Source organism: Buteo buteo, chromosome 1, assembly GCF_964188355.1.
Source record: "Buteo buteo chromosome 1, bButBut1.hap1.1, whole genome shotgun sequence".
In the NCBI taxonomy this organism is placed as follows: domain Eukaryota; kingdom Metazoa; phylum Chordata; class Aves; order Accipitriformes; family Accipitridae; genus Buteo; species Buteo buteo.
Window position 1 is genome coordinate 16,666,383 of NC_134171.1, and position 277,931 is coordinate 16,944,313.

The 277,931-nt window shown below is 40.8% G+C and overlaps 4 protein-coding genes across 12 annotated transcripts; 3 read left to right on the forward strand and 1 right to left on the reverse strand.

Moving 5' to 3' along the window:
- Nucleotides 1–30,994: 30,994 nt before the first annotated feature.
- Nucleotides 30,995–158,242, forward strand: LOC142029050 (complement C1q tumor necrosis factor-related protein 7). Of its 6 annotated transcripts, XM_075023302.1 has the most exons (37): nucleotides 91,500–91,580; nucleotides 93,249–93,309; nucleotides 94,017–94,100; nucleotides 94,371–94,470; nucleotides 101,887–101,975; nucleotides 102,478–102,579; nucleotides 104,484–104,585; nucleotides 105,407–105,583; nucleotides 105,756–105,909; nucleotides 107,321–107,457; nucleotides 108,968–109,099; nucleotides 111,036–111,245; nucleotides 113,895–114,001; nucleotides 116,897–117,037; nucleotides 117,460–117,616; nucleotides 119,748–119,983; nucleotides 120,883–121,060; nucleotides 122,292–122,448; nucleotides 123,587–123,734; nucleotides 126,002–126,140; nucleotides 126,909–127,112; nucleotides 132,215–132,307; nucleotides 134,242–134,333; nucleotides 136,071–136,238; nucleotides 137,720–137,825; nucleotides 139,213–139,322; nucleotides 139,438–139,534; nucleotides 140,801–140,899; nucleotides 143,445–143,621; nucleotides 147,334–147,537; nucleotides 148,010–148,099; nucleotides 148,906–149,019; nucleotides 150,519–150,653; nucleotides 152,885–153,007; nucleotides 153,649–153,707; nucleotides 154,154–154,331; nucleotides 155,404–158,242. In XM_075023302.1, exons 2-37 carry the CDS (start codon nucleotides 93,271–93,273, stop codon nucleotides 155,590–155,592), a joined length of 4,827 nt encoding a protein of 1,608 aa, XP_074879403.1. In that variant the 5' UTR covers nucleotides 91,500–91,580; nucleotides 93,249–93,270; the 3' UTR covers nucleotides 155,593–158,242. The 6 variants fall into 6 exon arrangements, with proteins under 6 accessions (XP_074879439.1, XP_074879429.1, XP_074879444.1 ...); XM_075023311.1 differs by lacking the exon at nucleotides 111,036–111,245; XM_075023320.1 differs by lacking the exons at nucleotides 91,500–91,580; nucleotides 93,249–93,309; nucleotides 94,017–94,100; ... (2 more) ...; nucleotides 102,478–102,579; nucleotides 104,484–104,585 and having other exon boundaries at nucleotides 105,469–105,583; nucleotides 105,802–105,909.
- A 145-nt stretch (nucleotides 158,243–158,387) lies between these two features.
- FBXL5 (F-box and leucine rich repeat protein 5) lies at nucleotides 158,388–195,053 on the reverse strand. Of its 2 annotated transcripts, XM_075023357.1 has the most exons (11): nucleotides 194,900–195,053; nucleotides 181,206–181,421; nucleotides 179,276–179,371; nucleotides 178,283–178,466; nucleotides 175,856–176,038; nucleotides 173,343–173,468; nucleotides 172,237–172,385; nucleotides 171,955–172,037; nucleotides 169,441–170,163; nucleotides 166,363–166,511; nucleotides 158,388–158,626 (listed from the first exon to the last, which is right to left on the reverse strand). In XM_075023357.1, exons 1-11 carry the CDS (start codon nucleotides 195,032–195,034, stop codon nucleotides 158,550–158,552), a joined length of 2,121 nt encoding a protein of 706 aa, XP_074879458.1. In that variant the 5' UTR covers nucleotides 195,035–195,053; the 3' UTR covers nucleotides 158,388–158,549. The 2 variants fall into 2 exon arrangements, with proteins under 2 accessions (XP_074879458.1, XP_074879463.1); XM_075023362.1 differs by lacking the exon at nucleotides 166,363–166,511.
- A 4,015-nt stretch (nucleotides 195,054–199,068) lies between these two features.
- Nucleotides 199,069–221,562, forward strand: BST1 (bone marrow stromal cell antigen 1). Of its 3 annotated transcripts, XR_012649818.1 has the most exons (11): nucleotides 199,069–199,152; nucleotides 199,292–199,482; nucleotides 203,890–204,019; nucleotides 205,107–205,242; nucleotides 205,730–205,812; nucleotides 206,425–206,501; nucleotides 209,717–209,809; nucleotides 211,055–211,141; nucleotides 211,659–211,718; nucleotides 212,446–215,027; nucleotides 215,961–221,562. XR_012649818.1 is itself a non-coding variant. In XM_075023384.1 (10 exons), the coding sequence occupies exons 1-10, from the start codon at nucleotides 199,105–199,107 to the stop codon at nucleotides 212,525–212,527; spliced, it is 987 nt and encodes a 328-aa protein (XP_074879485.1). In that variant the 5' UTR covers nucleotides 199,069–199,104; the 3' UTR covers nucleotides 212,528–221,562. The 3 variants fall into 3 exon arrangements, 2 of the variants coding, with proteins under 2 accessions (XP_074879485.1, XP_074879479.1); XM_075023384.1 differs by having other exon boundaries at nucleotides 212,446–221,562; XM_075023378.1 differs by lacking the exon at nucleotides 212,446–215,027.
- Nucleotides 221,563–233,278: 11,716 nt separating this feature from the next.
- On the forward strand, nucleotides 233,279–258,847 carry LOC142029096 (ADP-ribosyl cyclase/cyclic ADP-ribose hydrolase 1-like). Its single transcript, XM_075023395.1, has 8 exons — nucleotides 233,279–233,603; nucleotides 248,429–248,558; nucleotides 249,217–249,352; nucleotides 250,157–250,239; nucleotides 251,984–252,060; nucleotides 252,782–252,874; nucleotides 255,154–255,240; nucleotides 257,167–258,847. The coding sequence occupies exons 1-8, from the start codon at nucleotides 233,362–233,364 to the stop codon at nucleotides 257,246–257,248; spliced, it is 930 nt and encodes a 309-aa protein (XP_074879496.1). The 5' UTR covers nucleotides 233,279–233,361; the 3' UTR covers nucleotides 257,249–258,847.
- Nucleotides 258,848–277,931: the final 19,084 nt, after the last annotated feature.

Below are 277,931 nucleotides of genomic sequence, written 5' to 3' on the forward strand. Positions count from 1 at the left end.
TATCTCAACCCACGGGTTTTTCTTTTTTTCCCGATTTTCTCCCCCATCCCACTGGATTGGGGCGGGGGGGGGTGAGTGAGCGGCTACGTGGTGCTTAGTTGCTGCTGAGGTTAAACCACGACAGGTGGGAAGCCACTGAAAATTGCTACCTCTGTTTCATATCAAGCTTGAAATACCTGGGGAGGCTCAGCCTAGTGAGCAGTCATGAATCACGAGCACTGGGCATGATTCACGTCCGTTGTGTGACAGCCAGGTAGATGGCTTTGTACCAGTAAAAACTCTTGGAGATTGAGTCTTTTATTGACAAGTGGCCTTCTTCTTCATGGGATAACATGGAGTGCATGGGTTCATTTTATTGACTGGGGGGGTCAGCCTTCAGCCTACAACCCAGCCCTTTCTGTTAGCTGAGTAGATTGATTACTTACCCTGGAAGAGAAGAGCTTTCCCTGCTTTTTCCCTGGCCTTTTCCTCGGTGTTTGTGGTGATGGCACTGTGTCTTTTCCTGGACTATTGGGCCTGACTGTTAGTCATGCTCTGCCTGACAGAAGCGGGGGCTTCAGGGGGCTTCTCAGGGCACCAGAGGACTCTTTAGTGCACTAAAATGCAATGTAAAAAACCTGGGTACCTGAGGCGTCAGGTTTCCTTTCTAATCGACATGGAAGCCCACTTGCAAATAGACTAGCTTGCCTACTCCCGTCGCTTCTGACACCCCTCCATGCATCCTCGTGGCTCTCCAGTGTCAAGGTCTTCCTTTAAAGACCATGAGCTTCCTCCCAAGGGTATATTTGTACAGTATTATCTGAAAGAAATGCTTGATGCTGCAACGGTGTATTGCTTTATTTTCAAAAAGTTGTTTGCATTGCTGCATCAGTGGAAGGATTTCTTTGCCTCAGTTTGTCAGGCTTGGAGCCTGTCCTCAATACAACTGATTTCTTCTCTGAGGCATGTAAGGAAGGCATCTCGAGGTTTAACATTTCAGATGCTCAGCCTGACCACAGTGTCAAGATAGACAGGTGTACATTATTCTGTAAATTAAAATTTCCATCCTGACAATAAATCTGTATAGTAATTATCCTTATTGCCCTGTATGGTGACCATCTGTAAAGGCAATCTGAACTTAAAAAGGGTGTCTCATAAATCAGGTGCGATTTAAAATCTTCCAATAGTTTGTAAATCTGCCCAGGATTTAGGGATTAATTGAAGAGCAGACAGCTTAATACATTAACCTTTCACCTCTGTGGGGCTGAGTTCAAAAGCTGACTTAGGTCAAGAAGTAAAAAATTAGATTGGTGATTTTGTCTTAGTTGTTAGGAGTGCTGGGGTTCAGGAGAGCCTCGTTAGTACTGTTCGCACCACCCAGTTCTCTCAGTGAGGGTTTGCTTTGAGGATTGCATGTATCTTGTCTGCTGCTGGTACTCTATTACAAGGTTATTAATTTAAGAATAAAGTCAGGTGCCTGGGGAGACCTGTTAGTAGGATATGGTGGCTGTAAGAGAGGTCAGGAAGCATGAAGGACAGCCCTAAGCAGTTTCTCTCCTAAAATCAAGCCATGTCATTGAAGGGATTGCAGGAACGCTGGGACAGACAGGAGGGGACATCCCTGTCAGCCCTTCTGCAGCCCTGCTCAGCCTGATGGACAGCCTCGCTCGTTGTCGCTCCCCGTGCTCCCAGCCCACCGCTGGCCGTGCCCTCCTCCCAGGGCTTGCCAAGAAAGTAACATCGCAAGGAGGCCGGTAAGAGAAGCTGGGGTCAGCAAGCGTTCCTTAATTTCTTTGTGTCTGAACGCAATAAAATGCAGCAGCATACAGCAACGTGGACCGTCCCTCCCCTGGTTTCCCTTGGCTCGTAAGATGGGGATGCTGCAGAGGCCCTTGACGCACCCTCAGCTGCACGACCCTCAGCTGGGTATTTTGTCACTCAGCAGCCACCCTCGGCAGCCTGTCCTCGTTGACTGGGAGCCAAAGTCTGCTCTACAGGGATGCTCCATTGCTGAAGGTGAAAATGTAGCCAGCATCCATAAAGGTGGTGGAGTAGCCCTCCGTGCCTGGGAGGTGGTTGTTGCCTCTTACCCATGGCCCCGGCTTGTCGGCAGCTCGTTGGTGGTGGCTTAGCTCTGACCGCTGGTGGCAAAACACAGAGCGATCTGCACCCATGTTGATTCTGGGGAAAGAGATTGAGCAACGCAAGTGTCAGCAGCAGACGTCTCTCTGGGGAGATACACACACTGTGAATCCCTATTAAATAGCAGCAGATTGGGGAGTCACTTGGTGGGACCGTCTCTGTCAGTATACAAGTATCACCGCATAGATTTATGTCCCTCACACCCTTCAGACCACCCTTGAGAAATACCCATGCAAAAATAAAAATTACCCGTGACCCTTGTCTTTGACTTTTTGACCTCTCCCTTTGCCCCGAACATGCCCTGTCTGCTCGGGATTTGCCAGCTGACTAACGAGATCGGGTGAGATCTCTGCTCTGAAAGGACATTTGAAAATAATGTGATTTTCTGGAACTCACAAACACACACACAGAATCTACATTTCCCTTGTTGGGTTGTTTCTTATTGGTCTGCTGGGAACAAATGTCGTCCTGGGGGTTTTTAACCTTACAAAAATGCATTTGTTACTGATGCAGGTCAGAGGTGAGATGAAAAACACACTGTGAAATCCAGTGATAGAAAGCTTAATCATTTATTTTCTTGCCTGGGATCTTTTCACTTGTTCCAGCTGGTTCAAAAGCACTTGGAACATATCAACAAGGATTACACGACTGAAAACAAACCTTTGCCAGCAGCAGAACCAGACAGACAGAAACAGGACAATAGTCTTTTTCACGCCACAAAAATGCTACTAAGCAGCATATAGTTTCATGTGTGCCTCCACTTTCTTTTCCCCCTCCTGATTAAATTATGAAATACTATTTACTAGCAAACATTATAGTTCACTTTTTAAGGGAATTAATGTGATTAAAGGGTTGGTTGCAAAGTGATGATTGAAGTTCCAGCTATTAAAATGCACATCAGTGTGCAGGGAAAATAAAAAGGCACTGAAATTCCTTTCAAACACAAGCACCAGGTGCGTTAATTACATTTCATTGCACGTTGGTTTATTATTGCGGTCACTTGTGCCTTATGATCTGCATTAACACCTGCGTTCTATGGATATCTTGGTATTTCACTAAACAGGATGAATATTGGCCAGATGGTGACTCCAGTAGGAAGCATTTCACGTAGATTTTCCTGCTCTGCACAGTTGCCTGTAAAGGAATCCTGAATGTCATACTACACCAAAGCAAACCCAAAAGGCACAGCACTAGATTTGAGATCAACAGCCTTGACAGTATATTCAGAAAGGATGAGATGATGGCCAGATCCAGGCCTTGTAACATGGATCTTGCTAACAAATCTCCTGGGCGTACCATAATGCCATAGTTTGGACCAACATTTCACACCACGGGGTGACCCTGCTCGGTGCAGAAACACAATTCCGTGGAAAACTGGGTCAGCTCAGGTCTGAAACACGTAGCTCGGATGACTGGATGTTTTTTTGGTGGTTTTTTTTTTTTCTCCAGGTTGCATACATGACCTTTCTTCCATAGTACAGGTTAGTTAATGTACAACAGGCATCCAGCCCCAAGGAACTGCCACAACAACGAGTCAGGACCTGAGCCCACACACGCCTGGCACCTTACCCTTTGACCAAAGCAAGGAGCACTTCAGGAGAGGTGGGATGGGACACGGACCTCACTCCCCTGTTACTGGCTGTTGTCTAACACATCAGAAATTACTTGCTGACCTGCACAAGAAAAGAGCAACAAATCTCAAATTTCATGCTGGCATGGTATTACGCTGTTAAAAACTTGGACAAGCCTTATAAACTGTGCAATTAACACCTACCTCAAACCCACATCAGCTAAAAACCAACATCATTCCAGGGCACTGTCTGGTGCCGCCTGTGAGCTTTGCTGTCCTTATTTGCTGTTGTTGCAGGATGAGGAGAAGGCTTTGCCCACCTGAGTGAGATTTTTATTGGTGACATCCATGTTCATGGCTTCTTTTTGTAGTCCTTCACTTGCAAATGTGGGTCGAGCACTGTGTGACCATAGCAATTAAAGTGTCGATGCAAACTGTCCTACGAACAGAAGCATTGCAGTTTGTACGGTCTCTGTGGTTCTGTAGTACTCTTGCCTCCCCCCGGGTACCCTGGGAGGAGCTCAGGGGTGCAGGCAGAGCGTGTCAGCTCCCTCCTCTGCCCACTCTGCCAGGACCACGCTGTGCTGCCCACCAGCACCAGGAGCTTTGTCTTCCTCTGGGGGGGCGGCGGACGCCTTTTCCCACCTTAGGGCAGGTAAAGGTGAGATGCTCTGAGAGTGCTCCTTGCAAAGCGTGGTCCCCGGGTTATTCCTGCTGGATCTCTGAGACAGACCAAGCTGGCATGGGGGGACTAAGTAGAAAAAATGCAGCAGGATGGCCGGCGGACTGATGGCTGGCAGACCGGGGCATGGAGCGGGCACATCATTTTGGAAATCGGGGGCTTGCCCTGAGGGCAGAACATCGGCAATGCCTGATAGTTGGCTTTCTGACCACTGTCCTTGATGAAGAGGGTACAGGCTCAAAACAAGGACCCCAAACTAGACACGGCCTCCAAGTCAACAGTCTGACGTGTACAAACGAAGGCAGAAAGTGAAGCACGGGGCTAGCCAGGCACTGAGCTCAGCCCCATGCTCAGGATGGGGACAGAGCACCCACCAACCCGGCTGGGTGCTGAGCCCAACCAGCCCCACGCCGGCTGCGGGCAGCCAGCTCCTCACCCTGCTGGCGTGCGGGGCTGACCACGGAGGTGGCAGCTGCCGTCCCCTCCGACAGCCGAGATCCTCAGGTTGATGACCCCGTTGTTCCCCATAGAGGCACGCGGCACCAGACCCAGTTTACGAAAATAAGAAGCCAAAAAAATACGAATTAACTCTCCCACCTTTCCCCCAGGCACGCTTCCCCCTGAGCTGCCTTTTTATAGAATACCAATATCTCACTCTTGGAGGAGTGTAGGCAAATCCTATTACAAGTTGAGATTAACCATCAGTCAGATAACTCACCAGTGCAGAGATCAAATATAAAAGATACATGTTCCGTGTCATCTGTTTAGCAACCTTAAATTAGCTCACACGGGTGGATGGTGCTGGCCAAATGGCAGAACATGTGCTGCAAATGGAAATCAGAGTCAAAGCAGAATCCTGTGGGATACCCCCAGCAATTTTAAAGCAGCTATCTTATTACCTAAGCAATTTTCAGGGACAAGCAGAATTCAGACCCAGCCGACAACAGTCTCCGGTCCCACCTTGGTGAAACTACTTCATTATTATTTCAGTAGTGCCTGGAGAGCTCTATCTGCTGCTCCAGTTTCTCTGCAAAACCCCTCCCAACAACTCACAATAAAAGACATCTCCTGTGAGGACAGGCTTACAGTTTAATTTAAGACAAGGCACAGCAAGTGGAAGTAACAAACAACCAGAGAGACTGGAAGGGAGAGGGTTGATGGAAATGGCAGAAAGCACTTGTCCCTGGAGTCCCTGTATGTGTACACATACATACTACATACAGATTAATGTGTGCACAGAGATTTCAGAAGCCCCTTAACCTGAATATAAGAAATCCAGAAATAACTGATAAAAGAAATGCACACATGGGGTGGAGGGCTGGAGAATGGGACACACTTGCCTTGCTCTCTGCTGAGGAAGCAATGCACACAGGTAGGTTTGACCTGGCTTTTTTTCATACTGTGAGCGGCTTTGGGGGCCATAGGCAGTTCTCTTTACCTAGTAGAAAACTCTCTTGTTTATCAGTATACATAGTATACTGATATATATTTGACCTCACAGGCTTGGTTTGGGGAGCAGGAGGAATAAAAGGACTCTGCAAAATGGCCTTGATGGGGGCTTCAGATGAGTGGCACACGACCGGCGGGCATGGAGCAGACTGCGATGCCACCGAGAGGGATGTGCATCGGCCTGCCAGCCACACAGGGGGTCCTCAGGCCCTCAGCAAACCCCCCTCTGCAGGGCCTGGTGAGGAGTGCCCTTGGGAAGAGAGGGAAACCAGTAAGGAGGTATGTGGACTTCCAGCCGGAGAGAAGTGTGAGGGGGTTTTCTCGCAGCCACATGCTCTTTGCTGCCTGGGGCATGACTGCAACTAGGCTGGGAAGTAAATGGGACAACAGCAAAATTCACCCCAAAGGGATCTCTTCGTTTGCACATAATTTAAAATGGGACAACAGCGAAATTCACCCCAAGGGGATCTGTTTGTTTGTATATCATTTAAAAAATTTATGTTTCTTTCAAGTCTTGCTGAACAACTACTGCATTGCCTTATTTCTTGTAGAGCCCCCAACCAGTTCCTGGCTCCAGCAAGCCTTACCCATGTGTGTGGGTGAGGAGGTTCAGCCTGGCAAACTCATGGGGGAATCAGCACATCCTGGAACCTCTCCTGGGGGTGTAAGGGGGTGTGTGTGGGGGGGTGGTTTTAGGCCAGTTTTCCCCTTTTCCTAAGGGAAACTAGCTGTACTGAGCCCATCTCTCATTTTCCTGCCACCTGGCATTACAGTTACAGCAAGAAACAGATTGTTCAGGCACATGTAACTCAAGAAGGATACTCTAAAAGTGAAAAACCATTTGCAGAGGTACTGATGGCAGCAGGATGCTTTGAACATTTCCAGGTTTGTATTTGCTCAGGGCTTGGTGATTCTCAGAGGAGGCACGGTAATGCCATTGAAGTGCAAACTGCTATGAAGGTGATTGTTGTAATCAAAATGCAGTGCTTGTTTGGAAGCAACATCTTAAGAAGCAAAGGAATAGTTTTGAAGAGGTCATTTCCAAAAAAGAAAAATAAAAATTCCTCTGGGTCAACAGCATCATGTGCATTACTCTCAGATGAGGAGATTCCTCCTTATCCCCCAGCCCCTAGGAGCACAACGTGCAGGAGTTTCTCCTGCCACCCTGACAATGTGTAATAAAGATTCATTTTGGAAAAAGAGCATCTCCGGTGATGTCTACAGGCTTTTGACTTTGCTCTTTCCTTCAAACACCACTCGTGATGCTGAGCACTCATTCTCTTGGCCTATTTGTTCCTGGCAAACAAAGAGCAAATTCCCCTGGGTACAGCAATTCATTTTTAACACTCTCTAATTATTTAGAAAAATGTTTTGATAGGAGCAATGAAAAACTGGGGCATTTCAGTTGTCCCTGAGAAGTTCTCGGAGCACTACGTGAAATGGGGACATAGAGTCTCTTTATTTATGGCACTACCCAAAAAAAAAAGAAGTCTACCTTTTCAGCTGTGGCATTTGAATCTCTTTGCAATTCATAGAGCAGCTCCATCTGCCTGTCATCTCCAAGTGCAGAAGGCACGAAACTCCTGAGGGTCCACTCCAAAATGGTGAGGGAAGGGAGAACACAAGGTCTCTGCTCCATGAGTGTCACTGGCAGGGCAGGTCCAGAAAACTGTCCCTTTCTGAGCTATTGTCTCCTTCCGTCCTCCCAAAATCTATGGGACTTCATATGTTAATGTACCCTTTCGGGAAGTCCTCTGATGGAAGACATTGCAGCAGAAAATGTCAGAGTCCTTAGCAGGAGACTCGCAGAGCTATGAGTTATATGGCCCAAAGGCACACGAGCTTGATACAGACAAGGAGATGTGTCTCCTGCCATCCTCTGGCCAGCTGAGAACATCAGGGATGAAATCTAGAAGCTAAATGTCAATTCAATTTTGGCACAAAGGCATATTTTCCTTCGAAGCAAGCACGGACAGAAATCCACCCGGATCAAGGCTGCGCGCTCAGAGCAGCAGCCTGCACACGCGCTGCCTGCCAGCTCCAAAACGCGTCACCCCCTCTTCTTTGTCATCCCCAAATACTGTTGTTCAGCATCTGTGACGCTGCTTTGCACCTATCTGTAGGGGTGAGCCACTGGCGTTGAAAAGGTAAGGAGTAGATGTTGGGTGTGGGGGGCATTGTGCTGAAGAAGGAGGTATGGGAAGGACATAAATGTGAGCAATGGAAAAAGAAAATTAAACAGAAATGAAAGCGTTACAGCTCAGTTGTCCTCAAAGGACCCGTTATCTTTCAGGAAGTGTGTACAAGTGAAATTAATGGGGAAAAAGCCCATACTCAGCATATTCACTGCCATCTCCTGGTGGACAGAGAAATAGCCCTATCCCACCCTACCCCGCCAGCAGCCCATATATTACAGCGTTTCTGTTTCTTCAGTCCCTGTAGAACCACAGACTCAAATGGCAATGTTAGGAAAAGGCACTCTATGTACTTTGGAAGTGCACTGCATGCTAAAAGCAGAAGAGCATCAGGCCAGCTGGGGCTGGCTGAAACCAAGGACAAAATCCCCCATTCTGTGGTAGGAGCAGGGTCCATCCCAGTGTTGGCCATCAACATTTATGACACCTCTGCCGCAGCTCCTCTGTGGCAGGAGAGATGTATCAGCCAGAATTACAGACCTGTCAGTAAGTTTTTCAGCCTTTACGTATAATTTGTTGTTTAGAAAAATCCTCAAGTGCAATCAAAGCCTGAGGAAATGTTAAAACAGAAAATGAAACGGGGCAAGACAGATAAATTGTGGTACCTGCAGATTGACATACCACCATTCCCAGCAGAATATCCAGCTCTGTGGGTTCATACTAATCAAAATGAATCACTCTTTCTCACATTACATTTCATGCAAGATTAAAAAGATTTTAGAGATGCAGAAAGCAATGTATGCAGGAAAGCAGTGCAGGGCTGCAGGGCACAAGCCCAGGAGAAAACCTGGCTTGCCCCAGCTCCCTGCCACAGGGTCAGCATCTCGCTCTACCTTTGCTCCTCTTTCCCAGCTAATGCTCCAGAAAAGCAGCGTCAGGAGCTGAGATCAAAGCCAGGGAGGGAAGATTTGACTTTGCCCCCAAGAAAGGGATTAAAGTAAGTAAAGGAAAAGTATTTGAAAATAGAGTTCAGCCAAGATACTGGTAATTTGACACAGTTTTTGAAGGAGGAGCTTTAGCCCCTTCCCCTGCTCTGCGGAGGCAGGTTGCAGGCAGCGTTCCCTGCCTGGCTTCTGAAAGCATCACTCAGCAGTTTTAAGTATGTCACCGCCAGGATCAGTCTCTTCTTTTAAAAGTGAACCTTTGAAAAGACACCTCTTCAGTGACACAGCATGGCAAAGCAGGTCTGTGGCACATGGAGCCATTTTAAAGCTTCCATCTTTGCGTGCACCTGATGGACCAGGTATTTCATATACCTGTCAGGAGCTGAAACATAACACACAGTGGCACTTGGAGAGGAAATATTGTGACAGCTTTTATTTCTGCAGAAATACACAGAAGAGAGATGGAGTCAGGCGACTAGGTGCAGATGCAAAAGGGCAGGAAAAAAAATAGTGGATTGGAGCTGCAGGAAAGCTCTTGTAGCACTTTTCCAGAATTGCCTTTTCTCTCTCTTGCTGTTTTCAATGTTTCCCTTCTGCCTACTTCAGCCCCTGGATAAAAATATAGAAAACCTTTTAAAAGAGAAGATAAATCCTTTCTTTAGTGAGATGTAGGTTACTGATATCTCTCTGGTTATAAAACCAAACCGAGATCTCTAGCTCAGGAAAATTCCAGTGCAGAGAAAAGCAGATTTCCTTTGGCTTGCTGCCATAGGTTGGGTTGCATCTCCATACCTGGATGGGACAGTATCATTGATCTCTCACACACACACACACACACACACACACACACTCGCCTTACGCCTGATGCTCGCTCTGTAGTGACTCTGCTCATTAGCAGGGCTCTTGCAGCAGTGCTCTGAGAAACCCAGACTGATGCATGAGAGGTGTTCACCTGTCTCAAGACAGTGTGTGGAGGGAAGAGTCACTACAGAGTGAGCAAGAGGATGTGGGTGGGTGACTTCTAGCACTAGAACTTTTCTAATGCATGTCATTTTGAGAGGTAGCTAGCACATACAGTTGTGCTGGCAGGTCTGAGAAGCTGAAGAATTTTAGGAAGGAGGAAAGAAAAGCAGAAGAGAAGAACCTTTCAGCACTGCAGCTACACCAAAGTCAAGTGCCACCACAGTTCTGATCTGATTAGTGTTATCCATCCCTATTGCTTATTTTGTACAATTACAATTGCTTTTGTAAGCACTGGGAAGAAATGAAGATACCACAGATCTTAAAACAAATGATATATTGCTAATTTCTGAGCATGAGAGAGAGAGGTCACATCTGAATGATTAGGTTAATTCCTGAGACCCCTGCTCATATCATATAGTTACCTCAATTAATTTGGCTACAGTACCAGTTTGGATACTACAAATATACTAACCGTCATAGTTCATCATGTAATTAATCTTACAGTTCCTGGGTTACTTGCCCTTGCAAAGAAAATACCTTCTTGCACTCATTTGTTTAGCTATTCATAAATATTTCAGAAGTCTAAGCTCATTTCTGTTGGCTGTGCTATAGTTTGTTGCTCCTCCTGTTTTACAGAAGGCTTTCATCTTGGGTTCAGCCAGAGACACACATCTTGTAGGCTATTGAGAGAAAGATGTCTCTGGGTTACGTTACAGATATACCAGAGCAACTAATCTCTTTGAAGAAATACAGACCTGTCAACAAAGTTTTCTTCTGAAGACCGGGACGGGGTCAGAACAAGAAGGTATCGTGCCGGCGCAGGGCGAGGGGTACTCAGGCATCTTGCTTCGATGAAGAGGCAAGATGAGCTGCTCCAGAAGGCAATACCAGTTATTTCATAGTAGGAAGAATGGTATTTGTTGCATACAGAGAGAATATTTTTGTTCTCCTGTCAGCTAACAGGATGCACGTGCTCAGCTAAGAAGGTGAGTATTCTCAATCCTTCTTCCTGTAAGGATGTAACCGTGCATATTGTTTCTGCCCATGTTGATGTGGGATCAAACTCTGATCTCCCAAGCTTTTATCCTCAGTGATATTTTGTGGTCATAAACTCTGTAGGAAAGTGTTATTACAGGTCCCCTTCTCTGTTTATGATGACTGAGTAAAAAGAAACAGTTACTTTATAGGGTTCATTATTTTGTATGCAATCCTCATGCTCTTCCATTGCCATTTTTTTCCTCAACAGCTGTTGTTTCATGGTTTACAACAGGGGTAGAAATAAGGCTGTCCACCTCGGCAGGAAAGACAACTCCTTGGTTTGTGCTTCAGGAGATGCTCAGTAAACCCAGGGGGATGGAGAGGTAGGGGAAGACAGGAGGAAAAGGTGGGAGTACAGGTGCATGGAAAATAGTGAGGAAAGGCCTTGGAGGGTGGGAGGAGAGCAGGTACAAAGAGGTGAGATGGTGAGAACCCCTTCTCCCAGTGGCTACAGAGGTTGGCACCTCTCCTGTGAAGACTTCGGATGAAGGTGGAGGCTCTATACCAGCCCACAGACTCACAGAGCTCATTGCCAGGGTGCGACCGAGCACGACACTGCCTTGTCGATCACCCACGTGCTCAAGTGCATGGCCAGGACATGCTGCCTCCATGCAGCTTTGCAGGCCAGCGTAGGTAGGGTCTTCCCCTCGGAGATAAACCAGATAGACCTGCCCCTCCAGAGAGGCAGGAGGGGCCCCAAAGAGCCACCGCGTCCCGTGCAGCGCAGACAGTCTCAGACGCTCTCCCTGCAATGCCCTCCTCCCAACGCTGAGCCCAGGCGTTGGTCCTGCAGCAATGCTGACCTTCCTTACCATTTGGTCACTTTTCTCTCTCAAACACCTTCGTATTTTCCCCAGGCAGCTTCTCCTGTTCGGGAAGGAAGGGGGGAACAGCCCCCTGTCATAACTGCATGGCTGATCCTTCGCCTCCTCCACCAAACCTCGATGCGGCGATGCTCCCTGAGAAGTGCCAGCTGTCCAACTGGCCAGTCACAAGCCAACAGTCTTGCTCCATGTTTTGCAAAGAGCCCTCATTTTAGTGTTATCCTGTGCTGTACATAGACATGCACTTTTTCCCATAGATTTTTTTTAATCTACAGATTATGTATAACCACTATAACTTGCTGATGAGCGTGCTGTTTGTTGCCTGGTCCCTCCCTCGCTCGAGCTGCAGATGGACCAGTTTTGTTTTGGCATAATGGGGTTCCAGCCACACCTGCAGCTCTGGATGGTGCCCACTGAATCAGGCACATGGCACATGAACTTTCCACTCTGGAGGATTTTACTCTTTATTTTTTGCAGGCGGCTAGCTCAAAGATAACTCAATCACTGATCTGAACTCCTAGATGTTGCTACAATACCACTGCTGAACAAAGGCAGGCTTTGATTTATGCAGTGAAAACAGAGTGGGTGGAAATGTCTCAGGATTCAACAGCCTGTCTGTTTTAAAGCTCATCCTCAGTCCCCGTAAATTATGTTCATATTAAAAGCCAGCCTGAAGCAGCGAGAATAAATTGGGGCATTTTGTGTGTGTGTGTCCCGTCCTTGTGCCATTCTCTAGCCCAACACTGTGCTCACATCTTTCAGTGGGATGCAGCATTTCCAAGCTTCGTGTGAGAATATGTTGTGCTCCCATTTTGGGTTTCTGAGACAATATTTTTTGAGCTCCTATTTTGGGTTTGTGAGACAGAAACAGAAACCACTGCAGTTCCTGTTTTTGCAGAATGAATTTGCTTTAACCCAATAGTTTGTTTAATTTACCGAAGCCTTAGCTGTAACACCTGCAAGGCACATCCTCATATAATTTTCCAACAAGCAGGAAAGAATCCAATAGGGAAATTAGTTTCTTTTTTTTCTCTTTCTTTTTTTGGTGTAGCAAAGCTGCTTTTCAGTAAAGATGCCAAAATTTTCTCTGCCCAAAGAGTGAGTTTAGTGTCTTTGGCTTTGGGATGTGAATATTTTTAAACAGCTTCTAATCTGCTGTTATTTAGTAACAGTTTTTATAGGGTTATTTTCCTGCACTGCTTGGAGATTGCAGATGGTTCACAAAGATTTTTAGCAACTTTTTGACTGGCCTGTTCTTTACTGTGTGCATTTGTGCTTGAAAAACTGAGGACAAATAGGGCTGGGGGATAGAAAGCCTTTAACTCTCCTGGCTATACAGAAAAGCTTGAAAATATGGGCTGATTTCATCTGAAAGATTCAAAAGCTAGAAGGAAAATGAAGACTCCCACATTTATTGTACTTAACATTTTATCATTTGGGGTTGGGAATAGCTGAATTCATGAATTTTGAATGTTTGGAAGTGCTCTTGTTATAATCATAGCCTAAATCAAATCCAAGTAGCAATAATCAGAACTGGTTTTGGGTGCTCGTAGACAAGGAAAAAAAATTTAAATTACTTGTAAATGTGCAAATGAAAGCTTTCCAAATGACCAGATAAGTGAGAGAGACAAAAGAATGACGCAAAATACATTTAAATTGGGACTGCAAACAGTTTGATCATATATTCCAGGCATGTCCAACCAAAGCAGTTACTATAAACCCTCAATAAAAAAATGAAATGCACAGCACAGGTTTGCACATCTACTGCTGAAAATCAGACACCTTTTTTGACAAATGCCTGCCTTTTTGCTGGAGTAATGTTCACTTCAAAGGCTAAACAAAAGAATGATTCACCATAAAAACAACATCCTTATATTTTCTGAGGCTCTGAGCTGTGTTTAGCTCTGCAGATGCAGGGTGTCTGCAATCATGCCACTTAGCTCAGGCTGCTGCTGTAAAATCTGAGCTCTTGCCTCTGCGCAACGCTGTTCTAGTTTTGATTTACTTATTTGGAACATAAAATAGCCTGTCAGCTGCAGAAATTAAAGGTATTGGAACACTGCTTTCACTATAATTAAAAAATCCTTCAGGGATGTATGGAGGATGTGTTCGGGATGTATTTGCAATACCTTTTAAGTGAATGACTTCTACATGTGCTAATTAACTCCACCACTATTTTAAGCTAAATGTTAAAATAGCTGTATTTTCACCAATTCTACATTTTTCACCATTGTCTCGGATAAAGAGCATACAATAGTTCCACAACTATTGTATTTTTTACCCATTGTGTTAGCACAAACCTGCCAAATCCACCAGAAAACTCTCTCTGCTTTCTCCAGTGCATCCTCAAGGACTCGTGGCCTCCAGCTCCTCAGCTGACTTGCAAGTGATGAGCCACGACTGAGACTCTAACAAACAGGGGAGCTCAATCAACAGAGAGTGCTTCAGAAAACCCCACTGCCAGGCCAAAGTAAAGAAAGGAAGAATCTGGTGTGAATCTGGACACAATCACAGCTCAGGCCAAGTGCTATGAGATTCATGGTGCCCACTTGGTGGTCCTAGAGATCTCCCAGCAGCGCAGGGTGGCTTAACACCTAAGAAGAACGTTAGTCCTCCTAAATCCTAAAATGTTGGCTGGATGCTCCAGGCTATTAGAGGTCTGCCGTGCCCATTAGGTCGTGTGCTCAGCCCCCCTCGCCTCCCTGACCTCTTTCCAGGGGTGGTAGGACACCGCACCAGCCATCCCCCAGCAGACCTGCACCAAAGTGGCCATGGGGGAGGGATGGGGAGCAGCCCGTCCACGCAGGTGAAACCTCTTGCCTCTGCTGCTCATTTGCAAAATAAGGATAACGGCACTGTGCTCCCACAGGAGATGTCTTGAGGAAAGGTAGATTAATGGCCAGTAAGTGTTTGGGTGCTGTGATGGGCACATCAGCACTCAGTTCCCCAGCCTGCGTATGGCTGCTTTAATCCTGCACACCAGTAAAAACAAGTCTCTTTGGCATCTGCTGCCTGTGCCTTTCCTCTGCAGCCCGACCCTGGCTTCCCTCCCCAAGCCTTCGTGTCCCCTCTCCCCATGCCTGCCCATGAGCTATTTCTACCTGGAAATAACCTCAGCAGCACCTAATTCACCCCATTTATAGTGCGAGGAAAGTGCTACCCAGCTTCACAGCAGCGGCATTTTGTAGCTTAAAAATGCCTTTTCAGTTATTGCAAATGGGCAGTAAACTGATACCCACATTGCTTCTTCCATCTTACTGCTTTCATCCCAAAAAGCACATAACATTCTTGTTCTGCATTTAGAGAGATTTTTTTTTTACTTATGTATCCTGAGGTCAAATTGTTGGGGTTTTTTTCAGTGATTAGCTATAATAGCAACCTGAAATTCCACTTCCACAAGTAAGTTTCTTATTGAATTTTCTGTATTATGTTACTAATTCAAATTTTTGTAAGAAGAAACTACAACAGAGTGCTGGGAGCTTGATGTTGCTGAAGTAAAATGTGTATTTGATCCCACTCAGGAGAATTTCAGGTGCTGGCAGGAACCTTGAACAGGTAGTGAATTCACATAGCTGTATATCCAAAAATAAAGAGAAAACTCTGTGATACACTAAGACCATTCTTGGAGTGAAAGGACAAGCCAAATTACATCTTAGCCTTCATCAGCAGGAGAGAGGTGTGCCACACAGCTGCTATTGATAATACCAGGGGGATTAACATCTCAGATCTCCAAAAAATAAATTGGAGATGTTAACAAAATGAGAGAAGAATGTACTCCTTTGAGCGCAAAGGCTTTGAAAACAGACAGAAGACCCTGGATTTCTTCCTACCTTGTTTTTCTAAAATAAGACCTCTTCTAGGTGACACTATATAAAATTTCCCAGTTCCAAACTTTGAACCTGGCCCTGTGGTTCATCAGGTAAAAATGCCATCAAAACCCCAAGCAGATGCCCAAAAGATAAAGTCCTTGTCCTTTTACCTGCATGCAAGGCACCGTGACATGGCCAGCTGGTGCCTGAGCACCCCGGGGCACGCTCAGCACCATCCTTCAGCTGCGGCACTCTCGCTAAGACCAACTCTTTATCCCTATTAGTTGAAGCTCATTCTGTTGGCATATTCTTCTCCATAATGAGGAATTCGTTTCCCAGACGAGTTTGCAATGTTAAGGACTATAGATGAACATACTTTCTGGTTTTTTACTGCAGCAGAGGATTCAGCGCCTGGGTTCAGCTCTGCTGCTTTCCCTGCACATTAAATCCCTTTTAAGGTCTTTCTTTTCCTTCCTCTGCAATTTGCCTTGCTTCCTTCCCCCAGCCCAGCAGATGCCTCTTGATCCTTGCAGGCATTTGTGAGCTCCTCAGTCCTTTTTCTCTCCCCTGTGCAGCCCCAGGGGTTGAAGGCTTCCCACCAGAAAGGCACCGTAATGTGCTTTTCTCACTCTGACCCGAGGGAGTCTGAAAGGCCTGTAAGTGTAGAAGATATTGCCAACAGCAGGAAACTCTGTAATGCCAGGTTGGCTTTGCTCTTGTCTCACTCCTGTCCTTGCATAAAGCAGGGCTCGGATCTGAGCTCTGCTTTTCTGTTGGGTTTTTTTTTGGTTTTAGTTTTGGTTTTGTTAGGTCTAAACCTTCATTCAGGGAATGCAACGATTCCTTTTAAACCTCTATGAAAGAGCTTCACTGAGTTTGGGAATAGCTGGGTTGAATGGTTCAGACCGGAACCCCAAGTGTAAATTGTCCTTTTCATGCTCTTCCATCTTGTGTTATTTACATAGCAGATCTGCTACGCAGCCACAAAAGCAGAAGATAGTGCTGGTGCATCAAGGTAGCTTGGCTGCTAGCTGCTGTCTGATTGCAAAAAGAGATGACCCCATGCCAGCTGGTTTACTTGGGTTACTGCTTTTCAGGACTTTCAATGCAGTTAACACTAAAGTTTCCTATCCTGTAGAGAGGAGGTGTCACCAAAATGACTAGCTGGAGGCTTTGCACCCTCTCCAACAGGAGCAATGCTATGTGCAAAGGGACAGGGGGCAACACCGTCCTCAGATTTCAGCTGGCCAAGCCACTGCCTCACTGGACTGGTGAGATGAGTATTTGACAGCTGAGATACCTTTTTTAACAGGAAACAGAAGAGCTCATAGTCTGCATGACATGGAGGTGGGCTATGAGACTGGGAGGCTGTAGCTCTCCTCCTCTTTCACAGCCAGCCATTGCTGTCCCACAGTGGGTCTGCAGCCTCACCATCACACCCTGCATCCAGCCTTCCTGCTGCAAACCCTCACACCGGCGAAAGCTGTGGGCAGTCTTGTCTTTGGGGGAATATTTCCCAAGTTTAGTCAGGTTTACCAAAAAAATGTGGATGTTTTACAAGTTCATATGGGGGGGGGGGGGGGTGTGGTGTCATTCATTTATTTTATATGGAAGATCTCTAAGCTTTAAGTTACACCCCTAAAAAAAGATGCTTGCCTCTTTTTTCAGTGGAGCTGACTCCTAGTCTTGGTCCTTTCAAATGCACAAAAGTTACGCCAAGAAACCGTAATGCTAAGCTCATTGTAGGGCAGATCAGCTCCATCGTTTTTCACCAATGTACTGGAGCAACCAGTTCATTATTATCCTGGCTTCAGTAAGAAACCTTTCTTGGACAAATACTTGTCTTTGGAATATAAACCAACCAGCTCTCTCAGCTTGTACACAGGGCAAGGTGGAGACTGAAGCCTGGCCACTGGGATACACTGCTCAAAGAGTGCCCTAAAGGGTGTGCAAAACCAAGAAAGGCATATCCCAGAGCTGGTGCAATTTGCTGTAGTTGCAGGAGTTTCCACCCTGATCAGGTTAGTTGGGTGAAACCTCAGTACCAAAATCGCCACCGATGAAGGAGGAGCTTTTAGAAGAGCTTGGTAACCACGCAGTTACGTTTTAGCATCGCCAGTCTGAGGTTGCTCAAGCTGGCAATGCAGTCAAACACATCAGAGACAAACTGTAAAAGAAGAGTATAAAGAATAAAAGCAACGGGGGACTAAATGGCAGTCCGAATAACAAATAAAATTCTGCTGGTATTTTCGAAAGTGCCACCAGAGGGCAATAATAGGCAGAAAACGAGCTAACGCTGGGCTGTCTGGGACTGGGTGCTTCTTGCACCCCACCTCCAGATGATGGGAAGGCCTTTGACTTAGGGAAAAAATTATTTCCCTCTGACTTGCCTGGCTCATCCTGCATGGGAATGCGAGAGGACTTTACATGTCAAGCCTTTGTAAGACTTCTTTGCATCCGGGAGGCAAACGGAGCTTGTTCTTTCCCCAGGGCACCCAGAGCCCCCCTGTAGCCCCGTGGGCCAGCCTGGCTGGGGCAGGCAGCGGGGCTGCAGTCCGGCCACCCCGGCCCCCGCTTGTCTCACACAACTCCCTGCCACTTTCCGTAAGGATGGAGCCCAGGCATGTTCCTGAACCCCTCTGAGCTGGGGCAACAAACAAGCTGCTACAAGCACAGCCAGTTTTCTGCTGGCTGGTTTGTTTGTTTTTTTTTTTTTCTAATCGTGTTGCCTTTAATTTGTTCGAAGGAAAATTTGTTTGGATGGCTCTTGTAGAGACTGATGCTGTAGGGAGAACTGGACTCATTCTCAGGCACACAGGGCAGATGCGTCTGTGGGGCTGTGAGGATTTTCCTTGTCAGGAAGGAGGCTCTCACCTCCTCACATCCCAACATCCCCACATCCCTGCATCCCTTCTTCCCCACATCCCAACATCCCTGTACGCCCACAGGCCCCCTGCCCCGAGCACAGCAGCCCAGATCTTCCCTCTCTGATGCAACACATCTGCACAAGGAGGGACTTTCCTTCATTGCTCAGCAGCAGACACTCCCTTCAGCAAGTGGCTTGGGACCACTGATTCAATCATTTCTGCCCATGAAATTCAATTGTGACAATAGCAAATGTTGCTTTTACATCACCTTTTTTTTTTTTCTAAAGGATTAAAAGTAGCCACTAAGCTAAGAGAAACATTATCTGGAATACAGCTAAGCAGAGTATTCTGTTTCCTTTGCCTTTTCTTTGGGGAGGGGGCAGGGCAACAATAGCTTATTCTTGAAATAAAATCTTTTTGAGGCAGCAGATGAGAATTTGTGAACTCATGCTGAGATTTTGCTTTGAATCACGGGAAGAGTGACTGGGAACTGGAGCCTCCCCCATCACTGGGGAGCGCCCTCACCCCCTCAATGATAAAATAATCTTCTCTTTAGTGCAGAAAACATTTACCTAGCCTGTGTAAAGCTGAACTTATGTCAGCGAGACGCAGAGGATCCACCCAAGAATATTGTCACAGCAGGACATCAGGGTATTTTCCTGAAGGGAGGGATGGATTCAGATCCCCTGAAGCAGAGGAAGGAGTTGTGTCCTACACTTCACGACAGTCAATTTTTTTTTTGTTTCGTTGTCTTTCAATACCAGTGTTCAAAAAATTAAGTATTTCTTTCCAACTCAAAGCAGTTCTTGCATCCTCCTCCTTTATCACTTTTGTTTTTGCTTGGAAAAAAGAGAAAAGCAAATTAAGTATTTCAAAGCAGCCTAGCCCAATTGTTCTCCCAACTGGCAACCGAATCAAAACATCCATGAGCTGCAAAACCATTGTCAAGACTTTTTAACCCAATACTGAAAGGTGTCAAATGGGGATGTTTGAGAATAGCAGATTCCTTGTTTGTGGGTAAAAGCCATACACACACACAAATTCTAACATAGAGAAGGAAAGAGTAGTTTAGCTCATGTGGAAAATAGAGGGAAGTGGTCAAATAGAGAGCTCTCTCCTTGTGTACATGCTGGTATACAGGGGGAAACGTCAAGACATGCTCCCTTTCCTGGTGTGACCAGCAAAATGTACAGAGTTCCTCTGTGCATTAAGCTGTAACCCTGGCCTTCTTTCATGTTGGAGGGAAAAAAATACTAATTTTAACCAAGAAGTTATGAGAAAAAAATTACGTCTTTCTTAGCAAGTGATGTTCAAACCCCTTCAATACTTCATCCCCTCTAAAAATTGCCATTTCACCTTGCACTCGACACCAACACCAGGAGGGCACCTGGGTTAGGAGGTAGCCTGTCCCTCACCATGACGGCCTTTGGCTTTGGAAAGCGGTGCCACACGCTGCGGTGCTGGCTCTGGATGACCGAGTAAGTCCCGGGTGGGAGCGCACACCTGCCCGTGTCCCCCCCCAGCTCACATCCCCCTGGTGCCGGTGGGAGTCTCCCCGCTGGCTTTACCAGCAGCTGGACACAGGCAAGGGAACATCCCGTCCAGATGGGATTTGCTGCTTCTGCTCCTTCTCTGGTTCCTGCTTTCGCACCAGGGACTCTGCAGCACAGAAGCGGCTCTGACGCACGCGGACCCCTCCCTGCTTCTCTTGGCCGTTTTGGCCGGCTCTGTTTTACAGCCCTGTGAGTTTTGTGATACCGTGTGTCCTCAAATGTGTGTCCTTCACAGCATCCGAGGGCCTCTGCAGGCATAGCTTTTGGTGGCCAGGGGGGGAGTTTCCCTAAAACCCCAAAGCACACCTCCGAGTTTCATAACTCCAGAGGTTTAATCTGCAGGTGAGAAAAATATTTTACCCTCACTTCTTGGGAGAAGTGATTTTGAAGGCTCTTTAAAAGAGATTTTAGAAAGTGGAGAGAAACATCTGCTTAAAAATAGCAAAAATACCCTATAAAAATGGTTTCAGTTTTCAGGTGCTCCATTCTCACTCTAAGGACAGGCTTTTAGCGGCCAAGAGGGTATCAAAGAATGACAATTAAAGCCGTGGTTGTGCTCTCTGCATTTGGGGCCATTTGGGAACCGAAGTAATTCTGTCTCTCAAAGATGAGCCTCATACGTGTGAGTCTACTTAGGTACTTCTGCCCTGGCAGAGCAACCCTTAATGAGCCCTCTTAAATGCTGCAAAGAAGCACAAAAAGACATTAGTGAAAAAAGAGACTCAGTCCATGATTTCTTAGCAATTCCTAATGATGTAATTCTTTTGCCTTGCAGCATTATTACTCCTGGGTTGTTTGGCTGGAGTCACTTGGGAAGCTTCAAAAAACGTTGGAAAACAGCACTATGGAAATTAGAGGTCTCTCTCGTATCTGTGAGGATAAGTATATTCATAGCACAATTAGTTACTGTGGAGTTAAAATGCTGTCCAGGAAATATAAGGGGTGGAGAAGAGGGACATTTTGGAACCAGAAAAGAAAGATATTTGGAAATTTTTAAAATAGAAACCCTATAGAAAATAGGTCACATGGGACAGAGAAAGGATATCCTCATTCTTCATCATTAACAAGAAACAACAGTGTAATTAAAAACAGATTCCAGAATACTGATCTGTTTATTCACTATAGATGGACCAAATTAGCAATTGGTTGGGAAACACACACACACAAAAGGATAAAAAAATGAGGGTATATAAGCCTGTATTTTTCCTTTTAGACTTCCATATCCACATACAGACATGTTTTTTCATCTAAGGCTCATGCTCTCTTCTTTGCTGCAGTGATCTAGTTAAACAGCCCCCTGCCTTAGCTGGGAACGGGGCATGGCCGTGATGGTCTTTGCAGCTTTCTGGGCTTGTTACCACTCCAACTTCTGCTGCATCGCACAATTTTCCAAATTCCTTGCTGCTCTTCGTATTACATTTGTACCTTCATTTCCAAGTGGTGAAGGCTAAGCCAGAGGGCTGGGTGAGGATGGAGAGGGGGGACCTGGCCTCTGGCAGGGAGCTGTCTCCCATCCCTGGGCGGTGGAGCTGCAGAGGCGCTTGCTCCCAGCAGTGGCAATGAAAGCGTTAGCACTCCTCTCCTCTCCTCCCCTTCCCGCTCCTTTTTCCACTAACGCCATCTGGCCGAGCGTGCAGGCTGTTGTCCCCGTGGCCTGGCTGAAACCACACCATCCCACCGGCCAGTTCTGGGCTGCTCCCAGCTGCTGCTTCAGCACCTTCCGCACCGCGCCTATACCCAGGCACCACACTTTGCTGGGAGAGCAGCGGGGTAGGCAGGAGCAGAGTTTCCAAGTCCTTTCTCGCAGTGCCATGCCCCAGCAGCCAGGCTGGGCAGCCGACATCTCTCCCACAGACAGGGATGCTGAGCCACACCACCATGGGAAGAGACCATAAGGTTGTAGCATCCTCTGCTTGAGGCACTCCAATAAAAAGCTAGAATGAAGACTTATGGACTCTGGTCTCTGTTTCTTTAATTCAATGAAAAATGTCCTGCAAACAGAAATCAAATCCCACTATCCAGGCAAGCTTCTGCACTCCCTGTCTCAGCAAGTGATGGCGATATCACTGCCTCTGGCCACGTTCTTGAAAACTGGACCATGCCATGAACGGCAACGTCTTGTACAGCCCAGCATACGCCACCGCCACTTGCTGTGGGCTTGCCAGCCTGCAGAGAAGAGGGTGGTGACACCAGTGGGTGGCAACACATTCAGCCAGCTGGGTCTGACCTGCTGCCTGGCACGGTTGGGCACGTCCTGGGCTGGTGGCCACAGCCCCACGCGTGCCACATCCTTCCTGCTGCAGGGAGCCCCTCCGTCCCTGCTCCCTGCTGTGGTCCTTTGCAGCGCCTTTGATGCACCCTGGGTCCTCTGGTGACTCTTTCAGCTTGTTAATTTGACAGAAGAAAGATGTAACTTCTTGCTGGATGAGTTTGTGCCAGGTTAATGAGCTGAATCTGCCCACAGGGTTGTCCAGTGAGTGGGAGGACCAGCAGCGGGAGCACACAGCTTGGCAGGGCAGGGTGCTGTGGGGCAGACACCCTATTTTGGCAGCAGGGAAGCTCAGCCTGTCTTTTGGATTGTACCCTGTGATAGCTGGTTCCCCAACACCTGTATATTTGAAAAACAGATACTTGTGAGCCCCATGACCTGATACCCAGTCTTCTGTTAGTAATACTTAGCTGCACAAAGGTAGCAGTAGGTCTCCACTGTGGCAGCACATCTTGGAGATTTAGGATGAGGATTAAAACCTTCAGCTAACTTAAACTTCTGGCATTTCTGATACATCTCTGAATGCATGAAAGAAAGGCTTTTCTGCCAACGAAATAAATGTTCCAGCTTTTTAAGAAAAGTTGCTTATTCTGGTCAGTGCTGTTATGCTACTTCAGCAAGTTTAAGTAGTCAAGCTAATTGTGACAGCAGTGATTTGCTTGTTCTGAATCAGACATTTCATTTCAGAAAGTTACCGGCTATATTTTGTTGCCATTAGTGTCAGAGAACTTGTATAGGTCAGGAAATGCATATAGCCAACAGCCTACTCACTTGGAAAGGCACCCATAGACAATAAAGTTTTATGAACAGAAATTTAATGGCATGGATCTTTTCAGTCCTTCCAAAGAGCCTGAGCTTAAGTGATTATTTTTGATGCTGAATCCTTGTAGTTATGTATCTGCTGGTAACGCAGGCTGCATCCTCCTCCACTGCTGTACAATGGTGCCATCTGTAATTAATTGAGCTTCAGCCTCCCTGCATTTGTTTTGTCTTAGCTTTGGGGGATGGTGTCAATTAACAGCTAAAAGAATCCTCTTTCCATTAAATTAAAGAGCATTTAAAAAAAGAAATGCCACCCTCTGATAGCAGTTTAGCGGCCGGAAGGACAGTCTATCAGCCAGCCAGAGAAGGAACAGCAGAAATGAATTTACATGCGTATCCATATGTAGTGTTTGGTTTTCTTGAGCAATTGCCATTTTATCCTGGAGTAACCCTTGAATCATTTGCAGGAGGGTGTCAGATAATGCTTTCTTCAAACCCAAGCCAGCTGTATGTGCAGTCAGGGAGAACCATACGGTGCTTCGTGTGCAAGACTGATATTTGCTGGGTTATGAAGACAGATCTAAAGTCTGTCTGCGTGACTGACTTGTGGCATGAACCCCGAGCTGCACTCGGCAGCTGCCCTTTCTGCCTGAAAGATGCACGGATCAAGGGCCATATTGGGTAGGTTGGAAGGCAGGACATTTTCTGAATTACGTATAAAAACTCCCCCTCTTCAGGTAAGGGATTTTTCTGTTTCCCCATTCATACAAACCACTTTCATGAGATAAAGCAAATGCATTTTTTTTAATGCTTTTGTCTTCCTGGTTATGCATTGCATGAATTCAGTACAATTCCTGTCTTTATTGGAGGTATACAGCCTTTTCTTATCCAATTCTCTTTTACTATGGTGACTAATTGCTAGAACATGATCGTGAGTTTTGAGACTGGGTAACTGGGCTGAGACTCATCCAAATGCTGCATTTCTGTCTGGACAGGACTGCCAACATTTCAGCACAGATTGTCATCCATATACACTTAAAAATCCACTTTTTTGGTCTTTGAATTTCTTTTACAGTAAGTTTTTTCACCTATGCTCATGGCCAATAGTGCTTGACACACTTTCATAACCCCCACTTTTGAGAGGTTTGTGATGCTCTCTGTACCTCCTTTATTTTGAAGAACTCTCTCCTTGTAAAATATGATTAGATTAGATGCAGTCCTCCACATCCAAGGGCTCGATAGCCTTTCAAAAATAGTATTTGTCCAGGGGAGTTTTATATGCAGGTTGAGAGCTACCCTGAGCCTAAGGGACTTCAAGTCTAGACCTCTTGCTGCTCAGGAGGGTGTCCTGACCACCAGGCTATGGGCTTCTCTGCCCAAAGGACATCCTCTACCCCTCTGCTGAAGCTGTGCCACACTGCAGAGGAGAAGTTGTGAATCCAAGGCTCACTGAGCAAATGGGAGCTTTATATGCTCTTTAGCTCTGTGATTAGGGCCCTCGTTTGGAAAGGGTGGATCTTTCTCACCTGTGCTTCTAGTGCTGCTTTGGTACCTGTTCCTAGCACTAGCAATGTCAGTGTTAAAATGAACATAGCACTCACCCTTGTATTTGTTCAGGAGTTTGGGGCTGAGAATGCAGCATGCCCTGAACACTCATGAGGATGAGCCTTTCACAAGAGGCAGGCAGAGAGAAGATTGCTTGATATAACTAGTAGGAAGGCAAATCTGAACATGCACATGGGCACAGAAGAGTGGGCATACTCTGGAGAACCCTGCCTGAAAGCTGTGGTTAAACTCCTAACTTCCATATCAGCTTGTTCATCTCTATCTTTTTTTTCCCTCTTCACATTCCTGGGCAAAAGTGAGGATGGAATAGTCAAAAGTAATAGCTTACAGGGAATTAGACAAGGAAAACATGGAGTTTGGTTTTAGCTATGTTAAATTAAAGGAGTTGGCAAGATAGTCAGAAAGAAACTGGAGAGGCCAACAGTAGAAGTTAGATCACTGTGACAAATAGGAATATTAACTGCTTTGTACCGAGGTGATGGGATCACATAAGATCATTATTTTTCCCAAAAAGATTTATCAAAATACTGTAATACAGTCATAATTTGTCAGCAGTTGTGAAATCCAGGCACCTCAGGCAACTTTTCAAATTCTACATAATCTTCAATGTCTATGGGAAATACAATGAAATATACCCTGTTCTTAATTGATTCCTTTTGCACCACATTTTTCACGCAGGCTTGGCTGTTGGCCTTTCTTTGCTAAGTGAGGGTTTCAACAAGTGGAGAAGATGGATGGCCAAACCAATCAACTACAGAATATGCAAAAGGTCAAAGCACTCAGCTAGCACATTGCAGACTGCTTCCAGATAAACCAGGCATAATGAATCGGATAACTTTCTCTTTGAACAAACAAAATAAGGAAACTAGAAAGTAGTCCAAGCTGATAATGTTTTCTTTATTTCTTGAAGTGCTACATGCATAGCCCTGTGGAGTATGAAACAGGATAAAAGTCCTTTCCTGCCCTATCCTGTTGAAATAGAAGAGAACATAAATGAGTAGTTTGCCTCTGTGAAGCTGAATAGATTTGTGTCAACATCTAAAGTAAATTAAGACTGATGTGTGCAAGCAGAGAAATGTTGTTACCCGTTGTGTATGGCTACAGCTTTCTTCTTCATAAGGGTTTTGAATGAGGGGCTTGTGGAAACATGACCTCTCTAACGTACCCTCTAGTCCTGGGCAATGGACATAGCAAAGCTGAAGGAGCACAGGCGTGCTCGTGTACTGCTGCTGCCATGGTCTCTCTTCGTGGTCTCCAGTGCCGACAGGTCTGCATCATAATAACTGAATTAAAGCCTAGGATTTAATGTTTTGGTGGGTAGTGCTGGAGGATTCCTGCCCACAGCATGGCAATAGCAGTAGGGCTGTGGGAACTTCACTGGTGTTAGCAGAGCACCGACGAGGACACCACGTGCTGCGCGGTGTAACAGCAGAGGTGCCCAGCTGCTGGATCCCAGGGCCAGCAGAGCTTGCCTTCTCACCTGTGCAAACTCGATGCACCTAAGAGAGGAAAACTGTTCAGAATGCTCAGAGGAAGTGTTTGGTTCCTAATCCTCCCAAATCATTATGTGTCCTAATTTTAAATGGGTCTCCATTACTTTCAGACTTATCTTTAGTTGCTGCTTGACTGCACTTGGCAGAAGAGAAATAAATATAAGCCGTTATTATTACACTGTCTTGAATACCAAGCAAGTTTTTATTCCATGTAGCTAATACAAGCAGAAGATAAACTGGCAGCTTATTGCATCTTTTTTTTTCCAAAATAAAGGAGAGTGATAATCTGAGACCTCATGGCAAAGGAGCTATGGTGGCTCTGAAGGGTACATCTGTACAGCCACCTATGAGATGAAGACAATAATCCTGCTCTGAAAGGGATGTGAACTGACAGATGTGGATTTTATTTCCATTTCCATCATAGACCGTTTGTGCAGATTTGGAAGAAATAAAACCCTGGGTATTGAGTGAAACATCTCTATAACCTGTGAAGGGGCTTCACCTCAGCCCATGCAAGGTCCTAACTCCCACTCAGGGTAATGTGGAGGTAGACCTTGTTTTATTAACTTTGAGGAAGGACCTGTGCCCAGTGATATTAACCTGACACTTTCTGAGAAACAAAAATGTCCAGCTTTTGGAGCAGAAATACTTTGGTCTGCATTTGGTACAACGGTCACTCTCTCTGCTTAGTGAAAACAGACTAACCAAGAGAAAAAAGACAGAAGATTCAGATAAAGCATTGATTTTTGCAGATATTGTCAGCTTACAACAGCCCCCCCTCATTTCAGGTGCCCTGTAAATCTCACTAGGTTCCCAGTGATGGCCTGAGGCATCAAAACATCTTTGCCAGTCTGGGCTCTGGTGTTTAAGACTCCTGCTGGAAAAGTGTGCTGTTGAAGGAAAAGGGAGGGGGGAAAAAACAGCAGGAAAAAAGCCCCCTTCATCATGTGGAGGGTAGGCAGGTGAAGTGAAATTCCAACTAAAATTTTAATTGCAGATTTATAGTGGAGGCAATGGAGCTGCAATGCTTTGCCCCATTAAGACTCCAAGCCCTAACACTGGGGTGATCTGACTTACTGGAGGGTGAGAAATGTAATGTGCTGTACTGCTTGCCACAAATAGCATTTGATTTCAAAATAGTAAGTATAGCAGAGTTGTTCCAAGCAGACAAGATTTAAACCCTGCATGCTAGCTTTACATTGGTGACTAACGATTGAATGGAGGTGCAGAGCAGAGGTGTCTTTAGTTAGGTAATCTCATTGGGTAAATGAGATTTAGACTGTGTTTTCTAGCAAATTTAGGCTTAGAATAAATTAAACTCATTTGAAAAGTCACAGGCCCAGCTGGAACTGTACTTTGCATCTCATATAGATAAAAAATGCATGTGGAGTTAATCCATTGGTACCCAGATGCCTCCCTGAGGTGTGTGGCCCCAGCACCTGCACAGTCATCTGGACATGAGCTTTTCATCATCGATGTGTCCCCATCCTGCAGCCATTCACTAGTTGGGCATCTCCAGATGGGTGCACCAATTGGGAGTCATGAAAGCAGCACCTTGATCTCTTTCTTAGCTATTTCTGTATTATCACCCTGGGAGCGTTTTATGAGCTCTTCTACAGGCCAGGCTGTTATTAAAAGAAAAACACACACACACACAAAACAAAAAAACAAACAACCAAACCAAGCATAAACTTCCATGTGTTTTGACACCATATTTCCATGTAACAATGGTTTTTTCTTCTCATTTAGGCACTGGACAGTGACATATTTCTGTTTACCTGGATGAAGGCAGTCTTCATTCACACCACTCTGTGTGAGGAAAGAATTAGGCTTCTGGCTTTTAGTAGATTTGTGACCTCCTAGAGTGCACTGTGCCACATAAACCCGCTCATTCTCTCAGTATTGAAGCAAGATGAATCCTGAGCAGTTACATTCACATCTTGGCTATTGAACTGAGTATTATCTGGATGTAAATGCATTCAGCCATGACACAGGAAAATCCCAAATCCCAGCATCAAAGGATACTTCTCTTTTTAATGCCACAAAGTCATAATTCCTTCCTGCCAGCAAATCAACTTCTTAGTCGTTCACTGCAGTTGAAGGATTTTGTTTGATTCCTCAGATACTTGTGTTGGAAACATCCTTTGTATGTATTAGAACCTGCCAAATCTTAAAACACTTTGGTCAGAGAAAGGGCTTAAAGATGTCACCAGGAAAAAGTCTCAACTGCTTGCCACATGACAGGATTAAAGATCACAATTTGTCAAGGGTGTGACAACTATATTCCCTAGAGCACATTTACACTTATGCATCTATAACATGGATTCATGTTTTTTGTCTTCAAGATGCAACAATCTGTTATGCAACAAATGTCCACACGTACAGGACCATATGAAGACTTGCACTCATGGGTGAGGCAAGAGGCATTTTCTTCCCCTTTGAAATATCTCTGAGATGAATGATTTCTTTTTTCCTAACCCCTGTGTTAGTTGCCATGTTGTACCTGTGAGGACATGAATACCAAATAGCAGTTCCTGGTTCAGATGCTGTGGCTAGCAGCTTGATCCTACTACAGCTGTGACTAGACAAAGCCAAGAGCAAGAAAATCAATGTTCTGGTGAAGTGCTAAAATGTGAAATGGTTGCCTAGAGTTGTGACTTTAGAGGGATTAAAAATGAGCGTACCACAGGCACCAGTGTACAACCCTATAGAATTATAATCTTTCTTTCAAAAAAATTGAACCTGTGTTTTCTGTTGAACAGTTAAACCTCCAAGGCTTGCAGAGCACTTTGCAGTTCCTCCCCCACTTATACTCTTGCCTCCTGCCTGCAATCTGGAAAGCCTGGTAAGCAAATGAAATGGGTTCAACTCCCTCCTTTTAAGACTCTTGTTATGTTGGAGCTAATGTCACTTTCCCTCTGACAAAGCTTTAACTGCATCTTCCTTGCTAAGCATCCTTCCCTCTGCCATAGGAGCTGAACTGCCAGCTGGTACTTTAACTTTGTGTTGTGGACCACAGAAAACTATTCAGGTAGTCTCAGAGGCCATAAAATGTTAACAGCTCAGAAGAAACAGTTGATCTTAATTATTGCTGCTATAAAATTACTGTGATTAATATTATTTACTACTTCACCAATGGCTGTTTAGTCCTTAGTCACATTCCTGTGAGGCAGGTAAGTAAATGGAAGTGAGGAAAACTGAGTCCAGAGCTAGGTATGAATCAGTGGCAGAGCCCAGGTTTGTAATTCCTGCCAGTCTTCTCCACAGACTGTTAGAAAACATCTTTTTTTCCCCTATGTGACGGGGCAACATCCCTTGCTTCCCCAAGAAAGACTCATCAGGAAGAGGAGGCATCACCTCATGCTCCCCTAAACAGGAGCAGAAAGTGATCAACTGAGAGAATGAGGGCAACACTCTCTGGATGATCTTTAAAAGTTCTACTTAATTGTCACAAGCATGCAGATACAAGTTTCCAGAGGTGCCAGTACCTAAAAAGATATGCCTAACGCTTGATCACTAAGTGAAGATTAAGATACAGAAATCATTTATGTACATTTAAGTGACACAATAGGATGATATTTGTACTTTCACTGTTGCCCACCTACAACCAATTTCACCAGCAGAGCCATAGAGCAAAATAAAAATACTCTAATAGTTATAATTTGAGGAAAAAATGATACTTGTAAAATCATATACCGAAGCTTTCACAGTACCATATGATTTTGTAACAGAGTGTTCTACATCCTGGTTATTACCATTTAGTACTGGAATGAAACTCCATTAGGAAAAAAATATATATATTTGGTTTTCCTTAAACCCTTTCTCCCATCACTGGCAGCAGTATTTTACCTTTATTGATTGGACGCACAGGACTGTTTTTAATTCTCAATTTAAAATATGAAATACTTAATATTTCAGTGTCATGTAAATTAGAACATTCAAATGAACAAGATCTCTTATAGCCACTTCACAAGTGGCATTTTGTCATTGACTTGTTTTGTCACAGAAGATCCATTTCCTCTGTTAGAGGCATCAAACACCTTTGAAAATTTCAGTCTAATGATTCCATCTTCACTTATATTAGTTTTGCAAGAAAATATGACTGACAAAACCAAAGTCACTTAATAACAACTACAATAAACCTTATGTCATCTTAGCATCAGCAGGTCAGTTGGATGCATTTCCAAAAGTGCTGAGTGATTTGGGGCATAGTCTGAGGTAGGCTTTTCAGGACCCTCATTTTTAAACAGAAGTTTGTTATGGTACTAATGTGGAAGCTCAAAGACTGGAATTTCTCAAATCACAATAATGTTTTACAATTTGGCTTTTTGGTTGCTTGTTTTTAGCTACTCTGCAGAGAAAATTCCTATTTGCAAAAGGGAGCCTTTTCGGTCAATTCATAAATGCACACCACGTGTGTCAACCATAACTGATTGAAATAAATGCCTTGCAAAAAGGAGGAATTTGACATGGGCACAAGCCACTCTCCTATATGAACAACATTTCGCACGCTCCACTATCTTAATTTGAGCAAAGCAGAACAGAGCCATCCCCACTAAGTGGATGCCTTTGAAAACCATGCCTCTGTTATTTAAAGCCTGACAGCGTCTCTGAAGACAGGATCATTGCTATGAGTGTCTTTTGAAACTATTCAAAATCACAGGTTTAAAACTCTCCAAAATCAAGAGGTTTGGGGTTGTGCTCAGCCATGAACCTCAGCTTGGGTGTCCCAACCACCCTGTAAGAGGTGCACCCCGCATTGCACTAGCAGAGGAAGCCGAGGAAAAAGCGCTGGACCTGTCCCCGAAGCCTCAGACCAAGGACTAGTGCCTCTAAAAATACTGGGAGTCTTTTGGCCAATTTGAGGACCAGGGTCCTTTGGGAGCTCTGAGCACTTTATGTATTTGAGGCTGTTGCTTCTTCCTCCACTTTGAGGCAGATGCTGCTCCTCCCAAATCCCACGCTGAGGGGACTACATGCCAGAAGAAGCATGATTTTTTCCTCTTCTCTGTGTCTTTACCAAGAAGGAGACAACTTTGCCTACCATGCTTTCCAAAGATGATATAACACCACCTTGGGGAGGCTATGCCCCAGGTCCTGTTAGGACTGTCATACCGCTTCAGTCTGGAGTACACGCTTGCTCCTTGCTCCATGGTATACATTGAGCTCCTTCCAGCAGGAGTTTTACAGCAAGCTCACAGTTGCTTTAAATTAGAAAAGCTGGCAAGTGGCCGAGGAAAGGAGTGGAAGCTTATTTAGCCGAGACAGACAGTTACAAAACTCAATACAAGAGCATCTAGCTTCAAATAAGTTTTCACGAAGTACATTATCTGTCATAGCAGCATTTAAATTTGTTTTAAAGGATTTTGAATCACCAACAGTTACCTGTTGGTTTGAATTTACAGCTCACTGCCCAAACGGAGCATGTTGCTTTCCCTGAAAAATCCGATGGCATCTACTCGAGTGTGAAGGTAAGTTACAACTGATTCACTTTCCCATTCTGAATTCTCTGAAATGCATTTGAAGATGGGAATGCAATAGAGAGACCTTTCAGAAAAATGCAGATTTTTGCTGGGATACATGCGATTCCATTAGAAATTTACTGTAGTAGGGCTTCAGTGAAATCTGTTTATGTATCTTGTCTTGTAAGAGAAGAGTAATAAACTTGGACATTTATGCACATAATATTCCTATCAGAAAGTTACCAAACAGACTTTTTTAAAAATCAAGGACACAATTTTCTGTCAAAAAAGTAGTTTTAAATGTCTACCTTTCACAGGGTTTAGGGTGATTAAATTGTCTAAAATCTTTTGAAATATTTCTCTCTATTTAGCTTTAATCTTACATTCCATCAGCTCAAAATGGAGATTATTGTTTTTTTCCCTTGTGAATGATTCCAACATCATTCCAAATCTTCACTTTAACCTTTGTTGCTATGGTTTCATAGAAACTTGTTTTTTAAAAAAAAAATCTGTAAATACAAAATAAATCATTTTGCTTCAGGGTTGTGCTCTTGCAAATTTAAGCTCCTGCATTTAACTTATTAAACTCTCACAAATATATCCATTTGTTATTTTGTTGGGGTGTTTCTGCTGTTTGGCTGGGTTTTTTCAAGGTCATTTAATTTTTTGTGCTTCCACTGCTACCAGCATTATGCTTCTTGCCTATGTGCAGACTGGGGAGAGAATGTGTGTTGTTAAACATAAATGAAATGCTGAGCATAAGTGATTAAGCACAACCTTGGTCTGGGTAGGTGAGAGTGTACATGAATTAACAGTTTCTTGCTCCCCTTTTTCCCCTGCGTCTCTGGTTACCATTACCCAGGCGAGGCTGAGGCAAGGCTTGCCTGCATGCCAACTGCCCAAAACCCGATACTCACAGTGGTGGCTAATTTCTCTAACCCACTCACTTTCAAGGAAATGATGAAGCTTTTCAGGCTGAAGTTTTAGGAAAATATGGGTGTGAGCACAGCATTACCCACAGCCCTTGGAGCTGTGCAAGCTATGGAAATTCTCTAACAGCAACCTGTTTCAGAAATCATACAACTATCGTGTTCTATAGTGTGCTGCATTAGAGGTGGAAAATCCCTTCTTCCTATAGTGCCTGCTCCTTGTTTCCCCTGGTTTGTAACAACTCCAGCTGTGCTACTGGAGCAGATTTCCCCTGGTGGGAATGCAGGGCTGTCGGTCCCCCTGATGCTGTGTCCCCACGGGCCATGCTCTGCCTAAGAACTGCATTTAAGAGTAGAGAAACATGTCGCAGAGAGGGCAGGGCAAAGGGTTCAGAAAAGCAAAACTGGAAGTGGAGGAGCTGATATGCCTGCCCACTGTCACAGAGGAAATCCTGAAAGCCTGGTTCCCTTTGAAGCTGCCCCTGGGTTAAGTTTTGTGCCAAGTGGGAAGCCCACCATCAGCATCCTTGCTGAGCTCTGAGAAGGTAGAGCTAGGGACATCTCTATCAGGTGTCACCTGGGTGAGGACTATGTGCCATGGGGACTGGGAGGTGTATTCCCCTCTCTTAGTGGCTGCCTATGCCTTGTCCTTCCTCCATGATACCCCACCGATCTGATGGGTAGGTGAGAGTGAAGGTGGTGAAGGCTGGTCCTGCTCCATATGGCTTAATGACACAGGAAACAGAATGGTTTCTGAAATTAAGTATCATCTCAGCCACAGGGACTGCTTCTGGCTCAGTAGCAATAACAGGGAATGATGCACACAAAGAATGTAGTGTTCATATTATTTCATCCTCTCCGTCACCTCCACGCTTCACTGTTGCACTTTATGGTTCAGTCACAGTGGCAAGGTGAGAAGGTAGATGGAAATCCACATATAAACGGTGTCCTGAGGGCTGGGTTTGAGTGTCTGCAGGAGAAGATCCTCTGTCCCATTCACTGTGATAGAGCTGACTTATATCCTTAATTCTCCATGACACGTCCATTCACAGGTCTGTCCCACACACCAGTAAGCCTAATTTCCAGAGTCCTTAAACAGATGCTACAGCAACATTACGCATACTGTCATTGCATGATCAAATAACATCCATGTTACAAAACAGACACATTGCAGATGATAAAATGACAACTTAGATTGACCAGAAAAACTTAATCTCACAGGGGAATGAAAATCCTAAGGCTGCAACCTTTTATACAAATAAGAGTCATTAAAAAAAATACAGTGTTTCTGATTCCTAGAGGTTGCTTGTCACAGATATAAGACAGGTCAAACTCCATTTTATCTGCTGAAGTGGATTCTTTGTTAGTTGAAAGGACAGCAAAGAAATTATGTGATTGCCTTGGCAGAGAAACCTAGAGGCTTTGTAGGCTCGTCTTCATGATCATACCCAGAAAATAAAGGCTGCAAGTGAGATAATTACTGGCCAGATTTACATTTTAGTTACAGGCATCAGGTTGCAACTATGAGCAAAAGGTATTCATTTCTGCCCACAGTCTCTTTAAAGTAAGAGGTGCAGATCAGTAGGGTAGTTTTTATGTTGGGTTGAAGAAGAAATCCAGACTCCTCTGATTTCCCAAAGCTGAAATAAATTGTTCAGGTTCTTCATAAATTAGGATTCAGTTTTCATTTTGGAAAAGCAGTGTGAATCTGTTCCTGGGTGTCTAGCCTCAAGCCTCATCTGATGTTGGATGCAGATGGGAAAGCTCAAAGCAATGAAGGCAGAACTGCAGAGGACCTGACTAAAGTTTTCAAAGATACTTTCCATTTTCTCTAAACCTTGGGGTGTGGGGGGATAGGACCATATGATCAAACAGTCTACACATTTCTGTGAGGTGTATCCGTTGGGAAGGGCAGAACTGTCTAGTATAAAACCAAGTCTTATCACAGAGGATAATGGGGACCATTTTAAAAGGGAAAGAATAGGCTGTGCATAATGGGAAAAAGATCCTGGCAGCAAGAGGTATATGGTTATAAAATAATCCAGAGGGAAAGAAGGGAAAAGTCTCACTGGCTGGGATGTTTCACTTAGTCTGGGCAAACCTAGAAGAAATCTGTGGGGAGTAATCTTTCCTAGGCTGAGAGATATGAGAGTCCATATGTTGTGCTGGCTTAAATGTATTGGCTCGTCTTCAGTCTATCTACTGGATTTGTCTTCCTCATCTGTGTATCGCATCTCTCAGACCCAAATGGGGTGCAGCTTACAGAAGAGGAGGCCAAATCTCGAACAAGATTTAATGGACATAGCTGACTGTATTTGGACGCCATCAGGCCACCCATCCTATTTTCAGCCTACGCTCTCCCCTTCTGCTTTGGAGAGACCCCAAACCCAAAATCAGACACCCTGCAACAAACAGGAACATCTGGCAAGAGTCCGAGGTTAAAGCTGGGGAAGGAAAGGAACTGTTCAGTAAGGGGATGGGTTTTTTGGATGTATTGTAATTCATGGGCTCTGTTTTATTTCTCTCAGTTTTTGCTACATTCTTTCAATAAAGATATTTTTCTTTCAGGAGAAAACGAGAGTGGAGAGGGTATTAATAATGGAGGTGGGACCTGAAATGTAGTTTAAAAAATGTGCAATAAAAACAGGGAGTGACAACGCTATAAAAACAAGGAGTGCTCAAAGGGCAGAGCTGAAGAGGTGTGTGTCCAGCCTGCACGCCCCACCTTTTTCTGTTGATCTGATGGGCCTTGTGGCTGGGTCCAGGCCAGCGTGGGAGTCCCATCACTGCAGCACAGGGGGACCTGATCTGTGAGCTGCTGAGAGGGACCTCCCTTTTTTTTTTTTTTTTTTTTTTACCCTTTGGGAAAAAAAGTTGTCTGAACTTTTTCTGGATTTGTCCAGGAAAACTCTCCCTTTCTTGGAGGGAGACGCTCCTTGTGCTGGAACACGCATCTGCTATTCTCGCTAGCAGTTACGACTCAGGACCAAAAGTCTTTTCCCTTTTCAGCAGTCTATGAAAACTTGATGTTACGCCAGCCTTGCTAGCCCCACACTGATGTTCCTGCACAGCGCTGGTCTGCTGCATTTCAATGCACCTGGGGATTGAGCCCACCACCCCAACACACCCCAGACTGCTGTTTCCAGTCCTTTTTCACTGTCACTAAACAGTGGATGTGGCTCTTTTGGGACTTAGCAGAGAAACACCTAGGTTACTCTTTGCATCCATTGCTTATTGTAGACACCATGTCAGTTTGGTTTTTTTTTTTACAGAGCAATTGGCTCCTTTGAGTCTTTATGAGCTCCAGCTCTGCACGGATGTGCTCTGAAAGTTATCTTCCAGAGTCTGTCCTTTGGTCCCAACTCGAGAACAGCCTTGATCACAGCCCTGCATTAGCAACCCTCCCAGTCCCACATATCTTTACTTGTCTCCAACTTCTCTTCAGTTCCTCTACCCTTTTCCTCCTGTAAATTACCAATCTGGTATCCTCCTTCTCATAGCCCTTCCATTTTCCTGGCATGTCGGTGTGTTTGCCCAGGGGCTCCCTCTTTATCACCTCCTCACAGGGGATTTCTGGGGGGGCTCTGCTGGCAGTCTTTCCTCCCCAAAGTGATGGCGGTCAGTGGGCTATCCTGTAACCCCTGAGCAAATGATGTGGCAAGGTACTCTCCAGCTTCCTGAGAGCTGATTTCCCAGTGGCTGGAGGAGGAACAAGGCTGCTTTGGCATCTCTTGAGTTACTGTTTCTGTGACTCAGTGCAGACATTCCTGCTAGAAAAGGGCAATACATGTCTGCAGATGACCTCTGAGCACCAGCTCTGAGGTGGGGTAGCAAGACATTCTTCCAGGGAGAGGTAGTGATTTTGGGGATGGGAACAGGATGGCCAATACTCCAGCAAAACAGTTCCCATAAAGGCCTGGAGTCCAGGTTACAGCTCCTGCTCCTCTCCTGGAAGAAGGAAACTTTCACTTCTCTCCCCAGCTTGGGTAAAGAAAGAAAGAAAAATTTCCTTTCCTGATTCAACTTCATCATCATCAACGTCATGTATCTGAGTGCCCTCCATGGGAATGCAAAGATGAAATAACATAGGCAGTCAGGCAGAATAAAACACCGTAGGCAGGACAAGCAGGATCAGTGGTCCTGGCGAGCTGTGCAACTGGTTGTCCTGCTACCTCTCGCCTCCCTCCTGCACCCCCAGAGCAAGCAGGCCCTGTCTGCCCAGGGCTGGCCCCTGGGTCTCCAGAGGGGCTTTGCTGCACACCCAGGTCCATGGGTGTGCAGTGGGTATTTTTTTGGTTTCTGTAGAGGAAGGATTGCATTTCACTGTATTTTAAGCTTTGCAGCTGGGTTACGCTGCTTTACATTGGAATGGGGCTTTGGAGGCTGCATTGGAGGTTGCCTTCAGCTTTTTAAGGAGAATTGAGAGTTTCCTCTGCAGGACTGCCTAGGATGGCTCCCTGCATGCTGACGGGCCACACACCTCAGTCCTGATTTTGTAGCCTGCTTTGGGCAGAACTGCGATTCAAAATCTCTGTGGGCAGAGTTTCTGAGACAGAAATACGTGTACTTTGCACTGCATCGCACATGAACAGTGCATCTTGCACTACCAGGAGGTGTTCACCTTGTAGGACCTGTACTGTACAGCCAGTCTGAGAGCATGCACTGAACCTGCCTGGGGTTTCTTGCTCTGGCAGATCTGAGAGATTATTGGAAAATCTTGGTTAAATGCGCATAATTCTCAAACTCACCTGGAGAAAATATCCAGGCAGAAAAAGAGGGCATCTTGGGAACAGGAGCTGTTAGAAACCACCCAGCATTTTGGTTTATCCCTTTCTGCAGGCAAGCTCTGTCCCTGTGGATCAGGGCTGCTGTCCAAGAGTTTTGATTGCCAAATGCTGAAAAAAAAGTATCTGACTGGTGTGTTTAAAACATCTGTTTCTGCAGCCCAATAGGGCATGTATTAAAACCCTGCAGTGAGATCCAGCCCACACCAAAGTCAAAACAATCCTCGTGGTTCCCTTTGGGGGTGCCATAGGGGAATGCACAGACCTGGTCCCTCATGGGTGCAGCTCCATGGATGCCTGGGATATATTTAGATTGCTGCATCTGGCAGGATTTAGCCCCAGCTTTCCACTCCTGCAGATAATGGCTTGTAGCCAGGAGGGTTGTTTTCACACTTCCTGCACAAGGTGAAAGCCCACGTGAAGTGCTTTGACATGGCGTGTCTCTTGGCCGCTTCCAACATGCCTCGTCAATCAGGAAGTTGTATCACCTCTGCAGGGATACGCCAGGGCTGTAAAACACCTCCGTTCCCTCAGTTAGCACTATTTCCTTCATCAGGAGGGGTCGCTGGGCCGCTTACTGCCATCGTTGCTCACGCTTCAGCGACCTCTGCAGCGACTCTGGCACGAGGTTTGGATTCCTTGACTTTAAGACTTGATGATCCCATAGCAGAAACAGTTTCGCCTGTACGGAAGAGCTGCCAAGACACCCTTAAAAGGAAGGCTCTGCCGAGCGCACGCTGCTGGAGATGCTCGCCACTGCTCCGACCTCCTCAGAAACCACCCTGAGCAGCAAGCCCGGGAGCAGCTGTGCACCTCCCCTGCCCCACCGAGCCCCCATGCAGAGGGGACACGGCCTGATCCTTTCGGATCCCGTGGCCAGAGGTCAGCGGGACCATGCCCTGGTACCGAATCCCCCCCAGCATCAGAGCAGCACGGCCAGCCGCTTTGCTGTATGTGCCTCCTTTCTAGCGTGTCAGCGGAAGCAGATGTTTCTAATTTATCACTAAAAACAAACAACTTAATCCCCCAAATATGCAGCAGTGGGGGGTGAGGAGGGGCCCTTCCACTTAAAGCTGATTTATAAATGGGATAATTAAGGTTAATTCGTCCATGAATTAAGCAAATATGTGTCAGAGATTGTTACCAGCGCTTCCTCCCTCTAATTTGTGCAAGCCCTAGACATCCAAAGCCTTTTCAACCCGAGGCAACGGGACACGTTCCTGTTCCGCTGGCCAAAAGCGGCTGGCACTGCTTCCTTTCACCAACAGCACTAACACTTATCTGTTTAGGCCTTCACAACATGATTGGCCTGTCATAGTCGTTGCAGCCCTCCATCGCACGGGTGCCAAAGGCAGGCCTCGGCGGCAGCCCCGGCGCAGCCCTCCTCCCTTTCGAAGACGCCATTTCAGGCTGTTCCACCGGGAGCAAGGGCCGGAGCGCAGCGGGGTGCCCGGGCAAGGCCGCCCTCCACAGCCCAGGCAGGAGAGCTTTCACAGAAACTGCCTTCGCTTCGCTCCACAAAATGGCCGAAGGCCTTAATGGATAGGGGCACGAGTCCAAACCCATTCCAGATAAGACTGAGAAAATTACTGGGTTTACCTACGTTGTGTCAGTGCTGGAGGCCACAGCTAACCTCGGAGCAGCTGTATTTCAGCACGTGCGCGTATATCGAGCCATCCAGCCCGCAAAAAATATACGGACCCTGCTTCTGCTGACAGCTGCTTCAGACCACCAGTTCCTACTGCTTACAGCTTGTGTGATCATTCGTTAAAAAAAAAAAGGCTCTTCTCCAGGCAGCTTGGCACCTAGCCACAGCACGTCTGCTATGCACGGGCAGCGCTGAAGTAATAGCAGTGCAGTAGCCTTAAAAAGATCTTCATACCTCCCGGAGACGCGGCAGCAACGCTGGCCCGGTTCTGCAGAAGGACAGAATTTGGGGTCTGCTGCCGGGGGTCTCTGGACCTTGGGCATCTGTGAAAGGTGATGGGAAAAGGCAACCCCTACCAGCAGTAGGATGGTCGAAGTGCCTGGGCATCCACAGAAAAGAAAGTATCTGGTGTGGGAATGGGAGGGGATCCTCGTGCAGGGCCTCAGCAGCCCACGGACCCCCCCAGGGTGCTGGGCTGGGGATGCCAGGGCTCAGTGGGACTGGTCCCAGATGCTGTGGGTCACTGCGCAGCCGGGAATGGGGTGCTCAGGGAGGCAGGGGAAGGGAGGCAGGGTTCATTAGAACAGTGTTACCTGAACCCCAGGGGTTTACGGGTTTATTACCTAAGAGGTAAAACAGGAAGAATACTGAGCTCCATCTGCAAACTGCTGTGCTAAACCTAGCCCTGTTATGTAGGAAATGGACAGCTGTACCAATTTCTTCAACTACACCTTTAAAATTAGGATTTAATTGGGTGTCCTCTCCTGGTAGACACTGCTGTGCTCCTCATTCCTCATATGCCTGTGCCCCTGCTGCAGAAATGGACCCACGGACACAGGCCGTCCCCCCTGCGTCTCTCACACACAAGAATAAGACCCCGCAACCCCAGGCATGTGGGTGCATGTACTGTAGCCATGGCATAGCATGCTGCTTTTGGAAGTTTGGGGGTTCGGGTTTAATTGCAGCAGCTGAGTGGGTTGTAAGAAAATGCAAAATAGATTCATAGGCAGCCTTCTGCTAGAAATTAAGCCTTATGCTGGAAAGGTGATAAGGCTGTGGGATGCTGTTGCGATGACCACTGCTCCTCTCCTCAGCAGTCTTTTCTGCTGTGAGCAGCATCTTCTGGGCTTGGAGCAGTCCGGAAATCCTTCTCCTCCATTATTTCTATTAAATGATAGGATTAGACAACGTACCAGGATTGCAAGGAACTTCTCATCAAGCGCAAATGCCAGGTAGGCTAAAGGAAGGAGTGAGAAGGAGAAAAGAACAACAGAAGAAGAACAGAAGGAAAGCAGGATTACAGTCAACAGCAGCACTAAGAGCAGGAATCAAAGCCCTCAGTGCTCTGCTCCAGCTACTACACTCCCGCCCCTCCCATACACGATATCCATAAAGTGATCTGGGAAAACAGTGGGTTTGAGAAGAAAACTGAAGACAACTGGAACAACACTGAGCTTGAACAGAGCTGAAGAAATTCTATTTTTGGACTAAAAAAAAAAAAATTTAACTCAATCCAGACAAGCCTGTATCACTTAAGCAGTTGTAAACTACATGCAATGAGACCACCAGCACCAGTTTATTCTGCAAAGCTGCAATCTGCTTTTCAGTTTTGAAGCCTTTTCCCGAATGAAGAAACCATATGCCATTAAATTAGTTTGTACCAGTGATGCAGCCCTTTTTACTTCTTGCAAACTGGGCTGCACTTCAAATGGTGATATACACTGTAAGTGGCTTCTTCTCTACCTAGTTAAAGAGGTGCCTTCCTTCATTCTGTACCCCTGAGGGATGGTCAGAGATACCCTTGTGTCAGAAAGCTTTGCACTTGCAGGAAGAAGACTGGTTGCAGCTCATTGCAAGAAAAGAACATTTTTCTTTGATGTTTTCAATAGCTTGGTCTGAAATAGCCTCCACCTCATTCCAGACATGATAAAAAGACTGATGAATTTGAAAAGGAAAGCTGTCTCAAATTTCCAAATGTATCTTGAACGTGATATTTTGGGGCACTGGTTTTTGTTTCTGACTGCTTTTTCCAAGGTTATAGAGAAGAAAGGGTTACAGATTTAACTTATGGGGGATTTGATCCATTGCAAAAAGGACCATTTTCTTAAACTGTCAAAAGATGAAACATAATGTTTTACCATCATGTTGAAGGTACGTCAGCAGCAGATTTTTGATAGGAAAGTGACACAAGCTACTGATAGAAAGCATGCTTTCTAATTCCCAGGGAGTTTATTTTCCCTTCCTACCTCTGATGAAGTAGCAGTAGTTGAAATGAGTTTTGCTTTTGGCTACACATACACCCCCCAATGTAAGAGAGAGAGAATGTCCTTGCCTCAAAGGATCTCCAGGCTTCATCCATGTTGTCTGACCTCTAAGAGGCAAGGCAGTTTATTAAAAAATCCTTTCTGACCCTCAAATGGAAGATCACACAGCTCCTGAAGTGCAGGCTCAGGACATTTGTATCTGAGCTTGAGATTTGCTTTTGATGGGTTTTAATGGTATGTGTTGTTGATGTTCCTAAATTATATAGCTCAGTGAAGCATTCAAAAACAAATGTTCAGCCCCCATGGGGTATGGCAAAAGGCCTAAGGATAAGCTTTGATGTGGATATAAAGCCATGGTAGCCATCAGGTCCTGAGTCATCTTCCAGTGGCACCCACATGACCAGAAAGGGAATATATATGCTTCTGCACATTTTTGAGCCAGAACTTCAGCTAGTGTAAATTAATTATGCTGCCTTTGCAATCAATGCAGCAGTACTGATTTATATCAGCTCAAGATCTGGCCATTCAGATTTCAAGACAGAAATTATACAGACAAGATATTACACACCACAGGTTTAAAAAGGAGATTTGCTTTTTACATATTAATGACACATTAAAATTAAAATAAATTACACATTAAAAAGTCAGATTTCTTCCTTTTTAATGTGCAGTTTGAAGCATCAACAGGAATTTGCAGGTCCTGAGTTCTTGCCCAATATTCACTAGTCCCTATACTAGCTGAGACCACATGAACAAGTGGCATTAGCATCTCACCTTAAGAGAGATATTGCTGCAGTCCTAATTTGGCTGGCTTGGCAAGTCTGAGCAGGTATGCAGCACAGTGTCCAGGACAGGAGTTGGCAGTATGGGACATCCACATATGGGTCACAAAGAAGGTTAACTGGATCACTCCAGGAAGCAGAACAAGTCTAGAATAGATCTGTGACCCATGCTATATTCTTTTGGGTTTTCTCAGAAGTAATATATCATTTCCTAGCTACATGCCATACATATATATTGGTGGGACCACATATAAAACAGTATTACTCAACAAAAGCTAAATGTGAGATTGAAGCTTGAGGGCCATGCATATGGGCCATTTGTTTAAACATTCTCATTTTCATTCTTGTCTTTCAAGACAAGACTATCTTGTCTTTTCATTCTTCCCAAGCCCTCCTTATGTATGAACTGAATTTCAAAACAAAAATTGATTCCAGATGTCTTAAGTATATTTTTCCAGGCCTGTAATTTAAACAAGTTACAGCAATACTCACCTTCACACAGTTTTTGATCATTACAATATGAATTCTCACTGACAGCAGTGGAGAGCATGGGGACCTTTCCTGGTTTCCAAAACCAGCTTTTACTAATTTGGATCCCATTCCAGATTGTCAGAAGGGCTGTGTTTTAAGGAGAATCAGTCATTTGATGATCCCTAGCACAGCTGCCCACCACATGCACAGCAGCAGCATTAACAATTTTTAATTTTCCCCCACTTTCAGCTTCAGCACTGGAATCCATTACATAGCTGGCATCTCACAAGCACTGTGTGACTTTGCCCCTTGCCTCAAAAAATGATCTGTAATAGCAGGTTGGCTATTAATAACTAATAGCTAACTGATAGCAGGAATGGACAGACAGCTGACAGCAGGTAGGATGCCAGCCCTGAGAGATGACCACTCAATTTCTTACTCTGCCCAGACTATGTGATCTCTGGCAAATAATGTCATCCTTGTGCCGTAGGTCCACATCTGTAAAATGAGATATTATTTTTGGCTTCCATGCCAGATAAGTATAAACAAATGATTGGGTAATCAGATATTGCAATAACCAAGAGTTTGTAATTACCTGGGATAAGGGATGCAAAATCCCTCTAGATCATAATCATTGAGTCAGCTCCTTGCTCTTGCGGGTAATGGAGGTCAGGTGTGCTGTATGGAATGGAAAACCCTGAATAATAGTCATCATGGCATGTACTGCAGGGACAGCTGCCAGCCGATTAGATCTGCTTTGAGCAAATGTTGGATGAGATGAACTCCAAAGGTCCCTTCCAACCCAAATTACTCCTGTGATTCTGTTCTAATGCTGCACCTCTGCAAATACATCCTCTTGGAGCACTGGAGACCATGGTGCGCACCCCGAAGCAGCACTGCAGGAGACAGCCTGCCTCTATCAGGGACAGACCAACTAAGTCACGATGGACTGAACTGATTCGGGGCAGCTCAATGCCTCCACTAAAAGTACTTCTGTACTTGTGGCCCCAGGCCGATCCTAGAAACAGTGTAAGTGCCTTTAGGTAGCACTGTGCCTCCACGGAGCCAATCAATGGTACGGTTTATCTCTAGATGGTAATGAAAGTTTACCATATTGGGAAATATGCTTTCTAGTTCACATTTACCTGTCATGTCATCTTACATTGCCAGTGAGTCACTGTTTGAGTCCTTCTTGCCCAGCCTGTACACGAAATAATGAAACTGAGCTTTGTGGGTCCTATTGACTCCGTGTATCTTGCATCGCTCATGAACTAAGTGTGGGCTTTGTAAAAGCTGACATTGGAAATAACAGCTACTGGGATGTATACCCCTGTGATGCCCAAATTTTTTAAAGCTGTGAGTAAAACCAGATGATTTTAAAACAAAGTCTGATCAAGGTCATTTAATGGACTGTGTCACATCAGATATAGGGACCCACTTTCTCAGGGTCTCAGAGGTAATCATACAGTGTCATGCCAGCAAAGCAGTGCTCCCAGCCCACGGGCAGCACAACCCAACCAATCTTCTGGGCGGGTGTTTGAAAGATAGATGAGAAACATAAGACTTTAGTTTACATATGAGGGTCTACACTTCTACCAGGAAAAAAAAAAAAAAAAAGAAAAAAGATTTTAAAGTTTTTGATGTGGTAGATCATGACATAGACTTCACCCGACAAGTCTCATACATTTCTGTTTGTGTTATAGCTTCTGGGGTCCTGGCCAAGCTTCCACTTTCACATACACAACTGCGGTTGTAACTGTGACCCTTAGTTTGTGAACTGTTTTCTTAACTCCTATATAAAGGTCTGTGAATGCATATGCAATACTCAGTAAAGCAGATGGTATTTTCAGAGACTACTGCTGCCTCCAGTTGTGAGACACGATTGCACATGGCCACAGTAAAACACAGTGCCCCAAAGCTTGCAGGGCTTACACAGCTGTGTTGTGGCTGAAGTGGGCTGGGGAAGAAATGACACCGTCCATGCACAGGGAGCTGCAAGTGCACTGCCCGATGGCTTGTTACTTCCTCAGGGGAAAGCCAGATCCCTGCGGCAGAAACAGTGTCACGCCTGGGGGTAATTAGCTGGTGCTCAAATTAGCAGCGTGTTTCACATGTCCATACTGAATACAACAAGATTTGGTTCTCAGAAGTTAGGTATATATTCTGCTTGCCTCAAAACACTTCACAAAGAAGCAGGTAATAGGTCCCAAGCAGTTTTTGAAGTTCAGCCCTTTGCAATCATGGACAGAAAGCTGGATGGGATCCCGATACACCCCACTCGTGGGGCTGCTGCCTGAAGCCTGGGTGTGTGCGAGTAGTCCTGTGTGCCAAGTGTGGTTCCTACAAACTGGGTCACAAGCCCTCCGCTTTGTAAAACAAGATTAAAAGTGAAAAAGCCCAGCTATTTTCTAAAAATAGAAAAGTTGAACTGGGAGAGAGGGAGAAAACATGTGCTTGCTGACGGCTCAGCAGAGAGGAAAGAGGTCTAGCGTGGCAGGTGACAACAGGCTCACCCGTGTGGCACGGGAGATCAGCACCAACCTAGGTAAATAAGCCCTAGGTATGAGGCTTGAGCCCGCTGCAGAGAAAAGGTGTTTTGGTATCTGAAGAACAATACTTGCACCCAAACCACTTTCAAAGCAACAGCTTTAAAATATGAATTCTAATTTAAAAAAAAAAAAAAATCAATGCCAATACTTTGACTTTCTAGATATACATATATGGTTTGATAGTGCTTCGTATTTTGAAAACGTTAGTGGAGAAAGGGAAGGGGAAAAGAGCAGGAAGAGCTGAAAAGAGTAAAAATTAAATTATTGTAGGCTTTGAGTTTCAGTATTTGACAAAGGAAGGGGATATAAATGGAAACTAATTGAAAGTGAGACTTCTCTCATTCAACACAATATATCACTGCTACTAGTCAGCTACAACTGGGAGAGACAATTTAATTACCAATAAACAACTTTGAAGTTGTACATGTGTTTTAGTGTCTTAATAAAGTTGCAAAAAACAGAAACAACAACAAAAGCTGAACCCAAGTCTGAGATTCAAGAAAAACCTTGATAACACACATATAAAATGTGTCGGGGATTTTTCAAGTCCGTAGTCACACAAGGGGAATAACACACTAGACAAAAGAGACCATTTGATCATTCTTCATTAAAAACTATTATTTCCTTAAGCTAGAAATACTCATTGAAAGTTTTGAGCACTTTTTTTTTTTATCTTTATGTTTCACAAAGCCAGGAATATTGAATTTACAATATTTTAAAGTTTGATTTTAGGCTGTAAGTTTGTTTCCCTTTTTCCCTCTTGCAAACAAATACAATGGAATGAATGAGGACTTTGATTTTCTTTCTTTCTTATCTCTTTGCTACTCCTTTTATTATGCCTAAAATATGGGGGTTTTTTTCATTCTCTCCATAAAACCTCTGTCCTCATTGTCTGGGAATTGAATGACTATGTTTAAAGTAATGTCTTTATTCTTGTAAATATAATTTTACAATGGAGCAAGGAACTTCTTTTTTGCTGAAACTTTACATTTACCTGTTTTAAGCTACATCATTATCTTGCTTTTCATATTCGTCTCACTATTTGTTCTACTGAGGACTTGTTCCAAAAGCTATGCTTGTTTTTATGAAGTTTAATAAGTTTAAGTAGAACAAAGGAAAGAGAGAGAGAGAAAAAAAAGAAGTAAACAGATCTTTTGAAGGAGAAAAAAAAATCTGAAAAACACTCATTTTGCTTGCAGGCAATTCATTGCATTTATGATGTCTGAAATGCTAAACTTCAGTCTGGGTTACATTTCCTGGCTGAGATACAGAGATTCTCAGAAAATTGAGGTTTGAAATAGAAAGTCAGCAGTAACCTCATCTGGAACAGAAGGAACCTCAGCAGAGGGGACAGAGCTGAAAGCGCTGCCACTTGGGAGCTGTGAACTGAAATAGAGAAGCCTGTCATCTTTGTTTTATTTTTAAAATAAATGTGAACAAAATAAAAGCTGAAAACATGCATTGTGTTTGCATTTTGCTGTGCCTGCGCTGGAAGCATTGCTCACATACCCTACCGGTACAGAGCATGACATGCCACAGTTTCTGCGCTCCGACCGCTCGCTCTTATGTTACTGCTCAAGTATGCATTCAGAAAAGAGCCAGCAGATATAGTAGATTTATTCTAGTTGTCGGGGTCAAGGACTCCTTTTTTTTTTGATTCAGCTGAGAGGGAACTCTTCCTTCATAACGCCAGACAGGCTTTCTGCTTTGCAGTCTACTGTCAGTGTGCACCACTGATAAAAAAACATGTGTGAGTGTTTTTAAAGGAAATTATTTATCAATCCAAAGCACCGGTGAGTTATGTGCTGTCTCCAGTGCCAAAGTTAGCGGGCTTTCAGCAAAGCACAATATCTGCATGCACTGCAATTCAGAGACTCCAGCTGCTGGAAGCTCTTGCAAGCCATGTAAGTAAAGGGCTTTATTTCGCTGAAGCAAACTTCATATATTCTCTTGCCTCATAAAAACTCTGAGATAATCTAAAGTTGAGATGAGTTTCCTAATACTAGTAATGTTGTTATCTTGCTGTTGCTTTGAATAATGCCTGTGTGTCGGCACAATAAATAACTAACTTACCTTTCTAGAAATGTTTTGCTTGTGAGTAGTGTACGGAGCAGAATCTGTACGCAGCTCAGGCAGGCTCTGTTTGCTTTTCTGATCACTGACCATTTCTGTTCTGTTTGTGATTGGCACAAGCACTCTGATTTGTTCAATTTCTCGTTACTCTGATTTCAAGGACAATGGGAAGCTGGCAGGAAAATGCAAAACCTGTGCAAAGGAAAACAAAGAGCAGAAGGGTAGATTATAAAGCGGCGTCAGTGAATCCAGAAATGGTGTGTAACCCCCATGTTGAACTTCTGGTCTTGTGGGATTTTATACGCTTTATAGTGAGGTTTAAGAGGTCACAGATTATGTGACTAAGAGGAACATTAAATGACAGAAGAAATATTTTGATTGCTTTATAAAGTGTATCTTGATGTTCATGCTCATATTTAAGTTAATCACTTTCTGTATGGTTTTTTGGAGTTTATTGCAGGGGATGGATCAACTTTCTCTGAGCTTTACAATGTAATTTAATGTCAAGAAATATCTCCTTGTTCTCTATGCAGTGCATGTACATATTGGCATCAATAGGCCTGGCAGACAGGCATTGAAATCCTAAATTTTTCTTGTCTGTGAGTTCGTCCCTCCCCTTTTGATGGCTGCCCATATACAGATAGGGTGATAAATGAATGGAAACTGGCTCTTATGCCAGGAAGCTTGATTAGCTCTGCTGACCAGGTACAGGTAGTATTAACCTGAGACAGAAATTTTGTGCACTCACGGTTCCTGGTATCTTCCTGTCTGGAGAGTCTCTAGCCTCCTTGCATTCCTTGCAGCCTTTCCAAAAGCACCTAATCCCTCTGACTTTGCACCTTCTATTTGGCTCACACATTTTCCCAGTTCCCAATAACTTTTAGCAGGTCCTTCCCTCCAGACCCACACATCTGAAAGGTGCATACTCTGCCCTCCAACCCTCACGATGGAAACCTAGCACATACCCACAGGGCAATACCAAACTATACGCTGCCGCAATCGCCTCTTGCATCAGGTGCTCAGAGGAACACAGACGCTGCCCCAAAGAGCTTACTACCTCTTCCAGCCCTCCTGTTGACCTTCATTTCCGTGGCAATGCAAGATCCACATGGGTAAAGGGGCACTGTCCGTACCAGGAGATGCCCACGGTTCACTGAAGTCAATGGGAAGGCCCTCCTCGACTTCAGCCAGGCAGACCTGGGTGCCAAAATAGCAAAGAAATTAATAGACATGCAGGGCTCTTGAGCTGCAGCGTGCTGCTCCCAGTGAAGCTGGGGTGTCACCTCCCTGAGCAAGAATGGGGCGAGGCTCTATGGAAAGGAGTTTGCAGGGTGATAGCAATCCCATTTGGAAGGTGCATTGGCAGGAGCGTGTCAGAGATGTAGCAGATCAGTGTGAAAGTCAGACTCCTCTGCTGATGGAGGAAGATGATGTTGCTTTTCAAAAGTGTTTGGAGAATGACAAAAAGTTTAATTTTCAGTACAGAGATGGGTAAGAGCTGAGGTAACTCTGTTTTTCTTTCTTTGCAACTCAGCTCTCACATACCTACTGGTGGAATTGCACTCCAGGGAGAAAACAGCAGTTTGTTTTATTTTTGGAATTTATGTATATGCATGTGTTCCATTAGTCTCTTGGCAAATGCATCTTTTGAGCTCTAAAACTTTCTGAACCTTTCATATAGTCCTTTGCTTTGAAGCAACAGATGTCTGTGATAAGCAGATGGTTATGGCTTTGAATTTTAACATCTTTAAATACTTTGTTGTGTATATTTTATGGGGAGGAATGTACTCTGTCTTACTATGCAGAACCGATGCATTAAATGAAAAGTATCCATGTCTGGATGCTTGATGTCACTTCCTAGCTTGCAAACCAATAAACCACATGTTTTCAGGATTATTTGTTGTGAGGTATTTTCACCCCTTTACTCAACTTATGTTTTCAAGTTACAAACCAAGTGCGAAATGCACTAGTCTGATGTGAGCTCAGACAAAGCAAACAAGCAACAAAAAGAGTCAAAGGAGCTGCCCTGCTTGTGAATTGCATTCCCACTCTAATGTTTACTGTGAGCAGGCTGAAATCTTCCTCTTGCAGAATTTCCCAGAGGAAATAATGCAGTGCCTATGGAAATAACTAAGAAAAAATATTTTGATCTTTCTTATTCTAAAATTTCATTTTTCAGGAGGTACAGCTATGAAAATTCGATGAGCAGAGAATCTAAGAACATAAGATATTAGACCAGGAATAAATTTGGGAACACAAATGGAAAGAATAAATCTCAAATAAGAAGATAACTCTCATTTTCTTTCAAGGAAAAGAAGCCAGATAAACAGATTTCATCCAAATGTTTTGCTATTGGATATTCATTTACTGCTCTAAAAATTATAGTTCTTTTCTCCCTCTCCACCTTTCAGACTTGAAGAGTTTGTTTTTTAAAGAAATCTCTTGAGACAGCCTGTGACATGCATGAACTGTTTAAACTTGAACTAGTTGTTCTTAAGAATGGATTATTGCACAGATTGTCAAAGGCTTTGTTAATTATAATGACATAAGATATGTTATTGCATGGACTCAGAGCTTACACAAGGCACCAGCCTGACTTGAAAGAAGAGGTATGTGTCATTTCAACCAAGCTCTAGAGTTTTTGCCTTCACCTTTGAGAAGCAATGGGGCTGTTGAAGGGTTCATGGTGCTGTGGGAAGAGCTCACTGGTGATGCAGGCTATGCTCTTTCCCTCCCTTTTTTCCCCTTGCTCCATTACTTCTGAGAACCCTTTCCTTTCTCCTTTCTTCAGGATACAGTAACCCCTAATGCCAGGCTGTCCCAGAATACAGGTTTTCCTCTTTTTGCACCTCAAATCAGCCTCTCTTTTCTCCACAGCACCATGGCTGATGTTCAGCCTTTCTGGAGAAGAGAAAGCTTGGGATGGAGAAAGGGCCTGATGGGGACGGCATGCCCCAGCATAGCTGGTGGGCCAAACTGTCCACTGTTTGGACTTCAGTGGCTAATCCCCATCTCTGCAAGTACAAGCAAAGAAGGCCACACGTAAGCAAAGCACGGAGGCTGCTGACGCTTGTAGTCTGTTGCCCAAGGTTAATGGCTACTTTAATTACTGCCTCGACTAGCTATGCATTTACTGGTGGTTTCCTCACCCAGATGTCTTCTGGGACTGGTCATTGCCCAAGACAACAGTGGACTAACAGAATCATTAGTTTGAACAAAGAGAGGAGTTCCTTCAGTTCCACTCTAAAGTTTTAAGATCTCTTCTGTATCCAATACTATAGGGTTTTAAAGAAAAAAAAAAAAAAGAAAAGAAAAAGAAAAAAGGAAATTGTTGAAGGGTTCTATTTTATTGTCTATTATTTGACAATACGAGGTTTAGAAATCTACATACAAATGAGGAGTTGTGAAAATTTCTGATTGATGGGCTGTCTTTCTTTCTGACAATTCTAATTGTTTAAAGGCTGCAAATGTTCAAATACTTCAAAAACCGCAGGCGGTACTCTGCTACCTGACAGCAATGTAACTCAGAGAGAGCCGCTCCTAAATAAATCCTTGCAATGATATGAAGAGATTACATTCTGATGCGTGCCAGACTTGTATCTATCTCAAGACCTCTCTCTCTGTGGAGCCCTACTATCCATTACTGGTCTAGTGCAACACCACAGCACATATGTATTTATTTCTCTGAATACCACCTCTTGGGCTTACAGACATGAGGACTGAGGCAAGACTCAATGACTGTGGAATTGAGATCATACTAGAAGCATGTGAAGATACAGAAAACTGAAGGTAGTTTTCCTGAATTCTGGAAATATATGTCCATCCATGGCTACCCATAAATAAACAGGTTCTTTGTAAAGAGGGAGAGGAAACAGCTTTTAATCCTTGCCGTGCTGCTGTGTGCCTATTGTCTTCCCATAGCGTCAGAAGCAGAAACAAACCCTTTAAACCTGCCAGAAAGCTCTCAACCTAAATGTTGTACAAGACAGTCAGCAAAACTGACTGCGAAGGACCTAAGTAGCAAAACATCCAGAAGTGACCAGTATGGAGAGCTGACACCAGCTACCATTACTGTGGTTCGGAAAAGCTCTTGGCAGGCAAGGAAGCAGTGCAGTGGCATACCAGTTTGCAGACGGAAAGCTAGTCTGGAAGCTGCTCTAAGCAAACTGCTGCAATGGAGGGTTGCAATCAGAACACGGCCTTTTTGCCTGTAGGAAAATGAAACTGCTGGAACAGGTATTGTTATCCTTAGTTATCAATAGCTTTTAGCTAATGCAACCCATCTTTGAGTGCCCATTTCTGAAGTTCAGTGAAGTAACTAACATTCTCGATATCTTAAATGCAGTTGTGGGGAGGGAAATCTGCTTGTCTTCATACGCCAGAGGGAATTACTTGTGTTATGTTTTTAAGCTTTCCTCTGTGACTTTTAAGGTGTTTTCTGAAATCTGCAATTACATCCATGTAACATCTGCATCCAGCTTTTTCTAAAATAACAGTGAAGCAGACTACGTGGTAATTAAAACAATTCTTTCTCTGAACTTCATCTCCCTTTTGGTTCATCAGCTGATGCTCTAGCAAGTAGTTTCTGCCTTGAGGGGCTGTTGATAGATAGTTTGCTGAGATAGCTCAGTATCTCAGCTACCTTGTCCCTGAGAGATCCTTGATAACACTGAGAAAAAATTCAGTGTTCACCACGAATTGACTTTGGCAGTTAGTAGTTCAGATTCCTGACAGCACTGAGAGCCTTTGGTGGAGCATATGGGAAAAGGTGACAGTGGAGGGAGTCAAAAGAAAGCATTGGGACTGTTTGGGGGGTTTTGTGGCAATGGGAAACCTGATTCAGCATCACATGGTTGCAACAGCAGGGGCACTGCCAGCACACCCTGGTCACTGCCTCAGTGCATGAAAAACCTCCCACCTACCTGCACAGTGTCATTAGCATGTCCCCTGAATCTCCTCCCTCAGAGGAAAAAATTCAGACTAGGAAATCCTACAGGATTACCAAAAATCTTCAGCATTGAAGAGACCAACAAAAAAAGTGTCTGACCATCCCAAACGGGCAGAATAATTCCCAGTTACAAAGCTGAAGTTTTAGACACTATGTGACCATGGTGGGTTGACCATACCATGGCTGCTATGTTCTGCACCTTAAAGAAAATGCTCTGTATTCATGGCCATTCCTTGTTCAGGAAGGAAAATGTTCAGATTCCCTAGTCAGACTGAGCAGCAGCAGTCACAGTACAAGAGGATAAGAATCCATATACACTGAAAATCAAGGGGTTTTATCATTATAATTATTGACAGACACCACATACTTCTAGTTTTTTGTAATCTACAAATGGGGAGTCATCCTTCTTTTATCTATACTGCTTTTGAAGATTATTTAAATTCCTATAGCTCAGGTGGAAATAAGAGGAAAAAAACTTTTGGAGGTTCCTGCTTGAATCAAAGTAGTTAAGGCCAAGAAGAAAGACAAAAATGAACACAGTACCTGTGGGCTTTGACAGGTGACTTAAATAAACTGCTTTTTAAGAATAGGCATGGACTCAGCATGTGAGGAAAAGAGTCATCCTCATGCTCATCTTCCTGGTTGAAAAGAATGATAGCTTAAGACAGACAGCATGCAGAGATACTTGAGTGAGGGTGTTGCTAAAGACCATCCCAATAGTGAATCTATGCTGTGAATATCACACTTTAAATTAGTCAGCAACAGCTATGTCATCTTGATTTGCATGCTAATACAGATGATGCAATAAGGCTCTGGAGAGATGGCTCCATAGTTAGCTGGCAATAAATTTTTTGGCTTTGATGAATCACTGAAATTTCAAAATTCTCAGGGGTATATTTCTCTAACTTTGCACCTTGCCTCTTAAATGAAGAAACATCCCGCTGTGGCCACATCTATGACATCACCTCTTCAAGGAGAAAATGATGCCACGCTTACTATTTCTTCCTGAAAACAGCAGGTGCAGAAACAGAGTTTTGGACATTTTTCATACACATGAGCTATAACAAAAGCTTTCTCATTATCAGCATTCTTTTTGAGAATAAGCCTATGTTATGGTTGAAAACAAGCTATGTTTCAGGGCTTGCTGGACCCTGAAACAGAGCACTAGACCTTGTTCCAGAAAAAAACAGTTCAGGGAGAAATATGAAATGCCTTATCATGAAATGAATGTTGTTTCCAAGACAGTCTCATGGTAGAAGGTCTTTGAGCTACATGGCTAGTGAAAGGGCCCTGGCGGCTCCTTGCAGACAAGGAATTCACATGAAGGTCCGGAGAGGCACTTCTGCACATGGGGTGGTGGTGACTGGTGATCTCCCTCCTTATGGCAGATGAAGCGACATGTGGGTCTTTTGACATCTTTGTCCCCCTCAGTGTAGCCCTTTCTCACTCTTGTTTTTTCCCCACAGAAAGAGTTAAAAAAACCTCCTCCAGCATCTCCTCACTAACAAGGAATTTTTCAGCATAGGATTATATAAGTCATATTTTGCTAAATATGGAAGTTATGACCACACTTCTGTGGTCAGGGCTGTGTGTGTATTTGTTCATATTGATTTCACTGTAATGCTAGCTTGTTGCCCCTTGTAACGAGGTCTTAAGTTTTCCTCTGTTGGCCTGCGATGGTATTTTCCAGATTATGGGTGTATTTTCCCTAAACTGACAGTGTGTTACACATTGTAGCACTGTATCCCTTTGCTATGTCTTTGAGGGCTCAGCTTTCATACAGGTGCCTAATGCTGTTCTTGAAGTTCATGCTCTAATGCAGACAGGATGGTTGGCTAATTTCTGCTTCAGATGGCTTCTACCATCTTTTCTTCATTGCTGCCAGTGTTTTCTCTTGCTTCCCTGGGGACACCAGATGCATCTAATGAGTCAGTTCCAGCTTCCAAGCTGAAACAGATCATGGACAGCAGCCATGTGTTGTTCAGATGCTTGCATGGGAGGGAGAGATCTTTTTCCTTTTTCTCTTGCTGAACCGATTTACTCAATAAGAACTTGTTTCAGATCAAATTGGCATTGCTTTTAGCTAACTCCAACCTTTTCTAATGTTCTCCTTAATTCCTAGCTTTTACTATATCCTAAAAGAGGAGAGTTGGCTTAAAAGAAAACTGGTGCCTGGGACAGTGTACCTTGCTCCCAGCTTAAATGATAGGACAAGAAAAGTGTTTAAACCTAGAAGTCACAGGCTGTAGCTGGTGAAAAATAAGACAACAGCCAGAGACATGCTTCTCCCCAATGTTGCATAAGTAGATATAACGTATAATGTACTGCAACATCACAGCAGGTCTCCCAAATTGAAAACAAGGAGGAATAAAAGACTACCGTACCTTGGCTCTTAAATCCCTGAATGTGTTGTCTGTGTTGATTAGTTACTTTGATTTGTGCTTCCCCGCACAGCTCATTTTTCCCTTTAATAAGAGTTCGGCTTGTAAATTGTCACTTGGATTGATAGTATTTGCACCAAACAGTGTAATTAGGCTGGAGTGATGGAATATATTACATTGTTTGTTTTCCATTATGTTTATTCCAGATGGTTTTTGTCACTGACTGTTTTTCTGAGCTGGGCTGTTAATAAACATAGGATAAATCTAATGAATAAATTTGCTGTGTTTGGTATAGATCTGTGGTGGTGGCTGAGATGGGGTTATGCCACTAAGTAATGGGCTGTCGTTAGAACTACAGAAATGTTAATTCTCGCTTACATATGAGAGGGAAATGGAGCCCATGGATAGCGAGGGGTTGAAGAAGATACTTATGTGGGGTTTTTTCCTTTAGAAGACATCCATTTAAAAATTAAACTGAGGTTATGATGAGTTCACAGTCATGGTGCTTTACTGCTTCTCTGGACAAGGGAAGTGTTTTATGGTAATGCTACAGAGTGGGTACCTGGGTTCAAACCTTTCATTGCTGGAAAGCTCCTCTGTGCCCTCGAGCAAGCTGTTTCAGTCTTTGTCTCAGTACCTGAGCAAACACTTCTTTTCTTCTGCATTTTAACTGTCTTGTCTCTTCAAATAGTGGTTGTTCAGTCCCTGCCTAGCCTGGAGATGCAAAAAATTATTTTAGAAAGAGAACTGGAATATTTTGGAGAAAAGAACTCCCTATGGAATGGAGACACAATGTGGAAGTCTACATGTCACCAGGACTTGTCTTAATCTGCTCATTTGCCAAAGTGGTGTTGACTGGAAAAAAATGAAAGTGGTGACAGCAGACCTTGGAAAAGTCATATCACTGAAGGAGTTTTCCAGTACTGGCCTCTTAGTTTTTCCATCAGAAAGGAGCATAAGAAAACCCAGGATGAAACACAACATGGCCTATCCTGCCATCTTTCAAAAGTTTTAAGAAGTGCATTAGAAGAGGTGACCATGGTTGCTCAGTAGTAGGACCTTAGAGTCTTGGTTAAAGAGCACATTTTCTTAGAAGATCAGCTAAAAGCAGATTATAGCAAACAAATTTTGTTTCTACTAAGGTCTCCCACTTTTTCTGAATTCTTCCAGGAAGCACATAAGCAAGCAGCTGCCTGCAGTACTGCCTTTTGTTCGTATGAGTGGCTTCTCACATTTCTGTTAACTGCTTAGTTCTGCTCTGAGCAACTAAGTGTCTCTGTCTCATTAGTGTAATGTAAGGCAACACTTCCCCAAGTGAAAAACCAAACTATGAACACAAGACTGTTGATTTGCCACAGTTCGGAAGAAGAAATTGTCCATCTGGGCTCACATGGGCCCACTAGTAGCAGGCTGGGGAGCCCAGTCGGTGCTGTGAGCTGGGTGGCAGAGGGTCTCAGCCGCGGTGGATTTGAGCACCTTGCCCTCTGTCAGCCTGGCTGCAACCCCTCCTGCCCTTGTCTCCTGCAGTGGTGTCACCGGTTTGGAGGGGAGAAGGGAACAGCATTTCCCTTATGAGATGGCAGAGCATCTTCCTCTACACGTTGTTTCCAGCCGTGTCCTGGAACTGGTAGTGAAGGGTCTTCCTCTTCAGTCTGGCATTACTTTCAAACCAGGGAACCAGGCTCACCAAGACGGCACAATGGCTGTCATTAGCAACCATACCATATATTACCAACTCTACCATGCACCTCTTACGTGCCCCTTTCAGAGATATGCCAGCTAAGCTGCAGCTGGAGAAATAAGACTAAACACTTCTGTTGGCTGGCATTTGTGAAGGTTTCTTGGAACAGGAGTGGTCAAGGAAGGGGGAGGAGAAGTAAGATGTGTGTGGGAGCAATAATTTAAGAAGCCCCTAAAGGAATGGTGAGCTGAGAAAGGCAGGGAGGACATGGCTGTTTTGGTCACTGAGGTATAAGGAAAATGAGGAAACAGCCCGTACCCACAGCACTGGGTGTCCCACTTGGCCAGGCTGCGAGGCATGAAAGTGTTAACCCTTCTGGAATTGGTACAGGACATTCCAGTGCTTGAATTCACACAGCAAAAATAAACATTATGCAAGGCGTGTTGCCTATGGGGTTTATGCTCTGCTTTTTGATTGAGTCATTCAGGAATGCAAAGCCCTTCTACCAGGTCTGGGCATTAACAGCACCTTCGCTTTGCCATTGCCGGACTGTCGCTGAAGGTGGAGCAGATCCATGGTAATGAAGTTACACAGGTCCATGTCTGCCTCCAGCTGCTCGGTCATGCTATTTCTGTAGGGCCTGATGCACCTCTGGACTGTGCCGTAGCATCAATCTTTGAAGACTGAGGACAAAATGCTTTCCCTCCTGTGTGTCTTACCCACCATACTCTTCCTAGGCACCACTGCATGTCCACTTACATGTTAGGGCAATGGTGAGTCTGTCCCACAGAGGCTGAGTGTTTGCTGGGATATAAGATAAATGAACAGCCTGTACATCAAATTCCTGCATGTTTATTTGGCGGGGTAGGAGACTTTAGTCATGCCCAGCCGGTTCACTCTGTATGCAGTATCAGACTAAAGCACAGAAAGGTGCAAGTTGGACAACAGCACTCCCAGGCAGGCAGCTGCTCTGCGTTTTAATCCTGTATCGGCCAGGATAGGACCTGGCCTTTGTATTTTCGAACAATAGCTCCCACTCCTGCCACTGAAATCTTTGTTTACCCCAGTTCCCAGCACTCAGGGGCCTCCAGTGGGAGTTTCTGCTCATGTCACATCTTTATCACCCTCCTTGCTTTGCAGCTGACCATGATCAGATACTGTCCTGTCACTTCCCTCATCCCCAGGTGTTCTTTTGGGTGGCAGGTGGCTCCCAACTTCACAGTTATGCTTCCTCTTCTCCCCAGACTCACCAGCTTGATTTTTCTTAGAATACAGGATCCCTGAGGCTGGCAGTACTTTGCAATTCTTGTACTGAGAGGTGGTCCACTAAGAAGGCACATGGGAAAAACATTGTGGTGTTATTTTTCCTCCTACTAACGAGTGGAGAACATGCAGTCAGCACGATATTCTCATTGATTTATTTATGAGTAGTTCCTATACAAGGGAGTGGAAGAGACAGTCAAGGAACATTGGACCAATTTCTATTTGGTTACTCATTGGAAAACTGGAAATAACCACGACGTAGTCCAATGACTTACTCTGGATTTACACCAGTGCCAATGAGAACATAATTCAGTCCATTGATTTTACATCACATCCCAGTGGACAAGGACAATACATGCAGTGTGTTAAAACCTATCTGAATGCTTATTAGGAGTCCAATAATAATGGTATTTACTGAGGATTACTTAAAAATGCATTTTCTTTCTTCACTATTTCCACCGTCTCTCTTTCGGTCTTCTGCTATTGTTGCCATAGTCACTGAACACCTTGGCCATAAAAATGAACAGCAATTGCAAAGTCTTTAGCGAATTTTGTGAAGTATTTGGCACTCCTCATTTTATTTGTCATAGTATTTTGTTGTCAGCTTAGATTTTCTTAGTCTTGTCTTTTTAACTCCAGAATGCACTACTATGTTTGGAAATATTTCATGTAGAGTTTTGAAAGAAAAAGAATACGTAACATCCAACAATTATGTCATGAACCAAAATTTATTTTATCTCCTTTATGAAAAGGATATCTGCAAAATTTTAGCCTGTTATAAGAAATGTTGATAATAATTATTTGATCTCTGCATTGACCTTGTTAATACCATTCAGGGTATTTTTTAACAACTGTTAATGAAAACTGTTTTACTTAAAGATCCGTTGCATAGCAACTTTTGTAGCAAACTCAAATAGAAAAATGTTCTAGGTCTATCATTAGGCTCTATCCAATTCTACTCATGCCATTAAAGATGCTTCAGAAAATACCGCACACCTGATCCAGGTCAGCTTCTCTGCTTATAGCTTGCATAATCCTACAAACCCAGTGCATATGCCTGACTTGATTCACATCACTACTCCCACATAGTAATGCGTTGCAACACATTCAACGTACTTGAAGTTGACAACTCTTTTGCTAAAAAAAAAAAAAAAAAAAAAAATGAGAAGGAGGGAAAAAATGCCTGTGCTTTCAGTTAGAGGAGTAGAAAGCAGAAGAATGACATTAGAGCAGGAATCCTCCAGGGAGCTGGAGGTAACAGGAGCTGCACCTTGCACTGAAAATTTCTTGAGCCTTTTCCCTTCATTTTCATCTCCGTGGCATGCTAATGTGTTAGCTTTACAGTGTAGTGTGCTGCCAGAGCATTGCAACAATTACACTCAATGCCAGATGCTAAAAAAAACCTTCTTGAAATATTACTAAATAAGGTATTGTGCGTGTTCTACATGGGGAAAAATAAGTAAATTCCCTGAGCAGTAAGACTAAGGGAATCTCTTAAGTCTATTAGCTATTTGTCAAATGCCTGTACTTCTTTATGGCGTTTTTTCTTCCCTTTCATTTAATTCTCCAACTTTCAATCTCAGCTTGATCTTTTTTTTTTTTTTTTTAAACTAAAATCATCTCTAATTTGCTATTGCTTTATTATGGTTTGAGAGTCATGTTGATCCATTTAGAGGAGTAACAACACACCAAGATTTCAGTATCAAGAAAAGAACAGTATCAGAAAGCTTATTATTTGGAACAAAATGACGCTAAGGGTTAAAAGTTAGTACTGTTGCTGGGCATGTTACTATATTTCCTATATAAAGGGTTTGTTTTCAGGATCATAAAACACTTTCTGAAGGTTACCATGACGGGTAACTCTGCCTCACACAGTCTCTGGCCGGGAGGAGAGCACTGTACTAGCTTAGTGAACGTGGGCAACCCCTGGCTATGAGGGAGGACAAGTCATGGGTCCCAAAGGATTATGATCATAATGCTAGCATCCAAAGCTGGAACCCAAGAGACTTTTCTCCATAGCAGCATATTCAGCACTCGGGATAACTAAATGGCAGCACAGCTGCATCAGCCTGGCTCACAGCCTGCTCCTGGAGGGACCGTGCAACAGCCCTCGGGGCAGCACCAGCCTGTTCTTGCTCGTTGTCTTCCTCCCACCCCATCTCCTCTGTCACAGCAGGCTCCTACAGAAGATCCAAGGGCCTTCTCGCCACTCGCCTGGTATATGAACACAGCAGGGCTGGCCTTGCTTGCGTTTGCAGGTCTTACAGCACATGCTGGGTCTGCTCCTCCTGCACGTACACAGCAGGCACATCGCTATAGGGGACGGGCGCTGCCCTGTGGCCTTTCCTCTATGGAGGGTAATGCATCCCAACCAGTGAGGACCAGGCACAGGGGCACCACAGCTGTAGCAGAACAAGGAAACAAGCCGATAAAATATCTCACTGAATTTCTGGTCCATGTGAAGGACTGCTGGATGCTCCTGAGGCTACGCAGTGCTTGCTGTCACCTGGCTGCAGTACGGCTTCAGAGAGAGTAGCTGAACCTGAACTCAACCTTTGCATAAACCATTTTCTACACATCTTCTATCTACCACATTAGCTCTCCCACAGGCTGCCAAGATCGCTTTATTTGCTGTTTAAAATCTTAAATGGAAATTGAAAAGTCTCCAACATCATCACTAAAATGTGCAGTGGGGACAAGCGGAAAAACTAAATTTATTGCTGGAAAAACAAAGCCGATACTCTTGTGAGTGGTTGGAAATCAGTTTGGCACTGCAGTTACAGCACTTAGTGTCTTATTTTTGTTATGAAAATTGTTTTTCTCAGTTTTCTTCAAGGCCAATCAGTAATCATTTGTTTTGTTGGGTGTGTTTTGGTCTGACAGTTTTTATGTCTCTCTCATTCACAGCCTGATTCCTCAGTTTGCTAAAGGACAGCTGATAAAACTCAGTTTCAGATAAACCAAAAATTACATTTATGCCATAAATAACCTCTGTGATTATGGGAAGACATACAGTCAGTCTCTTTTCATTGGCAGTGAAATCAGTGTATAAAGCATGCTCGAATATCATTGTTCATTGTTGCAATATTGTTTTCTCAGGGACATCATGCCAAATTCTCTTTTTTCAGTACTGTCCTTATCTGAACCTTTAAACCCTTTCTTTCTAAATGATGAAAACTAGTTCCGGGTATACCCTGTAAAATCCTCTGGGTCTCCTTAGGTTATTCATATCCACTACACTCCATGAAGAGAAGAGTAAAAAGAAATATGTCATCTCGTGACCACAGCAGTCATACCAATTGCTGTGGTGAGATTTTCCCAGTCACTAATAATTTACAATGGATTCCCTATCCTTTTCTCTTAGCTCCTAACAGCATTCAGAAATGCCTTAGTTTATGGTCTGGCAATATCAGAAACCATTATAATCAGATTGCATATTTCAGTGGTAAAATCACCAAAGATCTTGATCCGGAGGAGGTGCAAGAGACATTAGCTTTCACAGCAGCTGCAAAGCACTCCGAGTAACTACCAGTTTTAATTACAAGTACGCAACCGAACCAGAGACTGCACCAAAGCTTCGGATTTGGACTGAAAGTTGCCCTCAGCCGGAGGGAAGCTGGACTGCACGTGGGGGTCAGGCCGTACAAGCCACCGTCCGTCAGGCTGTTTCTTTAACTCAGAGCGGTTTTGGAGAGCAGCAGGCAGGCTGTTTTCACTCACCATGAAATTTCCATAATAAATCGTACTACAAACGGAACAAAAAAATGTTAGTCCATTTCTTTCAGTGGTTTTACTTTCTTTCAGTAGCATTCAGCAACATTTCTTTGAGTATGTTTTAAATTTATCCATACTCCATCACCTCCTATAACCATCACAGTGGCACAGCAATAGCTGGATGGTGCAGGACGGACAGACCAGGAGAGCTCTTCCTCACAAGTAGCTTTCGGGAGCCATTAGTATTTTTCTTCTCTCCATATGTGCTTTACAAGTATGAACTAACTCCTCCGAAACCACTGCAAGGCAGGAAATCGTTGCCCTTCGTATGGAAATAGAGGAATGAAGCAGATTATGTGATTTGCCCAAAGCTACAAAGAGAATCATCATCAGGACCAAGATGAAACTGATGATTTTTCTTAGCACCTGGTCCTGTAATGCAATTAGCAGAACAACCTCCCTTCCCCTTATCTTCTGCTATGTTATCCTCCACCTGAGAATGGCACTGACTTCAGCAGTGCTTGCTATTTGAAGCTGAATTTTGCTGCTAAGGTTAAATTGCCATTTCAATAGAATTTTTGCATCTAAGAGAAACATTACGATATTCCTTTGATTAAAAGCGACATAAGAATCCCCTTTAACTGCAGTATGACCCTGCCACTTAGCAATTTTTCAGGAACAAGCCAATGCCTACAACAGCATTTTTTATGCCATCTAGTGGTCATAGAAAATCAAATGTCAAGCTCAAACCCAGTGTGCCACCCAGGAAAGGTGCCACAGCAAATTTAGCTCCTGCTCTGATGACCCCTGCTCTGATTAGGGCTGCTTGTGCCTCTTTTTCTTTTGCTGCTCCTGTTGCCAGTCTTTCGCTTGGATGGCTGCGAGCTGGGCTGCTAAAACTCTGGAAAGCTGCAGCAAGAAGAGGCCTGAAAACAGAGTTAAGTAAATGGATATTCTCAGGAGCACTCTCAACTTACATAAATGCCATGTTTATGTGGAATAGGGAACATGGTTTCTTCATTGCTTGGAGAGTGCGAAGGAAACTGCAGGGACTGATGAAACAAACGATAAATAATAGTAGCTTATATACACAGAAGATTAGTCATTTGTTTCCTGAGGAGGTGGACACAACCGGGCGCCTTGGAGAACGGAGCTGGCTGCTCTGCCGGGCTGACCACCTGCGGGGAAGACAAGCAATGCACAGGCAAGACCTCGGGGATGGGGCTTGGACCTGGAGTTATTTTCAGCCGTCTTTTTGATTCACTTCTCGAAAAACACAGATAGGGACTGATTTCTGCATGTAATCATGATCTTTAAAAGTGCAATCAAAAGAAATATTCCCCTAGCAAGGAAGGACTGCATTATGTATGCTTAATTAAAAACTGGCTCGGAGAGTTAAGGAAAGCCAGACAGCACCATCAGCAGTAGTGATGTTTTTCCTACTCTTCAGTGGAAACAGCACTACCTGCCTTCTTTAATAATAAGCAACTGTTGAACAATGGGAAGAAAACATAAACTTAGCATCCTTGAAAACAGGTCAGCTCAATAGCTAAGGTCATGGCCACGTAGATGTTTTTGTAAGGCATTTAAGGTGCTTTTGAGCTAACACATTTTAACTGAGAATTGTCATGAGAACAAATATGATAGTTCCTAATGCGGATAGGGTTTAAGACACAAAAAGCATGTTAATTTGTCACAGTTGACCTTAGTGGTACATAAAGAGTTTAATACCTTCTGCAAAGATAGTTTTGGCTAAGTGAAACTAGCAGCTCACCAGACTTGGTCAAGATTGTGCATACTTTGCCTGTACACACATTAACACATTTGGTAAAAATATAACAGCTTGATGAGAAAAGCTTCCTTGTTTGGATTGGACAGCCTTTGACAATCCTTCGTCAACCCCCGCGGCCCTAGCTCAAGCCAATGCCATGACCTTAGTAAGTGAGCAGCCCAAAGCGGTTGAGTTCCCTGCCACTCCCCAAAACTCCTCGCCCACAGGGCACCCTTCATGGCTCCGGCAGCAGGACACGTTTCTGCTCCCACCCCAGCGCAGGAGGGCTGCAAACAGTTGGCCTCCTCCAGATCCAGCTGTGCCAGCCCAAGCTTGTCCCCTGTGCTCCCACGGTCCCCTGGCCAGTTAGGGCTCCCCGCTCCTTGTCAGACACAACAAGCAAACAGGAGCTCTCTTATTGCCACTGTACAGGCCAACCTGGTTCCTTTTGACCGAAGGAGGCCAGGAGATGCACTTTGGAGCACTCAGCAGAGCTGGTGCTGTGCCAAGGAGGCCCGTGTGGGCAGGCAGGTGATGACCTCTCCAGCCATCACCACCTGAGGTGCCTGTCTGCACCCTGTTTAAGCTGAAGAGGATCTGGGACGGCTGTGCCAGCGGAGCTGCGAGGGCAATAACCTCCAGCAGCGTGGCTTGTAATCTTCATCTGGCACAGCTCTCTACAAAATGAACATCTGTCCACAGCCTAAAGATATGTTTCAAAACTGATTTAATTAGACCAGCGCAAGCACCCATCTGGACACTTTCAGCGCTTTGGCTCCCATTCACCTAGCAAACAATGGCAGTGGATAAAAATTGGCTTCACCTGCCCCATCCGCAAAGTGGCCGGAAGGAAAGGAGAACGTATCAACCATGCTAGCACCTTAAACTTTTGACAAACACGTCTGGTGAATCCTGATGAGGTGCTTTACGAAGTTGCCACCCGCTGAGATCTCCTGCCCAAGGTGGTCACAGCTGCAGAAAGGGCAGCGGGAGGACCGTGTGCCTGCAGCCTTGCAAAGCCCAGTGTCTCAGCTGAAACAACTGATTCCAGGGGGTCCAATGAGTGTAGGAATGGTTTACACTGTACGGTGCTCTGGTCAGCCATTTACTGCCTGGGAACCCTTCCCTTACCCATCAGGCTCTTATGCTTCCCTACACAACAGTACTGGATAGCAAAGCAGGCAAATGCTTCCCATATGATTTAATGCAGTGTCGGATGGGTTAAACAGCTTATGGAAGTGGCTAATCTACAAAGAAAGGGAGCCCCGGCAGAACAGCAGTACCAAACTGCAGAGGGATAGTTAAATTTAAATTGGCATTCATATTTCTGCAGCAAGAGCCTGACTATATCCTTAGTTTATATAGCCTGACTATATCCTTAGTTTATATAACTCCTTATTCCAGCTTAGACCAAATAAAAATAAATTGGTTGATTCTAGATCAATTAAGGTGTCCACTGAGGATGTGGTATTTCTTTAACTAAATTATTTGAAGATAAACCAATGCAAGTTTGTGCATAAATGTTAGAAAAACATATCATACAGCTTAAAAGAAAAAAATCACCTATGACAACTGAGAGCACTACCATTTTTTCAGCACCATTTGGAGGCTGCAGATAACCCAGGTCTCTAATAGATTTTTTCCAAACTCTTAATAAAAACCTACAATTTAGATTACTTTTAATCTACCTCATGCTTACTATCCATTGTGAAAATCCTTTTTTAGAAAAACAATTGGAATTTTAACTAGTTACAGATGGTAGAGATAAAATTGGTCTTTACAAATCTGTGTTTAAAATGCGATTTTCAGGGAGAGTACTGTTTATGTTTGCTAATGTTATCCAGGCTGCCTATTTGTAAACAGGAGTCAAAGGTTTACAAGCTTTAGCCTGCAGTAAAAGTAAATCAGAAGAATGAGGGAAGACCATGAGCATTAAAACTCCCTGATACGCTGGAGCTACTTTATCCTACACAGACAGGGCACAGCAAGGGGCAAGCAACGAACAGAAGGGAACAGATGCCCTTTACAAAATTTCTGTTGTTTTTATGGAGAGAATCATACTGGTCACTCATCAAACAGTCAGATTGGACTTCATGTTTCCTTGGCCTTTTCCTGGTATTCGGACTAGACTAGGGCAGTAAACAGGAACGTACATAGGCAGACAGGGAAATCTCGGGGTTCCTGAGCTGTCTGCTGTTTCTGGGAAGTGGTACAAGCTCATGGGCAAGAAGGATGCTGAACAAAGCCTCCATCTGGCCTCTCCCCGCTGTGGGTTTTAGCTGCTGTTGCAGGTGAGAAGGCTGAGGAGCCTCAACCATGCCCTGCTGCTCCTTGGAGAAGCTGCCCCTGGCTCTTGGAAAGCAGATCTTCTCCAGGCGAGAGCACAAACTCCCCTTTTGCTTATTGCAGAGAGACTTGCACAACCTCTTGCTTTATTCTCTGGCTACATTCATTTTTCCCTTAGAGACATCAAAACAAAACCGTGCAAAACCCAGGAGCTACTGACCGTTTGTCGTTTGGAAACGGCAGCAGCATCGTTTCCATGTGCCCACCACACACAGCAGGTCTCAGCTGCCCGTCCGTCTCCAGGTCGTTGTGCTTCGGGGCACAGAAAGAGCTGCAGACGGCCTGGCTCTCCCTGGCCCGCACTGTGGCACCCACCAAGAGGGCAGAAAGAGGAAAGGTTTAAAAAATGATAGAAAAAAGAAACCCCACAGCTTACAGATGAAGCTCCAAAACAGAACAACCTCCTCGCTTAAAAGGATCCTTTGTTTTTGCCAAACCCACTCCGCTTGCTAATAGGTGGTGAGTCATTATTGCCCTTTCTCCACAGTCGAGGGCCTCTGGAGAGGAGGCTGTTTTGGCTGCGATTACTTCTGCACAAGTGGTACCACCTGCAGAGCATCTCTGTTCCCAGGGTTCGAAAGAGAGGACTAGTCTTCAAAAGTCCGCAAACGAGGGGAGGGCAGCGGCGGTGCGTGGGAGCTGGGGCTGTACCCCACACCCTGTGAGCTCCCAACAGGTCCCTCTTCTGTAACCGCAGGCACACGGCATCCCTATCGTGGGTTGAAGATAGACCTCAAACAGGGAGAAGTGACTGTGATATCTGGGCTCACCGCCGCTTGAACGTTCACTACAACAAACGGTCTACTTCGGCCAGACTTCTGGCAGGAAAAACAAGTTCCACATCTGAGATTTCCATTCAAGGACTTTTCCCAGCCATCTTACATCTGGGCCAGCTGGAGCACCACGCAGCGGGGGACAAGCCCTCGCACGGCCACCTCCCTGACACCACACCGCTCTCCAGACAGGCGACCCTTTCTCTCTGTCCCCTGTGGACATGGTGGCAATCTGCAGGGACATTCAGAGGTGCCCCAGGATGGCCCTGGCTGCCCCCGGGCTTCGCACACTGCTGCATCTCTCCTTCCCCCGACCTCCATCCTCAGTGCCTGCAATGAAAGAGAAAACCCAGAGGAATCCCCATCCCGATAGACAGGGAACAAAGGGGAAAAGGGTCTTTTCCCCATATGCCTGTTGGGAGCAGGACAGATTTTGTCCTTTGGGCTCCTGATGCTGGTAGGAGAGCTCAGCGGTGCCAGGAGCCCAGCAAGGAGAGGGGAGCTCTGAGCCAGCAGGCACAGGAGGAGGAGGAGGAGAAGGAGGAGGAGGAGGAGAGCCACCCTGACAGGGAATGGCAAACGTCATCACCCCATAACCAAGCCAGCATGGTGGCTGTGAGGACATGCGGTCATCAGTGACACTGCTGCGTTCAGCTGGCTACTCATGGAGAGCAAAGCAAGAGTCTCTATAATCTGGCATTCTGTGCTTAAAACAGATAAATAAACAAACTTGCTTTTGAATAATAATGAGACACATCTGTATGAAGAAAACATAATTGTTTTGTTAAAAGTGTGCCAACGAAAGCACTATTTTATAGAGTGTCAGGAAGACTGTCCTTTCAGCTGTCTGTAGCAAACACATGAGAGTTTATGCAGCCTTGATGAATTCAAGGGGTTTTTTTCTTTCTATAAGAGTCACTGAAGTCTCCTGGACAACATTATATTTACTTTTTACTACTTTTCTTGGCTTTTAAGTCTAGCAGGATGACAATCGCTATAGTGGGGAGATTTCTGTCCCACATTGTATGTCTTTCACAGAGGCCAGATAACAGTCTCAGGCAGCTGCATTTTTTGCAGCTGTACTTTTGCATTTTAGTTAGAGATGATGGGTTTACACTGATCTGAGGACATAACATGAAAGCTGCTCTTGTATGTCATTCAGAATCTTGCTTACTAACGTTAATACACTAGAGGAAAAGAGCAGATGGCTCCTACAATTTAGTGGACCATATAACCACCAGAAGTTTTAATTGTAAAGTAAAAATATTCAACAAGGAAATATTTGTGGCAATCATAAGGAGTCCAAGGTTACTGCTTTGCTGAGAAAGATAACATACTAAGGAGCAGGTTAATCACTGTCTGTTATAATGCAAGGAATAGAGGGAATCAAATTAAATTATCACTCAAAAAGATTTAAGGGAGACAAAAATGTTTAAGGCAGACAAATGCATTCTGTGCATAATTAATCCAACAAATTTACCAATGAGAAATGTTGTGAAAAGCCAGAGTTTAAACTCTTTCCAAGTTTATGGATAAAGAGTTCAGCAAGGCTGACAGAAAGCAAAGACTCAGAGAATATCTCCAGTTCAGAAGACCTCAGCTGCAGAGCACTGGCAGCAGGAAGATAACCTCCCGGCACGCACCGCTGCGCGCTTCCCACATCCTTGGGACAAGCAGAAAAGTCTCCCTGTCCTGTAGGACACTGCTGGAGAGCGAGGGTACAGGGCTAGAAGGGCTTTGGATCGTATTTACCAGAGTCATTCATATGTAACATTAATCCCAAAACCAAGACATAATGAAATGACTGTTACAGATGACTTCATAATTTCCCCAAGAGAACAAACTGGGACACCAATTAATTTTACGGAGAAGGAAGAGCAGTGGCTTATGAACTTCTGCAGAGACCTAGTTTCATGCATTAACAAAATAAACCAAATACACAAAAACTGTAAGAAAGAAGCTATGCCAATAAAATGGTCTCCAAATGAAGTGTTTCAATATTCTCCCCCATGAGCTGATAAATTTGTAAAACTTATTTTTTTAACTTTACAGTGCGTGTACACAGATATATATATATGCGCACATATATACATTCAAAATTCCTCAAAGACAGAGGAAAAACAGAAGTCTCAGAAGAAATCACAGCATCTCACAGAAAGAAAAGGAGAATTCTAAGCAAGAAAGACATGATGTTTGAGCATAGGAGAGTGTTCAATTGCAATTATCCTGTTCAAGACATAATGTGTATTTTAAGCAATAAACAAAATCACAGATATCAAAATAGAACTTTCTGCAGTGCCCAATGAAGATACCTATCATAAAGATAAAAACAACAAAACAGCTTATTACATGCCAGCTTACTGTTTATCAGCTAGACACAAATCTAAGTACATCGTTAATTCAGGCCATCAGAGAATAGATCTGTATTAAAGAAAATTAACTCCATCGGTCAAAGTCAAATAGAAAAAAACTCTTTAATAATATCTTTGACATAAAATGCATTCACCGCACTCCAGGGCCTTGAAGAAAAGCTAAGGGAGAACAAGACCCCTTTGGCTGGTAAAGGTACAGATGTGTATCTGTATGCACGCACACACATGCACACATCCACACACTTGTCTGTGATAATATTATGCCCTGGCTGAGGGAAAAGCAACTGCCTGAACTGATCTGAGAGACTTTAAATTATAAGAAATTTTTTCAGTTTTATATCTTGATTCCATGCCATAAAACTTCGATAGTTTTATCGCTGAAAGGAAAGGTCATTTTAACCAAGGCAAGAGAAAGCTTCTCTATGTTTTATGTATTTTCAACTTTATTTGCAAGTCAATACATTCTGAACCTCTGTAGGTTTCCATTAAAGTGGAAATTGCAAAACCCTTTACCCTGATGGAAGCTTGAAGTTAACCTGCTCTAAGCCTTGCATGACTCCTCTTTTTTGATATATTTTATTTGTAGTAAAAATTATGTAAGGAAATTTTATGGGGACAGATCATTAGAAGTGATTCTGGCATACTGTTTGTCTTAGACCAGCCCAAATTTCTTAAGAAATAAATTTAAATCAAGGTTACTGTTTGAAATGCAAAAAGGCTCATGGCAGACAGTTGCCATGGAGTTGCAACTGTAAAATAACACTGACTTTATTGTCATCATTGTAAATTATATCAGTAGATACTTGAATGAGAAGCCTGAGCAAAACTCTAGATACTACAATAAGGCAAAGTCATATTCACCGATTATGGAATTGCAAAGAAGGTTATCTATAACCACTTTTCTTTTTAAGAAATACGCAGTCTTTGGTATAACCTACCACATACCACTACCGTGGGCTGTGTTCACTGCAGGTGCACCCCAAGACAGTGTCATCTGTGGAAGAGACTCTCTGCTACCTGTGTGTCCTGTTTACTCCTTCCCCAAAGAAACCCCTCTGGTGCCGTGTCCGGGCAATCCAGCTGGTACCCCCAGGGCACAGCGTGCCACACAGTTTAGGGTCCACCCAAATGTATGTTTACTGGCTATGTGGACTAACCTCAGCATGCTGCATTTGGGTAAGACGTCTCCATCTATGCTATTTGCTACACAGTGGCATCTTAATCAACACGGAGAAGACTAGCTGGACTGGGGACCTCCTAGGGTGACTCTAACACCCCGTGGTTCAAGGTTAGATGGGACTTGTTGGCAGGCTGAGATCAGGGCAAATTCAAGTGAAAATGAAATTAAATTGGTTGCTAAACACTCTGTGACCTTCAGAGCATCCAGGAATGCGCACTTACGACCCTGAAGCATCATACACATGCAGAACAAAGTCAAGGTAAAGCCCACTCCTTACTAGCCAAAGGTCAGACTTTCCTAGTGAAGAGTGGCAAGTTGACTGACAGCTGCAGCTTCTTCGTGCTATTCCCTGGAGGAACCCAAGGAAACAAACACTTCCCAGATAGGGCAGATTTCAAAAAACAGGCAAATTATTGTTGCAAGTACTTAAGTGAGAAAACACCTTCAAGGCCAAACATGAATACAAGGCGCGTAGTTTCAAAGAGCTAGCCCAACTACGTGAGACCCAAATTTTGTTCTTAATGATAAACAGGAGTATGGCTGATGCTCTGTTACAAAGTCAGAAATGACCAGATATCAGACACTAGACATCATCTGCACTGTACTGAAAAACTGGAGGTATTATGCTGATTTCATCCATTTTAATCTCCCATAAGAGAACTGATTTGAAATATGAAACAGCAATTCACAATTACTTAAGAAAAGCAAAATCTGAAAAGTGCTTTTGAAATAACCTGCTTTTACATCAGCAGAGCAATATTATACTTGATATTATTGATGTTTTTTTACTGATGAAGAAACAGAAGCATGTATGATTAAATAATTGCCATGGAATAGACATTTCTGATTGAGGAACAGAAATAAGATCTCCTGAAAGAAAACTCTGTGCTCTGTTTTCTTTCTTCCTCTCTGTGAATCTGATGAAACACCATTAACAAAAGAGAGATTTGCATTTGATTTCAGTATGCCCAGAATCAGGCTGACAAATTATTATGTGTATCAAATTGAAGTTATCATATCACAGGAAAAACTGTCATTCTTCTAAGTGAATTTGTCAGACAAATTTGTGTCAAACAAAAGAAGACAAAGCTCTTCTCAATATCTTATGCTTTTTAAAGACTTGTTAGGATATATTGCAAGTAGGATATACAGTAGGCTATAGTAGTTAGCAAAACAGATTGATAGACTCTCCATAGCTCTGTACAACAGCATGAGGTTTTAACTTTCAAGGCTTGTACAAATTAGAAAACAAATAAAGAAGATAATACTTTTTTTTCTTCATAAGCTTTCTTTCTGGAGATTTAAAGCTGCCTGCCTGAAATGTCCAAGTCAGAAATACAGAGGAAAAAAGATTAGTGTCAGTGTTACTTCAATAACAAGACATTCTTATAACAGATTTCATATTTTTCAATGTGTTGTAAGAACAATCCAAACATTTCTTCAAATAAGCAAGCTTGACACTTGTATCTTGACAACAGATAGCAGTTTATGTATTAAAAAAACCCAAACAACTCAGATGGAGACCCTGCAAATCCAGTCCACCATAGAAATGGTCCTCATCAGGAAACTGATGAAAGCAAGAACAAATCCTGAAGGACGCGAGTTGGCTATATGTCTCAGCACATGCTGCAGTGGGGAGAGGGGTAAGAATCCATGTGGAATTAAACAGACCTTTGAATGCCTTGTGCTGAAAATGGTTACTTCCATATGCATAGAGCAGACTCATGCTGCCAGATTGGGATCACAACGCTTTTTTCCTCTTTGAACAAGTACAAACTGTCAGAGCCATGAGGGCACTGACATCCCTGACTGTCCCTGCCAGCCTCTCCTGGGCGTCCCACCACCCTGCCCACGGTCCAGGACTCCATTTCAGCCCAGCTGACCCCCACCCACGGTCCCCACGAGGTCCTGGTCTGGCTTCAAGGCCACCCTGGTCCCTGCTGGGGTGATGGGATGGGCTCTGGCTGGCGAGACCCTGCCCTGCAACCCTGTGGGGAACTCCATCACTCCCAGCCCCGGGGAGCAGCCAGCCCTTGCCCGACACAAATAACTCCACAAGATGTGAAACTGTAGAGCTTCAGGCCCATCAAGCAGAAACGCAGGTCCTGTGTGAGTACTTGCTGGGGACCGATGGGGTTGCCAGAGGGTGAGCTTGGGTGCAGCTGGTGTTCCTGTGAAGCCTGATGGGAGGCAGGATGCATTGTCCCTTCTGCTCTTCTGTGGAAACACAAGTCTTTGTTTAGATAAGAAAATACCATACCATACAGAATTTAAATGGAATTTTATTTTAAAGCTCCAAACTGTTTAGAGCTGTCTTTCTAATGTGCATGTCCTTCAGTCTCACAAAGAGGTCAACCTCACTGAAAATCAAGTTGTTATTTAAAGGTTTGATTTAATCAGGAAGAAGCATACTTAAAAACCGTGCTATTACCCAAAAGCAAACATTACATAAATTTCATTCTATTTTTATATCTTCCTGGCTCCAATCTCCAGAATCTGACATTAACCATAACAATCACACATGTGACTAAACCAGGCCAAATTCTCCTTTTTCTATTCCAGTACAAATATAGAAGTAATAACTGTTGAAGTAATAGCTTTGAGGTAGACTCACTCCACAAGAGCAGGATTTTTCTCAGAACAGCCACAGTCAGGAAAGTATGCTGATTTTGAGGCCAGATTTTTATCTCCTGTACTGACAATTTAGAGCACCAGTGTGGAGGAGACCACCGAGGTTGACATGAGAGCCTGGCAGGCAGTCCCAGAGGCTGGGGACATATATTAATGTGGGTGGCATTTTGAAAAGCACATGAGGCTTCAAAGTTCTCATGCCATTTTCAAAAGGCATTAGGCTTTCAGAAGTTCAAGCCCTAATGATTCACAGTAAGGCTTAGGCTTTTTAAATGCATTTATCATTTGTGCTGATGAGACACAACCTCCGAAGACTTGCACCTCTGTGAGATTCAGCTTCACAGCTACAACGTCTCCCTTAAGTTTGACTCTTCGGTTTCATGCTGAGGCTCTCTCTTTGGTGCTCCTGAACATGCCAACAGTGTACCAAGGGCCAGAAGGTGGAGATCATGCGGCTAACTCTGGGCAGTGGATAGTGCAGTACCCCGTGGACATAGTCCTGCAAGAAAGGTAGCAGTATTTGCATGGCTGCACGTTGCTTGGGCATTGAGCCACGCCAGGTGTGCACCGCCTGGGCCTCACATCGCTGTCCTGAGTACCTGTGCTGCACAGCGCTGCTCCTGCAGATGTACCTGAAGAGACCTTCTTCAGAAACTCTAGGCTAAGGCAGCCTCTCGTGCTCCGGTTGGTATGTCACAGGTTTTATGGTTCATTCATTTGGACGTAGGTACCCAATTCCCCCCAGGATGTATTTTCTACGTGTGAAAGTCCTATGTAAAAGCTGGAACTTAAAGGAACTTCTGTAAATTCAGCCCAAAGGTCTTAGCACCACAGAGTTACTTCTTACCCAGGAATATTTAATTCCAGAATGCTGATTTTCTAAGTCAATTTTCAAATGCACAATTGTGCAGTTGTCTTTTGAAGGTTCTCAAGCAGGAACCTGGGAGCTGTGGTGAGTTTTTTTCAGTACTGGTATTATCTGAGCTCTGTTGTGCAGTTCTGCCATTGCTGGGAGCACAGCTTGGCTAGCATGGAGCACTTCAGAAATTCCTGCTTTCGTGCTGCAACATATAAACTGTCAGTAATAAAATTCAGAGTGGTTTAAGATTATTAAATTCATACTATAGGGCTTTTACAATGTCTTCCATCTTCTAGGTGTCACATAAATAACAACTAATTAGTTCTCCACAGTCTTGTCAGACACACATACTTATCCAAATTTTGAAGTTAGAAAATTTATACTTTATCCTACCTTTGCACTCCCCGGTATGTTAAGGACTGTTTACAATATCGCCTGGATTGAAGGGACCACAGTGTTTAGCAAGCCGTTTCTAGCTGGGGATTTGCCCATGTAGGCAAAATTTCCAGTTCCCCTCTTGGAAAAGCTAATGGCATGCTGTGTTGCAACACCAGTGCAGAGAGACCCTTTGTACACTTAAAAATATTGCCAACTTAACGATGACTGTTTGCAGTGTGAAAAAATTCACTTGTGTCAAGCCTGGACAGATGTCCATGTACAGCAGAACAAGGACAAGAGGTTGCCACTCAGCTGAACACGGCTGCTCCCTGCCCCAGGTCACAGCCTCCACTGCTCCTCTGGCAGAGAAGTTTATGGGAGCCTTCCCCAACTTGCTTGAGGGGAAATCAACCAGCTTAGTCCTGCCCAAGCATTTAAATTGCTCCTTTGGTCTTTGCCTAGTTTCATGTAGAATGTAGTCCCTGACTGGAGGCCCTTTTCCGTAGGGTTCCCAGAAAGGCACAGTGCCTGGGTGATATCATTTCATGAATTTCCAGAAGAAAACAATGTGCTGGGGGAGGAGTGTCCCTTTCAGGGTCTAGAAGCTTTCTTCCCTGCACGATTATCTTTTTAAATAGTGAACACTGTTCTTTGGTACAATATGCTGTCACCAATGGAGCAACTGGGTGAAGGAGGATCCATCTTCAGAGGTGTCTGTGATCTCATAAATAACATTTACCTTGAGGGGATGAGAATTAAGCCATGCCCAGGGACTAGAACATATTCAGCCAGAAATCCAGCAAAGTTCTCAAAGTTGTTCTTGCTATGTGTGTCCTGAGCTCGCTTTGCTGGCTGGTCCCCATCACTCACCCCTGTGCAGAGTGATTGCTCTCATGATGGGAGCTCTTCATGGACTTTTGCTCACAAAGCCCTGGTGTGAACACAAGTGAGCACAAGGCACGAGGCAGTGGAAGTCTATCCCCTGTGACTCATGGTGATAATCTATGACTTTTGCTCTTGTTTGTCCTCGTGTGCCTTGCAGTCTGACATTTTCTTTTTGCGCCCTCTGTTTTTCCTCTTTCCATGCCATCCAGAATGGTTTTCCTAGTCTGTTCTCCATTTCTCTTCTATCAATGATCTAAGATAGGAGATGGAAATTCTCCTGGCAAGGGCTGGGAAGGAACCAAGAAGAGGAAGCCTGCCTGAACTGAAAGACACTCCATGGCAGATGGGCACACTGCTCCAGGCATCTATCCACATCTTTAGATGCCTACATACTTCCACATGCTTTACTTCAGTTCAGATTCCAACCCTGCAAATTACAGGTCATCCCTGAAGACAGCTTGTGATTTATGGTTCCTGTCTCTTTTGTTGTTTGGGGTTTTTTTTATTTTAAGAAAATAGAGAAAACCTTTCAAAGAAGCCTGTACCTGAAGTGTAGGGACACTTGTATCCTGAGTCCTCCAGTGTTAATTCCTGGCCATTTTTCACTACACTGCAAGCAAACATGTTATTGTCTCCATGCTAATTGCCAACTGTAAGCAACTGGCCTAGCTTCTCGGCTCTCTGTCAAGACAAATTCTGTCAGGTTTCATTTATTTGTGTGTTCTGGTATGGCTGGCAGTGAAGCTGCTTCGCCTGCCAGCCCTCATGTTAAAATTCCCCCCAGCTGAGTCAGGCTATCTCACTGATACACGCCTTTACCAGCTTCTACGGCATTTTTAGTAAAGACAGCCTTCCAAATAATGGGAATGGCTGGAACCAGAGAGACTGTGCTTCAAGTCAGACACTGAGAAATAAAATTACTCCCACTCCTTTGATATTTTGAAAATCAAACACACTGAACTTCTGGTCTTGATTATAAGCGCTCTATTTTTTTGTGAAGGCTTGAGACGTGGTTGAAGAATCTGACTCCATTCAATGTAGTTATAAAGGAGACTGATCAAACGTGACTGAGTACAAACTTAAGTGAGTGAGACCATTAAATGTCAGCATTGCTAATAAGGCCTTTAAGGATTGTTTTCTCAGAAATATTTAGCTAATGTTCCTTCTCACTGGCTGATTGATCCCTTTGGGCACCATCAGCCATTCTGAGACTGGGAATTAAAAGTGCAGACTGCTCAAGAAGTGTCAGGTCACTCTCCCCTTCTTACACAAGGGAAGTAATGACAATGTAAAGCTATGTGAAGATTGCTGGATTGTGTAGCTAACCCAAGGAGTGTGGTGGTGGCCAGCTGTCATCTTGATTCCCTAGAGTAAGGCACAGTCTTAAAGGCAGAGCTCTGGAAGACCAGCATAGTCCCCCTAACACGAAACAAGCAGGGAGATGCATAAACCTGTGCCCAACTGAAGGTGAATGATCAATGTAAAATACCTGGGAAAAAAATCCATAATTAAAACTTATATTTTAAATAGCATAAAAATCACACAGTGCAAAGAAACTGCAGAGCATGGCATGCTAAACTACAAGCCACTGTTTCCGAGGCTTTGTAGAAAGGTCGGTGGTGGTGGCAAACTGAATGGTAGGTTGGACCCTTCAGGCATGTGGACACAAATGATTTTTGTGGATCATGTTTTGAGAGGGAAAAGCCAGGCATAGGTAGTGAGATTTCAACTTAATTGTTGAGGGTGTCTCTCTCTGCTTCTCATCCTGACTTATTACCTCCTTCTCCACCTTGTTTCTCTTACCACAGAACTCCTGGATGGGAGAGCTGGGGAAGGTCTGTACATCCCACAGTGGGGATGCAAGGTAGCAATGTGAGGTAGTATGGGCCTTTGCTATTGGAGAGCCAGAGGATGTACAGACTATCTTGTTCTGCACCACTAAGCCATTGCCAGTGCTGCAGACAGAAAAGGCCCAGGAGCATCGCTACTTCTCAGCTACATCTTTTTTGCACAAGGAGGTTAAAACACATCTTCTCCTTCTCAAATAGTTGTGCATATGTATTGGAAGTGAATTCAAAGCTAGCAAGGGAAGACAAAAGTAAGAACACAGCCAGGATAACTTGTGACTAATAATTACTGGCTTTTGACCCAGCTTTTATTTATAACAGATTCATCGGAAATCTTCTAGGATTGTTTCTAAACAATGACAATTAGTAAGTTTTAGAATTAAGACCTGCATAGCTGGACAAGGGAGGAAGATTAGATCATATACCAGGGAGTCTCAAAACTGGGAATTTGCTACAATCCCTTAATTCCTAAGCACAAAAAAAATGTTAATGACATAGTCTGATCACGAAGTGAGTAAAGAAGTGAGATTTCCTAAAAGCTTGATGTTAAAGACCCTTTGCCCAGCACCTAGCTTCTATGGGAATGTAACATACAGACTTATCTTCTCAAGGTTGATCATAGAATCATAAAAGCATAGAATAGTTTGGGTTGGAAGGGACCTTTAAAGGTGATGTAGACCAACCCCTCCCCCCCCTCCCCCCCCAGCAGTAAGCAGGGACACCAGGGACACATTCAACTGGATCAAGTTGCTCAGAGCCCCGTCCAACCTGACCTTGAATGTTTCCAGGGATGGGGCATCTACCACCTCTCTTTTCAACCTGTTCCAGTGTTTCACCATCCTCATTGTAAAAAATTTCTTTCTTATATCTAGTCTGAATCTACCCTCTTTTAGTTTAAAACCATTACCCCTTGCCCTACTAAAAAGTCTGTCCCCATGTTTCTTATAAGCCCCCTTTAAGTACTAGAAGGCTGCAATAAGGTCTCCTTGGAGCCTTCTCTCTCCAGCTGAACAACCCCAACTGTCTCAGCCTGTCCTCTGATGATTTTTGTAGCCCTCCTCTGGACCCGCTTCAACAGGTCCATGTCTTTCCTGTGCTGAGGACCCCAGAGCTGGATGCAGTACTGCAGGTGGGGTCTCACCAGAGTGGAGTAGAGGGGCAGAATGACCTCCCTCAACCTACTGGCCACACTGCTTTTCATGCTTCTTTCGACTATTTACATCTGTCAACTTAACAGACTGCAACAAGGTATTGGGTCCAGAATAGCTTTTTTAATATTTTTCCAATATTGAATGAATCAGATGATCTTTTGGGTTTATGCACAAGGGCAGTGATTATGCTGCTCGTGCAATTTGAACAGTGATGGAACTAATGAATCTACCACCCTCACCTTGAAAAGCTGTTCCAGAAATCAGTGCACATTAGAACTGATCAGCATGTCCATCACCTTCCAGTGAATGCCTTGGCGTGCACTCTTGCTCTACCTAGTGGATTTGGAACCTATTGAAATGCCATTTTATAAACTTGGAATAACATTATTCTAACCCTGTGTTCATACCATTCTCATTATTATTTTTGGTGATGGTTTTGATGAAGATGATTGTTATTGTTGTGAACAAGAATACCATGTGCTTGTTCTGGCTTTCAATATTTGGAAAAAAGAATGAATTCCTCAAATGTTGTTCTTCCCTGAAGAAAAATTATTTGGCATATATAAATGACACTGTTTCCTACCCCAGTTTATGGACAAAAGTTTGTATCTTTGAAAAGGACAATCAGAAGCCAGGACCAAAGTGTAATTTATTACTTACTTTCTGCCTACCAGTTAACTCTCTGTGATCAGGTATTTCACTGCAACATAGGTGACTCCCGAGAAAGTGATCTGGGAGGTGTATTCCACCCTCTAACTTCATAAGCCCAGGTGAACTGAAATCTCTGATTTTGGCCTCCTAATTCAGCCTGAAATTTCGAAAGCATGGCCATATGTTATCATCCACCTTTAACATTACAATTTACATTTTAGAGCACTCACCAGGAAACAGGGGGCATGGGTTCCATGCTGTACATCCTTCCTTAGTTCGAGGAGATTCACACTTTCCAAGAGACTGCTGCAATAACAAAGAGAAGCACCTTCCACCCTTCCTTTTAAAACTGGACCATTACACAGGAAGAAATGCAAGAGTCTGAAGTCACAGGGCAAGAGAAGTCCTGATTCTGTGGCCTAATGCATGGTTTCCCAAATGTCATTTGTTGGGTACCACTGTTGGAAGCAGCCTTCTGTATTCCCCCCAAGCCTAAATTCAGGATTGTAAACGTTATCACCTGAACATCATCACCATTTCCTCCCAAGACTACCTCTGTTCCTCTTCCTGCAGTCCCACCATTCTGCTTCGCAGCCCCATCACTCCTTAAGTCCCCCAACCCATAGCTGAGAGCTCCACGTTTTCCCCTCTATGCCTTCTCCTTCCCAAACTGGTTCTCCAGCCACAATGCCCCAGCCATCTAAGGCACATCCCTAGCTCAACAACCCCATTGCCCTCACCTTTCCCAAATGACTTTTTTCCCATGGCCTTAGCAGAAACACATGTCCCAGACTAATTAATTTCCTGTAGGCACATGAGAAGAACAGCAGGGGAGGTCTGGGAGCTGGAGCCAGCTTCACGCATCAGTAAGTTCCTGGCCAGCCAGTGACAGGAGCAGCTGTGTGAAGGCGCTTACTCTGATATGTAAAAGATCCTGGACATAGGCAAAACCAGCAGTTGTTGAGACTGTTTTTGCTTGGTTTACGTGCAACACAGCGTGGGAACACCTAGCCTACTGATTCAGGCTTTCATCTGGCAAAGGGCAGGTTTTGTTCCAGTCCTTGATCCTTAGGTTGTGTGTGCTTCTTATCCATCAGCTTTGTGTAAAATGCATATGTAGACTTGGGCATGAACTCCCTGCAAGCAGCTCCCTGCTGGCTAAGCGCTTAAAGTTGTTCTTCTCAGCAGAAAGCTTTGTTGTCCCTGCTTTAAGTCCTATGAAAATCCGCAAGCTTTATTTGGGTACACTCGGTAGTACATCAGAGCCAACGTCGCTGTGAAGTTTGTGCTTGTAGCTATTGCACTGGAGTTATCATTTGCTGCTCTGCTGTAATATTAAGCATTCATCTGTTAATCTGCTCTTGGAGGCTGTTGTGCCTGACTGTACTGTAAGGCTTTATCATATGACAGCAAAATTAATAGTTCAGTTTCTGCCAATTTGATTCAAGATGCTTAATATGAAAAGCAGAATATACATCACTGAAGAGAATTTTGGAGCATTATTTATTTTTCTGCAACTACAATATTTTCGTGCTTTTTTTCTGCACTTCCATTGATACCAAAACAGTTTCTAATTTTCTGTTCTGTAAAACAAAAAAGATTCTTCATAAAGACTGTGTATGTGTATGTTTATGTGTATATGCTGGCCTTCTTCCCTGCTGAATAGATTTGACGATGCTGTATACCAGCTGATATATCATGAACTGCAAATAAATGTAACGGTTTGGGTTTTTAAATCAACTAGTCAATGCCAATCAGTATCACAGTGAAGGGAATGGGAACAACTATTTCTAGACTAATTCACTTTGCAACTTCTTTAACTCTGAGAATGAATCTGAGTTTCACAGTGAAAAAAGGTAGATGGTATTTTACACAAATACTTTTCTGAATCCTCTACTCCATTTCTTCTTTTTCTCCCCACAGAAACCAGTGGACTCTGATTTCCTTGAATGCTTTAAATTAGCTCTGAAGGAATGGACAACTCCAACAAAAAAACCCCACAAATCTTCTGAGAAGCCAGCAAAGGAACTAGAAAAAACAGCTTGACTTGCAAAATCTCACCTGACCCATGACTGGCTCCCTGCGAATGCAACAGTAATTTAAGACGCCTTTGTACAGCAGCAGGTACTGCAACTCCTCCGCATGTTACTGTTTGTACAGTGTTTTTTCCTTAGTCTCCCAGTGTGTAGTGGAACAGGGAAATCCAATTGACATTCAATTGTTTATGAGAACACCCAGATATTATATATAAAGCTTTAAACAATTTTCTTGCAAGATACTGCAACACAGTTCATTTCATATGACAGTCCAAGCCAAGCTTAAAAAAACCCAACCGGTTAGCAGCCCATTCACACTCCATCCATTCCCTGCAGGGCAGCTGCCTGATTTGACCTGACTGATTAGGGTGGTCACACATATTTGTGCTATGGTCATCAGGGTTTCTAGCCAGGCACCGATGCTTCAGCTCTCTTACTGGTATCCCTTCTGCAGGCTCAGCAAGCTTCTTCTGTGGTTATTCAGGTTGGAGATTCATTCACAACCATAAGAGCAAATTTCAAAATGAAATGAAGGTGTAAGCTTTGTCCTCACTAGAAAAGACTGCTCCTGCAGGCACATCCTCCTAGCACAGATATAACTCTCTCCAGCAAGAGGGCTTTTCTCTGCAAAGTTTATAGAGGTCCTAGAGGCAAAATAAACTATGCAAGCAAAGGGCTTTGCATTGAAAAATCCAGATTCTTTTTTAAACATGTCAAAACTTGGTCCAAAAAAGCTGGTATTTGCCAGTTATACTATGTCAGTCTACAAGCTACTTGAAAGACATACAGTAACATATATGGTGACCAGAAGAAGGTCCAAGCTGACAGACTTTCCTCCTTGCCTCCTACATGGATTCTGGTAATGCAGAAATCCCAGGTTGTTCTCTGCACACATACCTGTGTGTAATGCACCGCAGTGTCACACTTATTAGCATATTCAGAGCCATCTGCATGTGACTAGAGTGCCATAATATGCATAAATAGTCTTATTTGTATGTATTTTTCCCAGATCCAAGGATGTTTGTGTTGCTTTACATTACAAGTTTTGCCATCTACACAAGCGAACAACCTCTTCAAAGCCAGTTCAAAGGAGAAAATTACTACACCAGATACATCTGTAGCATCCCTGGTTTGCCAGGCCCTGCAGGTCCCCCCGGAGCCAGCGGATCCCCGGGGCCACACGGACGCATTGGTCTTCCAGGAAGAGATGGTAGAGATGGCAGGAAGGGAGAAAAAGGTGAAAAAGGGAGTGCAGGTATTGAATACTTGTGTAACCTAACACATTAGTACAACAAAGTATAACCTTTCATTGTCACTGTTATACATATATATATATATATATGTATGATAAATGTGTGTATGTGCCTGTGTGGGTTTAAGTGTGATGCATGTATATCTAGTGAGAGAAAGAAAATATGCAGATATATTTTAGCTATGTCTTAATATGCATATACTGAAATCTGTGTAAATAAATGTCAATGCATAGCCTTCCTGCGCATAGATGCTAAGAAGTAGTTTGTGAAAAATGAAGCATGTGTGGTGTCAAATAAACAGTCAAATAACAGGTATTTAGGTACACACTAAAAATGCTCAAATAGTAGGAGATATTTGGTGCACAAGTATCATTATATGGGTAGCCATGCTGTGGTCCTTTCCATCAGCAGTGCCCATAGTTCAGTCAGCAATGGACTGACTCCATATAAAATTTTTCAGTGTGTAATCAAGATGTATGAAGAAAAGGAGGAATATAGAAACAAAGGACCTCTGGGCTGTGGACCCTGGTCCTCTGTTCCAACCTGCCATTCCTTTTGCAAGCTTACTAGAAGATTTTGAAAGTATTTTTGGAGTATTTTGAAATTCTGACTGTGTTTTTCTTGTTTGTTCAGGCATACACAATAGCCCACACAATCATTTACTGAGATGATATGTGCAACGATTAACTAACTTAAAATGTTTTTGAAGGTTTAAGAGGAAAGACTGGGCCATTAGGACCAGCTGGAGAGAAAGGAGACCAAGGTCAGTCTGGTAAAAAAGGACCTGGAGGATTGACTGGTGCCAAAGGTGAAGTAGGTCCAGCTGGACCACCTGGACCTAAGGGAGATAAAGGAGACCGAGGAGAGCCAGGTGCACCAGGGGTCTGTAAGTGTGGAAAGATAGTGCTGAAATCTGCCTTTTCTGTTGGCATCACCACCAGCTACCCAGAGGAAAGATTACCAATTGTATTCAATAAAGTCCTCTTCAATGAGGGGGAGCATTACAACCCTTCCACAGGGAAGTTTATTTGTGCCATCCCAGGGATTTATTATTTTTCTTATGATATCACCTTAGCAAACAAGCATCTTGCAATTGGGCTGGTTCACAATGGGAAGTACCGGATAAAGACATTTGATGCGAACACAGGCAACCACGATGTAGCTTCTGGATCCACAGTGATCTACCTTCAGCCAGAAGACGAAGTATGGCTTGAGATCTTCTACACTGACCAAAACGGTCTCTTTTCTGATCCAACGTGGGCAGACAGTTTGTTTTCTGGATTTCTCTTGTACGTTGATACAGATTACCTTGACGCTTTATCGGATGAAGATGAGCTCTGAAGCAGATGATGGCAAATAACATTCAAACTGGACACCCCAGCACAGGATTTTATCTAGCTGTGTAGGGGACACAAAGCTGAAAAAAAAATAATCTGGGAGTATATTTTTGCTTTGATAGAAACCAAACCTGAGCTCATACAAATCCTTCTAGAATCTAAGCTGGATTTTTTACTGAACAGCAGGGATATCAAAAGGAACTGTAATTAAAAAAAGACTGCATCACTCCAGGACTGACTCCTCCTGAAAGTTATGTTTGTAATACTATTTAAACAAATTTAAGATACTGTACATTTGATTTTATATAAAATATATTAAGTTGCAATGTAGAACGGATATTTTGTATATGACATTAAAGTAAAATTGAACAACTGATGGCAATATCATCTTTGGTCATTTTAAGAGAGGAAATGCATTAAAAAAAGAGAAAACATTGATTTTAAAAAAGCAAAGGAATAAAATAGGAATGTCTGGTGCAGCTGAACAGGTCACCAGGACAGTCCCATCTGATATTTACACCAACAAATGATATTCATAATTAACTAACCTGAAGATTTGTACTAGCTGAGGACTGCCCACTGACAGCCATAAAAGAACAGAACAAAGTATTAAACATATAAAATAATTAAAAACTGGAGATCTGAAAACTTGGAGATACACAATCAGTATTCAGTATGGGTATTTTCAGTGTATTTCCGAGTGGGTTTGCTGTTCTTTCAATGCTATTCAGTATCTTTATGAGAAATGCCAAAGAAAATAGACACTTTTTGCTGCAGAAAATTGTGGATGCCGAAAAACTGATAGAACAGTAACCAATAATAAGAATAAATTATATGGAACAAACTGAGTCACATCATTAAAGCAGACTTACTGATATTCCAATATGGCAAATGCAATGAAACAAATGTAGGTCACACACAAGATGAAAAACTGCATTCAGGAAATCAGTGAACTTGGAAGAGGTACCTGGGACCTCATGGATAATCAGCTAAATATGAGTCATCAGAGTAGGCTGTTCCTACAGCCCTTTGGGTGTATGATAAATGGAATTACAAGCAGAAGTAAAGAGTAGTTACTTAGGAAGCTGCTAATTCTGTCAATGTTTCAGAAACTTACTTGAAGATTGAAAAAAAAAAGGGTTGTAATTCTACCCGTGTGGATTACATAAGAGATGTAACAAGGTCAATTTATTTTTCTTATCAATGAGGTTAAGAGGTGATTTGATCACAGCCTGCAAGTGCCCATCTGGAGATAAAATTTCTGGTAGTACCTGGCACTTCCTTCTACCAGATAGGAGCACAGCAAGATCCGCTGGTGAGAAACTGTACCAGTTCCCACTGGAAATGAGGAACCCATTTTACCAGTGGCAGTTATCAATCATTGTAAAAATAAGTAGGAACATTGTGAGTTCTCCAGCATTCAGCACCTTTAAGTCAAGACTGGCAATCTTTAGTTGGGTGCTCTCACTTTCCAAGAATTTACACTCTTATTCATCCCAGATTTACAGAAACCTGTAATCTGTTATTTCTAACAGTTATTCAGATAGTTTCAAATGCTAGTGGTCTGTGTTGCACAACTCCTGATCCCACTTTATTTATGACCAAGGTGGAGGGAAATTTCTGGTTTTTTCTGTGTACTTGACTTAATTAAAAAAATTACAACCAAATAAAATTACACAAAAATACCACTGAGATTGCAAAATGAGCACTACAATTATGTATGGAACATTAGTCTATGCACTCTGTATCTGTGCCCTCATTTTCCCATGCATTAACATGCATGTCTTTGAGTACGTGATTGCTGATTTATGCAGTGAACAGGTGCAAAGTCCTGTCCACAAATCAAACTGGCAATGCCTGTACAACCCTTATTTTATTTGACAGTGAGAGATGTGTGGTAGAAGACAAAAGTGTACCATTTTTCTAACTAGATATCTAATTTATTAGTGCTATACAAGGGCTGCTTCCTGTGAAAAATATGGAAGAGAACACTTACAGACTCAGTTTATCGCTGTGCTATACAATTATTTATACATCTGCAAATTAAGCACAATATGAGTGCAAGATGTAGCCCGATCATAATTTACAACAATGATTGATGCCAATACTTCACAGCCATCAATGCCTATACAAGGCACAAAGACTATCATTGGCATTGCTCGGTGCTGTCTGCAATGAAATTCCACAGGACAGGACAATCGTATCAGGCCCACGATCTCCAAGAAGCATAATTCAACAGATGCAGGATTGGACCTATAATATGTATTATGCAGCAACTAATAGCAGTATTTAATTACATATTTAGTTTAAAAAAATGGAAATAGGTTTATGACATTTGAATCAATAGAATGTTTACGTTAGAAGTCAATTTTTATTAGAATTAGAAAATCTCCTATAAAGTCAGACTTAAGAAAAGAGTATGACCTATTTTCTTCAGTATCTACAGAAACATGTTTGGTAGTTATAATAATTCTGGAAATTTTCAGACAAAACTAATTTTTCACAATTGAATAGAGAAAAAATAGGGCTTTATAATGAAATGTTTCTGGTTGCAATCCTAACTAAAAGCAAACTGCTTCCACGTAATAATATTGTAAAAACAAAATAAATATAAAAGAGATATTTTAACCACACCTATGTTGAAAATGACATCATGGGAAAAAGTAAACCAAGAGTTATTGCTTCCCTTTACTTAATAATTTTAGATTTGTGTTTGTACAATCATAGAAAAGTCATTTTAGCTTCCCTAAGTTTTCCCATTTGGATTCTGTAGTTATTTGAACAGTTTAATATTTTGGCATGAACTGTTAAAAATAAGTTATTCTGTTGAATTATTCCTATAGGTTTTGGCAAAAAGAATCTTTTTACTACATGTATGGACAACATATGCATACGAGTAGCATGTGTCCCTGCCCTCATTCAGGATCTCAAGCCATTATCCTGAAGTAAATCATTGCTATTGCTATTATTTTACTTGAAAATAGATCAACTTTGATGACATGATATTTCATTACGGGTATTCCTGTCTAAATTTGAATTTATATGGAAAGTATCTTGGGCTGAAGTCTTCCCACTATTTACACCACTACGTTGGAGAGATCTGGTATGGTTTCAAGATGTTGTAAGATAACAAAGAGCAAAATCTCTTTGGGATTAAATTTGAAATTAATCTAAGATTTCTACACAATATATATGTCATTCTACACATGCCATAGTGTCATATACAATTAGGCATCCAGACGAAGTTAGTCATCTTGACTTTGCCTACAGTCAGCAGACAGAAATTAGTATCACCAGGAGAAGCTCCCAGGAGGAAGCATGTCTTTGCTGCAGCACAAACTCTTAGGCTTCCTGATCAAGGCTGCAAGAACTCACACAAACTTCAGACCACCAGGAAACCTTCAAACAATATTAAGATTAGTGTTCCTGAGCTTCATAAGTTATATATATATATTTACTTGGGATATATGTATGTAAATATACATAAGTAAAAAAAAAAGCTATTTGAAACAAAATAGCTCCCCACAGCCTTTTATTCTTTATACTTGGTAGAGTGACATCAAGGAAGTAGTCAATCGCATGTTCCATTGCTGAACACTTTTAACCTAGATAACTAATCAAACATTAAACTCCATCTTCCAATTGATATGAGTATGTTACTTTGACTAAATACCTTCACTTTCTTCACTACCGGTATTCATGTCCATACAGTTTAGGCTGTTATACAATTTTTTTCAGGAGCAATAGGTCCTAAAGAATTTTTTACAATGCTCATACAATGTAGAGGAAATAGTTACTAATAGATATCAATACTGAGAACATTATCTGCATTCTTCAAATCTTTTAAAATCTACCGAACACCATGTCATGGTTTAACTCCAGCCAGCAACTAAGCACCACGCAGCCACTCACTCACTCCCCCCCCCCCCAGTGGGATGGGGGAGAAAATCAGGAAAAAGAAGTAAAACTCGTGGGTTGAGATAAGAATGGTTTAATAGAACAGAAAAGAAGAAACTAATAATGATAATGATAACACTAATAAAATTACCATAGTAATAATAAAAGGATTGGAATATGCAAATGATGCACAATGCAATTGCTCACCACCCACCGTCAATGCCCAGTTAGTCCCTGAGCGACGATCCCCCCACCCGCACTCCCGCCAGTTTATATACTGGGCTTGACATCACATGGTGTGTAATACCTCTTTGGCCAGTTTGGGTCAGTTGCTCTGGCTGTTTCCATTCCCAACTTCTTGTGCCCCTCCAGCCTTCGCTGGCTGGGCATGAGAAACTGAAAAATCCTTGACTTAGTATAAACATTACTTGGCAACAACTGAAAACATCAGTTTGTTATCAACATTCTCCTCATACTGAACCCAAAACATAGCACTATACCAACTACTAGGAAGACAATTAACTCTATCCCAGCTGAAACCAGGACTCACCATTTATGTACTTCTGTGATATGCAAAAATATATAAAACTGACAAGCAGCTTATTTCATTCCTTACCAAGTATGTTTCATTAGTTGGTGCAGTTTGTATAATACTTTATTTTTATTTACTTTCCACAGGTCACACACTATGTTACGTTCATGTTCATTCACTAAGACACTTACTGAATAATTTACTTTTCACTAATTGGTTTAATTTATCCATTGGCAGGTAATTCATACTTAGGATAACTATACTGATGCTGTACTAAGCAATTTGGTCAGTAGCAACTTCAGTTTTATGTGGAAATGTGGCTTACTTTATATATGTATTTCAGGACGTGATGAATCCCATCCAAGAAATAATACATGATAGTAAACAGGAGAAAAATAGACTTGAGACAGCAATATACCACAATCTTTCTCAATGAGTGTTACATTGCTTTCAAGAAACAATTTATTACTTTCAGTATAAACCATTTGGACTTCAGCTCAGAGAGCATTTAGAGGTTATATTCACTTCCCTGTAAGTCAACACTCCAAACTGAGGTTACGTCAGTATTTCTGAATTTCAGAGGCTTGATTCTTCCTCATGTTGGCATGAAGAAACTTGCAAGTACTCTCATGAAATTCTCCAGTCTCTGATACTTGCTTTTGTCCTAGCTGAATACATCAGATCAATTCATGAAAGTTATTACCTAAAGTAAAAGAAAAATTAATAAGATGTATTATACACATATCTTTTAATAGTAAATATATAAAAAGAAAAAGGTGTCTTGGATTATTTGGCATTTGGCTTATATCCCTCAATTCTGAGTATAATTATTTTGGTACAATCCAGCAGCTAGCTGCTGGAAGAGGTGGAAGGAGATTTTTCCTTTATGCAGATTGTTCCTGCAGCAGCAAGTATTAGTATAAAAGTTATCTTACCTGACTTTAATATCTAAAAGCTCAAAGATCACTGCCTAGGCTAAATAAGTTGTTAGCTCTTCCGTCATCAGTGCAAAGAAATAGGTGGGGTAAATTTCTGTTTGGATGACACTGTATTAGACACCTACTTTAAGAAAGGAGGAATCTGGAGGTACCTGTCTCTTCACATTACATGTATCTACGTGACTAACTTAGGTTAGCCTTTAACTTTGGGATGGCAAAAGTTAAATAAGATGTCTCCTCTTAAAGAACAATCCACTAAGTGGAAAAATTGGTGTAATTTAATTTGGCAATTTATATGTCTCACAATTAGAGAGAAGATGTGGATTGATGAGAACATAGAAGTACCCTTATAATGATGGAAGTGACTTCTTGTCAGACCTTTCATAAAGTATTGCTCAAGTTCCTCCTGGGACAACTTCAACTGCAGTAACTTGGCTGTCCTCCAGAAAATTTTACAGTGTATTAAGGTGGGCTAGATAGTCCTCTCATGCCTCCAAATTCAACACACTCAAGTATATACAAAATACTGAATTTTTTTAAGGATACTTAATTTTAGGTGTAGAGAACCTGAATGTATCCCAGAGTGTTTCTTCTTATGCCAAAAAAAAATCATAAATTTATTTCTTTTCAACTTTAAAGCACCTGTCAAAATTCTAACCATAATACAAAACGTAACACAATATTTGTAAAACCATCTCTGTGAAAGAATAGCCTTGTTTATGTCATGTTAACAAAGGGACAAAAACTACTGAATTCTTGAAAAACATGAACGAAGTATGATTCTCTGCTGGCTCTAAAGCAAGCAATTTTTAGCAAGCAGCAGATGGGATTTCTAGAAATGAGTGAATTGTATGAAAGAAACGTACCAGCAGTCCCTTTTCTTTCTCTACTTTCAACAAAGTGTTATTCCTAGGTTCAGAAGACAGTGGAAAGGATTTAAAATTTTTGAGTTGAAGAACAATCCCTTTAATAATCTGAAAACTTGCCTCTCACTGATGCTGATGTCCCTTCCGCACACCACCTGTATTCACCCATACTCTGTCACATGTTCTGGTACGCGAACACACATTTCTAAATCATGTGTGACAAATTTCAGGAAATTTTATTTGTGATTTCTGTCATGTTGGAGTAAGGTGCAATCAGTTTAAAATAATCAAGATGAGCAGAGTTTGTTCTTCCTTGTTTGTAACCTCCCTGAAACTGGGATCACTGTAGAGTTGCACATAGTACTTGAAATTCCTATTCTAAGAACACAGCAACATGTACTCATATTCTGTAGATTTTGTACATGGCTTGTAAGATTTGCAGTTTCACTTCTATTTTAATTTGTTTTTACAAGTTTTGGCTTTGATTCTAGGCAGGTCAAAAGAGGCATATATAGCAATCCAAACCTGACATTATCCTGAAAGCCTGAGAATAAACTCTACCGTTCATTGTCCACTATTCATTTTAAAACTGTTTTAATGCCTAACTTGGGGTCTGCGATCCCTTAGCCTGCCCACTCCTGGGACAACCTGCACCGTGGTCACTACAAGCTGCCACCTACCCTGCCTGTGCTAAAGGCCATCCTTGACCATCATTGACACCACAACGGTTTATGCCTAAGTGTGACAGTGTCACATCCAACAGGGCAGAGCAGCTCACATCATCATATTTGGAGCACTAAATCTGTTGTCCAGTGTAATCAATGACATTGGGCTTGCCTTTGTTTTTATAATGCTGACCAAGATAAATGAGTTGTTCCCCACCTCAGGAAACATATATGGTTTGAATTCTGTATGTCTCCTGTGAGTAGAGTCATTGTACTGACATGTGTTTTTAAGCAGCTTTCCATCCTGTGAAGCCAAGGTCCCCCACTGCTCCTTTAGGATATTATAGTAATGTTCCTTATATAACGCTGTTCATATTTGCCCATCATTTAAACTGTTTGTACAACTGTTTCTGAGACTGAAATAAATTGTTGGGACACAGACTTATTAGCAAAACAAGATGTGGAGCCTGAGTCCTTGCCAAAACTTTGTATGAAGGTTCACCCATGGGATCATTTCTGAAGTCCCACATACGGTAAGACTTAGCAGATAACGGAGATTGTGTGCTGTATGCGTTAGCCTAAGAAACCTGTCTTTTGATTACATTTCTTTCCCATTCTTGAAAGCTGTTGTCATGTCAGGTGTCTTCTAGCTGTGATAGTTCCTCTTTTAGCAATTAAAAATGCATACTCCCAATCTTTTTATCTATGACTGTTTACTTCTTCTCATGACCTCCTTCTTACAACAGTATTCAGAAACGGGAAACAATTTAGCCATCTCTTTTCATGTGATTCCAGCTACTAAAACTTTGCAGTAATAGACCTTCAGATGTTATAGGGACTGTTTATATAAAGACAATTATAAATAGGTTTAATAACAACTCCATTTAGTATCAGCAATACTGTTTATTCTGGTTGTACTAAAGATACTAATACACATGTTAATGTAAGAAATTACCTTGTGAACAATCCAGTGCAGCAGAAAAGAGCCCTCTCCAGATTTGATAGGAAAACTATAAATTGCTTTGTACCTATACAAATTAGGAATTATATATAAGACAATCCACATTTCTACAAACTGTCTGATAGTGCTGACATTTCTGCCATTCCTAGTATCTACATAAGCTGGTTGTGAGCATTTCACAAGCAGATAACCCATCCCTCCACTGCTTCTCTAACCAGGGCTTAAGGATTGTATTTCCCTTTAAGCAGGCTCTAGAACAACCCTAATGAAGCCTTTATATCCTTCTTTTTTCTGCCATGGAAGTATTAAAGTATATTTATAACTTTATAAAGTTATGATTTGTCTTACTTTGGTTTCAGGATCTGTATTCCCCAGACTCAGAGCATTTATGGATATATTTTTTAATCCTGGTGTGGCAAAAAGCCTGTGTTTGCAAATTACAGCTGCTGAGAGATTATACCTTTTTTAACTCTGCTATGTTTCCCATTATTTTTCCCCAAAATGACATGCTAAGAAGTTTGCTGAGGCTTATGCTGATTTGTAAAGGTCAGCTGTAAAGAATAATGCATCGTTGTCCCCTTAATACAGCTTCGGTTAATACTCCCGAGTACTTTTAATGCATTGGAGACAGCACTTGGAAAACAACTGGCTACTAACCATCCACTTCAAGGATTTATCCCTACATGACTGATGTCAGGGACTTTTTTCAGAATGAAATTAATAAAAAAAAAAAAAAATTTACTTGCTGGAATGTTGGCATGTAGTCTGAATTAGAGGTTTAACCATCTCCCTTTAGTCAACAGAGTGAGACAGGCTCTTCTGCAATGATTGATAATCAGAAATTACTGCTCTGAATCGTACACGTTCCAAGAATACTCTGTGCCTCTCCTCTATCTGCAGAAGAAGTACACAGAAATTGTCAGACAATTTAGCAAAGTTAGGTACTTAAAGTTAGGAGGAAATAAGCAAAAACATACTATGGATTTTTTTTTTTTTCAAGTCACTGCAGTAACTGAAATGCACTGCTGTTTGCAGGAGCTGCAATCACTTCATCCTCCCCATACTTTATTCATTACTTTCCCTTTTAGTGTAAAAGAAATTGTTTAAAAAAAAGAAGTCTTCCGGAACTGTTTCAGTGGCTTAAGCAGGAGAATCTGACTCTTGCTCTTTAAAAAGCAAAGCTGAGGCTTTGTTGCTAGGGGGAGAGTTGTGCTTGGCTCTTGACTACTCTGAAAGCTGCTGTAAAAGAAAACCCAGGTAGGAAACATTTTCCTTTAGATCTGTTTCAGTATCACCACATTCTGTGTGTTTTCATGAATGAGACAGATTTAAGAATCCAAAATTATTTTCTAGGTACTTTTGATGTCATTATTTTTTTAAATAGGAGTGAGAGAAACTTCACTGTGTTTCTGTTATTAGTTGTAGTGCTTTGGAAACTGCCTCTGAGCTAATGGAGAGCTTTATAGTTCTTGCATCCAGTTGTTTACTACATTTTAAAGTGCCTGCTATAGTACTTAACTCCAAGAAATGCTAGAAAATTGTTAAAGAAAGCGGCCATAAGGCCCTTCTGCTATGTTACCAGCATTCTCCATTTACATGTGCCTTTAGGAAAGACTATTTAAATTTGATACACAAAGCTTGATATGAAAAAGAGCTTTATGTGCCAAGCAATAAAAATGCTTGCAATGCTATATTTTTTGTGCCATGAAGAGGGTATTTGGTGAGCCTTGCCTGCAGCAAGGAAATGCTGCCATTTTTGGGTACATCACCCTTAGCCCTGGTGCGAGATACTGAGAAAATTTGTGTTGAAGCGAATGCACAAGTGGTTTGGGACATAGTCACATTTGTCTAAGAAAACCACTTGTTTAAGGCGTGTTCAGCTCCCTGTGCTAGTTGAGACTTATTTAGAAACCTGAAAATCCTTGGAGCTAGTAGCTGGTAAGGGCTAAGCCTTGGGCAGGAGGTAATCACGTTGCTCCTCCCCTGCTGCTTCTGCTTTTCTATTAGGCATCTCCTAAGAGATAAAGAGGAATATAAAGATCACTCTTCATATTCTAGCCTGGGCTGGAAGCACTTCTTGAGGTGAGTATGCATGAGCCTGTACATACCCAGTACAAAGAAGTGATGGGGAAACAACAGCTGACCTGTGCAGGCCTCTATTAGCCCTCTTGCAAGAGGAGATTTAGCCAGGTACAGAAAAAGGCCCCATGTTTTACTCCCGTGAGTTGTTTCATGGGGATTTTGAAATCCAGAAAAAATTATGCTGTTGCAAGTTACTTCATCTGTTAGCTCAGTACATTGCCACTCAGGTTTTGTACTGGCACAGCTACGTTGGCGCAAGCTTTGTGCACGGAACAAGTACAGCTGAGGTTGCTTTCCTGGCAATTAAAGGTAAAGCAGGACAGGAACCTGCAGTAATAGTAGCAATGAATTGAGTTGTACAGATACAAATTAAAAAATTTCCTAAATGCTTGTAATCAAATACAGTGCCTTTCTAGTATAAACAAAGCTGAAGTGATTTGCTGGCTTCCAGGTTTGGTAAAATTGAAACCCCAACCAAGCCCAATGCTGGAAGTGGAGGAAAAAAGGGATTGAACATGTCTTGGTGATCAGTCTTGCAGCTGACTTTATGGACTGTAGATGGGTTGTTTATTAAAACAAAATGTAACAGGAGTGTTCATACAGTGTGTACAGGCCCACATTATCCACTGTTACATGGAATAATTAAGTAAATGGATGCATTTTTTTTTTAACCATTCCATTCTGAAAAAAATATGGGTTTTTTTTAAGTACTAAGGCTCTATGGTAAATGGTGTGTCATTTGAGTGTTCAGGGTGCAAAGGTTATATGGAATGTTATCTCATGATCATTAGGCACGTATTAAAGCATATCTCTTGTGAGTAATTTCTGCATTGCTTGTGAAAGCCAGGTGTCAGCCACCAACCAGATGGACCGCAGTGAAGAATCCCAGATGATAATCATGGAGGTTAGGGTCAACTGACTCGTTGAGACAAAAATGGCATATGATGGTTTTCCACTGAGAGTAATAGGAATCTTTTGTATGTGTAAACTGCAAAAAGTGAAATAAGTAAGTCAAGAGTGTCTTGTAAGCTCTTGTTAACCCTAGATCAGTACCGTTCTAATTAATGCAGGTTTGCATCATTATTCATTCCTGTGCAAATACATTGCAACCATAGATACCGTATGCTGTGTGCATTTTTTATTCTATTTCATATTGATCCAACGCTTAGTTGATTAAATTATCTTCAAATTACTGGTTAAATATATTTAGTCTTGAGTAGGTTACAAAACCAGAAAGCTACCCTGTTTTTTCACCAGCAGAAATGCTTTTGAAGTGATCATGTTTGAACTGTGACTGCTATCAATAAAATGTCAGAAGGGGGGGAAAAAGCCCCAGAAACCTCTTTGTGGTATGAGGAGATAAACTGTAAAGAAAAGGCAAGATGCTTTACACCTGTCAGTAAGGTTTAACCTTGCTAACAAACAGCAGTGCGTGCTAACTTCAGCCAGCATCAGGTCTATAGCCTGCCAATGGCATCAGTAGAACATATATGTCTGCAGAAAACTGCTCAAATCGGGTATTTTGATAGACCAGAGGTTACCTCCGTGGGTCTGGGGGCAAGACCAGCCTCTGTCCCACAGCGTAGCTTTCTCTCTCTCTCTCTGTGAAAGGAGGAGTGCCTGGGTGAGGACCCTGCTCAGGTGGAAAGGCTGAAGAGGACCTTGACAACCCGCAGGCACAGGAGAAAGAAATCGGTGGGCATCCCCCGTCCCGCGTCCCGCCTCCCACCCCGCGCCCAGCTCTGGCGGCCGCCTCAGCGGCACCCTCCGCCGGCGGGCTGCGGCGCCTACCGCGCATGCGCGCAGGGCGCCGGCACGGGCGGCGCGCAGGCGCGCTGGCTCTCCCCCCCCCCCCCCCCGGGTCGGGGTCGCAACGGCGGCGGCTGCAGGCGGCGGCCTCCCTTCCCTTCCCTTTCCGTCCCGGCTCCCCTCGCTCATGCGCCGTCCCTTTCTGTCCCACCGCAGCTGCCGGAGGCCGTCGGTCCCCCGGAGCCGCGGGCTGAGGAAAGGAGCCGCGCCGGCATGGCGGCAGGCCCGTCCGACGCTGCCCCTCAGGCACTGCGCGGTGAGTGACTCCCCGACGGCCGCGGCGGGGCGGGGCCGGGGCGGGGCGGCGCGCGCTTCCGCCATGCTCCACGTGGCCCTGAGCCGGCGGCGGTGTCCCGGGCCGGAGGGACAGCCGGGCCGGAGCGACAGCCTGCCTTGGCCGCGGCGGTGTCCCGGGCCGGATAGACAGCCGGGCCGGAGGGACAGCCTGCCCTGGCCGCGGCGGTGTTACTGGGCTCGGGCGTTTCCACGCTGAGATTGCCTTCAGCTCACGCACGGGGGGTGGGGGGGAGTGCTGCGGGATCCACGCGTGTCGGGGGGGGGGGGGCGTGGTGTGCGCGAATTACTCTTGCCCTTGAAGAGCTTCCTGAAGCTCGCTTTTCATTAGAAGTGTTAGAGCAGGGGTGGAGGGGTGCCCGTCGTGAGCCAAGTCGGCTCGGAGCGTACGCTGCGCTCGAAAGACGTGCTCCTGTGGTATTTAAGTATGAGTAGATTACAAAATGTTCTTACATAAAATGCACAACATTTTTCGCAGGTGTTACTGTAAACATGCAGTGTTTACATACTTGAACGTGAACGTCGTATTTTGTACTTGAAGGCTTATTCGTGCTTATGACGGTGTATGGATTTATTGATGGGCTATTTTAACTGCTGGGGGTGAAGTACTCACAAAGTGGGAGAGTGCGAGACAGTGATACAGTGGGAAGCTGTTAGAAGTGAATGTCTTACTGCATTCCGGGCTTGGAAAGAAGAGAAGTTGTTGGTAGTTGAAAAGTAATCTTGAATTTCTTCAGCAGAATCTGCAACGTTTCTGTTAAATACTTAGGACAACATTAATGTTGTGAATCGTGCTGCATGGTTTTATGGGCTTACCTAAATAGGATGCATAAAAGAGCTAATTAAGAACAGAGTATTAAAAAGTCAATAAAACAAAAATCCAGTGGACTATAAACATACTTAGTTTTTCATCAGTATCAAGGTTTATCAAAATAAAAAGTATGTGTTGTCGTTAAACTCATTTTAGCAAAATATGGTATTTTTTACAGACATCTACAATTTAGTGATGTTTCCTGCTCTTTCAAGGTCTGTGTACTTTTCTTTTTAATGTCTTTTGAGTCTCACTGGGCCAACTTGTGCTGGGAAGTGATATGCTGTTGACAGATAGAGTCCAAACAGTTTTCAGAATTGATTGGATGGAGAAATTAAGAGACACCCTCTAGTGATGGTTGGGTTTTTTTAACACAAGCTCATTTTCCAAGAATAAACTGCTTCTGAAATCCCTGTAATTCTGCTAATTTTGTATGATCGAGTGAAAAGTACTGCATGTAGTATTCTGAATAGACTGTATGATTGGTTTACTTAATTGCAGTATAATTTATCCATCTGACTTATTTTTTTTAAATTTACATCTTAAATTTTGAGAAAGACTGCACCTTGAGCTGGAGTCTTCATGCATCTATCCGAAACTTATTTCAGGTTCCCCCCCCCCCCCCCCCCCCCCCCCCCGGAATTCAGTCTTGACAGATTTATAAATAAATTTCCATCTTCCATGATCTGTGTATGAATTTCTGCTTATAACTGTCTTGGCAAGTGATAACTAACCATATAAGAAAAATAATAAAATGTAACACACACCCCATGTAACATACCCCCACCCCTGCCCCATTTTCCAGGTGCCATTTAAAAATTCTACATAGGCTGTTTCCATTATCTTGTTTTGCTTTTGCTTTAGTGCCTGTGATAGTACATTGCCTCTGTTCCTAGGCCTTTTTAGTTTGTCATGGTTGTCACCATATTTTTTCATTGTTTATGTTAAATTTCTGGTGTTAAAAGTACACACGCCCCCACCCCACCCCTTTTTATGAAAAGGAAACTGTATTTTAACACAAGTGGGAAGTAGGTAAAGTTTGTGGATTTATCAATTTGTGATGTCCCTCAAATACTCGGTTTATTTTATGCTAGCATGGTATGATCATTTTCTCATTCTGGTCGCACAATGGCAAACTTATTTTGAAACATATCCATCAACTGTTTCTTCACTTAATATTCATCATAGTCTGTGTTTGTCCCTATTAGTCTTTCAAGCGTTTAGTCAGTGTCTGCTGTTAATGCAGTCTGTTTGCAGAAATTTATTATTTTACTATAATCTAATTACGCATGTGCTTAGATGCCTGTATACCTTTCTTAAGTGGAAAGACTTGGCTATATGTCAGTCTGGTAGTCAAACTAATAAATAAGACTTGCAAAAGAAGAATTGCTTTAAATAAAACCCCCATGTCTGATAGTTATTCCCTTGTGAAGCCAGGACAACTGCAGTCTTACAAGATCTTTTTCTTCATTGTTGGGTTTTTTGAAGTTGTTAGATATTTGGTTGTAGTTTCTGGAGTGTCTTACTATGCATTTATGCAATGATTGTATCCATGAAAAATACAAAAGTGTTTCTAGGACCTATGCTGGAAGTTACTATTCTCTATTTTCTTTCAGGTAGCTGATGCTTAGTCACAGCATGAATTGCTGTCTGTCTGCTTTCCCTCATGCCTGGTTTCTGCATCCCGTTCAGATACAGGACTGGTGTCGAGATAACTTGCAGCGATTCTGGATCTGTGTCAGTGTAGAGAGCTTTGAAGTTACACAGAGATCTAGTGGGTTTGGGCTCCTCCCAGTGCAGGTGAAATCAAGGGAGAAATTTAATAGATGACATTTTCAGGTTCTCGGTTTTGGTTTGACTATCCAGCAAGCTTATTAGGTCTGCCCAAAGTAAAATATGGAGCTATTGTAAGATAATGACACTTCCAGTGTAAAACGTGGTTATCCTACAAAGTAATGCTGTCATGGATATCAGTCTTATTCTTTCACTTCACAAATATATTTTGAAGTTAAGCACAAATTAGTTGGCTGCAGAGCCTATTCACATAAACAGGACAAAAGTATATGTACAGAGAAATAAAGTAACAAAAACAGGTTTTTTTATGTGGTCCTTTTGTCAAGGAACCACAGGATCCCACAATAATTGGCGCATTGACTTAATTTTACTGCAACTACTAAAGCCTTAAAATGTTTTTCATTACGTATAGAAAGGATAATTCCCCTGTTGTGGCAAGGAACTGATTCATTCATGAAGCATTCTGCATACAGATCATGAGTTGTGATGCTTTAAGAGGTGCTTAAAGTAGTGGCAGATTGTTTCTACCCTAATTTTGCATGTTCACACTGTTCATTCACTTTAACCTGGCTTGTCTGGAAATGTTTACAAGCAATTGTCAAGTACTTCAGAAGATCAAAAACAGATTCTAATCTGTTTCTTTCTAGTTTTCATTTATCAGAATGGAACTGAAATGAAGCATTTGCTCCAATGAAGTAGAATATGTTTTTACGCACTAGCTGAACAGAATACAACGGTAGAAAAAAGAGATGTATGCTTTTTCCATTATTCACAAGAATGGGTAGAATATATGTTGAAGAACACTAAGTTGTCTGGATAGGTCTCAATCTTGGCTCATCTAGGCCTTCTGTTGCTTATTATTTTACTGTTTTTTAGATATTTACAAATAGGCTGAGTCTTTTTTGTAGAGTTGAAGTTAGACTGACTTGTGTATGCTTCTGCAGCTCGCTCTTTCCCATTTCTTAAAAGACACTTGCCCAGGATTTTGGAACTTGCCTGTTCTCCATCATTTCTCAGAATCACTGACTTCTGATTTTGCTGCAGCCAGTTCATTATTGGATACCCTGCAAGGATGGTTTTTAATTAGCTTAGTCTGATGAATATTTATCTAGATCTTGTTCTGTTTTGTCATTAATTTTTTTCCTGTTCTTACTCGTACTGCATTCCTCGCTAGAAAAGACAAAATGCAAAAAGGCTTTTCTGTGTGTCATGTCTTAGTGTCTCTACTAAGTACTTGCTTATTTCTGTCTCTAGTATTCCTCTTGGTAAGGAAGTAGTTAATGGATGCTTGCTTTTCCTCATGTGTCTCATGCTAGTGATACTCACTTCCTGCCTGTTCTTTCTTTTGAAAGTTTCCAAATACAACGAATGCTTTTTTTTTACAAATACAGGCAGTAAATTGTGTAATTTGAAAAGATTAAGATTCTACCAAATCTTTTGATGTTTCTGAGTAGAATTAGTATTAGTAGGGTTTATCTTAATGTTTTTTTCTTTTCTAAATGACAGTGGACTAAGGTCATCCTAGAAATTGGATTGCACTTTGACTTTGGTGTAGTACGTAGCCTTTAAATGTTTAAGTTGTATATTCAACATACAGTATTTTCTGCCTCCGGTAAAGCTCTTGGAATAATATTGAATTAGCCATAATGTGATATATGTTCTGTGACATTACCACTTCTAAGCCCTTACCCTTTGCTGGTTTATCTCCTTTTCATGAATTTAATGCCTTATATAAACCTGAAATCACCCTTTACTTAGACCTTGGCAAACAATGTTCTTTTGTAAGGGCAAAGAACAAATCAGTGTTTGGCTCAAAGAACTGACAAGTAATATAATTTTATAAGTGGAGATAACTAGAAAAACTTATTTACCCAGAATGTCATGTGTTCACAGATTAAAAATTAAAGAAGAAAAAAAGCCATGCACCACAAAGCACATGTGCGAAAAGAGCTACAGTTTTCTCCTGATAATCATCTTACAGTTGTTCCAATAAAAGTACCAGTGTGTTCTGTGTGGAACAATGGAGCTCCTTCTGGAAATAAAAGCTAGTTTAAAAGTTCAGGAGAAAAAAATAAGATCTGAGCATTCCATATATTAGAAGGGATGTAAAACATTTCTCTTTGACTGATATATGCAATATTGACTTTTTAAAGTTAACGTTTTGGTAAGCTCCTGAGAATTTCCAGGTGAACTCCAGGGCTCCAGTGAGACTGAAGAGGTCTGTGCAGATGAGGATACAATTACGTAGCTAGAATCAGTTCTGTTAATGAAGAAATGAATTAGGTCTTTCAAAAAGAAAAATACTGAAGTGATGAATTTCTAAGCTATTAGGTATATAAAACCATGTTTTCAGCTAAAAATATTCTGGAGACTTTTATAAAGAGGATAACCTTGACTCTTTTGCAGTGGTAGTGCAATCCAAGAGAAGGAGATGGGTACCTTCTCAAAATACTGCACGGAAGACAATCATAATTGTGTTTAATACATAAAGCTGCTGGAAGTGTTGCCATTTGCTTACACGTACAATCTCATTTATATTGTACATTTAAAATGTTTTTCATTTGTGTTTATATGAGAGGTTAGGTTGTAGGTATCCACCCCTTTGTATTTCTGACCCAAAGAGCATAGCTTTTCTGTAAACAACTGGATAATTACTCATTCTTTTTATTTAGGTATCAGGGAATGCAGTAGGGTATAAGGTCGCCCTACTGATATTTACTAATTCTACCTGAGGAAATCATAATCTAAGAGGATTTCATATGTGAAAGATAAGGGAGAGGAATGCCATCGATCCTTCAAAGGAAAAGGAGGCCCTCATAAGTTTGGTATCAAAGATGTGTTTGCATTCAGTTTTAATTATGGAAGAAAAGCCTGGGTTTTGAGGGAGCAGCAAGTCAAAGGCTGCAACAAACAGTAATTCTCCTTTTCCGTAACCATATGATTACCCAAGTCATTGTCCAAACCTGGTATTTACTATCTAACAAAAAATCTAAATATATGCCACTGATTTAAAACTCAGATTTGTATGTTTCACAGGATCAGCAGAGAATACTTGATCCTAAAGGATGTAGAGTTTTGATGAGTTCTTGGGGTTGGAGGGTGGGCTGTGGGATTTTTGGTTTCTTTCTTTGTTTGAAATCAACTCCAGGGGTACAGCTCTAGTGATGGCCTCCAGCTGGACTTAACACTACTGATCACAACCCTTTGAGCCCAACAGTTCAGCCAATTTTCAGTCCACCTACTTATGTAGTCCATATTTCATCAGTTTCTTTGTAAGGGTGTTAGAAGAAACAGTGATAAACAACATCCACTGCTTTCCCTTCATCCACTAACCCAGTTATCTCATCACAGAAAGTTGTCTGTTGGTCAGCTAGTTTTTCCCCTTCATAAATCCATACTGATGACTCCCAGTTTTTGTCTTGTACTTAACATATCTGGCAGTGGTTTCCAGGATTATTTATTCCATCACCTTCTTGGGCATCAAGATGAGGCTGCCCAGCCTGTAGTTCCCCAGATTCTCCTCCTTGAAGACAGGAGTGATGTTTGCTCACTTCCAGTCCTCAGGAACCTCCCTTGATCATCACCACGATCTTTTAAAGATAATTGAGAGTGGCCTTGAGGTGACAGTGACCAGCTCCCTCAGCATTCATGGGAGCATCCCATTAGGACCCATGGATTTGCGTATGCCCAGTTTGTTTAAATGTGGCTTACTTGATCTTCCTCTGCTGAGGGTAACTTTGCTGCCCCAGGGTTTGCCGCTGGTCTCTGGAGCCTGGTTTTCCTGATGGCAGTAGAAACCGAGATGAAGAAAGCACCGATTACTTGTGTCTTCTGTGTTCCCTGTCACCTGGTCCCCTGCCCCATTCAGCAGCTGGTAACTATTTTCCCTAGTCTTCCTTTTGCTGCTAATACACCTGTAATATCCCGTCTTGCTGGCCATCACATCCATTGCCAGGTTCAAGTCCAGGTGGGCTCTGGCTTTCCTAAGACCATCCCTGCATGATTGGACAGTGTCATAGTATTCCTCCCAGCTCACCTGTCCCTGTTTACATCTCTTGTAAGTTTTCTTTTTATGTGTGAGTTGAGTTAGTTCGTCCATGTAGCTTCCTATGAGTCTTGCTTGACTTCCTGAGTATGGGGACAGACTGCTCTTGAGCTTGGAGGAGGTGATCTGTTGATTCCAGAGGGGTGGCACAAGTAGAGCTGAGAGTAGCTTGTGTGTGAAATGCGAAGTTACTTGATGATGCTGTCGGTCATATGTGGGACAGGGTAAAATGCATCTTACTCTCTTGATTGTTCTAGAGCTATAGCACAAAAACACAGCTGGAGAAATTAATATTTTGTCACTACAAAAAGCAGGTAGCTCTAAGCTGAAAAAGGAAGCAAGCCTGTAAATGCTTTGATGAAACCTGTATCAGGATTTATAGCACATCACCATTCAAAATTAGATCTAGACAGCTCTGACTAACAGCTTGTAAAATGCCAGGTAATTCTTGATGAATTTTTAATAGAAAAAAAGTGTGTATATGCTTTACTTAAGGTGGTTCATAGTGTATAATGAAAGGTAGATCCATTGCAGTTAAAGGCATTTAAGTGATAGTCTATAAGGTCCGAGTTCCAAAAAATGTTTCATTGCTTCACATTTTCTCATGTAAGTTCTTTCTGTTGGAACATGGGACTCTGTATGGTATATATGGTTTTATTTTACATAATTTTAAGTTTCTTTCAGAAAATACCTGATTTAAACATGTTACTTTGTTTTCTCTGTTTCAGACTTGCCACCTGTTCCTTCTACATCGAGGACAGGCTTTGCAGAATTCTCTGTTAGGGAGCGAATGAGAGAGAAACTAAAAGCAGCAAGGGTGAGAATCCTCAGAAGTCCTGTTTGGTTGACTTCAGTCTTATAAGTACCACCCACTTCATTTTGCTTGCTTAGTGCTATGTGAATCTTAACTATCTGCTTTTTTTATTTCTAATGCTGAAATAATACTTTGTTCATCAGCACAGTTATTTTCCAGTGTATTGCTGTATTTTTTCTAAAGTTTATATTTAATTTGTAATAATATAAAAGTTATCATTGTTTTATAATTCAAATGATACAATCATTATAAGATCCTTCTGTGTTTTTGTCAAAAAAATTCTTGCACTACTTGCAAAACAATGGATTTCCTTATAAGTTTACTGAGCCATTTAATAAGGGGTATTAACATCTAGGTCTTTAAAATCACTTAAGCTGATTATACAGTTAAAAGACTCTGTCCCTAACACAAACATGCGTAAGTTTTTGAGTTCCTGGGAATTATTGTAGCTTTGGTCTTACTGTATTTCTATTATAGCTAAGCATTTTTTTTGTTGTTTGCTTAGTCAAAAGCAGAAATTACTTTATTGCAAGAAGACCCTAGTCCACGACCAAGGCGTTTAAAAAGCATCAGAGAAAGGAAAACGGATTTCAGATTGGATAAAGCGGTAAGAAGGTGCATTGTGTCTTGCTATTCTGATAACAAGAAAGTGAGTGTGAAACACGAAATAAATCAAAGACTGCACATAGTCTTGAAGATCAATTTCATTTATTTTAATGGGATCAAAATTATACTATTGTTTGAATTAGTAACTGGGAAGGAACTTTTCTGATTATTGCTTTTAATGTACATTTTTAACGATAATAATAATTTGCTTTCATTGTAGTACAGACATCATGTGAAACTTTTGGCATTTACAAGTTCATGACTTCTGTTGCTTAAGATGCCTTGAAGTATTTAAAAGTTATTGTAACAAAGGACCACTGTATTATAGCTCTATATAAATTTGCACAGTGTAATTGCTAAAGGCTGGATATTACCTTTATGTTATTGTACTGTATTGTATTTCTTTGTTACTATTTTATATTCAGGTTTTTTTAGTATAAGCATTCTTTGTTAGAAAATGGATTTAGTATTAAAAAAATAATAATGGATGTGCCTGCGCAGAACTTGCACTCAGATGTTCTTCAGAATTCACGAAGACTTTGGTTGCCTGTAGAAAATGTGTTCCAAAGAACATGTATGCCTGGAAAATAACAGCATGTAGCAGTGATGTTTTTATCTGGAATTACAAATAATATGAATTAGCCTGGCTAAATTGCTTGTCTAGGAGAGAATTACCTATTCACATAGGTTGTGGGAAGGTTTTTGGCAGTGTTTCCTCATAAAAAGTAATTGTCATAGCTTTCAGTTAATTAGTATTGTTTTAATATGTTTGTATTAGGAAAATGTTGAAGTGATACCCTTATTAAGTTGGTTACTAATTTTGTATAAAGTATATCTGAAACCTTCTGTGTGTTGGTTTTGTTTCCTGTACTTATTTACACACGTATGAAGTATTGTTTTGTTGTTAAACAAGTAGCCATCGGATTGCCAGGGTTTGAGGGTTTTGTTCTGGGTTTTTTTTTTGCTATTATTATTTTGAAGTTTAGGTTGAATACATGTAAACTTGAGAAATGTCTTCCCTTAATCTAAGAATTCAGGCCACAAGGAGGAAAAACAGATAGAATGTTAGATGTGTTTATGGTGGCTGAGCCTGATGAAAGTCACTTTGAAGCACTTCAGTGAACTTGCTGAAGCAACCTCTGAACCAGTGATGTTTACAGTGATCTATGTGTAGGGACAGATAAGGCTTCAGAAAACTGAAAATGGATAACCACGCTACCTCCTTTCTTGAAAAGGTAGAGGAGTATCACCTATACAGTTTTACAGTAGCCTAGCAATAATTGTTTGAGAGAGAACAAAACAAATAATCAAGTCTATATTTAAGTACCCAAGCAATGGACACCACCTTTTTTGACTAATACTAAATAGGTTTTTGCTGATTGCAGCAGGGGCTGTATAAGAAGCTGGCCTTAGCTCCTTGATTCCCTTCCCTGGTCAGCAGTGTCTGTCAGCAGCACCCTTGCTACTGCTGCCGGGTTTGTAGATGGACAATATTGTGTTGGTACCCCATTTCTCCCCCTTGTGGAAATTAGCGCGTGGTTGCTTGTGTTTGGAAATTAGCATGTGGTTGCTTGTGTTTGGGAGTGCAGAAACGATGATCTCATCAGCAGTGAAGAAAGTAAGCTAACATTTATGCAGTGAACCATTTCTTGATGCTCTGCAGTCTATTTCTTGACGCAAAGGAGAAAGTTAAGTAATAATTAGATGTACCCTTTTAGAATAAATATAAAATCAGTGTAATTGTTACCACAGTGACTGTTTCGTTTTTGGTGGTTTTTTTGGTTTTTTTTTTGCTTTTTTGCCATGAAAATGCAGTATCTAATCTCTGTATTCAGCTATTTGTCCTTTTTTTTTATGGATCAGTAATTGTATGCTATAACTTATTATGTATATATTTTTATGCAGTCTGATAATGATAAATTTAGGGAGATGCAGGAGGATGAATCCCATTTACCATCAAAAATGAAATTTCGTGATTCTGTAAAAAGGCATCAGCAAAAGTCAACAGTAAGTACCAATTCCTTCATTTCAATAACTGATATTAATTTCATTTAAACTCTATATGGCTTCATGATTCCGTTTGAAGAAACAGGCAGAATTCAGTCTTAAACAGTGGAGAGGGTTTTATTTAATTTAAAAATTCGCACACAGTATATGCCAACAATTGAAGTATAAAAAGGGACTCTTCATCAAATATAAGAATGGCTTTGGGTCAATTGATTTAAAAAAAAAATCAAGGAAATCCATCTGGATACAATTACTGGAGCTTGGAGGAAAAATGTTTCTTCTGTTTAAATCCTTTTTATTGAATGCCACCAGTTGGCAGTTAAAGCAATTTACAGATTAGTATATTGATATTTATTAGTCACAAAATGCTACTGTTAATTCTTTTATTAGAGGATTCATCCTAACGCTAGAGGGGCCTGGGTTCTTCAGAAGAAAAATACCATTAGAACTTTTTTTTTCATATCGTTCACCTGGATATCTGTATCATGGCCAGAATTTAAACTTTGGCATTTCTCATTCACAAATTGTTTAAATTTAAAGCAGTCAGCTGGTTAAAATTAAACCAAGTAATTTTTTTAGTAAAACATCGCAAGAAGTATTTAATGAAATAATAGTATACCAATACAGAAAGTTGCACGTATCATATAAAAATTTCAGTCAGCTTCAGCATTTGGGTGAGTTCTCTTTGCGATAAAATAATTATTGTCCTGTGACAAGTGTTTATACAGGCTGTTATTGCTACTATTAGTAGAAAGATATCTTCACTTGCCCTAAATTTCTTATAAACATCATATTAAAGTATCTTTCTGTTCTTTTCTTAGTTCCAGAATGATTTTCCTTCTGCTGAAGAAGCATATAATTTCTTTACCTTCAATTTTGATTCTGAACCAGAGAGTATAAAGGCTGGAGCCAGGAAAAGGAATGAATTAAATGAAGAAGAGGAGGCAGAAGAAGAATGTGTAGAAACCCATGAGGATGAACAAGAGGAGGATGAAACGGTGTGAGCTATAGAATAAATGTTCATATTTTTATTCAGACTTCTTGAATTCATTTTAATCACCTAATACAAAACGGCAACTTTAGTTTCCTTTAAAAATTCTGAAAGTATACTTTCTAAAGATCTCCGTTTTAAGAAATAGACTAACAGAGATGTTTGCACTTAAAATGTAGGATGAAGATGTACGCCTAGTTAAAGATGATGATTTATTCATTATAGGGCAAACTGCCGAAGATTTTCTAGTAATGAAACCTGCTGATTGTGAAAGCTACTCTGAGCAACTGAAAAAGGAGAAAGAATTTCTCTTCACTCCCAGCATGCTAGCAGGTATGAAGACTGTGCTTATCCATTTTGTTCCTGGATTTTGCATAGCATGGCACCTTTTGATCTGCTGAAAAATTTTGTATCAGACTGTCTGTGGCAGTAGAGAGATACTTAATTGCGGTTCTCTGACACTGATCATCCAGTCAAGCCTGAGAAGGTCTGACAAGATGGACCAACCAGGAGCATGCACATCTTGGCAGGTCACCAGCTGGTACGCTAGCAAGTGAACTCAGGGCACATGGGTTGCTCCAGCCTAATTACCTTAGTGCTATCTGTAGTAAATTCAAGATGGCTGGCCCCTCTTTCACTGGGGTTTAGCTAGTACATTATTTAACATATGCAACAGGTTACTGGGTACACACATTTAGGTACTAAGAGTGGCTCATGCACTGTACATTATAATTTACACTGTTTCTTCACTTGGCCACATCTGCAGTTTTTTCCATGTGGCAAGTTTGTCAAGAGTCATGTAAGTAACATAAAGATTTTTGTAATTCAAGGGGCCCTTTTCCCAAAATCTGATTTTGTGAATTGGAAGTAGTTAGTCAACATTGATCATGTCTCTGACCTTTTTGCCTTATTCCCATAGAACTGCAAAGTCTGAAAAAATTGCTTTATAATATCACTTGCTATTTAATATTTGAAGTGGAAGAAACAGAAATTAGTCTCTCTGTGGTCTGTACCAGAATGGTTTCGGCACAGCTTGCAATGTGATATTTGACATTGGGTGGCTCTGTTTTTTCATGTCTTGTAACTTAGTTCTGACTGCTTCCAGTATGGTCCACTGTATTCTGATTTAGGGCATAACTTTTATTGTAACCCTCAGTATAATCTCTCCCTGTTTTGAGGTTGCTTTTTGAAAAATACCGAGCCCATACACACCAGTGAAATAATCCTGCAGGCAGTCTTTAAAGAATTCCACCTGCTGTTACTCTGCTAACAAGACTTTTTATGCATGTTCCGTATTTTGTACAAGAGTAGCTTAACCAAACTAGTAATAGTAGACGGATTAATCTTAGTTAAAGGTTCACTTTATATGGGAAAGGCTTAGAAATGTTTGTCTAGTCAGTTGTTGCTGCTAACAGGTTTTTACATTGTTATGCAAGCAACCATTAAAACTAAACTCCACTAAGTTATTTGAAGTATTTTTTTGTGAGGAAATGTTTAATTATCTGTTTAGAAGACTTGTGACTTTTATGATATATTTAAACTATGGATCTGTCCTGATTAAGAAAAGGACCTGTTTCGGTTATTTTTTTTTTTATTTATTCCTAGTTAGGAAAATATTTCTGACAGCATGCTTAAATATGCAGTGCCACTCATTTTAAGAATTGCATAGGCTCTTAGAGAATTAATAAACTAAAACTACAGTTATAAGGTATTTGACATGCTTTTCTATTTAATTTCTCATTAGTGCCCCCTTCTGAGAAGATGCCTGGAAACATGCAGCCTAGGTACCTTGAGGATGAGGGTCTTTACACAGGAGAAAGACCTTTTGTGTCACAGTCTAATCAAAATATTTTAGAAAACAGAATACTCCGACAGGAGCAAGTAAGTCATCACCACCACCACCACCTTAGCTGTCTTTTTAAAATCCTTTATTTATCAGTATTTTATTTTGTTATATTTAAGTAGGTAGATGGTCATGGTAATATGGAGCTTTCATCTTTAAAATGCTTAGCAGTATTAGATGTCAGGAAATGTGGATTTTTGTAGGAGTGTGTTTTAGTGTATCCCAATAGTCAGAGCACCTGACTGGATCTTAGAAAACCGGTGTCTTTTCCTGGCTCTGCTCATAGCCTGCTGGGGAAGAAATCACTTCATTTGTCTGTGCCAGAGTTTAGTTGCCACTACAATAGGGGTAATTATAATTTACTTTTTTTAATAAAATGCTGTGAGAGCTAGTGGTATACATAAAGACTTATGCAACAGCTGGGCACTGTTGTTGCTGTTTACTAGAAGATCATAACAAAGGGAGGCAATATGGAATGGCTATTTTCTGTGTTCACTGAAGATAATATGAAGAAATAGACTTGTAGAAACTTACTGATCAGACTGTGAGGGCGATTAAATACTGGTATAGGTTATCTGGAGAGGTTTTAGAATCATTTTAGATTTATAAGAATGACTTACGAAAATACCCATGAAGGTGGCTTGGATATGTTTTATCCTGCTATATTATCTTCCTATACACGGTAAGGTGTGTATAATTTAGTAGATTTAAGCTACTATACAGCAGTTGTCCTTTATTATGATTCTATGAATTCGTCATGGGCTAGCAGAGGTTCTTTTGTGTGTCAGATCGGGAATATTTGGATCTAAAATTTTTGACTGGCCAGCTTCAACCTGGTTAGTTTTCTGGTTTGCTTCACCATGTTACCACATCGATGTCTGGTTCTAGGGTCAGCTTAAATCAGGTGTGGGAATGAGAGGGCAGGCCAGTGTCTTTTAGCAGCTGCACTGATTTAAGCTATTCTTGAATCCAGGTCATGAGAGCAGAGGGATGAATTAGGACAATGTTTAACACGTGAAGCCATGGATAGCAACTGGTGTGCAAGATACTTACCTCATCTGCTTTCATAGATGCTGTTTAATTTGTTCAGGTTGTGGACTGGAAGAGTTGAGAGATGATAAATAATGTCTCCAAGCTGCCATTTAGCTCTTTAATTCTTTGCTTTATGATTTTTATAATCCAATTTGAAGATGCGAGTGGCAGTCTTGTGTAAAACATTACAATTCAATTACAGTGATTTAAGAAAACATTTAAATGTTAAGTGATGTAAGTGTTGATTTTTTTTTTTCTTTCAACTGTGTAACATTGGGCGTTGAAGGAAAAAATTCACTATATTTAAAGTTTGAGCAAGCTCTTGGTCTTTTGGTTTCAAAACTTATCTATAGTATATTTGAAGATTTCATTTTGATGTCTTAGAAAAGTTTTGGTTAATTGAGTCATGAACAATTCAGTCACCTTTTCTTCTGTAATTGTTTTTCATAAGAATTATAATTTTGCAAGTTATTTCTATATAAAGTAAAAAATATAAAATTATGTTTTTATTTGTAGGGGAAGGAGTGGTTTGGTGATGATGGCAAAATCTTAGCATTGCCTAATCCAATTAAACAGTCTTCTACTAGGCCTCCAATATTCTCATTGGAAGAAGGCATTGCACCAGAACTCGAAACAGTGTATAGAAAGGTAGGCATATTTCATATATGTGGTTTGTGAGACCCAATATCCCAGTTCTTCTATACCAGAAACCCTGGTGACCCGAAGAGTTTTGTGCTAAGAACCATAAGAACTGACTGCTTTTTGGGGTTCCACAACTGGTCTTTAAAAGTGCTCTACTTTTTCAAGTATATTCCACCTGTATTTTTTCTGTAAAAATAATGCATACAAAAGGATGAAGAGTTTAGCCAGTAGTACTGGTTAAAATAGTAAAGTGACAGTCCATGACAAATTGCTTCGAGTCTGTGAGTCACTAAGGTCACTATGAGGCACCCTTGGATATTCTCATGCCAAAGTAGGGTAGTTCCTATATTAGTGTATCTATAAAGCTCCTCATAGTAGAAGCTGGTAGACAGACTTGGTGATCAGGACAGAGGTGCTCTCTGCAGCTTAAGAGAGAAATAATTGAAGGGCATGTGCATGATGGTTATTTTACAGTGATGAAACTCCTCCAAAATAAGTCTTTACATGCAGTTCACTCACGTAGAAAGCAACTAATTTTGAGTTATGCTGCATCAATTCATATCTTTTTTTGTTTTTTTCTTTTTCCCTCAACCACAGCATAGCTACCCTGCAAACAGCAGTTGTAGTGTGCAGTCAGTACAAATCAAAACAATTTTTAATTAAAACCATTCAGCAAGCTTTAAGCAAGCTTTAATTATTCTGCTTGTTAGCACTCTACTACCCCCTTGGAAAAACTGTGACTTTTTAGACTTTAAAGTAGATTGTTCTTTTGGGACACAAAAGTGTTTCTGTCTGCTGCTGTTGAAACAGATTTGAATGTTGCCCTTTAATTGATGCTGGTTATAAATACACAATTCTCAGGATGGATCCTGTACCATAGATCTATGCAGGGTGTTTCTGCATAGAGTAAAAGAGGTTGCTGCTTAGATCTTAGTAAAGATAGGCCAAGAGAGCTTATGTTTCAAGAACACCACGTTTACATGAATAGTGACATGTAAATACCCAAATCACTGTTGAAAGAAAGACATTAAGCTTAGGGGTCCTCTACGGGCACAAAAAAAGGCATAAGGAATTCAAAGCTTTCATTTTTATGACAGATTATGTCATATTAAACATTTTGATGAGAAACTGAATGTGGAAGGATCAGGTGGACTTAAGTGTGTTTTGTGGCCATTTATACCAGTCCTGTAAAAGAACTATGCAATGGCTGAATTCCCCTCTCAGTCCCCCTTTTTCCAGTTCTTACGAAGGGACTGCAATAAACACTTTTATGGTACCAGAATCTCTCTGATGAATCTCTTCTGAAGAATTCTAAGAGGGGAGCAGCAGTAGTGAGGCAGGAAGTACTGCTAATTCTCTTCTGATTTCAGTAACCTGAGGATATAAGCCATGATTGCCTTTCAGTTGCAGCAGGTGAAGACTCTTTAAGCTTTGTTGCTGAAAGCTTTCATTGGGCTTTGTTGGTGTGAATTTCTCTGGTGTTAGAATGCGGAAGCAAATAACATATTTCCTCTTCTGCACAATCCAAATAGTCTACAAGGAAAGCTGCTCTCTGAGAGCTGGACTGTTTATCTTAGAGCTCAGTCCTAAGAGGAAATAAAGTGATACTAAAAAAAACAGGTAAAAAGAGAACCAGCAGACTTTTCTTTTTCCAATTCAATGTTATTGTCTTCATTGCTCAGCAAAACTTGCAGTACAGGCAGATGACTTCTTACTTCAGCCTCATATGGGCTATCAAAATTCTGTTGTGTAGAATACCTGTGATGGTTTTATGCCACTCACTTGTTAGTATAGCAAAGAGGTTACCGCAGAAGCCTTTACGGTTTAAGACTCAGTAATTAGATGTAGGCAGTGCTAAATGGGTCATTTTCTGTCACAGGATCTCTTTGCAAGATAGTTTTGTCAGGGCTTGTAAATCCATTTTATTCTTTTTTTCTTTCAGGCAATAAAAATGACAGCTGCCAATCAGTATCTTGTTGGACCTGGAGATTTTCAGGGGCCATTTCAATTGGATATTGATATTTCTGGACTGATATTTACCCATCATCCCTGTTTTAGCCGTGAGCATGTGTTAGCAGCTAAATTGGCTCAGTTATATGATCAGTATTTAGCAAGAAAACAGAAGAATCTTACCAAACTTCTCACAGACAAGGTATTTCTGCTCCATCATCATAGCTTATTGAGATAATGACATGACAGTTTAAGGTAAAAGCTGAATTTGTTTCTTCAGAGTAGGGTGATGAAATTCTAATTGTATATAATGAATGGCATTTTGTCAGAAGGTGAAAACCTAAGTATTTCACCTAGGTTGCCATGTGTTCAGTACAGAACTGCATTTTTAAGATTATTAATTTCTTTGATCTTCTATTTAAAATTAACTTTATGCAGGTTCTGAGGTAAAGGGAATATAATTGTTAGAATACAATAACATTTACATAGTGTTCCTTAGAGTATCCAAAATGTTTTCCAGTGAATGACAGATAAAACTTCACAGGATTGTGCACAGCAGCTCTCACAGGCAGACAACAAAAGACAGTATTCAAGGATGGAGGGAAGTTAGTGAAGTTTAGGTTCAGTTGTCGATTAAAAGTAAAAGAAAGCAGTTTAATTTCACCAAATTCTGCAAAAGTTGATGACCCATTTCTGGGTATATATCTGTGACAGATGCTGTGTTTTAAATGCATACTGTTGCCACATTGACTGTGTCACTCTTGTGACATGGCAAAACCCTCGGCCAAACGTAAACTCTTCTGTTCCTGACTCTGTTACTGACTTGCTGGATGACCTTGGCTGGGCTGCTTACCCTCTGCGTACCATCACTCTTCCTCCATCTGTACATTGGAAGTAATGGTAGTTGTCCTCTCTGGTGTAAATTTGTACATGAACATTAGGCATTGTTAGTACAATTCCAATATCATCAGGGCACACAAGAATATTTTTTTTTTAAATGCTTTTAAATCTGAAAGGATAACAATTCTTTAGAAATGTGAAGTAAATACTGGGATACAACATAGCTCTATGTAGTAGGGCTGGTCTGTTAAAAATCAGTTTGATTATTAAGTATATATAAATTCAGATTTCCATAAATTGAAGGTGTTGATGATTTTCTACCTTAAAGGGCTATTATAAGGGAAAAATAATCATTGTATGCAAGGTCATTTTTATATTAGTGTAATGAGTGTCAGTAGGTGCTGTACAGATACTTCTGAATTTTGGTATAAAGCATTAGGATATAGTTCTAATGCTGGACAAATATTTCATACAGTGTCTCAAAATAATTCTTTGTTATACTTTAGTCTGTCTTACTTCTGAAGGATTGGCTTTAGTTTTCCATGAAACGGTCAAATAGGACATTTGGGTTCTCCGTGCCTGCATTATAGGAGCCTGTGTGTGGAAGGGATTTCCTGAGTGTTTCCACAATACTTCACCAGTATTGTAGGCAACTGCATAATATATTTTTCATAAATGGATTTTAATAGTTAGGTATTCTAGCCACCATTCTGCTACTGACAGGCAGTTTTAAAACCTGTCTCCCAGTTGTTATTTAATAGCCAAATTGTTCTTAAGCCTAAACAACTCCTCCTCCCTTTTCCCTGCCTCCCCGCCATGTCCCAATGTACTTCCCTTTATCCACTTCTGATGCTTGCTCATTGTATCTTAAAATATATCACCTTTCAGTCCTCACTTTGGCAGCCTAAAGAAACTGCACTTTCTGTCTCCTTTTATAAAACATGCTATCTGTGTCCCAGATGGTACTAGCAGCTTTCCATGTGTTCAGTTATTCTTTCTTTCAAAATTTCTTTCAACATCTTTTTTTATACCAGTGAGTTTCATTTTGTGGTTGCCCATGTATGTTTTCAGCTGTGTGCTTCCTTCTTTCCAGTTATATTGTCTCTCCAGTTTGATAGATTTGTTTAAAAAAAATCTTTGCTCCTTGATTTGTAACTTCATTGCTTCTACCTTGGATGCAGTTGCTTTTGTCTTCTGCAGTGCCATTAGCCATTCTGGTTTCACATTCAGTATTATCCTTAAGGCAACATAATAACAAAAACTTTAGTTCCTATCCTACTGCTGTTCCTTATTTTTCTCTCTTCTCCTAGCCAGTCCTTTACGTTCTCTTGTCTTCACAGCCATGTATATTTTTGCATTCTCCTAAACTAGGTGTCCATCTTCCATATAATCATTTGATGCCTATTTTCAAATCCTAGTTGAAAGGGTGGCTTCTTGGCTCAACAGTATCGCTTCCAAAGTGCATTTGAACTGTATCATTGTTTCCAGTTCTGTCTTGTCCTTAGACCTTCTCTTCTTCCGGTTGTTAAATGCAATATTTTATGCTTAAATGCTTTCTTGCAGGGTGCCCAGCTTCTGTAAGGCAGTCATCAAATCCACAATCCACTCATTTTTGTTGTTTATTGATTTTCTAGGGTTACCTTTAGTGGCCCTTCCTAGATCCAACAAAACCTTTTCTAGAAGGCGTTTTTTTGGCAGACTCACTTTTTTTTTTTTTCCTGCCCCTTTGATTTCTGAGCTTTCAGAATAATCCCTAGATCAGTCTTTTCCCCTTGTTTAGATCTGTCACAGTGAACAAAGTCAGTAAATCTCCTTCATATGTCCAGGGATCTTAAGCAGAATTTCATCTTGAAGAATTGGCACCTCACAGACGTGGCAAAACCCTGTAAATACAGAATCAGGACAATTCAGAGTTTTCTGTTATGTAGTAACTAGCTCCTTCTGTCAAGGCACATTATGCTGTATGCCTCAAATGTCAAACCATCTGTTAACTGTTGTTTGTCCATTTAAGCTGCACGCTTTGAGGAATGCTGTGGAGTGTAGTATCGACAGTGGTGATGCTGGAGTTCCTAGACCTGTGGCACAACAGAGCATACCTGAATACAAAATTGAGATCAGGTATGTATGGATTCATTAAATCACTGTTTTTTAAAACTGTATTCCTTTTTTCCTTTCCATGCTGGTACACAATATGATTCATGTCAGACTTTAACATTCTGCTGTAAATAGCTCTAGAAGAGTTTTGAGGGCTTAAGAGTTCTTACTGATGAGTTGAATAAAAAAAATTAAGAAGAAAATGTATCTTAGGCTGAAATCTTCATTCAAAAGTGGTCTAATTTGATTACCTTTTATTAATTACTTAGTAACTACTGGTGTGTTTTGCACAATAAAATAAGGTTTCAATAGACATCAGCTGGATGCATGAAGTTCTCGCAACAATGCAAGTGGTGTAATTTCTTCAACAGACAAACCCCCTAGTTTTTTCCATCTTCTTCCTCATTACACAAGTGTTCTTGATTCACTTCCCATTCTTAGGTATTTTGGCCATGTTTTTGCCAATGGGTTAATATTTAAAAAATGGTAGAATTTTGTTTTACAAGATTGCAGTTATTATTCTTGGACAGTAACTGGGTAGTAAAAATATATTACAGTTTTTGGCTTGGTAGTGAAAGTTAGTATTATTTTTGGCAGATGGACAGTGGTGAGCTGTAAGTGTAAGCAGTATGATAAAAATTAAGTTATTTTGGAGATCCACGCTGAACAGTCTTTTAACTAGTAGACACTTAATAAAAATCTGAAAGTTATTCACAATCTGAAAGTAGGCAATAATGTATTAATTTAAATAAACAGAAGTTTAGGCTGATGTAATGGGTCACATGATAATACAATACTTTTAAAAAGGCAAATTTTTTTTAATAACAATTCTACTCTCAGCCTTGAAATCTACATCTGCTTACACTTAAACATCCACTCACTACTCTTAGTTTGGGAGTTGCTTCTTCAAATTTTCATGCTTCAAGTACGCTGTCTTGTAATACACTGGTATCTGTGCAGGACATATAGAAATCTGTAATGTATTATTTTATACTGAAGGACAAAGTCTTCCTTCCACTGAAAAAGGAGTAGATTTTACTAATATTGTCTTAACACATCTGCTAGGGGACTAGGAGCAGGAGGTGTGCAGTTACCATACAGTACCTTGAAGATAGGAGCTCTCACCAGGGAAAGCATGAGAATAGTAATGAGAAGGTTCACTGTGGGAATGAGATTCTTGGATTTTGGCACCAACCCTGAGGCTTGCTAGATGGTTAATTCCAGTTAGATAGAATATTCCTTCTGGGTATCTTAAGTGTTATTCTAGGTCTTGAGTGCTTTAGTTTAGTGTCACACTATTATGAATCAGGAGAAACTTAGTTGAAATCAGTGAGATCAGTGTTGTATAAGTAACGTGAGATGAGCTTGGCTGGGATTATTCTAGGGCTTCTCATATCTGTAATTCTTTCTGGCTACAGCTCTGTTGTTGGAAGCTGTTACTCATATGAGGCTTGGATGGGCTCAGGAATTTTTACTGCCATGGTGTCTAATACTAACTTGGACCACATATGTTGGTAAAAACATCTGACCTGCCTTGTCTCTCTTTTAACATTGCATTTCCCTGATGGTCAATGTAGTACACTCATGAGAAATTACAGATGTGAAGAGAGTGTAGCATGGAAAATAATCTAATTGTTTCCTCCACCCTCCAATAACATAACTGATGTGTACTCTTTGCTGTCTGAAGATCAGAGCTGTAGTTTTCCATTGGTTTGAGGAAGAAATGTCATCTGAATACAGAAAACTTTTGCAAATTAGCAGTTTCAGCCCTACTGTCCTCGTTTGAGGAGGAAGCCAACGTATGCTGCGGATTGCAGGTTTCAGGCTCTTCTGGCTGATGTATTTTAGCAGAAGTGATTCTCTACTGAAAGGTCCTGCTTCCAAATCAAATACATTGGATAAGTGTAATTACTGACCTGTATGTTCCTCATGTCTTTAAGCTTCATCTTCTAGCTTCATCTGGTAGACAAAGAAGAAAAGGTTGTTAAGCTGCATGGATAAGTAATATTCAAACTGCTAGCTAATGAAGTGGAGAAATTACTCATATTCTGGAAAGTCAGTATTTCTTCTTTGTTTATTGTTTTTACTAAATTTGCTTATGCTTTTAAATAATGTGTGATGTATTTCTTCTGTCAGCTCTAACTCAGCCTCCCTGTCTTCCACATTCTCTGAATTTTCTTACTAGTAATGTGTTATTTTACATATTTTTATTTTTTTTTAAATCACATTATTTTTACTAGACCTGTTTAGCTATCAAGATAGTACTGGAAACAGTCTGTGCTGGTGCTGCATAGACATTTACACCGGAAGTGTGTGTTGGTCATTAAAAGTGCTAACGAATAGCTCTTTTACAAACAGATTAGAGGGTGGAAATGTGAAATACCAATTCTGAGGCAAAAAAAAAAGCCTTGTTAATTTTGTTTGTGTTAAGAATCTTGTAGGGCTGTCAAAGGACTTCTATTACTTCATACATACTACATTACTTCATCTCTGCAAGTCCTTTTTACTGGAGCTACAAGCATGTTAAGTTTAAAACATATTTTGTAATGTACGATTGTAATAAGCATTACTTCATGCAGCAGTGTAGGTTTCCTGGGCTCTTGTTTACATGAATTAAATTTAAAATGTTTTTAATGATGTACAGCTGTAATAAGCATTTCAGAAAACTTTGAGATCTCTAGAGAATGAACTGTAATTGAAGTCAGATTGTCCAAAATGCAAGAGACTAGAGTGCAGAAGGAAAACAAATCCTGCCATCTTCAAGTCTGAGTTTTATGCTTCTTGGATTTAAACCACTGCAGCCATCAATCAAATTGAAACCCACATCACTTGGCTTTTGGTTTCGCAAGTTTTCACTCTATTGTTCCACTGAGTTAAACAATTCTGATTGATTTTGTGCATATGTATATATATTTCTAGGCAAACCAGAAGACTTCGTGATGCTGAACAAGATAAAGACAGAATGTTGCTTAAGACCATTATAAAAGTTTGGAAACAAATTAAATCCCTCCGTGACTTTCAGAAGTTTACTAACACACCCATGAAACTTTATTTGAGGAAGTATGTTCTGGTAACACTTTTTCTATTTCATTTGCCAGCAGTGGAGTTTTAATAAGATTAGTCAATTTGGGAACTTAAAATTCTGATATGAAGGGTGCAAAAGTAAGAATTTGATGGCACTGGTTGAGCCTGCCACTATTCTTTTTGAGTTTGGAGGGGGAAGGAAGGTTAAAGTAACAAGTAACTACTGTAACAGAAGGCAATTTCTACACGGTAATGAGTAAAGAAAAAGTAATTATATTCATTCTGGATAGTAACCATCTGCTATCAGCTCTTACACAATCTATGCTAGTATTTTTAAATAGAACACACTTTTGATATAATGAAATTAATTCATGGAGAAGTAGACTTAGTTATATTTTATAGACTTAATTGTAGCCCTTATGTTAATTTATGCAACATGTTGATAACTTGTTTTAAAGGGAAGAGGTTGATCAGAGATTAGATGAAAAAGCATATGAAGCAGAAATTCAGGCTGAGATAAATGAATTACTAGAAGAATGTATGGAAGAATATGAAAAAAAAATGAAGGAGTATAAAACTGAGCTACAAGAGTGGAAATCCTGGAAGAAGACACAGGTTTGTTTAAATCCTTCAGTTTCACAAAAGTAAAATTATTACTAAATGTGTTGAAATTTGTCCTTCTATACAGAAATAAATTAAATGTCAGGGTAGTTATGCATATATTTTCTAATGTATTTGGATACATTTTGTTTACTTAGAATTTGTTAGTAAATTACTTGTTAATTAAAAAAATTAAAATTTGGTAGGTTTTTTGAGCATTGTCTTTCTGCTATTGATTTTCAGCACTTCAGCAGTTGTTTAAATTTAATAGTTTTGCAGCATTCCCATTAAATTCATGTCCTTCTTGCAAAGAAAAAACATGGGTGAATGTTTTGTGTGTGTGTGTGAGTGGTGAAGGAAAATAATTATGGGGTGTGTCTAATGAACAAGCAGTTGATGTCATCTTATGCAAATTTATGTTCAGGAATGTCCCAAAACTGAAAAATTTAATTAGAATTCTAGCCTTTTACCTCTGAAAAGCTTTATTGCTAACAATCTGTACTGTAGTTAAGGTCTCAGTTGTGCTCCAAGGGGATATTGACAAATACAGGAGCTAGAACAATACACTGCAACAGGATATCTTTGAAATAGCCTGTGGCAGCACCAGCAAAATCAGACTTGTTTTCATAGTTATGTGGCAATGTACTGGATACCTCAGGGTAACAGTGATTATACTTGAATATAATTACTACCCGGTTTGAACACTGTTTTTTTGGATACCAAAGCAAAATAAAGTTTAAGGAAATGCTTCAAATACAGTTTTCAAGAATGTAGTGCATCTGCTGATAGGTTTATGGAAAGTTTTTTCACATACATGCAGCTTCTGTGGGAGGCACTTAAAATGTTTGAGGGGAAGCTGATCTGCAGGTGTTCTGGTAACAGGAATTTCCAATACAAGTGGGCACATAACTCATTAGTATCATGTCAACTTGTAGGATAAGATGAATAAATGTAAACCTTAAAAAGAAGGCAGATAGGCTTGGGCATTGATCCTAATGGGAACTGTTCATCTATCTCTAGCCAGTTATGCCTTCACAAATACTGTAGTGGGTAGTTCCAGCCAAAGCTGCTCTTGGCATCTTTTTATTGTGTTAGTCACAAACTGTGTTGGGACTGAGATGATTGTGGTTCATTCCTTTTAGGGTGAAATGTAGTACACAGACCTTCCTTTCATGCCCAGAAGTGCTTTATTTTATGTAAAGTACTTTTTTGGTTAATCACTGCTGTTGGTGTCTTACTAGCACAGATCACATGAATCTAAGGAAGACACTAGAGGTAGAAAAGACTAGATGAATTTAAAAGGAAATACAAGAACAAGAAGGGTAACATAAAATTAGGCTAAGGAAGAAAGATAATTTATTAATGAAAATATGTGAACAAGTTGTTTGGCTAAATACTTCAGTTAGTGAGGAGAAACTGTTTGCTTTCCTCACTTTCTTCTCTTTTGCTTATGGTGTCTTAAATCATGAACTGGCTGGTGCTTCCCAGCAAGCTGTATTTCCAGGTAATCTGGAAGTCTGCAGAAAGAGGAACTGGCTTGCAGTTGTTTAAAGCTGAACATGCACATGAACGCTAGAGTTCTGCAGTTCAAGAGATGCTGAAAGGCATGTGGTGTTCTCTTTGTTTATTCTTATATTTGGCATAGAGGAAGGGAGGGGGTCATTCTGTTCATGGTAAAGATACTGCTAAGCTAAAAAGCTTGTGCTCCAGAGTTTGTGGCACAAGTGCATTCACTTTGTCAATGTGTATGCAGAAAATACATCTCAGAGAACTGTGTCTACTGGTTGAGTAACCTTCTGTCAATCCTGACAGAATGCACGTGGTAACTTAGACTAAACGAGGAGTCAGCTGCTAGTCACAGTGTTCAAGAAACATGTTTATTTTGTAAGTTGGTTTGGAAGGTTAGATAAATGTTTTGTTTGAAGCACATTATGTTTTTGAAGCATATGAATGGAATGCATTGCTGAATTCTGAATCCGAAGCAGTACTACAGAATGAAAGAAATCTTATTTTTGTGTGTGGTGTTTTTAAAATTATACAGTCATTTCTCGTACATATTTATCACTTGTGAATCAAGAGGACAAGAGGAAAAAAAACTCTACTGATTGAAACAAGTTCAGGAAAACATTATTATTTTCATATGCAGAAGTCCAAAAAGAAAAAGAAGAAAAAAGACATTCATGAAGAAGAAGAATCAGTAGAAGATTGTGATCTTGGTGAGGAGCGTGTAAAACCCATCCCACCTAAAATGGCCAATAGCCTGGAAATAGAGCAGCAGGTTAGAGAAAAAGCTGAGAAGTGCAGAAGGAAACCTGGAGAGCCTGCTCTAATTCCTGAACTGGTCCTGTCAGGAAGCATAACTCCAACTGAGCTGTGTCCTCGGTAAGATAAATGTTGGCCTGCAAATTCCTTAGTCTGTGATTTTCTGCTGTTATTTATTAATTGCTTGTTTATACAACTTCAGAAGCATGTGCTCAACATTCTGTTTAGCCTAGTGATAAAACTTCTGCTTCTGAAGCTGATAGAACTTTATTTTCAAGTCACATATAACCTTGTATATAGTGGGCTTGGACAATGCATGTCTACACATTCCCTTTGAACCTTCTGATGTTCCTTGAGCATCTGCATAGAAGAGCAGTGTGCGTATAAAGAAGTTTTTCGGTGTAGAGTCTAGGTCACTTCTGGCAGTACTACTTTCACTAGATAGTCCTTTATACCAGGTCTGTGCTGTAGTCAACAAAGGGAAAATAAAGAAATTGTGTAGTAAACCAGAGATTTCACTGTGCATAAAATAAATAAATTTACTTGTTTGTGTTACTTTCCACATTTACACAGGCAATTTAACATACGTCTAGCAGATTTTAGTTACTTAAAAACTGCTTTGTTTCGTACTTGTTCAGCAAATAGCCTCAGGAAGGAATATTGCTTGGCTGTTCTATTCCCAATGACTAAAAACTTTACAACCTTAATGCAATTTGATATCATTTGTTGTGCTTTGGAGGAAGGGAGTAGAAGGGAATTTTGTTTCCCCAAGTAACTCCTTTAATATGGAGGTGGCTTTAGTGGATCTACAATTTGACCTGTTCATTTTTACATCAGTTTATATTCATAAGAAAATGAAAGTTTTAAAGTCAGTCCTGTGTAGTGACACTTTTAGAAGAATACCATCTTTAATTAGGTGACTTCTGTTTCCCATTGAGGAATCAGATTCTCATTAAAAATAACGAAAGAATAAAAATATTACTAAAAATGATATGACAGCTTGTTTGACACATTTACAGAGCAGAAGTTTTGCGACGAGAAGATGTGAAGAAACGCTCAGCATTTATAAAAGTCCTTTTCAACGCCAAAGAAGTATCAAGGACTGTTACCCGACCAATAAGTTCAGATTTCAGAGTTCACTTTGGACAGATTTTCAATTTACAAATATTCAATTGGCCAGAGAGTTTGAAACTACAGGTAGATAATGATTTATCACAGTAACTTTTTAAAAGATAATGTAAAATGTAATTACTCCTGTAATACTTGTATTTTGCTCTATGGTGGTGTTCTAAAGACTGGAAAACCTGTGAAAGACCCTTTGTAAATCATCAGTTTCATACCCCTTCCATGCTTCTCCAGTCACAAACTTTTAACTTTGCTGCTACATTTTGGTGCTTGTGCTTTTTATATATATATATATATATATATGTATATTTTTATATATATATATGTGTGTGTGTTTTATTTATAACATGACTATGGGCTGCATGGGGGGAAATTAAATATTTGGGACATGTGATTAAATATGTTCATAGAGCAGCCTCTTAATTTTAGAAAAACTGATTTATGTTGCAGATAAACTTGCCAAAATCGTCATCTTAAAACATTATTGTCCACACAGTAAAATCATCATAATGTTTGCTGGAGTAGGATAAGAAAAAAATTAATTGCTAGTAATGTCCATAACTGCACTTGACTTGACCAGCAGTGCAATGAAGTCAAACCACCAACACCCCGATTCCAAGTATGAATTAATGAATGAGTCACATGAATAATTTTCAGAATCAATACAATATATTTTTAGGAGGAACACAGTCAGGGTCCTACTTCTCCTGTTAGATGACTTTGCCTGTTAGGTAACTTATCACTGGTAGTTCAGGGGAGGTTGTATAGCCCTCGCCTGCTCCATTTATGTAATGCACAAACTGAAAGGGAAAAGGAGTGCCATTATCTTGGGTTAAAAACGCAATGGAAAAATCACTCACGTCACCCTGAGCCTGCAACTGGCCAGCAAAGAAGGAAGCGGCCTTCAGTACTGCCAGAACAGGGACTGTATGCCTTACCCTGCCTTTCGTGGTAAGGGAGAATTAGTGAGGCAGAATCCCTCTGGCATCTTCACCTGATGCCAGTGACTGTCACAAGCAGTTGCATATTGTACAACGATGTTTTTAAAGCCCAGAGTTTTTTGTACTATTCTCAGGTGCATTGGAAGGGTGAGGAAGATATACTTTTAAGAAGATTTCAGACCAAGTTAGCTATTGGTAGCTGAAATGTCTGCTAATTGGATATTTTAGAAAGTAAATGAATACAATTGCCTTAAATGAAAGTAAAACCTTTTGTCCAAATACCCTACAATATGTTTTCAACTTCTCATGAATACATGTCTAAATTTTTTACTCTGTCTGTCACCATGTGATTTTTTTTCTAGATATATGAAACAATGGGTATGAGCAGTACTACCTTGTTGGCTGAAGTGTTCATACCTGTTCCTGAGACTACAGTTCTGACAGGCAGTGCTCCTATGGAAGAAATAGAGTTCAGCAGCAATCAGCGTGTGATGTTGGACCATGAAGGAGTTGGGAGTGGTAGGAACTTTACGTCTTTCTCAGTTCAGCATTTCTCATTTTGCTGAAACCACGTAGCAGGAAAAGGCTGGCATAAGTTTCAGAGTAAATTCTGTTAGAGCGTTTACAGCTTCTGTAACTGAAATCTTATAAAATAGTCATGATTCTTATTATTAAAGTTTGCTGTGGAATTTCTGTCTCTTACTAATTTTAAGATGTATATAATAAAAATGCGTGTGTTTATTATTTGGCTTGTAGTAGTGGAGCTCTACTAGCTATAGAAGGTGTTTGGGGTTTTCTTTAGAATGTAAGTAATCTAGCCTCTGACACTGCAGAGCAAGCAGATGGTATTAATCAGTATAGCTCCAGTGATTTTAATGTTTTAAACCACTGAACAACTGACTGTATAAGTGTATATGCAGAATAATTTTTTGTTTTCCTATTTGCTTTGTTGACATCCTGCAACACATTTTATCCCTGGGACTTTAGAAAGATAAAACAAGGGAGAGAGAGAAAAAGGAGAAATAAGAATAATACATAGTAGCATATGGAACTTTTAAGTTTGTATAGTAAGTTTGACCAGCATTATGAGATGACTGACTTGCATAAATTTGCCATATATGAAATGCAGGTCAAGCTAGAGCAGAATAATAGATAAAAAGCTGTGGAGGAAAGAAACGTGGTAAAAAATCATTACAACAAATGTGTGTGTAAATGTCATTGACCATGATAATTGTATATACAATTGTGCATCACAAAGCTTTAGGACTGACTTTTCAGTCATGCATAATTCTTTTGACTCTGAATTTCTGTTTCATTAATAACAGTATGCTGAATCTGAAAACTACCAGAAATATTAAATAGTATGCACCTGTGAAGGAAAAAAAAACCTTTGGCATAGCTTTCAAGGCATAGCCTTTCCTTCCAACCCAAACGGAAAGCCTTTCTGTGGCTTGGTGCAATGGTATCTTTCACTCCTTTTGCAGACCAGAGTCCTTCCCCACTGCATGCAGCAGAATCAAGTTGTTTCACATTACCCCATTTATACAAAGGCACAGATTATTTGACTACTTATTTTCAGGAAGTATTTGTAAGGATATTTAGACAGTGAGTTTGAATGCATAAATATACTAATATGGGTTTTTTTCCCCCTTGATAGGTGTGTCCTTCTCATTTGAAGCTGATGGTAGCAACAAAATGACTTTAATGACCTCTGGGAAAGTGTCCAATAGTGTCTCTTGGGCAGTTGGAGAAAAAGGAATCCCCTTAATTCCTCCAGTATCTCAGCAAAACACAGGCATTCCAAGGTAATATGATATAAATTTTCAGTGATTCATGGGAAACTGATTATACTAGTATTTAAAAAAAATAGACTTTCATAATCAAGAATTTTCAGAATATTTTTCCTTAAGTTTAGATATTTTACTTTGTGCTGTAACCCCTTGCAGATATGTCAGGGTACACCTTTTTGGTAAACAGATTTTAGGTAGAAATTTTATCTTTTAGTATATTATTTATAGATAATATTAAAGTTAAACTCAAGCTGATTAATTCACTTTTATAATTTTCTAATAGAAGATTTATATATTGGCAAGGAACTTCCCTGTAATCATTTTTCTAAGAACAGAAGCTCCAGCTCTTTCTTACCTGAAGTGCATTTGGGGAGGCTATTGGGACACATGCTTTAAATGCCTTTTCTGTAATTAATGACAAAAATTACACTATGAAAGCAGTAGAAGTTAGTATGGGGGCTTGACACTGTTAGTGAATCAATCAGTGAAAAATTCTCATCTGTCAGATCATTCCAAGATAATAGTCTTTCGTGATTTTTCTCCATCAGAAGCCTGTTGACCTGCAGAAATGAGTATATTATTCCATTCAAAACAATCTAATTTGCCCTGTGGCAGCCAGTTGGATATTGTAGATTATTTGTCCTTTTTGTTGCTTTTATATAATTCCAATAAAGTTAAAGAGATGATACCTAAAGTCTGCTTTTGTAATGTCCTCAGTTAACTTCACTGTAAAGCCTTAAGAGTGTTCCCATATTTATTAATACTGAGCAAGTACCTGCTCCAGCTGATTAGATTGTCAGATTTTTATTTATTTAAAGGCTAGACACTGGCATCCAAATTACTCTGTTACTATTTTTGACCCAAGCTGCAGCTGTTAGAGTAATTTCCTGATCAGCATATGAATAACCTGCTGACTTCAATGAGAATAGAATAGCATGAGATTAAAACGTAAGGATACATTCCCAAAAGCTAACTTTAAACTCGGGAGACTAATCACTGTAGTAAATGGAAAAATGGGGAATTTCAGAAGGAAGTTAGCTGTGAAATACTCTTCTTTTGAATCACCCTCTAGAGATGAACAGCCCTCTGTGACTTTCCATTGTCGTGAAAGTCGGAGACAGGATTTTCATGCCTAAAGTTAGTTATTGCTGCCCATTAGCTTTTCAGCACAATCATGATTCAGTGTGCATTTGTTCAAGGTACAACCTTGATGTTACCACTTTATCTGCTGCTCCAGTAACTGCTGGATATTTGACTGATTCTAACCAAGTGCAAGAAAGATCCGTAAGTTCTTAAAGCTTTCTTGAAAATATTCAGATAAGTAGAGAACAAAGACTCAAATTAGCACACCTAACAAGAGAAGGGGCAACATCCACCTTTTGTGGTCTTTGGCTAATAACACACATGTCCTGGTGTACTGGGTTTATGTGGCAAGGTTTTGGTAGCAGTGGGGCTTCAGAGGTGGCTTTTGTGAGAAGATGCCAGAAGCCTGGCTGGCAAGTCAGTGTACAAATGGCCTGCAGACTACCTACCATACTTCCTTGCCTACTGTGAATACAAGAAAGTGAGCAGGAGCATCCAAAGGGTAAGGAGTGGAGCTGGGAATTGTAGTGTCAGGGAGGACCAAAAGCAGGGCTGCACCACAAGGGAGAAAGCTGCAAGGGTGTCCCAGCCCAGGCACTGTCCTCACCAGCCAACATGCAGTCTTACAGGAGCTGAACGTAACAGGCAGAGCAGGGTGCTGGCAGCAGTCCCAGTCTTGGCAAGGGTATGAATCGGGCCCCAGCGTCTATCCAGAAAGAGCAGGGAAGGGGGCAGAGACCAAGGCTACAGTGCAGGTCTGAGAGCACCATCCTGGAGACAGGTCAAAGACAGGATTTAAGGCATAGCACAAGCAAGGAATGTACATCTGAGAAGTTCTTTTCTATATGGATTGTCAAAACTTTTATGTTAACTTTCATGCTGTGAGGCAATTTATCATCTTACTTCCTAGTCATCAGCAACATGGAATAGTGTAAGTGTATCATAAATGTATCAATAAGCACCTTATTACCTTGTATAAAAGTTTTCTTCCACCAGTTCCTTCATATTTCCCCTTCACTTTCCTTTGCAATTCATCATTCTGTCAGCTGCATAGCTCCAGCTAAGAATTGTGTAGTGGAATTTACTATTCAGGTTGTGGGAACCTTTTTGGTTTTTTTCTAAGATTGTTTTAAATACTTTTTTATGTTGCTAAGTCATATATGTTTTAGGTATAAGTTCTGTCAATTTTGTCTTTTTAGTGCTTTAAAAAATATTGATGCTATTGCATCCATTGGCACATCAGGCTTAACTGACATGAAGAAACTAGCTAAGTGGGCAGCGGAAGCAAAACTTGATCCAAATGACCCAAACAATGCAGCTCTGATGCAGCTGATCATGGTAAGTGGCTTTTTGAGAGCTGTAGGGCTAATGGAGCTGTGAAACACCTAGTCACCAGTACCTTCTCCAGCAATCTGCATGCATGCCAGAGAGGGAGTATAGTATTTGATTTTGTGATGGATGCACTTGTGTGAGTATTAAGAAGCAAAATGTCTACTAAAAAAATGATTTATTAATCTATTCAATAGTGTGTTAATGATTTATTAATAAGTATAATTTATTAATCCATTCAGCAGTATTCTAGTGGTGAAAAATAGGTATAAGGGAATATGCAAACTGATTAATTTATAAATTAAAAAAAAAAAGGATTTTGAGTTTGTTGTTTCCTTAAAGGGCAGGGGTATTCCCAGTGTACTTCTAAGGTATTAAATAGGAAGTTGCTCATTCATGACAGTTGCACAAAGATCTAGTGTGTTGTAGGAGTTGCAACTTTTCTAAACATCAAATTGAGGAGCTATTTACATAGCTGAAGTTGTGTAAATGAATCGTCTTCACAGTACAGCTTCCTAGGTTACTCTGCTATGTTATAGTTTTCCTACTCTTTAATGTTTTGTTTATGCTATGAAGAAATAGAATTTTATTGTATTCTTAAATGTATAATCTCATATACTTCACTCAACAAAAACCAACTTTAAAACACTTAATGTTTCAGTCCGATCCATCTCAATTGCTTTTGCTTAAAATGAACGTCCTTGCAATATGCATGTAAGACTTAACAGAAGTTATTTTATAGACTTTTGTCACTTTGGGTTTTTTTGACTAATATAGGTTGCTACAAGTGGAGAGGCACATGTTCCTGATTTCTTCAGATTGGAACAGTTGCAGCAAGAATTTAATTTTGTTTCTGATGAGGAATTTAATAGATCAAAGAGATTCCGACTCTTGCAGCTCAGAAATGGGGAGGTGGCAGAGTTCCGAAACTATAAGCAAGTCCCTTTACATGAACGAGAAATCAGTGAGAAAATCTTCCAGGTAGAATTTTATCTGAAATATTTCTTTTCTAATTTTAATGCTAATAATATTTGACTTGCAATTAAGTCACTTGGTCCCTGAAAGAATGTACAGCTATGCTGACGTGTAAAAAAAATCAGAATTTTATTCCTGCGTCTTTTCTAGTGTTATTTTAATCTAATTAAGATAGCTTCCCTCCAAGGCAATATTTCCACAGCTATACTGTGGAAGGAGAAAAAATAAAACACAGCAACTGCTGTAGGCACAAATGTTCTAAGATAGTTTTTTTTGAAGGTAAGAGACTTTTTTTTAAGTGATTTCAAATATAGAAAGGTAATGCAAAGATAATTCAGGCTTAGGCTTATTACCTTTTGAGCCCTTTCTGTGGACACTGCTGGAAGCAATGACTCTAATGAGAATTAAAACCTTTTTATGTTTTGTTACAGCCTGTGTTGCAGTTATTTCTGTTTTAGTACATTGTTGCAATTAGTTTACCCTGTCCTTGCCTGTCTGTTAATTACCTTACTGAAATGCAATGTGTACATTTTTTATTTGGGTCATACTTCAATTATTTTTAATCTTAACTCCATTATTAGTGTTAAGTCGTGCATTCTTTTGTTCTTTAGCAATCTGTGTAGCTAAGGAGCAATTTAGTGTGTTCATTGCCTTAGCAGGATCAGAATCATCTTGGATTCTGGCAACTACTGCTTTATCCCTACTTCTTCTTACATAAATTTCTTTGAAAAATTCCTTCCTACCATTTCTTTTGGATTATATCTTTTTAAAAAGTTATTTATTAATTCAATCATGTCTGGCTCTTTGCAATAAATATTTTTCCTTTTTAAATTTTTGTTTAGTTTTGTATCTTTTATTTAAAGATGTGCTACATCTTTGATAAACATTTCTGATCCAGTTGATTTTACAGACTAACTTTGTTCATTTCATGTTATCATTCAAAATTGAAAACCATAGTTTGAGTTGTTTTATTTGATATTTTTTTTTTCCATTAAGGATAAATTGGATAAACCCATGATCACCTATTTGAAGTTCATTTTATACGACATGGTCTTCAAAACTAAGTTTAGAGTGGTATTGTTCCTAGTTGGTTTACTAGCTATTTGGCAAAGAAGTCTGAAAATCCATAGAATCATGGAAATATTTTTTGGAAAATATTGTCTGGAGGTCATCTAGTTCTGCTTTCCACTGAAGTGGTGCAACTGTTGCCAGCACTAGATGAGGTCAGCTGTGTATTTGTCTAGCCAAGTCTTGAAAACCTCTAAATGGGAGATTCCATGGCCTTTCTGGATAACCTGTTCCAGTACTGCACTATCCTTCCAGTGATTAAAAAAAAAAAAATTAAAAAAATCGTGTCCAACCTGAGCCTTCCAAATTGTATTTAATGGCTGTTTTCCCTTGTTATATTGTCTGGAACTACAGAGATGAGTTTGGCACACTCTTCTTTGTAACTGCCCCTGAAATAGTTGTGGGCAGATATTGGATTACTCATTAATCACTTCCTCACCAGACTAATTAAGTTGAACGCCTTGTCCCATGCAAGAAAGACACTGAAATACGGGAGCAAGTCCAGCACAGAGCTACCAGAATATCTACAGAGCTGGAGCACATGACATACAAGGAGAGGCTGAAAGGACCAAGTTCGTTTTGGCCTAAGCAGGCAAGGCTAAGGGGGTATCTTATTGCTTCCTTCAGGTACCTAGTGAGATGGTGCAGAGAAAACAGAGCAAGACTCATCTTGGAGGCAAGATGATGATAGACACAAGTTACTCCAAGAGAAATTCCAGTGAGATATAATGAAAACATTTTTCGCAAAGAATTCTAGAACACGTTGTCCAGCAAGTTTGTAGAATTGTCATGTCAAGATACTGAAAATTCAACTGGCAAAGGCCATGAGTGTCCTGATTGGAGCTGTTCCCGCTTTGAGTGAGGATTTAGATCAGATGACCCCTAGAAGTCTCTTCCAACCTACATTACTCTAAGATTATGATCTCTTCTTGTAGGTCATGTACTCTAGGCCTCTGACTGTCTTAGTAGTCCTTTAGTGGACCCCATCCAGTTTCCAAATGCTTCTTGAACTGGCAGCCCCAAATTGGACACAATATTTCAGGTATGCCCTCACAAGTGCCAGATTGAAGGGGCTAGTCATTTCCCTTTGTAGGCCATGCTACTCCTAGTGTAGCCTGTGGTTTGCCTTTTGCCAAAAGAACACATCATTGGTTGTCATTAAACCATAACCTCCAGATTTTTTTGAATATGGTTGTTATTCTACTGGTTGCTTTCCAGTCTGTGCCAGCCAGCACATGGAGTCACTCCACCCTCAATACAGAATTTTCTTCATTGAGACCTCAGTTGTCACAGTCTTCAATTATCAAGAGCCATCTGAATTGTGGTTCAGATGTATTGTATTAATCACTCTTCCTAATCAAGTATTGTTGGCTAAGTTGCTGGCATTGTATTGTGTCTCCTTGTCCAGGTCACTGGTGAAGATACTGAGTAATATTGGCCCTATAATCAATCCCGGGGTACTTTGCTAGTTAGAGGACACCAACTGTACATTGAGCTATTGTTCCTTACAGTTAGAGCTCAGTTGTCCTTCCTGTTTTCAACCCAGCAAGCGGTCCATTCAGTCCATTCAAACCCGTATTTCCTCAGGTTATCCTAACCAGGAATAAGTGCATTCCATTTGTTGACAGTGATATTTTCAATCTATATCCTATCGCTATTCCTAAATGACAAATTCTGTAGTCGTACCTAAATCTGATAATGGAAGTTTCCTGCTGTTGATTAACCGTGGTAGGCAGCTAAGCACCACACAGATGCTTGTTCATTTTCCCTTTCCCTCCCACTTTGGACAGGGGAGAGAATAGGCAGAGCAAAAGCAAGAAAACTCAGGGGTTGAGATAGTTTTATAAGCAAAGGAAAGAGAAAGAAGAAAGAAAGAAAAAACAAAAAACAAGTGATGTAAAGGCACTTGCTACCTCCCAGATGTAGACCAAGCCCTAGCCAGTCTTTGAGCAATGGCTACTTTCCCCAAAATCCCCTTCCTTTCCGTTTTACTGCTGATTATGACATTTCATGGCATGGAATATCCTTTTGATAATTTTGAGTTAGCTGTTCTTGTTGTGTCCCCTCTCAACTTCTTGCACACCGCCACCTACTTGCTGGGGCGGGGGGGGGGGAATTGGAAGAAAGGTGCTGACACTGTGCAAGCACTTCTCAAAAACAGTCTAAACAGTGGTGTGTTACCAACACCATTTGAGTCACAGATTCAAAACATAGCACCATACCAGGTGTTATGAAGAAAATTAAGTCCATCCCAGCCTGACCCAACACAATTAGGCTATGAAATTATCTTAATTTTTTCCCCACTGTGGTGTTTCCCCAAGTGATTGTTTTATTTGTCCTCTCCAATCTTTTTACAGTGTACAGCACTAATATGCAGTACTGCTATGAAGTCTTCTTTTGCGTTATAGTTTTGGTTCCTTCTGTTCCTGAGGACAAATGGGTCCATCATCTCTACCAATGAGCCCAGCAGCATGGACTGTAGAATTTTGATAATCCAAGACATGCCATACTCATGGGCAAGCAGAATGTCTTGATACACTTATGAAAATAAAACAAAACAAGTGTCTTGGGTCAAATAGGAAGAGTTTTAGTTTGGTGTTCAACACCAGAGTTGGGGCCAGTCAGTCTGTATCTGAATATTTGCTTTATCAGAAGTTTATGATCTTTTCCTATTTCTTCTGAAAGTTCATTTAATGGCAACAGTTTACTAAAAGTTAACAAGTACTGGTTAATGATTTGTGGTACTTAAATCATATTGCAGTAAAAAGACTTCTGAAGGGAGCAATGCATATGCGTGTACCAGTTAGACATTCAACTCCTGTTACTGGACTTCTAGGTTAGTCATTACTAAAGCTGCTTAAAAATTAAGATTTCTGGCTCAGAAGAGCTATTCTTACTTTATTTTGTTGCTAATCTAAAGTCATTCAACAATAATTATTATTCACTGAAGAAGTTAGATAAACACTTACTGTTGAAATAATGAAGCACCGTGTTTCCACAATGTGCTTCCCGGACCCTTAGGAAAAAATTTTAAGTAAAAACAGTAGCAAAATGACCTGAAGATTAATTTACCTGAGTAGCTTTTACATCATAACTAGCTGTGGTTCTAAAGCCAACTTGATTTGCAGATTGCCATTACGCTGCAGGTCCTGGGAGACCCCCTGGACTTGTAGGCTATGTGTTTTGCTTGGAAGCTGAGTGTTGGCTCTAGCCTTTTCTTAATTTATGAGATGCTTTCCTAAACTTGTGAATAAAAGTTGCATCTGTCAGTACAGCTTTCATTGTAGTCTACCAGAATAGTAACCACAACCCTGAAAAATATTCCATCAACATACTTCTTCCCAAGGACCAAGTGCTTCTCGTAAATCTTTTCTTGTGGTGGTAACCAGTATTCATGTCAGCCCCTTGGTTAGGCTACAGACTCTTTTATCAAACCTCAGGCAAAGCAAAATCTTCATGCTCTGGCTGCTTAAAGAGCTTTCACTTTGTCACAAAGTACAGAGATTTTTATTATGCTATTAGATCTCTTTATTTCTTAAATATAACTTAAAAATAGCTCTGTAATTGTTTCTCAACAAACTTTCTCACAAGTCGAGTTTCTTTCAGTGTTAGACACTATGAAAACTAGTTATGTGTATTAAAACACAGTTCAGATTTCAGGTAATCTTCCATGAATACTGCATCACTTCTGTTTATAAAGGATTATCCCTATTGCAGCTGCAGTTCAAATGGAATTTCGGTTTATAGCAGCAGGTCAAAGTTCAGCTTTAAAAGAAGAGAGGGAAATCTTCAAGTTATTCATAGTAATTTAAACCACATGAATTTTGTAACTTAATGGAACTCTTGTCTCTATTCATGGAAGTTTAGCAATGCTATTGCTGTATACATTAGCATTAAGAATAGCTTTATAAACCTGTGACACCTGTTTTGGTTTTCTGTGATCCATACATTAATATTAATGAAATATTTGCCATTTTTCTTGTATGCAATAAAGCACTGAAAATATGTATCAAATCACAAACTCTAGTAAATGTCTTTAGGACTATGAGAAGAGACTGCAAGAGAGGGATGTGATTGACAGCAAAAATTATCTAGATGCACACAGAGCAGTTGTTGCCAACTATCTACAGAAGGTAAGCTGCAAAAAGTATGGATCCACCATATTTCTCTAGGCCATTTGTTGCTTCTATATTTGGATGCTTTATTTCCATGAATACTAAAAAACTGATTCATCTCTAAACATGACGTACAGACATCTTTAAAATTCCAAGGTAGGCCTGAAACTGGTGTAATTGAACAGGTGGAGGTTTGTGAAGGACTCATTTAATGTTATTGAAAAAGATGCAATATACAAAATGACCAGCCATTCTGGATTTTTCTAGCAGTTCTGTAAATTTTTTTTTGCTCCAGTGTCCCAGAGGTTTGTACTGTTGTGTCCCAGGTATTCACTGATGTCCCTCTCCTCCCTGTTTTCCATCTTGTAAGCCGTGATGCTAAGAACTTAATTATCTCCATGAAAGTGGCCCTAACCGCTGTTAAAAATCATTTAATGCAATACATGAGAGTAGTGTCTTGTCGTGCAGCCTAAGGCAGAGGGCATATCTTCCATCACATTACCTCCTTTGTGGTATTAGAGTAACATCTTTTCCCCCTTATCTTGATTAAATTTATTTTTCTAGGTTGTTTATTCTGTTAGGATGACATTCTCTTTAATCCTTAGAGAGAAACATCATAGGAAAACATTGGTCATATAACCACAAGAAGTTTGCAATTTCAGACTATTTTGGAAAAATATCAAGTGCAAAACAAGGCTAACAGTTTCTTACCAGTACCGGAAATAGCAAAAAGTGTATCAAATCCTAGCCAGCCAGCAAAACATGTAATATGATGATTAGGTTGATTTGATGCAAGACAAAACAAATTGTTTGTTAGAATGTTTTTTAAAAGAATCTAGACAACGAAGAGTGTTTAAATCTCCCAGGCAAGTGCCAAAGCCCAGATTCAGTATGATAATAAAATTACTTTTAACAAAGCTGTCATGTCTGTGTCAGCCCTGTATGTTTTGCATGGTATTTAAGTTTGTACTCAAACATGTGGTTTATGCAGCACACTGAGTAATAGCGTAGTAGTACAGAGTAACATACATTACGGTACCTTTATTTGTCACTCTTTTAGATTAAATACAAGTAGCCTTTTTAAAAATAATATTTGGCTATTTTACACTTCTATAAATTGTCAGATGTGCTGGAAAATTAGATTGCTCACATCAGAACTGAAATTCAGTTCACTCTGAAATGCGATCTATATATGCCTATCACTTCAACACAAAGATATAATAACAATAACTTAAATAAAAACTTTTTAAAATAACAAAGGAGATGTGTTGCAGAAAATTGTTTGTTGTCGCTGTTCTGCAACTGATCTTGTAACAACAGAGTATATAAAGGCATTAGTAGCATTAGTGGTAGGAAAAAAAGGACAAACCTTCTCTGTCAGTCTGCTTCCACAGAGTTGCTGGGAGAAGAGGGAAGACTTTCATCTCTGTGCTTCAGTCTGACCTCAGCATAGAAATGAAAGGAACTAAGGATTTTAAACATCTATTTGAAATCATTGTACTTGTAATATGGGCTTCATCAATTGTTCTGCAGTCCAAAGTGTTGTGTTTATTCCCCATAACTAATACCATACAGATTTCTCTACAGCCTTTTCTTCATTTAGACATGGAAAAGAGATGTCTGTTAGTGTCATTTATTGTTGTGATTGTTTCTGATGATGAGCTGTAAGTGGATAAGACTTCATTTTCTGATTGTATGCTTTCATACATTCTTATATCTGGCTAGCCAGTATGTTTTTAGAGAATCGGTGTATTTGTAAAATGAGCTTATATTATGTTCTGGAGAAATATCTGATGGAAAGAAAACTTTCCTTGGACCGTGACTCTTTTAACAGTGGAAAAAAATAAAGAATATATATTTGGACATTTTCTTTGTGTTTAATAGAACGCAAATATTTGCGGTGGGTTTGGATTAGAAATGTACTTTTGTCTCCTCTACCATCCCATTCACAGGTTCGAGAATCAGTCATAAACCGTTTCCTCATAGCAAAACACAATTTCCTTCTCTCTGACCTTGTCAATGAAGAGGAGATTCCCAGCCTGGGGTAAGGGAACTATCTTTATTTGTTCTATCAAAATAATGTAAAACCATCTCTGGTCTTTTTTTTGCAAAGTGTATTGATGTGACTTCTGATGCAATTTTGTGTTTAGTATAATATATAAACTTCCAATCACTGTGTACACTTCTACCAGTACAGTGTATTGATACACAAAGTGCGTAAAAAATTTTTTAGGACGAAGTCTGGTTTTGGCAGAAGTAATGTGACAGCGTGTAAATAAGATTTAGCAGGATATAATGCATCAGGCTGTGATCTGATGAGCTGAGCGTAGCCCTAGCTGGTGCCAGATTGAATGATTTCCAAATATCAGACAAGCATCAAAGGTAGTAATACTACTACTGGTTCTATAGATGATACTCACTTAGAGTCAGTGCATATACCCTGCCAATAATGTGCAATAGATTTTTTTTAACAGTCATTTTCTTTATTTTACTTCTCATGTATTTCTGTTTGCTGTTGCTGGATACCACCATATGGTGTTTACTTTCAGAAATGTTACTGGGTTTGGAAATTACTTCTTTTTTGTTTTAAGATTATTATTTGTCTTATTACTTAAGCACTTTCTTTGAATTTTTGTTCCAAATCCCATACTTACTGATTTTGATATTTATCAGTCATCACAGCATAGGTGACTCTTAATTAGCGTTGCTCACTTAAAATCTCTGTAAGTAAACAGGTTGTGAAAGATATTTTTTCTTTTATGTAAAAGATGCTTGTGTTCCCTATAAATGTGACACCCTTAAAGTACAGGCAAAGCTTTTTCAATCAGCAGTATAAATCTAAACAGTCCCATCTGCTGGAGATACAGAGACTTGCTCTCTTATGAAAGAGTTCATCCTATTTTTTAAGTTCATGTTTTCACAACACAGAATGGAAAAATCTGAATGAGACTATAATCAGCTTTTGAAGTTTAAAATCAAATGCTTCACTGATACTTTCTTATCATGAATACTAATTGATATTGGATTCTATTTGCTAATTTATATGGTTAGTGAATTTAAAATACACCATGATTGGTTTAAAGCATCTACTTCATGGGATATTTCAGTAACTCGTGGTTTTGTGTTAGTTTAACAGTAATTAGTGTGATTTTTTTATTATGTATAAGGAAAGAATGCCATTGGCTATCAGTTTTTAAAGTAGATTTTGGAATGTCTGCAGTTAGTGTCAAAGATGTGTAAAAACATACATATTCTTTTCTTTTTTTTTTTTGTTTGTTTGTTTGTTTTGGTTTTTTTGTTTTTTTAATTTGATTCTGCTTTGCCTTGGGTTATAAGTTCTGAGGGTCCAGGGTATGTTGTGGCATATTCATTCTGCTTCCTTTCTATAGCGTATTGTTTGTTGTACATAGCTGTGTAATTAGATTTTTTTGCCTATTCCATACAGTGGTTGTAGTAGTCTGCTAGATAGCTTGTTTATAGCACTGTAGTTTAGATCTGTCTTGAAGCTGCCTAATTGCCTTATTTGTATCTTACCTAGTTTTGGAAAAAAATCCCACCTTTTTTGCACATTTAAGTTATAATTTCTGAAATATAAGACAAAACTGGATTGTGTTGTCCTAAGCAATTAAAACATTTTGACATTTCACAAAGTTTTGTATGGCACTAACAGGAGCATATATTTCCTTTTTCTGTTAGTGCATAATTTGCATATGTGTCATAGAAACACTAGAATGCTGGATTGTCTGCAAAAATGACTAAATATGTCTTTTATGTTTATTAGTATTTTGGGACTCAGCCTCTTTAAACTGGCAGAGCCAAAACGACCATTAAAGCCAAGAAGAAAAGAAAGGAAGAAGGTCACAGCACAGAATTTATCAGATGGAGACATAAAACTGTTAGTGAACATCATTAGAGCTTATGATATTCCAGTGAGAAAACCAGTGATGAGGTATGTTTAAATGCCTCTTTCCAGTACAGATTCATTTTCTGGTTGCAGCTGTTTTGAGGACAGCTGAAGCAACTAATGTTGAAATTCAGCCATGTGTGTTGTTTTGATCCTCATGATAAAAACATACATACACTTATTTTTCTATTAATAATGATAAAGAACTGCTGGTTTGTAGGTTTGTAGAATAATATAATCATTTATCAATAACTGCTAAATTCAAGAAATGTTTTGCCAAGAACTGTATTCGTCTGCTTGAGGAAAAAACTGTCCAGAAGATAACTTTGACAACATTATAACTCTGGTAATATCAGACGAATTATACCTTAAGCAAGTCTGTTGGGGCAATTGTAATTCATATCTTAATTAAATACCAAAAATAAGTATTAAAAAAAAATCCAGTTCTTCAATATGGGATTCTATATTTGCCTCCTGAGTGTAGCATGTTGGTCTTCTTCATGAACTGTTTAAGTTAATGGCCTGAGCCTAATTTGGCTCTGACTAATTTTAAAGGTGACCATTACCTTCAGGCATTCGTACGTTAAGGCAATGTCTGCACTGCGTGATGCTGCGTCATGTAGAGATACCTGAGTTCTGAACACTCTGGTTCAGTTCCAGAAGCAATGTATTCATGCAGCGTTCTCTCTTTCTCCCAAAATGAATACACTTTGCATTTAACTCGGAGGTGTTTTCAAGCTGACCAATTACTGTGCATACAGAATTTAGTATCTTCTACTGTTTTAAACCTTCACTATAATAAAGGTTCTATTGCATTTCTGTAAATAAGTTCATATTGAGAAAAGCAATTCATATTAGAAACATGTTGACAGGAAGGAAAAGATTAAAATTTCAATTCATTATCAGTATTACAAAAATAACTAAAACCCCTCCTAGTCTTTTTGCATTATATGGTATCTTATTTTGAGCTGCTTTCTCCATGAATAGTTATTCTTTTATAACCTGTACTGTGGTGTTATTACAAAAAATTATCTGGAAACACTCTAAAAATAAACGTATTAACATTTATTTTATTTCACTCATGGGTTGCCAATTGTGTAATATTCACATGGGTTTAATTTTGTCATAGAAGCCTTGCCTGGATACCATGAAGTCCACACTCTTTATGAATTCTGTGGGGATTCATCTCCTTAAACTGAAAAATCTGTAGCTCAAGGAGATTGTTTGGGGTAGGCAAAAAAAACCAAACAACAAAAGCCTGGGGTTGATAAGCTTGTCAGAAAAGAGCCTCCAGGCACAAAGCACTCTTTTGCAATAAGGCTTACAAGAGCTATACATTTGCTACCCCTTTCTGGCATTCTTTTTGTGTTATTTGATCAAGTAAATATCTTTCCGAGGTTAAAGTTATAACATAAAAATATCAGAAATATTTCCAGAATTCTGTATGGTTAGTACAGAATGTGAGGGATTTATATTTTGTAATGTGTTCTATGTCTTTTCTTGTTGTTGTCTGTTTCCTCTCATAGCAAACTTCAACAACCATCCAAATCTTCAAGGTCCTTTAATGACATGTTTGCAGCCTCTCCGTCAGCTCAGAGCCCAACGGATAGCCCAGACTGGGCATTCAACCAGGTATATTACAACACTAACATTTTCTTACGTGAAGTTGTGAGCATTCCTCTTTTCCACAGGCGGTAACATTTACCATCAGAAAGGTATCTTATTAGCGAGGCTGGCTTGCCCACTCCTTGATCTGAAAAAGATACAAAGCTGCAAAAGCTTTAGAGAAGGGCGATAAGGATGTCAGAAATACAGAATATCTGCTGTACAGTGAAAAATGGTAGGGCTTTTCAGCCAGAATGGTAGTAACTGTGAGTAGGGGAGGAGGAATATGGTAGAGAGGCACAAAGTCATGAGTATATACAGATTGTGGATAGGGATTGGCTGTTTACTGGCTCTTTCAGTACAAGGGTGATTGATTGTCAAATGAAGCTGGTAGGAGTTAGCTTCAAAACAAACAGAAGATTATGATTCTTCATGCAGAAGTTAGGTGCCCAGAGAAGTTGCTTGCATGTGTTGTGGACTAAAAAGGTTTGCTTGCATTGAAGTGGGTATTGGACAAGTATTTGGAAGAGTGATCCATTGGGAGTTACTAAATAGAAAAATCTTTACAGGCTAAGGAAAGTCCTTCATCTGAAAACAGTTGAAGCCTGGAAGAGTAACAGGAGAAAATATCATATATGCCTGCTCTGTTTGTATGTGTCATCTGATGGCCATTTTCACAGCCTTAATTTTGGGCCCAGTGCACTCCTAGTCTAAACCAGCACAGCCATTCTTAACAGCTGATACTGAAACTACATTTGCTTACTACTGAGAACATCAAGTCCGCATCCTTCTGAATGAAGATGGAAGCCCTTCAGGGTTTTTTCCTTTTTTTATTATTTTCCTTCAAAAATACAGCTTTTTGAGATGTAGAAAAGGTTCTGGCTTATATGCATTTGAATGTTAATAAAATGCACCATTAAGGCATTTTTAATCATGTTAGGGGTTTGTTGTGTGAAGTTGGTTATCTGTAATAGGAGCCAGTTTCAGAGACAACCAGGATTGTAGCAGTAGGCTGCTTGGATTACAGGTAAGAGGATACAAGTGCACTTTTTTCCATTGGTGTCTGGATCTCATGTTCTGTTTCAGTTACCTTCTTTGATAAGATAGCTAGTAGCTTTCCCACTCTGAGGAGAAAATGTTGTTTTGCTGGTGTATATAAATATGTTAAGTATTTTGAAATACACATAATCTTTTGGAAATGCTAACGTATGAAATATTTTTAAAAGCTTCATAAATCCTTAGAAGCCCGGGAAGTGCAATATTTAAGGGGTACTGAAGTTTTATCTGGGCTAGACCAGCCTGATCTCCACAAAGTATATGTTTATTTTTCTAAATACGTGAAAATGTGTAATTTAATATGTTCTGATGAATTTTTATAGAGGTCTGTTTCCTTTGTTTTGATCTCCATTTATAGGTTTTAGTCCGTCCTTTTGTAGAAGTTTCTTTTCAGCGAACAGTCTGCCGGACAACAACAGCAGAGGGTCCAAACCCCAACTGGAATGAGGAACTTGAGCTTCCATTTAGGTGTGGCAAAATGAAATAAAATTATTTCTGAGTAATAATAATTTAATTTGAGCATGCAAATTTATTCAAATTTTCAAATTCTGTTCAAATAACTTTTTTTGTTTAACCTTTTCAGAGCACCTAATGGTGACTACAGCACCCACAGTTTGCAGTCAGTGAAGGATGAAGTCTTCATTAATGTTTTTGATGAAGTACTTCATGATGCTGTAGAGGTGAGTTTATAATTGAAGGATAGTGTACATTACAGAATATTATGAGCTTTTTGAAGTTGACAGAATAAGACTTTTCAGTGTAATAGCTTGCATCTTTCTGTGCCTTTTTTTTTTCTGTCATTCCTTATGATTTTATATCGTCAATACTGCAAGATTGTTACAGGGAGCAATCTTTATAGTGTTAACCTTTGTCTGTACAAATCAAGCTTGTACTATATAATCTGCTGTTAGAGTTGAATATGTGTATATAATATGTTTTACTGATAGTTAATGAAATTGGGGGTAGTACAATTGAGAGGCCACATATGAATTGTCATCTGAATTCTGTTGTTCTTAATCAGAATTTTTTACTAAATTCCAGAAGAATGATCCCAGTTCATGTATTTTTTTATTAACTGTCTTTTTATGCTCTGTCTCATCCTGTTTTACAAGCTGTTTGGTGAAAAAAAAAAAATCTTTTGGTTGTATATATTAATTTTCTGGAATGAAATAAAAATTGCAAGTACTAGTAAGAAGAAATTTTTGTAAGCTCTCTGTGTTGGCATAACTCCTTCCCCTGTTGAAACCAGTGAAAGCTTTCCCAGTCAATTCAGCATGCACAAAAATAGCAGCACTCAACATTCTTGAAAATATAACCCCCAAAATAAATAATGCACACATTTCACTGAGAACAGAATTCTGTCCTCAAAACTGAAATGGTATTTGATGAAGCAGAGGGAAGAAAGATGCAGTCCTGAAACTCAGATGTCACTCTAGCCTTTAGAGAATTTTTTTTTTTCTTTTTTTTTTTAAATAACTGTAGGCTGATCATACTAGCTTTGGAAATCCCTGATAGGTAATACATACGAAAACAGTGCTTCCATTCCATGGGGTTTAGTTAGTTTTTCATACAATTTTACCTTCAAAAAGCTTTTTTAAAGAGTAGTAAAATATTTCATTAGAAGATCAGAGCTTAATTTACTTGGTCTGAGAAGACTCTTGTGGACTGTCAGATTTTTGAGTTCTCCGTCACAGGTTATACAGGACTTGAACCCTGAAGTTCAAGCATATCGTATCATGGACCATGATGTTCTTGTATTTGTTCAGCATCTGGCATGCTTGAAAGGCATGCCGAATAATCATTGCCATAGTAGTAGTTGAACTGATATTTATAGTAAATTATTAAAACAATACAGAATTTTTATTAATGCGTTGATTAAATTGTTGATTGAATTAAAGGAAATGGAGCTGTCTTACAAAGCGTTATGTTGGACAACTTTTTAATAGGAGGATCCTGAAAGAGGAAGTGGAATCCGCACTCGTGTTGAGAGACACTGGCTGGGATGTGTTAAGATTCCATTTACCACCATATATTTTCAAGCAAGGGTAAGTGTCAATAACTTGAAGTAAATCTCTTAAAGTACAAACCTGGAGAATGGAAAGGGGCTGTTAATGGAATGTCAGATTTAATGATGTTCTCTGTACTTAGTTTATTTTTATGGAATTGTTTGAAAATGTCTTTGAAACCACTGGTTTTTGTCAGATTTGATGAGTATTTGTCAGTAAATTCAATGTTTTGAAGGGAGAAGAGATAAACGTACTTCTACACTGACAATGCAGCCTGGCTTCCTTCAGTAATGAGGTTAAAAGTACATATTCTTTAGATGGTTTTGTCAGTGTCTTTTGAGATCTCTGGTATTGCACAGCCTAGATAGGTGAACTAGGAATAGGATGATCAGCTAGATAGGTGATAGGAAACTTGACCTAACTTCTTTTTTCACACTTTTCATGAATCACCAGATTTCCACCTTTGCCTGGCCCAATCCCTTCTTCCCTCCATTTTTAGAACTTTTCAGGAGAAGCTTTCTTCAAGAGATATCAACCGTTAGGCATGGGAGTAATAGTAAAACATGTGGTTCTTCATAGGGGAAAGGCATTTTTTTTGTCCAGCCACCCATCCTGGACTTAGGTTAAGGAAACTAATTTTTCACATCAGTAGTCCTATCATATTGTAATCTTGCTGTAGGACTTTTTTTTTCTGCAGGGCAGTTGCTTTCATGTGTAGATCAAGTCATCGTATCACAAAAGTCTCAGTTTCATACTTCATGAAAATTCTGACATACATTGCATACCTAATGATACCTTAATTTGCTCTCCTCTGGCTATATGGAGCACTTATCAGAACCTTAAGGTTTTTAAGACATACTGTGAGTCTCCTGGATTCTTTGGGTGGAGGGTAAGTCTGTAGGAATCTCATTTAAGTGTAGTGCTTGGAGTTCAAAGTGGTTTTCTTGGGCTCTCTGTTTGCAGGGCATAACAGAACATAATTGTCAAAGGATTCAAGAAAGCATGGGATTCTTTTCATTGCTGAGAAATTTTGGACAGTGTATGTCTAACCAGTGCTAGTCCACTTGTTTCTGCTAGATCATTAATAATACGCTATGTTCAACTTGGGAAGTCAATCAATGAATTTAGGTGTTTGAGGGTTGTGGTGCCCTCAAACCTAGCCTTCTTTACACAAGTCTTTGGTCATCCTGTGCAAACAATGTCCCATAATGTGACCACCACTCTTTTTAGGGAAATGTTCCATGCTGAATGCATGACTTTCACCTGAGAAGTGTGTCTGCTCACAGTCGTGAGAGACTTAATGGGCGGACATAGGCATTTTAACGGGCTGCTTACCAATATATAGTGAAGGACAGAGCCTATAATCCATCTTCAGGGATTACCAGTCTGATGTCAATGTCTGTTCTTCATACTTCTTGTTGGTGTATCAGTCTTTTTGTTGTAGAATCAGACTAGCTCCAGGATTCCCATCAGATGCACTCCTGGCTCTCTTTGAGGAGGTGTTGCATTTTGATTCCCTAAGCATAGTGTGAGTGCCTGCATAGATCTTCCCAACATTAGAGATTTTTTACATTTGAACAGGATTTCTTACTAAATTTGAAAAAGCCCGATCAGTCCAGTGGTTATATCAAAGTGCATCTAGCAATTAAATTTCAGTAGAAAATGAAGCATTTATTCATCTTGTTCTATTATACTACAGCAGAAATTGAGTGATTTATTTAGAGTTTTCTCCTTATCAAAACTTAATTTTGTTCTTAAATGTTTGATGAGTCAGCACAGTGAGTCATCTGTTCATCTTCTACATCCACTGAACGTAGGCTTCCTGATGGCAGTCATCTGAATTCTGCCCAAATCAGGAGGTTAATCTTCTTGCTTTTCTGTTAAAGCTGTGTAGTTCCACTGTTAAGACCTGCCTGAGCAAGTGAGGGGCATGCCATTTCTTGTCTGACACGACCTTTCAGAAAGACCTTATCTTTTGTTTGTGGTGGCAGAGGGAGGTGCAAAGGGCTGGTGGGTCCATCAGAGCACTCTTCCGTGGGGAAGCTGGCTGAATGGGCCCAGTTCCAGTTGTACCCAAGGAGCATCAGCAGCTTCTGCGTGGAGGGTGTCCATCTGTGAGATGCTGGAGCATCATTCCCACATCGCTCAAACATAGGCAAAGGCATGTTGGTGTGATGCTGTCTTCAGAAGCGTAGTCCTGCAACCTGTATTTTGCCATTTTGTCATTTTCCAGGTAAATAGTGCCATGTGGAGATTGCTGTTTGAAAGAAAAACAGTGAAAGGCTGGCACTCTTTCTTTAAGAACTAGTGTGCATGATTTCCATTACGTTAAATATTAGTGTCCCTAATATGCAAGAGAGGCTGAAAACCAGTTGTAATTAATACATTTAACCATGAGAAGTCTCATGTTTTCCCCACAGTTAATCCGTATATATGTCATAGTCTCTCATTTTACTGTTTTGTAACGCAGACTAGTAAAGAAATCAAAGGAATAAAATACTTGAATACAAGTAGAAAATGTATTTGAGAAGGAAGTTTTACTTTTTTGCTTCTAATGAGAAGTACTTCTCTGTATATGTTGTAGGTTGATGGTACATTTAAGGTGGATGTTCCTCCAGTCCTCCTTGGCTACAGCAAAGAAAAGAACCTGGGAATCGAGAGAGGTTATGATTCTGTGCAAAATCTGAGTGAGGGCTCGTATATAACACTCTTTATTACCATTGAACCACAGCTTATTCCTGGAGAGTCAGTCAGAGAGAAGGTAAGTAATCAGTAATTCATCATATTCTTGCCTTTTTTTCCAGTGCTTGAGATGCATATAAATAGGTATGTGTGTATAAATAGTGTACCAAAGGACATGCATACAAGTACAGAAGGACATCAATACAAATTGAGTGTTCTGTTTCAAATTTTTTAGCTCAGTTCAATTTAATTGGATGCACCATTAAGTTAGATGAACACTTAATGCATGAGAAATAACTTTCACCAGGTATCTAGTTCCAATGTTAATAGAAGCAAATTTGCATTCATTATCTGTGAGTATATAATTTTCCCATTTACTTCTGTAAAGTATTCACGTGAGTATTTGTGAACAGTGGACAAAAAGGAGGCAGCAGGTGTGAAGATAGTATTTTCTTGCTTCTGTGTTTACACTATTCAAATACAGAATTTATTATTTAGGACTTAGTGCATGCCTCCAGATCTTGAAGATAATAATTTCTAAACAGCAGCTGTTATTTTTTTCAGTTATTTTACTAAACCAGAAGTGCCTTACACTAACAACAATATGTAGTTAAAATGTGTACACCACTTGCTATTATATGTAACATTATGCAATGATTTTGAGATCCATTCAGCAAGGATGTATGTTTCTCATGCACAAACAGCAGCAGTTCATTCTTTTCCAGTTCAGTGCTACACTGATCATTTATTAGAGACAAACAGGAACTGGAGAGAAGGGTCTATTGTTATGTAATTTCTTTTTCAGAATAACTAAAATTGTATGATGCATTCTAAAAACCCTTTTTCCTGTTAAATTACAGTGTTGGAAACTATCCAGTTCTATGTTTTCTTGCTCTCATGCAGTACTGTGGGAATTGTTACAATTTAGTACTGTTGATAATAAAGAAAATTAATAAAGTGCATTCATGGATGCCTTTTAAGGTTAATTAGTTTGAATGATATGACTATTACTAGGACTTGAAACCGTAAATATGAACTTAACAGCCTTCAGGCACCTTTAATAGATGAGACCTCATTCAAGAGTTTCATAGTCTTAATCTTCACACACAGTAATTAGTTGCTGGGAAAAAAAAGGTACTGAGTTTGTAAGGAAACAGATGTCAGTTTATAGAAAGACCTGTCTCTAGTACTGTTTCAAAAGAAAAATCATAGAAATTCAAATAAGGGGTGAGATTATTTTAAAATATTATGGACTATATGTTGCAAATCTTGACTTTTTTAAATAATGAGCAAACGTTCAGAATTTCTTGCATAGATGCTTAGTTATCAACAGGTTATGTATTGTATTAATGCTTAGTAAAATCGTGCAGTTTGCTAGCTATATTTAGAATTGATTTGAACACTTCAGAGGGAAAAAACAGCTTAAAGTCATAGATATTTCTGACATAAGTTGTCTTTCATTTCAAGTATGACAGTAGGAGCTAACTGCCCCTTGCCAAAACTCAGACATAAAGAACTAGAAAGAGACTGAAGTACCTTCCATTCGGCAAAGAATAATAGCACAGTAAATCACAACACAGGAAATTAGTCCTGTTCTAAGTAGCAAGAAACACTACATGTCAAAGCTTCTCCTCACAGGGAGCCACACTGAGAAGGCAAGGGGCAATGGGTACAAGTTGCACCAGGAGAGGTTTTATCTCAGTGTAAGAAAGAAATTCTTTACAGTGAGAACAACCATTCACTCAGTCTCCCCAGTGACATGGCAGAGTCCCTATCACTGGAGGTTTTCAAGATGCGATGGGACAGGGTACTAGATAATCTCATTTGGGCTCCCTTTCCCATAAAAGGTTGGACCAGATGGTCTTTCGAGGTCCCTTCCAACCTGGCTGTTCTATGATTCCATGAAAGCTAAATTGTACCAAAAAGTATGCATTGGCACTGAAATGCATTGAACGTAAAACCAGGAATAAGGAAAATGTTGCTGAGATAAGTAAAACTATTGGTACAGAAGATCTGTTTTCTAAAATCTGAAGAACAGTGGAAAAAACAGTTGTGACTAATAAATCAGTAGGAGTTTTGCCAGATTTTTGTTCACTCTTTGCATTAGAGATTTTTCTAAATCTTATAAAAATGTTACTTAGCAGCAGATGATTTGTTTACCTTGGATACTAAGCCAAACCAAATTATTTCTTTAGCAAACATTGTATGGGATTTTCAAATAATCCATTTTTTTTCAAAGCAATATAAATAGAAAATAATAAAATATAATTTCATGTTAGATGAAACTAAGTAAAGCAGGACCAAATTCATTAAGAGACTGTTCTATTTTAGGTGGTATGTATCTAATGAAATCTGTACATAAAAACATCACTAAAGTGACATATGCATGTATTCTAACCATGACTGGCTAAGTTATAATTCTGTGCTGCAACTCCCCAGATGTAACACATACACTTATTATAGAAAGTGTTTGGCATATAATGACAAAAACTAACTAAATATTTTTGCCATCCTTTGTTCCTATTCCTAGCCATTCCTGCTGTAGTTAAATCATTTGAAATATTTGTGTACTGATTTAGGATGCTAAGCTTAATTTTAGTTTAATTTTACAATACCTTTTTTGTTTCTTTACCTATTTTCCCTCTTTCCTGCTGTCCTTCCTGCATCTCTATATAGATGAACGAAATGCTTAAGAAGGTATAATATTAATAAATGAATTCAGTTGAGAGATTCCTGTTGTTCCCCGTTTAAGACTTAGCTTGGTTTTGTGCCGTTCAGCAATCTTTTTGCACTTTGCATTACTTGACTCTGATATAGTAGTTGTTTATTTGTCAGTAATATTTGCAGTGAATTACTACATTTAAACTTACAAAGTGCCAGAGGCTGTACATTTCGGCTGTTAATTATGGTTGAGAAGAATCACCACTGTATGCCTTCGCTGCTGACCTGAAGGTCTAGCTACAGGGCAGTGCTCAGCTGTTCCCCTCTGGTTAGTTTGAGAGGAAGGATACAAACAACAAAAAGTAGTTTATTTTGAACAAAAATATTATGAAGTATAAGCTTTAATTCTCAGCACCACTAGAAATATAGAAGGGATTCTAAGTAGATGGAAAAAAAATACTTTGATCCTAATACCTGTAAAAGATGACCTTTTAGGTGACATATGAGCAAATAATTGTTGTTGTTATATAATTAATACGTGCTTTTGAGTCCTAGATTTGCTTCTACAAAATCTCATCTAAAAGCCCTGAAATTTTAGGCAAGTCTGAATTATAAGGATTCCTCTAAAAATTACTTGGACCTTCTCTGCAAATATTTTGGCATTGTGCAGGGTTGTCATAATATTATTTATATAAAATTTACTGGGATTTGTGCATAACCTTAGTTGTGGTTTTAATGGAATGTTATGTGAATAGCATGTAGGATTAGTACCTAACCATAATTGTTTACCTGTGAGTTAATATGTGTTGATACATACTCATCCCTGTAATTTTGCTTGGCCATAACTTTCACTTCATATTTCAGTGCTTTAATAAAGCCAGCTTATAGGTACACGTCATTATGTGCATTCATAATTAAATGCAAATTGCCTGATTTTCCATCACCTTGACCTTTCTTATATGTCTGTGAGCCAAAGTATATACTACAAGGAAAGTTCAAAATGCTATTAGGAAAGAATTTTACACTCCTTTTATGCTCCTGTAAATGGTGAAATAAGGCCAAATATAGTAAAGACTTAAGCCCAAACTATAAATAAAACTATTTTTTATAAATTGTACTGTCTTTTGAAGTTTGATACCCAAGAAGAGGAGAAATTGCTCCAGGCAGCAGCAAAGTATGAAGCTGAATGTACATCAAAGTTTCCAAGCCGCAAATGCCTAACAACTGTAATTGACCTCAATGGGAAAACAGTTTTTATTACCAGATATATCAAACCTCTGAATCCACCACAGGAGCTTCTTGATGCCATCCCAAATAGTTCTCAAACAGCAGCAGTAAGTACTTGGAAAAGATAGTGAAGTTTCTGGGATACAGATTTCAGAATGTGTGTGTTCACATGTGCGCATGCACGTTGCACGTAGGCACATACCTTTTTTTATATGTCTGCTGCATAGCTATGCTTTTTGTAAAGGAAAAATGAGAGACACAAAATAAAGTAGGAATGACTGTGTGTGATGTGCAGTAAGTGTGTCCATAATGATGCTGGAAAAGGATATTTGTCTTTGGAAAAACATAGGTATATTAATGAGTATTGTCCTTTAAAAGACAAACCTCAATGGGAGTAAATCATCAGTCTTTGATGTATGTTCTAAAATGAGCTAGCTGCTAATGTAATGAGGTTAGTCAGTGTTTTGTCATTGATATCTGTGGAAACAGCACTATGCTTCACATCTGGTATAATAATACTATTGTTAGATCAGTGTCGTGAATTGAAACTGTGAATTGCTCTGTTTTGTTTTTTTGCAGGAATTGGTGGCTCGATACGTTGCTTTGATTCCTTTTCTGCCAGATAGTGTGTCATTTGCTGGAATTTGTGATTTATGGAGTACATCAGATGTAAGCAATGCATTAAGCAGAAGTTCTTTATCCTCTTAAATGTAACATCCTAGCAGCCCCAGCTTTCTGGGGGAGATTGTACTAGATGAGCTCCTGAGGTCCCTTCAGCACTAAATTATTCTGTGATTCTATTATTGTGGGGACTGTTTTTCTTTATCAGCTGTTTATTTCAAAGAATGAGGACCAAAGCTTGAGAAAAGTTGCTCATCCTGATACAAGCCGAAACTTTTCTCTTTGATAGGTTGTAATTGAGTGACCCTAAGAATGCTTAGGGCTTTAAGCTTTTTCTTTTTGTTTTCAGTTATAAAACAATCCAAAATGGCTAGTCATGCACAAGTGAAAGGACGCTGACTGGTGGAGACTTTAAAACTAGACTTAAAATTGATCATTGTAGTTCTAAGGAACTACAGAAAAAACATTGCATGTAATGTCAGCAATAATGGGATATTTAGCCTTCTCTGTCACACACAAATAAACCCTGTCATCTATAAAGTAACAACAGATATTAAGTTAATCACAGATTATGTTTTTACCATCTCAGAACTTTTCTGCAAAATTCAGAATAACTCAAAAGACAAAAGCCCTGGTTCTTGTAAAATTTCAGATCTGCATCATGGATTTTCACAGCATTCACTTTTCATCCTGCATGTTGAAGCAGTGCCTAATTAACAATAAAGATCAATTGCAAAGATGTGAGAGAACTCTTTTGCTTCAGAAGTGTTAAGAAATATTATTAAATGTTGTAAGTTGAAAACACCATGGATAACTGTATAGAAAGACTTTTTTTTTTTTTGTACCTCAATTAGCAATTTCTTTATCTTCTGGCGGGAGATGAGGAAGAACATGCTGTGCTCTTGTGTAATTATTTTCTTGGTATGGGGAAAAAAGCCTGGCTTATCATTGGAAATGCTATTCCTGAGGTAAGAGGATTTTTTCATTTGGTCTGTCTAGTAACTTTTATTCTGTGAAGTCTTTGGTTCCTACCAATGGATAGAATAATTTCTTGGTGGCATGTTTTTCCAGGAAGTTATCTAAACATTGGCGCTGCTGAAATGATTCTTTTCAGAAAGTGGGGGGGGGGGGGGGGAAGAGTTGAAAGTATATCATAATATAAATAATGTCTGTTTGGTTGTTTGGTTTTTTTTTCCTGGACCCATGTTACCACACTTAACCTGGTAGTAGCTGTCATCCTCATAGTACACTACCAAGCATCTGTATAAGTTTGTATAAATGGTGTGTCCAGAACAAAGGTAATGGAGACAGTCCATTGACAGTGTCTCAGTCGTGAATACACAGACTGTGATGGAGTTTGGGTGGGATTGGGTCAAGGTTGAGAGGTTTAGGGGCTTGCCAGGGATTCTTACTAGTATGTACACATCCCTTGATTCTTTCTCCAGCTGATGGCAAAGCCGCAGCAAGAGACATGATAGATTTGTTCAGGCTTGATAAGTGAATCTTCATCTGCCTTCTGTAATACAGGCAGGTTAGGCAGTCTGCTTTGCCTTGGACTGTGAACCCACTGTGGCAGCAATCTGGCTTAGATGGGCTAAGGACTAAAATATTTAGAATCTTTTACCCCCTAGGAGTTGCATTTGTTCTCAGGGAAGCACTCACATTTGCAAGTAACCAATACTGCTCTTTTGAAAAGAGATGGTAAGACTTTATAATGCAACTTGCCAACATTAGTATCTGAAGCATATGTGAAAGTTTTGCTGAACAGAATTTTGGTAAAAATTCTTCAGCACAGTCTGAGATACTGCAGTGGCAGGAACAGGTACTCAGGTATATTCCTTCCACTCAAAATCGGATGGAGATGGTAGCCTTAATAAAGCATTCAGCTTATGCATGCTGTAAGGAGGGGGATTATTCCAGGTATTTCAAGGTGCCTGGAAAATGTGGGAGATAGATAACAAGAAAATAGAAGAGCACTTTAGGGATTTTTGATAGAGAGAGAGCTGGGAAATTCCTTATGTGCCTGTATGAGGGAAGGCTGATGGATGAGACACAAAGTGTGCTGCCTGGGCAGCAGTCCTTCTACTCAGAGATTGCCCATGGATGAGAGTTGTGGCAGTAACCAAGTAGGACATGCTGATGCCAAAGTGGCATACATTAAGCATTCCTGTATATGGAATTTCGTATCAGTTCATAGCTGAACCAAGATGACTTTCAGAATCTATATTTTAAGAATGGCTCAGGGCTGTGTATGTCTAACATTTTTCTGCGACATAACAGAGAACATTTTATTATGTAAATGCTAGTTGTTGAATTATAATGAACCTGTAACTTCTTCCAACCAGTTTGCCCCCAAAAGTACTATTAATCTCAATAGTAAAAATTTAATATTCCACAAAATGCAAAGCATACTGTCTTCATAGCCAGTTTTAAAACATCTTTCTCATATTTTTTTTTTTCTTCCTAGGGCCCAACTGCATATGTATTAACTTTGGAACAAAGTCAATATGTAATTTGGAATCCCAGTACTGGATGTTTTTATGGGCAGTATGATACCTTCTGCCCCTTACAAAATGTGTACTGTCTGATCGGCTGTGATAACGTAAGTGTACCTCGTCTTGACACATTTCTGTACATGTAAGAGTTGATATTTTTCTTGACTTTATGCATCATTTGTTCATCAATGTAACTATATTTATGCTGTCTCATTATTAGTGATTTCATTCAATCTTAAGTAGGCTTTTCAGCTACTTTTAAACACTTAAATGCTGATTAAAAAAAAATCTCTTAGGTGGATCAAGATGTATGTTCATATAATTTTCATTACTGGGTTTTACTTAAATGTTTCCCAACTTGGATAACCTAAGTTTACCACTGCTTTAGCTGAGGAGCAGTAATTCAGCAAAGCTAATAGTTTGCAGGTGAAATGTAACTGAAAAATGAAGAATAAAGCATATTGGAAGGAGTCACTTGAGTTGCATATGTAATGGTGGGCACAGCCCTGAATGGTTCAATGTGCAAAACACAGAGCTGGCACTACAAGGCACAAAACCTGTATTCATTTTCTGCCTGGCATCAAGTCCTCCTGTTTATTTGCTTTAAAATACAAGTAATACTAGTGTATGTTCACAATATATTATTCATTGTGTGGCTAAAAACTCTGAGAGAGAGCAGTGGGGGAGAGAAGACCTTGTAAGAGCCGCACAGCTTAGGGCAGGTGAACCAAAGACCACAGAACGGGGCAGAGCTGAGCCTGTGTCAGGAGGGACAGAAACCCTTGGCAGTCTCCTGCCAGCAGCATTCCCCAACTTGGCTAGAAGCAAACCCTCACAGCTTCTGGGGACACAAACAGGGACATGACAGTTAGGTAGAAAGATGTGTGGAAGTCTGAAACTGAGGAAACAGGGTGAGTTTAAAAAAAAAGAACCCTAGGTTTTATGTGTACAAAAACTGGATGTTGAGTTTAGAAGTTTGCTCCTTAGTTTTTTGGAAACAGTGTCAGGGAACAGTGAGTCAGGCTTCCATTGTGCACCAAAATCTAGCAAACATTTGCTTTTATTTTCTGTATTGAGAATATACCTGGAGAAGTTGTTTGCAAGTGTCATGCGTTATAACTTCTGTTTTTTAACCTTCTGGGGTTTTATTCTAAACACAGATTATGATTTTGTATTCTAAAGAATATTTATTTCGAGTGTCAGTTCTGTCTTTCATTGAAAGTGTTCTGGGGAGTGGTTGAGTTGGTTTGGGTTTTTTTTTTTAGTACTAAACCTAACAGTTAAGAAAAATGTATGTTTTAATTGTTAATTCCTGGAAGAAGCAACTAAGGACTTCAGCACTGACCACCTGATGAGCTAACCTTGAACCACAGAGCTCAACAACATCTTTCAAGGCAACTAATTCCAATCTACATGTGACTGAGCAGGTGTACTGCCAGCAGACCAATACCACTTCATACCTAACCAGGAAAAACACAGTTATGGTGTGTTATATAGGTTGTACACAGAACCATCAGTTACAAAAGGTTACATATTAATTAGTACACTTACATATTAGTTATTGGTACATTTTGCAGCCTTAGCAGTAGTTATTTAAGGTTGTTTTGAGCAAGAAGCCTACAATGCTTGCATGCTTCAGCCTAGGCTCAAACACAAATTGAATATCTGTAAAGAAGTGGTGTGCAAGACGCGGGTTCCCCTTGATGACAAAATGTACACAGGAGCTGTGCAAGTGTGCAATATCTACTTACATTCAGCATCATAAGCTTGAAAGAGCAATGGTGCTGGGGTGCAGCAGGCTATTAGGCATTACAGCCACAGCTGCACTGTGCTGGGCTATTGGAAGAATTTACTCAGAAATCAGAGGAGACTTGTGTAGCAACTGAGAGGGGTGGAAATGCAGCCCAGGACAGTGGAAGAAATTTGAGTATACTGTAACCCAACACTATGTGATGCTGAAGTGATAGTAAAGGCAGAAAGTGTCTGAAAGCATAAAAACTGCCACAGTGCACAGCAGATGAGGCTTTGAAAAGGAAATACTGGAGAAAAAGATTCAGCAGGAAGAGTTGCCAACTGCAGACAGTAATTCTGTTCGTACACTGGTCTTAGTCCATACTCTGAAGCACAAGACATGACCAGCAGCATTGCTTCTGATGCAAGAATGCAGAAGTTGCACATCACCTCTGACTATACAAGAGTGCCTTGTTTCATGTCAACTCATACTGGTAATTGCTATAAGGACATCAAGATTATATAGTATTTTATTGCCATGTAAGTGGAATGTGTTCCATAGCTGTGATTATATGCTTAAAGGTAAAACAAACCTGCTTTCTTGTAGATTTGGTTTAATATGCAAGAATATGATTCCCCAATAAGGATAAATTTTGATATCAGCAAACCAAAATTTTGGAAGTCTTTCTTTTCAAGAAGGTTGCCATACCCTGGTCTCCGCAGCATTCAGGTATTAATGGATCCATTACTGACTTGATTTGAGGGGTTGAGAGGTCACAGACTTAGTATAAAGAAGCAGAGACTAGGTTCTTCAGACTTCTGTGGTTAAGTGTATTTATGTAACAGCATTGGGTTTTAAAAACATTTTCCCAGGCAATCCTTAAAAAAAACCAAAAGGCAAGCAGGAATACGGCAAAGTATTTGGTTTTATACAGAATGAATGCACAGCTGTTGTCCTCTAACTATCCATGTAAGATCTCAGGACAGCAGTAAGGTAAATGGGACAAATCTTTAGATATGTTTGTGTTAAAGTAGTAGCTTGGTATTATAAAGAAAATGTCAACTTTTGTCTCACAGCTGGGAAGGCATTATTTCAAGCTGTACATGCATCCTTAGTAAACAAACGGGAATTTCTCTACAGTTTATCAAAGGTATAAGCAGTTGAAGTTTACTAGGAAAAAAAAAAGGCAACCAAACCAGCATAACATTAACTAGAAGTTTGTGTGTATTTATCATGCCTTTACTAAATAATAGATTATTTTAGCATAATTGTGAACTCACTCGAGTACCATCAAGGCAGTAACTCGTGTAGTTATTGTTGTATAGCTAGAAGAGATTGTACATTTTAATATTTGTTTTGTTTATTGCTAGCCTGAAGAATTAGTTTATCAGGATGCAGACAAGGCTGCTGCAGTGGAACTACAGGGCAGGTAATTCTACCTCCAAAGCAAATGCTGTCACTATGATCACTAGAGCATATTCATAAATAGGTCCTAAAAACCTGCTTGGAATACTAAGAATTGAGAATGGCCTAAAAAAAAAAAAAATCAGAAGCTGTAGTTCACAAGGCTTTTTTTTAATTCTCTCTTTAATAGAGATTGCCAGATACAACTGATCAATTACTGCTGTACTGTTCCCTAATAAGCAAAATGCTGTAGAGGTTGTAAGCTAAAAAGGGTTGTAAGCCCCTAGCCTCCCATTCTGTTACTGAACATGCACAGCACCATACAGTTATGTTGGCATTGCTTTTCTGTGCTCTTAGGTAGCAGTAAATTTAACTGAGGTAATTTGCATTCCCCATAATCTGTACTAACTGTGATCAGTTCAGATGTCCAGTAAATACTAGAATTGTAATAATTAGTCTATTTTATTGCAGGATTGAAAAAATATTAAAAGAGAAGATTATGGAATGGAGACCACGGCACCTAACCCGTTGGAACAGATACTGTACCTCTACCCTGCGTAACTTTTTGCCACTGCTAGAACAAAACCAAGGCAAAGACATAGAAGACGACCATCAGGCAGAGCTGCAAAAACAGCTAGGAGATTACAGGGTACAGTTGTGAATATATATGGCTTGTGCACAGAAGTAGGAATCTAAATCCCTAGGATTTATTATCACTACTCTGTGGTATAGAAGAGTGTCCTAGGCTATTCATTTCCTCTACTACCAAAAATCAGAGATGTTTTTATACAAAAGATAAACCAATGTAGCATTTACAAAGTGAAGGAGTGATGATCCATTTTATTTCTTTTGTAGATGTTGAAGATAAAAACTTTGTTGAACATAAAGATAAGAATGTAAAGATAAATTGGCTGCACTGTTCTTGTATTGCTGTACTGCAACAGTCACTACCTCTGATACAAATACAAGTGCAGTCTCCTAGCACTGGATGCTTATGGGTTGATTCGTGCATTAGCTGTCAAGTCTGGTCAGCAAGAACCTGGCACTAGTGCCAAGTAGCACTACACTCAGTCTACTTACAGGTGCAGAAGCCCACACGACAACATGCTTTACTTCAGTTTTCTACTCATTGCTCTGCTCTTTAAAGACAGAAGAAAATGTACTTAAGAACTCACTGCAGCCACAGGTGTACCCATGCATTCTTCCTCCAGGCTGTTCTAAAGGTTAGGTCCTTCTGGTCTTCATGTGAAACACAGGGTGACAATACTGTACACCACTCTGGCAATTTTCAAAATGAGTTGAGGTTTCAGTTCCTGTTGGACCTGAAATGTATTATGGGCAGGAGACACTTGCCACCTCAAAGCCCCAGCCAGTGCAGACAGGACAACACAATGAATTAAAACCAGTTAAGAGGCAGAAGCAGCAATTATGCTGTATGTGTTCATTAATGTAAATTTATTCTAGTGGATTTCTAAACATCTTCACTTCAAACTTAACCCAGACTAAAGGGGAAAAATGGCAGAAGCTTGCCTGATGTATATGAAATAGGGAGGTAGTATTAAAATACAAAATAGGCTTTTTTTATTGCATCTTCTCATGCCACCAACAGAAAAGATAAAATTTACATGCACAGTAAAACAGATTTTTAAAACTATGTATTTATTCAGGTGCCTTTACCTTTTCTTCTTACCTTTGTGTTTTTTCCTCTTTCCTTCTCCCAGGTCTCTGGATTTCCTATTCACATGCCATTTTCTGAAGTCAGACCTTTAATAGAAGCTGTACACAGCATGGGAGTTCATACCATTGATGTTTCCAATGTTGAATTTGCTCTAGCTGTGTATATTCATGCTTATCCCCAAAATGTTCTGTCTGTATGGATTTATGTTGCTTCACTTGTTCGAAACAGGTAGTATAGACCAGTCAGAATACCTCAAGAAATTTGCTTATGTAGGGCTAAAAATAACAGATTTCTCACACTGTTGATTTGAACTATCCCAAGTATTCTGAAAAATCGAATGAGAGCCTGATTGTTAGTAGCTACAAACACGTGAGCTTTATTGACCCTACAACCACTGAAGACACTACTTATTACTGCTAAGGAAGAGACTGACAGCTTAAAACTCCAGTACTGATAGGTGATTTTTATACAGTATTTTACAGCTCCCAGTGGGACATGACACTCTTAAAAGCATAACACATGCCCACATATAGTGACATTGCAGAGTAAAATGGTAGTTTAAGCCACCTTCTTTTCAGGTGAAACTTGGTTCCTGGAATCATGCCTTGAAGACTATGTTTTTAGCTAGTCAGTTTATTTTATCTAGAGATCTCTTCAAAGACAGTGGCAAATACAAATAGTTAAGAGTTTTCCAGTACCTGAGTTCCTGAATGAAGATCAGGATTTACTCATGAATAAATTTCATACACCAAAGAGCCAGTGAAGGCCATACTTCAATTTTTAAGAAGCTGCATCATCTGCTACTTCATACTTAGTGTCTGTATAATGCCAGCACCATTTATAGGTATAAGAACATTTTCTTCAGAAGTTAAAGTACTTAGTAAATATTTATACCAAAACATAAGTGGAAGATCAGTCATTTTATACAAGAATTTGATTAAATTACTTTGGAGTATGAAATCTTTATCTGCAAGTTACCCTAGTAGAAGATTATCAAAAGAATAGTTTAGTAAAAATCAGATTCGCTTATTAGTATGTTAAGTAATGGTGTTAACTGTTAATACTGATACAAATATATATCCTTCTCCTGCAGTTGCCTTGCTAATCAAACTGTTCCAAGTGAAAATGATGGTGGGTTGAGCTTAGGAAGAATGTTCATCAGAACATATCAAAGTTAAGATTGTTCTTGAGCTTAACCCCAAACTAGATTCAGTCTACCTAATAAATATTAGACACAAAATCTTTGGTTTAGAGCCTGGGGTTGCTGCCCCAGGTTCCCCTCTATAAACCTCCAGCAGAAAGGAGTAGCTACACTGTCATCACATGATGCTTTGCTGAACAACATTGATGACATCTTGCAAGTTTAGTCCAACTCCGCTTCGGAGAAGGCCGAAGAAGAAACATGGTGTAAGTGAACAGGATCTTCTGCAGCTGATGCAGGCCTCAGCTGTGTTCCTACCAATCTCCACAGAAAAGACCACCTAGCAGCAAGGAGAAGGACCTCTAGCTGCACCTTCCCAGCCTCAGAAACAGAGTTCTGCAACAAGGACAGATGCAAGAAAGCCCACCATGTACCTTGTTACTATTATCATCTTACCTCAGTCAGCATTGCACAAATGGCCATATATCCACTCTAACTCTTGGGCACCAAAGTAAATTTAATGTAGCTGACTTGAAGCAACAGCTTCTGTAATAATGGTAGCCTTTTATACCTCTTCTGTAGGCTTCCAACTGAGCACTGTACGTTCTGCTTCTAGCCCATGTTCAGCTGTTAACCATGAACAGCCAACACTGCAGCAACTCTACATTCACTAATATTTTTCTTACCTTACTACTCTTCAGTATTAGTGGGAGCAAGATGGTATCAAAACTTGCAGTTTCTTGTAATCTCCATGTACGCCTGCAAACTGACCTCCCAGACACCAAGAATCTTGAAAGCTACATATGTCACCATGACTGCTGTCCTAAATAAATACTACTCAAAAGAATTTATCCAATTAGTAAAACAGGTAAAAATTACTAGTTTGACATATTTTCAACCTTCAAAATTTGGCAGGATGGGGAAAAAAAACCCCAAAACCTGTCTGCCTTCTACAAAGGCTGCCACCTACCCCTCCTCTGCCCAAGAGAAAAACAACCTGCAACTATGCCACTCATGAGCAGGTGGCCATTAAAGTTTGCAGCTTAACATGGGCTACAATACTTCTCTTGCAATGGGCTCTTCCCCATACTGCCCAACACACGCTCATGCAGTACTCACACATTACTCATCTCTCTTCCTAGCACAGGTTTCACTCAGCCCAACAATGGATTCTCTGCCTCCCTGCTAGTCTCTACTGTTCATTGAGGGCTCTTTTTAGAAATCAAAGCAACAGGGAAAATGTAGTGTTGTCTTCCACGCATTTCACATTAATGAAAACAGACTTCCTTGGAAGCCGTTTCAAAATGCATCTTAGCACAGTCATGGGAAGGAAAAAACCAAACAAATCAAAACACCCACACACACTGCAAGGTTCACAGCTCTGCAACCACAACACCCATCCACCCAATCTCTGCAGCCTACTGGCATGGTATGGCTGGGTATTGCACCTTAAAAGCATATATATTCAAGTAGTACATACATTTATTGGTGGGAATGTTTTATTTGAGTATGTCTTTCAAGCCCAAATACAAAACCAAATGCAAAAGGAAGGTGTGAATTTTCCTAATTTTGCAATATAAAGAATGACTTAAGGATGAGAGGAAAGGGGAAGAAACAAGGCTCCTAAAGATGTATAATTGTTACCCAAATGCAAACAATACGTTTCAAATTCTCTGCAGAGCTTTATATTGTACTTACGGATTCAAAATAAAAAACCATTCACTTACTTAACACAAAATAATCCAGTAAAGTATATTTAAGTGCCAAACTTGGAAGAAAGTGGCATAAAAAAACCTGAATGTTTTCCCATCTTCCCCAAATTAAGTAAAACAAAACCCAACACCCTTCAAACCAAATGAGATTGTGAGATTGTTACAACACTGTACAGTACACTCATAATTAAGATTCTGAAGTTGTGGGCAGGGTCAGGCTAGTATAACAAATCTCACTCCAAGGATTGTTAACACAAGATGCAAACTGTAAGTAAAGTGCATGAAAGGAAGCCTGCTGAGCTAAATGAAGTAGACTGAAAGATCAGAAGTCAGCGGTCATTCGCCAGAGCGGCAGCAGGCCCGAAAACCACACTGCAAATTCTGGCATCCACTGGCGGTTTCAGCATGAGGACCTGCACAAAAACAGAACAAATGTGAAAAGAAGAAAAGGCCATTTACTTAGATTCAGAATTCTCATAACCTGGTAGTTCATAAAACTTTTTTTTTAATACACTAAAGTGCTTTCAGCACTGTCACGTCTGAAACACTGCCAGTACTATCACAGTATAAAAACCTCAATTGGAACAGTTATTTTTCAAGATGTTTTTGCTTCGATAGCTTAGTCCCTTGAAGATAACACATTCAAAATGACACCGATGTATGATGAGCAACACTAAATAAGCAAGTTTAAGCAAGCTCTCACAGGTAGCTTTCAGAATTGAGGTATATTTTCATAATGCATATTTAACTCCCATTTTTCAAATTCAGTTGATGACTTCATGGCATTACCAAAGAAATCATAATGTCCAAAACTACTTCTACCATAATGGAAACAGTTTTTTAGTCTGGAAGGTTTTTTCTCTGTGACATTTCATGGTTGGCTAGACCTCACATATGCTGACTGGAAATTGAAAAACTAAAGAGAAAAATCACCTTTAGTATCACTGCAGTTACCAGAAGCCATAAGGCTAAAAACTAGCCATTCAAAAAGAGAAAGTTCTGAGCACAGACAGTACAAACCAACACTAATTCAACCCACCTCCACTTACCTTTGCTTACTGTTATCCCTTTAATTTGAAATCATGAGATAAGAAACTATCAGATTTATTAGTACAGGATTTTATTTCCTGTAGCCATATGCCTTCTTTAAAGACATAAACATTTACATACAAGTTGGTTGAACTCTGGCACACAACGTAAATTGGAAGTGAGTTGCTAAGTTAACTAAAACAAGCTGGTAAAGACCTAACCAGGACAACCCAAATTTCCCCCCTTTGTATTTGCTACAAATCAAAGAGTAATTAAGGTGGTTTTAATACATTTAGAAAAGACTAGCAAAAATCATGTAATGAACTAGGGCACCGTGCTATGTCTGGTTTGTTTTTTCCCCTTGAACAGTACTTTAAAGTCGTAATTCAATTAATTTCCAAGAACCTGGTGTCTGGAAATCAGCTTTCTGCTTCATGCCACACACCAATGAGGAATATTCTACAAGGTAATTAAGTTAACATGCATGAGACTGAATAAAACAAACCTGAAGCTATAATAAAGGACAATGGTAACAGTATGCAAAACAGTAAAGTTTTCAGTTGTCAATAAACTCATTTTCCTTTTTAAATCTTTTTATTCACCTGAACTAAATTTTGATCTTCCAAGTCACTTACGAGCTAGAGTTTGAAAGCTTCTTCATAAGTCCTTTAAAAAGGAGACTCGGTGCTTCTGAATAGCTGGTTTAGCAGAGCATGTTCTGTGCAGCAGCTTTTTCCAAGTCGTAGCTGACCTTCCTCATCATTGCCACAGCTAAGCAGCACATCAGTAATTTTGAAGCAACTGTCACATTTCTAGTAAAATGCTTGTTGACAAAATGTATAGAACCCCAACATCCCAAGGAAGGGAATACTCAGTATACTTCAATATTGTTTTCCATCTTTTTCTTGCTCGTTTTAAGAATGTTCTTCTTTATGCTCATAACTGGAACATAAACGCTGCCCTTACAGGTCTGACCAATGGTCTATCTAACACTACCTTCATCACTGGCAACAGCAAGTGTTATCTAGGGAGACAATATAAGCCTATTATGCATATCTTTTATGTTTAACCTCTTTTTAAACTTGCTGATACTGCTTCCACAATTCCCCACAGGACAAAGTTCCCAAAGTTCACTACATTGTGCATCTGCTTTGAATCAGTTGCCTACCCTCTTCATCTACTGTTGCTGAGCTCTAATACTGCAGAATTTGGAGAGTTACTGCTGCACATTCACCTCATCTACTGCTTTCCCAGTTCTGTTAAGTCATCCTCCTTTCACCCTTCTCATTCCCAGATTGAATCATTCCAGCCTTTTGAGTGCCTCCTCGCAAGACAGCTGCTCAGTTCCCTAATTCTTTTTAGTAGACCTCTTCTGTGTCTTCTGTAACTCCACTACATACACTCCTCAAGACGGGGAGACCAAAACCACAGGCATTGCTCCACATGTGAGTGCCCCAAGGCTTCCAGGACCGTGCAGCAACACCCTCTATCTTGCTCTCAACACCCTGATGATGCATAACATTGGCGGCTTTTTTGGCTGCTGCTGCAAACAGGAAAGATCTCAGAATTAGCACCGACACCTCTCTGAAATCATTGTCTCCATGTTGCAACTGCCAGCTCTGAATTCAGTTTCATGCAATAACAGTTTGATTATACCCAACCACACAGACATATAACCATACATACAGCTATACTGAAGCTCGTAAGAAGTCCTTCTGGAAATCTTCAGCACCAGTATCGTTGCTTGAGGCTGCTCAGTACCACTCAAGAACTTAGAAATTACTGTGTGCATTTCTTATACCACAAGAGCAATGGAAACGCTGAATAAGACTGATCACAGCACAGAACTCTTGCGGGCGGAATGGGGAGGGAGATCTCACCTTCCAGATTCCTGTCCATCCTGAACAGTGACCATTAAGCCCAGCCCTTTCTTCCTATCCTTTAATTAGCTTTCAGTTTTAAATTTAAACCAGTCTTATAGCAACTTAGAAGCTATAGCAAAAACTTCTAAGTGCATCATCTGAAAAGTTTATAGGTTCATTTCCTAATTTATTAGGCACTGAATTACAAATTACATTAACCACATCACAGTGAAAATTCACCCTTCTTCCTATGCTGCATTTCCTGTCCCATGTCTAGTCCTCATACCATCACTAACTTTCCTTTATAGCCTCTGATAAAGAACTCTGATGAAATTAAATACTGGGGGTTCAAACCACATCTCCTGAAATCTGCCACCCTGTATTCTTTCTTAGCATATACAGGCAATTCCCGTGATTTGGAGGGTATTTTATGCTCTTACTGCAACAGGGTAGGCACTGTCATTAATGGTTGTTTTAACAGTAAGGCTATTCGATGATAACTCATTTCATTTATGTTTTGACATGTCAATTGCTGTCCTCCATCACAGGTCATTTATCTCTATAAATTCCCTAGCCCTCCTTTGCTTCTTCTTTTTACTTTTGATACAGATAGCAAAATTCAAATGCCTTTGCTTTTGATAGCCACAGAGACTGTTTTTGTTTCCCTAGCTTTATTTACTAAAACTGACTTTTGGCTACATCTCTTTGGCTTCCTAATCTCTGATTTCCCTCGTCTTTGCTACTGACCTCAGTTTGAAAACAAAGTCCCACCCAAATATCTCTGCTTAAGTTCAAATGGCCTCTTTAATCTTGCCAAAAACCACTCTCTCCTGTTTCCTTTGGACCGTATATACAAGGTCTCCAATTCATCTCACCTCACTGATGCACCAGGTTAAGCAGCACGGTAACTGTATACAGTTCCTTTTGTATTGCCCAGTGAGGAAGATGGTCATTTCAGATCTTACAGTGGGGCTGAACCACTTTCAGAAGGGTCCCTCTCTTTCTACTGACTCTGAAGACTTAAGTGCTAGCAGCAAAGTACCTAAATTAAACATGTTTTGGGCTGGTTCATCTGGGAGGGCAAAGTTAATCAGATTCTCATCCAACTTGCCACAGTCTACATTACTGGTTCAGTTACCTCTAACCTGGATTGTTGTAATGGTCTCTACGTTCACATCTGATTACTCTCAGAAGCTTCAGGTGACCCAGAACAGAGGTCTGTTTACTCATGATGAACAGCTCTCTGTGTTTTCAAATAAAGTACATATAAACACATCTTGCAACATGAGAAAGAAGCACAGCTATTTGGTTACTCCATTTTGTTACATGTACTAGTGGAACAAAAGCTAGCCAAAGTTTCCTAGAAAGAAGTTAGGCATTTCACCAAGAATACACAACAACCCAGACCAAGACCACGATGAAAGAACCACTCCAACCAGGACAACTGCCTGCCACCACCACCCCTCTTTAGCCACTTGTTCTAGCTCTCGCCTGTGTGGCAGAAACAGTCATGTGGTCTACAGGAAGATGGATCCCTGACCCACCTAGGAAGAAAAGGGGAAGGGAAAAAAAAAAGAAAAAAAAAAGGAGGGTGCTTTCAGCTCCCCCAGTTCTTGATTGAGTTTACCAAGTAACCACAGAAAGACTAGTGCTGGCCCCCAGAAGGCAGTAAGAATGAGCTGGGAAGATGACAAAGGAGGGAAGGAAAGAGTTCTTTTTCACAGCCACCACCAGTGAGAGGCTCCATCATCAATGCTGCATACTGTATTTGATAGTAATATAGCAAAAGTAATACATTACAAGGGAATTACCAAAAAAGTGATCAAATTAAGCATTAGCTTTAAAAAAATATATAAAGGCAATATTCAATTCAAATCTGAGTTTACCAAGTGCTACTCTCTATCAGCCTTTGGTGAAGTTACACTTACAGACCTTTATGAAAGCACCTTGGTTATCTGTAGAACTTAGACTTCAAGAGTTTGGTCTCCTAACAACAATGCATGCCCATATAAATCTGCACACAGGAGTCCATAAAGCCTAACAAATTGCAAAGTCTTGGCTCCATTGCTGGAAGACAGATCAAACTATGACCAATGAACTTCTAAATGCCAGAAGAACAGAGTGAATCATAAGAATCACCACAACTTTATTTCATTAACACCCTATTTCTTTAATTACAGCACCTGAGGACTACATCATTAAAAAAACTCTAGGAACTGAATCATACTTAAAAGCTGCAAAGAGCTACTACTGCAGAAATTAGGGAGCCCCATTTTTCTAATCCTGAAGCTGACAGCACTCCAGGCTTTAAAACTGAGAATACAGTAAGGAGATTGAACACAGCTGGACAATACAGCCTATGGGGGAATATAAAATTCTAAGTGGCAAGAGGTAATTCAAACATTAAACTATTCTTACTGAGTCCAGTGTAATCTACAACCAAATGTGTTTTAGACATTAAAAAAAAAATCAGCAATTAGAAGTGGTGTATACTGATGGATTTGTTTTCAGCTGCAGCTAAGGGTTATCTAACTCCAAGTCTCCAGTGTTGAGCAAAACACAGACATAGATCCTAAACATTAGTATGCAAACCAAGAATTGAAGTCATACTAACAGTAAACAGAAAATAAATTTGGAAGCATGTGCAAATTCATGGTCTCTGCTCATAAAAACTGCAGTATATTACTGCTGTGCAACAGTATTCTGTGACCGAGACCCAACCGAGTCTGTCTAACCACAGCTGCTCTACCTTTTTAGTTTTAGTCTACTAAAAAGGTAGAGTAGCTATGGTTAGACCAGCACTTGCAATGAAAATCTGAAAACTGCAAACAAACATGCCTACTACACAAGTCCAGCAAGCCCTCCACAAAGAAAATCCAGTGAAGCTCTGTATAAGCACCCCCATTAGGCTCAGTGTTTATAGGAAAAACAATCTGAAAATAGGCTGTAGGTGAAAGTAAAGCCCTTATTTATCAACAGATGACAAAATGGTATCTTTATTATTCAAAGATGGCTAAATTCCATGCTGTTAGCTCCATTTTTGTTCTGCAAGACTGACGTGTTTTCCAACATGATCCCAGAACATATCTCCTTCCCCGAAAATAATCCCTGATAAGCTGGTGGGCAAAGAAAATTATGAAATTATTCTCTACGTGCTTACAGATCAGTAATCTTTGTGCAGCAGTTAATTATACAATCTATATATGTGCAAAGAAACATAAACAGCTTCAGATATGGATTGATTTAAATGAAACAGCTATTGCTTTCCCTACAGTTACTTTAGAAATACCAAATGATACAGAAATAGTTCAAGCTGTCACAGAAATCCTGCTGCTCACAGAGTGGACTAAGGTATTAGTTTCACACTGAATAGCCCTATCACAATGAAGTTTGAGTGAAAATACAAAGAACAGTACCTAGATAAAACTACAGGAGATTCAGTTATAAAAGGTTATTTCCTATTTCAAAATTTGGCTCAGAACACCCCTTTTAAGTTTTTATCGACTTCCTCCTTAAAGAAAACAGCAACAAACTTCTGAGATGCTACTATTTCTCAATAGATGTCAGAAGTCAGACCATTACAGCCTTATTCTCCTGTTGATTTCTTTCTACAGGAGTACTGTTCATACAAAGGCATGCGTGATACTTTACAGAACCAAGCAGAGCTTATAGGCTCACAGCTTCCAGCAGGCAGTAAAAGGAAGGAAATAAACAGGAAGAGGATCAGGACAACTTTACAGAGTAATTCCAAAAAAGTATTCTGTTTAAATATAAATAATTTCTTGAGGATATTATGGAACAGCCAAGCTTTAAAGTGGTACACTCACAGAAGAGATTCTGGCTTTGTAAACTAATACTAAGACAACAGTGTATTTTAGGGACACAAAGATAAACAGAAATGTCTGAAGACGAACAGAACATCAAGTCTGGTATTACTGACAGAAGTGAAGACAGAGGAAAAATAGTACAGAATCAGATGTAAAAGAAAAAGGCTTTTAACTGGTCTTTGAAAATATCTTTAAACTCAACACAATGCAGAAAGGAGAGTCAGTGAAGGATTTTAAAAAAGGAATCTTAAGGTTCCCGGGTTGAAATGCTAGAAGATTTTTAAAAGCTGTAGTCTGGATGGAATGGAAGGAAGTAACAAAAAGCAAGTCTCTCAGAAAAAAAAACCAGCAGTGTCAAAAAAGTGCGTAACGTAGTGCAAAAATTACGGAAGCAAAATATGATTTAATACTTTCACTTCTAATATTAGGATCCAATCCAAGTGCATCATCTTATATCAATTTCAATGGATTGAATACCCAAAGGTCAGTACAGATTTACTTGTCGTACCAAAGCTCTGGCATCCTGTACCCCTGCTGTGGCTATATCTCAATATAGATGCAAATTATTGAGCTGAATACCATGAACTACCAGGGAATATGATTTTGTTTTACACACAATTAGCTTTTATAATCCTGTGAACTCAGTTATTTTCCTCCTTTTCCGTCCCCTTCTGTTGCACTTACCTGTTTTAAATTCACACATAGAATACAAGTCACACCATGGTTCCCATCTCTAATGCTATGAATGCTTACTGGACCTAACATAATAGACTGAATTCCAGTGTGGTGAACACTGAAAAGACTTACACCATAAACATATTTTATGCATTTATCCAGATCCTCCTCCAGCTTAGATCCATCCCTAAGTTACTAACTGAAGCAAAACCAGAAAAACTAAATTACATTTTCCATAAGGACACGTGATGGTAGGATCAAAACTATCCTATACCAAAACTACTGCAATATGGGAGGTTTGCATGGCAAAACACAAGCCATTCCTTTCCTAAAATTCACCACTTTGGTACCAATCTAATGAGGCCTCTGTCTGAAGTTACGACCGTAAAGAAAACGTACAGTTACATGGTTTACAGGGAAGATACGGAGAGGGCAAGTTTGTATTAGCTATATGGACACTTACTTTCTAGCCCCTATTACTTAGGCTAAACTAAATTATGAGATACATGGACTAAAAATGCTTTCTTAGGTAATACAGAACTGTACTAGTGTCAAGCAAAAAAAACCCAAAAGAACAAATGAGGAAAAACTCAATTAACAGCTGTCACTTCATAATTAATCTGTGAAAATTAGTGCTACACAGCTAAGGAAAAAAAAATAGGGGTTTGGTGGTTCTTTTTGTTTTGCTTTAAAAAGTGTCCTGAAAGCAAACGTCGCTCCCCAGAAAAGCATCACGTCTTCATAAAAAGACATTACCGTTAATGTTGTCACAGTAGTAAAAGTGTTCGTCATTTAGAGAAGGGCATGCAGAAACTAAATCCTGCAGGCCTGCACCAGTTACAGTGAGACAACCCGAGAGATTAAGGTGTTCCAAATGCGGCAGTCCTCCTCCCAAAGTCAATGCCCTGTTAACAGACAGAAGAGAGGTGTTAAGAGCCCACACAGTATAGACTGACAAGTACTCCACTATGTTGCCAAGTCACAGACTTAACTGCATCTCATAACAAAAAACAGACCTCTAATAAACCATGTAGTTTTAAATCTGGCAGTTCTGTGCCCTATAAAGGGAGTCACCCCTGAAGCTGCATAACAGACCTGTAAAATGAACTGAAACTGACAATTCCTTCTGACAGACTTAAATGGTATATCACTTTGTTTATGAATGACTCCAGAGATGACCAAGTATTTCAAAGAACTACCAAGACATTCTTCTCCAAAACACCACTGATTCTGGCAACTCCTCCAAGGTGATGTATATTCCTCAACTCACCCTGAAAACATGACATTCCCAAGTCTGGCGTATTACGCTTCCAGGAGTTTGACTGTCTTGTATTTTTTTGTTGTTGTTGTTAAAATTATTTTGGAGTCCAAATTTGTATTTTCCTAGGACTGACAGCAGAGCCTCCCTATGCCAACACACCATCTTATTATTCAATTGGATTCTCTGTTTTTCCTCTGAGTGCACAAGTTTGCTGAAGCAACAGCCTCATGCATGTATCACACCTGAGCAATCACTCCATGTTAGTCTGCTTGCTTCTCTGTGAGCTCACAGGGCAATCACAAACATCACATTCTTCTCTGAGAAACATCACACTGCCTTCTCTGTGAGTTCACATTCAATCACAAACAAGCTCACCCCCACGAAAAAAAACCACCAGGTTTGAATCACCAAGCTGCAGATTCAAGCCAGGACATAAAACTGAAAATGCCTTCAGAGCATCACTACCACTTTCTCCTGTCAGCAGGCAGAAGTAGAACTGTTGACCACAAAACCAGCTAACAACCTTTCAATGAAATGAACTGGCAAGTGTTTCTGTTAGGTTTCATTCGCTTTCCTCAGGGCCTCAAACTATTCTGGTGAGTTCAAGAAGCACTTGTTGCAGCACACTCTCAGCTCTTAAGTACTGTCTTATCCAAAAAGCACCAGTGGGAAACCGGCACCACAACTAAACCCTTCCCATGACTCAGTGACCCTTTGGTCCTAGATTAGAGTCATGGGAAAAAAAAAAAAAAAAAAAAAAAAAAGACCAGTAACATGCAAACTACACACAGCATGACCTAATCAGCACCTAAAGGAAACTCAGCAGTACCGGTCCACTCTAACACTTGAAGAGCAACAAGCTCAAACATGAAGCACAGCTATCTGAAGCTTACTCTGAGCAAAACTAACACTGGTGAGTGAAAGAGTGTCCGAACCTCCACTACAGGAGACATTTGAACAGCTGGTACTTCTGAACATCAAATGGGGTGAAGTCTCCAGAGAGACAAATCAATGCCAGCAGTGCCTCACGCTATTTCTCAGTTGACTACAGCATACAAGTACAGGTAGGCACAAAGTCTTCGCACTTCAAGAAACTTTAATTAGCCCCAAGTGCTGCAGCATACCTGAGCAGGTGGCTGCAAGTACTTCAGCCTCATCCCATTTTCATTATGAAGCAGTAACTACATTTTTCTGACACAATACAAAATATCAATGGCAAGTATCACACACAGGAAATTTTCTAACTCTTGAAACCATCTCAATGTTCAAGTCAACTATTTTTTCTCCTCCTTTAATTGTTATATGAAATAATATTTAACATAATGTTCTGCACATACAAAATTATCATAGAATCATTTATGTTGGAAAGGACCCTCAAGATCATCAAGTCCAACCATAAACCTAACACTGCCAAGTCCACCACTAAACCATGCCCCTGAGTGTCACATCTACACGTCTTTTAAATACCTCCAGGGATGGTGACTCAACCACTTCCCTGGGCAGCCTGTTCCAGTGCTTGACAACTCTTTCAGTGAAGAAATTTTTCCTAATACCCAATCTAAACCTTCCCTGGCACAACTCGAGGCTGTTTCCTCTGATCCTATTGCTTGTTTCTTGGGAAAAGAGACCGACACCCACCTCGCTACAACCTCCTTTCAGGTAGTTGTAGAGCACGGTAAGGTCTCCCCTCAGCCTCCTTTTCTCCAGACTGAACAACCCCAGTTGTCTCAACCGCTCCTCATCAGACTTGCTCTCTAGACCCTTCACCAGTTTTGTTTTTCTTCTCTGGACATGCTCCAGCACCTCAATGTCTTTCTTGTCCTGAGGGGCCCGAAACTGAACAGAGTATTTGAGGTGCAGCCTCATGAGTGCTGAAGAGAGGGGGACAATCACCTCCCTGCTCCTGCTGGCCACACCATTTCTGATACAGGCCAGGATGCCGTTGGCCTTCTTGGCCACCTGGGCACACTGCTGGCTCATATTCAGCCGGCTGTCGACCAGCACCCCCAGGTCTTTCTCTGCCGGGCAGCTTTCCAGCCACTCTTCCCCAAACCTGTAGCGCTGCATGGGGTTGCTGTGACCCAAGTGCAGGACCCGGCACTCGGCCTTGTTGAACCTCAGACAGCTGGGCCTCAGCCCATCGATCCAGCCTGTCCAGAAATTATGTCACTATCAAGACAGGTTAAATGAGATGTTACTCCAGTTTTATAAAGTTTCAAGCATATTGACAGGCATAATGAAAAATATTAGTGAATCAACACAATTTCCTAATGAGAAATCACTAAAGATCAAAGCATTAATACTACCTAGAACAACAAATCCTCTGAAGTAAGTGTTTTTGTGAGTATGTCTGAAAGATTATTTTTTTTTTAAATCCACAGAGCAAAAGCTGGATAAAGTTTTCAAGTCTGGTACTATAAGTATTTTAAGATGCGAAGACCACTTAAGACTTACCAGAGCTTCTTCGATAAAAATGTTTCTACTGAAACTAGGCAGATTCACCCCAGAATGACCCAACAAATAAAATGAGAAAAAACGTACTGCAGCAAAATAGCTCAAAAATGCCTCCTCACCTGAGAGCACGGTCTGTGATCTGGTAACATCCAGAAAGACTGAGAAACTGAAGAACTCGTGCAGTCTCTTCATCTGTTTTTTCACTCCCAGAGTATACAGAGTCTTTTTTCTCTGACTGCTTAGTCCTTGTTGAGTTTTTACACAGTGCAGAGGACTCTGGAAGTGCTCGAATAGTTCTTAGTGCTGTCCCAGCACAACAAAATGAGTGACCGCAGTAAATCAAGTCAGTAGAAGCACAGTGCTGCTGCCACCCTCTAGTCCTTAATCCATAAATTTCTCTACTGTAGCATGATGCAGAACAATTAATATGGGATGTTGGTTCTGTAAGACAAAATCCTTCAACGTTTCTGTGTCTCCACTCTGCAGCATCTTCAATGTCAGCTAAATCATCTGCATCTAGCATCCACACATAAGCAGAATTGAAGTTTTCTGAGCTGTCAGGTTTAGTCCAATGCTGCTCACCATCTCCTCCCTCAATGAGCTTTTCATTGTTGATCTCATGCAAACAATTATACTTCTTGTTGGACTGCAGAGTAATCTCTCTGTTTTTCCACAAAGTCTTAGCATTCCTGTTTCTGCAGCTTTTCAGAATACCTCTGGTATGGTGAGTTGATATGATACCCAGTGCTCTGGAAATCCTCTCTATAGCCACATCTGTGATTTTTTCACATCCAGACAGATCAAGGTGACGTAGATTTTGACAATAACCAACTGAAGACCAACTGAAATCAGAGAAAAAAGTGGGTTGGTTGGTTGGTTTTGGGTTGGGTTTTTTTGGTTGGGTTTTGGGGGTTGTTTTTTTTTTTAGTTTTTGTTCAGAAACAGATGTTAAGGCTAAATATACAAAAGAACATTTCACAAGCAAAATACTTAATTCACAGAATATTTAAAGAAAAGACCCCAGACAAGTTAGATTTGATACTCCAAGTGCTGTATATATGCCTAGAAGTATTATGTCTAAAGAAATGTGAAGTGAATCATGACTCGGTAACAACCTATATTTTTTCCATATGCTAAGACTTAAAAGAAGTCCAAATTTGCCACTGAGACTTAAAAGTCCAAATTGGCCATACATTGAACAAATTTTTAAAAAGTAGATCAGACTGCAAACACCAAATATATACATGGACAATTTCAAAAAGCAGCTTCCGTTGTGTATAAGGCAGTTACCAAGAGCCATCTAAGTTACTATACATCACAGTTAACTTCTCAGAAGGCTGAAAAAAACTTACTGAACTCACAAATCCACCCCACCCCCAAAATTTACACCTGAGATGCAATATTCAGTTCAAAGTATTTTAATAGTTGTAATTTCTAGTATCTGAGTTTCTCAAACTTGGCTGTTTACACATACTGAAATTTCAGTGTACTTCGATCATATATCCTCCTGTAATTTCCCATTTCTTTCAGAGAGAATAGCTGGATTCCTGAAACACATTCTGTGTGGAGTATTAATTACTCCATAAAAGTGATTAGGATTGGAGATGGTAATAAAATCAGACTTTTTCATATTAACAAAACCTCACCCCTTCAGCCTTATCTTTTTCAAAAGAAATAGAAATTTGATCTACAGTAATATTATTACATTATTTGCTATAAAAGTATATAGCTGATTTAAGTGACCTTTACCTATACATAGTTAATGTTAACTATCATTTACTTTCCATAAGTGATTGCTTATATTTACAGCAAGCCCAACTAATTTTCTGAGTTACAAATTGGGTTGTTGGAAATCTAGATATATGAGGAGGAGCAAATAATGTTAAGTTTCACTAGAGATTGACAAAAGCTCACAAAGATTGATTTCTGAGCCACAGAAATTCCACAAAGCTTTTATTTCAACTAAAACTTCAACAAGCTGCAGAGGGTTGTTGCCAGCATCCATGCTGGTAAAATTTTCTATGTAGTTAACACCTAAAACTTGAGAGCACTATATGATGAAAGTGTTGAACACTGACATAGCCACTGAATTTCAGTATCACAATAAGACCTATTGGTGCAGGCTCTGCATCCATGCACCATCCCACTACATCAATGAAACTTCTGCAGGTTTCAGTAAAACTCAGGAATCCACAATTACTACACTTAAGCCTTACAACTTTGCCTACCATTTGATCAGTGTCTTAATTAGCAGTATTACAAACCCTACCAGCTATATCAGACCAAGAGAACTACCATAACTGAGTGACTCTGTAAAAATCCATGGACAATTTCAAGTTGTTAATACTAGAACAACACACAATTATTGTTATGGATAGCCACACATTGATAGGTAATACATATCCAATAGTGAAGACAGCATTTTAAATGGCCATTACAAAGTTACATGCTTCACTTGCTATTTCATTGATTTGTTACTCTGGTTTAGTTCTTAGTTATGTGTGAATCCTAAATGGGATTTCTCTATTTCTCTCTTTATTGGCAATGGACTAAGACATGTTTGAATGCTTTCCCCCCTCAAAAAGCTGGAATTTTTTTTTTTTTTTTTTGAAAGGAAACAACAATTATCTAACCTTTCAAATGCAGAGTCTGAAATATCAGTTTGAGTGAGATCCAAATATTCCAAGTTGGGGCAAAGCTCCAAGATCTGTCTAACCTGGAAAAGGAAAGGAAAATAATCAGTGAAGACACAAGCAAATGAGGTTGCACACAGTGTCAAGAGACAATGTAAGAATTAACATTCTCTTGAATTGCAATTAATTTTCACTACCCGAGTGTTTTAAACTTGGGCACATCAGTTATTAATTAGAGGTTGCATAGCCACAATTATTAAATGCCAGTTTCAAATTACATACCATTTTGCTAGACACTGCAGAACTGTAGGCCAATACTAATGTCTTCACTGAGGAGCCTACATGCTGGAGGACATTATGAATTAAGCCATGAAGTAAACGTTTTTCCATTTGTGCTATATTAATGGCAAGTGAATCTTCAGCTGCTTCTTCTGCAAAATAAAATGGAAGAGAAAGACTTAAAATGTGCTTTCAGTCATTTGGAATTCACATTGCCATCTTACATTAAACAAGTTCTTGGGAAACTAAAGCAAGCTTAACAAGGTATAAGTTTCAGAAAGTACCCTACATCAAACTTCTGCTGAATTCTAGCTCAACGTACTGCTTAAGCCTCATCTTTAAAAAATATCTGCTTGTCTTTCTGACAGTCCTGAAGAGTTTAACTCCAACAGCAAGTAAAAACAGTAAAAGTCTTAATAGAAAATTATCATTAAAGGACTTTGGATAAATATTTACTACAGATTATGTACTACTGCTCAGGGCAGTCTGGGACAGCTGTTTCCACCAACTTGCTTTATACGTTGAAATACTATCTCACAGGGCATTTCATATCCTGTGATATAACAGCTTAAGACAAATTTAAAACTAAGCCTAGAATGCATTAGGATGCAAGATGATTCATCCAAACTTCCTGAAGAGATGAAGCCTAGCTTTTACCTCCTTCCTAACTCCAGACACATGCCCATAACTCTTCACCTGCACTCATGTTTGCTCTCCCCTAGATGAATTAATTCAGCTCATTAAAACCAGCTGCCTGCTTCTCCCCTCCCTCATCCCCTATTCATCTTTTTTTTTTTTCCTCCACCCAGCTGGGTTTCAGGATGAGGTGAAGATGAGGAAAAAGAGCACTCCTTCCAGGAACCGTAAGTAGTTGCTAGACAAAACTTCCCAAGTTCTTTTTTACTGTATAAGTCTACTTCGTTTAGTAAGCATTTAATCTAGACAGAATGTAAGTATTACTAGATTTGTCATTATTTTAATGTACTGGTATCAACTATGATAAAAATCTGTATTTTAAACTGATTTTACAGAAAAGACTCAATTTTATACCATTATTTCTTATAGCTATATCCTCACCAAAAAGATCAGCAAAATCAGAATTTACCTACCAGATTCATCTATGTCAGCATCTTCATCCCATTCCTGGAAAGCACGACTTTCATCTTTTCTGTTTTTCACCCATTCCTCATCAGGTTCTGTCTCAAGATCTGCCGCAGGACCACTATACCAATCACCTACTCGCCCCCCGCATCCCCCAAAAAAGAAGGAGAAAAAAAAAAAAAAGACAAACTTCTCATCTCTGCAGAAAAAAGCAATGATAAATTCTCAGTATACTGTGACCTGACCTAAAGATATAAATGAATTTTGCATTCATCTCAACTAAGGTTGGACTGAACCTTGAGATAACTCTTGTTTGATCTATATTTTAAAGCTTCAAAAGATCCCTAGAACAGTTTCAGTATCATTACAGAACTCACAGCCTATTATGCTATTCTGAGACATGCCTGTTGTCTTTATTTTCTTAGCAGGGACCAATATGATTGCAAAAATAACAGAAACCATTATGGAGTATTTGGACTGTGTAGGTGCTGAAGTTCTTTCTGGCAGATAAATTAACCATCAACTTTTAGTATAACACATTTCCATTTTCCTCTGGAATCTCACAAATGTACAGCCAACCAGAACATATTTTATTAGCCTGTTTTTAGTCACTGCACATGACAACTCCAGGATCAAGAAATCCAAGTTCCAGAAGTAGCCTACTTACAACAGCCATAGAATACTTGATTATAACATACATATGACTCAAATCAACAGACAATCATTTTTTAGAACATCTGGATAAACATTAATATCAGCAACAGCTGCACTGTTTTAGCTAGTAGGGCATCCCCTCTCCCCAAGGGTTATTGCACACGCATTAATTTACTTCTAGTTTGGGTATATTGTAGTGTTGCGCTCTGTCTAAGCAGGTCTGCTGCCTCCCTCAGTGTAGACATGCTTAAACCAGAAACACCTTATTGTAATATCTCACTAGTGGGGGATCCTACTATGCCCAAAGCAAGAGCAAGCCCTGTTGAGTAGTATCTAAAGGAACAAGGTTTCTTATATGAGCAACACGGTGACAATGACATCCTGATCAACCAACTTTGAAGCAAAAGGTTTCAGTAACATTTCTCACCTTCTTTAACCCATCTTTATACTACATAAAAAGCCTCAGAAGCCCTCTCTGTATTAGAAGAAAAAAAAAGTTAAAAATTTAACTAAGTCTATAGTTTTATGTTCTTTTTTTCCCCCCTCTGGCAGTAAATCCCATTTGAGAAGCTTTCACCCAGTTCAGAGCACTTCTGCACAAACAACTGTAGTAGTACGGACAGTACGTCCTAAGACTAGCTTCCTGTTGTGCCAAAACCAGGTTTAGGACTAAGTCCTTTTAAGCAGTTGCCAATTGTATTTTTTGCGTAGCACTGAATTATCAAGACAACTAGATGAAAATAAAAATTTAACAATTTGAACTCTGAAACCTCTCCTCTCCACTCAGTCTACTGCAGCTCAGGGGCCAAACTAATTTTCAGTAAGATTTATCCAACCAAAAAAATTAATTCAGACCCAAAAGCCATTTAACTCCTCTCTGCCTTGCACAGATATTAGAAGCCGTAAAGGTCCAGCCAGAAAGAAGTTTTTAGCTTCTATGTATCTCAAAATTTAAATTATATATTGTTAGCATTCTCTCTTAAAATCTTAAAGGCACATAAAATACAGCTTATTCAACAGCATAGACTGTCTCCTTTTTACTCAGCGACACTGACATGGCAGCAATTGTGAAGCCTGCAATGCCATATTCCAGTGATTGTTTAACACTCACATAAATATGGACAAATACAAACAAATATTTAAAGCTGCAAACATACTCTTATGACTTGTAACTGAATACAGACTATTTTGTCTATTTGAACAGGTACTTTTGCAAAGGTTACACTTCTCAATAGGAAATTTTAATTAACAGGAGAGTTTGAGGAACAGAAGTTATTAAAAAACCACTTAGTCCTTACTGCAGAAGAAGTTATTGAAGTAATATATCTAAAGAATCAACACTAACATTCATACAGTTTGAATATAAAAAGTAAGAACAGATTGTGAGGAAATGTTAGAACTCCATTTGTTTTAAACTTCCATTCTGCTGTTATGTATTCTATTTCTACCTCACAACCTAATGAAATAAAAATTTTACTGATACAGGTGTAACAGCAGCATTTATAATTCAAATCCCCTTAGAATCTTAAATCATTATTAAGATGTTGTATTAGTGAATATACTTGTTAGCATTCATACAAGCAAACAAACCTCAGTAAAAGCAATCAACAGTTCGTATACAAGAGCTACTCATCACTTACAACCAAGACTTTTACTTTCTTAATTCTACTAGATGGAAGTCTGTTTGGGGGATTTTTAACATTTAACCAAGTTTCAGGGCACCATCCGTGCCAGAAGGGTACACCCTTCCAACATGCTCAGCTGTTAGGTTCATTGTACATGACAGTCTATACTAAAACATTCTCTTTTATACTCAGAAATTCTGGTAATTGACATGCTTTCAAAGGAAGAATTAAATTTAACTTACCTCTGGCCCAGCGAACAGGGTAGAGATGTTTCCAGAGAGATCCAGTTTTAGCCAACTGTGACCATTCAGTGCTTACTTGACTACACTGACATAACTCTTGGGGGTTAAGGTAACTGAAAATGGTCAGCATGACTTCAGGAGGAAGATTAGTAATATTTGTGGTGTGCCCTGTTACTTCAGTTTCTGAAATATAGAAAGTGTGTGTTAAGTAAAGCACAGCCTCAGAGCTTTAAATAATAGTAGTGGAATTCACATTTTTACTAGGGCAATGAAAAAATGGTGTCTGAAAAAATTTTAAACAATTGTTTGACAAAAGAGTTGAAAAAAAGAACGGCTACTGCTTTGGCTTTAAGAAGCTTTCACTGTAATAACACCTTAAACAACAAAAACCCCCAAACAAACAAACAAAAACCAGCTCAGTTTTGTTTACCATTTTCTCAACTGGTTAGTTTTTTCCAACCCTGACTCCCCAAAGGTCCAAAAAAGCCCTGGACAAAAGTAAACTGCTGCTACTCAACCACAGCAAGATGAAAGCTGCTGTAGATGAAATGCTTTAAAAAAATACCTTCTGTCATTGATGATATATATACCTGCTTTGTCACATTCCCAAGGAAACAGTACTAGCACACATAATTTACCAGCTGGGACCACTCTCACTGAAAGCACTCAACCTCTTGACTGGGACACAGCAAGAAGTCATGCTTAACTCTTCGCAGCTGTCTCATTTTATTTCTAGCTTTAACTGCTAGCATAGACAATGAATTTTAACTTCTGAATGGTGACAAGCCATTCAGGTTGCAAAGTAATACTAAATATTATGTTAGAGACTAAAATTTGACCACTGTAATTAATACTTCAATGGACAGCAGCAGAAACCATGTCCAATAGCTCTCCCTTATCACCATAGTACAGAGCTGCAAACTATATAAAATAAATTCAGTGCTTTAATTAGTGGGCTTTTTGCTGTTTTAAGAGAATTTTTAATGTTTTAAGGACAATTTACTTGAGAAAAATATTTCTAAAATAGTTTTCAGGAGTACTTAGAAATAGCAGGTTTCACAAATTAGTAGGTCTTTACTTTTAAAATTAGGACACAAAGTATACAAGACCTAACAGCGAGACAAGCATCAGGTTTCTTTTTGCAAATAAGCTTCAAAAGTGAGCATAATGTGAACTTTACCGTGTGATAATCTATTGCTACTTCAAAAAAAAATATAACTGAATACAGTTTCACTTGATGAATCAATATATTTATTCATACACCTGGCAAGTCGCTTCAGGTAAACTACAGAGAATGTCACACTAAAATGCAGTTAAAACTGCACAGGACTGCAAGCTGTGTTATTTTCTTCCTTTTTAAAAAAATGGATGCAGGACACATACTTCCCACTCCCTAAAGTCTAGAACACAACCATTGCAGCACTACTACTGTCCCAAAACTGCTGTTCCAGCTAGACTTAACAGCATATAATGCCATAAGGCTAATTCTGTCACATTCATCTGTTCAGACTCAGTATTTCACACCATGGACCATGATCTTTTCTGAAGGCTTCACCTGGAGGGCAAAAAAATGACCAGTTCAGTAGTTCAGAGAAGTCAAGTTTCATCAAAAAAATCTGACTACAGAGTAGTTTTTCAAGTTTTTCTAATGAGAGCACCACATCTTACCAACACCACAAAGTCAGTTCATGAAGGCTTGCTCTACTTACAGTTTCACACCCCAGTATTACACTTTTGGTACATTAATTCCCCTTCTTTGGGGCATCAAGTCTTCTTTGTTAGTTAAGAGTGAAAACTGTAAACACGGGCAACTTAGGCTGATTCAACAGTCATAAAACAAGCCTGAAGTGCACTTTAGTAGTTATCCATTTATTCAAAGTTTCATCAGGAAAGGTAGTTACGGATGAACGCAAATTAAATATCTACTTTCAGAATGCACGTTTCAGGCCCAGGGAAGTTAGGTAGTGCAGCTGGGGAAGGTGAGTAGCTTTTAATTTGAAATATTGTCAATTGACTAACTATTCTGTGTTATTAAACCATCAACAGAAAAGCTTAAAAGCGGTCCTGAAAACCAAGAATTAAATGCAGGGTCTGCAAATAGAAAATGTAATTTCAATGGGAAGTATGAAATTAGAAGTAAATTATAATTTCTGCCTGTTTATTTTATCAAATATTACCATAGGAGAGAAGGGAGAGGAAGAAGGTTGAGAACACGTAAACAGTGAAGTACTATCTACATTACAACCTGCCAAGAAGCCTGTATCAAACAGTGAAGTTCCTGAAGCTTCAAAACTGGTTTGAAGAAATTCACATTTTATAAAAACTATTTTATCTGCCTGCACATAACCTGAGGTATGTCATTGGTGTGGCTTTTTTAGATAAAAATTACAGGTTGAAAATTACTTTAACTTTAATTAGATGCTTCACCTTGATCTGCCTTCTCGTCCACAGAATACTTAAAGACCTTCTGAAGCTCTTCTGCTTGATTCCACTTACTGAGACCTCTGAATTCTGCAGCCTCCTTCTGTGAGCAGTGCTGTGCAATTACTTTCTTCTTAATATCTTTCAATTCTTCATAAGTAAAGTATTCCATCAACATTGGCTGAAAAACCTAAAGCAAAAGAAAAAGGAAAAAAGTCTGGTGCTGACAGAGATAGTCAATAATGCTACACAGACCTACCAACACAGAATTTCCTGTTTCAAATTCTCTCCAAGTAAAACATGTCATACATTAAGTGAACCTAAGGACAGGACCATGGAAGTTTTGAGTTCTGACCCTCTGCTTGCCAATGGAACACTGCACAATCTCAGGCAAGCCGATTAACTCTTTTCCCCAACAGAAAAGGGAAGTGATTAAAGTTACTTAAACTATATAACTTGTTGAGGTACTCACACAGAAGGCAAAGTGGCAAGGAAGAAAAACATAAGAAAAGATTTCTCTTGGACAGACTGCAGAAGATTTACTCTCTCCAGAAGATGCTTCCCAGTTTTTGGATACCCATAAATCATCAGACTGGCAGTACTAGTCTACGTTTCAAATATAGGTCACAGGCTGTTTGGGAGTGTCAGTTTGAGTCATAAAGCACTGGTTTACAGGACTTTTCTTCCTTTAAGTTTTGCTAGACGTCCCCTTAAATAACTACCTGCTGCAAACAAATCCCAGCCCTAGTGGACTTCTGTTATCAATTTTTCAAATCACCAGAACTTCATCATAAATTTTCAATATATTCACTATTTCATGAGTGTGTCACTTTGCAGTCAGAGAACAGAACAATGACACCACAGTCCTGAATGCAAATTGGCATAGTAATAAAAACAGAGAATTGTGAAAAAAATGAAACTCTAAGCCCTTTGTCTCTGTTCAGTCATTCCAAACCCCAAGAAAGATCAGCATAATATTTGAGGAAAATTTTTACCTACCTCCTCTTCCTCTTTCATATGAGGAAGGAAATCCCTGGTAAAGGCTTCCAATCTCTCCTTCAGCTGTTTCGCATAGTTTAGCTGTTCATATTCATTCTAAGAAGAAAACAAAAAATTAACTATTACCTAATCTTGTCCATTCTTTCAAGGATTGAATTGTTAAATAAACCAGTGTTTCAAAGTAAAGCCCATTATGTCTTCCCCATGCATGCAGCATGTTTGCTCTATTTCATGGTAAGAATGTGTTCACTTACAAAGTTTCAGGACACACTGACAGTCTGTACTGGCCTGTTACTAGGCAGAACAAAGTATTCCCTTCCTGTCTAATTCCAATTTATTTTGTTATCATAGATATGAATTAACTTGTCTAATCACATTTTTACTTTGGAGCAAAGACTGAAGTCTGCCAATCTACAGTCTGACCCAAGTTCAAAGTAGTAAGAGTAATCTAAGTATATGCATGTTTTGCATAAGAATTACTCTAGGATACAGCAGTTCCACTTCATCTTTTAACTGCATACATTTTTATGTTAGTTATTCTACAATTATAGCTTCCCAATTATAATCAGAATTTATAGTCAGACATGCTCTATAGATACTCATTTAAGAGTTCTTTCAATTTCCAAAGTAGAGATGTAACTGACTTCTAAATGTTAAAGCTAGACTAACCTCACCTATCAATTTGTTAGCTTGTTCTCTGTGCCAGTAATAAGAAGCTGGTTCTGAAGTCTGCCCAGTAATTGCAACATACTTAAGTTCCTCCTAGCTCTTACAGTAAATGTTGTAAGTTTTTCTTTTCGAACTTCTATAACATCAAGAAACCCTGACTATTACAGAAAAAAGCTTAAGCCATCAGTTTAAATTAAACTAACCACACTCTAAAAAAAAAGTTAAACAGTTAACATATCTAAAGAGAGCTAGAGAAATCAGTTTTTCCACACTGAAGAAGTGAAGTAACAGAATAACACTAGCATCCTATCAGAGAAGGTATAACACAAAGCCAAGTGTTAAATTTCCCCCCTCCTTCACTTTCCTTCATTTTCCAATTCATTAATGGAAACAACTTAAGACAAATTTTAAAGTTTGATATGCACAGGGAAAAAAAACCTATTTGCAGGATTCCCAGGTTAAAAATAGATAATAAGGATAGTAAAATGGAATCAATCAACTGCATATTTAGTATTTTTCTTACTGAAAATATGGACCATGTGCACTAGAAATGTATTATAGGATGTCAAATTATTACTGGAGACTATAGTTCTTAGAGTGCAGGAAGGGGAGTTGGGTACTCCAGAGGAAAGATAGAATTCAAGTACAGTTCTACTGGAGAAGAATTTAACAACTTTTAAGTTGTGAAAAAGCCAGCTGGAGAAATAACATTTAGAGTTTCTTGAGGACTGGAACATTAACAGCATTACTGAGCAACAGATTAGTGGAAGGAGTACATGACTCACTAACAGAATAAAACAATGCTGCTTTTTTTTTTTTTAAAAGTCTGGTAATCATCTCCATTTGTGACAATAATACAATGCTATGTGCCACAAAAAAAGATACTCAGGGTTTCCTAACAAATTAATAAAACACATTATTTCTATACTCAGAAACTGTTTTGATCACTTAGCAGAGAAGTCTTTGTTTCTGAGACTTCCATGCTGTCTCTCCAAAACACCTCCAAATATGCAGTGATGGACTTCTGTCACAAAATACACCTCTGAAAAGAATTTTTACCAGAAATTTAGTAACTGTGATGAACCGCAGAAGAATTTGTGTTTCAGACTGGAAAGTTTTCACTACTGTATCAAGAAACCACAAATGTTTCTTCTTCCTCCTTAGTTTATTTGTAGAGAGTATTAAGAGAAGTTGAGGTAAACTAATACGTAATCACAGCATGTTTTTGTTAGGATACAAGTCCTTCTTATAGTCTACTTACCTTTACATTTTTTAACCCTTTCTCAAAGAGGCTAAGCATCTCTGAGAGTTTGTTGTCCGAGTGCACATTATACACTGTCCGGCTACGTTGCTGAAGTAAACCAATGATACACTCATTTTCAATCTGCTCATGCATTTTAAATTCCTTGAATGTGGCATAAAGAGATTGCAGAAGAGCCCGAAAATCATTGTTGTTGGAAAAGTTGGTCTTGGAAAGCTAGAAGAAAGAAAATCTCATTAAAAAAAAAATCAATGAAAATCATGTCGCAGTCAAGTTAAATCCTTAGAACAGGTATTAGCGCCAGTTATTCATTGCCCCTATTACTTACAACATAAAAGCTGAAAAACTTCAGTATTATACAGAAAACTGGCAAAAATAAAAATTGAATTTGCAATTAGAGCAACTCACTTCAAAGACATCAAAAATTAGAGTAATGAATGCTTTTAATTTCAATCAAGTGCAATAGATAAAAATCAGAGATTCAAGTGCATAAATAGGAATACACAAACTAGTCTATTTGAATAGTAACTTTCTCATAATTTATCTAATTGGTGCATTATAATATAATTTAATACAACTTCTTCCAGAAATGGGCAGAATATTGGCATTTGAATACGACAGACTAACATTTACATAATATCCCTATTAATATGACTTTTGAAATTATTTACCAAATTCATAATTATTTTACCTTCACAACTGACTTGCCATTTGATTTTTATTTGTTAACAGGAACTGACACAAATTCTATATAAAACCCTCAAACTTGTTTTAAAACTTTCAAAAACTCATTATTCATGGTCACTTCATGTATACGCTTCCTCTTACAGTTCATTAAAACAGTAAGCCATTCACATTCGAATTCTGTAACTCCCCAATATAAGTTAGCAGAGCAGTTTTACTACAATGTTGTGTTTTGTGAATGAGGTTTGAGTAAATGAAGGGATTTAAGTGCACAATTCTCTCATTTCCAGTGGCAACTATGTAACTGCATTTTCCATCACAGGCTCTGAAGAAAAAAATGAAGCTATAAATTTTAGAAAGATTACAAAGAACTAATGATATTAAACTACAGAAGTTTAACAAAGCATAATATATGCAATAATGTGCATTATAAAGAAAAGCATGTTGCATTTAATCACACAAATTCTGAATGCAAATGTCTCATTCCACATGAATGAACTTCGCTTAAGAAAACCAGAAATTAGTATAACGTTTTAAAGGAAGATCATCCTTGAGAGAACAATGCGGTTATAGCATTAGCTTTAAGAAGCCAGTAAAATCAAAGTTGTATTTAAGCAACATAAACCAATCTTGTGAAACACCGAGATAAACAAATGGAGAACAACTTCCTGGTAGAAATCAATGCAATCTCCCCAGGACAGCAGATAACTGAAAGGCTTAGCCAGTTTCCGAGACCTACATTTTAGTTCATACTAAGAAGCCATTATCAAATGGCCCTGAGCCTACCTTTAGGGACATACTATCCTCAAGGAACGCTGAGTCCTACCAAGTGAATACAAACTATACTAGCTGTTGGAAAAGGCTTCCCAATGGACCAAGAACCAACAAATCAAGACAGCACAAAGTTCCAGGTAACACAGTAGTGCCATTTTTACATGTGTACAAACAGCTACCACTAGCAACAATATGTTTTAAAACTGCATCTTCCTTTGGTGAATGCAGAAAAACAGTATTTTTTCCATTTTTATGTTTTATTCCACATGCAGCTTCAAGAATCATAGCCTACAGCAGTATACAATAGCAAGCACTCTAAAAATAAAAATATTTAAATTTAATTTAATTCACAATTAAGGCACTGGAATATTCAAAAGTGGTTTAGTTTACAAAGATTCTGCAATCTAAGGGGTTTACTAGAAATGGGCATCTGAGACATGTATGTTCATACATAAGTCTTAGATACATCAAAAACAATCATAAACTGAGATACCTAAAACTTCTATCATTTAAAAAAACCCAAATGTACTTATTCATTCTGACGTTGCATTGCCACTTCCTGGCAACCACTAGCAATGCAACTGAAACACACTGGACATCTGCCAAGTACTTATGAAACTCCAAGTCAGCTGTGCATACTGTGTATTACATACTGTACATATAAGCAAAACGACTGTCATTATGGAAAAACAAATTTACTTAGCCTCAGCAGAGACAGAAAATAGGGCAAAGTTAAGGGGGCGGGGGGATAGGGAGCAGGGGGAGTCCAGTATCTTTTAGACCAACTACTGATGGGTCAGAAAAAATCCCTATGTTTGTGATGCACTGTGTTAGGAGCTGAGGCATATCACAAACGGGAAACAAACTTCACTCCAAAGACCATTTCTATCCTACACTAAGCTCAGAGAATGCAATATATCAAGCAGTGGTACTAGATGAAACAAAAGGCTGGAATTTCCACACTGAAAAGCAAAGTCTGAACAAGCACAGGAGATGGGTGCAGAAATACCTCTTCAGGTGAGCCTCCTCACCTCCAGACATTTGTGATTCAGATCTCAATAATGGTGAAGTTTGTTTTCTAATGTAGCATTTCTCTTGGTCAATGATGTCTCAACATTGTTCATTCTACCCATAAGGACCCACAATACCTGAAGTCAGTCCCCAAAGACCCTTTTCCCCTAAAATCCCGTTTGCTCCCAAATGCTTCGCATTTTGATTCACATAAAAATGTAAACAAGGCTGCTAAAGTGTGTAACAGGAAGGTTAGACAAAACTACTCTATTTTGCTGTTGGGTTAAAAAAAAAAAAAAAAAAAAAATCACAAAATTGGTTCCAATACAAAATAGCATCTTCTCATCCTCCTGACTCAAAATCTTTTCAGGATTCAAAAACTTATGTTGAACCCACCTATTATCATCCACAAATCTGGAATAAATAACAAATCCGTTTGTGAATGCAATTTAAGAATTCCTGTTATAAATGTTACAGAAGTCACTGCACATGAAACGCTTGCATATTCACCTCTGCTACTGAGGCTTCCAGCAGATATCCAAGAGATTAGGAACTATGGAGAGGATATTAAAGTTTAATGACTGTACTTGAATCGGCAATCGGTACATTAAAAAGGTCAGCCGAAGCTGAGGAAAACTGGCTTTTTAAAGGACAGGTAGCCTAGCAACAAAGTCACTCGGTCAGATCTGTAATTTCATTACCAGGACTGATGGAAGTCTTATGATGGGGGACCAATACTATTAACAGACAGCAGCTGCTCCACTCCGAGGTCCACTTTTCACCAGCTCTACGCAAGGAAAACTAGTGCAGGAGGTTAGTAGCGCAAAAAGAAAACCAGCACCCCCCAAACTCAGATGGAAAATCCCAAGAGAATGGCAAGGGGGAGGAAATGCTTTGTATTGAGGATATTTGCTGACTGGTCAAATATATAAAGCACAGTGCACATGCGATCCTTGAGCAGCCTTGCAACACACCACACTAAACCGATTATCACAGCAACAGGTGTTACAGATACCGGGGAGCTTTGTGGACTTTTGAAGACCTTACATTTAAACAATTCCAAGTTACAGCATGACTGTTTTTGTGTTTGGAATGCACACTCTAACTGAAAAGGGGTATGACAAGAGAAACAGTCCTGGTGCTTCCTGAAGCCTCATGAAATTTAAGTTATACATAATCCAAATAGCCTGAGCAACAGGCCGAACAACAGAGAGTCAATCACATTGCAAATTCTGTCTGAAAAAACTTCAGACACCTTTAGCTGATGCAGGCATACTCTAGAAGTAGCCAGGAGCTATCAAACTCGGTATTAACTTTATTAAACCCTTAAACAAACAAGAAAAAACCCCCACACCAAAACAAAACACCAAACAACACATCAAATTAATCTCATGTAAACAAAAGGCGGCACATCAATAATCCAAGGGCCACTGTGGTGCCAGCAGTGAAGTAAAGCACAAGGTCACAAAATGTACCCAATCTATTCCAAGTAACAGCATGACAAGGAGATAGTCATGCTAACCTAAGACTGCTGTTCTCTAAAGTTCTTCATACTTAAGTGGTCAATTTAGGGGGTTTGCAGTATACAATATTTCAGTCTTGATTTTAAGTAAAAATTGGAAATACCAATTTTTCATCACAGTTAGAAGCAATATGTAAACTAGTATCAGGATTATTAAGAAGTAGAGGTTGAATCAACGGCAGAAAACTTCAAAGATCAGATAATTCCATCCTCCCATTACAGGAAAAAATAGTAACTCTGAATTCAGAATTCACTTCATGGACATCTTTTTTTTAAACCTTAAATTACACAATTAAAGAATAGCTACACTTGAAAAGTCTTTGTAGCTCAGAATCACATACCAGTTTTAGGTGAGTCACCAACTCCACTGGACTACAACAGAGCCATTAACATGGTCAAGATGAACATACAGACACATAGCAAAAACATCCTTACTCTAAGCTATTATTTCATTTCTGTGCTTCAAGAACAAGACGACAATACCAGCAAGATTAACAGTAATTGCTATTTATACAGTGCTTCATGTTCATTACGTTCAACTGAATGTATATCTACATTCAACTCTTGCATCTCCTTTGCAGCTTTCATGCTTTCATGAAAAAAAATGAAACTTTGTCAGATGAAGACACAGATACTTCTATCCAAAATGTTGTGAATAAATAAGAAAGCTCAAGACTGCTAATTAAATCACCGAACAAAACACAGTATTATTTGGTTTCTGGAAGTGTTTTACATATATGCCAATATGGAAAAATGTCTTCCTAGAAGAAGAACACCATTAATATTCTGAAAATGTTAGTTTACAGTGAGTAAACTGAAACAATTATTTCATAATATCTATGCCAAAAATACATTTAGTGAGTGGAAAGTTGTGCTGCTTCCTTAAAAATATCCAAGCATACTATTAACTGACAAGGAGAAAGTAGCAAACAGGAATAAAGAAAAAGAAGTACGCTGCTCTTATCAGACTACCACAGCAATAAGCAAAGTCTATGCCGTGCGCTAACTTTCCCAGTTACAACTATCTCTCTACTCCCAACTACAAGCTGGAAAACAACAAAAATTAGGAAAGAGAACAGGAAAGGGAAAATTGATTTTTCCACTCTGCCCAAATATTTCATGAATTTAGAATGAAATAATTACTCAAGGTTAAAGAAGTCAAAAGTGGATATACAAATTCACAAACTGCTTTATTTCAAATGAGGGTTTCCCCATCAGCACCTCTAACTTTTAAACAACCACTACCCCTAAAAATTCAGTCTGGAATCTAAAAAAAAAAAATATTGAAGGCAATTTTTCTTCCTTTTCATGTATCATCACAACTAACATTTTTGATAGGTCATTCCTATATATTCTGTTTTCCAAACATGACCATTGTGCTCATTACAACCTATACAAGCAGCTGATTTCCACCGCAGGTGACACAGATATAATACTCCTGATGATCAGTGCAGACTAGCATTCTACTACTAGTTAACTCAGCAGATTTAAAACTCATTAAAAAAAAATAGTAAAACCTTTTTCATTATGGAGCTGGCAGACCACTTCAGTTAAATAAACCTAACATTTTTAGAATAGAATAGCACCAAGAAAAAAAAAAAAAGCAGCATGGCATTACTAGTCAGCTACTTTTCACTCTTACATTTTTAGGTATTATCACTTCACATATGCAATAGTACTAAAATTCAAAGGACAGGAACTTGGACTCTGCAGAGATATTATATCAATTTTATGAGCAAGAAAATGGAGGGACTAAGACCATAACAAGGTGTGCTTGTGTCAACACCAAGAGCATGTGGCTTCATGTTATACTTAATCTGCTGTAAATTAGGGGGGTGGGGATGGAGGAGGAAACACCCAGAAGCAGCAGCCCTGCCCCTGCTTCCAGCTGTACATTCCTACCACTTCCCTGGAACAGGCTCTAGCAATTATGCAGCTGCGAGATGAACCCATTTGGTGTACTGACCCAGTAAGAAGTTGTGCCTTTTTAGTGGGTTCATTTTTCACCTGGTCAGTGCACTAGTCTGACTGACAGCCTGCAGCGACACCCAGTTACATGCAACATCTCACTTAGGAATCCACAACAAGAATTTCAGTTTATTTCTTCCCCAAGGAAGAACTATAGTGCCAAGATAGCCTAGTAAAAAGGATGACTGTCCTCTCAGTGTCACCTGCTCCTTGGCTTATCTTTATGTAGAGGCATATGAGGTGAACAGTAAGAGAATTAGCTAAACTACTTCATGCTCCAGCTATTCAGATGTATGAAGCCTTAAATCAGAGGAGTTACACAGGTTTTCTACCCTGGGTGCTTTTCTTGGCTGTGGGTGAACCCAAAATAATAGTAATTACTATGGCAGGCAGGACAGGATCTGGCAGAACTCAACAAGAAATGCAAAACTTTAAAATGCCCGTCTGTCTTCTCTATACAATCCTGTCCTCTATGTAATCTTGTCAGTTGTTTTGCAACTTAACTAAAATCTTGAAATAGCCTTTAAAAAAACAAACAAGCAAAAAACCAAACCACAAACGCTATATTAACTCAAAGATTAAGACAGACAAAATTATTTTGTTTTTCAAAGAGCACAGGCAGCAGAGCAGGTAAAAACTTGTACTCTCTATCTCTATATTTTGAAAGGCTAAGGTCAAGCTGATAAATGCCAAGCATAAGAGCACATTGGAGGTGGAAATGCTGTATTTTCATTTTTATTGGGGTCTTTCATATCACTCTCTTGCACTACATACACAGTCAATTTTGCCTAATGAACACCTGTAGATCAGTTTCTGAATCATGAAGGGCTTTTCACAAAGAGATACAAATAACAATATGGGACTGACTGCACCAAGATTTTCAGTGATGCAATTGCTATGAGTGTCAGACCCCCTTGGGGACTGTAGCAGACAGCACAGCTCAGCAAGCAGTGGTAAAATCAGCTAAGCCTCCTCCACTACATGGTTTCCACAAGCAAAAGTCTGCCAGGGATGAAGGGACACAGGCTGTCACCAGGTCTGCAGAGATGAACCCAATAAACACGAAAGAAAAATCTAGTAAGGATATGAAATACAAGGGCTTCAAACAAAAGCATGATGAACACTTGCAATGATGCTGTTATTTAGGTACCTGTGTCACAGCATTTCTTACATGCATTGTAGATGCTGTAGAAGGCAGCTTTCCTGTCTTATATCCTCACAGAGATAGATTCCTGTGAAAACCTGGCCTTTTGGCCTTCTGTGAGGACACCATCTAAACTCCCAAGAGTGAACTAACAGCAGCCTCAAGGTTCCTCTCCACTCTCCCACTGCAGTAACTCACAAACAGCAAAAATGCTTTTGCCCCTCTGCACCAGTCTCACTGCAATTTCCTAACACAATTGAAGGTGGGCACTGGAAAAATTCACCAATCCAGCTTAATCCATCTTGAGTACTAACTGCAAAAACAAATAAAAAGCTCAAGAATTACAACTTATACTCTATTTAATCAGTTAAAGCATATCCTAGGATAGCTGCACAAAACCTGTATGAACACTGATACACGCTAATTACAGTCTCTAGCTTTTTAGAGGGCATCGGTTTCTCTGGGGGTTTTTTGTGCCAAAGAGTAGGAGAGAATAAATTGTCGTTGCTTAAAGCAGAGAAGGGCAAAGGTGAGTTATTACTGCTCTGCAGAGCAGGCTGGAAGAGAGGACAAAAGATCAGAGCAACATGCGATGGGTGAATAGAAAACTTTTTTCCTACAATCTGAGGGCAAAAATAGGTGCTAAGCAATTACTTGGAAAAAAAATCTGCTACTGTGTCTAGCATAAGAAAATACCCTCAGGTTTTTCTCATGAAGGCAAAAAAGAGACACAAAAGGGCAAAGCATCTGACAGGTAAGAAAAAAACAGGTGTTTTGCTAGACAAAAAATAAAGAAATGGTGAGAAGGTTCAAGAGCTAAGTATGTCCTGAAAAAAGGACTGAAATTGCTACGCAGGTCTGAAGAGCCTCACTTAAATGCCAAATAGGTTTTATCACTGTTGTCCCCCATTTCAGACCTCCTTTAGCACTTTACTTAAAATGCATTTGCTTTAAAAAGTAGATATTTAAAACACATTGTCACTTCCAGAGTCATCTTCAAAATATTCTTCTGCATGAAAAATTAATTCAAAGCTGGCATTTCCCAATAGGTATAGCAAAAAGTTACTGAACTATTCAGCATCCAGAAGCTGAGATGGAAAGACGACTGGTAGAGTCTCTGATGCAATAGTCAGAGGCATGGACGGCAAATTGCTCACCTAACTCTGGATGCTAATGAGGAGGTTTAATTTCCTTCCATCAAGGAAGGAATTTCCTTCCATCTTCTGCCTGCAGTGATAGTGTAGCCCATCATTTACAGACTTATTAACACTAAGCATCCTAAGTAGGTGTTTATTCATTCTAAACATAGGTGAAGGCAAGTGCTCAATGCTACAGAATGTTAATTGGCAATAACCAGATACCATGAATTTCAAAATCAACACACACATTTGAAGCAGTGGAAAATGAATAGCAGTGTACCAAAATACTGAAAAGGTATTTCAAAAGTAGCACGTAAGCTTTACCAACATTTGTTGATTAGAAACAGAAAGAGACTTATCCTCATGGAACAGTCATTATCTGTTCCGAAGGAAAATAGAAAGTCAGTGTTGATAATTTGTCTAGTTTTTCGTATTTCAGTCCTCCTCGCTGCCACAAAAAGCGTAATCCTAATGTGGTCATACAATTCCCTGCCCAATGCTTTACAACATCAATACAACTTAATTCAGGAGTATTTTTCACTCCTAAAATGGTTCATCTACAATATCCTTATTGTAAGAACATCACAAATTTAACACATGAAAACACTTCATTCTCTTCAACAGAGGCCAAAGCTTGCAAGGAAGAGAAACAACTGAAGTGCAATAGAAGACCACTGAAATAGACACAAAGGTTAAAAAGAAATGCGAGTTATCAAAAAAAATCATTATTAGAAAATAAAGAGAGGAACTTTTTAGCTATATGGAAGTTTTGAAAAGAATCGTACAAAAATAACCAAGAATTTATCACTGCAGGTAAGTAGAACAGAACACCATTTAGACTTCAAACGAGGAGGACAGAGGACAAAAACAGCAAAAGAGTCTACATACACTTAGATAAAAGAAGAAAAGGGATAATTTAAGTCAACTATTTAAGAGGAAAGGCAGAGATGACAACAGCAAAATTAAATGTCTTCTCTGCTCAAGTCTTCATAAGGAAATTAATTAGGAAAAATATTTATGGCAATTAATTTTTAACAAGGAGTCAGAAGTGTAGGCTAGAAAAGAAAAATGCTAGTTAAATATTTATACAAGTTCAATGCATTCAAGTCAGCAGAACATGACAAAATTGATCCAAATTTCCTGGAAGAACTAGCCAAAGTAATTACTGAACCATGAGAAATAACTGCAGAGATCTTTTGTAGAAAGGCAAGATCACAGAAGACTGAAGTCAGGCAAACAGAAGAAGGACCTTAGATGTTTTTGATCAAACACCCAAAGGTTTCACAATAAAGCTGAGCTATTAAAGCAGCTGTTTACTCCTGCAATGGTTAGTCCTGTTCCCTCCTCCCATACTGTCAACGTGGTTCTGGAGCTTGTTTGACCTCTTCGTGAGCCAGTTTTACTGAATCACCTTTCGCTTCAGCGCACTAGATGAACTAGCTGCTCATCAAGGGGCCAGACAAGCACAGAGGATATCATCAACAATTAACCCTTCCAGCAGCAGCTAGTTGTTAGATCCACTCAGTCACAGTATGAAGTCTCACACTCGTTTTGAGAGGCAGAAAGACATGAGAACAAGTCATCAATCACTGGTAACTGCATTACAGCATTCAAAGCACAACTGGTTTTCCTATTCCTTTGCCTAAAGCAGGCTAAATTCGCTGGGTAATTCTCTAACACAAAGATTTGAAAACATATTCTTCAGCTGCAGTAAATCTACAAGACCACAGGAAGTTTGAAATCCCATACAGCAATACCAGGTGTCTTGTCTCTGGGGAAGGCCCAGGCAAAATTTAATCACAGTGTGTATCTAGACCAGAGTCTGCTACTTGAGTGACCGTGATCCTGAAGCTAATGAAGTAACAATCGCCCAGCACAGATTTGTTAGAAAAAAGGATCCGATTTCCTTTTGATAAGATAACCAAACTACTTAAGATGACGATACATGTTACAGATCATGATTTCTCTAGGTTTTTTTATACTGTTTTGCCTTACAGCAAACTAATACAGTCTACAGGAAATCGCAGGGTAGCTCAAGCACTTGCAAAGAGTGCTCTCAAGCTGTAGCTACCAATGCCTCCAGCCTAACCACAATGGGATTTTCAATACACGATCAGTTGAAATCTGTGCTGCCTCATGACAGATACAGTATTTTCAGCCACAGCTGGGAAAGCTGGTAATACACGAGTGGCACATTCTCGAGTGTGGGAAACAAGATCATAATACGACAACAGAAATGGTCTCTATGGGACACTGACATGCTGACTTGGACAAGTGCATACTTTTACATATAGGATAGGAGTCTGATGACAAACATGAAAGGCAATTTGAGTACCAGTTCTCAGCGAAGCATGGGATTACAGAAAAGCACAAAGAGAGTACAGTGCTGTTAAAAAAAAAAAAGATTGCAGAATAACATATCCAAACCACATCTGCTCTACTCAACATCAGCAGTGTCCCATTTTGCACAACAGATTTGAGGAAAACATACACATAATTAGGCTGAGGTTTCACAGTAGCTTAAGCCAATCCAGTTGCAGGCTGTCACGGTCCCACCCTCTGCCTCACATTGGCTTCAGCACTCATCTGACCAGTGCTTGCTGGCAGCACATCAGCAGAAAAACTGCCCCACTTCAGAAAAAAAATGTTTTCTGCCAGCTTAGAGCCTTTGTGAGTCACTTCAAGTGCTGATGGGAGCAAGAAAGGCACGCAGTCATAACAGCGGCAGTCAGATAGCTTAAACTGTTACAGAACGGCAGCTCAGTCCTGACAAAAGCAACAAGTACCCTGAGGTACAGAAAGCATGACCCATGTGATGAAGTAGAATCAATCAGTTCGCTTAGGCCAGAAAACAGATAACTAAAATGGAGGACACAGCTACAATTTGCAAATCGGCACAAGATCTTTCTGAAAACGAAGAATGGTTCACTAGAGAGAGAAAAACAGAATCTGCTCTATTTGTAGCAAAGATGACGTCAGGCATTATGAAAAGCATTTTAACTATAAAGACTGTCTGCTGTAGCACTCCACTACCTACAGGGGGGTACATCCTCTGAGGACTTGAAGCATCTACTTATCTTCAGAGTAGGTGATAGATTTGAGAACTTTGTGGGTTTCCTTACAAAACAGAATTTTATTTATTCTTATTGTCCAAGACACTGTGTACAGCGTACAACGCAGGTAAAAATGCCATTTAAGAATGCAGCAAATGCTAGCAGAGATCTCGCCATACAACAGTTAAAAAAAGAAGTAGGATAACTTTCCTAATGCACCAAACAAACGTCTGATTCACTGTTCCATCTCACATCAAGTCCTGGAAGAACAAAACAAGCTGTGTGTCTCTGTCCTACAGGATTATTTAAGTAACGGCATACTTTACTCCTCAGTAACATTACAGTTGTTCCCCTGAAAAGCAAAGCACAGATGCACCCATTTCACCCTCACAAACATTTGCTGGAATTTACTAAATTCAGCCGCTAACAAACAACTCTATTACAGCATACAGGGAACATGAGGACCAGCAGGTAATATGTAATTCACAGAATTAAAGACCCCTCAAGAACAAACTAAATTTATAAAGAGCATGGTTTTACAGATTATAATTGCCATGTAAGCAGAACTACAGTCTTATCCAATTACAGCATATCAGACAAGAAGAAAAGTCAAACACAGTGCAGAGTTTTTTCTGATGCAAAGCTAGCATTACTCTAATACAAAGGTCATAGGCCAGGCACAGTCTCCAAGTTCTCAAACAGGGTTAAAGGATGCAAGATTGAATACTTAAAAGCACCATTCATTCATGCTTGCACTTCAAAAGAAAAAGGAAGCAAGCAAACGCCTGCAGAAAAATTTTTAGAAAACAAGAGATTATGTTCACTGCAAACTGGACAGTTTTAATCAAATTTGCCAGTATTTAGGAAAGCCAACCGTTCCTGCCCAGGCAGTTCTACTTCTATCAAGTCACAGTAAATTTGGTCAAAACTTTGTGGGAGGCTCAATAAAAGTGACAGAAATCCCTCTCGGAAGAAAACTCAAATGTCTACTGTATCTGGAGGTTCAAACAAAACCTGTTCAGCTGCTGTCAACAATATGCTAATACTGCTGCCGGGGGCCAGGGGGAGAAGAGTCCCAGGTGTTTGCTTCCCTTCATCTTAAATCCACTCTGTTAAGATATTACAAGTTTTCACGCCACCACAGATTAAAAATAAAGTTAACTGTGAACGTACTCACAAATAAAAAGCAAAGTGAAATTACTCAAGGTCTCGCCTCCTCCTCCCCCCAGACCCTCTGCTCAGCCTGCTCAGTTAGCTAACCCAGCAAAAAACAACTCACATTTTCTTTAACCGATTAGCAAATTGCACAGGCTCACACGAAGGGATCTACCTGGTGAGCCCCAGAGCAGTACAAGGTGGCATGTGGAAAAAGAGAGGAAGGAAGCGAGAACTCCCCCATCCTGTTAGCAGCAGTAAGGTATTATACAGTCTCTCACATAACTTCATCCTCCTTTTAAATGTCTGTTAGCCAGTCTGGTTCTCCAAACAGCCATTTATGCCCAGAGATGGGAGGCACTACTTCTTTCGGTATGAGTGCTGGCTTTGAAATATTTGCCTGAAACCCTTCCATTACACTCAAAGCTGCCGCAGCGAAGTTTGCCTTTCAGGTGACACATCAGCCTTGATTACCAACTACCCCGATGCAAGAATAAAAAGCTACTTTCGTCCACGAGTAAAATTACACGTCTTTAAAATAAAAAAAATCCTACCTAGGGCATCTTTAAGCTACTCGCCCACCGAACGCTGCGCATAAAAACGCAACCACGGCCGCCTGCGGACTGCTAGCGAGCACTCTGCGCAGCACCGGTAACTTGCGGGGCACCGGTTAATTAACAAAAACCGACGGGGCTCGCTGCCTGCCTCCCCGCCTCGCACTAAGGCCTCTCCGGGGCCCACTCGCGGCCCCGCGCCCTACCGGGGGATGGCTGCTTCGCCGCGGCCGGCCCCGGCGCCCGCTCCCCAGCCCCGGGGCAGCAAGTCCGGGGGTGGGGGGGACGAGTGCCCGCGCCCCCCCCCCCTCGCCGCGGCCCGCCGAGAGGGAAGGCGGCGGGGAGGCGTGGCGCCCGCGGGGCAGCGCCGCTCCTCCGGGCCGCAGGGAGCGGGACGCCCCGCCGGGGGGGCCGGCGCGCAGCCCGGCAGAGCCGCTGGGGCGGGGGACGCGAGCGGAGCCCCGGCCCGGCTCGGAAGGGGGCCGAGCGGGGCGCGGGGCGCGGCGGGGAAGGCGGCACCACCAGCCCCGCCGCCCGCGGCGGGAAGGGCCGGGGCGCCCCGCGGCAGCGCCGAGGAGAAGTTGCCGGCGGGGCCGGGGCCGGGGCGGCGGGGCGCTGACAGCAGCGCGCTGCCGGAATCCCCCCCTCCCGCCTCGGGGGAGCGGGGCGGAGGCCGCCCCCGCCCGCTACCTTGTCGCAGTAGAGCCCGACGAGCTGCTTCATCCGCCAGTGCGGAGCCGAGAAGACGTCCACCTCCTCGGGGAAAGGAGCCATGTTCTCCCCATAGAGCCCCGGCGCTGGCGGCGCTAACGGCGGCGGTAACATCCGCTCCGCGCATGCGCGGCGCGCCGCGGAGAGCGCCCCGCCGGCCCCGGCGCCACGTGATCGCGGCCGCCCCGAGGGCGCCGCCGCCCGGCCCGCCGCCGGGCGCATGCGCAGTTTGCCCCGCCCCTTCCCGCCGGGAGCGGGCGGCGGGGGGGGGGGGGAGGATGGCGGCTTCCCCCCCCCCCCCCCTTCCCCTCAGAGGAGCGGGGCTGCGGCGGGGTGCTGGGGTGACGGCCCCTCAGCGGCTGCGGGGGGGGGCTGGCTGCCGCCTGCCTGGCTCCAGCGCAGCGTGGCCGCTCCGCGGTTGTACGCTCGGAGCTCAGAGGCCAGGCCTGCAAAATGCGGGGGGAGGGGGCCGGGCGGGGGCTCGGCTGACCAGAGCTGCGGGAGCGGCTGCTGAGACCGGCGGGCTGCCGCGGCACGGCCGCTGTCCCGTGGTAGCGGGTCTCCAGGCCCGCCGGGTAGCCTGGCACGCTGGGGGCACAGCTGTTTTTATGCCTTTAATTAAGTCGGAAGGAATTAAAAACTGCGTCGTGCGTTTACGTGAAGTAAAGAAAACTCGCTTCACCCAAATAAACTGAGGAGATGACGACATACGAGGAATGAAGAGGGTGTCTGCAGAGGAACGGGTGTTTATGAGGCAAGACCTATGATGTGTCCCAAACCGGGCCATAGCAGGGTCTCTGCGCCCACCTTTTTGCAGCATTTGTGCTAAATAAGCAAAGTGCACCGTTTGTGTAACATCCAAGACAAAAGGAACGGGAACACCTGCCTTTGATACTCTTCTGCCCATGCAACGTTTCAAAAAAAGTAGGAACGCAGCAGAATGGAGATTACACCTCAGTTTGACAAAAGGCATAACTGTCAGTCAACATGGCTATGTGTAGTAAAACTGTCGACCAGCATGGCAACGTGTAGTAAATGTCCCAGAAATGCATTGTCAAACATACAATAAATGCAGCAGACCTTTCTGATTGAAAACTATTACTGTACAAAATCAATGTTGCAGATACTAAATAGGTCAAAAGGTAGCTAGTTTATAGATGTAAGCAGTTACTTGAGAACAGCTTGAAATATTTCGAGCAAAGGCACACACATTTTTAGTCCAGCATTCCTCAACGTACTAATGCTTGGCAATAAAATGCAAAATTATTGCTGATAAAAGTAGTAGATAGTGAACTGAGGAGGAGGAATCATGTGATGAGGGTTATCTAGATCACACTGTGCACAATAATCTTTTTATGTCTTTATCTAAGGAAATGAGGCTTAAGCAATTGCTGTATTGGGCGTTCCCTTTTCCATTCATCCTTTCCACCTCCAGGGACTTTTGAACATGCTGGCCTACTTAATCATATTTGCAAATATGTACGAATCTTGGAAGGTTAACATGGTACAACTTTGGGGAAAAAAAAGCAGTTACACATGAGAGAAGAAAAGGAAAGCAAAGCACAGGTGTTATGCAGCTGGCCAGCCAGCACATGGTTGTATTTACTGCTTGGCTAGTAAGCACAGCTCTGGCTTTGAGCTTGTACATTTCTCGCACAAAGAGTGTATCATAGCAAACAAGGAAGCAGGCGAGACCTTGGGTTACTGCTTTACATAGAATTATGCACCAAAGAGACAAACCCTCAAGAAACAATGTTTAGTGAAGTTCGTTATTTCAACACTTAGCGAGGAGGTTGTTAATATGAGCAGTTCCAAGGTCCTATTTCCAGGCCTAAAGCATGAAGTTGTACAGAATTGGTGTTATTCTGCCAGCAATTCATGCCGGAATAATAATAGAGGGTTAATGTTCCCACCTGTTACATCTTCCTTCTGCTGGAAGTTACCAATCCCACCTGGTAGAAATAATAAGAGAGAACATGTCTGTTCCTCGTCTTCCAGGGCTTCAGAATATAAACATAAGCTTAATTTTGTGGCCGTTTGAGTTAATATTCAGTTTGTGAACTAGAGTATCTCCAGAGCTGATATGCTGCCAATTTTGCTCACTCTGTTTCATGGGCTGTGACATCTTCTAGGAGAGAGCGGCAGAGAGCAAGGAACAGTGATCTGCATCCAGCATGAATTGCCAGAGCTTGGGAGGCAAGATGGAGAGCCAGTTCCTGGCAGTGAAGTACAATACTACAAGAGAAGGTGCCTGATAGTGGGATTAAAATATTGAATCTTCCATGGACAAGTTTAAAGGGAGACTTGGTCATGTTCTACAAGAATTTACACAGAGAGATTTCTGAGGGTAGATTCTTCATTACTGTAACAGAAGAAGACATCGTGAGATCCAATGACTGGAATCTAAAGGTAGACAAGTTCAGGCCAGAGCTAAGGCTATCAAACTATTGGAATAATTTCCCTGAGGTGTGTTAGTTTAGCCATCACATGAAGTATTTAAATAAAAACTAAGAACATAAATTAAAAATGGCTGTGCTGAGCCAGATCAGAGGACCTTCTGGCCCTATGTTGTATTTCTAGAAGTAGCCAGTGAGGAAAGCGAGCTCAATAGGGGATGAGATGGGGATCCCAGCAGTTTTTGGACTCATTTCTATTCCCTCTGGGATGTTGTGACAGGTTGTCTCTTTTTTGGAGAACACCACTGAGCAGCACCCACATCTTCCTGAAGCTGATGAGTCCTAACCTGGCGTGTTCTTGGAGAAAAGCCATTCCTAAGCTCAGTATCCATCTTTATGTCTTTTTAACTTATAATGTGTATTTTAAGCATAAGTTTGAGTCTTGATGCAAAAATTGGTGACAATTTCTGCCCTGTTCTGTATAGAAGATCACATCAGTGATGACTCTAGTTTCTGTTAGTCCTGAAATTACTAAGCAAAATTTGGTTGCAGCAAAGTTGATAATAAATAAAAAAATCATTTACTTCCATGGATTATTGCACTCTCTAATCCTGAATCCAAAGCAGTGACTTGAAATCATTTGATTAACATGTTGGTGCCCTATCAGCATGGCCAGGTTTCAGAGAGGTAACTGAAGTACAGCATTTGCTGTGTCTCCACTGTATCAAGCACAACATCGCACATCCATTTCTGGGTAAATCTGGCTTTCCTGAAGTCTCTGCTGCAGGTAACAAACCAACTGGTTATCTTTCTATCATCACATTTACAGGAGAAATTCATCATCAGCAATTTACTTGATGATCAGCAAGATTTTGCCTTCAGCAAAATCCATCAGCTGAGTGCCAGTGCATCAATGTAAGCATGACACTATATAAATTACATAAATAAAAAAGATGGATATATTCACTGAGGCATGGAGACTTTTTAATGGAAAGAGAAAAAGAACCAGCATGTTCCTCAGAAATGTGAGTCAATAGACAAATTACTCAAAGCTTGAAATTTTTTTTTTTTTTTAAAAGGTAAAAAAGTAGTGTGGTTCTATTTGCAACAGTGTAGACCACAGAATGTTTACACTGAAGATTAGATTAATTGATACCATTTGATGATCTAACAACGTACTTAGGGAAAAGAAGCTGTAAGGAGAATAAGAGTAAACAGACGTCGAAGAGATTTCTTCAGTGCACAAGTATGTCTTAATCCTTTTGGTTCTCGTTATGATTGATTTCTGCCTGCAAGGCGGTTTTGTTCATGAAGAAGACTTTAAAACACATATCATCGCATCAAAATGTTGCTGTCAGTATCCCGGGAAGAGGTGGAAAAAGAGCTGACTAATTTTATCCCATGTGTGATACAAGATCACCTGAGAATTTGGGTATTTATGCGATCATTGCTTTACCTGCATATTTTAAAATTTTTTTCCTGATGAGTATTTCAGCATTTTTTTCAGCCATTAGAGAAACACATGCAAAAAGTATAGCCCTTTTAAAGCGAATAGAAACTGCTTTAAAACATGTTGCTTGCAAGTACTTATGATGTTTTAGGAAGGTGTAGCATAGCAATGAGTGTTAAGCGAACCTAAGGCATCATAAATACTGAAGTGGTAAGGGGGTTTTCCCTCCCTCTTACTGAAATATATTGTAATTCTTCCCAGTTACCACCAGGTGGCAATATCACGACTTTAAAAGTCCTGTTTTTCAGGAGTGGGGAACGGTTAGACATGGGGAAGTGATGTATCCTTGTGCTGCAATCGTTCCAGGAAACAGATTACAGTCCCCAGTAAGGTTCAGATTTCCGTCTAACTTCTTCTTTTGTGTACAGAGCTATAGCCAGTATTGAAAATATTAAACGTTAAGCCTCCAGGTTTCCATTTAAATTGTATCATTTAACTCTCTTTTTTTTTTTCCTTTTTTTTAAGAACTTTGGTTGTCAAGAATTCACGATGAAGAGCCTTTTTTTGTCTCTCGTAGTTGTCTCTGTTCTGTTTATGAACAGCTTCTCAGAAGTGCAGGGAAAGAAATGGAAAGGTGAAGGTACAACAAAAAACCTGGAAAGTATTGTCATTGGAAGATGCTATAACTATATTAGAATTGTGAATCCTGCTGTTGGGTAAGTTTTGCTTGTTTCTGGATCAGTTTCTTATGTTCCGTACAAAATGGTTATTTATCAGAAGCCTGATGTTTTGCTTGTAGCCATGAAAGTGATCCTACTGAAGCCAGTGTGTTTGTAGCTGCCTGGAAGCAAAAAAATTAACTTTGACGGATGTCATATTAATAAAAATAGTGTAATTAAGGCAAGATTTTTAATCCTTCAACTTTTTATTTCACATCCCCCCCCCACACACCCCCTAGTGCCACAGTATTCTGTAAGGAGAACACTGCACGGAAATGGTGGGGATGATATTTCTGAAGTACCAAATCTGACAGTGCTCCTGGGAAGACCAGCTTTACTTTGCATGCCTTGTATGTCAGGTCATGTAAGAACAAAAGCACCACGCTTTATAGCTATCCTGTGGTACTGAAAGAGACCGTTTAGCTCATGCATCTGAAAAATCAAGTAGTAATCAACTGCTGAAGTATGATTACCCATGAGCTTTCATTGTCTGTGTTAATTACACGGAACTGGAGTTGAGTCACACACTTTGCTAAAATGACTACTTTTTCTGTCTTCCTTACATTGTTTGGGCTTCAGTAAAAAGGAAAAAACTAAGAAGGAGAGTCTCCTGGAGTTCAGTCCTTTATTCTGCCACTAAAATATTTCCTGATAGTTTGAAGAGGTATTTGCATAGGTGGCCTGGCAGGGTTCCTGCAGCACTGAACCATGGTCTTAGAGAGGGTTAGATTATGTTGCATAATATCAGCAAATGCTACCTTCTTCCCCCATCTTCCCATTTTCAGTTCCTGCTGCAAAAAGAGGAAGATATACAGGACTGAAAACAGATTCACGGCTTTTAACAAAGGCAAAACAACATGTTTCTTTCTGATAACATTCTTAACATCAGAAGTGTTTTGGTTCAGGTTCCCCATGAAAGAAAAAAATCATCCTAATGCCAGTAACATGGTACTAAAAGTTCAGCTGAACAATTCAAGTTTGGCAAATTTCTAAACATGTTACAGTGGAAGCTGCCAGTAAACTTTAAGTATAGATTTCTACACACCTACAAGGTAATATATAATATAAAATATGAAACCTTAAGTCAGTTAACAGTTGTGTAGGTATATGAAGTATGGTCTTGCAGTAGGCTCTAGATAGGTAGAGTTCCTGTTGAAGTTAACAGATGTCACTTCATTTGTATCTGAAGCAGGACGTGACTAGTAATACAGAATACACTAAAATGAGCAACGTAAAGGATTGTTACGTTGGAGATGTTAATTTTATCATTAACTGATTTGGGCTTTTAGAAATGTAAATACAATATTCTTGAAAGTATTTCTATATGTCTCATGTTTATAGCATTTTTGTGGTCTAATTAATTCCTGTGACATTTTCACAATGTAATTTTAAAATTGACAAGTCTAAACACATTCATCAAAGTATTCTTGGTCAGAATAGCATGAAGCCAGGCAGGGCATTAGGACTCCTTTCCCGAATTAAGGCCCCAAATGGTTTTACAGAAAGAAGAGCTGCACAATTAATTTCATATTATGTATTATTTTCACTTTCTCTTAGGTCTATAAGCAAATAGTGTAATCTAAACAAAATGGAAAGTTCATATTGCACAGGTACAAAACAGATAATCTAATTTATAACCCTTTCTGTTCATTCTCTGTTTCTTCATTGCCCCCAGGCTAGCTTTTACAGAGGCATAGCCACCTGGATAGGTTTTGCTTCTGAATTTCTGTGCAAATAGAATAAGTTTTTAAAAATACTTTGCTAACAGAAAAGCAGCTAACAAAGCATATCTTTACACTGCAACACAGTTAAAACATAAAGATGTTTATAGAAACATAAGAAAAACTTTCCCTTACATTAAAACAGAGCATGCAAAATGGCAGTCAAAAGACGCAGTTTACAAAATGTTATCGTTATGTAGAAATGAGGGATTTGAATGGAAATCATATTTGAAATTTTCTAATAGGAGTATGCTACACAACACAAATGTTCCTGTAGTGTATTTCCCCCATATTTCTTTATTTGCAGTATATGATGGAATTTTTGAAAACATTGCTTTTTAACTGACTAGTGTGAAATAAATCTAATATGACTTATTAGTGTCTGTTAAGTTTGGAAGGAGTTGTCCTGAACTACAGTCCTTCCCCACCCTGTAGTCTCAAAAAGTATTTTTGCCAGCTAAGAAATTTTGAGTAACAGAGCAGAATAATCCTTTTGATTTACAAGCTATTCAAACCTGGATGAGAAGACGTGAAGAAAAAAAAATGTAATATGTGAATTAAGCAGAAAATTACTGCTGGATTCAACTGTCAAGAAAGATGTTAAGAGTTCAGTTGATCGTAATTTACAAGCACTAGCATGAAAAAGTGAGTGCTTACAGTAGACAGCTCTTTAGCAGAATGAGACATAAGTATATACAGTTGTCAGAAGCTGAAGTTTAACAGCTTGAAATCAGAAATTGGGTGCAAATCCTTTTATCAAGTAAGGCTGTTTAAACATTGGAACTACTGATCAAGGGTGATATTGCATAACTGAAGATTTTCAGATCAAGATCTCATATTTTCTTACAATATATTGGGGGTTTTTATATAGTTGTTGAAAGCATGACCACAGATTACTGCAAGAGAATCCATGGTCTGTTTCCTGCATGGGAGCTACATAGCTCATCACAAGGGATACTTTAACTTTAAAGTATCTGTGACATTCAGCATCACAAAGGAGCTCCTTAAAGAATCTCACAAGAAGTGCCATCAGAAACCCTGCTGTCTGTGGATGGCATTAAATGAGCAAAACACTCTAATGGCAAAGTGTGGTTTACTTATTGGGACTACTGTTGTTCAAGCTACAGCTTTGCAGTTACAGCTGTTCGTGTTAGGAATGCTGTATGCACATAAAATACATTATTCTGTTCTGCAGAGTTGTCCTGGTTTCGGCTGGGATAGAGTGAGTTTTCTTTCTAGTAGCTGGTATAGTGTTATGGTTTGAGTTCAGTATGAGAAGAATGTTGATAACACACTCATGTTTTCAGTTGTTGCCAAGTAGTGTTTATACTAAGTCAAGGATTTTACAGCTTCTTCTGCCCAGCCAGCAAGAAGGCTGGAGAGGCACAAGAAGTTGGGAGGGGACACAGCCAGGGCAGCTGACCCAAACTGGCCAACAGGGTATTCCATACCATGCGACGTCACGTCTAGTATAGGAACTGGGGGGAGTTGGCCAAGGGAGGTGTGGATTGCTACTTGGGAACTAACTGGGCATCGGTCAGCGAGTGGTGAGCAATTGCATTGTGCATCACTTGTTTTCTATATTCCAATCCTTTTATTATTATTGTCATCATTGTTATTATTATTTTCTTCCTTTCTGTTCTATTAAACTGTTCTTATCTCAGCCCATGAGTTTTACCTTTTCTCTTTCCATTCTCCCCCCCATCCCACTGGGTGGAGGGGGGAAGTGAGTGAGCAGCTGCTTGGTGCTTAGTTGCTGGCTGGGGTTAAACCACGACAAGAGTGTTGCCAGCATAGACGTTGTCACAGCATGTGTGGGAAAGGTACTGTGGGAAAGTGATGAAAGTAGCAATTTGCTTTTTAATTACTCCAGGCAGTCTTAGAGCTGTGACAGAGGAGATCCTGCAAGTCCAGAGAGATAAGACACTTTCATCCGTAGATGGCCTGTCCTGTCCTTCTGCGGGAGATTATTGTCCCCAAGGCAGAGCTGGCAGAAGGGAACTGTCGAAGTGCACAGCCTAGCATCTTATTTCAGGCCTCCCTTCACAAGCAGTTTAAGTGTTGAATCCTAACAGTATTCTTGTAGCTACTGCACAGTAACAGTACATGTCCCACATGGTCACTGTACTCATTCCAGCAAGGTAAAGCTGCGTAATCCTAGGGCCTACATACACAGAAGGCATCTTTTTGTCAAAACCATTACTCTACCATTGAAACATTTTAGTAACTCCTCCTGCACTTGAATCTGACATTTTAAAGGTAATTTTACATTCCAGCAGCTTTGCACATTTAGCTATGCTTTAACTGAAGTGGCTTTTTGAATATGGAAAATGTCAAAGAACACTATTTTCTTTAGTATTTCTACAATGCTGGATAGCAAGCTTGCTCTGTATACTATTCCTTCTAAGATTTCTGTTGAATTACTATGTATTTCTAATTCCACACTGTAAATCCGAATATTTTCATTGTTACTTCTTCCTAATCTGCTGCTGTTAGGAGTCAGGAAAAGACAAGATGTATATGGTCTTCCTGGGTTGCGAGTTCTCTAGCATCCTGACTTCAGTTTTCTATCTTAACCTTGTAGGGGTTTTAATGTGGGAATTTGAAGAAGTTGGGAACAAATTACTTTCTTGCTGTGCTTTGAATAAACAATTTTGCTATTTGCTTGTTTCAATGATTACAGTGAGAAGAATTGTTCAGAGATATGGGAAGCGTTTAAAAATGCATTTATTAACAAGGATCCTTGCAGCATTCTACCTAAGGACTATGAATTAGTTATCAACCTGTCATTGCACACAATTCCACCTAACAAGGTAATGATTATTAATGTTAACAGTCCTGTGACATCCAGCAGATTTTCCAAGACACAGTTCAAAATTGACCAAGTGTCGTTCTGTGGCTGACTCATGATTCATTATTTTTGGCCTGTCTGTAGTTTACTAACTAGGCACAGGCTTGATGGCATTTTTCCATGTGTTTGGCTGCATTTGTTTTATGCAATAACTTCTCAGCAACTTTTCTATTTTCATACTACAAAGATCCCCCATTTTTTCTGCTGTGCCAGGAGCTCTGTCATAATCCCTAAACTTCGACTTCTACTTTTCCTCAAGTTAGTGCTCTGCCTGCAAAGACTGTGCCTGCTATTGTCTTTTGCTTCCACAGCCAAGTCACAGGGCAATGACATGTTAGAGATTGACATGTTAAACAAGCATAAGCAGAAATGAGATAGGATGCCATTATATGGTAGAAAACAGTAAGGGTTTGATGTGCTGGCAATTGCAGAGAACTGTGCAGGTGCAAAACACGGCTCTTCATGCCATCATACCCCATCAGAATGTGTGCTTTGGCCTTATCTAAAAGGTTGTGCTTTGAAGCAGTTTTTCCTCTAGCACAGTTATTCCTTATCTATAAATGATACAAGCTAAACCAACAAATACTCCTGTCAACACAGCTTAATTCATCAAAGAGTTTTGCAAGCACAGAAATAACAGCTAGATGTATGATTTTTTCACACCATAAGTCAACATAGCAGTGGGAGAGAATTCTGATAAGATATATCTAGCTTATAAATACCTGTCTTCCCTTTCTTCTCCCTTTTCCTAAATCTGTCTGCTGAGGAAAGCAAAGCTAGGCCTAACTATATTTAATATAGGTCTATCGATTCCCATCATGGTATGAATGCCCCTAAAGCCTATAGTGATCAGAACTTACACCACTGTAAAAAAAACCAACAACTTTGTTATTCTGAAGAGATAGCTGACATTTCTGGTTATTACCCTGATTTTGAAAGGAATACTAAAAAGTGTTTAAAACTGTTTTCAACACCCCATAATCTCATTGTGTCCATGCCCAAGTGATAGTTCATTTCTTCACTATTATTTTTTTCCTTTTTTCATGTAGTCTCTCTTCTGGGAAAATAATCAGCTGCTAGTCAAGAGCTTTGCTGACAGAGGCCGTCGCTACATGTCTCTGGGTGATACTCTGTTTGGCTTCTTTGGAGATTTTCTAAACTGGTGTGGGCAGGCAAACAGTGCTGGTAAGATGATGAGTGCTATATTAAACATCTGTCTGTAAAACCATAATGGAGACCAACTGCTGTGTTCTGGAGGAGCTAATTTTGCTCTTACCCCATGAAAAATCAGGGATAGCTTCATTGTCTTATTCTCTCCTGTTTTGTGTGAATATTTAACACTGCAGTCAGGAAAGCACACAGTGAAATCTAAACAGTGCTGCACAGGAGATAAACCTCCTTCTCAGTCCTCTGAATGTAGAGCTCTCTGCATCCCAGGTATAGAGTTAGAGCTGTTTCAGCCGAATTATTGAATCCACAGAACATCACTGTTTGTGTAAACTGCAAAGGATGGAAAATGATAGAAAAAAAGAAAACTATCAGCTTTCAGTGTTATGTCAGACCATCTTGTATGCTCAGTGAGTAATGTGCAAATATATTTAATTGCTTTCTAAGGTCACTTTTTATGGTTGTTATCATCTCTCTAATAGAAAAATCACATGCCTTCCTACAGGACTGGACTATGAATCCTGCCCTACCATGGAGGAATGTGAAAACAACGCGGTGGACTCTTTCTGGAGGATGGCCTCAATCACTGTAAATAGTGCATTAGCGCTGACTTCGTACATTAGTGAGCATGTCCTGAGTGGTTCAGGAAAACATTGCTGGATCAAACCAGATTTAAGTCTGTAACTGTGCTAGATTATTTCCCCTGATACAAATACACTCTTTTAGACTGGGTACAGTGTTTTAGCAAGAGGAACCTAACTTTCACCTTAGCTAGATAATGTGTTGAAATTCTGCATTAGCTTTGTTAATATATATTAAGCATATACTAAGCACAATAAGCACACTAGTTGTCTACTGAATGTAGGTCCTAAGTGACATTTGTCAGCCTTAGTGGAAACCCTTTATTCACAGATCAAACCCAACATAGAGTGCCAAAATGCTTTCTTCCTATGCTGAAGAAACTATTTATGTGTGTGAGAAAATAGTTTGAGAAGATGCATTGAATTAATGCACTGGCTATTCAGTTCTTGTCCTCTCTACTGCAGTGACCTACTAGCGTGCTAGGATGGTATTATTGTCACAGTTCTGATATTCTTCTTGGTAAAATTCTTCTCTTGGTCTTAGTTGCTTGCAATACAATACCAAGTCATATGACAAATCTGTAAGATGAGTTCTGAAAAAAATTGTTATGTATTGCAGTATGCACAGCACAGTTCTGGGGTGATACATGTCTTGTTGAATGGTTCTGCAGTCGGAGGAGCTTATCCAGCCCCAGGGTAAGAAAACTGACTTATTTATGTGTACAAGGTCTGATGCCTGCAAAAAAAGGGTCAACCAGTTGTTTGGGTCTTCTGCTGCACAAAGCATGGGAAGTGTAGCTGGAAGAGCCTGTTGCATCAAACTCTGCTGAGTTGTGGGGACAACTGTTAATTATCCCCAGCTGTAGGAATTAACATGAAATGGATGGAAACAATCCTTTTGACTCCTGCATTTTACAAACTGCTATGGCAAGCAGGATAAACGCTCTTTGAAAGAAGCCTTCAAGTCAGCCAACATCTGTGGCAAAATGTGTATGTCTTCAAAAAGATGAGCATTACAAAATTTCTATTCAGGGACATCTCTAAGGAGAGAACGTTGTTACAAGGACTGTAGCCTCTGTTGGGCCTAGGAGCAAACTTTGTAAGTTCTATAGGGGAAGTGCTTTGTCCTGCTATTTCTCTGTGACCAAGAGAGGAGGTAGTTTGAGAGCCATTATGGTTTCAGAAAGCAAAAAAGCTCGTTGAGAAGGATAATAGCAAGGATTGGCTTCCTCTTCTCCTTATTCCCTCGTATATTAAGGACAGATGTATTTTCCCAGATTTACAAGTGTACCACTATGCAGAAGTTCATCTAAGCTTATATTTAAAATTTATTCTAAAAGTACACCCTTAAGAACTTTTACTGAATATGTGGCTGCAGTGACTACCTACCTGTAATGAAAAATACATCTTTCCTTACCTCAGCAACTGTCCTGTCCAAGACAGATCAAAAAAACATCCTTTAAAAACCCATAGAACAGATCATCCTCCTGTGTGCTTACTGAGGACTAAAAAGTTAATTTTATCTCTGGATAGGAGAGAAACAAGAACCATCTGTTCCAAAACACCTACTACCTACTTACCTCCACCCCCAAAAGGTCCATCTCTGTACACAGCTTTCAGCTAATCAGGAAGACTTATATGGTCTCCTTGGGTTGGTCAGGTAGTCAGCTGGGATCAAGTCTTCCACAGATGATAATATGTGGCAGCAGGTCAATGCCCAGAATCCACTATAGATTCCTTATTTCAGAAAAAGATTCCTTAGTTCCCTTAATTTACAGGTTCCTTATTTCAGAAACCTCTTGCATGTAAATTAATTCCACCACTTCCCTGGGTTGCCTGTCTGGAGGTATCGTGACCAGTGAAATCTCCACCACTGGAACACAGCCTGCCAAGAAAAAACAAAGCCAGTTACTCCATCTGTTTTCTCTGCTGTGTATCTTCTGGTCCATTTATGACTGAATTCGTTTAAGAGATCTTGTTTGAAAGAGGGTTAGAGTTTAATAATTAATAGCAGAAGGTAATCTGAAAGATCTACCTGTCTTCCTAAACACCTCTCTGATCTGTTATCATGCATTTCAAAAGCCACTTCCAAAGTTTATCCTGCTTTACAGTTTGTACACATAAATCATCATTGTCACCTGTTACCATTTCGGTTAAAATTTATTTCTCACTTCACTGCAAAATAACTTCACTCATTCACACAGTATGAATGTAGTTGGCATACTTCTTTAATAATATTAGTCAGTTCAAAAATTGGTTTACTGAAGTCAATTGTACATTGTTCCTCCACAGTTTCTGACTCCTCTAGTTAAAGCTTGCTTTATATTTTGGAGGAAGCTGCATTTTTGCTGGCAATAACATATGCATGAATGAGCAAATGAGTTAAAATATTTGGAATCTTTTTTTTTTGTTATATTTTCACTATGTGCTTAAGACAGGCTTGGACACCTGGGACAGACAGGCAAACCTGCTGTTGCTGCTGCTGGTCCCTGCTTAGCCACTGCTGTACTAGACTTGACTGGAGAGGGCAAGGGCCGGTATCCACCCCTCCAGAAGTTTAAATGAACTTGCAAACTTCATGAACAGGTCTCAGCTGGCTGCCCACAGACACTGAAAACCACCACACGTCTTGTGCTTCCACACCAGAGCACCAGTATTTTGCTTGCAGGCACCAGGACGACAAAGCAGTGGTCACATTGCCACTGGTGGTCTCATCCAGAAGGCAACAACTAACAGTACCATCTAGTCTGGGGGGTCTCAGAGCATTTAAAGTGGCTAAGAGACACTGCAGCCCAGATGTAGACATTTAAGAAGACCCATGATAAGCAAATTATAGCACACACTTAGGCTCAGGCTTAGACCAACCATTCAGCACGGATACAGCCCTTATAAGCTTTCTGAGGGGAAAAAAAAAAAATCAATTAAAAGGTTGGAAATCATTACAGCACATCTTGCTGGAAGGGTTAGAAATCTGTGGCTTTGAAATGCCTGCATCTCACAAAAAATTCAATTTACAGACATTCAAATAATCCTTTGGATTTGGTATTTTTAGATTAGATATTAGGAAGAAATTCTTTACTGTGAGGGTGGTGAAGCACTGGAACAGGTTGACCAGAGAAGTTGTGGATGGCCCATCCGTGAAAGTGTTCAAGGCCAGGTTGGATGGGGCTTTGAGCAACCTGGTCTAGTGGAAGGTGTCCCTGCCCATGACAAGGGAGTTGGACTAGATGATCTTTAAGGTTCCTTCCAACCCTAACCATTCTATGATTCTGTGAGTCTATGATTTAGTTGCCATTTTATTATCTTGTTTTAATTGCTATTTAAATATCTATCAAAGTCAATATACACAAAGCAATAAAGTGGAAGATTTCGTAGGCTAGGGATGGACATGTCTAGAAGTTTCTCCTTGGTGGTCTTATATATCCTAGACAGAGACTTCATGTTACTGTTGCTGTGATTTTGTACCTAAAAATACATTTGTTTTGTGGCTATTGTTATTTTTTCATTTAAAGAAAAAATGTATTGCGTCTAAAAGCAATAACTACAAGAATGACCTTTTTCTTTTTTTGCTAAGTATCAAATGCTTTTTTTGTGTTTTTTCATTTTTTAAAGTTTACTTCATTCTGGTTCACCTCTAAAGTGAAACTTTTTTTCAGCTGAGCCCCTCTAAGGTGAAGAATATGAAAACAAAACTTGTGATTAAATGTCTTTGACCTTTGAGGACATCCAGAATGTGAATCAGATTTTCTTCTACTCTGTGTTAAGTCTGATTGTAATCAGAAGATATAAATGTAAAATCAAGCAAGCCCATATCCTGCAGCAGGATCAGAGCCTTCATTAATGCAAAGGGAAAAAAAGATTATTTATTTCAAATGTTCTCTATAGTTCTAAAAATCTGTTTCTTGCATCAGTTTTTTTGCAGATTATGAAATACCTAATCTCCAGAAAGACAAAATCTCAAAAATTGTCATCTGGGTTGTGGATGATATTGAAGGACCAGATATGTAAGTTACATCTTCCAAAAAAATTAATTTCTCCTTTTTGGACCTGTCTTTAGAATTTCACCTTAGCTTTCTGTTTGATTATATTTGGAAAGCAATTAAACTAAAAATATTTTAGATGATTTCACTAACACAGAAGGCACACCCTGCCATTCCCCAAAAGTATAGAAATACCAGAATTAGACAAAATACAAATGAATTCTAATATTAGGTCTAGAGTCCACTCTTGATTAGATGTGTATGTGGATCTCGGACCTTGAGTGAAGATATAGCACATACAGTTTTACTAAGAAAAGAGCCAATCTGAATTTCAGATTAAATGCTGGCCTGAAATATTACTTTCACCTTGCTGTATGCATTCTTTTCATTTTCACCTATCTTAACTGTTTGAAATTTAGTAGAAGCAGAGAAATACCACCAGGGGGCTCATTTTCTCCCAATACTTAATCAAATAATAAAATGCAGGCTTTGAAAAGGTCTAATTTTGCTGTTAATTTAATAAAAACAAACAAACAAACATGCATGGGAATATTTGTGTATTTTTATTGATTGCTTTTTACAATGATTTTGTTGGTCCCCATATGATTTCTTTAGAGTCATGAGCATTTACTGACCGATGTAGGTAGCACTGGTCTTAATACTTGATGTTGGTGCAACTTTTAGAGGTCTCTGTAGGTTCTGTACTATGCTAAACTTTCTTTTGCTAATGGACCACAAATTTAAAAATCAATGCTAGACACAGAAGCTGCACTTAGGACTGTTTCTGGTTTTTTCTCTCTCCTTGTGTTTTTCTATTGTTCTGTATTCAAGAGAGAGGACAAGCTTCTAGCAAGAATAATTCTAATTTATCATAACCATCTTATTCTGTAAAGACAGCTAGCATCAACTTTAGCACCACCTAAATAGCTGCCAAAGAATATTACAAATGAAAGTTATTTTTTTACAAAATTATTTATCTCCTTTTCTGTTTGTCTAGTGAAATATTAAAAGCAGGAATATTAGTTAATAGAATCTGCAAATGCTTCACTGGCTGAAGCCAATCTTCCAGTCTCTGCAAACTGAGTATAAAATGTTAAACTGTAAGCAAATGAAGCATTATAAATAGCAATGTACACCAGTTTTCTGTAGGTGTTAAGGAATATAGAAGAGGCAAAGTAATGGGGATTTACTTTACTAATTCCATCAAGTTCAGTGAAATGAAATTAGGTGATAAAAGACTTGCAATAATACTAAAATCCTTTCTCACAGAGAGTCCTGTGGAACTCACACTGTAAAAATATTAGAAAACAGGCTAAAAACCCTTGGTTATGATGTCACCTGCACTGACAATTACAAGTAAGTGAAAGTCTTTCATTAATGTGGTGTATTTGTAGAAGCACCTCATCTATTTTAAATGCTTTCTTACCTTCCAGTACTTAAGTGCCATTAATGCAGTGTCTTCAGTAAGAGACTGATATGTTGGAGGGGTGATGTCACATTTTTCAGACTTACCATTTTTTGGCTGTGAATTGAGCAAAACACTACACTGTATTGTATAATTGTATAATTAAGTGGAATATTGTACTTACCCAATGTCAGACACAGAAGATGGCCTCATGTATTCCACTTCACTGTTAAATATTTATTTGGATTGAAAATATAAACAACGGTTAAAACCACCATTGAATGTCTTCAGAATTACTAGTTACTCACAGTAGTATTCACAGGTCTAGTTATTCACAGTAGATTGTAACATAAATGTAATTGAAGGGAAGCTTTAAACATGATAATACTGTTGAGTTTGTTTTGGATTTTCATTTGTTTTCCTCAGTTTTCTGCCTGAAAGGCGCTAAATAAAATGATGTCTTCACAGGTCTGTAATGTTCTTACTCTGCCTGGATTATCCTGATGATTCTAAGTGTACCCTTTCATCGTAAGTAAAAGAAGTTCAATTCATCTCAGTGTCATTACAAACAAGTAAATAAGGCAGAAGTCAACAGTTCAACAGATCCACCTCCATCATCTATTATGTATCACCCTGTGATGGGTTGACCTTGGCTGGACGCCAGGTGCCCACCAGAGCCGTTCTATCACTCCCCCATCCTCAGCTGGACGGGGGAGAGAAATATATAACAAAAACTTGCAGGTCGAGATAAGGACAGGAGAGATCATTCACTAATTACCGTCACGGGCAAAACAGACTCAGCTTAGGGAAAATTAGCTCAATTTATTACAAATCAGCCAGAGTAAGGTAATGAGAAATAAAACGAAATCTCAGAACACCTTCCCACCACCCCTCCCTTCTTCCCGGGCACAACTTCACTCCCGGATTTCTCCACCAAACCCCCCCAGCGGCACAAGGGGGACAGGGATGGGGTTTACGGTCATCACACGTTATTTTCTGCCGCTTCACCTCCTCAGGGTGAGGGCTGATCACACTCTTCCCCCGCTCCAGCGTGGGGTCCCACCCACGGGGTCAGTTCTCCACGAACGTCTCCAACGTGGGCCATTCCCACGGGCTGCAGCTCTTCACGAACTGCTCCAGCATGGGTCCTTTCCATGGGGTGCAGTCCTTCAGGAGCGCACTGCTCCAGCGCGGGTCCCCCACGGGGTCACAAGTCCTGCCAGAAAACCTGCTCCACGGGCTCCTCTCTCCGCAGATCCGCAGGTCCTGCCAGGAACCTGCTCCAGCGCGGGGTTCCCACGGGGTCACAGCCTCCTTCGGAAACCCACCTGCTCTGACGTGGGGTCCTCCCCGGGCTGCAGGTGGAGATCTGCTCCACCGTGGACCTCCCTGGACTGCAGGGGGACAGCCTGCCTCACCAGGGTCTTCACCACGAGCTGCAGGGGAATCTTCGCTCCGACGCCTGGAGCATCTCCTCCCCCTCCTTCTTCACTGACCTTGGTGTCCGCAGGCTTGTTTCTCTTCCATGTTCTCACTCCTCTCTCCAGCGGCTGTTTCTCACTCTCCCAACTTTTTTTTCCTTCTTAAAAATGTTATCACAGAGGCGTTACCACTATCACTGATTGGCTCGGCCTTGGCCGGCGGCGGGTCCGTCTCAGAGCCGACTGGTATGGGCTCGCTCTCTCTCAAACACAGGGGAAGCTTCCAGCAGCTTCTTACAGAAGCCACCCCCACCCCTGTAACCCCCCCCGCTACCAAAACCTTGCCACATAAAACCAATACACACCCATAAGCAATATACGGTATTCTTGAATTTATTACTCTATATTGAGTAAGCAGTTGCTATCTACAAATTGTGCACAATTGCCTGTGAGCATCTACTATTCAAAATGAGGTGTTAATCAGCTGTCATCGATCACACAATCACACAATATCACTGATATTATGAATGAAGTTTGTAAATATCAGTGTTCTGATGCAAAATCTATTATAAATTTGAAATTGCTTTCATTAACATTATTACTTGAATAATGAAATTGTAGGTTACATGGCAACAGATCTAAAGGACATTTCTCCAGCTGCTGGAACTTTAAGTTCCAAATTTTGAGGAAGTTTTTTTAATCTTCCATTTTGTGTGCAAACCCAATTTCTATATTTTAATGTATTTGCCTTGGGCCAGTAGGTTATCTGCAGAGAATGCAGATTACATCCAAGATACAACTTTCTTAATGAGCAAACATCACTCCCAAAGTAGGTTTTAATAGTTTCCCTTCCTATCCATATTTTTCTTTATTATATAAAGAGGATTAAATTAATTTGTGATGTATTTCAGTTAATTTACAGTAAAGATGACTGTTTTCAATTGTGGCTAAATTTCATAATCTATATGCTGTTGCATGTATGGGTACACATAAGATACTTGAACATCTGAATATGAAAACTTCCTCACAGTTTGGAAAGTTGCAGTAGATGCATAAAAGTTGTTCTCTAGTTACATTATTTTTATGCATAATCCATACATTTTGCCACATCCTATCTCCTACTGTCCTTTCTGCCCTAATTCAAGCATCTGCAAATCTTTTGTATGTTAATACCTAGGTAATACTGCAATGAGAACTTCTGCTGTGAAAAACCTGATTTGCTGTCCCTGATTATGGCAGCAGTGAGGTGCAACTCCTGCTTCCCTGCCTCTGGTTGTGTGGCAGTAGTGCTTCATGCAGTACAGAAAAGGAGGTGTATATCACTTTCTGTAGCATGTGTTCAGCTTTTAATACACCCTTACAGAGAAAGTGAGTGTTGCCTTTTCCTGCCGGTCACTGAAAGCTTTTACTCATCTTGTCATGCAACAACATTTTAGATACCACCGATAGCTCTAGATTCCTTCTAGGTAGTAGATAACAGAACAGGCTTCCAGTCCTGTTAAGGCATTTGTTTGTTACTAGGTACCACTTGCACAGTGGATTAAAATAGGGTTTCCTTGTTCTGCCAGTGAATGGTAAGGCTTTTGTTCATGTGTCAAAGGAAAATACGGTTGTCCCATGTGAAATCACAGCTGTGAATGTGGTGACAATATTAAGAAATTGGAGGAAAAAGCACTTTGTAGGACCTTAAAAAATAGAATATTGTGAACTCTTAATCGAAGATTTTTCTCTTCTCCCAGGTTTTAAACCATTTCCCTGAAAGTTTTGTGATGTGGGTACATTCCTCAGCTGAGGAAACCTGGATGAGAAAGCTTTTGGAAACCATTAATGTCTTTTTCCTTTCACCTAAGGGATGAGCATACCAGTTCTCCAGTATTACCACATAGCACTTGAAGTATGTAAGCAGGGGAGCAGCCACCCCTTCCTTTCCATCCATGTTGGTACTTAAATTAATATAATCACTAGTGTATTCTAAGCACCAATCTCATGCTCTCCTGGGGCAACTACTAAGCAACTCAGCTGTTATCATCATCCTTAGGAAAAGTTTCCTTGCTTCTTTCCCTCCTGAGCCTTCTATTCCCTCCTGTATGCATGGCAATGCAATAGGCTTGATATTGACTTCGTATCTATGCTAACCCTAATCAAGACAGAGCTTCCCAATCTGAATGCTAACTATCATTGCCACTCCCTGAAATTTAAGTAGCTAAAATACTTCAAGCCAATGAATACTTACACTTTTCCCCAAATCACTTACTTCTCTGCAATAAAGAACATCTCCATTGAAATTAGCTGCTCTTTCAGAAAGAGCCTTAAGCAGATGCATATAAATTATTTGATGATTATCTTCTAGGTATGTTTTCTCTGTGGATGGATCCCCGCTCCCTGATGGTCCATTAACTGACATGGGAACAGTTTGGTCAGTAGTGGTATCACTGTTAAGAGCGTGTATCTGTTAGGAAAAAGTTTCCTTTGCAGAGTGTGCTCAGCGTACACTCAGTGTTCATGCTTTCATAATAAATAGTGAGACTAGGCATGCAGGCTCTGTTGCCTCCCCTTTCACAAAGGCTATTTTCTGTTACAAGACTGATAGCTGCCTTCTCAGCCTCTGAAGAATATCGTCCCAAGCCCAGAAACATTAGAGTTGTGCAAGTGACTTTTTTGTCACCGCAATTCCTGTTACATTGGCATACCAAAGGAGAGGGCTGTGTCAGGTCAGCAGAGGGATGGCCTCTGTACAGAAGGTGCTGTAATGTCCTTGGGGCTTCTTGGGTAGTGGTAGCGCCCCTTAACTCCTCTCCAGACTTGAACTGTTTTCCTGCCGAGTCAAAATTTGGACTTTGGCTTGTTGACACCCTGATGTTTGAAGAAAACTTGTAAGTAAAAAAATACCCACTAGATGGCATAGATGGCTTACAAACATAAGCAGAAAGGAAGCCAGATGCAACCTATTAGTAGTGGTATTTATTACTTGCATTACTGCAATGTCAGGGAGACTTAGAAATGGATCTGTATACTGTTGTATCAAGTGCCATAAAAATATAGACCTCTAGGACCACTGCTGTCTAGAAGAGCTCTATACAATCTCAAGCATAAGGCCAGAGACAGTAATTGGATGTGGAGAGACAAGGAGGCTCATGTATTAAGGTAGAGTGTTCCCAGGGTTTTGCACAGATATCCTGTTTATAAAATCATGACAGCCAAAAGGAATCTGGTGGCAAGCTCTTATAAAGAAACTTATAGCTTAGCACTTGGACCGCAAACTTCATCCTTGGCAACAAACCACTGATATTTAAAAGAATCCTAACTCAGCTCTGTGCTGTGAACATCCTGTTTGTTTTCTTTTCTTCAGATCTGCACCAGCAGCACAAAGAGGACCTATATCTTCAGACAGAGGAGGCAGCTGGAACAAGCTCCTGTTTGTTTCTTTTCTAGGCTTTTTGTTCAGATTTGCTTTAGTGTACTAAGTTAATCAACTGAATCCATATCCTCTGTTTGCCTTAGCTGGCTATAAATTTGGCTTCAACTAATTTCTAACTGCAGTTTCACCCTACTTCTGGGACTGGCAAACCTGCATATTAAAACCTTCTATCTAGATACCAACTACTTTTGGTATAAAGAATTACTCTACTGCTACTAGAAAGCCTCACCCTTCATTTTGTTTTCTGGAATAGAAAAAATCCATTGCCATTTCCTCTTATCCTTATTCTCCAGAATTAAACTGAGAATAATACTTCCTATTCACGTATTTCAGAAATAGAAGTGAAACTATGCCTGTCATACATCTCCCACACAGCTTCTGTTTTTATAGTTCGTAAAAGCAATCCTAGCATTTGGCCTTTGAAACTAAGTGTCTGATTATCGTGTTTTGGGAAGGGCAAATATGAATTCAGATGGGAGAGAGCTTAGATTGCTCACTTGGTACAAGATACAATAGGCAAGACAGTGGAAAAATTAAACTCCTTTTCATAAGTGGTCCAGTACTTGGGCCAAACTTACCTGAAACTATCATACAGTGAGATTCTGGCTTACATACTTGCATACGGTATTTTACCACATAATATGGATTGCTTAATCATCCATACAGCTGTTCCTCAGCTAGCTGTTTCCTGGCCACTGGATAGCCAATAGTCAGGAATACCAGGTCTAGAAAGTTCCATGGTGTCCTGGTTTCGGCTGTGGTAGGGTTAATTTTTCTTTCTAGTAGCTGATACAGTGTTATGTCTTGGATTCAGTATGAGAAGAATGTGGATAACACACTGATGTTTTCGGTTGTTGCTACATAATGTTTATACTAAGTCAAGGACTTTTCAGCTTCTTATACACAGCCAGCGAGAAGGCTGGAGGGGCACAAGAAGTTGGGAGGGGACACAGCCAGGGCAGCTGGCCCAAACTGGCCAAAGGGATATTCCATACCATGTGATGCCATGCCCAGTATATAAACTGGGAGGAGTGGGCCTGGGAGGGATCTCTGCTTGGGAACTAACTGGGCATTGGTTGGCGGGTGGTGAGCAATTGCATCATGCATCATTTGTATATTCCAATCTTCTTATTATTATTTTCATTTTCTTATTGTTATTATTATCATTATTATTTTCTTCCTTTCTGTTCTATTAAACTGTTCTTATCTCAATTCACAAGTTTTACCTTCTTCCTTCCCATTTCCCCCCCCATCCCACTGGTAGGGGGGAAGTGAGCGGGCAACCGTGTGGTGCTTAGTTGCTGGCTGGGGTTAAACCATGACGCACAGGTTTTCCACCATGATGTGATGGTTGATCACCATGATGTGATTTATGGCATATCAAATTCAGACGAGAACCTGCCAAGTTTTCCTTACCTATGCTGAAACGTCCTTTGATTAGTTCTTTCAACATCCTCCTCATTTTTATTGCTTGTTTGATGGTCTCTTAACAGCAGCTGCCAGAATAATGAGACGTATTTGTTTGTAACACGGACACAGCTCAGATAAGTAAACCCAAGCAATTTTGATCAGTCTTCTGTTTGTCCACAGCAGATGACATCATGACACATTTTGGACCACAGGCTGTAGAGGTAGTGCATATGAGGCTCCCAGATAGGTGTCCAAGCCATTGTTTGGTGTAGTGTTGTCCTACCTACTGACCTGCATATTATAGTATGTGCGGAATTCAGAGAATAGCTTAATACCATTAACAAGCCATATGCCTCTCAGGCAACTTCCGTCCACAAGCCAAGCATCCCAGCTGGCCAACTTTTGCTTTCCAGCCTATGAAAGCTTTCCAGCCTCTGGATGCAATCCACTCCAGCAGCACAGTCAGTGCTGACTGTTACATATGATACCAAACACACTGTAGGAAGTGCTAAATAATTCTGTTTTGAAAAAGAAAAAGTAAAATACAGAATAGGATAGATAGGATTCAAATAATTTGAGGTTATTTGCTGCGTAACCTTGTATCAGGAACAACACACTCAGAAATCTCTTGCAGTGTTCTTGCCTCTTTTCCCATTACTTCAACTCGGTACCAAAGACAGCAATTTTTTTTCCAATATCTTTTGAATAAAGTGTCTCAAACTTGCTGGAAAAGCTTGGAAGGATCGGTAAAGATTTTTAGCTAACCAACTAATATAGCTGGGAAAAAAAGAAGGCAAAGTTTTAGATACATAGGCTTCCTGAGATCTTCAAGGCAGCAAATTTCAAGCTGAATGTGGATCATTTGTTCTGAGTTTAATGTAATGGTTTTAATCTATGTGAAAGAACAGCGTGACTGGCATCTTTGAAGCAGAGAGGCAGAAGTGTCAGCAAAGCGAGAAACAATAAGGTCATTTGTTACTCCCAGAGGGAGGGAGAGATATGAACAAAAAGTTGTGAGCAAGAGAATCCCTTATATCTCTCTCTTTTTTATTTCTACATCTACAAAGTGTGTGAATAGTGCTATTTACACATATATTTTACACTTACATGGTGAGAATCGGCTAGGTATGCCTGTGCTCTGTCTTGAACACTTGGGGTAAATGCTCTGATTAGCAATGTCTCATGTGACAGCTGTGCCAAATTTGGAGAAATCATAATGTCCAAAAGACATCTGCCCTCCTCTGTAAACTCACAGAGGCCTGGTAATGTTCAGCAGGGTGCTTCAAATATAGATTCAAAATGTTTCAATCATTCATACTTGTACTAGCAGTACTGTAAAAACAGCTTCCTCCAGACCTGAATTCAAGGGCGAAAATGTTTCATAAGAAAACATTATGTATATCACTTCATTTTGAATCCAGCTGGATGCCACAGTCCTGTGTAGATCTGTTAATATCCAACTACTTATGACAAATTAAAGCATCCCATACAGGAGCATTACAAGGTGCTCTGCATTTCTGCAGACAGACCTGTGGAAGCTACTGATACTAAAGTGGTATTTCCTGTCTTTGCCCATATTGTGGACCACTTAAGAAGTCAGTTATGTCACACTCTTCACTCCCATATAGAAATAAATATCATCTCCCCTTCTGCTAACCTACCTTTTTTTTTTCCTGCTGTGTGTGTTCCAGTCATATCTGACAAAAGCCAAACTCTAATTCAGAGTAATTCATTTTTTCAGCATGTATGTGCATACACATATCTAGATCTGCTCATACGTGCTCTGTCTACTTCTAAATGCAAACTCTCAAGTGCTCTGGAGTAAGAAGTTATGAGAATAAAGCAAGGACAACTGTTTCACCTCTCTGCCCTTTTTATACTGCTGGTGTTTATTTTTGTCATATTGGCCTCGATGTGATATTCAGCTGACATGACTGTGTTTCCAATCAGCAATCTTAAATGTAGTGAAACTTGAACTGAAGCTTCAAGAAGTTGCATAATACTTATTGTTCAAAGAAAGCTAACTCTTTTGACAGTTTTCTTTTCAATGGATTAGCTAGAAATAATTCTGATGTACTCTGCTTCAACAATAGAGAGTGTAAAGTGGAAGAAGGGTGCTTTTAGCAGAGCCAAGAAGTTTGGTTTAAAATAGCTCAGTATGGGGAGGCACAGTATCTTAATTTAGCCAAATGTTAGGGTGGCTCAAGTACTTCACAAGTGTTTTTCTGATTTTCAGGTTTTTCCTAATTCCAGCTTCTGCCCAGTCTAAATTTACTTCTCATTTTATTTAAGAGCTGAAGGATATAATCTGCCAGATTTTGTTTATAATCTGCAGGCATCTGATTTCCTGCGAATTATGAAGGCAAGCTCAGAGGAGACCTCCGTTGCCTTACTGCAGCAGCGCAGTTCCAAGTGCAGGCTGGCAGGGAGAGGGGCCCAGGAAACTGGAGCCTGGGAGCGTGGCACATACATAACCTCACACCATGCCAGAGTATCCACCCTGCCTGGGCAGCGCCTCTTCACCTACCTTCTCCTCTCTTTCCTGCAGCCGCAGCAAAGGTGAACCTGATCTCAGGTCAGATGAGTTACTTTGTATTTTTAGCTGAATATGTGAGCGGAAAATTATGATGTTGGATGTTTTATAGAAGGAAAATGAAGGAGGAAATTATAATACGTATTTCCTTTCAGCAGCAGGCAGTGAAGTAAAGTAACTAGTCTTTTACTTGGGACTATTTGTCTAGGAATATCTCTGCACTATGTAGGCAGTAAGTGTGCTAAGTTCCCAAAGTGCAGACAGAGGGGATGCTCCAGAACTGTATGCCTAAAGTAACTCAAGTTATAACATTAGTTACAACAATTAACAAAGAAATAGTATTTTTTAATCCAGTAACTGTGTTTGCCTGGGCATCTCTTAGTGATTACACCTGATACAGTCTGATATCAGGTGCTAATGAGTGCTTGGATAGATAATTAACAAGGAATGTCAGGTATTGCAAGCATAAACTAGGATGATACATCAAGAACCTGGCAAACACTGGATCACCAAACTGCAGGAGGACTCTTTTTCACATTTGCAACAGGTGAAGTCAAGAGATCAGTGCTAAGAAAATGACAGGTATTCTATATGATATGCTAAGTCAGGGTACAGGTGTGGAAAAGCTCCTAGGTCACACTATACCATTTTGAAGAGCAGCAAGCAAAGAAGCAAATGAGCAGAAATAAGTATTCAGTCAAAATGTTGCAATCTGAAATCTCAACTGCAGGATGTGCTGGCCTGTGTCGTGCTTTATTATTACTTTTCTTTTGTTTTAATGAAAGATGCCAGAAAATCCAGCTTTGGTATTTCCACAAAGCAGAATGAATGCTCTGAGCTTTCACCCTGAATATTCTGTTACAACTGCCCATTAACATGGGTTTAAATGAAAACAGAGCTGCTGGAATAATATGAAAAAGGAATGATGACAAGCAGAGTATATGTCATATATCATGCAAGAAGTTAAGGACAGTAAGAATAGCCCATAAACTTAAAAGCCACAGCATCAAATCCTGGACAAATATTTGTATGTGTGTATACAAAAGCATGTTTTACCTAGCTGACAGGCAGGAAAGATCTTGTTTTTCAAGTTTCTTGTTTTTTGATCTTTGAACCATCACATGGATCCTTTCCAAGTGGCACATCTACCCCCTATAGTTCTTTTGGGAGAATTTTTGCAACTTACACACTCCTGTGCTTGCAGAGCATACTTGTGTATCAACTTTTGTTTCCTTGGCTGCCTCAGTGGGATGGGAGCCTGCTGGGTATTTCCCTGCAGAATGTGTGAGCAGCATAATAATTGGTACTGGCCAGAAAACAAGCACTCAATTTCAGGAGAGTCGGTGAGGTTACTGCATTTGCTTTTCCTCTGCACTAAAACTAAACCTTGAAAAATGTTTTGCACAAAAAAAGTACAGCAACCTTATCAGAAACCACGGTAAGATCCCTCACTGCTGGATTATAGCTTTGGTATAGCTCTCACTTTCTTGCAAACTCTTCTATTGCAGCTGTTTCATTTTGTATAAATTAAACATGTCTTGAATAAAAAAAATATTTTCTTCGTAACCTGATTCATGTTGAATGCATGATTCGTTAAATGTGGGTCCACCACTCTGCAGATCAGTGCTTTAAACACTATACCCTTGAATGTGGTTTTTCTAAAAATTTGTCTAGGACATCATTTTCTGACATGTCTAAATAGGCATATCAAAAAAAAGGAGAAGATGGTACACAAGAATGTAGCAACCTGTTTCCTCAAACTGTTCTGGAGCTATTCCACAGCTCGTGTCCCCTCTCCACCTCCTTGCCTGCCAGCAGTGTGTTTGTATGTAGGGGATCTCTCGGCACGTTGTCTTGCTCCATGAGAAAATCGATGCACAAAGCCCAGCTATGGCTTTGTTCTGTTATGAACCCACCACTTTGGCTGAGAAAGAAATTGGGAACTGCAAAATGCAAAAAGCAACACTGGTGGCAGCAGGAAATTCTTCAGGCAGCAGCAAAGCTTAGGAAAGCACCTGTAGGAGGGCCAGGCTCTCCAAGCAAAGGGGAAGGAGCAGATGGCCTGATGCTCAAGAGAGCCAGCAAAGGAAACAAGCACAGAAATGGGAGGAAGAAGCTTGGTCCAAAGAGGGAGAATGTTTTGGACCTTTTGGGATCTTTGTTTGCAATAAACAAAGAAAAAATCAGTGATTAGTGTCTGTTACCCTGTCTCACACTGAACAGCTCAGTCGGTGCTGTCATGGCTCCAGCTGGCTACAAGCGAGCTTGCACAGCAGCAAGCAGAGAAGCAAGTGCTAATCAGACAGACAAGGGAAAAGGAACTAGACTATGCACGTCTGTGGGGAGAATGATTAAGGAATAGCTGTTCCCAAACACCCCTTCCCTGGACATGAGCTTTAAATGCACATCCCATCATGATGTTATTAATTTGTAAGGCAGTCAAAACTGCCATACAGTCTGAAACATCTGAGCTGAAGAACAGATGTCACAACTTCTGAGAAAGCTCAGGGTACGTCTACATTCTTGTCAGTGTACCTCACCGGTTACTTGATCCTGCTGAAATAATCTGACTGTCTATAAATCACATCCTAGAAACAACCAGCTTAAAATCTAGTCGGTCCAGTGCCATTTCAGCAGAGCACAACACTAATGGAAAAAGCAGGCCACTAATTTAGGGATCTCAAGCTTTGTTGTGGGCCCTGAAAAGCTCTCATCCCTTATGCTATCTTGTAGCCTGCTGTGAAACAATAACATGTAGAAGTTTGGAGCTAGTTTTCTATGCCATGTTTGGTAGGAGTTTCCTGATCAGAAAGTCTTTTAGAAAAATTTACATATATGCAACTAAAAAAGCCTTTCAAAACATCCCTGAATCATTAATTAAAGAACTTCACAGGAAAACAGGCAAACAGGAATAATTATCCATACAAAGACAAACAAACCTTACCTATCCAGGCAATTAGAAAGGTTTGGAAAGCTAATTTACTGATTGGGAAAATTTAGCACTTACTGATAAAAGATTTCTCCTCCATACTGAAGCACAGTGTTTAATGAGAGGAAAAGACACTTTGCTTCCTTTATTTCTCCAGTTGTGATCTCCCATTTGAAAGTGAGGACATTTGGAAGGACAGAATAGGGTGAGACAGAGATTGCATTCTAGGACTCAAGGGAACTGAAGAGTCCACAACTGTTTCTGCTTTCCCAAATCCCTAATGGAAATAATTTGGAAAAAAAAAAATGAGGAATTGATCCTGACATAGCCATGCTGTAACTCTTCACCACAGCTTCCCTCAGTCTTATATATTTCTTCCAAAGATATTAATCTAAGAGGAAGCATTTCTTAGAAATGACTGGTAGATGGGTGTCAGAAACCTTGTTGTAAAAGCCTGAACATCATGACTCTCCATGAGACACTTCTGTATGCTATAGCAACAAATATTCCAAAAGAAGATCCAGAGAGTTACCTGGAAAAGATGGTTTCTTCTGCTATCTAGAGGGCTTTGTAGAGAAGGTGGAGCCATACTCTTTCTCAGGAATGCACAGTGAAAAGACATGGGGCAATGGTTAAAAAGTGCAGCAAGTGAAATTCTGATTAAACATTAAAAAAAAAACCAAACCATTGTGAGAGTGGCTGCCCAGAGAGGTTCTGGATTCTCCATCCATGGAGGCTTTCAAAACTCCACTGGAGAATGCCCTGAGCAACCTAATCTAACCTTGAAGTTAGCCATGATTTGAGCAAGTGGTAAGACCAGATAACATGCAGAGGTCCCTTCCAGCCTACACTGTTCAATGATGCTGTGAGTTTTCCAAGAATGGCAATTACTAAATGTTTTCGTTCTGGAAGGGCCTGTCATACATAGTACTGTCCCTTTTTTTATTTCATAATGCTAATGCATAACCGGAAAGACAGCTTTATTTTTATAACATCTTTAGCTGTCCATAGAATTTTAGCAGTCAGTCATACTGAGTGCATTTATTTTAAATCCTGACAGCTAACACGTTTTATCAAGGACATTTAAAATTCTAATTTAGGCAGCACAAATAATATTCCACAGCATGTTGCATTCACTGTCAGCCCAAAGATACCTGGAGATTTGCTCTTACACATAACTGATTTCAGCTATTGTCTTCAAGGAAAGATTAGCTAGATTTCCATCTGTCTTCAATTCCCTAAATCCTCATATCTTTGGAGACCTGTCTGATAAAGTTCTTTAGTTCCACTAGTTATTCATTAGAAAGCATGGAGATCTGTCTGCATTCTGCAAATCATTATCACAAAATTGTAGCTTCAGAGAATCATATAGGTTGGAAGGGATCTCTCAAAGACAAAAGTAGCTTTGCAGTGATGTAAGCCAGCTTGTCCTTTCTACCCTCAGATGCATCTCATCTGGACACAGGGACTTGTATTCAGCAAGTGTGCTTAAATGGTCCATAACTCAGTCTTTCTCTACTATGGGTAGTAATTTTCTCCCCCAAACTCCTACCTGGGCACTGTAGGCACAAAGACACTAGGAGGCCTGAGACCAGACCTTGCCAGTGAAGAGTAGAGAACAGACGTTGCCAGTGAAGAGTAAGTCAAGGCTTTGAATCACCTCTGCTTCTTCAGTGTCCTTTGAGACTAGGTCACCTACCCCATTGAGCAGCGGCTCCATCTTTTCCTTGGTGTTCGTCCTGCTGGGGATGTGCCTGTGGAAGCCATTCTTGGTGCCCTTCCACACCTCACCCGTTTTAACTTCAGTTCAGGTTTGGCTCTCTGAATTCCTTCCCTGCGTGTCTGTCACACACACAGAGCCGGCCAGGACTCCCCTGGTCCCATAGCTGGCCCCCCGACCCCCCATGCTCTTGACTTTAGAGGCACCCTGGTGCTCTCGCAGCCGGAGCTGGCCCTAAGAGACCCACTCACCCCCTTGCTCCCAAGTCATGTCACCTGCTCACCGGCTCATCCAGCTTGATCTCCGCTAGCGCTCTCACACCCACACTCACTCCAGCCACTGGCACCAGGGACGCACGGGCCCTCCAACCCATGGTCTGTCCTGTTGCTCCGCTCGCACCCCTGTACACACCAGGGCACACACAGAATGGAGAGCCATCACCCAGGGAAGAGCTGGAAAGGAGTGGAAGAAGAAGAAGATAGGACAGACTGCCCTGGTCAGGCACAGGGCAAGGCCAGCCAAGCAAACTGACCAGCCAACTATTTACATGTGGTTGCCCTTTTTATTCCCTTACCCCTCTATTTACTGCTCTTGTTCCTCCCAAATTACCTAAACCCCTCTCTTGTCCCACGTTTGCTTCCCCTCCTAAACATCCTATAATAAGTCCTGTGTGATCATGAACTGCTTTTCCCCTGCACCCCACGATATTTCCCACCCCTAGGCAGCAAGCCCCTTAGTCCAAAAGGTCATCCAGAGAGCTGCTCCCAGTCCTCATGGTGATGGGTGTCACATCTGGATGTTGGGGCTAAGGCTTTGCTGGGACAGCCCTGGAGGGACCCAGACAAGGTGGTTGTTCCTCAGAAGTCCTTAATTTGGGTTCTTGCCTGCCTTTCTGCCCCTCTGCTCCTCTGGGCTTGTGTAGATGGGCCTTTGATGGGCAGATGGCCTCTGTGATGGGCCTGGGAGGAGCCAGGCAGGGTATTATTTGGTTTCTGCAGCCTGCAGTTGTCCCTCTGAGCTCCTCTGTGGGCATGCAGCTGAGCTTTATCACATATTTTAACAGTTTGGGCAATGCTTCTACATTCCTCTCAGATAGTCCATCCCTGCTTCTGCTCTCCCCCTACACATTCTTCCAAAAGTGAAGCTCAGGCAGAAACTCCTGATTTGGCCAAGCTGGCCTCCTGCCCCAGATTTGAATTCCTGCCCATCAGGATAGACCACATGTGTGCTTTGAGGAGCTTGCCCTTGAATCAACTTGCTCTCTTGGGCTCCTTTGATGTTCAGTGTCCCCTGGAAAAGCCGCAGTCATTCAGTCACAAATGTTTCTGTCACACCGAACTGAATGCATCTACAGTTCTGTACCTGTTCTCCTTCATAAGGCCACTTTCCAACATTTCCTAAGCAGTAATTTCTGGCTAATTTTCTGTTCTGATCATAAAACTCCCTGTCCTGCTGATTAACTCTAGAAATGGGTCGCTGACTCCATGAGTTTTGAGAAATCTACTAAATCAGTTCATCCCCGGTAAACCACAGGGAAGCACCACTCCTCTGCTGCACCAGGTCACCAAAAGACAACCCAGTCAGTGCTGGCGCCCAGCACCAGAGCATTGGACTGATCTGTCCTGGGAGGTCGATTTTGCCGGGACAAAGACAAACAAACCGTAGAAGTGGGGCTGAGGCAGAGAGCTGCAGAAGATGGCAAGAGCAGCTGGGAGTGTGGAGGGGGGAATCTCCCTCAGCAACCCAAGCAGGTCTATTGGGCACTGTTGCATGCCTGTCTAAGCTTATTTCTAATTGCAGACCTGACAGGTGATAGACAGATGGACCAGACCATCCAGTGACTCACACAAGAATGAAATAGCTTTGTGCTGGTGGCCTTAAGCCATACTCCACCCTGCCCTTCAGCAGTGCGTAAGTATTGTATTTGAGAAACAGGAGGCAGAAGGGACTGGGGAGGGAGAAATGACTGGCGTGAGCCTGTGCAAGTACAGGAAGGTTTTGTCTTGAATGAAGACTTCTCATTTTAGACGTCGTTTTGTCATGTGCTGCTGTGCTGGGTCTTTCTGCCTCTACAGTTCAAAACTGGTGCATCGGCTTCAGGATGCAGTCCAGCATTAAGCCCTTTGCATACATGCTTCTTCACATTATTTACACAAAAAGCAGAAACATTATCATATTTGTTAGATTTTATCTGCATTGTTTTTTCTTTCTTTCCTTATACCATCAACTTCCCGCACAAGTCTTGAGACGAGAAGCAGCCACATTGCATATAGCCAGGAGTGTGCGTAGGGTAATAAAAAGGTCACCGACAAAACCACAAGGCATAGTGGTGACATTTGGTCCTCCCACACTCTCCTCATGTGTGAGAACACATATGAAAAAAATAGTACATTCCGGTCGAGAGAGCAGAATGCGTTATTGAGATGAGACAGGCATCGCGCTTGTCAGCACGGGCTGATCTAGCACTCTCGTTTCCCCACCTAAACCCCTCAGCAGCGCATAAAACAAAATGAATAACTTCCACATGGAAAAACAGTCTGCTTACAAGTGAGACAGATGAAAGAGACGGAAAGCCCCAGAAGCCTGTAGTGGGCAAACTGCAAATAATGACTCGCGGGTGTCATTTTTACAGAGTAATTCCCTGCATTCCAGGTCCAGCAGCTTGAGCCTGTTGCCCTGTGGTCCGGCGAGCCTGCTCTCGCCTGCAGCACTCAGAGGAAGACCTGTGTTTGAAACAGCCCCGGTGGCTTTGCTGTTTCAAACCTACAGGCTGTGAGGGGGTTTAACCCCCAAACATGCATCCACAGCTACATACAGCGATAACACTGATGGGGAATGGTATGTCTCCTACCCAAGTGGTAATGTGTACAGCAGCAGGTAATGGCAGTGGTCCCTCTGCATACGTCTCCTCCTTCCTAGATCATGATATCCTTACTTAAAGCAAAAAATAAGATTAAAGTGGCCATATTCAGAATACCCACAGAGTGTGAAGTCACTTTTATGAGGAATATAGGTATCTGGGCTTGAGAAAACAATTTCACACCACTTTCTATCCTGTAATTCTTAAATGTAAGGTTGCCTAAGACAGAACGGTGTTTCCATTTGGACTGAAAAGTCCTGGGTGCTTAAACATGGGTGTATTAACAAGTTCGGAAGTGTCCATTAGTGACTTAGAAGCAGGTAGCAATTAAGACATTACCAATTTTTCCAACAAGTTAGTTCAGGGACACCTCCTCACACAAAATTTAGTAGCAATGAATCAACATGCACAGACACCATATACACACAGAGCATTTTTACTTTTGAGGACTGCTGCACAACTAATTTCTCTATGATTTTTCAGCATAATTAGAAGAAGAGTTCAGGACTCAAATATTATAGATTTGAAAAGCTGCAGGTGTCTAAAATAAAATTGTGAAAATGCAGATACATGCATCTTTAAACTCAGCAGTCAGTTTTGCATCTACATTAGTGATTGCTTCAGTGAACTACTTAGACTTAGGTCAGGTACAAATCAAATAACCATTTGAAGGAGACAGCGATTTAATGGACTGGTCCAAAGTTATAGGACAAATGCACCAAACCCTCAGCTTTAGCTGCTCAGAGCAAGCAAAGTCCAACTCTACACTTGCCACACGATTTGACTCAGGCCAGCATTGTTGCTGTATGTCAGCAGAGCCCTGTGCTCTATATGCAAACTGCACAGGAAAAACAGAAAAGGCTTATGAACTTTCAAACAGCTTTTGCATGCAATGAGGCAGAGACAGAAAAGCGACATCCTTTCAAAGAACTGAGAAAATGCTGAAGATATTAAAAAAAAAAATTAAAAAAGATGATGAAACATTGCAATAACAGATTAGCTGACAAAGGTCTGAAGGCCAATTACCTGGTTAATCAGCTAGATTTTATATTGCATCTGCAGTACGTGATGTCGGTTATTTACCACAACACAGCACTTTGTATGATCGCTGTTGCAGAGTTGTTTGCAAGTGGGAAGATACTTATCTTGAGTTTACAAATGAAAGGAGGCCTATGCAATCGCTTTCTTTTCTTGCCTGTTCCTCCACCTGTCAGTCTTTTCCCTTCAAAAAACTTGTGAATTAATTAGCCAATTTCAACCAAAATCTAATGGACTGGGCTGCAGAACTGATGTTCTTGTTACCTCTGTGAATGGAAGCCACACGGTCCTGTTCTGAGGAGATTGACCCTCCTTAATATCTGATACTCAGACTTTAACATATAATGAAGCATTTTGTCATCAGCAGTAGTCTTAAAGAATTTACAGGAGCAGGAAATGCAATCAGAGTAGAAATTTGTGTCAAGTAACAACAAAGTGAGCAAGACAATGCCACCATGCTGAAGAAGACAACTGGGTAACAGCAACCAGCTGAGAAAAAAAGATTTCAGGTCAGGAAGGCAATGCTGGTGCTCTGACCATCTCCAGACAGCTCGTCTGGTTAACAGGAGCATAACGCGGTCCGTGTTCCCAGCAGCGGGTATGGCTTTGCAGAAGACACGGATGAGACGTTTTCCAAGACCTTTAGATTGCCGCCAAAGCAGGCTCAGAGTTAAGGCACCGTTGTCTGTCTGCCCATCTCTTTGTCTGCCCATAGCTCGAGGGTAGGTGTGGTGGGGGCTGCTACAGAAAACAGAGCAACTTACAGGTTAAATAACTGTCCTATATCCTGCAAGTGCTCTTGCACTTGGCCCAGAGCACAGCTCTGTAGGAAAGCTCACATTGTTGCAGGCAGGGGAGTTGAGAGAAAGGAGAGCTGAATGGGATGCCCAGACACTGGGTTACAAAACGCATTTTTCGCAGTAGCTGGTGTGTGCGGTTGGGTGGCATACAGCTCTTCACAGCTGTCACTTTGTACTAGCTGGTTGTCTTATCCCAGCCCATTTATCATGTTATTTTCAGTGTTCATCTCAAACCTTCTCTAAATGTTATGACAGCATTTACCCTGTGAAATTGGGAAGCAATGAGAAGACGAGAGTCATTGCTATTCCAACAAAAGCCAGGAAAGATGCAATTTCTTTAATTATTATAACAATTTCTGCTCTTTTCAGTTCAAATTCTTTCATTCATAAGTTCTGCTGAGGAGTGACAGCCTGTAATTACAGGTGTCTGCAGGACTGGGAGTGATTATTGGCACTGTGAATACTGTGGTATCCTTGAAAACTAGACATTGTGTTAAAATGAGTCTTCGTGACTCCTAAGCTGTGTAGTGTTTGAAGCAGCCTTTTTTTCTATCATACGGACAAATTTGCTGCTAGTATAACTGAGCTTACTTCCATTAAAGGCAGGGGTGTTTTTTTCTTTTCTACCAGAGCGCTGGCCACCCAGCACACCAGGCGAGAAATAGAGGCTAGTGAGGAATGACTAGGACACAGGCAAACCACACAATCATACAATATTTCTAACAAACTTTTTACTCACTGGGGAAAAAACATTTCCAGAGTTTCCTAGAAGCACTGAAAAGATGCACAACATACATTTTCTTACCTATGTTTGCAGGTCACTGTTGTTTTGGACAGGTTCAGTCCCACCTACTGCACACCACCTTTCAGCAGCAATTTCTGCTGTGAAGGATTTTTTGTGTCCTCAGCCATGTTCTGGATGCCAGAGCTATCTACATTTGGTGGATAGTAAAAAAGAAAAGGATAAATCAAACTTTTGAGCGATCAGACCTTGGGAATGGCTGGGGGGCGGTTTGTTATCCCTTGTTGCCTCAAAAATACCATCTGCAGAACCTGCAGGTAGCAGTGGGAGCTAGCTGCTTTTCTCTTACAATGCTCCTAGCAGTACATACGCAGGCTGATAAATTATGCATAATACAGGTCCACTCTTACAGAAGTCCCCGGCTGCAACACATGGTATCAAAGCAGAGGCTGGCAATTATGTGCCTGAAGCATTTCTATCTTCTGACCTTTTACACCCACTTTCTAATCAACTCCCCCAAAGATGTAGTGTAAATGCTGGCAGAAGAGTAGACACACCTTGATAAGGCCAGGATTAGTTTAGATTTACTATCCTGGAAATTCAAGTAGGTCAGAGGGTTCCAAATGTTGGCTATCAATTTATCAGACATGGTGCTTTTAAAAACTGCAGTTTTCCTTATAGAAGGCAAAAATAACCACTGTTCAAGAAGCACACAGATCCATAAGCGCTTCACTGCACTCTTGGGGGAAATCCTAAATTCGCATTTCCGTAGACTGCTGTTGAGGGTACTGAATTCCTGTGGAATGAAGTCAGTCACCTTAAAGGTTGTCTGCTTGGGAAAACCACCTAGGACAGAAGAGAAATCCAGCTCACTCCACAGACCTAAGGGGATGCAAGACCCTTGTAAAACACATTGCTTTTCACCTCCCTTCATCCTTCCTTATTTCAATTCCTTTTTTGTGCTCCCCTCCTGCCCTCCTGTTCAGGGAATACAGTTTCATCCCTTGTTTGATAAGGCACCATTATCATCTTACTTACTTCTGGCCTCTCGTGGAAATCCTCTTGGGCCAGAACATCTGCAAGGAGTGAGTTCACGTTCACATTCACACTGGGAAAGAAACTCCCACCTTCTGAACCTCTGGGGGTATGTGCTTTTAGTGGCCTTTCTGCTGCCCCCTCCACTCTGCTTGTCCTATTTATTCATCCTGATTAGGCCACCAAGGCTTGCGGAAAGGAGGCTTGACATTTACTTGTCTTTGACACTCCTTATGTAGTTCGAGGTGTTACAAAATCAGCAGCGAGGACACCTTCCAGAGGCGCTGAATCTGCACTCACCTGATTTATTTATTCTTGATGAATCAATGTCGTATCTGAACAGAATAAAAAAGTTTTCACACAACAGGTTACTGAAAAATAGTGGGTTTTAAAAGTTTTAAACCTTTTAATTAAGTATTCCATCGTTCCACTCTAAAAAGTGACTCTTAGACTTACTGAAGGTACGTATCTTCAATACCCAGAGCTAGCAGAGATTGCAGTTTTACTGCATAAACTGTTTAGGATAACTAGTTGGGTTTTTCCAGCATGGTATTCGCTTAGTTAACGAAACTAAAGAGCAGCAAGTTGAAAACACATGCAAATAAACATTAAGGGAAATATAAACCAAATTCAATAATCTCTTGCATATAATAAAAGGTCACAATGTTCAGCTATGAATACCTTGCGTTCATATTTACAGGATGATGAAAACAAGGAACAAATAATGAACAATCATCTGAGCCTGCCAAGGCAAAAGCCGCATGCTTACTGAAAGGATTATGGGGAAAAACTTCCTTTATGAGCTAATCCTTACTGAATTGTCTCCTACAGAGCTTCCTGTGCTTTTTGCCGAGCCTGTGATGGGGACCACTGAGGGGACACCAGCAGTGTCATGAAGAGAGAACACTGTACCTCTCTTATGAAGAGATGACACTGTTAGGAAAAGATATAGAATAGAATATTTCAGTTGGAAGGGACCTCCAACGATCATGCAGGCCAACTGCCTGACCACTTCGGGGCTGACAGCCTAATACGCCACTCCAAAACTGAGGCTTCAGTTCTGAGTAAAACCCTCCAAAGTTTCTATCATTTCTCAGAAAACAGGATCAGAAAAATTCAGATTATGTGCTTAACATATTGCTCAGCAGTGAAGGCTTTGGTTGGAGCACGGCGTTTCTCAGGGCTTTCAGAACTGCCTACTCCTAACTGAGATGTGTCACAAACGCCCTTTCTTGCAGTCAGCCTGTTAAGGACAGGTGCTTGGTAAGCAACGATTAACAATTTATTAATAGTTTATAGTTAACGTTGTTCTGAGATTGCATGGCTTCTTTTGCTTGGATTTTGAGGTCTGAGTCTTATGTTGGCTTTTGACTAAGGAAGTGGAATCGCCCTATTTGGAGAGGACAATAATGAACTAACTTCCCTCTCCCAGAGAACATTTAATGCTTCGTTAGACAATTTCACACAGCCTCAACCACCCGTAATTTACACGCTAGTCTTGGAAATTCATGTGACAACTAATCCAAGCCTATCTGCAAGGGAGAGAAATAAAATACCCCGTTGCGTGTTGAGGAACTACATTTTTGCGCCTACCGCAAAGTTCAGCATTGCCCGAAAACCTGGCAAATTGGCTTCGACAGCAATCACTTAAAACCGAGTTAATTTCTAGAAAACAGGCCGGGGTCATTTTAATTCGGCTTTTGCTCAGACATTAGCGGGAGCCCCTCACTGCAACGGGATCTTTACCTGAACAAAGGCTTCGGGAGTTCTACGAGCGATTTCCTGCAACTCCCAGCTCTCGTGGGTTATCGCCGATAAACGCGCCCGTCCGCTTCGGGGAGGGGGCGGCAAAGCGGCGAGGCGGCGGGCAGCGAGCGGCCAGCCTGCCGCCTGCGTGGCGCGGACCCACGGCGAGCCGCCCGTGGGCTTCAAAAACCACTGACCTGCCCCGACCCCGCCGGGAACGGGGCGGGGGGGGAACGGCCGGTCCCCGGCACCCACCCCCTTACAGTCGCCCGGCCCCAGCCGCGCTCTCCCGCCCCGGCGGGGGCCCCCACCGCAGCGGGGGCGGCCGGTGACCCCGGGGGGTGGTCGGTGACCCCGGGGCGGGCCGGGGGGGGGGCAGCCCGTTCTCCGGTTTGGCCGGCGGGGCTGGTCGCGGGGCGGGGAGGGGGAGGCGCCCGGTGGGAGGCGATCAGGGCTGTTTCGGCCGGGCGCTGGGAGAGCGGTTGCCGCCGCTCTTCGGAAGGGGGGGGGCCCGGCAGGATGCCCTTCCAGCAGGGCTCTGCCCGCACCCGGCAGCGCACCGTCCTTCTGGTGGGGATCGCGGTCCTGCTGGCCGCCCTGGTCCTCGCCGTCGTGCTGGCCTCTGTCCTGACCCACGGCGAGCGAGGGGGGGTCGCTCCGAAAATGCTGAAGTGGAAGGACAGAGGGACCACTAAGAACCTGCAAGAAGTCATCCTGGGAAGGTGCTACAGCTACGTCATGGCGCGGTACCCTGAGCTGGGGTGAGTAGTGGTCCCGGTCGTGCATCAGGGGTGTAAAGCGAGCGGAAAAGCGCCGGCTCGCGCCTCCACCCGCTAGGTTGGCGGTGGCAGAGAGGAGTCGGCCGAGTAAGACCCCTGGTTTGCAGCAAAAGGCACAAACTCGGACAGCAGCTGCCCGTGCCGAGTGGTGGCTTCTTAAGGAAACCACCTGCAGAACCAATGTGAGTAGTACTAATCCTAGGTCAAAACTCCATCAATCACAAATGCATTCCGCAACTTCCTTAAAGCCGGCTAAAATAAACGCTGGATTCTAGCAGGTTTGAGTGTGTGGAGGTGAAGGCAATTCGCCATAAAGCCAATCTGCCAAAAATCCCGTAACATGTGGCGCTGCATTCGCGTAACCAGAACTACACGGGAGGGAGGAAAAGGAGAAGGTTCGGCACACGTTTGTAGGATGGGCAAAGATGTCAGGAAAGTGTTGAGAAATACCTTGGGGTTATCCAAAACCGAGGTTTTTAGCCTGTAGGTAAGACGTCGCAATGAACACAGGCAGCTTGCGTGGAGAAGTACAGATGGATCGCAGTGCCAGCACGGCAGTCCCGGGCAAAAACGTCACCCAGTGGTGGTCCCTGCTCAGGCCGTGGCAGCAGGTAGTGTAACACCCCGAGCAGCCCACCGACCTCTGCTGCAGAAGAAGATTCCCTGGGCCCAGGTCTGCAGTAGCGTATGAGGGCTGAGAACTGATTTTCTGATCCCCTTCGCTGCAGGGAAAGGCAGAGTATGAAATAAGGAGTGCCTTGGGTCCCCTGCAGGTGCTGGGGACACTCAGCCCCTCAGGACGGGATTCCAGGGCAGGCAGGGTCTCTCAGCAGGGACCCAGCCATCACTTCTGTGGCACCAGCCGCTCTATTCTGTGTCCTCGGTAAGGCTCTGGCAGACATTTCCACGACCCCGGGCTGAGCCCCACATCTCGGCCAGGTGACAGAACCGTTGTGGTCTTGTCTCCAAAACGATGATTGCCACCTCTTGTTTTCATTAAACTGAGCTGACAAAAACAAAGCTGTACACAGTTTGCTTGCATTTGGACTTCTCTTGGCCTCAGATGTCCGGTGCTGCATGGAAAAGCTGATTTGCAGCATTTGAAGGGAAATGGAAAATCATGGCCTGAGCATGCAGAGATTTAAGTGCATGCTTTACATTAAACACCTAGGTTGGTTTAGTGAAGGGAAGGGGTTTTTTCTTACAAATAAAATTAAAAAGCACCTGAAGCTTTTGCAAAGTCATGCATATGTTTCTAAAAGCATGCATCAATTTATTAAAGAAGTATACACTCAATATTTAAATCTGAAATTATTTTGAAGCCTAATAGCCTGTATTACTTTTGCTTGTTTTATTCAAATTGGGGTGCTGAAAATGTAAAAACCACTTTTGTGTGAGTAAGTTTCCAGCCAATGTCTTGTATGTTTTCATTCACAACACAGTCTGAACCTGACCTGGGAATCATTTGTTTAAGCAATTCTTTCAAGGACACTTTTTAAAAAAAATCACAAAGCCATGATCATAAGCTTTCTAAAAAGGTTGTTTTTATAAGGCATAACATTTTGTGCTATTCTTAATCCAACAGTGTTTAATAGCTTCCTGGCTGTAAGCTCACTTTCTTTCAGATGAAATGACTTCTGTATAGTAGGAACCTTTTTTGTTTTATTTTATTTAAGAGACAAATTTATCCGAGACAGAGAGTACTGTTAAAAGGAAAAATATGCTAGTTTACATACACCTGAAAAGTTCAGGAGGTTCCTGAACAGAGAATTAAATGTAGGTGCTTTTCTGGGAATCCAACCTGAGATTCCTCGTTTCTGATCCTGCAGAGCTCGGTGCAGTTTGCCGTGTAACCAACCACTTCTGTTGGTGGTACTTTCTGACAATAAAGCGAGTACCTTTAGGACACATCAGGGAGCCCTGTATTTTTCATCCCATGCCCTTTCATCATTAGTGTAGGCCTTGGATCTTGCATTGCGTGAGATCTTTGGTGCACTTAATCAAAGAAAAGGAACAGGAACAGGGAACTGCAGAAACTCAGGAAGGTTTATGAGCTGAGCAAGCTCTGTCCTATACTCAGTTAGGACTTTTGTTGCTGCTACTCCCACCATGGGAACCTCGCTGCCTTGGTTATAAATCTTCTAATTTCTTCATAAATTTGTCCATAGTCTGGTTTTGCCCTCTTAATCTTATACCAACATATGCATTTGTTTAAAAAGCTCTGCTTTTAGTAAACTCATGGACATTTCCTCATATTTTTCCCTTTTTATATCAGAGCCACTAAGTTCCATCTTTGACAATATTTTCATTTTTTTTAAAAATAGCAATCTGTTCTACTGCAGTAGTTAGTGTGACTATTTACTCCATTTTGGAGTGCCATAGCTGTCTGGTTTTGGAAAAAGGGGGATTGTTGACATATGAATATGGACTTCATAACGTTTCTAGATATCACAGATGGAATTAACGGGGGCCACAAATCTACATCCCTCATTTAGCTCTGCTTTTGCAACTGCATGCCATAAATCATGTGAGAAGGCCACGGATATGCTAATGCACACCTTCACCATCACAGCTGCTTTAATCCTAGAGGATACCTCCTTGAACTCTCCCTCACCTTGCTGGAGCCCCGGACACCCTACACAGTCAGCACACCCTGGTCATGCGCTTCTCTTTTCGGATATGATCTGTGGGCTGAACCCAAGCCCAATGAGGTCACTGGAAAGACTGCTGCTGTCTGCAGTCAAGTTTTGTGAGCAGCTCATGCAATCAGATTTTATCCTGTTGATTTGCTTATTCTCCAAAATCGTCAAAATGTTCAGGTGCTGAATTGAATTTGCTCACTAAAGAGCAATTCTCAGGTACTGTGTAAAGCACCTGCTGGTGATAATTTTGTTTAACTGCCTGCGTGCAATACAATCCTCGGTTTTATTTCTCCCGCTGGCTGGATGACTCTTATCATTTGTACACATACAGTTTCCTCAGTTAGTCCTCCTGTGTAGAACTGTTGTGCCAAATTTCAGCAGAAAGAGGAAGGGAATACCAAATGCTTAACTAATGCATTTTCAACATTAGCCCCATTTTTTTAGGAAAAAATGTGGATGGTATAGCAGCAGGCTTTAGGGGTTTTGTTCCCTGCACACAGAGTTGCACAGCTAGATACTGACATTAAAGAGCAGTATTCCTTTTCGCCTTCCCTGGAAAACTGGCTGCTGCCAGATGACAGAGCTAAAGCGATACTTTGTCACGGCTCAGTAGTCTTGTCTTTTTTTCAACATTAACAAAAGCTGCAAGTTCTGCTTTCACTAGTCTTGCAAAAATCCCGTGCCCATCAACGATGGCCATTGGTGTGTGTTGTATTTTTGTCTGAATAAAGCCCGAAGGCAGTTTGGTCTGAAGAAAGGATTTGGCCTCAAATTCCTCCGTCTCCTCTTTCCCAGTGATGCGGACACCCTCTGGTGGCTAACAAAACCCTCGCAATGCTCATACTGCGGGTCTCCCCCAACGCAAATTTCAGTTTACAAGACTTTCTCCCCGGTATAGCCAGAGGAGGGAAGGGCGATGGGGTGCACGGAGCTGCATGCTCGCCAGCCCCAGGCTTGTGCGGGCCAGGTCGGTGCCGGATCCCTGGGAAGAGCCGCGCTGGGGCGAGCCCGTGACTTACCGTCGCTCGGAGGATGCTGCTTATGAAGGGCTTGCACCTTGATGCCTGCTGGGGGAGAACAGATGGGTGGCAACAGATGTAGCACAAAACTTGTTGATACCAAGGTAACTGGTTTAATTTCCCTCTTCACCGTGTTTGAGTTGGCAGGGTGAGGTCAGATACGGTCGGCACTTTGTGACGTGGGAAAGGAGGGGAGAAGACGCGTTATCTAAAAGGTCATAGTTGCTGATCCCCAAAATGCAAACAATGCTTTTTTTTTTTCAATCTAGAAATAAACTCATCTTACGTTCGTGGCTCAGGAGATTTTTCATTCCCAGGTAATGACGACTCTGCCCTCAGATCTGCAGTCACTTCTCAGTCTGATTCACCCAAGCTAAGCCAAGCTTGCAAAGACCTGCTATTTAAAAATGGCTGAAGTCGAGCCAGCTTATTTTCTGTCTAACCTCTGCCAGTGAGAGAGGACCAAGGATGCAGACAGGGAGCCATTTCAGTAACGTATGTGACTTTCAGGCCCAGCAATCCTACTGTGTCTGACTAAGCAGTGCAAAAACCCAGTGATGAAGATGCAAAGCATAGAACTTCAATAAATTTTTCATGTAATGTTGTGTGGACAAACATAGATTTTCCCCTTAAATACAATTAGACCAACTAATGTTGTTTCTATCGTTAGAGGCAAATTCCTGTATAACAAATTTTAACAGTCCCTAGTTCCATTAAATTTACTACAAGTTGGTGCATGTTCAGGAGAGCTTTGTCTCCTGAATTCGTGATCATGAGTGCATTTTGTCTTTCCATTCCTTTGCAGCCTGTGGAGATGGAGATATGTTTTGTCAAAAAGAACATATGGAACCATGATATTGTGCGAGATACTACTGCACTTACAGCATAATTTCTTCCAGAAAGAAATCTGGGGTTTGTTGTTGTATGCTGACTTTTGCATTTTTGCCTTCATGCTTTGCTAGGCATTTTTAATTTAATTTCCTTGAATCCGTTCACTGATTGTTAACACTTTCACATCAAGCAGAGCACCAACAACAGCCATGATTTGATTCAGTGTCACGAAAACCGTTGCTTTATTTTATATAACCATGACATTCTATTCAAACTTACCTGAGATTTGTGTTTTCAGGAGGAAAAAATGCCTTACATAAGACAAGCTTTTACTGAATCACAGTCTTCAGAAGAGTATGGTGCTACTACCAAGTCATAATGCATTAGCACCCCTATTAGAGTGCACTGCAGAACTCTAAAGCTTCTCAATTCAATATACATCAAACTACAAAGGATTTCGCTTTTTTTTCTTTTCTTTTAGGTACACTTTCTAAAAAAAAAAAAAAAAAAGGAATTGTTACACCATTTCTTGTGGTTCCAGAGCAAACAACTGGCTTTATTTACACTATCTATCTGCGGAAAAAGTCATGGGGTCCTAGTGAACAAACTGAACGTGGGCTTCCAATGTGCCCTTGTGGCAAAGGGCAGTGGTATCTTGGGCTGGACAAGGAGAGGTGTTGGCAGCAGGTGGAGGGAGGTGATCTTTCCCCTCTGCTCAGCACTGGTGAGACACATCTGGAGCGCTGGCTCCAGTTCTGAGCTCCCCAGTACAGGGGAGTCATGGACATACTTGGAGCACATCTATTGAAGGGCCACAAAGGTGATTGAAGTGTCTGACATACAGGGAGAGGCTGAGAGAGCTGGGGCTGTTCAGCCTGGAGAAGAGAAGGCGCAGGGGGATCTTACCAGTGTGTATAAATACCTGGTGGGGGGAGTAAAGAAGAGGGAGCCAGGCTTTTCTCAGTGGTGTCCAGTTGCAGGACAGAGGGCAAGGGACACTGATTAAAATACAGGAAATTCAGTTTGAACATAAGAAAAAACCCACCTTTTGTTACTGTGAGGGTGATCAAAGAGTGGAACAGGTTGCCCAGCGACCTTGTGGTGGCTCCATCCTTGGAGACATTCAAAACCTGACTGGACATGGCCCTGAGCAACCTGCTCTGAGCTGGGGGTTGGATCAGATGATCTCCAGAGGTGTCTTCTTATTCTTCCATTTCTTAGAAGATGCTTTTAGGCTTGCAAGAGGTCCATTGGATAGCTAGGTTACTGGGTAACTAGGACAAACAGTGATGCATAAATTTTTTGGCTTATCTGTAGTGGCAGTGGTGATATCTGTTCCTGGTTTTGGTTTGTTTCTTGGTATTAAGATGGGCACTGTATCATCATAATAACACACTGCTTATTAAAATGCTCAAGTCAGAACATTTGTTACAATGCGTCAGTGTACGCTCTTAGTATTTTCCTCCCTATTATTTCATGTGCCAATTCCTGTAATTTCTTGGTAACTAAGATACAATCATTATAAACATTAACAACTGAGTCTTTCTCAGAGGTACACTTCCACTGAAATATGCTCTACTGAGCTTTAACGGGGAACTGGAATATAACATTTAGTAGGCACAGATAGTTATTAGCACTTTAAGATGTAGAGGTAGGGCCTTCAAATGAGTCCTTGTGCTGTTTAAGGCTAGTTTCCATAACTATTCTGGGCTATAAGATAGAGCTCCATCTGGGGTTTTCGTCATCTCTTTCTAATTATTATTAGAAAGAAATAATTTTCTCATTAGCAAGAGACAAGTTCATATGGCAGTGGGTAGCTGTCATTTATTTGTTCTTGAGGTAATTAAACACGAACATATTTACTTCTGCTCTTCTGGAGTATAAACATCAATGCTAGACTATGAAAGGCCATTCAATTCTGTGCAAAGCTCATACTCAGTTCTGCGCAGAAAACTTATCCTCCCAGGCTGTAACTCCACTGACAACAGCAACCCAAAGTCTGAGAGTGTCCTGCAAATATAAGGGGGAGGTGTCAAAAGATGCATTGTCTTTTTTCCATGGCCAACATCGATGTACTTCTGAGGTACAGATATGCTGTTGAGATCAGAATTTATCTCTCAGTTTGGCAGCCATATGTCAACATCTGTCTGTTGTCTATATTGAGTTATAATCAAATAAATATTGTTATTAAATGACTATATATTCTTCATATACTCAAACTTCTTACATTTATTTAACAGTGGCTAGATATTTAATGGTTCTTACTGCAAGATTCCGTAGGATTTCAAAGAATTTTTTACATTTGGGTCAGCCTACACATATTGCAGCACGATTATCCCACCATCATATATTAAAATTTCCTTGCAGTGAAAGTCTCCTTTGGTTTTAATCCCAGATACCAGAGAGAATATCATTCTGTCTGCACTGGCCTTCTACACATTAATCAGAAGTAATTGTTGATGAAATACTGTTCAACTTAGTTATCTACTGCAACTTTATGCAGTTATTTAGTCATGGACAGTCAGTTAGCTGTCTGTTCTTTGCCTTCTCTCTTGTTTATTGATTTTATAGAATTGGCTATACAGAGCAATGGTTGGTGGCTGTCTAAATTATAGCACCACCCTAGGACTGAAATTATTAAATGTTTAGATGAGCCAATCTAAAGCTTGTTGTTGCTGAAAGGAGGACTCCTGTTCCCTCCCACCTCTCCCTGCTTCAGTTCCCTGTAACATCTGTAAAGATGTCAGTGAAAGCAGCCGTGCTCAGAGGCGTTTTTGTTCACCTGTCATTCCTAAGGTATGGTTAAAACTTGAGAACTGTTTAACACCTCAGAGCACCGTGGGGAAATATAACTCTGCTTATCCATAGGGATAGGAGGAATAGATCTTTTTTCCCTCTCAGGTCACATGAAAAATCTCCCTCAAGTGTCCAAGGGTAAAAACAGATGCTAAAGATGCAGTCCATCTTCCCAGGTGATGACACCAAAGTAAGGTATTAGCAAGGAGCTCACTCACAGTTGTACTAAATCTCCGATCTGTTCCCTTGTCCTTGTCCTGCTGACACACGTCACCCTTGAAGACGGTGACTTACTGAAAACTTACTGCATTTATGCCACATCCCAGCAGTTTTAGTTCTATTAAAAAAACCCAATGTACTGCAAATTCATGTTGTGGGGAAAAAAAAATATGCAGCTGCGTTAAGCCATTGAGTGTTTCCCTGCTATAACATACTTTTATTTAGATCATTCTTACAGAAATGTTTTTCCAAGTTTAATATTAAAAATAAAACAATACTAAAAATACACTAATCAAGCTTAAATTTGTTCCCTCTCATCTGTTGATGACTTGGCCCTCACTTGGAAGCTTAAACTGTAGAGCAACTATGATCCTCTGTCAAAATGCAGTCTAGGTGAGACTTCTGCCCTTCTAGAGGCTGCATCCCACTTATAGAGCATCGCTGAAAATACCATCTGCTTAAGCAGCTTGTTTTTTCACCCAGGAAAGCTGAAATCCAGCCAACAAAAAAAAATCTGCTTATGTAGATGAACTCTTCACTGGTTTATAGCTGCTACCTCTTGGCTCAACCCTTCCCGGAAGGGTGATAAGGCTTAGTGTTGTCCGGAGCACTGATTCCCAACTCACATAAAATACTCCAGGAGCTATAAACCAAAGCCACAAGTACACCTGCCATTAAAACCTTCTCATTCCTGCCAAAGGTGAAGGACCGGCGTGACAAGGAGCTATCATTAGTTCCAGGTCATTCCTTGTACACAAACATACACAGCCCTAAGGTGCACCCAGTGGAAATCTCACCTTGTACTTCTTTTTTCAGACCTCCAGACTCCCCCACCTCTGCTGTGGGGAATTTAATTGCCCTGCCTACAGGCAACCTTTCCAGAAGTCGTCTTTCTCTGAGGCAGAGTTTTGGATCGCTGGCTCTTATCCTCAGTCAGTTCCTCTGGTGCTTTCTTTACTGGCTTTTGAACTATTTATTTAACAGAGAGCAATACTTACAAAATCAAGCTGCCAAAAAAATCAAGTGTATCATTCTCATATTGAAAAAAAGTCAGTTACCATAAATGTTACGGTGGCAGACACTTTGGAATAATTAAACTAAGTGGGTAGCAAGTGGCTAGTGCTCATTGAAGATGTTGAGATTGACAGCTCTTCCATGATTTTTTTCCTTCATCCTTTCCGTTGGTAATTTTGCCCCTCTATTATCCTAATGCTAAAAGCAGCAGACGGTAATCTCCTCAAATCCTCAGCTATGACAGCATATTGGCTGACCTTTCTTAATTCACATCTGCTGGAATTTTTAGGGCAAAGATACCTGGTGGGAGATTGGAGGTGCTAGAGTAACAGGAACGAAGCTGATCCGTTGTCTGCAGGTACCCATTTTCCGACTCAGCGGTCTGGAGAGATGGGTCGGGCCGTCATCCGGCGTGAAGAACCGCAGACCTTTGGGGTTGACCTCAGCTGCTGCTCCCGAGAAGTCCCTTCTCCCGCGTGATGGCAGTGTTCTCCTTGCGTTTGGCTCCTGGCACCCACGGCTCAAGTTGGCTGTAGAGAAGCCCAACCACAGCTGCCTGGGCTGGGCTTGGCAGCGGCTCCGAAAAAAGCTGCTCCAAAGCAGCAGCGAGACACGGCAAGTCTGGAAGAAGGGAAGGGACGGCAGAAGAAAAAACCAGAACTGTTTAGGGCAAAAAAGGTAGCAAAAGGATTCAGGGTTACAGAGGGCCTCCTCTCAACACGGGCGCAAAGGTTATTGTTCATTGCGTAGTTTTTGACAACTTAAAGACATAGCTACTCGTAAGCTCACGTGAAAAAACAAATTGAATATGGATGCATAAACTGCACCACTTTCTACAGCCATCACAGTTTGCCTAAAAGAGGGAAATAAACTGACACACAGGCGAAGATGGGTCTGTTAGATGCAGAAATATTGCTACACCATTTAGATCCTTTGATATGCATTCTCCTTCTGAAACGTCTCAGCTTTTACAGGTGAAGATGATGCCGTAGACTCCCAGCAGAGTGTGAACTGGTCTTACGACTTTAAGGAGCTTTGCTGTAACCACAAGCTTCTCACTGACTTTTTAAAGAGCCAGATTTCTGAGTGCTTAGGTGCATATGTGTATTACTGTTTTGGCTAATGGTCGTAGCAAATGAGAAGGATTTTCTTATACAAATTGCAACTGCTGGTGTGGTTTGATCCCTGCGAAGGCCAGTTACAGAAAGGGCTCAGCTCTATCTTCAGAGCCTCACCACAGAGCCACAGTTAAAATCCAAGTGTGGCCTGAAGCCATTGTCATGTTTTAGAAAGAAAACAGGGGACCTTGGAAAAGCTGCTATTGATTGCAGGGGAGACCATGTCTCACCAGGGAAGTGTCTCTGCCTGATAGAGTGATTTGGACAATATGGGCAGAGTCGATTGAGTTCTCCAGAACAAAGCCTGGAAGTCATTTTTCACTTGTAAATTTAAAATGGGTCCCATACTTGAAGCATCCCTCTCAAATTTTTGAGCAAAAAACTAGAGGCAACACAGCCCAAGGAAACACTGCCCTTCTTAAGGTGTTTTTAGCATCCAGTGTCAGTCCAGTGCTGAACCGAAAGCAAGACATTGTTCATGGTGTAACTGAAATCAGCAGGAATGAAACTTATCCTTGATATTATACCAATTAAATCGATTTCAATTGCAGATGAATTTGCTCTGTCATGTCCAGTTACAGAACAAAAGATAAATTACAAAGTAAAGAAAGAAAAGATCTATATTAATAGTGATTTCCCAGGTAGCTCAATGCCATCCCATTCCTTTAAGTGAAAGGATACTCTTTCAAGGTTAGCCAGACCAGTGTACTGATGTGCAAGAGATAATGATGCAGAAGCTGCCCATTTTTCTAATATGCACATTAAAGTTTGGCTGCTAGGATAGCTGCTAATGGAAATATTCTTGGCCCTAGCTTCTGTTTGATAGATTAATGTGATATTCATACAAAAGGTAAATGCATAGAAATACTCAAATTCATTGGAAAATGCAACTTCTACCCAAATGTAAGGACAAATGCAGGATATGCTTTGCAGTATATATAACATTTGGATTTAATAAGGAAATGTAGTTTTAATGGTTATTTGTATCCCAGCCCTTATTCAATGCTGTAGTGAGTGCAGGATATAGTCTCTGTCTCCAAAAGGTCATAAGGCAAGTTCTGCAGTCCTCGCTTTCCAGAGAAAGGGTTGCAGGTTCAGTTCTTGAGTTTACAGCAGGTTTCACAGTGTTCCTTCTAAGTCTGATAGTTACTATTTCATATTTACCAGCATTTCCCAAACTCTATTCATAAAAAAAAAAAAAAAAAAAGAAAAAATTAAACATAAAATTAGAGTATATTTATTTTACATGTCACTAAATTTGGGTTAAATATTTCAGATTCTGTACTAGAATAAAAGGCCTTAAATATATCAGCATAAACAAAGTTAACCTCAAAGGAAGAAATCCATTATGCATAAAGATATGACATTTGCAGATACGATGCAGAATTAATATGTAACTCAAAACATACAAAAAAAAAAACCAAACCAGAGAAGGAGACCACACGAGACCCGGAGCAGTGTGGTACATAAGCGTATTCACCATGGACTCCTGCATCTGAATTAGATAAATTTAATTAACTAGTAGACTGGTGATCTCCTTTGCACCCTTCCTTTCTTTTGTAAACCAAGAAAGAAAATAAAATTAGTCCGTTCTGTGACTGAGAACTTCCCAATGAGAAGTTGGGAGGAGCCTTAAGAGGACAGTTTGCTTCTCAGGCATTTTTTGGCAAGGTAGATGTGCTTGTTTCAACCTGAAACTGTTCTTGCTGGAATTTTTAGCATACCAAATGCCAGCAGACTTTTCATATTGTTTTCAGGAGGCGCAGAGCTACAGCAGGTCTCTGCCCTTACCTCTGCTCAGTGTGAGTTAAATGCTGCACACCAGACAAATATTTTCTTGTTGTGCTGGAAAAAGGGACTGGCGAAACTTTATTTATAGTGTCTACCTCAATAGTGAGGCTGGAAGGAGTGGCATATCTTCCTGGAGCTGGGATTAACAAATCCTAAAGTTTTGCTCAGCGCTGCCAGGACTGCAGATAAAGACTCTTCTCTCAGATATGGGTGACATCCATGCACGTCATCAAGTGCTGAGCTTGGTGTCTTGAAATGCTAGAAAACTGATGCTTTGAATTTGTGACTCATCAAGCTGGCGCGGCAGGATCGTGAATCACCTGGGTGGCTGTTGCTTGATGCTTCTCATGGCCATGACTTGAGTCCAGCAGCAGAAATGCTTTGTACTGTGTCTATCACTTACCTCTCTGCTTGGAATTAAAAAAACAGGTTTTTTTCTTATGATTCTTTGAAAAATATTTTGTCTTCTGAGACCAAGCTTAAAAACTTTGCAGTACGAAAGGATAAATGACCAGGTAACCAGCTGTCACCTGTAGCTGTTAACACTGTTACATATAACAGATTTCAGGAGTAGCTTAAAGGAAAAAGAGTCTTGTTAGTAGGGCAAATCATTTGACAGAGTCGAAAGCGTGAGCCATATAAATGTCTGTGAGATGTACCAGTGCTTACAGCCAAGCCCTACAAATTCTCTTTACGATACCGTTGGCTATGCAAAGCAAAGGGGACAGGAACCTATTCTGTAATGTCACCCCTTAATCAGCAGGAGCCTTCTCTTTTGGCTGATTCAGTGTGGTGACGTTGTCATCCTATGTGGCAGGGAGAGGTATTTACAACTTCCCAACCCCTAAATGAAGTACCAAAGTTGGGAGGATGGTCTCTGTGGGTTACTTCCACAGTTTGCAGCTAGAGACAGGCTTCTCCAGGAGAAAATTTAATACATCCAAGTTAAATTCTGCTAAGTAAAACACGTGAATACTCCCTGACATGACAGTGCAACAGCAAAGCAATAACTGCTCCCTAGAGCACCTGCAGTTTGGCTTCTTACTTCTACAGTGACCATAACTGAAAGTGCCTTTAGGCTCCTGGATAAAAGACAATAGCCCAGTAAAAAATCATCACTGTTATTAGTCTTTACTTACCTGGAGGTAAATTTGGTTCATATAAACCAGAGGTATGGTCCCTAACACAGCTGGGACTGCCCCTGTAACAGACTGGCATGGTAAGAAATTAAATTCGGCATGTGGCCAGAACTGCCCCGGTTGGCCAGACGGCCGGAGACCCTCCAGGCTGACCTGCCTCGTCCTGCCCGCAGGCTCTGGCTGTGTTTCAGACAGCACTGTCCAGTGGCAATACCCAAGCTCGTTTTAAATCAGCAAGGTCAGGCTGCGGGATATCGGCAGCCCAGATGGAGCTCTGCAGCGTGATGCACTTGGCTGGCCCAGGAGTGGGAGGTGAGGACATATCCACCATAGACCTTTCACTGAGGAGGACTGGAAGAAGCTGGGGCATGGAAACCTCCTGTAGTGACCACCGAGGGTGGTATGACCTCCCAGTAACCAATATCATCTATAATGCTAAGTTAGATTTATTACTCATGTGGTCTTTATTTTCTGTAAGGCTTAGGAAGGGAAGGAAGAGAGTTCATGTCCAGACACCGAGGAAACAGCCAGGAGCTGACAAGTGGCTCTGGGTCCCGCAGTTCAGACACGGCTCATGTAATACAAACAGCTCAACTCTCTGCGTTCCAGTTTGCCCCTCTGATGCTCAAATGGGCACTCGGTAGAAATCGTGATCAAGTTCAGTAGCTGGAATGAGATCACACAACTGTAGGGAAGATTAACTTGAAAGTGTTTGTAACTCTTCAATGAATTACTACTGTTTTTCTTAATCCTTTTAGGACTATTTTTAAGACTAATCAAATTCCACATCCTGCATGTTACCCAAGTACCAGCTAGTAACAAAGCCTGCAGCTGTGTGTTTGTCCCATACTAACTGATCAGTGCTATTTTTATAGCGCTTAGAAGGCATTGGTTTCTTCACACAAAACAAAGTCCATTCTTCAAATGACTTTTAGTGGGAACACACTGGGAGCTGATCGCAAACAGTGAAGAAAGAGTGGATGAGTCAAAGACGGTCAGAATAGCTCCATTCAGACAGGCAGACAGCAGGATAATGCAGTCAGGGTTTTAAATTTACATAAAATAGGGAAGAGAAGGATGCAGAATCACTGCATTACTGTCACTGCTGTGATGAGAGGGGCAGGCTTTCTGCGTGGGTCTGAAACTATGGGAGCAAGGGCACCCATGGGGGACAGCCTTGAAAACACATACTAAACAGACAATAATTATGAATTATCTTAACGCAAAGTTTTCATTCATTACCTCAAGTACAAGAAGGCAAATGTCCTGAGCCATCCCAAATGTTATTGTATGCTGCAGCCTCAGGAAGGGAGCATGGCACTGCTTCAGTACAGAGATACGGTTGCTGGCCTGCACTGTGCAACAGATTTCCTCTTGGTAGCACGAAGGGAGCCCTGCTTCTGTCAGCAGGGAGGTGCTTTATTTCCTAGGCTGATGAAGCAGCGTCTTAAGAAACAAGTGTAGGCTGAGGGGATAGGGTTGTGTCGTGGCATGAAGCAGTTCCCCCCATGTAAATTCAGTGGAATTCCTCTGACTCATGCCAGAGAGAGCAAAAGGGCCAGAACTTGTAATGTGGTGGAGGATCAGGAGGAGACTGAAAAAACCCGCTGGAGACCAAGCACCTGATCTGGATCTTGGTTATACATGTCGAAATCAGCTGTGGCTCGACCAAAGTCAATAGCTGCAAATTAGTGCATAAATGAAAATAGTATCAGGCCCAAAACAGCCAGACCCCTGCTTTTGTTTTAGATAAAATTATAGATACTATTTCTGCAGGGTTGAACACTCTACAGGGAGACACGTGGGCACATTTTTTGGCTCACTGTACCTGAGGAGGCAGAATCCTTCAGCCATAATTTTAAAATGTACAAGTTATAGTCTGCCACATTTGCTTCTCGTGATTCAGTATGAATAATCAAGAAATTTGATCTTCTGGTTATGTGATATCAGCACTGATCTTTTTAAGGGACAAAACCAGAGGACATTCAGATATTGCAATAACCAGTAATTTAAAATGCAGGAGAGAGAGAAAGATGTTTTAGAACTGCTCATTCCTCAGTTTTACTTAATTTGCTGAAGATATTCTGCTTTTGTAATGGATAATACATTTTGGTGCCTGAGCATAGTTAGAACTCTTCTAAAATCTAATCCATAGTGTTTGACCATAACAGAAGGAGATCCTTTCACAGCCACAAATATTAAAAAATACTAATTAACTATGTTTTGATCTTTCGGCAGAGATAAGGATTGCCTAAAAATATGGGAATCATTAAAACATGCGTTCATTTACAAGGATCCCTGTAATATTACATCAGAAGATTATCAGCCTTTAATGGAGTTAGCGAGTCATCCTATACCCTGTAACAAGGTAACAGTACAATGCATGGTGGGCTGCTTAAGTAGTTTTGTTGTGGGATGGCATGCCTGGGGAGTGCTCTGAGTGACAGGATCTTGTCCATAATGATTGTGAGGGTCTGCAGTCGATGAGGATATTTTGCTCTTGCACCTGCTGCAATAGTCCCGCAGTTATCACCTTTGGACCCCAGTAACACTGTTCATTCTCTGTCTCTGGAAGTCATCCCTGTGCGAGGCTTGCCTCAAACCTCAGTACTGGGGTCGTCCTGGTGAAGTGACAGAGATGTCCCTGATCCCTGAGCATACGGCTCTCCATAAGGAGCATGCTGTCAGAGGGACACGGCTTCCAAAAAGCTGCTCTTCCATGCGCAGTTCAAAATCACACAACAAATTAAGTATATATCCTATGAGAACGAGTCAAAATCTTTCTTTCGAAATGCTTTACAGGCTGAACACATCCATTTCCACAAAAAATGACCACCCAAAAGATTTTGGAAATGGAAGTGTAGGCTGCAGAAATAAGAACTGACCCACTAAGGTGAACTTGCAACATTTCAATAAAAACTAAAACTCCTTCATTATCATGAAAACTTTTTGGTTTTCTCCAGGAAAATTTCCTGACCAGCTCTAGTATAAGTAACACTTACTAGACATTGTACCTTATTTCACAGTCACTGTTTTGGAGCAAGACATATGACCTCGTTCATCGTTATACAAAATCCAATCAAAATTTCCTTACCTTGGAGGACACCTTGTTGGGTTATATGGCTGATAGGGTTTCATGGTGTGGAGACCCTTCTGCCCCAGGTAATAAGTCCTATTTTTTGCAAAACAAATATGAACAGTGGAATTCCAGATTATTCTTTTCTCTTATACATCTAGACCTAAACACAATCCTTTTCACATAGTCTTTTCTTGTAATTTAGTTTAAAACCTTAACTGTATTTCTGTCCCATGTTATGGAAGACTGAAAATAATACTTAGTTCTCAGGTTAATTTAAAAACCACAGCTTTGGCTGTTATTAAAACACCAAGTTGCTGCTTGGACTAATGGTCACATCTAGACCTCTTTATCTAGATTACTCGCTTCCTTCCTGTGACTTCTATGGGACACACTGCAAAACAAGAATGCCATTCAAAAAGGTCCTGGCCATAGGCCAGTCAAAGTGGCAGGGGTAGCATATAGGTACCCTGGGGTTATTGCTGCCCTCATGACTCCTGGGTTGGTGCTTAAGGTTAGCAACCTCTAAACTGGGCTGGAATTACTGAAAATTTTGGGCAAAGGTTAGTTTTTCTGTGCAATAGGACAGTATTTGTCAAGAGCTAACCTGTTTCCCACATTTAGGCCTGCATGTTTTCCCTTCTCAGTTTTCTGAGAATTATTTGCATGCAGGGCCTGCAGCTGCCTCCCTGAAACCTGTGTGAGCAAAGAGGAAAGCCTTTGAACACATGCAAATTGCTTTTCCTCTTAGAGCCCTTTCCTCATGTAGCCTTCTTGCTTTGGTAGGACGCTCATCTTTTTGCCATCGTTAATCAGCTCTCAAAGCCATATAAACATTGCAACAATATTCATTCTAACCTTAGCTGTTCTATAAACATATTTTTTCTCAGGAATCAACTATGAATCTTGTCCAAAACGAAGTGAATGTGAGAGCAACCCTAGCTCTGTGTTCTGGAAAATGGCATCCAAGATGGTAAGATCTAGAATAAATCTCCCCTAATCCAAGCATGTTAAAAGGCACTAAGTTTCTGACACTGCCAAAAACGTGAGTTTTCAGATTGGACTTAAAACATGGAATAGTAAAACTTCACATGAGCTTTAGTTTCAGGTGCTAAAAATCATGGCGTTGGAAACTTGTATTTCCAAGGTCCCATATTTTATGTGCAATATTTCATGTCACTGTAGTTTGGGCATTCTTATTGGTGGACAGAGACTGTGTGCTAGCGTCTAGAACAACACTCAGCAGACAGCTAGAGCTTTGCACATAATACTTACAATAATAATAATCACCACCTTAATTAAATCACAGGACTGAAATTGCTAAAATAAAATACATTCTAGCATGTTAATGTTGAGAGCAGTGCCCAAACTGGCAGAGAAATTTTCCAAGGAGCTGAGAATCCCCTTGCACCTTCCTGGCATAAACCTGCAGAGTACATCCTCCCACGACGGTATCTGGCAAGGTTCCTATGACGTACCCACCCGTATGCACATGCAAACTCCCATCACATGAATGAGACCCTGCTAGTCTGAGTTAAGCAGTTAGCCTGGCCTTGTTGAGTCAGCACTTTACAGAAAAAAAACCACTCTCCTGTATCAGTTTAGTTTTACATGTCTCTCAAGACTTCACCCTTGATATGACTATTAGTAGATGACTGCCCAGGTGGAAAACAAGCATTCCTGTACACTTCAGCTCTCATGTACATAAGAAGAAGTCTACTCACTGTATAAAAAATAATTGTTTGGGGGTAAACTAGTGTACATCATAAGTTTTCCAAGCTCAAAACAGTTTCTATGTTCTTGTTAATCCCCTCAGTTCCAGAGCCTGAGAGGGATAAACCACTATACAGAGTCAGGCTTGCTCAATTGTAGGCTTTCTAGTCCAAATAAATTTAAGATCTACTAAAATTCATGCTTATTACATTAGAAAGTTATACATAATGAAAATGCCCTGCAACTTCACAGCTATCAAGGTCTGAGTTTGAGCCACATTGTTTAGATGTGAGAGGACTTGGAAGATTTGATAAGTACAGTCACCTGTGTCAAGCTTTTTAAAAAATTTTTGTCTTACCAATGGATTATATATCTAGAGTGGGTACTTTATGTTGTAACCTTAGTAACCTTTGAATATTTGGACATAAGTTTTAAAGAATAAAAAAGCAGTGATTACACGATCCAGTAATTTAAAAATCAAATCAAACAAAACTTGGTGATGAGTTTTACTAAAACGACTGGGGAGAAAAATCCTAAGCCACCAAGCAACACAGAGCATGAGTCACAAGGTAACGAATACACGATAGTTTGCGTGTCCTTAAACTAGTAGTACCTCTGTTCTGGCTCATCCTCACCGCCTGAGTTAAAGCAATCTGAGGATTTTTCCATGTTACTACAGCCCCATCAGAGCTGTAGGTGCTGGGCTCTGGAAAGCCCTATAAATACTGAAAACAGCAGTGACAGCAAAGTTGCTATACTAATCCCATGCAACCTCAAAGTGCAAATTCATAACTGGCTAATGCAGCTTTATCACAGTTTTGCCATAGCCTTTAGAGGCTTTTATTTTTTGCACTGATGTGTTCTGTAAAAGTATTGGCCAGATCTTCTACTTGTGTAAGTCAGTTCTGATGACAGCGAAGAAGTTACAGTAATTTGTACTAGCCCTGAATCTGACATGGCGCTGCACGTAGTCTCAGAGTAAAATGTCCATTTGTTTTGTTCAGTTTGCAGAAGCAGCATGTGGTGTGGTTCAAGTGATGCTCAATGGATCAATAGAAGCTGGAGCTTTCAGAAACAGCAGGTATTTACTCAGCATGCTACCATTCATGTCTCTGTGGGGCCTGCATGCTGGTGAACATGTCTTTGCCAGTGAGTCCCAGTGCAAAATGGATTTTGGTAAACTCACATAGGGGTTGAAACCACTGGCTGTTGTAGAGCTGATTCACTTAACTCCTTCTATACAGTGACTATAAATGAAATCCTTCAGAGGGTATGTGGGTGGGGTATCCAGTATGCTCTTACTACACAAAGTAACTTTATTATTAGAGTTTATTTATTCATTACACATGAATGACACATTTCTAACTGTCCATGGAGCTGACAAGATTTTACCCCTCCAGACTGATATTCCTCGGGTTACCTGGCTGGAAGTGCAGTCTTGAATAGTATTGAAATGTGAAGAATATGCTGGTCGGGGGAATAGCCATGTTCATTTCCCTTGCACCAAACCAAATCAGTAGCCAATAAACCTAACAGGAGAAAAGGCACTAAGGATGGAAAAACTCCACCTTGTTTCAGTCTGCAGACAGTTTCAAAAGTTCTCCTGAAAGTGAAATAAGAATAAGGAGAAAATATTTTACTGTAAGACAGTTAAATGGTCTATGAAAATCCATTGGCAAGATAATGTTCTTTCACTGAGAATAATAGCAGCACTAATAAGCACTAGGATTTGGGGAACATACTCTGTATGTCTTTCTCGGATAATCAAGAATGTTTTGCTTTTTCATGTCCCATTCTTACAGCATCTTTGGAAGTGTTGAGATCTTTAACCTAAACCCAGATAAAGTCTCTGCAGTACACATTTGGGTTATGCATGACATTGGTGGACCCCAAAGGTAAGTCACGCCGGTACGAAATGACAAGCAATGTGTAGAAGGCAGACGGCACAGCTCAGTTTGGACGAGTGGCTGTCTAACGGTGACACTGTCTTAAACCAGCTCATGAAACCTGCTCTACATTCACTCTCCTAGCTGCTTACTTTACTGGAAAGAATAACACTTGTACTGTTGTTTTCTTCAGCATTTTTCATAGGTGCTGCTGAACGGGTATAGCTAAGACACAATGACATTTTCCTTGCTTTCAGGAGGTCCCATGACCTTTAAATTCCTTCCAACCCCACTGAGCTCTACAGATCTTTATTATGGGTGCAGCACTGAAGTCACAGAGCAGGCTGCGTTTGCAAGGGTGAACAGCTGGAAAATACATTTGTCCACATGAACAGTATAATTATGCTGAGCAGAACCATTTTTGATAAAATAATTTCAGATGCTGGAACAGTTTCCCAGAGAGGTTGTGGAGTCTCCATCTGTGGACATACTCAAAACCCAGTTGGGTCCTGGGCAACCTACTCTAGCAGATATTGGTTGGGCTAGATGATCTCAAGCAGTCCCTTCCGACCTAAATGATTCTGTGATTTTTAATAACAAATCTGTAGTTTAAATGCTTACCATGGACTTACTGATACCAGAACAGTGACCTCAAATCACATCTGAGCCTTTCTGAGTGACCTTTTTCATCCCAATCAGATTCATTTTCAGATCTATCACATTTCAAGCACTGAGCATGAGGCTCAGTGCCTTTGATCCCTATCTTCAGCGCCGGTTCTGGGGTTCATGTGGTTATAACGCACTGCCATGGTTTCTCCCATTCCTAAGGACCCCTCATGACAGGGGCAGCAGCTTTGGTGCTGTGGGTCAGGAAGCAGGCTGTGATGATGCAGTGCAACTCGGGAATGAGTGTGGACCCTGCAGGGACCCTTGCTCAGGCAGCCTCAGTGTCTGACACCGTACCAGCTCCAGTGTTGCAAGCCCTGCCCTAGCCCCGACACCCAGAAGTGTCTCTTTGCCCCACAAGCTGACGTATCTATCACAGCTCACAGGCACGCATCTATCCTGTGGTCAGCATGCCAGACATACTTTTGTGGCCCATTGCATAGAGGTTTGCTGAAGAAAAGGACATTGAGTAATCTGTACATTAGTTCCCCCAGACATGGCACTTGATCCTTTCTCCCATGATTTCCCAGCATCAGAAAAGCCATTATGTTCCTCCTCACTAGCTTCAACACCCCGGTGCCCTGCCAGCCTTCTTGACACATCCTCCTCCTGTGCCAAGTTCACAGCAGTTTCCTTTTTATTTTCTATTTACTCCCAAGGAGAAAAAGGGAGGATGGCTCCAATAATATGTATTCCTTTTATCTTCTGATTTGTATTCCATGTTGAATCACTGATAACATCTGGCAAGTCTAGTGAACAAAGAAGAGTTGGCTCTGCTTTCCATTAACACCATATGTTAGGAACTGGAATTGCCCCAGTATTGTATCATTGCCCTGATGTGTGTTCTATACTTTGGACCAGGACATTATTTTTATCCTGAGATAACAAGTCTTTTGCAGTATCTCTGTCTGTATCTATGACATTTGTCAATCCTCTCACTACAGCTTTGGGGCCCCTTGGGCCATTTCAAGCAAACTAAGCATAGAGATAATGATCTCAAAGGTATGACATTGCTACATGCTTCATGAAACCATGGAAAAAAATACACAAGTTAGGGCTCCTACCAGTGGAAAAGTGGTTGAAACAGCCCCTTGTCAAAAGAGAGTACCAGCAGCCACAGACTGAGTCAAACAAATTGGAGGTGCCTGTAGCCTGCTGCCTCCCATGTTTTCTATCTGCTTTCTCCTGTCTTACATCCTACCTGGGCCTTAGCTGCTGGTTTTCATGATTGGCCCTTTCTCATCACATAGAGGACTTGATCCCTTTGTCCCTCCACAAATTTGAACAAGCCTTATATCCTGCTGCTGTGGATGGAAGCCACCAGCAGCTCTGGAGCAGTTCTAAAGCACACTGAACTGTGAATGGAACTGAGTTATTTCCCCCAGGTATCTTCCTGCACAAAGTTCTTTTGTGCAAGATGCACAGCTGGACATCACATAGTTTCTACCAGTAAAGGCCTAATGGTAGGCAAAACGCTACAAACCCAATGGACTTTACAGCACATTAGCAAACAAGCTTTTAAAGAATCTTACCTGAAATAAAGCAAAGTGACATAGTGTGGAATTTAGCTGAGCTTCTTGTACACACAAGGAATGCAAGTTACAGAAGACTTTTCTCTCCAGTGAGTCCTGCTCGGGTCATTCCATAAAGAGGTTAACAAGCATCTTAGAAGAGCGAAACTTTAAGATCACCTGTGAAGACAATTACAGGTAATTACCTGCTCTTATTGGTGACAACTTGCTAACGTAAAACTAATATTGCATCTCCCTCTTGACTTAACATAGGTTTACAGCAAGCTGGAGCAGAGTCCCCTCTTACTGCCGTCACATCCCTTCGATGTGGCTGTGTGTTTCTCAGCAGCTTCTCTCTCGTTGGCTGGGTCCGGGGCTTGCTCTCTGCCCTGCGCTTGCCAGTGAGCGTGTTCAGTTGCCTTCAGGGAAGGAGCAATCCAGCCTCCTTCAACAGATTTTCATCTGACTGGGCTTTTACCTACAAATCAGACCCAAATAGGTAGCTTTCCTCCCTGCTGCATGCAGATAACACAGTATGTCAAGGATGGTCCGTACTTCCTTTGCTATAGTTTGAGCTTAATTTCTGTCCAGCTGCTTTGTCAGAGAGTGAGACATGAGACATGATAAGCATTATTAATTACTATAATTCAGCATTGTCAGGAGAGAAAACCCGGAGTCTGGGAAACAGCAGCCCAAGTTCTGATTTGCCTGAAACCTCTATCTGCCTGCTGAGGAGATACAAAAGCCTAAGACCCTTTATCCCTCTGTGTGGGTTCAGAGACCTTCACACAGAGCAAAAGTGTTCTTTAGTGACATTAGGAAAGCAGCAAAGGTTCAGTATTACTCATATCTTATCTGTCAGGAACAGCTTTTCAGAGCGAAGAACTCATGCTTGGAAAAGAACATTTCCAAAGTAAACAAACATTTCTATAAACTACTGAGTTCACGACATTAGTTTTAAATAAGGAAAAGTTGATCTGCAAAGGAGACAAATGCTTTATCTGGTGACAGCACTTTAATCCTGAAAGCGGAGCAATATATTCCTGTTTAGGTATTTGCTGAACCTGATAAATGGGTGCTCTGCACATTGTGAAAAAATTAACACTGGTGTGGTGCATAAATCTGCCAAATTGTGATGCTTGTGTACTCGCTTTCCCTTTGGGTAAATGCAGCCTTTAACCAATACTCCCAGGACCTGTAAGTAGATACAGATTGTTTCAGCCTATGATGAAATAAGCTAAGGGGCCAGGGACGAAGGGGAAATATGTAGTAGCTTAGATCCCTCATGGCTCAGCGCAAGGAGAAACCTGTAACACATCATGAAGAGTTGTTGACACACTCGTTGCTGTGGCTCACAACCCGCTTCTTAGAATAACAAGTAGGGTGTTTTGTCAGACCTCAACTAACACATACATAAACAACTGTGTAAAGCAACACGGACAATTAATTTTACTATTTTATACACAGAGCAATAATAAAATAAGCAATTTACATGTGCAGTAAACCTCTTCAAGATAGACCATGTAAGTTAGCTTCACTCCCCTGAAGTCATCACAAACAGAACCGTGTGGTCTGTATCAGTTGAGCATCTGGCTTTTCATGCCACGTAGCAGTTGATGCTGATCATTTTCTCTTGCTTTTGTCCATGTCAGCAGTGTCTTCCAGAAGTAGCTCAAAAAATAGATTCACTGGATGTACTTCTAGCAAAAAATCTAATCATACCTGACATTGTTAGCAACAGCTTTACATTGTAGCAGTAGGGGTTACCACTGAGTAAGCAAGCAAGATGCTGAATTTCCAGCATGGCAGCAACTCCCTACTCCATGCAAGAGACCTTACTTCTTTTTCATAATTATTTTTGTTATCACAGCATAGCTGACATGCTGTGAGTTCACACCCTACTTTATTCCGTACTCACTTGCTCTCGTCCCTAGCCCCTATAAACACCAAAGTTATCTTTGTGCAACAAGATCTAAAAACAAATTATCCTAAGAACAGACACCCACTTGATAAGCAGAGGTGTAAGATGCGCTTTGACTTTCACGTTGCATTTAGTAGCTGTGGAGTTATTCTGTTGTGCTTGCAAAGTAGTTACTAAATGTTTGGGTTTGTGTCTTACCACAGGCCAGTTCAGCTCCTTCAGTGTGTGTATAACCCTGACCACACGGACTGCAGACTTTGCACCAACACCACGGCAAATCCATGACACGGAGTCCTCCGCACTACTGAAGAATTCCATTGTTTGTGTATAAAGCTGGAAAGATGTGGCTACATAGCTTAGAGTGATAAATTATAGCGTGGTGTGTACAGGGTCCATAACCAGAAATCCTTGCTGTGATCCTAACAGCCAAGTAGCAGGAGATGATACTTTAGGTGTGATTACTATACACACACGCACACAAACATACTATTTCAGAGGGGCCAGGGGCATGTTCAGTGTTTGAGGGCAGATGCTTTGCCCTGCGTTGCTCCCTCCTGTACAGCTCCCCTTGTGCCCAGAGGCTCAGAGCAGGGATTCCCTGGGGCATGCACAGGGAAGAAAGAGACTTTCCAGCAGAGGCAGAACTTGTTCCTATCAGCACTCGGCTTCTTCCCCGCTGGAAGGCTGGATGGGAAATGACGGGAGCATGCTACACTCTCCCTGCATCCCAGTGCAACATCCCCCAGAGGGGAACGTTGCCCAGTGGCACATGGTGCAAACCATGTTCCTCCCAGGCGCTGTGGCACCTCTGAGCAGGTAAAGCGAGCGATGGAAGAGGCAGAGCGGTTCTTACCTTTTAATGGGCATTGCATCCCACTCCCCAGCTGGTGGGGAAATGGCTGAGCTGAGCCAAGAAAAATACCAGAAGCCGCTCAGAGGGTTGCCAGCATCTGTAGGAATGTGTTGAGTGTGTAGCTGGGGAGAGAAAATAGCAAGACTGACTCAGACAGCCCCATTAAAATCCCACTGGAAACATCATTGCAGTTCAGATTACATTTTATTCTTAATATAGCAGCAAGTGTAAGCCTTCCAACTTTCATAAAAGGTCCCTCAGGCCACAGTGTGGCCATCCACTGGAATAGAGACAAACATCAAAAGGTTGCCACAATAAGGAGTGTCTCTTGACCTCAGTTTCTGAGGTGAAAGGTGATGCCTTGCAGTGCATGATTCACAAGCACGGACATGCCGTAGTACAGTGAAAGAGCAGGTTTCATTGATTTTCTTTGATTTCTATTTTTCTGGTCTCATATGCATAGTCAAATGCAGTGTTCATAACAAAACAAAGATCTGAGGCCAGCTTGTGGCCACGGCCGTAGTGCCTTTGCGCGGTGCCATTGACACTAAGAGAACAGAGCAGGCTTTGCTACAGATATACTCCTAGGTGTTGCAGTGCCAGTGTAACCAGCAATTGCCAATTCATTAGGCAGACCGAGGTTTCTATGACCCCACAGGCAGAAGGTTATAATGCCGTATGTTTTAGTGACTACCCAGAGTGTGAAGCATCCTTATGGAACTGCACAAGCTGGTGTAATTTCGAGCATTTCTAGATAAACCTTTTTTCTGTAATACACAGGCCTGCACTGAGCATAGCTGGACCACACCCAAGACCTCACCCATAATGTTTACATTAAGTGAAATGTATTTTTATTTGCACTCTGTTATGTAACTACTTAGATGCATCAACACAGACACATACCAATACTTTCAAATAGGTCATTTCTGACTATAGGTCAAGAGTTTGTCTTCATGCTCACTTTTGTACCTCTTCTGTTGTAATATAACACGTTGACTGTAACATCGAGATCTATAATAAAATTGCTCATGGCAAACGTTGTTAATTCAGTTTCAGATTCTACTTAACCTCAGACTAAACATGAAAATAAGCCATTTGCTAAAAATAACTCAGAAAGTCGTTCAACATATGAAACTCTACATATACCCACCGAGGAAAGCAGAGCAAGGTCACAGCGCGCATCCTCCGCAGACTGTACTCTTGCTACCTCACTCTCCATCTTATACAGAGAAGTCATTGTCTTTGTAGGTGGCTGGAAGTGAAACAGCCTGTGTCTTTGTCTTGAACACAGACATCCAGATATATATGTTGTTCTCAGCCATATTAGTTAAGAAAGATGACTGTTCTTATCAGTGGTTATGTAGTAAAATGCTAAGAAGCAAATCTGTGTTTTTGAAAGCCGAGGTGCACACTTAATACAGGCAACTGTGCTGGAGTAAATGACAGCTTTGTAACACAAGTGGTTGGCATGAACATTGTCGAAGCAAAAAGTCCTTCTTTTAAAGGTATGTAAAACGACACACCTTTACAAAGAAACTTGGCAATAAACACAATTATCATTAGGGAAATAATTGAACTTGCAATTGCCTAGTTTCAGTCCAACTGGTTATTCTGCTGCCAAGAGGGGCTGAATATTTTGTGGATTTGCAGGTGGATGTGCTGGGAAGAGGCTGCAGGACACTAATGGCTCATTTGCTTTTCCCCTCAGTAGCACTTGCAAAGGGAGACAAGTCAGCCCAAGTACAGTGGCCACCACCGCACGCTCTGGATACACCTCAGCCCCTTTCCCCGGTACCACTCCCAATGCCCACAGAGCATGGTGTCACCTACTGTGTCCTGCTGCCTGCCCTTAAGGAGGGAGCTTTAATGTTGGCCCACTTTATTTATTGGTACAGATGCACTGTAGGTGTACATCTGGCCCACTAATGAACACTCAAGTCTGTGCTGCTCAGACTACATACATAGCAGAACATGAGTGAGCTGATTTCCAACAAGCATTTTCATTATCCATGATCACACATTTGAAATGCCATGCAGACATGCCCTACCCAACAAGTATAATCCCAAATCCTATCGCTCTGCTGAAAATTTATAAAATCAAAAAACCTCCCAAACCCATACAAAGTGTCCCAAGTTCACAGAAAACTAAATAAAAGGAAAAATAATCTACGTGCTTTTTCCACTACATGCAAGAAGTGTTTCTTAAGAGAGTTGGAAACATGTTGGGTTTTGAAAATGTGCTTTCAATCTGACAAAGATAACCTCTGTCACAACTTGTTCAAGATAAACGGGCTAGCTTGTGCCCCAGGCCCATAGCAAACACTGCCAAAAGCACTGCCCAGAAACCTGAGAGGAAGTTGAATTACCGTGTGATAAGGTGATATCAGTGTTATGGACTCCCAGAACCACACAGTGCTGGGAAAGCTACTTCTATGACCCTAGTACCACAGTTGCTGCTCCCCCAGTCTTTGATGTACTTAACCTGACAAGTACCTGCAATTATTAAACTTATTTTTGAGATTAGGAAACAAATGAAATAAATACAGAAAAATTTGTTCTCTTTACTAGCCATCGCTTGGCCTTGTGTTTGATTTAAAACATGTCAGCCTCTCCTAGGGTCAGGAGGCTCAATAGGATGGTATGCAAATGGCCCGAATTCCACGTGGGTCCATAAGCCTTGTGTTTCCTCTTGGCTGACCCCAGGTAGCTGCCTCCACACATCACTTCAGCCTCCTGAATCTGCCTGCAGTCACCCATCAGGGACCACTAGCTCTCTCCATTGCTTATGTGTAGAGATGTGGGTGCAATTAATGACGTGACTATAGGGTTTCATTTAAAATAACAAGCCTTATGAGTCTAGAGAAAAAAATCTGAAAACTGGAAATAAAGGTTTAAACATGTGAAGGGCAATAAACCTCAGCTTCTCTTCTTTTTTTTTTTTTTAAAGCTGCTTTTTTGGGAGTCCAAAATTCTTAGTGCAGTGCCTGTAACAATCTATGGGGAAAAGTCTTTGAAGAGGGGGGTTTGATTTTTTTATATGTGTATTGGCAGCGTATAGTTCAGTGGATCTGGGTCCCCCCAGACTTTAGCAATAGGGGAGTAGTTTTGGATGGGACCTGATGTAGCTGCAGCACTGCAGGGTCCATCAGTCAGAGGCAGAAGTTTCCCCTTGCTTGATTTGGGCTGCCCTTCATGCACGTACCTGGGAATACTCCCTGCTGGTCAAAACAGTGACCCTCAGACATTGTCTTACATAAAAGAGCTCAGGAGAAAGAGTAGAAAAATGAGATCAGCAAGCCTTCAGGTAGGAAACCCTGCGAACAGGCTGCATCTCAGAAACTCTCTCTTAGTAACAATATCATTTAAAGGCTTAAGACAGCAATGAAATGTGCTAAGAGGCTGATCCCTCCTCTTAAATAGTTTGAAAGGAGTGGCTAATCCTAACACTTTGCATGTAAAACCTGAAGGCTGGTGAAAAGATAACAAAAAAATACTATGGCTGAATGACAGAAGCAAAACCCCAGTAAATACAACAGGAGCTGCAGTAGTGGAAGAAAAAGATATATAAAAGATCTAGCTATGTAGTTGGATCATAACAACCATACTGCCTACATACCTATGACCACGGAGTGTACATCTACCTGTCCTCAAAGTTGAAGGGCTGGATTCAGCATCTGACTAAACCACGGGGAGCTGTGCAGGCTTAAGCAGTCCCCACGCAGCCTTCCCAGTTTGCTCCTTTATCTTGGCACAGCATCCCTCTGTTCTGCCAACACAAATGTTTCATGAAACTCCCGATGAACCAGGACAAGCAAATGGTTTGGGATAATATTTTTTTTCACTGCTTGGAAAAAAAAGTGCTTATATCTAGCTGAAAAAAATGTGTATCAATGGAAGTTTTTTGTTTTAAACTGTACATTTATTTTCATCACTGCTTTGTGCAGTGGGAGAGGGCAGCTGCCTGCTCACTGTTCCTCCTTTCTTCTGGGGCACTGCTTGCCCAAATCAGAAGAGCCCAAGAAGACATACAGCAGCATCTGCTCCACAGCAGCACATTTCACAGCAATACAGCTACCTTAACGCTGATTCATTTCACCGCCGGGATTTGGGTGTGCATTGAGGGAGAGGAGAGCGGAGAGGGTTAAAATCCACACTAAATACTTTAGATAGGATTCATATCGTTTAAAGGTTAGTGACCTGATTGTACAGGCTTCCCTATAGTCAAAGGGACAAACCAGGCACCTCCTGAAAGCAGTTATCCTGCTCTGCACTGGGGGGACAAGACAGTAGGGATGGTGTGAACGGAAGCTTCTTATCTCTCTCCACTGAGTATGAAAGTTGCCTAGATTATTAGCTCAAATTTATAAAATTAGCTTCCAGGTGGCTAACGTTGCATAAAATTAATCCCAAACTTTAAATATTTTCCTGTGAGAAATATTCATAAACAGAAAAAGACATCTAAGCATCCTCTTCCATAGAGCAGCTGAAAGGTTTTTGCAAAATATTTAATATCATAATTTCACAATTCATTTCCTGAGTATGTAGAGCCACAGTTCTAAAATTTGCTGAACATTTCAGCAGCTGACTGTGTGATAATGCAGTCTTTCAAGCATATCAAATGCAGTAAGTTAGAAAATCTCATATAGTGCTAGAAAAAAGAATGCTGTTACTAATCTGCTGCCTCCATTTCATAGGTTGTGTTCTGTTGGCTGCCTCCATTTTCAAGACTGAGACCACATATGCCTGCTTTAGGATTTTTCTTTTGTGCACACGCTATACTTCTTTAGGGTTTTTTTGCCAATTTAGTTGCCAAAGCACAGCCAAAATTGCCTGATGCCACCATGGCTGAAAGCTTACAGCTTCTTTCCTATTTCCTAATGGAGTAAAAATGCAACAACTTAAAAATGCAAATAGCTTAAACGGTAGCTTAAATGTTTTTTTCTCTTATTGAAATTGAAAATCCAGAAATTAGTCAATATAGGAGAGTTACACTAATGGTTTACACAGGACTGGGACAAATGCCAGGGAAAATCTTCTTTCCATTCCTACTCTTCTTGAAATACTAATCAAATCAATAGTACTACATTGCAATTAGATCTCGGACTTCCATGGCTGAGGTCTGAACATTAGGAGCTTGAGCAAAAAGGTCTCTTGTTCGAGAACATTACCAAAATTACATTCTCTTTGGGTCAGACACAGAGGGGATGTATAATCCGCTAAACAGTCAGTTGGAGCTGCACTGAGATAGATAATAAACTTCTTGACAACGAGGCCCTATGCAGAGCCATATTTTTATGCTATAATATGCTACATACAATGTTAGGTGACCAGAAGGAACCAGCTTTGCTTCCCCTGAAGTCAGACTTTCAACAACATCAGTATGTGGCTATGTGTTTGTTTTATGACAGGAAAACATTAAGAAAAGACTAAGTGGTCTAGGCAGACATAAATTACAGAAATAAACAAAATAGTAATATGGATAATAGTTCATTCCTTATACTAAAAATAGTACTAAAAACAGGATGCAGGAAGACAGTGACAATTTCCACAACTTTTTATCAGAGGCTCATAACTTTCATGAGTAATATCAGACACTTCTGATATGTGATTTGTGGGGCTGCTTCACGTGAAGAAGTAAAAGAATAACATATGGCTTGATAAGTTTAAGCAAGTCCTGGGATGTTTGAATCCTGTTTTCATTAATCAACTACATTTTTCTTTGAGCTGTAGCTGTACTGAATGCACTGTGTAGATAGGGATTCATTCCTAGGGCTACTAGGGGCTTGCTATATGACACTGGGCAAACAATTTAATCTCCAAATTTGAGATTTTCTGCCTGAATGGGAGGAACAATAAGGTGATATTTTAAAATTTTAAGATTAGGAAGGTTATCATAATATCTAAGCTGATCTTATGAATACTACAGCTTTTTAGTTTCATCCTATATCTTGCCTCTGCTCTGTCCTCAGATTGTGCTTTAGGATAATGCAACCTTTGCAGAGAGGCACTAGCCTCATACTCTCTGATAACATGAGGCGATGAAGCATCCACACTTCCCATGGTAGGTTGTTCCAGTAATTACTCAGCACAATTACTGGAAAATAATTTACACTTTGCCTATATTCAGGTTCTAGCAATTTCTTCTTCTTGTATCCTGTGCTAAAGATCTTTTATCTTGTGGGGAAGGGTAGCTTCTTCTCCTGAAAGGAATCCTTAATCCAGACACTTCTCACTCTCTTTTTTGGTGAATTAAAGAGAGCAAGCTTTATAAACTTCTCAGGATGATACATTTGCTAGAATCTGTGACTTTTTACTTTACCTTCTCCCATTTTTTAATATTCTTGTAGTGCAAAGAGACATCTTATAGCCCCTGTGGCATGTTGACTGTTGGATTAGATTGACACAGCTAGACTGAAATTCAGTCCCTGCTTTTATTGTGGTTATCACTGGTGAGTCATAGTAAAATGATTACAGAAAGTACTCACAGGTTTGTTGGAGCAAAGTCGAGATGCAGGTTCCCTACTACTGAAAAGCAACTCAGTTGTTACTGTAACAAGCAGAAGTGGGTGGACATTGTGGTCAAAATACTCATCTGCAGGAAAGTTTCAGGGAACCTCTCTTTCAAGTATGTCTTTCATTTAATCTATTATTTCACACATTATTTTTCATAACATAACATCATGGCATCAATTAACACCTTACAGTAGGCAAGATTTTTTTCAGACTTACCCCAGAACACTTTTTTATCATTCTATCATGGTTAATTAATTACAAAATAACCTTTTCCTTTAATTATTAGCCCAAACATTCTATATTAACAGAAATAGAACAAGTTGATTTTTCTTTTCTAATCTAGACATTTTGTCACTCCAACCTTCTTGAGAAAAAGATTTTCTACATAGCTATATACCTGCAAATACAAATCATGTGTTTCAAGCTTTACTTATTAGCTTTCCTGAAAACCAAAAAGCCCTCACCAGCATCAACATATCACTATCTCCATTTACCAAGAGAAAAACAACAATCCTGGCAAGTTAAAGAGCCCTGAGATCCTTCCTAATTTAAACACTAAACTGAAGCACAGAAAGTTCAGGAAACATAGCTATAGATGTGCTGATGCTCTATAGTCCTCTTTAATGCCCCAGCCCTGCTCAAGTGCCACATATGTTCCATCTGACCATAATTCTACTAATTTTTCCTGTTTATGCTTACTTTCTACTCAATCTCCCAGGAAAACGGAGACACCGATAAGTAAACCAGATGGAAGGCACAAGCACAGGGGCTGTGGGATACAACTGAACATTGAAGCCTAAAAGAGAAGATCGACATTTCAAAAAAGAGGACCAAAATCACTTAATATTCCATGTGATGTTTGTTTGGATTGCTTGCGTTCACAGTCTCACAATATTACCTTAAAGTAAGTGGCACAGAGGTGATGTATTGAGAGATGATTAATTTTGATCTGAGGATGTACAGCATGACAAATTGCGTCAGTGCAAAAGTAATTGCTTTTTAATTACGATGTCAAAAATTATACAGTCCCACAGCAGAAATACACCATTCTGCATTTCTAAAATTGCCACTCTTTTCACTGACATTATGTTCAACTAGCTCAGGCAAGGTTACTTTGGCCAAATCTTGGCATGACAAAATTTGACGCAGTAAATTAAAAATGGATAGGAAATTATTTATATATCCCCTCCAGTACTATTTTCAGCAGCGGGTGAGTTGTACTAAATATTAATGGCAGCAAAAGGAGAAAAAGCCTGGGCTGTCCCATGAGCTGATAGGCACCTATTGATCCATAAACCCGCAGTAGAGTCTGTTGCAAGATGTCCCTAGCCAGAGATAAGATGTTGTTATTATTATTGCCTGAATTCAGTTACAAAGTCTGCTCAGTATTGACAGGGATATTCCAGTTAATCATTACTGAGACAGAACCCCACCTTTTGTGCTGCTTCATCCCCAGTTCTGAGTCCAACCAGCTCCCACGCGTGTGGATGGAGCAGCACCCTTAATGTAGTGACGGTGCTACAGCAGCCCGGTCCGTGGTGGGGTCCAGAAGTTGTGATGGACACCGTTTCGAAGAGCAGTGCTGGCAGGGGAAGACTACCCAGAGAAGGAGAGCATCAGCCATTCCCTGGGCCTGCTTGAGCATCTCAGACCTGAGGAAGGGAAAACAGGAACCGCTGCAGGAAAAAATCCCCCAGGGGCTGGATAAGAGCTCTGTCACCAGAGATCCAACATTTCCCAGAATTAAAAAGCTGGAGGAGGAGTGAAGAAATACGATGCCACATTGGTAGTGGTGAATTTTTCTTCCTGGTGTGATTGTCAAGATTTTTGGTTACCCCTAAGAATGAGTAAGCCTTAGGAAAGATTAATGCTTGGAAAAAAGTATGTAATCTCTGGAAGGTTTTACTGGGCACGCTGCAGCTGTAACTGCAGTCAGAAGAGAGTGGGATTAGCCAGCTTCTTTGACTGCTTCCCTATTTAGCACCCAGAAACACCCTCCAAACACCCACATTTTTGTGGTGCTCAACATACTGGCAGATACAGGGAATTTAAGTCCAAATTCAGTGCTTAAATGAAATATTACAGATTTATTCATAATATGCATGTATTAGTAATTATGATGACAGAATAGCATAATCAAGATATAAAGAACTGGTATAATTGTAATTATAGTTTTCCCTGTCATGGATATAGTATTTCAACACAGGTCTCAACGAAACTACAGCTCTTGTTACCAACTGAAACAGAACAAACTGTTCCCTATAGAAAACAGTGTTTCTTGGGATGTTCCTGCCCGTAAAATTCACAAGATAGCCTCAGGTAAAAGCTCTTTTCCAGCAGATACTACTAGCAGTTTTCTGGCAATAGTACTAAGCAAGTAAGAGCTGAGTAATGTTGGATTTTTGACCTGTCAGCTTCAGCTTTAACATTTTAACTTACTGAAGGCAGGATCAACATCAGCAGGTTCTGTGGACAATATGCTGCATGTAAGCCATGGGGTTATTTTATGTGTTTTGGGTAAGTCTTTCATGGAAATAGCACAGAAATAACAGAAACTCAATCTGTGAGCTATAGGACTTGGGCCAATAGCACACATCAAAGTCTAAGTTGCAAGTAGCACAGGTAAGATTAGCATTGCTGTCACAGATTCCTGCAGGCTTGTAACTGCTCTCTGTTTCCTCTAATAAAACTACCGTACTTGACTCTGGTTGCAGGCAGCATGTGAAATGACACCAGTATGTCCAGAATTTATTAACATACTATGCATGTGTTGTTTTCCTTCAGCTCTGTTTAAACTACTAGATGTCCAGAATCCTAGGTAAGTGCCTGAAGTCCTCAGAGAAACCCAGGACAACAATTCTTGATGGAAAAAGAGATGAAGTTCAGGCAAGGCCACGCACATTGTTCTTCTAGTTTATTTCCCCAAAGGAAAAACAAGCTGCAACGCATTTCTCTTTTCCACTATCTCCACAGCATTTATTATAACAGGTTTCTGCTCTATTACTAGCAAACATGGTATTTACTATCATCATATAACCCTTGTGGTTGAGAATGACTGTGCAGGGCTGCTGGTGAGTTCAACTCATGCCTTCTGCAACACCACTCAGCATGACCTTTACTGTTGCTCTGCTGCTGCTCGTTATTTCCCATCTTATTCCTGTCCCAGGTCTTGCCACTGCTGAGCCAAAATGCCAACAGCTTTCCTCATCAGGGTACTCTCTACTGCTGCTTGTTACAAAGCACTACAAAGATTTGGTTAGTGTATTACATGCAGTCAAACACGTCCCTCATGTATCCTGAGGCACTTAATCTTTCTTCATTAGCAGATGATATATAACGAATGAACAATGAGTAATTGTAGGCTTTTAGCTAAACTGAAGTCTTAGGCCTGAGTGTTTGAATATTTCATTCTACATTTGATTGATCTCTTCATACAAACGGCCATTAAACAAAATGTCTAGGAGCAGGTACCATTACTTGATCTTATCATTATATTATTACTGCTTTTTGATTTTTCCAAAATTTTGGGCAAAGGCTGAATTTTTTGTATGTACACCTTTGTGATAACTGCAGGGCTATTTCAACAGCATTTAACCTGAATTCATGTCTTCCTTACAGTGGCAAGCACAAGCCAAGTTCATCTACAAGGTATATGAAAGGGACTCACATCCACCTTTGGGAGCTTCCTTGGAGCATGGTGTTTTATCTCTAAGGCAGGATATTGCAGACCTGCTCAGCTGTCAGTGTAGTCTGAAAGTCTAAAGCAACGATGGGGCCAGGGAAGATATTTTAGTGCAACATACAGGTTTGAGTGATTTAAATGTGGATGTAGAAGACATGAAACTTTTTGAATTGTGCAGAAAATCACTGCACGTATATTTAAAAGTCTGCACAAAATGGTGGCCGGGATTGCCAGCTCGCTTCATTTGCTGCATCCATTACTCATAGATTTTGAGATGCTGACCACAAAAGAGGCACATGAATTTCCTTGTGGGTGAAAAAGGATATTTTTCAAACTCTTTTTCCAAGCTGGAGCTTACCTGGCAGCTCACCAGTAATGATGCCTTCATCAGACAGACTTCACTGCATACTAGCATCTCAGTGGGAGGTCTCCGCAAATCTCAGTGAAGCAAGGTGGTTTCTGGAAAAAGCAAAGAACGCATTGTTTATATGTGCTGCTTGTTGCCAGACAGATGCATATCCAATGTGCAATAAATCAACTTGGTACAAGAGGAGCACTGGTAATTGTTTTTCTACAATGATTTTCAAAGTATATTTCTTTTATACCTCCAGCCTGGAGCCAGTGTGGCTCCTGAGTGCACTGCGCTGCCATGCACCGCTCAGACTGTGCCCATTATTTGTTGTTTCTTGTGCACCAGCAGTATGTGTGTTCGGTGATTTAGTACCGTATGACAAAATGGCACACAGTAGAAGGAGCACTGCATATCCTCCATCAGAGCTCTGAAGCATAATTCAGCTACCTCTAATTCATCAGCTGATGGATCAAATCCAGATCCACTCCCAGATTCCACAAAAATATCTTTTCTTATAACATTGAGATTTCAGAGGTCAAGTTTTAGACTCTATTGATTGACTTCTGAGGACCAGAGGCGTTTGGAAACACTTAGCAACCCAAATACAGGAGAGAAAATAGGACCATAAGATTGTCTAGTCTCAAAGGCGTTTCTAGCAAACAGCAGATATGTTGTAGGTCTCCTGCACTCCTGCAATTGGTAGATGAAATCTGAGGTGACTGTGATGAGCAGTAACTCATCATAGCTGGTTGCAGTAATAAGAACATTTAAACCAGTGGGAACATGCCTAAAGAAAACAAACATTTCAAGTGTTACTACAAACAGTGAAGTCTGTTTCTTTCTGTACTTACATTAGGAGGGATATTGTGACATGATAGCAGCCACTGGATGAGACTATTGCTCACTACCAACAGTCAGTGTGAGCTCTGGGCTACAAGGGAACAGCACCCTTAAGAACTTTCCATCATCAACAAAAATCCAGAGCAACCAGCCCAAGACTGGGAATAACACTCCAAGATAACTGGATATCCCAGTCACAATACCAGCCAGAATATATGTGCCTGGATCTTTTTAGGCACACAGCTATTCTACAGAATTTATGTAGTTTATGTGAGCATATAATTTTAAGTTGCCTTTTTCCACACATTTCTGTTCACGTGACTGGTTATATAATCTAATAAAAATGTTTTTAAGATGCTCAAAATTTTAAGCTGATTTCTTTTGCTTGTAAATTAAAGCTATTCAGTTGATTTAGTGAATAGAATAGATTGTCCACTAGACTAATAATTTTAACAGGGGAGTTGGATTAAGTTTATAGACTGGCTCTGCATTACATATCAGTTTTTCCAGAATCTAGGAACTGGTTGGATTCCCACTTCATGATTGTTCCTGTTGCTTATGTTCAGCCATACACCCACATAAACACTTCCAGTTTCTGGAGGAACTGAGAAGCTGATAGAAGTGTTGACATTTTGAGCTCTTGGAGGATGTAGGTGCTGGTGGAAGTCCTAAAAGATTCACAAGGAGAGCACTGTTGCATTCAGACAGACTAATCAGAAGTTTCAGTGAAATTGCTAGCTCCTGGTCACTTGGCTTCACGATGTTCCCAAGTGCCATTCTGTAGTGACTCAAAGAAATGAACACTCATTCTGCAAATTCTGAAACCAAATTAATACTTAATATAAGTCCAGAAACTTCAATGCACTTAAACTGTGAACAGATTCAGCCTACAGATTCTACTGCTACATTAACATACAGTCTTGTTTTAGTCTTCTGTCTTCATTCCCCTATTTGTAAAACAGAAATAATCTCAGTAACATGCGAGTAACCATTCACTGATCAGCTCTGCCCACTGTTCCCCCAAAACATAAATTCTACTTTCTGAATCCTGCAACTTTGAAATCTTTAAATTGTGTGATTCTTTCCCTCTGAATCGATCTTCAAGTACATGCAGTCCTGCATACACACATAAATGCCTCTAAACTGTTGCACTCATAAGAGTCAAAGGTTGCCAGCAAAAACCAAATTAACCTGATATTTTCTCTGCCGGTATACCTCAGTACATTAATTTCTGTGTTGATTGCTGGATGTTGCTAACCATGAATTTTCATGTCTCCACAGAGGATAAGTTCTCATCGACCTGACTTAGCAGCAGTGGTGAGTATTTCAGTACTTCAGACTTAAAGAAAACTACCCAGACCTGCAGAACAGAAAGCTGCAGGATGCAAAAGCAATAGGGTTTACGCTCATTCTGAAGGTCTTAAGATGGACCCATTGAGCTGGGCCTTTTGTTGTTGCCCTGAACAGAGGTGGCTTTCTCTCTCTATGAATGAAAGTGTTTGGTATTTTGTTGTTTCTTTTGCTTCCTGCTGACTTTGACTAATGGCAGTAATGCAGAAAAAAGATTTAATTACAGCGCCTGGCGAGCATTCTGCAGATGTATGAAACGTGGCTAATTTTTCTTTAGCATGTTCTAAGAAAGACAAATCTTCCTATGATGTGTGGCAGAACCTACTTCAGCTCCACAGGAATCATGAAAGGCAATTATCTTTAGAACAGCCAAGGACACTTACAGATACATGATGGCTTCACCTACTTTCCAGGGGTTTGATCTCACCCGTTGCTTATATCACTGCCCAAAGAGCTTTCAACTTTTTCAAAAGTTGTAGTTCCATAATCAGAAGACATAAAAAAGGAGATAGTGGTCAGTTCTATTGAGTCTGCATTTCTCCCTCCGCCAAAAAAACCCGAACAGTTCCCGTTGTCCCATTGTTCTCTGTTTGTCCTACAGAGAAGCTTCTGTTGTTCCTGCAGCAATGCGCATTTTCTCTTTCTCCTCTCATCTTGCTGTTTGAATTCATAAAGACAGAGCCTCTACCTTTCTCTAAAATTTCCTGACACATCTATTTCCAGGAAAAGTAAGAGAGTGCTATTTATCTGAGCAGAACAAAGTTAGCGACTACACAACTACTGTTACTCAATTAATTCCACAAGCTGTCTGGATGAAGAGTTGAGAGCAACTCTTTGTGTCACACGGCTATCTAACAAGACAACATTAGGAAGTCAATATTATGTACTGTGTGGATGAGCAATCCTCTCAACCCAGATATTGCAGGCAAATGTAAGGGAGAGAGGTATGCTCGAACACTATGATCATTTGATACCCCATTATCAAAGTAGAAGATACATTGCCTAGAAGTACTGCTCAATATGCTGGCTGCCATCATGAAGAGACTTGAGCTGCATATTTTTGGAAACTGAAGAACTTTCATATTCATCATGTCAGATACTTTACCTCTAGGTATCAGTGAGGTCATATTGACTGGAGTGTTTGCTGAACTCCTGTAGCAGTTGTGTCTTGTATTCATGAAAAAGCCTAAAATATATGACACTTTACATTAACAAAGAGTGTGGAAAGAGAGAGCTGTTGACAGTAATTTTTCGTGCCTGTGCTATTTTCTTCTTTGGTCCTGTTTTCAGTTATTCAATTAATTCTATTTGAAAGCAGTTAATTATTTGGCCACCTCTGGCTTACTGGTCAATAGCAATTTACACTAGCTATTTCAAAGAATAAAATTAATCCTAATGATAGGCTATTAGCCAAATTTACTTCTGAGTAGTACTTACGTAAGTCCAGAGGAGCTCCATTAGTATCGAATAGACATAGGTCCCTGAAAACAGTGGTTTTGTGTAAATGGGTGGACCTCAAGAGGAAAACACAGGGCCTGTCAAGGAATACAAACACAAAGTTTTCAAATACTAAGGAGAAGCCAAATTCAACATTCATTTGGCAAGAGATAGGAAGGTTGATATGAAGACTGGTGCTCTGTAGGAAGGTGAGTTAGTTTTCATCTCTAAGTAAATCTTGCCCTGCTTCCAAAGACTGAAGGCAATATACTAATAGAAATATTAGCTATACTCTTGCCACAACTGTCTACAGGAGCAAGCATAGGGAAAATTCAGATGAGCCATGCATGCATAATCTGGTATCATCAGCTCCTAATAAAAGCCTAAATTCAGGCATTAAGGTGAGCTCAGTGCTGCAGTACTAGGTACAAAAAAAAAAAAAATTAGGGAAAAAAAGGAATGCCTACAGTTTTTAAGGGGAAGGGCTCAAAAAGCCAACAAGCACCTGCCAGTTCAGGACTTTGTAATGACTCACCAAGCCTCACTAAACCTGCTCTAAACAATTCTCTTTTTTTTGTTGGGTTTTTTTTCCCCTATATGCCCCTGACTCATACTTATCTATTCTTCTTAGAGAGGAAGGAGACACAAAATTTATGTGATGTTCATCTGGAATGATCCTGGTTTATGTATGTCATCTTCTGTTCTTTCATTGCCACAAAGGGGTATAAAAGAAGTTGGTACTTGAACATCCACCTGAAGATAAGCAGTAGGTTCATAATGTCAAGCAAGAAATATTACATATGATAGCAGTGGCATCCAGCTCAACATTGCCAGCTTTTGGAAAGGGAAACTCTACTGGAACTTTGCTTGCAAACATGCTCCAGCTGGATGAGGAAAAAATACATACTCAGGTTCTGAAAAGTCTTTTTAATACCATGACAGCTTTGTTTTACTTTTGGTAGTAAAATTATTGTATGTTAAAATAGGTCTTTCCCTCCCTCTTTTTTTTTTTTTTTCCCTGCATAATGTAGCAACACACACTATTCTTCAAAGCCTTTTAATTACGGGGATAGAATTTTTTTTTTATAAGCCTCCCCTATACTCTGAATAAAATACACTGAACGAAGTAGACATAATTATCAGTCTGTTTTCTGTGAATTATATTTTTATTCATCACTAAGCATCTCACCTACAGCATTTCACATGACCTTTTCTCAGCATTTCTTTTGCATGTACATTTTCTTTCCTTTTAGTTTGAAAAAACAACTCAACTCTGCAAATGTAATTTCTATTAATACTGCTCCCATTCCTTTGCCTGGGACCTCTCTCTCCATTTTACGTAGTTGAAGCACTTAAAAGACATGGCTCACCCTTATAAGATTAAGTTAGAGTGCAGTTTTTAAGGGATTAATAAATAGGGGGTCCTCATATTTGGCATTTGGCTTTTGAACTGCTGATGTGGACTTGTCTGTGTTTTTAAGCCTTACTCATACTGGGAGGGCTGGACTATTCCTTTATTTGAATGAAAGCTAAAAGGATTCTGTGGGTTGTAGTATAAAAGAAACAACAAGCACGAGGACGTTCAAGATAAAAACACTGGATAAGAAGACTTTGTTAACATTAACTCTACCTCTCTGAAAACAGCAGCTTTCTTGCTTTTGTTTTTACATCCTCACTTTTAATTTTCCTTTTGCCTTCTCTCTAAATAACAGTTGGAAATTACCTTAACAACTGGTCCTCCTTCAGGTTTGGAGGGACTTCAGTAAACATCCTCCCAGCCCCCTGCCTAAGTAAAATCAGCCACATCTAAATGTTAGTGGTCAGAGCACAAAGCAGTTTAAGGTGGCGAAGAAAGCTGCATCTGATTGAAATTCTAAGGAGTGTTTGGGCAGCAGAGCATAATTACCTGGCTGGACACTGGCCAGGACATCATCAGCTAACATCTTCACTCTTACAATGATAGTAATCTGAGAGCTCTAATGACCTTGTACAGCCAGCAACCTGATCATTAACCCAAGTGGAATGCTGTTAACCCAAACACCCCAACTGCAGCAGCACATACAACCCCTAATGCTTTGCATAAGGATTTTTTCAGAGGCAAGATATCAACTTAAATCTCACACAAACCAGCAGACCTAATGTCCCAACTTTGTTCACAAACTGACCTCTCTAGTTCACTTCAGTGTCATTTGCACATGTAAGTGAGGTATATACAGTCTCTAAGGTCAACATTTAACTGGAGTTCTCCTTGTAGGACACTAAGCTTTATAGGCTGCCACACATACAGAGCAAAGACCATGTTCATACCTGCAGGCATAAAAGACAAGACACAAAATTCCCTGGAAGCTCACACTGCAGGGAAGAACTGCAGCCATCCTTTGGAGACCCCTTTGGAACAAGAAGTATGAACAGAGCTGCCATGGCATGTACATCTGTAGGGATTCAGCTGCTGTGGAATGGCCCCAAAGCAGTCCAAGATTTTCCAGGGAACCACACTACCTCTAGAGTGACTCTAGAAACCACTTCACCTTCAGGCAACAGATGTAAAGGTAACTCATATTATATAAATAATATTCTATTATCTAAGCATCCTCATTACATATAATTAGTGCACATATTATGGATGTATAGAATACATTCCTGTTACAGATAATATTGTAATTCCTGGATTTTAAGATTCATTTTAACATCAAACGTTCTGGCTGACTAGAACTCTCCTCTTCCTTGGCATACACAAAGCACCACAGAGTGCTTATATGTGCACACTTGCAGACAGTTTTGAACATGTTGCAGGCTCTCATTACATAACAAAGTCTCTTTGATGTGTCTGTTGCCTGGAAATCAGTGTGAGACTTCCATGGTCCGCTGGGAGCTTGAGGTTAATTAAGTCTATCATTTCTACACGGGGCCTGGTATGATCAGTGACTGAGGCAGCCAGGTAGCAACAACTTCATGGGATGTCTTCACAGTTGTCCCACCTACTCATTATCACTTCTTTGTCTTAAAACACCTATTTCTAGTGGGATCAATAACCAGCTTTGGAAGAAGTTCTAGTAGCTGAATAAAACACGCACTTTACATGGATAGGAGCATGTTTCCAGAAAAACCTATTATATGAATCCTCATTAAAGAGATAAGAGGGCCGTAACACATCCTCTTCTGCTAGTAGTAGCTTTACAAACAGGTAAAAAGCCTTGTGACATGGCCAGTCCCCTCTCTTTATGTGTGACCCTGTGTTATCTCACTGCAGTAATGGCAATGGAAGGAGCAAGTGCGGCACCAGGATATCCTTTCAAAACCTCTAGGTGTTCAGTGTCTGATAACCCTAACCCTACTAGGATTCTTGCACCCTGCCTTCTCCTCTCCGGCTGTCTGAAGAGAGGTGATGACTGCAGGCAGGGTTCAAAGTTCCCTTACTCTTTCAAGGGAGGGAGCAGAAAGAAGCTCAAAGATGTTACAACACAGGAATACCTACAGTGGCCCTGAGATCCATTGCATTTGTTAAACCATTTATGGTGCTAACAGGCAGGAGCCATGCATGCTCCAGCCAGGAATGGGATAGTACCACCACCCTAGTGACAAGATTGCAAGAAACCTGTGCAGGCTGGAGCTGCTGAACTTCCCATTCTTGACGCTGGATTTTTCCATCTGATCAATTCCCAGTGTGCTAATCAAAGTGGTGTCACTCTTGGAAATAGCCTGGAGGAACAAACAATATAATATATTGAAATGGAACGAAAACCAAGCAAAGGCATGGGGTGAGTTGCACCAGCTACCAACAAGTATTGAGCTGCCTTGCTCAAGGCAGCATCAGAAAAAAAAAAATAAGGTAAAGGTGGAAAAGGGAGTGGGATTTATTATCTAGGTTCAGCTATGTGTATGTGGATTGAGCACAGCCATGTAAAATGTTCTTGTCTGAACACTCAGTCTCTGCTATGGTTGGTCAAATTCAGGTGAGGTGATATCAGGCGGTAGGTACTCATTGGCCCCCTCAGGGGAAGAGGAGGGTAGGGCACTCCGGGAAGCAGGAAGGTTGAGTCACTCAGCTCTGTTCTCCTACAAATAGTCATGCAACATATGAGATTAGATATGTAATCTGTACTGTTGCCAAAGTGGTAAATTAATAAAGAAGGTTGCAAAAGGAATGGAAACTCATTCAAATGAAATTGGTGTGAAAGTGAGTAGAAAATACACTGCAGAAAATAATAAAAGAATAAAAACTTTAAAGTTAAAGGAGCCAAAATTTTACAGATTTTTAAGGAGTACTGCACTGCCAGAGCCATTTGCTGGGCATTAACAATGTCTCCCCATTTCCTAGTGAATACAAAGATATATCTAAATTTTCTAGATAAGACTGTCATATATTAGGAGATAACTTTGGAAAAACTCTTATTTTCAAATTTTTCTCTCCCCCTTTTTAAAAAAATCCATTTTTTGACTCTCCAAAATTTGGTGAGAATTTGGGAATTTGTGGGAGTATGTGGGGGTTGGGTCCCCCTAAAAAGATCATCCATAGTCTAAAGCAGTTACCAAATGTATAAGTATTCCATATTGCAAGAGCAGGGAAACTCCCTGAAACTTCTTTATCTCTGAAGCTACAATGAGTTTCCTATCTTCAAAGCCCTATCCTTCTTCCCAAGTAAATATTCAAATTATAATACCCAGGGTTGTCTGGAGAAACAAACTATATTGCCTAGGAAATAAGCTACTTTTTCTCAAAGACATTCTTAATAATTTTAAAATACCTAGAAGTTAGCTGGGTATTTTCAAGAACATATACATGTAGTTCTTGTGGAGAATGATCTAATAACGAGGCATGAGAAGGGGACCACGGGAACTCTGAAGACCTCTGTTTGGTTCCTGATTCAGCCACTGATTTTTCTTCCCATGACTGTCAAAGTCATCCAGTTTTCCTATACTTCATTTCCCCAGGTGTAAAATGGGGCTGATTTTCCATAACTTGGGCTGATGCAAAGAAAGAGAGATCCTTATGTTTTCAATATGGTAGGACAGAGGACTTGGGCTGCACAGACATAATTTAAATCCATTCATTGTTTTCCTTCACTGTTTGCCTTACTACAGAAGGTGTTATGAAAGTCACTACCACCATTATTCCAAGTTATTCAAACATGCAGTTCTGACACAATGACAACTAGTGCATCTGGGGAAAAGACACACAGAATAGAGCTCAGCTGTGAACATCTTCATAATGACCACAGATCCTAAGATGAAGAATGCCAGGAAATGTTTTATTTATCCTAACCAGCTTGACTCCAGAAGCACCAAAGTTATACTGACCTAACTGGCTCTGTAAATGCCCAGAAAAAAGAAACTCATATGTAATTGCTGTCAAGTGATTGCTTTGTAGGTGTAGAACTGAAACACGAGGCTTGGTAAGTGCAGTGAAAACTTAGATGTACTTACCCATAGACTTGTAGTCTGTGCAATTATGGAAGAGGCTGTTCATGAAGTTAGAGTCCAGATACATTTGCCTCAGACCCTGCTATTCTGAAATGTGCCCTTAAAAATCCCACCCTTTGGTTGAGACAGTTTTGAGATCTGTGCTATGACACTAGCCCACCTTCCAAGGAAAAAGACTGCACGGAGATGTCCTTTTTCTCCTGATGCTCCACACTGTCATTGTAGGATACTGGCACAACTGCATGCATCACAAATGCACCCAGGAACTGTTGAGATCGAGCATATTTTCCTCCTGCAAAGAGCCACACATGAAGATAAAAGTCAGTCCTGAAAGAAAACAAGAAGATGAAGCAGCAGAAATGTAATGCATCCCCCGGAGAGGAGCGGGCAGATCCCACACGTGGGTCCAGGTTCTGACAGTCCTGCATGCAGAGATGTAACTCACAGTTCTGGAATCCTGAGCTGGAATTTGCTCTGAGATATGTCACTGCAAATTCGGTGTGCTTGGCTGGCCAGCAGC

Excerpts from the sequence above, each read along its gene's own strand:
- LOC142029050 (XM_075023302.1), top strand. The coding sequence starts at position 93,271 with ATGGACCGCAGTGAAGAATCCCAGATGATAATCATGGAG. Across the intron at positions 94,101-94,370 it reads GGCACAGGAGAAAGAAATCG|CTGCCGGAGGCCGTCGGTCC; the intron begins GTGGGCATCCCC and ends GTCCCACCGCAG. Across the intron at positions 153,008-153,648 it reads CTGGTCTCCGCAGCATTCAG|CCTGAAGAATTAGTTTATCA; the intron begins GTATTAATGGAT and ends GTTTATTGCTAG.
- FBXL5 (XM_075023357.1), bottom strand. The coding sequence starts at position 195,034 with ATGTTACCGCCGCCGTTAGCGCCGCCAGCGCCGGGGCTCTATGGGGAG. Across the intron at positions 179,372-181,205 it reads AAGGGTTAAAAAATGTAAAG|AATGAATATGAACAGCTAAA; the intron begins GTAAGTAGACTA and ends TTTTCTTCTTAG. Across the intron at positions 178,467-179,275 it reads ATATGAAAGAGGAAGAGGAG|GTTTTTCAGCCAATGTTGAT; the intron begins GTAGGTAAAAAT and ends CTTTTGCTTTAG.
- LOC142029096 (XM_075023395.1), top strand. The coding sequence starts at position 233,362 with ATGCCCTTCCAGCAGGGCTCTGCCCGCACCCGGCAGCGCACCGTCCTT. Across the intron at positions 233,604-248,428 it reads GCGCGGTACCCTGAGCTGGG|AGATAAGGATTGCCTAAAAA; the intron begins GTGAGTAGTGGT and ends ATCTTTCGGCAG. Across the intron at positions 252,875-255,153 it reads GACATTGGTGGACCCCAAAG|TGAGTCCTGCTCGGGTCATT; the intron begins GTAAGTCACGCC and ends TTTTCTCTCCAG.
- BST1 (XM_075023378.1), top strand. The coding sequence starts at position 199,105 with ATGTATCCTTGTGCTGCAATCGTTCCAGGAAACAGATTACAGTCCCCA. Across the intron at positions 204,020-205,106 it reads ACACAATTCCACCTAACAAG|TCTCTCTTCTGGGAAAATAA; the intron begins GTAATGATTATT and ends TTTTTCATGTAG. Across the intron at positions 205,813-206,424 it reads GGAGGATGGCCTCAATCACT|TATGCACAGCACAGTTCTGG; the intron begins GTAAATAGTGCA and ends TATGTATTGCAG.